This window comes from Anas platyrhynchos, chromosome Z, assembly GCF_047663525.1.
Source record: "Anas platyrhynchos isolate ZD024472 breed Pekin duck chromosome Z, IASCAAS_PekinDuck_T2T, whole genome shotgun sequence".
NCBI lineage: Eukaryota > Metazoa > Chordata > Aves > Anseriformes > Anatidae > Anas > Anas platyrhynchos.
In genome coordinates, this window is record NC_092621.1 from 1,065,195 (window position 1) to 1,346,034 (window position 280,840).

A 280,840-nucleotide genomic window follows, 5' to 3' on the forward strand; every position below is an offset into this window, starting at 1 on the left:
TTCAGAGGTGGGAAAAGACCCAACTGCCAATAGCTCCTGCCGGTCCGCAACAACATCTGCACTTGTGAATTGTCGATACGAAATTCTGTGGCACGTTGAGAACTGAACATATGGGGACAGTATAAAATACAGTGGATTAAAATCTCAAAATAAATAATACTGGGGCCAGTATGGCAGTTGTGTTATTCTTTTGCCTATTTAATTTAAAAGCAAAAAACCCAAAGCCTATTATTACGCGTAGCTTCTGCATTAATTTTCAGTCTGCCAACCCAGTGTACTCCAGAAAGACAGGGTCTTGCTCCAGAAACTAGCTGCACTTGTGTTACTATGTGTGAAGTCGTACATGTCACCGTGAATTTACATTTTGTGTTCTCTGAATATTTCACTGTTGTGAGGTGAATAATTATATTTACCTCTATTTTCCCCCAAAGTACGGCATTTTTATATTACTTTAATGCAACCAATGTTTCAGTTATTGCTAATATTAAAAATGGATTTAATTATGACTTGATTCATCCAGAACTAAAACATGGCTGATATCTGAACAGGCCAGGCACAAATCAGGTGCAATTTACATCCCTAATTATTATATTAACAATTTCTTGCTTCTGAAACACTGAAATGACATGCCCAGTATAATCATGATGAAGAGCAGCAGCAGGCCAGGAAATGCGGCAATCTTAAATAAGGTACACACTGCACTGAGATATGTAAGCACAGCAGACAGGAATTACACCAGTGAAGCATTCAGAAATTACAAAATGGGTCCTGGACAACCCTGCCTGCCACGCTGGCATGTAATCTGTGGGGTTTCCCTACTGCTCCGGGGGCAAATTGTCCCGTGGGAGGGTTTATGAAACCTTATGAAAGGCCAGCATCACGGCAAGCAGTGACCAGCACCGAGGGGACCTCAGCGTTAGCAGCACTCGTTGTCCTGCTCCTTCCTGGCCAGGGGGAATGAACCTTGTCCAGGTTGGCAGAAATGCTTTAAGTCTCTACTGGTGCTTCAGTTCATCAGTGGTATCTGGAGATCCCAGGTTAACTAATAAAATAAACGTGTCTCTCCTCTGTGGGCTCACACCATTTTTTTCATCTGGTTTTCTGTGTATAGATTTACTTGGGGAAAAAAAGAAATCTGCGTTTTAAACAATAAGCATTTTGGCACTGGGACTGTCTTTTCTTTGTACCATGTATACTGCTACGGCTATTGTTGGTGCCACAGGAACAACTCACAGATAAAAGAGCTCTCATAATACAGGGAAATGACTGTGCTTTCAGCCCTACCAGGCTGCCAGGCCCTGTGACACCCACCTCTGGGATATGGGAAATGAGGACCCCCCCGCCCTAACCTTCCCCCTCCTGCATCTGCGTCACCTCCAGGCAGAGCCGCTCCGTCCCTGCTCGTTTCCCCACCTTTCACCCCCTGAAACCCTACTCCCGTCCCCTTGCAGGGGCTGCCGGGTGCCAGACGCTCTGTTGGGCACAGCAGACGGGTGGGCACAAGTCCCCCATCCTCATGGGATTTTTTGGGTGCCCTCAGGCATCCCTTGGTGCCAAACTTCATCACAGCAGTGATGGTGAGATCAGCCCAAGGCAGGAGCACGGATGCAGTGCCCACCAGGTCCCCGCCAGCAGTTGTGTTCAGGGGCAGTCTCGGTGTGAGTTGCACTTAACGCAGTATTCTGGTCACTTAGGCAGTCGTTGAAGACAAATTGAAGCTGATATGCTAAAAGCACTAAGTCATAATGGCTGCGTACACTGCCCTTAAATGTTCCCATCAGTGCCCCGAGGCCAAAATCCTGACTGCCCACATTATCTCTGCCACGGCCTTCTTTTCTTCTTTTGTCATCCCCTTGTGCCCCTGCTCCTGGATGGCTCACACCTGCAGAGCCCATCATGGCTCTGTGAGTACCGTCCCATGCAGCGTCACCCACTTTACATATTCTGGCACCACACCACCGCTAGGCCCTACAAACAGGTTCCTCCTCCAAACATCATGGCTGGGCCCAAAAACAGAGCCCTCATGGCAGCGGGTGCCACCTCGTCCTGGGAGGAGGCCTGTGTCCCTCTTCCCTCCGGGCAGGACACACGACAGCTTTGTGAAGCTGCTCTGAAACCGGCTCTCGGTAGCCCACAGCACCAGCAATGTCATGGCAACACGTGCTCGAGCAGTACAGAGAAGGGCATCCTTGACCTGCATGCAGCATGTGATGGAGTTGTCGGAGGCACTGAACGTGAAGCTCTGCTCAGCACCCCCTAGGAACGGAAGGGAAGGCATTGGAGGCGTTATTTGGGACTTCAGCTTGACTTCCATGGGGCCAGCAGCTCAGCTGGAAGCACGAGGAGCAGGTGAGCGCTCTCTGAAGCATTACATCCCATAGGAAATGGGGCTGTGGTGGCATGGGGGCTCCAGAGAGTCTACTAGAGCAGGGTATGGGCTGCTCTGGTTCGAGAACACGGACACCTTCCAGCTGAGAGGGGGCACACCCCGTGCCTGGGCATGGTCTCCTCACACCCAGGCTGAGCCCAGGGAGCACCTCCAGGCTGGCAGGGACATCCCCAGCCCCATGAGGCCATTTGAGCACCCCAGTTCCTCACTTGCTTCAAGGCCAGGCCGAACACAGCCTGGTTGACATTGCACTGGGAAAGCCCCTGCACTGACACCCTGCTTGTGGGGCACGGCTGAGGGCAACCAGCAGCAAGTGGTGAAGTTTTTGTAGTTGTCAGTGACCGGGTATTTTTGTACCATATATGTCTGCCCTCAGGGCAGGCCCTTATCTCCCACATGCTTTCTGCTCTTCCCTCGCCTGTTCGCTGTGGGGTGCCGGTGACCACGTCTGTGTGTAGGAACAACCCCTGAGCGTGCTGGGGCGCGTGCATGACGGACATTTTGGGGGGAAGCTACAGACCCATGAAAACAATGCCTGGGAGCTCAGGGCATGCAGTGGGGTGCACCGGACAGGCCTGGTCACACCGCAATGCCAGAGCTGTCCCGGGAGGAGGAGGACATCACCCCTAAAGACATGGGCACCATTTGCATCTAGGTACGTGGTTAGTGCAGGCCTGGGAGGAGGACAAGTCTGTGGTGACACAAAGTTGTTTCTTGTTATTATGATGGTGATGGGCAGCGGTCTGGTATGTATCGTGTATGTTTCACCTCCTGGGACCGGGCCAGCTTCCCCAGCCCCATACCCTGCCTTTTAAAAAGGTTTGGATGGTGCCATCCTTTCTCTTCCACTGCTGCTGGCGGGTTCAGCCTTCCATCCACAGACCCAGCAGAGAAATGTGGGTACAGGGAGGACTCCGCTCATCACTGAGGGTCTCTCAGTCACCCCAGTGAGCTGCGGAGACAGGACTGGGGTCCACAGCCCAACCTCCCAGAAGAGCACCCCACTTCTCATTACGACTTCCTTATGACCACCTCCCTCCTCCTGTCCACCCGTTCCCTTGCACTCCCACCCCAGAACCTATTGGGCGCACCATGCTCTCACAACAAAACCCCACAATCCTTTTTGGGTCCCCAACCCCCGACCCCCGCCACCCCAGAGCCGCACGCAGCCGCTCGCATGGGCTGCATGGGGCTGCGTGGGGCTGCGTGAGAGCGGCGTTGGGGCCGCGTGGGGCCGCGTGGGGCTGCGTGGGGCTGCGGGGCCCCTCCATCTTGTGCGCGGCACCCCGCGCCTGCCCGCTCGCCTCGCCTCCCTCCCTTCCTTCCCTCGTCATTGTCTGCGAGCGGCGGCGCGGCGCTTATAAGGCGCGGGGCATTGCCCGGATGTGAGCGGCTCGCGATGGGGCTCCCAGGGAAACATGCCATTAGCCGCGGCTCCACGGGGGAGGCCGTGCTGGGGCTGGTGGTGGTGGTGCTGAGGAGGAGAGCGCTGTAAACTTGGAACAACAACAACAACTTGGGGGAACCGGCTGCTCCGCTCCCGTGTGTGCGTGTGTGTGTGGTGGTTCTTTTATTTTTTATTTTTTTTTTTATTAATTTTTTTTTTTTTTTTAAAGGAAGGACGGAAGGGGGGAAAGTCCCAGAGCCGCCACGGTGCGAGCAGTTTGTCAGTCACCATGTGTCTGTAAAAACAATAGGGGCAAAAGTTGCTGGACTTTTTTTTTTTTTTTTTTTTGCTTTTTTTTTTTAATTTTTTTGAAATTTTGTATTTTTTTTTTTTTTTCCGGCCGGCTGGTGTTTCGGCTGGCCGGGTGGGGGAGCGTTTGGCGGTCGGTAACCCAAAAACCCAACAAAGCCAGGTGTAGGGTGCCTGTAAAGCTGTGGAGTACCCGGAGCAGCACTGACCCCCCCAGTACTTCTTCGTGGTTTCGGAGGGTCACACACGTGTGAGATAATAAAGCACTTTGGCAGAAGATTTCCTCTTTTTTTTTTTTTTAATTTTTTACAACATTTTTCCTTTTTTTATTTTTTCCTCCCTTGGAATATTGTGAACATATTTGTGGCCATTTAAGGTAAAGTTACAATTTGCTGTTAGAGTTAACTCGTGTCGTTTTTTTTCTCCTTTTTTTTTTTTTTTTTTTTTTTTGTAAATAACTATAAAATTGTCGATCCCGCCGTGTTCTTGTACAAAGAGCTGCAAACTTCTTCCGTGGGGTGGAAGTGCAAAGGGAGAGAGCGGACACCGCGTGTGTGGACGTGTAACCGTGTGGCTAAACCGCTGTGCTCTGGCCACGGCGTGCGAGATGTACACCGAGGTGCAAACGCTGAGCTCCACGGCTCGCTGCTTGCTCTTTCCTACTGGAAAAAAAAGAAAAAAAGAAAAAAAAATATATATAATGAAGTCGGACTCGTTTCGGTGGAGTGCGGCCGGGCCTGCGCTAGCGAGATGTAAAATAAAAAAGTGCTGCAAAGGAGGGGAGGGGAGGGGGGGGCTGGCAGCGTCCCCAGAAACTTGAGCGTAAAGCGAAGGCGACGGAGGGGTTTTGCAAAAGTTTCGCAGCGATGCTCCCCGTAAATCGAGGCGACGGCGCTCGGGCAGCTCTGTAGCTGGAGGCAGCGGAGGGGGGGGCACAACCAAAACCCAAACAAAGCGGGAGAGCGAGATCTCTGTGTGTGTGTGTGTGTATATCTATATCTATAAAAGAAACCGGACTGGATAATACGAGGGGAAAAATATTGTTCCTCTTGGCAAAGTCCCCGCATCACGTGTACGTGCAGCCTCGTATAAACTTGCTTTGCCATGTGGATGTGTGCGAGCTCGGGGAAATTTAAAGTCTAATCCGTGCAAAAGTGCGGCGCGGGCGGCAGTCGGCGGCTCGCCGGGATCTGCAGCTCCATGATCTGCGGGTATGGAGGCGGCGCTCGGCTCCGGGGCCTTTTGGGGCCGCTCGGGGCCGCTTGGGGCCGATTGGGGCCGCTCGGGGCCGTTCCCAGCCGGGCGCGGGGGGCGCGGGGCCGGGCGCGGGGCTCGGAGGGGCCGCGGGGCGGGAGGCGGCCGCTGCGCCGGGCTCCGCGCCCCTTCCCTTCCCTTCGCTTCCCTTCCTTCCCTTCCTTCCCTGCCTCCCTTCCCTCCTTCCCTGCCTCCTCTCCCTTCCCTCCCTTCCCTTCCTGCCTCGCCTGCCCTCCCCGCTCGTCCCTTCCCTTCCCTTTTCCCTCCGCCGCCCTCCCCTCCCCCCCGGCCGCTCGGAGGGAACTGATGACTTCGCCCAGGCCCGAGCCGCCGCTCCTCGGTCGTTGTTATTAACCACCCGTCTCGGCACTAATTAGAAATTGGGGCTAATTGGCAAGGGCTCTCCGCTCGCCGCTTCCCTCCCGGCCCCGCCACCCCCGCCCCGCGTCCCTCCGGCACCGGCGCCTCCGTAGCCTGCGACTTCGCTTCTATTTTTTTTTTTTTTCTTCTTCTTAATCATTGTTATTTTTTTTTCTCCTCGCCGTTTTCTCGTTATTTTTTTTTAATTATTTATTTTTCTGCCCGTTCCTCGCCTCTCGGCGCCCCGCTTGGCGCGGAAGAAGGAGAAGGGGAAAAAAGTTGGGAGCGGATGGCTGTAGTTTGCTTCTCTGGGATCCTCATTCATTCCTCGCTGAACCTCCTGTTGCATAAATGATGCTCCGGGAGCGAGCCTTTCGCTTTTTTTACCTCCTCCGCCTTTGGGTTTAGAGTGGATGTTACCGGCTTTCCATCGCCTCTTTGGAAATACAAGATCGCCTTTTTTTTTTTTTTTTTTCTTGTTGTTGTTGTTGTTTTTTGCTGCCCCTCCATCTTTTTTTTTTTTTTTTTTTTTTAATTTCCCTCCCTTCTTCTCAACCCCCCCCCCCTCGACCCCTCACCCCCCTCCCCCGACCAAACCCGATTGTGTTTCCTGCAAGGCTCGGGACTGGGTTTCTGATTGCGGTTATTTCCATGTTTCTAGGTTTGTGTGATTTTGCTAAAATGCATCACCAACAGCGAATGGCTGCCTTAGGGACGGACAAAGAACTGAGTGATTTACTGGATTTCAGTGCGGTAAGAAACAACGGTGGAAATTAACAACAGCTGTAAAAAAAAAAAAAAAAAAATATCTTCTAGCTGATCTGTTAAACTGGAGAAAAAAAAAAAAAAAAAAAGCAAAAACCAAACCCAACTGCGATCTGAGTCCATTGGGTAATTTTTAATCAGCAGCTAGAACCGTGCTAAATATAATTTTTTTTTGGCTTAAAAATGCAAAAAAAAAAAAAAAAAAGAAAACCAAAAATTAGCCTTTTTTTTTTTTCTTATTTCTTATTGTGTGTGATGGGAGCTGCAGTCGCGTGCACGGCTTATTTTGTAATGTCTTGGATGCCTAAAATGATATATAGATATATTTATTTTTTTGGCCAAAAGAGACGCCCCTAAAAGCGACCGTTTCTCAGCAGCAGCCGGTGCCACCGCCGAGCGCTCTCGCCGTGCTTCGCGTTGGACGGCGTGCTTGGCACATGAGCTGCTCCATGCCTCATGAGTGCCTGCCATTCTCCTGGCCGTTCTTCCCTTGGTGCGAGTTGTTTTGTTTTTTTTTTTGGCCCGCGGAAAAGTGCAAAGAAATCCATGAGCGGCTCAGTTGAAAGTTTGCCCCCAAACCTGCCCTGCTGCCTGTAGCTGCCCCCGAGCCCCCCGGAGCCCCCCAGCTTGGCTCTCCCCGGGCCCCGTGCACTTGTCTGGCTCCTGGAGGCTCGGCTCCCCTCCCCCTGGCCCCTTCCTTCCTCTCCCCTTCCCCTCCCTTCCCCCCGATATGTCAGGAGTAGCTCTCTCCATTTATTTATTTATTTGAGGGGGGATCCGGCTCGCTGGGAGATGCGTGTGTGCCTCGAGATGAACCCCCCGCAAAACTCCGCAGCAGCACCCTGCTAAATGAGGCTGCTCCAGGCTGCTGCTGCTGCTGCTGCTCCAGCCTTTGCTTGGGAGGAATGGCTTTGGGAAGTTTGGCCAGGAAACGTAGCCTGAGGCAGCTTCGCAGCCCCCTCTTTGCTTGGTGCACTTTTTCCATTTGTTCCTTGGCTTTTTGCAGGCTCTGACTCAGGGAAGGTGCGTATTATCCACTAGACACGTCGAAGAAGAGAGAAACCAATTAGGGTCGAAATAAATGCTAGCGAGAGAGAGGGTGAGAGAGAGAGGGAGAGAGGGGGAGAGGGAGAGAGGCTCGCCTCAAACTGCTCTCGTGGTAGAGACGAAATGAGAATTTAGGGCAGGTGGCACTTTGCATTATTATTATTTGGGTGCACAGATGACAGGCAAACCCTAAAGCGGGCTGGACATGGACGTTGCTACCTTTATGGCCAAGGTTTCGACCAACAAACTTTTTTTTTTCTTTTTTTTTTTTTTTCTTTCCTTTTTTTTTTTTTTCTGCCTTTGTCAACGAGTGAGCAGGAGAGGGGAGCGAGCCCCGCTCCCGGGCTGCGGCCAGCCCCGCGGGGGGAACGGGGGGCTCCCAACCAAATGCTCGGGGAGCAGATCTTATCCGGGGAGCTAATGAGCCCGAGCGAAACGTGCTGCTGGTGGTGGTGGTGGTGAGGGGCCGGGGGGGGGGCTGCAAGAAATACCGAGTTGGCTCTCGGGGCTGTGGGGGACGATGCCTCGCATCAGGCAAAGTGCGAGCAGAGTTCGCAGCGAGCGCGGAAGGAACTTTTTTTTGGCGAGCGGTGGACCAGGAGTCGCTTCTTCCCCACTAGTAATGTCTCTTTGTTTTTCTTGCTGTTTTTTTTCGTAGATGTTTTCACCTCCTGTGAGCAGTGGCAAAAATGGACCAACTTCCTTGGCAAGTGGACATTTTACTGGCTCAAGTATGTAACGTTTTTGTTCAGTGCGGAGTTGAAATGCTCTTAGATATTTATCCATAGGCATTACCTTTGTTGTGGTCGTGGTAATCTCTTCTGGGGAGCAGATTCATTCAGATTTGAGCGGAATTATTCCTAAGTGCTGGCTATTGTTATTATTGCTGTGATTATTGTTGTTATTGCTATTTCCACAAGGCTGGGGCGTTTTCACAATATTTCCTTGCATTTATGATTTTTTGGGTTATTTTTAAGAACTTTCCCTCTGTGTAATTCTTCAAGGTGGGCTAGTTTAAATATTTTTCCTTTTTTATTTTTATTATTATTATTTTTTAATTTAGCACTGGAGATTTTGATCCGCAATTTCGGACGCTGTCTTTTCTCTGTGAGAAACGATGATCGCAACACCTCGAGTGAGAATTAATTTTGCGAATAAGAATGAAGGCTGCCTAAATTAAATAAATAAACGAGCGAGTATCCGAGTATAAACACCAAGCCCTTCCAGGAAAAGCACTCTTTGGTGTCAGAGATCGGAGCTCGCTGACCAAATATTTTTTCCTTGAATTAAAATCTCCAGGCTGGTTTCTGGTCCTGACTGAAAGAAAGCAAGGCAAATATTCCAAATATTTGACTGCTTTTGAAGAGTCCCTGAAATTTCCCGGGCGGATTTGTTTGTTTGTGTGTGCGTGCGTGTTTGTTTATTTGGCTGCAGTGGGACTGCATGGGCAACTTCTGCATTCCATAAAAGCAGGAGTCCTGTTTGATGACAAAAAGCAACCCCCGAGTTCTTTGCGGTACAACATGTGTGTGCAATAATTGTCTGGCAACTGACGTTTTATATCGAGGCTTTTATATGCCTGACAAATTAGGAGCGAAACTAGCGAGGACACTGCCGCGTTTTGGAAATTTCCTTGCTCTTCTCTGAAGTTTGTTTAAGAGGGTTCCCTGCTTTGGGGATGCGGGGTTTTGGACAGGACACAAATCCAGCTCCGGCTGGGGAGTTGCAGTGTTTTCAAAGCCCAGGCAATTGCACATACCAGCACACCGTACGTAGTATTGTTAGACTCAGGGAACTGGTCTAAATCAGATGGGAAATTTGGACAAGTCTTCACTGCAAACTGCCAGTGGATATCTAGATACAAACACGTCACTGCGTATAGTTTCGTGCCTGGTATTTGCAGTTTGTGCTCAATTAAAGGAACCTCTTCTGTGCACTCAGTGTAGGCATTTTTATTAAAGGCACTGCTATATTAATTAACTTAAAGACAGACTTCCAAATTTGAAGGCAGCCTGTTACAGTTTTAGGACACTGTATCAAGTGCCACCTGCAATTATTGGGCGCTTATTTTAGGCATTTTGTTCTGTCCAGACCCGTGAAATAACGTGCTTTATTTTCGTCAATTTGGTTATATTCTGAACATAGTGACTCGGAGAATTTTCTTGTCAGGTTCGAATAACTTTCCAAATGTGCTTTGCCTCGTGTCTCGCAAGCTGAAGATGTGAATCTCATTTTGTGTCCTTTTCGGAATTGTATAATTTAGGTATGCGGTTTAGGCAAATTTATAATGCTCGCTGTATTTGTTTTCGCTGGAGACAAGTGAAAAGTATTTGTGCCAGGCAAATCAATTTGCCATGCTTCTATCCCAGGCAATGCAGCAACCAACACTTGGTCTAAGAGCAATTAACTAGATAGCTGTATTTAATCAATGCAGCGCAGACCTCACCTATGAAGTCATTTTGCTCCGAAATAGCAAAGCCAAGCCAGGCAGTGGGTGAAATGGAGGGGCTGTGGTTGGGTTTTTTTATCGTCTCTGAAGCCGAGAGCATTCGAGTAACTTTGACACATCGTTTTAGACGGCCTGAGAATTTAATGAGCTGGGGTCAGCCGGTGATAGGGAGGTGGGGAGCATCCTAAATCCCACCTGAAGGCTCCCACCGGGTGACAACTTGTGCTCAAACACACCGGTGTCTTGTTTGGCGTTGGGGATGGATTTTTGTGGCGAGCGGTCAGTGCTTCCCCAAAAGTTGTCAAAAGCCACGGAGTGGTGAATTGGCCCGACCTGATCCTCGCAGAGAGGGTGGGTGCGTGGCCTGGAGGCAGAGGGGCGTGGGGGAGAAGTGGGGCCACTGCTGCTGGCCAGCTGCGGGCGGTGGTCTCGCTTCCTAGAGATCTTGGCTGTGTGTTCCTCTTAACGAGCCTGGGCTGGAGAAATTCGGGGTTTATATGACAGTGCCCAGACAGCTGCTTCAAGAGATGCTCCATGCAGCTATCTGGAAGGTTTAAAGGTACCCTCGTTGCTGATATATGGATGGAGGTGATTATTCGAGCTGGAAACCTGGAATTTTAGCAATCAGCATGCAGCACGTTCATCCTCCTGGACAGATGCCCTTCTCCAGTTTGAGCTCGCCATCCCTTAGTGGTCTTTTCAAAATCCTATTTGCTGTGACAGGGAAGCACAGATGTCATTCCTCTGCATTCACCTGAAACTTCACTTAAAAAAAAAAAAACACAAAACAAGACCCCAACAAAAAGTGATCCCAAGCAGTGAAGTGAAACTAACTGGACTTTACGAAGTGTGGTAATATTTCATGCTTAAAGTCATCCTAATAGCTTTTTACTCATCTAATATATGATGCTCCATTGTGATTTGTAACGTGTGAATGAAAATAAAGTAAAGCCACATTTCCTTTTAATCTTTAATTTCACAAACATGGCTCCTTACCACGTTAAGAAATGGTGAGGGCTGCAAGGGAGAAAGGAATGTAACCTGAGCCACAGCCGTGACATTCCCATGGAGCATTTTTCACATGAAAGGCTTTTGTCAACCCAGTAAAGGACCAGGAGTTTTTGTTTGATGTTTGCAGGTGTTCAGCAGAGAGCACTAAAACAATTCAGCCATGCTGGCTTAGAGACTCTGACCTTAACGGGGGGAATTGGTGAGGACTGAAATTATTTTTAAGAAAACTCCCCTGGAGTTACCTCAAATTTCTGCGGGATTTGCGGAGTGATTTAATACCTGTGACTTAAATCGAACAATGCACGTCCATTAGAATGGGGGGGGGGGTTTGTTTTGTTGGGGCCGGTAGGACAGTTGCCAAAATCAAATGAATTTTCCCGGATGTTCAAAAATTTTCCGAATAGTTCGGCTTCCGCGCTAAGAGCGTTTGTCCTCATCCAAGTGTGAGCCAGTGGAAAACGAGGCGCGATTGCTGAATCAGATGCTCGCTGGTGCTGGGTTTGAGGATGGGTTTCGAAGCAGCTTTGCAGCACTTGTGATGCTGAAGGATTCGCCAGGTCGGTCACATCGGGCACGCTCAGGTTCCTGAACCGTTCAGCAAACCCCCCAGCTTCCTGATCAGGCTCGATTTCTGCGTCTTTTATTTTAAGTATTTGATTTTACCGAAGTTTTTCGGGCATCTGTGCGAGGTTGCCTGAGTAGCGTGTGGGTGGGGGTGGCAGTGGAACGCCCGAATTCCTCTTTTTGGCCTTTCCGACTGCCCCAGCAAATCTCTGCTCGCACAGAGACCGCTGAATCGAACCAAGTCAGCTTCAAGGATTTAAAGAAAAACTTGCTTTTAATTTTGGTTTGATTAAGGCTCGTCCTGCGCCAGAATGAGGGTGATCACAAATTAATACATCTTAAACGAGGGAATCGTGAATTCAGCTCGGTTGTGAAGTCCTTATTTACTTTCCACGTGCCTGTGAGCAAATTTTAACAAAACAGAGGTTATTTAGGTCCAGCTTGGTGTTCAGAGCGTGGCCTTTTGGGAAAGGAGCGTCATTTTGCTGTTCTCAGTTGATCAAGGAGAAAAAAATAAGTGAAATATGACCATTACCCGGAGATGTTTTAACACCCCTCGGACTGGGCGCCCCTCGGCACATACGCAGGGGTCCCACGGGTGTCCATAGGCACAGGAATTTTTAGCCCGTGGATCAGCCCCGTGGGTTTTAGTACCAAAGGACAAGAGGTGTGGGGACGTGGCTCTGGAATTGGGGTGGGTGCCGGGCTCGCCGCGGCCGCGCTTTGCCCTCTGGAAACGGCGCCAGGGCTTCGCGAGGGAGCCGCACAAAAGCGACCAAACGCTGCCATCTTCCTCAGCCCTCCCGTTTCGTAATTATGATTAAGGGGAAGAAGAATGCTCGTTACCTCCCGCCCTCCCAGCTCTGTTTACTCGCCAGGAGCCGATCCTGCTCTCCTCCTCGCGGCGCCTGGGGCAGGACGGGACCCAAAGGCTGGGTTAGAAAGGAGAGGGGATCCTCCTGCCCAGGGCGGTGAGCCGAGGGCATCCCGCTGAGGCCAGCCAGCAGCATCACCCCAGCTAAAGTCAGACGCCTCCATGCTAAATCTGGAGGCGAGGCTCCTCTCTTGGTGATTAAAAACCGAGCAAATAATTCCCCCGATTTCTGATCCTGGGGAAAGTAGCCCTGGTTGGTGGCTGAGGGTCTGAATGAATGGGCTCCAAAAGGGGATGGCACAGGAGGGAATTGTATCCCAGGCAGTGCCCCTTGGATACTGTTGCTTCTTTAGAAACACTTTTTTTCTCCTAATCACTGGATGTCTACCTTGTCAAGGCTCCTGCCTGCATTTAATAATTCAGAAACACACACATTAGCTGTCTGGGAGGCTGAAACGCTCGGGGGCCAGATTCAGCCAAATGTCACTTGGAGGAGACGTTTGTGCCTGCCGCAGCCAAATTTAGCAGCGGCAGCGCTGCTGTTGGAGATGATTCAGTGGCTCCAAGTTCCCTGCGAGCGAGGGCTCTGATAAACGGGTGAGCTCGGGGCTGGCTGGGAGGTAGGTAGGTGGAGGAAGCTTGTGTAACGCGCCCGGGAAGGGATGCAGAGAAAGGAGGCATTTGGGAACGGGAGCCACGGTTTGGCTTCTTCCCGTTGGGGTTTGCGCTCTCCCCGCTCCCAAATTCAGATCGATCCATGTCGGGCAGCTTCTAGTGACTGAAATCCCACAAAACACTAAATATAAGCATAAATTATGGCCAGCCTGTGCACCTCCTGAATACCAGCTCCCACAGATTTTGACCTTTCACCACTTACACTTATTTTTTGGCTACTGCAGCGATACTTTGTGATGTTAAAAAAAAAATATTAATTTTCCCCCATGATTCTACAAATTACCGAATTTAGGATCACTTTGATATCAAACTTACCTACTAGGTATAAAAAATAAAAGCTTTTAAGCACGCATGCTTTGAGATCCGAGGAGCGGGGTGAACGAACTGCCTGGCGTTTTTCTACAAGATCAGCAAATATCTTCACCCTGCTATTGTAATGAGGAGATCACTTAAATAACAGATGAACAACTAAGTCACATAAACATATATAATAGAACTATGTAATGAAAGTTTATGCCGTTAATTGCTTGAATCTCTCTTAAATGCACAGAATCATGGAGCACTAAAAGCTGTCATATAAACAGTTTTGTTTTGAGTTTAAAATTATTCCTTTTTTTTTTTTTTCCCCTCTTCTTTCATCTGCTATGATAAACAAAGTCGTTTTGTAAGCTTTACAGATCAAACATTTACTCCGAATGGTAAACTACATTTTGGATCTGGCAGTTTGTGTCTGAGGAAGGCCCGGAGAAGAGGAGAGCCCCGGTGGCCCCCGGCCTGTGGTTTCCAGTGTTTGATAGCACGATGCTGTTCGCATCGGTTCCCATAAGCCGAGATAGCGGATCTGAGATTGTTTAGCAGGGAGCAGGGGATGTGTTTGCAGTGGTTTCAAGGTCTTGTACCCAAATTCTCCCGGATAAACCATAACCAGGGAGGTGGACGCAATCGGAGCGCAACTAAAAAGGGCCAGAAATTGTATTTCAAGAGGTGGGAATTATTTTGGGTGCTGTGAATCCCAGGCAGCCTTTTGTTCTGAAACCCAGAAAGCGCAGCCAGGTGCCTGCACCTCTTGGGGCAAATCGTGGCTGCCGAGGGGAGGCATCACCCCAAGGGCATCACCCCAGGGCATCACCCTGGGATGTCCCCGTCCAGGGCCTTGCATCGCGTCCTGGAGGCGCCCGCCGAGGGGTCTCTGCTCCCTTCTGCATCCACTGTGGGACCTGAAACCTCCACTTGTGCTCCTCGAGGGTCCCCAAACCTTCAGCTTTGGGGTTTGTGCCTGGCTCCTATAAGGCTGGCCAGCAGAGCTGTTCCCTTCCACCTGCTGCTGGTGGTGGGAGCTTTCCCCCAGCGAGCGCGCTCATGGATAATTTTTCCAAACATTCCCAAAGATGTTCCCTAATCTCTTTTCTTGAGAAAGGTTGTTGTATTTACCCTTCGTGCCAAGGTAAACGGCGGTGCCGTCGATGTGCACATCAGCCAGGCAGGTGTATTTAAATTGGGGTTATCTCGCTGGGTTTTAGGGCGGTGAGGATTTCCCGCAGAGGTGCAGCGGGCCCGTTGCTGGCACCGAGCTCTCGGGATGGTGGCCGGGTAACGATGTCTTTCACGGAGACATCTCTGTCCCTGGAGCAGGTTTTGCTCCCAGGAGGGCAGTGCAGGGAGGTGCCAAGCTGCAGGTTTTGCCCACGGGCTCCTGCCTTTGTCACAGGTTCTTCGGGGCCCATGGGTTATTTCTAAGGGTTCCCGAAAAATTAACTTCAAATGGTAAAGCACAAAAAACCCCTATTGCATACCGCATCCATCGTGAAGTGATGGATGTGTAGTTTTAAGGGTCCAAAAATTGAGGAAAAAATAAATGAAGTCATTGAATTAATTCATAGGCATGTGTGTAGCCCCTGACAAAATAGGGATGGGGTTCTTCTGGTTGTGTGGTGTCTAAAATTCGGACTCCCTCCTGAACAAACCCCGGTTCCTGACTAAAAGGCTGCCTTGTTCCCGAAGGTTTGGGGTTGTCGGGTTAAGGCGGCACGGGGCCCTTTTCCTCCTGCCTGTACATTTAAATGCGATCGACCCGTTTGATAAATAACCGGTACAAAGGTTTTGTTGTATTAAAAACAGCTAAGTACGACTCCTGATCGAATATCAGGGCTGTAATTGAATCTGGGGGGTTCTGGTGCTGTTCATAAAGCATCGGAGTTGTTTTGTGCTTCGTGACGTCAGCCAAAAGCTTGATTGAATTATGTCCTCGCATTGTGGGAGCACCTGCCAGTGCCACTAGAGCCAGGGGTCCGTCAGCATTTCCATTACAAACCTCGCCGGTAAGGCCGTGACTGGGCTGCAAGCGATGCAAGGAGATGGGCCGCGGTCGTAGGAGCTTGTCCCGAATTATTTCGGGCTCCTCGTAGGTCTGAGGCCTCAATCGTGGCGGCTCCACGAGGTGGTTGACCCCGAAAGGCGCAGGAAATGTTCGGGGCCCTGCTGCTTGAGGTGCAAGAAATGCTCCTCAGCCCTAGGTGACTGCGGGCCAGTAGGCCTCGGAGCTGGTTTCATGCTGTGGATATTTTGGAAGAAGGGCAGGGATGAGGCGGCTGGCTCCGTGAGGAACAGCCCCAAATCCTATTTTGTGGCTCCACCTGATTTTTCAGATTTTTTTCTTTTATTCTTCAGACCCGGGGTAGTTTTTCAGCGCTATCCCAGCGCTTGTGGCAGAGATCGGAAGGAGAAATGGAAGCGAGGGTTTGGAAAATGGCTTTTTTTTTCCTTTTTTTTACACGAAAATGAATTCCGTGCTGGGTGATTTCGGATCTGCCTCTTGCTCGGGTGGCAGGGATGCAGATTTTCTGGCCAGACCTCGCGAGCTGATCTTCCCCGGCGCGTTGCCAGCGGTTGGGTTGGGTTTGCCCTCGCCTCGTGCTGCCGGGGACCTCTTGTCCTCGTTGTGCTCATCGGGCCTCTCCTCAGCCAGCTTTCTGTACCAGCATTTTGCCCGATGACACGATCCTTTGGGGGGAATCGTGCCTTAGGTCCTGATGAGAAACCCGATAACGCATTATTCTGCGGGAGCAGAGCTGCGAGCGAATGCGTTGCTTAACTTTTGTTTTCTGGGCCTAATCGCTTTGTTGATTTTATACTCTTCGGAAAGATTTACTTACTTAGGAAATACTGTGTCCTGCTGTATAAACAGGGGAAAATTCACGGTCCTAAAATTAGGTATTTTGTAAACATCAGAAATTAGAGCATTTAATTTAGGAACCAGCTTATTAACTAATGGACATTGTCTTTCTCCCTCGCCTAATTTTCTCATTTATATTCCTTTTTTTTGTGTTTTTTTTTTTTTCTTTTTTATCTCTGTCTTTTTTTAAAACCGAAGCGGCTAATTGGCACTAGTGGCAGCGCGGCGGCGAGAGTGCTTCAGGTTGATGCTCGTGTCAAGCTTTGATTAAGCGGTGTGGTCAGTGTGAAATGCTGATGCTTCTTCGCATCTCCCTGCCTGTGACTGAAGCACACGAGCTGCTGAAAGCGCCTTGATGCCCAATTAGCAAGTTAACGTGGCAGAATTACCCCTTACCTGCCCGCTGGTCAGTGGGTGCCCTCTTCCCGTGCTACTGCAGGTTCCCTAAATCCTTACCCGTGACATTATTGGCAGGAAAATAGCGTTTATTTAGTTATTTTTTAAACCACAAACCTCGTTTAATTGAGGCACAAGAAAGCTGTCACGTCGAAAATGAAATTGTTAGGAGCCACGTGTTACTTCTGGTAGTCTCTGCTGAGAATTTAGCTGAATTTGGGCTACTTCAGCATCACGGTCGCTTCTTGCCTTCCTGTGCATCCCTGCTTGGCCAGATGTGGTGTTTAATTTCACCATTTCTTCCCCTTTACTTTTTATAATCTTTCCTTGGACTTGTGAACGTGATTTCTGTAGGAAAGGAGAAACACTGCAGTCCATTAAACCTTCATTCTCTGAGCTCTGTAGGGCGAGATTTAGGCTTTTTGCAGCTCAAATCCCATAGAGAGCTCTACCATTGCATTGAGTGTGGGATGGGGCAGCAGGGGAACACTCTAACAGTGAGGGTCTCCTAAGTCCAGAAAAAAAGCCACCACTGGCCCACATCGCAGGCTGGGTCTGTCTGATACAGCCACATGAAGCTTGGCTCCCAAATCCTCCCTTTTTATTCCTATATTGCCCTGCTTAGGGTTCAGGAAAGGTGATTTGTTTCAAATTTGGAAGTGGAGGCAGGGATAGAGGAAAGAACTGAGAAGACCATAACCCGAAACTTCACCAGAAAAGAGGCAAGGTGATTATTTCTGTGCTTCTACCTTCTGCTGCCCAAGTGTTTTATGTGGCCGTCACACCCAAGAGTGTCCTAGCACAAAGAGGAGATATTTGTTACGCCAAAAATAAGATCTTTGAAACTTCTGGAGACTGGTATCTCTTTTTCAACATATTCCCAGCTGCACAAAATCATCCGCCTCAGTGCCACTGGGCGAACTGGGGATGCGTTTGAAAGCAGGGCAGTGTCTAATGCCGTGCCTAATGGAGAATTGTTATTTTCTTAATCCAAAAGAGAAAGGGCTTAAATAGAAAGTGCGGGATTATAAAAGAAGCAGCTTTATGCTCTTTAATATAAACTTGTTTCCTCCCGCTCGGCTGAGTCCTGTCCCCGCGGCTGGATCATCGAGGCTATCAGTGGAGGGGACCAGAGATCAGAAGGCTTTTCCCTTTTTCAGGTGGTGCTTTCAGATGGGTTTTGCAAGGCACCCACCTCCTCGTGCCGACTGTAGACAGAGCTTGGTGACCACACGCCTGCTTTTTAGATGGTTGGAATGAAATGAGATGAATCCAGTCTTAAAGGTCCCCTGGGTCTACTTGAACCCTTATTTTTCGTTCTTTTGGCCTTATTTTTTGTAGAACACAAAACCCTTCATTCTCATGTCTGAAGAACCAAGAGCCCGCATCCCATAAGCTCGAAAACCGGTGTTATTATTTCTGTATTTCTTATATTTATTAAAGACTGCCACTGTGCTTGGCGTGGTGCGTTTCGGAGGGTTAATTGCTTCCAGTTGCAGAGTTAATTGATTTCAGTGGGCTCCCAAGGAGGAGCCGTGAGATGGAAATCCTTCCGAGGGCGACGCTTCCCGGGAGGAAGAGAGCCCTCCCGTCCCCTTCGCCTTAGGTGAGCTCGGCTTTGCACCTCGGGAGGGGACCAGTTCCCCGCGATGCCATTTCAGCTCGTTCTTAGCAGCCTGTCCTCCAAAATGCCTCCTTCCGAGTGGCAGGGTGTCTGTGCAGTCCTGAATGCGCATAGCCATTATTAGCAGCTTTTGATTTTCGTCCAACTCGGTGACTAATAGCAACAGATTCCAAATAGTTATTCTGAGCCTCTCGATTCCGTCCAAATTTTGCCTTAAAATGGGTTTGCTTACATACAAGAGCTATTTTGCTCTCCTGCATTCATTGTAGCCGTTTCGAATGATTTTCGAGTTGAAAAGGGGTTTGATCTTTTTCTAATTTAATCAGAGTTTCCTGCGAGGACTTCAAGGAAGAACATCTCATTTGCCCATCGGTGGAACGGGAAAAGTTCCTTGCAGAGGATCATCACAAATTCTGGCCGCTTGCTGCCTAGTGCTGGATTTATGAACCCCGCCGAAACAGTTTTTCTGGTGGATATTCACACTTCTTGTGTCTGGCTCACTCAGAAATACTGCAAATATCGCACTTCTCTTTCTCATTAAAGGCAGCTAATTAATAAATATGAGGAAAGTTAAACAACGGCTGGGAAAACGTTGTCTGGGCATTGCAACTTGGTGACCTTGACTTTTCTTTGGAGCAATAAAAACTAATAGATAACATGCAGAAGGAAGTGGTGGTGGATTTATATAATCTGTCAGATCCACAACTGGAATAAATCAGCGTAACTCTGCAAACACCCACGGAGCCGTGCCATTTTACCCTATCTGAAGATCTAGCGTTCTGCTGGGAAACGAATAGGATAAGTCTAAAATATCTTTATTTTAGTTTGGGCAGCGGGGAGACTCGCTGCTTTCTGGGAGGAAGACGTGCGCCAGCTCTTTAGGTACTTGTGAAGATGCCGCCTCGTCCCCTTCCTTTTCATCTTTCATTGTAAAATTAAAGTACACATTTCCTGGTTGCTTATTTGGTTGAAGCCTCCTTCAAGTGCACATTCAATAATTTGTCTTATTCATCTCCTCATCATGCTCATGGTTATGTTACATTCACCTACAGTAAGGGTGCAGTGAGAGAGGAAGAATGAATATGGATGAATCAATGAATACAAGTGCTGTAAGTGATTTTTAGAGCTGCTCGTATTCACTTTGACAGTCTCAGATGGAAGACTGTCAAGATCAGGCCTATGTTTTGAATCGTCAAGTGCACTTTATGTGCTTCTCTCACTGAGCTGGAAGCCGGGCTTTAGGATAGCGAAAGCAACGGGAATTTTCCTGCCGACTTCCCTGTGCAAAGGATTGGGCTCTTTGTCTGCCCGGCTTCTGCAGCTTTACACATTTCATTGCCCTACATACTCATGCTAATGAAGGAGATAGGTACAGGAATGGAAAGGCATGATGTGAATAGGTGGGCTTGGGAGAGGAGGCTCCCAGTCATTTATTTGGTCTTTGGGGCTTGCCCAGAAGAATTATTTTCTCACATGCTCCGCTTTAGATTTTGCTGGAAGAAGACGTTTGCCAGGATTGGGACGGCCAAGTGAAAAGTTGTTCCCTTTCAGCGTTTTAAAGCGATTCGAAAACGTTTTTTCCCCACCATTTCCACGTTAATTTGTAATGAAAACTTCGCCTCAAAAGACTCACCGCCGTCCGCATAACGAGTGTGCGCTTTGTATTTCCTTGTCCTACTGTTTGGGTTATAAACATATTTAAAAAAAAATATATTCACATACACAACATTATCATGATTCGGCTTAAGCATCTGTGGTTATAAGTGCACTTCATTTCACCTAATTAAGTTATTTAGTCATTTACACATTAGCAATGTACTACATATTCCACTTTTACAGGAACTTATTTTAATTATACCCACAGTTCTGTTCTGCTCCATTATAGCCATAGATCAAGCTGAATAATAACCATTCTAAAAGCCATATGCTAAAAGAGATTATAGGTCATTAAGGCCAAATTAAGGTAACATTTCTGATGGTCACAAACAGAAGTCTAACCAACAATTATCTTCTTTCAGGTCTGTAGATACAGCCCTCTCTGAGCTTTTAAGATGACAACCAAAGGACAAGCTCTGATTCCTAATTGTTGGCATTGGTTTCAGAGGTTGTAATTTCTGAAATTAATAAGGTTTGCTAAGGCATAACAATGTTTGTTTGTTTTTCCTCTCTCCGATTCTGGTATTTGCCAGAGGGCCCCGATGCAAACTCGATCTCCCCACCGCTCGGCTCCTGCTCCGTGCAGCATCCGCGCGCCCGGCTCCTTGCCGTGGCCGCGCCGCTCGCCAAAGCTCATTTTCCCTGGTGTTGGGTTCTACAGCTCTGGGCTTAAGTGTCTTCTGCTGAATAGAGTTGAATCTAATTGTCTCAAGATTAATTTTGGCTCGGAGCTTGCACCTAAGAAGCTTACCAGTAATTCCCTTTTGACTGAGCCTCGGTGGTATTTTCCCCTGGAAAGAGCTGAGCCACAGCCGAGCTTCCCGCAGGGAGGGACCTGGTGTCGTGCCTGCTGCGTGCTGCCCTCCAAAAAAACGTCCTCCGCCGGTCCCTAGCATTCGGAGTTGACTTCAGGTGTCATCACTTGCTGTCCAAATGCAGTCACACCCACAGCAAATAATAACAAAACCCCTTTGTCTATAGACAGCGGATGTGTTGCAAGCAGAATTACCTACCCACCGATGGGAATGCAGGTTCCTGTCCACCCAGAAGGATGCAGAAAAGCCCCGAGGAGGTGGTTCAGGTGGGACAGCACTCCTTAAAGGTCAGAGATGACCAGCCAGTAGGGTGAGGAGGGCCCTGTGAAGGCTCGTGGGGGATTTCAGGCAGGAAAATCCCCCCCTTGGTCCAAACCAAGCTCCCATAAGCAGGCTAAAAAGGAATCACGCTCCTCTTCTGTCCAGCACCATGCTGGCGTGTCCCATAACGGTTGTCCCACCCTTTTTTATGTTGGAGTGTGCTGTGAGATGTTGTTGCATAGGATCCACGAACAGCCGGGGTTCCTGTTGCGTCTCACAAGTAAGAGCAGAAAGAAATCCCCTCTCTTATCTCAGGGATTTGCTCCAAACAGGTAACCCCGCATTCCTGAGCAGTTTCTCTCCCTAGATAGCTGGCTGGCCACTCGCAGTTCATCATTCCCATGGCTGTGTCTTCGCTTGCCAGCCATTGGAGTTCCTAATATTGTATTGCAAAGGGCTTTTTCAGCGTTGGTAGACGTGGGGACATGTATCAGTAGTGTTTGAGAAGGGAATCGGGGCTGGAAGGGAGGTTTTGGGTGCGTAGGGCCAGGTGTTGAGTATTGGTTAGGTTGTCACTCTCTGAAAATCCTCGGGGTTTCGGATCCAAACATTGCCTTGGAATAGCGTTCCTGCATCTCAGGCCTGATGGCCAGAAGTCTTTCTGGGATGTTTTGACAAAAATTAAACACGGCCAGTGTGTGTTTGCTGGTTCCTGTCCCAGCACTCGGGCAGCGCGTTTCCCATCTCCATCCCACCCCAACAAGAGGCACATCTCTATAGGAACGTGCCTTTTTTGATGGGAAACCCCAACCAGGAGGCATCTCTGCCTCCCAGATGCAGGCAGGCACTTGTCCTGGCTGCCTTTGCCCTGTTCCCATCCCGGGAGGGAGCAGAGCGAGGCCACGATGCGAGGTGCCAAATCCCTCTGTGCCGGTGGGCACCATCCAAACCATCGCCGCAGCTGAGAGCCGTGGGGGGAATTCAGCCCCCCCAGGTGTGGAGGCACCCCAGGTGTCGGTGGGCTGCTTAATTGCAGTGATTAAAGCAGGGACAGCTGGAAGAGGCCAGGTTTGGGTGGTGGAGATGGCTGCTGGAGCGTGAGGGTCTCTGTGCTGGAGAGGTTGCTGCCCTCCTGAAGGTAAGAAGGGGTGAGCAGGAGGTTTCCAGTGATGTATTCTGGAAATAACAGTGTGGAGACTGAGGTACCCTGCCCTTTGTGCTCTTATTCTGTGGGATTGAGGGTTTTGCACAATTTTTTTTTGTTAGGAACTCTTTCTTTGGGATTTCTGACTTGACTATTCCTGCTTTCCCCTGGATTAGAGAGGTGATGTGGGGTGCCTTTGTGGCAACTCAGGGCGTGCAGATCTATCTGTACATCTATGTAGCTGGTTTATGCTACTTATTTTCAAAATCTTGTTACTAAAATGAAGCAATTGTTACTGAAATAATGCTAAACTTGCTTACCCAACCTGTAGGTTTTGGTGTTTTAAGAGAACTTTATTCACAGGAGACTAAAACCCTTTTCATTATTAGGGCTAAAATGGTTAAATCCTGTTTTCTGGCTGGAGATAAGATAATGACCCAAAATATAGCCCCTGTGGACTTGATAGTGTAGGATTCCTCTAGGATTCCTGTAGGATTCTGCTTCTGGGGTGAGAGGTGCCCCTCTTGTCCCTGTGCGTCACTTGTGCTGCTGCCCTCCTTTAGGGTTAGGCAGCTCCTTGCACTGTGTCACTCGCCGTGGGGGTTGTAGAGGCTCAAGAGATAAGGAAATCTGCCTGGGTATCAGTGATGGGATGCTTAACTTAAGCGTGTGGGTTTTTTTCCTCCCAATAACTTTTAAGCTTTTCTGTGCTGTCCCATTTCAGCCACCTAGCACAATCCTTGGGGCTCCTGCCCACCGTGGGTACCGAGATGAGCGTTGTTTGTGTGTCTGAAGTTCTGCAAATGATAGCACGAGCAGCTCTTCTACTATTAAACCTTTATTCAGGGCTCTAAATGTAACACGCATGGGACTTTTCTTAAACTATGGTCCCAATCCTAAAGCATCCTACTCAAGGCAGCATCCCGCTGGCTTTGCTAGAAGGATCGCGCCCGTTGGCGATGAACACAATGGCTCGAGCTGGGCGTAGCTTGCCTGAAGTCAGTGGATTTGTGCCAGACTCCTGCTCGTGCAACTAAAAAAACTTTTTTTTTTTGTCGCAGAAGCCGATAAGTAGTACCATGGAATCAGAAGTGCGCACAATGTGCAAAGTCAAACTCTATTTAAAGCGCCTTATTCGCAGAGGAACACCTCTAACCTTTCAATATGTGAATAAGATGTCAACCTAGTTCTGTAGCTCCACCAGGTTTTGACATGGGGATGCGTTTGCCGTCGCTTATAGGCTTGCATTGGTGAAGTGCAATGATGTGCCCGTGTTTATTTAAATAGTGCAAACTTTGAATGTTATCACCTTTTTATTTAAGAGAAGGGAGGATGAGGATGACATCACGGGAGCATCATGCGCTTCCAAATGGGACCAGCTATGCTTGGATTTGAAAGCCTTCCCTGCTCCTCCTCCTCTCCTTTTTGAAACTGAATCCCAATATCCATGGGATTCAGATTTTTTTTCCCCTTAAACTGAAATTTCTATGTCTACAAAACCAGTTGTAGCTTTCCTTTCAGCCATCTAAGTGGGTGATTGGGGTTTCTCATTCTGGTAGCCGTGAGTTGGAAGTAGATGGATTTCCTTGCTAAAACCCGGCCCCTGATTGAACGAGGGGAAATAAAGGTGTGGAGTACTGGCTTGAAATCTGCCCTTCCGAATAACGAAGGGTTTTTTTTTTGGTCCCTGGAACCGGCGGAGGAATCGGTATTGAGAAGTGTACATTTTAATTTGAAATTTCAGGAAGACTCCATGGCAACTGTGATATGAAAGGAGCAGGGTCTTTCACGAATCCTTTGGTCTTTTAGGTAATCAGGCTTTGTTTACCGGCTTATTTAGTTTTTCGGGGAAAATAGCCCGCTGGACTGCCAGCTCCTGTGCAGTGGTCTTTCTTCAGGGCCCAAATTATTTTTGAAATACAAATTTTGTGCTGAGGCAGCCTCGGGAATCCATAAGCCCCATTGCGCTCTTGTATGGAAAATATGGACTGGGATGGTTTCGTGAGCCAGAGATTAAAATAAAGGAATTAAACTGAAATTTTAACAGAGCAGTAATTGTGAAAGTGGTAAGAGTGTGGCCAACTATAAATATAGTTTGTGTAGGGGACCGAAAATAACCGTGGAGTGATATGAAAGCCATGTTAACAGTGATATCAGATAAATCTAGTATTTATTCACGATTTTACTCCTTGCTTCATTCATTAATGTTTATTTGGGGTATGAATGCAAGGGACAACTTGACCAGTGTGCTTGGCACAGAAGTTGGTATCTGAAGAGAAATATCACTGATGGAAAAGCAGAAAGACTAAATAGATATACTTGGTCTCACAGGCTGTCCATTAATTTGCTCAAATTAAATATTATCTTTAAATATTGAAAGGTTAAATGTACACTGATAATGGATTTAGACAGCCATTAAGTCATAATTGCTCTCTAATGTAGTTAGCAAAAGACATTATTTGATATAACTTATTGAAAAGGGACTAAAAGCACCGGGATTTTTTTTTTCCTCTTTGCCTTGCCCTTTCCTCGTATAAAAGTCCGAGATTAAATTCCATTTTTATTTAACGCTCTGGGCCCTACCGGGGTGCTGGGGTGGTGCTGAGGCTTTGGGGGGTCCTTGGGGTTTGTGGGGCTGCTCCTGACCCTTTTGGGGTGCTGTAGGGCCCTCAGGGGCTCCTCCTGGGGTTGTTCCCTCGGCTGTGAGATGCGAGGCATTGAGCACAGCCTGGCCTACAGGTGTGTTATGGTCAGCACGATTTTATTTGGGTTGCGATGTAAATATTAGGAAAGCTTCAAAATATTTCTCTGCAAATGGACGTTCGCTTCCTGGCCAGGTTTCCCGACCGTTTCGGGGCCGTGGGTGCTCCTTGGTGTGGTCGTCCTTCAACTGAAGGTCTCGTGGGGGCTCAGCCATCATCAGGTGCAGCTCGTTGCTTGATCCTAAACCCTCTGGGGTATTTTGGAGGTGACTGCCCTCAGCTGGAGGGTATCTGGAGGGGAAGGATGCTCAGAAGAAAGCTGGGAGCCTCCATGGTGGCTCTGGGTTGAGGTCTGGCCACGTCTCAGAGATCTTGCAGGGCTTTCTGTAATGTCAGGAAGAAAAAGATAAATATCAGTATTTTCTTGGGCAGCGTCTTGGGTTTAAAGCCTGGAAGGGGCTTAATCCTAAGTGGCTGTTATCCTGCTGCAAATGGGATGTTGTTCTTCTCTGGCGATGTTTAATGAGATGGTATCAAGGAGAAAACTTAAAAACGAAGGAAAATGCTGCTGTCATCTACTACAGATGTAAAAAAGTCTCCAGAACTCTGTACTGTTGGATTTTTTTGCCTTTTTTTTGCCTTTTTTTTTTTTTTGTAGTCCATGTAAGGCCGATAATGAATCAGGATGTTTGTCAGTTTTTCTGAATCTTGGGAGATTTAAAAAAAAAAAATTGCTGCAGAATGATTCACGGCGAGAAACTTTGGGAGGTCTGAATTAACTGCAAATAACAAAATGGTTTGGAAATGAAGTTTTTACTTCTTAAAAATGCCCCGAATTGCGGGGTTGTGATGGGGACCTGACCCTTCCTCCCTTGGCTGGTGGCAGCAGTAAGTAGCCGGTGACTTTGTGAATGGGGAGCACATTTTTCGGGGGTTAGGGGATGCCTATAAATAATAAGCAACGTAATCGAGTCGTCGGGCTTTGGCTCTGCGAGCGAAATCGTGGATCTGAACCACCGCAAAGTGCCCTGATTAGATACCTCCGGGTGTCTCCTGCGCTCTGGCACGTGCGAGGAAATAGCTCACATTTCTCACCGGTGCAATGAGTCAATAACCCCCTGTCCTAACGAAGCAGACATCTCCGTTAAAACTCATCACAAGCTTCTTAATTCCCGGTGGTTTATTCTTTGCCCAGTTTAATTTGGGGTCGGCTTTTAAAATGGACGAAGCTCTTAGGGTTGGTGCTCTGAATTGGAGGGCTGTTGGTGCCAAGTCCACGCCGTCTAGTGGTCCCCATTGCTCTCTCTGGGTATATTTTGGTAGTTGGGCTTAAAATGAAGTTTTTCTGCGTATTTCAAGACCTGGATGCGGGCTGTGTGCTCGCTGTGCACTTCCCAAAACCCAGCTTGATGCGTGCAGCATCGCTCCTAGCCCAGCGGTCTGTGGCCTCGTGAGCATGAAAGGTTCCTGCTCCTTTATCCCTCGTGGCTAACAGGGAACATCCAAGCTCCTTTTCAGAACAGGTAATTTTTGTCCAAGCAGAAACCAAGAAAAAAAAATCAACTACTTTTTCCTTTGGGTCAGCCTGCCCCTTTTCCTGACATGCTGCTTTTTTTTTATTTTATTTTTTTTTTTACCAATTTGTGTCATCTTTCTTACATTTTCTTCCAAGCGTTTGGGGAAAAATGTGGAAACCAGGAAGCAATAATATCACTGGCTTTCTGCCTTTGTCCAAGAAAAGTCTTGCTGCGTTTTGTAATCGTTTGCTTCCCTCCGTCCCCGTTTTCGGCACAATTTCCCGGGAATCGATGTTGGATTTTTCTGAGTAGGTTGAGAAAAATTCTGGGAAATTCACTGCTTTGACTAAGGGGAATTATTGCTTAAAATTTAAAAGGGAAAAAAAAGGTTTTAATGAGTTAGATGCAAGTAAAATTTGGATTTTATGTATTGGAAAAAAAATCTTTGCACTGAGGTGGTCTGGTCCTGACCTGCAACCTGGCGGTGACGGAGCGAGCCCCGAACAAAGAGGAGAAACCTTCCCCAGGAGCTTAAAACCGGAGCGTAAACCCGGGGAGAACAGATGGATGGACAGATTGGGGAGCAGGAGAGAACAAAGAGCCGGCATTGTTCGGTGGAAATAGCTGCGGTGGGCTCGTCCCCGCAGCACGGCCGCACCGGGGCTGGGGGAGAATTGGGGCTGGTCCCGTGGGGACTGGGACACCATGGGGTGCAGGGAGGTGGCCAAGGGGGTTTGTGGCTGGATGTGGGGTTGGGAGAGGGGAAATGGGGAAGGCAGGGTGTGGGGTCAGAGTAGAGGAGGAGGGGAGGGTATAAAAGGTTTGGAGGTGGAGGAAGGATGGGTGGCACCGTGGTTCGGGTGGATGGGGGGTTGGGTAGGGAGTTGATGAAGATGAAATAATTAATTCTGGTGCCCAGGAGTGATTGGGGATTGCCCACCAAGTGCCTGGTTATTGCTGTGCCAAATGGAGCCAGCAGCTAATGGCCTGGCTCCGTGGGTTGACAAGTGGAGGAAGAGAAGGACACCACCTCCTGAATCCCCAAAAGAGTAGAAATGCAGGGAAGAGCAGAAGTCAAATGAGAAATGGAGAAAAAAGCTGGCTGAGGAGTTGCAGAGGCACGGCACAGAGATAAAGGGGTGGGGAAAAAAAAGGGAGGAAGAGGGCACGGGTAGGTTGTGAGCCCCTGGGACCTTCCTACACCCGCGTGGAGCCCCCTTCCCCTGGATAACGGTGCTGCTGGGATGAGACCTTCCCCAGAGACACAGGAGGGGTGGGCAGAGCGGTGCTGCCAGGGTTTTTTTTTGTGGTTTTCTGTTTTTTTTTTAGCGTGCTGTCTTCCAGGTAGCGAAACGTGCCAGTCGCTGCCTCCTTCCTCGGATAGGAGACTGCTGCTGCGGAGCGATGGGAGGGCTCTGAACGAGACAGGAGCCTCTCCATCTGGTACCCTCCTTGCGTGTTATGCTCTGCTGGTGTAAAAATGGGAGAAGGATACCTGGGCTGGGCTCGGCGGTGCCCTGCTCGGCGTCACCGGCCTCCAACGAGCGGAGCTGGTGGCCACCAAGTTGGAGGTGCGCCGCGATTGCTCCTCTCCCCGCCGGGTGTCACTCAGCCGGGATTGAAATCCCTAATGGCTCTCATCAAACAACATTGAAAGTTTCTATGAAATCCCCGCAAATGTTCCGTTAGATCACATTCGGAGGAACAATGGGTGAAATGAGCTTGAATGGGAGGGCTGTGCTGCAGGCTCGGGGCTTCTGCAGCTGCTGGTGATGACAGTGGAGCACTTCAATTGAGCTGCAGCCTGGCATTCAGCAGCTCCCTGCCCATTAAACGCCGTCGAAAAACAGCCTCAATGGGCCGGCACGGTTCCTTTTCCACACTTATTTTCATCTCAGGCACCGGCGTGTTTCTGTAGAAAATAATTTATTTAGTGGGAAGCGAACGAGGAACGGTTTTGGGGTGCTGGGGGGCACCAGATGTGGCGCTGGGCTCGTGGCACGACCCAAGTGGAGTTGGACAAGGAGCTCTTTATGCATTGAGATCCTCACGCCGCGGGAGCAAACCTGGCCTCGGGGGGGAGCGGGGTGGCCCCGAAGCGGGGATTTATTGGTGTTGGTTTATTCGGTTGGTGCCCTGTTTGTGGTAGGAATTTCACGGGGCCGTGTTCGGTCGCCCAAGGGTATTGCGATGCGGCGTGGACAGATGTCACGTCGAGGGAAGAAATCAAGCCGTGGGGGTTGGAGAGCAGCGATGTGATAACGCAGGGGGAGCCGGGGAAGCGTCGCTGGGAAAAAATAGGTTTATTATTAAGAGCGCTATTAGGGAGAAGCTGAGTTTTGAATATAGCCGAAATCCCGCTGTGAGGTGTGTTTTAGGCAATAGCAATCGCATCTGTGGCCATAGGTAATGGCACTTCCCTCATCCCCATCGCAGTTCAGCTGCCTTCTAGGGTTTTGCTGCCTTCCAGAGAGGAATTCCCACACCCACCGAAGCCACTGGGGTTAAACAGGAGAAAACAAAGGAAAAGGATCAAGGGCAGCATCGCGCCTTATCCCCAAAAATACTCAAACGGCAACAGCCCCGGTGAGCAAATGCCCTCCTACTCCTTGTACCCCGCTGCTCTGCCCAACCCTGTGCTGCTGAATCACCGGCAAAATCCCTGAAACTGGACTTGTGCTGTTGGGTCTGGGGTTGGTGGGATCCAGGGGAGGTTGGGGTGATGGAGAAGGTTGCCCAAAGCTCTCGCTCCGCCGTGCAGAAAGCAGAAGGGTTTTGAGCTTTGTTTTCATACGGCTCATGAAAAGTTCAGCCACGTTTCCTCAAATCGGTGACTTCACATAATATGGACGGGAAAAAAATCCACCTCCTCAGCTTCCCGGAGGGCTCCTATGGTGATAGTGCAGCTCGAGACACCTTTATCTCACTGCAGTGATCCCGATGGAAACGTAATTAAAACTTTTATGGACTTGCATTGAACGTGCACCAATCCAAAGTTAAATATAAAAGCTGATGGCAGCTTGGCTGCTCTTAAAAAGCATTCAGTGGGGTCTTTGGGAAGTTGATAGGGTTCTTGCCCACCTTGTCGGACAAACATTGGGGTGATATTTTGTGCTTTTAGGGCAATGGGTCCTCTAGAAGCCCGGCCAAGGGCTGCTCACGTTGGTGCGTCCTGGGGCGCAGTGCGCAGCGCCCGCTCGCCTTCCCTTTGGCTTTGTTCCCTCCCCACTTCTCATCGATGAAGTTGCTTCTTGACATCCTTCAAAAAAAAAAAAAAAACCAAACATTTCATGCTTTTGTTGTTTTTTTTTTTATGATAGCGTTCTGTCTATTTTTGAAAGTAAGGCTGCTCATGTTAAAAAAAAAAAAAATGGTGCTGGAGTGAATTGTAAAGGCAGGATTATTAAATCCCTGCAAATTGCTAATTTATTAGTTTTCTCACCTAATTTTGATTTCTGGTGCGTGATTATAGTGACACCCATCTTCAAAAACAAGTGAATTGCTGAGAAATTATTTGCATACTGCTGAAATTTTTTTTGAGACTTGATATTCAACATTTGCCAAAAAAAAAAAAAAATCCATCCCTCCGGTTCTCTGCTTTCATTTGAAAACTACAGGGCTAAAAAGATTGAGGGGTTTCATTTCCACTGCTGCCTTGTGCAAGGAAAAGGTGGCCTTATGAGTAGTAAGGTTTATTATGGGGTTTGGCTGTTAGGTTTGCTGCTATGGGGAATGTTTTTGGGTTCCCATTGCTGCGTGCTGCCCGTTGAAAGCTCTAGCGCCTTCACGCATGGAAAGATTTAACCAAAAATGAACCAGCACAAACGTATATTAAAAAGAGTAGTGAGAACAGGATCGTGGCATGTTAAGTTCTAGGAAAATTGGGATTTGCTCATGGGATTGGTTTGGTTTCCTTTGGGTGAAGGAGGATCCCCAACGAGGGTCTCCATCCCCTTGGAGAGGGAAGGTGCTGACGCATCCCACTTCTGCTGGGCTTTGTGCTTGACCAGCACCACCAAAAACGTGTTTTTGGGGTGGGAGATTCATCACCAGGCCCCAGAAATGATGGGAAGCATCGCGGCACCTGAGTCTGGCTCGGCTCCAGGCTTCGACAGATGTGGAAAAGGGCCCAGATTAGCAACACGCCTTCCTTTTTTTTTTGGGAACGCCCACCTAGGAGCACCTCGCTCTTTGTGTGCGGGAGATAATTGAATCTCCGCGTTCATTCAGGGCTGCCTCCATCCCCCTGGAGTTGTGGGGAAGCTCCTGTTCCCCGTAACGGCGCGGGATCGGGCTCCCACAGCCGGATTTGTAGGGGCTTTGGGTGCCTGGGCTGGCGGACAGGTACCTAATAGGATTTTAAGAAGCACAGAGACATCATCTAGCCAGCGCCGAGAGTCAGGTAGCCAGGCACTTGTAAAAATCCCGCTAAGCACCTCTCTGCACCTTTAAATGCCCTTCAGCTGCCTTGCTCTGAAAGCCAAATCCGGGGAAAAAAACAAATGAAATCAGTGGCAAAAGTGACCTTAGTGTGCGAGCAATAAAGCAGCTGAGCATAGGGGAAAACCACGAGCCCTTGGATTTTTATTCATATATGAAAGGAGCCCGAGACTTGTTAATTTTGCTTAAGTGCCATGGCAACATACATCTCTGTTTTGCAGCTTATGAAGTGTATTTTTGGAACCACTGACTCACACGCTTGCATATTTCTGCTGCACCAGGCCAACGTGGTTCCTTTTTGCTTTCGTGGGGCGCTCAGCTCGAGATCAGCCTCGCTGCTGCCCCGTGCACTGGGTGACCAAGGCTGGCAGCAAAAACACATGAATTAACAAAATATTAATTCAATTTGGACACAAATCGCCAGGTTTCCAGGCCCTCTACCATAGACGGGGTGGCTCGCGGTGTTGGTGCACCAGCGAGGTGACCCCAAACATCCCACTGGGGCTGGTGCCTTTCGTCCTGTCCCCACCACAAATGTTCAGGAGAAGTTTCTGCCCTCAAATGATGTCAAGGAGTTCAAGGACTTAGATCTTGTTGGAGCTCAGCTGTCCTGGCGAATAAATGGACTGGGTGACCCCACCAGGGCTTCTTAGGGCTCTGGCTTTAATTGGGTTTGTCGCTGGGCTGCGTCTCGAGGTAAAGGATCGGTTTTGTAGAAAAAGGCTCTGGGTTGTTCTATCGGGACCAGGTGGCGGCGGTTTTACAGCATGCTTTTCCCCTTCCAATTTTCCCCATTGAAACTTGTAGAATGTCTTTAACTGATAATTTAACTCCCTACCTACTAATTGGACCTAGGCGTAACTTTGGAGCTTTATCTCTTTCCTATTCCTCGTTTTATTTCTGTTTCAATTAGCGAGCGTGCCTTTAGCGAGAGACTAAGATTGTTTTTCTATCTGTTACAAGATTTGCCTGCGAGAGAAATACATTTTATTGCCTGTCTTCTCAAATGCTCAGGCAGCATCCTCCCCGTTACCATCGGTGAGGAGACCCACGAGCTCGTTTGCTTTAGGTTTCGCCCCGTGACACTTCTGTTTTAACCCCAAATCGCTTCAATCTCCATCTTGTGTCGAATTTTGGAATTGAGAAGAGTGGGCGTGGGAGCTGGAGGAAACATTTCAGCCACAAACTGCTGGGTCAGTGCCCTGATGCCAATGGAGGCACCCGTTTTGAGATTAAATAGGGGAAACTGGGAGCGGCTGAGGAACCTGGAAGTGATCCCGATCCAACCTGCAGGATGATGACATTTTGCATTATAGCACGTGGGTTATTAAGCCGGATCCACAACTGTTCCATCCTTGAGGGGATGGTTTGCACTGAAGTCGCTTTGTTTCGATGGTTATTTTGGGTTATTTCAGTCCCAGAAGTTTGGGAGCTGCTGGCAGACCCCTGTGGGGCTCAGCTGCATTCGAGGCAATACAAAACGGGTAGCGAAAACTTGAGGCTTGACCAAATATTTAAAGTTCTTCTAAACAGCAAATCTCCCTCTGCTGACTTTGGCATGAGACCGAATGCCATGGAGAAAATAAAAAAACCCACTGGGTAGGTAAAAAACCACGAGGTCCCAGGACACCGGCTCGTCACCCACGCGGAGCTGGGGGTTGGACGCATTTTGGAGACGGCCAGCGTGTCCTCACAGCTCCTCACAGCTGCTGGGCTGTTAGAAAATGTAAATTCCCGTTGCCACGGTTAATCAGTTAGTACTCGATGTTTGTTTAATGCCCTTGTTGACCACTCACTCAACTGATTTGAAAAGGCTTCGAAGAAATTGTCTCGTTTCTCTTGGTTATTAACGAGCAAAATGAAAACATCAGAAGGCCGAAACTTTGAAGCCTTCTGTTTCGGAGCTCACGGAATAACTCGGTGGATGTAGGCTGTCGGTGTGTCCAGGTACTACAAAAAGCAGAAGCTGTGCGATTTGGGGCCCTGTGTTGACCATGTGGGGATGCTCCTGGTGGTTGGTGTTGGGTTTCTGCTCGTCTTCTCCAAGACGAGCATCAGAGGTGAAAACACGCCTAAAAAGTACCCAACTTCAAACATGTCGTGCTTTGTCCTGGTGTACCTCACTTTCCTAATTATTTTAATACCTTTCATTAATTAATCTGTTCTAAGATGGCTTCCAAATTACGTCCCTGCCCTCATTCCAACCTCTTTGGTGGTTGTGCTGGGTCTACAGGAGGTCGGATGTGCCTGGGTTCGCACCCTCTCACCACTGTCACCTGTGGCTCCTCATGGATTCTCACTCTTCCCTCAACAGTTGCGTGTTGGGGATGAATTACTAATTGAATCCCTTGAAAACTCCATCTTTTTGTTCGTTTCTTCATAATTTATCACGGCTCATTCAATTTTAAATAGGTTCTTCAACCTCCGTGGTGGTGGTTGTTGCGCAAAGAGCAGTCCGAGCCTCCCTTCGCCTCAGGTTCAGTGCCCGCGGGTTAAATAATCAGCTTCCTCCGAGGAACTTCCTAATCTGCTAATTTCTCTTGATTTTCTTCTCTCGCATTCTCCACCCTCCTCTTCCTGGCCTCGTGATCCCCGTTTATCACCGCGTAATGTTATTTCCCTCCAGCCCAGGCGAGTGCATCTTCCTGCCCTCCTGCAGCTCCGTGCCGTGCCCGTCACCATCCGTGACCCCCTTCAAAATTTGGGGGTCTGCTGGGGGTCTCTTTGTGCCTCTCTGCTCCCCAGCAGACCCCCTTTTATTGGGGAAGCTGAGTGCTTCTCCAGTCGAGGTTGTCCGTAGCTCATTTATAGCCATCGGTTTTGCTCGATCCCTCCCTTCCCTGGCAGTTGGACATCTCCCTTCTCCTGCCGGGGCTTTTGAAGAAGAAGGAATTTGTCCCGTTTGCCCTGAGGATGCATAAAGGAGCCTGAGATGCTGCAGCTCCTTGCTTGAAATTCTCCTGTAGCCAATGTTTTTCGCGAGCTTGTGGCAGAATCTTCTGGTGGCATTTTTTTTCCCCGTGTTTTGCTCCGAGCACGCCTCTGCGCTTCCTGCTTTGGCCGGGACCAGAAGTGGAAGTGCTGAAATGCCACCAGGCAGGCTGCTTGCGGGAGGTTTCCCACTCGTTTCCCAGACCCGAGCGGTCTCGATAAACATCTCAAATCGTGGCATGCCGATTTGACCTGAAACTCGTGGCTCTGAGGTGCTTAACGATGCCCTTTTTTTGCTGGCCGTCCCTTGGTCCTCCTCGAAAGCGCACATTTGGCAATCCCTTGCACGGTTTCACAGGCAAAAGACACTTTTTGCACTGCTTACTGCATAATTCTGTTCATCTGCTCCTCTCCCTCTACATTTTGTCCCCGTAGACCTCGAGATCACCTTTTGGCCACTGTAGAGGTCTCGTTCCCGAGGGCTTTTCCTTGGAGCTTGGCCCCTGCGAAGCGCAAACAGGCGATGCTCCCCTCCAGGTGGAGGGCTTTGGGAGGGAGGGAGCTAAATCCTGGGTCTGCACCACAGGCATCAGCTCTCTCCCATTTATACCGTGGATTATTTTTATTGGAAATAACGATCCTGTAAGGTATCGCTTGCATTTTGACAATTATGGCACTAATTCGGGTAGGTAATCTTTGTATTTGCACTGCACAAAAAAGGGTGAATGAAACTTTCATTATTTATTCAGGCGTGATTTTTTTGAATTGTGGTTTCCAGCAGGTTTTGCTTTTGGATGGAATTTAGGTTTCAATTATAACAGGCAAAATCCAGCGGTTTAAATCAGTGTTTAGGAACTTGATGACTAAGCTTGTGAAATTGTTCCGCGTTGAAACGAGCACTAAAAATACAAACTATTAGCGATTTTGTATTAGCCGGTGTATTGAACTGATTGGTTTTTGGTGCGGGCATCCTTCAGCGTGTTCGAACTAGCAGATCTCATGCTTTGGGGTTTTATTTCTATTGATAACTTATCCTTTAGAGCAGTCTCTCATCCATTTTCCAACCCTAGCCTTGGACAGCTGAGCCATGGAGCTGTGCTGGTAGAACAAATGGGAACGAAGGAAACGTTCCCCGTGGGTTAGGGGAAGAGGCTGGTGGTGTCAGGATCAGTGCTGCTTTTATTTATATTTGAAATGCTTTTATTGCATTTATTAGGTCAATAATTAATAAATGCAAATATGACTATTTGGTCAATACCTAATAAATGCAAATACCAGCGCCGTAGAAATAAGCACAGGTTTTGTTCTCCCTGTTCTTCCTTGCTTGTTTTTTGTGCCAAATATTCCCCCTTTGCTGAAAATGCATCTGTGTCAAGACATTTTTGCCAGCTCTGATGATTAGTTCCCTATAAAATTATGGCTGACAAAGGTCAGGGAAAAAGAAACGGGAATCTCTCAGATGTGTTCGTATCTTTGGGGTTATTTTCCTAGGCCCAGCCAGGAATCCGAAAGCTTGCCCAAGAGCCGTGTTTGTGCTGAAAGTCTGCGGAAGATGTTTTGGCTCAAAAGCACGATTTTGGAAGGGAAAGGGGCATTGTGCATGAAGTGGGCTGGCTCTTCATGGGATCGGGGGGTGAAAATAAAGAGGGTGGAGTGAAAGGGGCTGCCCAACGGAGGTGCTGGGTGCAGAACAACTTGGGGTCCCCCTTGGTTCTTCCCCCTTATCCTCCCTGTCCCCAGCGTGCTGGGAAGGGACCACGATAGAAAGATTGCTAGAAATGAAAAGCACTCGTGTTTATTCTCTCTGAAACGCATTTCAAGCATCAAAACCTGTCCTCAGTGTAAATTCTAAATGAGAGAGAACGGGAACGTATTAGGACCGGGGAGATTATTAAAGGCTTGATTTAACTAGTCATGTTGCAGCCCATAAACCATACCTAAATCTCCGGCGCGAGCTTAAAAGACGACATTGAGGTCAATCTTTCTAATACCTGGATTTAAGGAAATTGAAAACAAATTTGTGGTGCGGAGGAGTTGAGCAGAAACCTCCGGTTCCTTCTGCGGGGCCGGCTCCTCTCCGCGGCCCCGCTCGGCACTGAGCGCTCGAGCCAAGGGCTGGTGCTGACATAAGCAGCAGCGGTGCCTCATTAATGCAGCTTTGGGTGGTTGGGCAAGCAAAGAGGGGGAAAAAAAAAGTGTCCTAATCCTCTTAGGTGCAGGAGAGGTGCTTCTGGGCGCCGCTGCTTGAAGCGTGTCCTCTGCAGCCTGCTCCGTCCAGCGCCACCCGCACCGAGCATCCTCATCGGGGCACATCTGGCAGCTCCCAGCCCCGTGTCCGGCCACCGTCAGCATCACCTGAGGTCCTGTAGGGGATCCCCAGAGGGATTTGGGGTTGAGGGCTAGCATTAAATGCCTCGCTGGGTGCCTGCGCTGCGCCCTAACCAGGGTTTGTGCCTCGGGAGCTGCGGGACCTTACAGCTGTCTGTGGGATTTTTAACCATTTTCCTTTACGGGGCAGCAGAGGGGGGGAAGGACAAAATTAGATGTGTTTTCACCCATTTTATTGCGGATTCTGGCTCTGCCTGAGCAGGGAGGTGGGACCAGACGCCCCTTCCCACCCCAAGCGGTCCGTGGCTCTTACTTCGAGCCATTTCTCCCGCAGCTCCTCCTGGAATCCTTTCCCGTGCTCAAGCACCAGCCCGGCGCATGACATCACCTCGCTTCCCAGGAAAGTACTCTGATGTAGTTCCTGTAATTCAAGCAGTAATTGGGTTAATTTGGAATTAAAAGAGTTATTTCAAATGAGTTTAGGGCAGGATCAGAGGCCGGCTGGGAAGAGTTTTTCCTTTATAACCGAGGTAGGCTCGCTAATTACCTGCCGGTAAGGAGGGATGGGGAACGGCACGGAGGACAGGAGGACCTGAATTTGTCCTCCCATCAGCTTGCACTGATGCCCACGGGGTTTTTTTCTGTGCTCAGTTTTATGTAAATCCCTGAATCACAAGCCCTGCAGTGGTCAGATGTTGTTGCCTCTGCCCATCCCGCAAGCACAGCAGTGGTTGTCGTTGTTTTTCATGTGACCAAAACAAGATGTTTTCCCCTTGACTTGTTCCCAAGAAGGATTTTGTTGTTCCTCCCAGCCACAACGGGGGCAGGAGGCTGGAGTCTTTCAGGAATTGCTGCTCCTCGGCGAGAGAACCTGCAAAGTGATATTATCAAATATTGGGGTTAATAGGCAAAAGAAGCAAATTTTATAGTGGATCTCCCAAAGGGCCGTGAGGACAGGATGGGTGAAGTCCGGTGTTGAGCCCCGGTACTGAAAATGGGGAGAGGAATAATTAGGGAGTGGTGTGCGACTGCTTCGTTTAAAATATTGGAAATAATGCTTTGTACCCAAACCACCCAGGGGTGTGGGATGTGGAGTGAGCCTCAGATATACATCTATTTAGGAATGGTCCTAATATTTTATAGGTTATTTCCAAATAACCTACAAAATTGGGAGGTGGAGGTGTTCCTGCGGCCGTGCCTGTGTCAGAAGTGGGTCCTGAGGTCAGAAAGGGGGTTGTACTTTTTACCCACGCCTACAAATTCCCTTTGAACACCAAAACCCCGATACCTGCATGAATCTCCTCCTTGGAGCCTAAACTCAAGCAGGCTTTAATGCCGGCGAAATAAAATCACCCGAAATCCCCCAGGCAAATGGCAAATGCAACTCCTCCAAGTGCCGAAGCGTTAGCTAAAAGGCACGGGTGGGAAGAGAAGACTTCCTACTGAATCCTAGAAAGAAAGTTGAGACACGTTAGAGGCGAGGCAACTCCAAAACGTGAAGGAGAGACAGTGATTATCGGGCTTTCTGACGGGAAGTCATCGAGCATTTCCTGCGAGAGGTGGAAGAGGAGCGCGCTCGCGCTCTGCTCGGCGATTTGGGAGCACTTAGATATTTATAGGAAAATTCCGAGGGGTTGTGCGTGTGTTTTCCATTATACAGATTTCCTATAAAAAATAAATGTTGCCCCAGCCGGCTGATGGCTGTGTTTTCTGCTCGCTGCTGCAGAACTTGCTTATTTTAGATCGCACCGGGCTGTTTCTTTTTTTTTTCTTTTTTTTTTTTTTTTTTTACTGAATCATTAATTCGCTCTGCAAGTTGGCAAATTTTTATCATCCCAAATCTGGAAGTTCTATCGTGCTGTAAAATTGATAGGGCTTTGAAAAAGAAACGCCAGCGAGCCTTGTAAATGACGGTAAAAGCTAAACGGAGCACCTGCTTCTCTCTCTACCTGTGGAGCCCTTCCAATTTCCACTTCTTTTGTTGTTATTCAGTAGAAAATCCCGTGTCTTGTAAGGGTAACTTGGACACGAGTTGGGTCTCTGGGTGACAGCTCTTGAAGCCGCTCTTGGTTTTAATTCCTGTATAAACCAAGTCAGAGCCACTTTGCCAAAGAGAGGAGAAGGAAAATATTTCCTATTGTTCGATATGGGGTGAGGAGGTCACAGATCCCCTAAATCATGGGGTGAATCTGATCCTATCAATTTCATTTGTCCCGTAAACAAATCTTCCCCCTCGCATCCCAATCCTTCTAGCTCTGCCTCGGTGTTTTAACAATTAATCCACCCCACATTCGCTCTCGTTAGTGCTGCTCCCTACACAATGGCTTTTGTTTGGCTCCCGGTTGTGCTGCGCGTGTGCTTCCTCCTCCCGAAGCTGGAAAACCCAGCGCTGCTTCTGGGGACCCGGAGCTGACTTCCCAGCCCCAAGGAACTCCTCTGGCAGCGTTTATCCTGAGGATCTGAAGGTTTCGGGTTCAGAAATGGAGTTTCTGGTTCAGAAATGGAGTTGGGTTTGTTGTGTGGCTGCCTAGGAGGTACAAGCGGTTGATATTCTTCCCTTGGAGCTGGGTTCCCCAGGAGCTGTGCGTGCTCTCCATGGTGAAATTCCAAATCCCCCATTATCGAGCTCAAGAAGAGCTGGAAATCCTCAGAGCTGGTCAATTCGAGCGAGTTTCGTGGCCCTGTCCCTGGATTATTCCCTTAACCAACGCGTTGTGTGCACAAAGGCCCGTACGTCGCCGCTATTTTGTGCCGAGGTCGATCCGCGCGGGCATCAACAGGATATTATTATTCCCCCGAACTGACGACAGTTTGACAGCCTGATGCGGAGAGGAAGGAAGTTTACAAACATCTCGGAGAGAGCCATGGTGAGCAGCCGAAGGAAATGAGGCATGTCCTGCTGTTATTGTGCTTATAGCGCTGGGATCCCCGAGGGACGGCGCAGGCCCATCTCGAGCCCTCAGTCTGGCAAAGCAAGGAGTTGACTCATATTTTATTTCTGTTGGTTTTTGTGACTAGTCTGTTATTGTTCCAATTGTGATGTTGCTTGTAAACAAACTGCTGCTATAATTTTATTTACGGCTATTGGAGGCTGGCTTGGGCGCATAGAGAAAACAGGCATCCGAGGCTCGGGGTTGTTTTTCTGCCTGTTTTTAATGTTGCTATACATCAGCTCTGCAGTCTCCCGGATTAAGAAATGGGAATTCTACATCCGATTTGCCCGGAATAGGAAGCTCGGTGTGAAAGGTGGTGTCCTGAGAGCTGTTTGTCTCCCAGGTGGGCATGCCACCCCTTCCTCCTGGGGACAGCCCGGTGCCACCTCCTGCCACCAAGCGCGATGCTAAGGGGGTCGAGGAGTCCCCAGGCTGTGTAGACGGCTGCTAAGATCTTGTCAAAGCCAACTCCTGGCCCAAAATCGCTTGGTCTTGGAACAGCAAGCCAACTATTGCCCCTTCCAGCAGTTTTTTTCACTATATTTTTTTTATTTCAGTAGCTAAAGTGAATCAAGACTTAAGCAGTCGTTCGCAGGAGGGAAGTGAACTCGGCTCCTAAAACTTATATGCTAAATAAAAGGCTTCATGCTGGCACGTTGATGAGTATCTCTAGCTCTTCCTAAAGCCAGTAGATTATCGCTTGTGTTATGATGAACAGTTAAAACACCCCAACCCCCCCCACCCAAACAAGGTTAGCGCCTATCCTATCTTCACGTTTATAGCACGGTTTTATTACGGAAGGTAAGACAGATAACTGGGCATTACTCCAAATTCCTGGCAGTTCTCCCTTTCCGAGGCACTAATATTGGGATTAGCGTGTTGTTTTAAAGCCGTTACCTTTCTTCACCTTCATAATTGCTTGTTCTTAGGGGAGAAGCCTGCAGACTCGGTGCTCGTAAAGCAGCCTTGTTATGCAATGTGCGCACTTAGGTTTTATCACCTGGATTTACCGGAGCCTTTCTCCGTGTGCATCTTCATATACTTTGATATACATCTATGTGTTTTTGGATTCAGGGTATATCTGGTATGCGAGTAGCGAGGAGAAACCAGAACTGGAGGCTTTGAGCTTCAGAAAGCTGCTACGACATTTTATGGGAAACTTATTTGCCTGGGTTTGGCATCAGGGTGATGTGTCCTGTGTTGGAAGCTGTAGATATGTATGAAAGGGAGGAGATTTCATGTTGCTTTATGCAGAAAACAGCATTGAGAACTAATTGAAGATCCAATTCCTTTGGATGCTCCTGGCCTTCCCGGAGTAAAAAGTGTCACAGCTCTGCGTGAGAACTGTCTGGGAAGCTGGGGAGCGAGCACCATCCACATCGATTCACTGCCCCACTGCTCCGGGGAAAGAAAGCCAGCTCTGCCTAGCGATCCCACTCCCGTCCGGCTTAAAACAGAAGAAAAGAGCAGAAAAAAAGTGGCCTCGGACTTGGAAATAGGTAGGCAGCGAGGCAGCAGCAACCTTGGCTCGCCGCAGCCAGGAGAGCCTGAAACAGGCTGACAAAGAGACAGCAGGAGAGAGCATTTAGTGCTAACAATTGACTGGATCCCGTGCCCTTGGGGAAGTTTTTGTTCTGTTCTTGGTAGGGGAAATAGCTTGGATGAAAGATATGAGGATATGAAATAAGTTGAACAGCGGGAAGTTGTGTAAACATGATTAATTCCATTAATGGCAACTTTCAAATTGAAGGTTGTCAGTCCTTGTGGATATACCTCTTGTTTTCTTACCCCGTGTCACGCAGAGCATCGAAACGCTCTGCTACGGGAAAGTATTAAAAAATTAAGAGAAGAATACGCTTGGTTAGCTGCCTGAAAAGAGTAAGAAAAGTCTGCTGCCTTGCCCCAGCTTATAGCAGCTTTGGGAGGCTTCGTGTCATATTTTTCGTATTTGCTTTAGTTGTGTTGTACCAATAACAGAGTTCGTTTGCTGAGCGTGTTTGGGGATGAGGCATGCAGAGGAACACAACCGGCTTCTCAGTTTCTGCTGGTCAGAAGCTGTCTTGAAACCAAGAAAACCCCCAAATTCAGAAGCTGGTAGCATCGTTCAGCAGGAGGACAGCTTGGGCTTTCGAGATGGAGATGGTGTTGGGAAAACCAGCCAGTGTCACTGTCCCGTAGTCCGAATTCGGAGGTGATGAGGTCTGCAGACACCGCCAGGCTACCACGGGAGAAGCACCAACACCAAATGCCTTGGATCTCCCCAAAAATCACGGCAGTGCTGAGATTTATTTCAAAGGAGAAGCGTACAAGGTGCTGTGCTCTGCTTTGGAGGAGGTAATGAACCTGTGTTCATTTTCCTGATTAATTACTCCAGGAAAGACTAAGCGTACACGTGTGTGTGTGTATATACACATATATGTGCACGTGTGAGTTCATGGACAGTCCTGCTTTTGCTCCACGAAGCCTCCCCCCGTCCCGCACGGTTGAAATAAGATGCAGCTGACGCCATTCTCTTTGCCTTTTTATGATATGGGGATGCGGTGGTATCAAAGCAGGCAGGATGAAAGCACAAAAGCTTCCTGTTTCCAGCTGTTTTCCTCGGCAAAGACTCTTTTTTCCAAAGATGATGCTTCCTTTTAAGGGGTTTTTAATCTGCAAACTGTTTCCTCAGTTTATTTCACTACAGTAAAATGTGTTCCCTTTAGGTCATATCTGTCTCTTAAAAACCAACCTGCCCTTTTCAGTAGTTTTATTTGCTACTCAAAAGAACAAACATGACTTTATAAAAAACCTTTAATGAAGTACAAAGACCAATAAACCTTTTGCCACTAGAGCTGAAAATTTATAGTGATTTTTTTTTTTTTAAAGAGAGACCCTGAATAAATTAAATGGGGGAAAATATACCGACTACATAACACTTTAGGGTTTTAAGCAGTATTTAATACTGCATTTGTACCTGTTTAGCATACAAAAAAAATAGGTTTAGATTTATGTCAAATATAAAAAAAAAAAAAAAAAAAAAAAAAACTTGGACACAACTTTAAATAATGGAAGAAATGGTGATTTGGATTTAAAAAAAAACCTCCCAGCTGCTTCCATTACGTTAGTCTCTTTTCATTAAACTGATCTTTGTTTACTTTCCTCTAAAGTAAACATGTATAATTAAAATATATTGTGCCTCTCTCTGCGGCTCTGGTTCTGAATGTGGGCTTGTCGCAGTTGGAAATACCCGAAAGTGCTGCCAACAAGTCGCTGGGAGAGGGGCCCTGAATTTTAAGGTAAAACGTCAAAAGGGGGAACCAGGGGTGGCTTTGGGCTCTTGGCCAAGCTGTTTTTGGCCAAGCTGTCCTCCCCAGTGCTTGGGCAGCTGCTGGTGGAAGCCCCTTGGTGGGTTCCCACCCGTTCCCTTCCCAGGTGGATGGGGAGCAAGCAGAGGAACCCCAAAGTGAGCTCTGGATGCCGCCACCAGAGGAGGGTGACAGGTCCCGAGGTGGCATCGAGGTCCCGAAACGGCAACGAAACCGAAAGCATAAGGCAGAGAAGCACCTCGGCTGGGTTGTGCTGCAAAGCTTTCTCTAACATATGTTTTGAATGGCGATGGTGTCCCAAATGCCAAGACGTGTTGAAGGATAGCTGGTTGTTTTTGGATGATTGTCCTATATTTACTGCTTACAAGTTTCATTGTTGTTGAAAGTCTGCTGTGGTCTGTAAATATGTTCTGGAGCTGTATAAAAATATCACAATTAACATATTCAGAAGGACAACAATTGTCATGGTTGAATGACTTAGAAAGTAGCACAGGCTGTAAACAGGATGTGCTGAAATGAACTAGCACTCCCTTCCCTTGCAATGGTCTCTTCAACAAACGTCTGCTTGGTCTCAGCACTTCTGAAAATAAGCTTTGGATCCTCTAAAGGACATAATGCTCTGGTTTCAAAACCAGCTCCTCTAAGAGGAGAAGCATAGCTGGCATCGCTACCCTTGGAGGTAGCCAGGTTTGGTTGGGAAGTGATGGCTGGGTTCGTGTTCTCTAGCTTAGCAAAGTGCTGTGAAGGGAGAGGAGGAGGACAGATGAAAGTTCTCCCCTAAGTTCTGCTGGAAAAACCCTTCTAGAAAAAAACCCTTCTAGAAAAACCCGTCTGTTGGCAAATTGAGAAGTTAAGAGAAAGGCAGGATGTCCTGGGAAGAACTTTCATCCAGACGTGGTGGGTGTAAAACTTCCATTCCTTGAGCTTGTGGTTGGTTTTCCACTCCGTAACCTTAAGGAACGTAACAGCAAGAAGGATTTTATCGGAGTGGGGTAGTGTGCTCCAGCAAGACCTTGAATAAATTGTGTCACTCCGTGGAGGACACATTGAATGGTTTTCCATCTCTGCAGGTTTAAGTGCTGTACCTTCATTTCAAAGGCTACCGTAGCTCTTGAAGGTCGTCTTGAAGGTCGATTTCTTTCTTAATGGTGGAAAAAGTAATGGAAGAGGAGAAAATTTGCTAAAAACAGCTTTTAGAAAGCTATGGGCTCTTTCACAGGTTGATTTCTCAGCAGCGTTCTCCAAAGTCCTTGTGATTTAAACAGGAGACTTGAATGACGAGCTAAGGACAGGATTTCCAGCCACACGTTGGAACTTCTCCTCTTGGCATCGTTCCCTGCTGGAGCTGCTGCTTTCCATAACGTTGGGAGGAGTAATTTCATCTTGGGTTTGGGGAGGCATCTGGGCCTCAGGTCCAGCAAGGAGGACCAGCTGCTGAAACGGTTTCCATCCTTTCCTTACAGGTGGCTTTTGTGTTTGTTTGTTTTTTTTTTCTGAGTTCCCTTGCAAAGGTATTGGGGCCTTTTTGGGAACAGCGAGAGACTCGAAGCCCCCGTAAGTTTCTTCCGAGCATATGGCCAGGCTGCAAAATAGCAGATGCTGCCTGAGCAAAGGGCAGCGCCTCAGAAGGTGGGAGATGAAGGAGGCTTCAAGAGCCCCTCTCTCAGTGATCTCTCCGTTCAAAATCAAACGCTGCCATTATGTAAGTTATCCCTGGCAAAAGCTTCAAGGCTTGCGGCCATGCCTCAGCTGTTCCTGGAGGAGTGGAAACTTTCCAAAAGCGCAAAACAATTTCTCAAACTTGAGTTTTGTCAAATGCAGTTGACTCAAGAGTCCAGCGAAAAGACCTTGCTAACAGCCTTAATGTTGGATCCCAGAAGCTGTATAGGAGAGATGGTGAAGACCGAGGGATTGGAGCAGATTTATTTGGGGTATTCCTTATTATCCTGTAAAAAGGACAAAGCCTTGAGAGTTCCTGGAATGATCTGGTTTGGAGAAAGGAAGTGTTGTTGCTAATTCTTTATATACTAGGGAATAACGTGTGCTGGAGCTGGCCATGCTCAGGGTCTGTATTTGAAACCAACCCGTGTATTGGGGCAGGTGGCTGAAATCCGTGTCCACGTGCAAGATTCCTCCTGGGGGGGCAAGGCAGCGGTACCTGTGACCTCCCGCGGCTGTTCGGCGAGGATTGGCATCCCTATATTGTCGTCAGCAAGCCTAACGAGTGGGTAGTGCTCTGTGTATTCTGCAGTGATGAATTAATTTGGTGTTCATTGTGGTAGCGCTGATCATAATGAATTAATTTGGCATTCATGCGGATGTCATGCCTTCTTTTTTTTTTTTTTTAAAGCTTTTCTATTACAATGCAGAATTAGTAGACACTTAAAGCATTACACATCCGATTCAGTTGTCATCATAACCTGTTTATACTGTTCCCTCGTCTGGATGTTGCAAGTGCATTGTGTTCGTTTTCTGGAGAAAGACTTGGCTGGGTGGCAGCTGGGAAGGCTTGGATAGTGGTGATGTGGCAGCAGCGAGGCGTTCAGGAGTCGTTTTCCTCTCCTGCCCTTCCTTTTTGGAGTACCTGAGCACACCACAAGGGTGTAGGAAACACGTGGCTGGTCCTAGACAGCTTGGGGTGAGAAAAGGGAGCTTAGTTCTGCTATGCAGTCCCCAAATCAAAATGTATCACTGCCAATTAGTGGCGTCATTGAAGAAAAATAGACTTCCTTTTGTAAATATTGAATGGTGAAAATTGCATGAAGCATTTTGCTCCTTTCTTTGTGTTTTATTCCCCAAATGTGTCCGGTTAAGCTAAATAACACAGGTGTATGTCTCTCTTTTTGAGAGTTGGACTGCACGTGCTTTTTCTTTTCCATTACGACGTGGTTTGGGTGAACTGGGAGGCTGCTGGTGAGCTGAAACTCTTGGAGTTGGTTTCAAACTGACTTGACATATCCTCCTCCTGCAGGAAAAGTGTTTAAAGTCCGAACTACTCCCTTGATGTGAGCCAAAAGCCTTTGACCAGATGCATATTTTATTAGTGGATGCTCTCGTATTTTGTTCTGCGTATGATGTACATTAAGACTTAAGACAAAAGATGGAAATCTCACTAGAGACCCCGTGAGGAGGTGCCTTACACACGTGGTACCATTACCTGGGATTTCTTGTTCATGAAGTGAGGAATTGTGAGTGATCTGGGCCTGAAAAGGTACAAAAAGTGGGAAGAGAACCGGAGGTGCAGTCAGCAGAGCATTGCGAGCCTCCTGTGCCGTGGTGCCAACTTGACATTGCACCACGAGATTGGGCTGGAGGAGAAATGATGCAATTATCCCAGCATTTCTTTTCTGCCTTGAATCAAGGGGAAATTTCTAACTCTTGATTGCAGTTGAAAGAAAAAAAGAAAAACACACCAAAAACCAACCAACAAACAAACAAACCCCAAACCCAACCAAACAAAAGCCATGAGCTGAGGTTAATACGCCGTGAAAACTAAAAACAGAAATCAAAGAAAGGAAGCTTTCTTTGAACATTGCGGAGTTGCAAAATTGCAGGCTCAGCCTGAGGTCTTCCTTGGGACCAAGGAGTCTCCCTCCTGACCTTTCTCTCCTTGCAAATTCAAGTCTGCGAGCGTGGAAAGAGAAAATTCCCATCTGTTGGCAGTTTGCTCAGGTCCATAGCCAGAGCCCCTCCTTGGCCATCAAATCGATCCCGTTCCAATTCCAGCTTTGATGGCAAATGCATTTTAAGAAGCTTTGTGGGAGGCGGTGGCTGTTGGAAGCCCAGACCTGCACCAGCACCACTTGTGCATGAATTTTGGTGGTTTCCATCCCCAGCCCGTTCCCAGTCGAACCAGCGGTCTGTCCTTCTGCCAGGGGCTGCTCAAAAGAGAGAGGCTACAGGCTACATAATGCACTTTAAATGCAAATACATCCAGGGCAGTTTTAATGTCATTTTCATATAGATGAAGTCATTCTAAAGTACACTTAAATTAAAGCGCTGTTCTCCAAAGACTACGAGTGTGGCAGAAAATGTCCTGTCGTTTCGTTGGAGATTTTTCTTCTGTCTCCATCTGATTTGCCTTTCATCAGCTTTGCATGGTTTGCAATCAGGACGGGATCGTTTCTTCTGTCGTCCATCTAATTTGTGACTTTTGCAACAGCCAGTTGGACGATCTGGACTGGTGGAGGTTGTTTTTTGGTTGTTTTTCCCTCTTTTTAGAAAAAAACCTTTGCCTTTTCCAGTTACACATTCCTCGCTAATCTTTCTGTTTCCAAGAAACATAAATATTGGGAATTAACCAGTCATGTACTGGCCAGAGAGGTACAGAACCCAGCTGCTGGTGTGCTCTGCAACAAAATCTGGTTTCGATAACGGCATCGCAGCGGAGTGTATACAGAAACAGCCCCAGCAGATGCGCTCGCGATCCCGAGCCATCCGCTCAACGCAAACTAGTGATCCCTGAATTTATTCCCCACCCAAAACAGAAAGAAGTTTGCATGTTTTTATTTTATTTTTTTTCTGGAACAGCCTTCATCCCTTGTGTCACGGGCAGGGGTCCTGCTGGAGATGCGGTGATCCCCGAGGAGCTGGAAGCCCCTAGCACAGAGGGGTGAGGAGCCGACCCCTTCCCCGTGCTGCTGTGAGCTCGCTTCTGCCTCCAGACCTCGCAGAAAAGAGGCCTTAAGCCCCCTGGATTGCCTCCGCTAATTATGGCTTTCACTTATTTGTTTTTGCACCCTCAAAGTCACCAGTCAGCTTTAACAGTTAGGGACCGTTTGGGTCAAAGCGAAACTGCACGAGTGATAACAAATATTTACATCTTTTATTATTAGGTAGGAAAAGTCCCTAGATGTACCTTGCACCTGAATGCCTCTACCATAAACCTTCCTGCGTGGTCTGCTTGTGGAATCGGGTCTCAGGGTGAGCTGGAGATCTGTGCCAGACCTCATCCAGCCCTATTTAGATGCCAGGACTCCAGTTTTTACAGAACTTCTTGGATTAAGCTGAGGGTGCCCCTGGAGCCCCCCCCAGGAGGGTGTGATGTATGGCAGCGGCACTGCCCATGCTTAACGAGGTTCCCAACGCAGTGGAACCGATCAGTGAATTATTAGATGCTGTTCCCTACAATTATTCAGCTTATTTTAGCAATTTGGGAGAGGGGTGCTCCTTGTGAATCCAACTCTTCATGTATTTTTGTTAATTAGGAGCTAAATTAAATCCAGCGTTTGGAGCTGTCACTACTCGCGTGTCCTCCGTGCCTCTCTTTGCTCTATCAAAAGGCTTTGGGGTCCTTCTGTGGGTAATAAATCCTACAGGTGTAAACCTCAGGAATTGTCTAGTTTTCATGACTAAAGCACAAATTTACCTAATGTTTCATGGCGCAGTAAAACGTGCATCGTGGTATTACTGCTCTGCTGGAAAAACTTTGGATACGGAGTGCCAGCTTATTCATACAACAACTCGGAGCGTTACTGCGCAAGCGTGCATCACTTCTTAGAAATGTCATCTGTGTATCAGGCTAATGACACTCCTTGAAGCTTGGGTTCTTGAAAGAGCTCATCTTACGTGGCTAAACATGAAATCATTCATTTGGCTTGGGCAGCGAAGCCGCGTTTCTGTGATTCTTCTCTTCCACAAGCCCATGTGCTTTGTTTATAGCATGTTAGCACACGGCTGTCTCCCAGAACGGCAGGATGTTGGAGCTGCATGCAGATTTTCCATGGAAAGCCCATGCTTCCATAGGCTGCACGAATGCACAAAGCAAAAACGTTGATTTAAACTCAACGCAGAGCTCCCAGAATCATCTAGGTTGGAAGAGCCCTCCAAGATCTCCGAGTCCAACCTCTGACCGAACGCTAACCACTCCTCCACTAAGCCATAATCAGGGTTTTAATCAAATGTCTGCCACCACCTCTTGGCTTCGACTGCTAGTTTGGAAGTCAAATGCCCCGTTGCTTCATAACGAGACCTTAATAATTTGGTAACACAAGGAGAGTCGAAGTAATCTGCCCCTAAATATTTCTAGGATGCAGTGTAAAATGAGCGTACTCTGCTTGGAGCAACGGGATTGACTGTTATAATTTAGGAGTGCTCTGGGTTACGGGGTTCAGGTAAAATTAAGTACTTTAGTATAGATTATATACAAACATACAAATTAAACACTGTTTTGTGAACTCTATAACTGAGAGAGTCCTAAGAAATGGATGCTTTCCTACTAATGTCTCCTCTTGGGTTAAAATCGATCAAACATTTTGCTTCGGACCCTGTGTCCAGCACAGGACTCTCAACCCTAAATCGATCCAAAACCTAGAGTATCCCGATGAGCTGCAAAGGGCATTACAACACTTGGCACATCGGTACCTTAAACTTTATTGTACTGTCTGCTTACAGTTTCATCAGATCTGATAGAAGCTGATTAAATGCCGGAGTTATGCAAATGGCGTGGATACGTGAAAGTCGGCTGCCCTTACAGGCAGAAAGGCTGTGTGTGCGTATGTGTGTTAGAAAATAGCTTATGTAACTGTGGAAAACACAATGTGAGGTTTTATGACCTCATCCGAAGGCGGGATAATGCAGTCCTTTGTTATGAATATGAAGATGGAGAACAGTTTAGGTTGTTTACCCTGTTGATGTTTTATAGCAAGTGCTGTCAAGTGGTGCCTCAGACTGTCCGCGGGTATTTGTATAGACTGTGAAAATCCGGGCGTAAAGTAAAACGACCATCTGATTCAAATGAATTTTCCAATTATTTGTGGCTTTAACAGAAGCTATTGAAGTGTATTGTATATATTTGGCAGCTGGTCCTATTTCCTTGGAAGAAAAAAACAAAACAAAAAAAACCTAAAGCTTTGTATCTAATCCCTTGAGCAAACCAGTAGTAAATTGTTTATCAAATAAGTCGTAGAGTTTTTCCCATTTTGAGCCTGTGCTTTCTTTACGTTGCTCTCCCGGAAAGGATAATTAGATGCAACTTGATGCTGGAGGTGCACGGCGTTGCTGTTCATGCGCTCCTCTTCCCTCCCTGAGCTTTGTGCAACTTCCCCCATCCTGTGCCGCAGTCTGTCAACATCCTCTGCTGCTTCCCGTGTCGGAGTGAAGTTTTCTTCCCCGGCTTCCAGGGCCCTGCAGTCTGTGCTTTTGTTCCTGCCTCCATCTCCTGACTCCTTTCTCTCGCTGAAGTCAGTCCTTGACTTCTCCGGTCACCTTCCAGATTCATGCAGCCCTTCTTCCATATCCCCCCCCGTCTATTTATTTATCACGTCCTGATGATATTTAGCTCAGAATCTTCAAAAAGCCTTGCATCAAGGGATCTGCGTTTTCAACTTGCCAGTCCTTTAGCATACGAAATGTCCAGGTGACCAACTTTTATTCTTCCCTTCATCTGCTGGCCTTTAATCCTCCTTCTGTACTTTGTCATTTTCCGCTCGGCTCATTTGTTATTGAGTTCTTAAGCCATAATGCTCCGAGGAAAAAAAAACAACAAAAACAGTCTTTTGGAAAATCAAATGCTTAGCAGAAAAGGTCTCAATCCACAAAATGGGTTTGTTTAACTTAATTTGTATTAGCAGTATCTGACACGCTGTTTGTAAGGTGCTTCGGAGCACAAAGAGGTAATAGCGATCCCGAGGTATCTGTTTATCATACTTGTCTGCGGATGGTAATCATAATTAGAGGCTCGGATTTTTCCCACCCTTCTCATTTTTGACACAACTGTAATTCATACAATGGGAAATGCTAATCAAACATTACTGTGGTGCGTACACAAATCTCTCTCGTGTAGAGATCGCGGTCCTCTTCCTTCTAGTTTGAAGATATTTTGACTGCTAAATCCCTTATAAAATTACTTTGGGTAAATATGCTATTTTTTCCTTGAAGATAGAAGTGGAATTTTAAGATATTTGTCTCTTCCTTCACTGTTCCATGTATTTTAGCTCATGTCAGCAAATCAACCCAGTTGGCAGGCTCTTCAGGGGAAATAGTCGGGGTTAGCATATAAAAGGGGTTTCTGATACAGGTCAAGTTGTACTGGCTGGCTTCAGAAGTGAAGTGTATATTTTGCAAAGAGACCACTTGCCATACACATTCAACGTATGGGCATAATTATTACTTTATATATATATATTTTTAGCAAATAAACTGTATCTTTGATTTTCTATGGTAAAATTATAATGATGAAAAAGGCGGTTATTTTGTAGTCTGTACCCTTCCTGTTTCTCCTTTATCCAAACTCCTTTCCTCAAGGACTTTAGCGCTGAAGCCCTCAGAGATCAGCTCATACCACTCACCCAAACTGCTTTTATCATCCTTCTGTTCTGTCACTCCAAAACCAGCACCACAAAACCCTGTCCAGGGAGGGATTTTCATATTTTCGAATGCACTTTCCCCAGTAAACATGGGCTACCCACTCCTGAACTGTCACTCCTGCTCCTCTTAGCTGCCTTGGGTACCTTTTTTTGTGTTTCTGTGCCATTTTTTATCATCTTCACTGCCAGACTTTCCATTGCAATCCTTCTGGTGTTATCTTTGCCCTCTGTCTTTTGGGGAGGTCCGCGTATATAACATGTTACTCTGATTTTACGATGCTACGGATGAAATGATGGTTTGAGCCAGCAACTCTTGATGGCCTTGGACCTCCTTAGGTTTCCTCCAGTTACCTTTTCATCCATTCTTCATCTGTTTTCTGGAGAGCCTGGGCTTCCCATGTCCTTAGGAGGAACTTTACCAAAAGGGTTGTGAGGCATTGGGATGGGCTACCCAGGGAAGTGGTGGAGTCACCATCCCTGGAGGTCTTTCAAAGGCATTTAGATGTAGAGCTCGGTGATATGGTTTAGTGGGGACTGTTAGTGTTAGGTGAGAGGTTGGACGCGGTGATCTTGTAGGTCTCCCTCAACCTAGATGATTCTGGGATTCCCTGAATCGAGCAATGGGTGTGGAGGCCGAAGGCTGGGAGGCTCCTGGGGTGCAGGCCGCGAAGGCCGGCCAGGCCTCCTGCGATGGCCTTGAGGAGGATCCAGGGAAGGACGGCAGGCTGGTGCATGTACCCAGCCCCTAAGCCGAAACAGAGAAACCTAACCCAAGCACGGTGTCCGGGAAGACGCCCACTCCTCACGTGCAGGATGAGCACTGCTTTTTTAACACCCTTTTCCTTGGCACCTTCCCCCGGCGCAAACACGTTACGCCATTTTAAGGGAGGTTAAGCAAATGTATTAATTCTGAGTACAGTATGTTGCCTTTTGGCTTTGGGAAATCATATTAAGTAATTTGCGTTCACCAACAACTTCTTGGGAGACTTCCCTTTTGCTCTACTCGTCCATAACTGATCCCATTTGCTGCATAGGTAAATTCAAGAGCACGGCACTTAGCATCTGTGAAACGCGTCTTCTAGTTGGTCACAAAGGATAAAATGTCATTTCAAGCATTTTTGTGCTCTTGAGTGTTAAAATATTTTCCAAATTTGTTACAGGATTTTTGGATTTCTAACACAGTTCTATTTCTGAGCTACTAACACAAGTAACTATATCAATATTATTTTGCACTTGCACGAAATTATCGGTCTTCAGGAATTATCTTTGGCTTGCTCTGTCGTTTATTCAGCTCCTTTAAAAGAATACATGGCCCTAGCACTAAGTTAAAGAAAAGTTAAAGAAACAATTCTGTATTTCTTGCTCTGAAAATGATGGGTAAAGGCCAGATTTTTCACGGGCATGCTTCTGAGTACAGGCTGCTCATGCAGCTACTGTATTACCACGTTCACTAAAAGTCATGATTTCGATTGTGCTGCTTCTCTGGATATTGCTGTTTAAACATGCAATATTATTTATTCTGGATTCAGCGAGTAAAAATACTGAAGATGAAATTTCAGACTTAACTGAAATCAAATCCAAATCAAATGGAACTCCCACAGAAGCCGAATTTCACCCGGGTCCTTTCAAAGCAAGGAGGTTCAGCCAATGAAAACAAACTGGATTTGCCCTTTCGTCTCTCTTTATTTGAGCATCTTATAAAAAAAAATGCATATAATGGGTGCCTCTCTATTTACTTGCATGAGCATAGTAATCAGGTTACTTAATTTGTGGGCAGAAGTAGGGATGACAGCATGAGAAGGGTGGGAAGAGGTGATCTTAGATGATCTTTAAGGTCCCTTCCTACCCAAGCCATTCTGATATCAGTGTTGCCATTTACTGGGGTAGAGCGTGAGAATATCATTTTCTAGCTTGTGATTTTAGGATTTCATGTACGTGCTCGAAATTGTTATTGGAAGTGGTGGGAGGCTCAAATGAAATTATTTTCCAGAGTCATCTAATTTATTGTCCTGCGTTATTGCTATAGCGTTGGATGATTTCCCAAGTATGTTTGGCTTATACCTGCAAAGAGGAGGGTTTTTTGAGAGTAGGGTGGATTTCCAGAAAAATATATGCATATATTAATTTCTAAGCCTAATGCCTCCCTTTAGGAAGCCCTTAAGGGAATGAAATGTTTACCAAAAAAAAAGTTGAAGGAACTGGGTGTTACAGCCAAGGTCAAGAAGCCTCGCTTCGTGCTTCAGGATCATCGAGAGAGGTGGCAGGGCTTGAATCCAGCCAGCCTCAGCATCTCTTTTAGGATCCGCAGGATTTGCTTTCCCAGGTTGTGAGGATTTGCTTTTGGTAACGTCGCGTTGCCTCGTGCTTCTGATTAAGTGAGGTTAATTTCCAGGAGCCAGATTCTGGAGAAAATTACATATGTGTCCAAGTTCGTGCACTGTGGGATAAACCCAAGCGCTGAGAAGAAGTCACTGGAGATTTCTGCGTTGACTTTGGTGGCATCAGGGCTTCGGTGTCCTAATTACCTAAGTGGCAGTCCTCACGGGGTACTTATTAAATTCCCAGCGTTAGGTTTAGGGGACTGCAAAAAGATTTGTAAGATCTGTCGTGCTAAATTATTAGCAATCCAGGCTAGATTAACTCGGTAGCAATTACTGGGGCTTTTTCTCCTCTGCGGAGGGAGAAGTGCTGTTGATTTGAGCTCCGTTTAGAGGGGGACAGAAGTTAGCTGGGTTGGCCTGTCGATAGCTCGCTGGATCATGCTGAAAGAATATTTTTAACTGAGATAGGCAAGGTGCAGATGTCCATCTATTTATTGAGTGCTCATGTGTTTTGCTCCACCGTATAAACCCTTTGTGGCCACAGGCAGAAGGAAGAATTGAGAGCTCTGGGTGTATCACACAGGTAAATGGGAATTCCACTTGAAAATGCAGGAAAAAGAATATTTCTTGGCAAATCTACAGAGTAAAATTATTATTTTTTTTTTCTATTTCTAACATTAGTTTTCATCCTAGTAAGCTCCCGATTTTCCAGCTAAAGAGCTAGTGTTCTTTTTTTAAAAAAAAATAAAAATCTTAATACATCTTATTCTTCAGCTCTGGCTTAGGTTTTTATAGGGCTCCATGATGTGTTTGAGACCAAGTTCCTTCTTTTTTGACTGTAGCCGAGATAAAGAATTAGTAGTTTAAAACAATAACTACATGTTCCACTGTGATCAAGGAATTAGATAATCTGGCATGTTTGCTTAAGGGGTCTGTATCTTGGGGCTTTTATAGGGCAGTATTAAAGCCCTGAGCCTTCTTATTATGCCAATACCCAGAAGATTGCTTTAATGAGAAGTAAAGGGCCTTTTTCCAATTACAAGGGAATAACTGTATTAAGTTCCTGTGTTATGTCAACCTGCTTTGATTTGATTACTGCGAAAGAAATGGATTTATCTGTCAGTGTTACTTAATTAAGCCTTCTCATTGATGTTTTGCAGAGTAATATAGTGTAGTTTGCACATTTAAGTCTAAATACAAAGAAAATTGGTCGAAAGCTAAGACACGACCCCTGAAGATAAGACCCAAGAGCCATTGCTTGTCATTTTCTGATCAGAGTCCAGAACTTTTAACTTCGGTGGGCGAACTTGAGCTTTGTATGGACTCAAATTAAAGCAAAGCATATGATAAAGAGCAGCCCAGCCCTGAGGTATGTGTTCTTCCCGCGTCATTTTAAGGATCTGATGGTGCCCTCTGGCCGTTGGCACCTTGGCTCAAGGGAGGAATTGGGGATAACACAGCAAAGGGTGCCAGAAAGGACAAGTGGGCAGGGTTCACCTCTTTCCCAAAACCATCTGTTTGTCTGTAAGCCCATAAGAAACCTTTCTCTTCTTGGGAAAGGTGCCTGGGGCTGCGTGTGATCCCCCTCCTGCCCCATTCTTAGGGCCACTCGGTGCGAAAAGATCCCAAAACGCAGTTCTCAGGTGTTTGCTTAGGTGACTCATTGCAGTGCCCCAAGACCACAGCATCTGTGGTCTTAAAATATAAATAAAAATGTACAGTATGGAAGCCCAAAAAGCCTGCTAAAGCACTCAAATCTTGCTCCAAGCCCTGACCATAAACCAGTGTAAGGGGCCTTGGTGGTTCGGCACTGCTCCTGGCACACGTGTTGGGGTACATGAAATACAAAGAAGAGGTGTAGGAAATATTGAGGGATGTGCACGATGTCAGCATCTCTGCGTGTGCGTCTCTCTTGCTAATTTTTCTAATGGGTTTAATATGGATTTTGGAAGCTGTGCTCCAGGGTGGTGCGATGCCCATCAAAGTCAATGGGATAATATCCATTGATTTTTAACAGGCGATGGATCAGGGCTCTACAGAGTTAATTGCCTGTTACATAACACAAATGATTTTTAAAAATATGCCTAATTAACCTAATAGAATGGTTGATCTGATCTGTCAGGTAAATGATACACATTTTCTTTCTTTTTCTGGAGCTTAATTAAATATTTACCTAAGAGTGTCTTGTGCTATTAACACGTTCATCTGTTATTGAGATAATAGGAATTGTAATTGAGGGAAAGTATTAAACTGTACACTTTTTTTTTTTTTTTTTTTAATGTTGGAAACCAACCAGATTTGGTCACAGCACCTGTATTTCCAAGTGCTAATGACCATAGTTGTGTCTCAGGCGACTCAGGTTCCCACTACTCCTCCAGGAGTGGCTGAAGCAATACCAGGTGGGGAGGTAGCTCTTGTGTTTGTAGTCTTAGGGGGCACTCAGAGTTTCTCCAACCAGCAAAAAAAAAAAAACAAACGCATCTTTTTCCAATTAGATTAAAGCTACTGTTTGTGCGTGGCAAAAGGCAAGCAAGGTTGTTATTTCATTAGGGTGCTGGTGGGCACACGGGAGTAAGTTAGAAAATGGCACTGAAACGTGCAATAACGCTATAGATCGACGCCAGGCACATTCCTTGGTATTTATCACACAGTATGTAAAAAAACAAAGTATCAAGGTACTCAATGATGTGTTTATGTTGAGTGTGAGTGATCTCAGCTGAATTCACACCAGTATGAACTGGGGTTTTGGTGGAATTACTCACAGGCTTCCCTGAAACGTGTGCTGAGGTTGCTGGTGTACGTCTACCCAGCCAGTTTTTAGGCCAGAGGAAAGTCTCGTGAGGCTCCCAACTTGCTTTGGTAGAGGTTTTGTGATGGCTGTGGTTGTTTAAGTGTACATCTCCTGGGCAGAGGGTGCCAGGCCTGTAGGAGGTGGATATCAGTGACTTCTCCTGGGCCACGGGGCGACCTCCGGCCTTGAGGTGCGCGGCCTTGCGTTGGGCACCCATGGGGCACGACCCCAGCAGCTGAGGTGTCTCGTGAAGAAGGTCCTATGTCTTTTTTTTTCATTGTTCCCACAAATGTGGAGCCTTGAAGCATCACAAGGAAGGTTTAATACTAGTAAATTGGTTTCATTGACAAGATCTCATTTTTTACTGGGAAAAACCCAGGGAAAGTGGAATGGAAATACCACCATCAGAAGAAATACTGGGGATTGTGAAATGTGGAGAGCACCTTACGCAAAATGTTTGATGTGATTTTTGTCAGACTGTCTGAAACGCTGTGTGTCTCCTAACGATTGCAATGAATTTTGTATTAAACAGGGAAGGCAAAACCAGAGCTACCTGCTATGTGCTGAGCTTTAGGAATGTGCTTTTCTGTGCCAAAACGTTTTTCTAAAATGGTAGCCTCGCCAGGGCGGTGAGAGTTAACACCCTAAATACGTCTTTACTTGAACTTCCCAGTTGCTCTGTTTTCTCAGATTTTGTTTTTTACTGTTTGACCATACCTGGTTTTGTGCTGGAGGCTCTGGCAGGACTCGAAGTGGTCGAGTGCAGCCGCTCCTCAGCGGCGAGGAGAGCTGAGCCACTGGAGTAATTTTATGCTCAAACCTCAGGTTCCTGAGGGTCCGGTTCATTTCTGCTGTGAATTTAAATGAGTTAATTTAAGCAGTGGGTCAGAAGCCACTACCATCGTAGTAGCCCTGTGCCTGATTCTTAATTAAAGGCAACAGGAGATTAATTTGAAACATTAATTTAAAAGTGCCTATACAAAAGGAAAGAATTATTGCAATAAAGCCTAAAGAACTTTTTTGTCCCTAGATGTAGAAGACAGAACTAGCTCAGGGTCCTGGGGGAATACAGGACATCCTAGTCCATCCAGGGTAAGTATATCTAATCTTTTTCCCCAAACCAGACATCCTGCATATGTAAATTTGCAATCTTAAATACAAGTTTTACACCTGATTGTGCAGAGAAATGGGCATGCAAAGTTGGCAGCGGTCTTGTGTTCCCTTTAAAATTGCCTTTTTTTTTTTTTTTTAAAAAAAAAAAAAAAAAAGCATTCAAACCTGATCCTGTGATTGAATTTGGCACCTGCTCTGCTGCTGCTAACAGGTAGTGAGAAGATTAATTAATCATTTTGCGTGGTGTGGTAGCAGCCACCTGGCCGTGGAGCAGCGAATGCTGGTGTTGAACATTTTGTAGTGAGGTTTTTTTTTTGGGGTGGCTGGTGCTGATGCCCCCTAAGAGGGCCGAGGCAGCGCAGCTTCTCGAGGAGATGGGGAAGGAACCCCGAGGGCAGGCTGGTGTTCACAGCACCAGCTCCCAGACCCTTTTAGAGACCCTTTAGCCGTGCAGACCCTTCAGCCATCTCGGGCTGCAGCGGGGCCATGCAGAGCCCCCCTGCACGCCTGGTGCTCCAGCGTCGCAATCGTTATTTCTGTTTACATCCTGCAAAGGCATGAAGTACTCTTAGGCTGGGCAAAAAGTGGCTGAGCTCTCACTCTACGCCCTTATTCAGCCAGTTTGTTTAAATTGCTTTTTAATTGTTTTCTAATTAACGTGAAGGAGCCAGGCTGGTGAGCAGCGCAGGCTGCTGCTTGGTGCCCCCGAGTGCTTCTGCTGCTCGTCCTTGGGCCCGTCTTTCCCCTCGGGGTGGGTTTTTGGTAGGTGCCCACGTTCAAAGGGGGTCCCCAGGTGCTGCCCGGCGGGGACCCCGGCCCTGCCACCGAGGGCTGGAAGCCCGACACCTTTTCTTCCCTCCCGCTTAGCATCCATTACGTCATTACCGCTCGCGTCTGTCACTTTTATTTTTATCCCCTTTTTTTTCGCTTGACACTTGTATTGCTTCCCGGGGAAAAATGTTTTGAAAAGTAAATTCGAAATTTGCACACACAATTATTTATGCATGCAAAAACTTGAATGTGAGCGCACAATTAAGTTTTGCCATAGAAAGAAAAGAGCACGAGCCTGGGGAGAATTCTGGACTTTCAATCAAGGCTGTGCATTAACTTGCAGAGTTACACCCCAAACAGCCTGACCTCTCTCTGTTTCCCTTTTTGTGAAGTGATGCTGGTGTTTCCACGCTGGGAGAATGAGTTTCTTGTGCGCTCTTCCGAAGCAAAGAAACAAAACATTACACAACTCCCTGCGCGGCCAATATTTGCAGTTAATTTTAAGATTTGGCTAATCTGCTGACTGAGAGGGGAAGGTTGCTCTCAGACTGTTTTTGAAAGTTAGGGCCTGATCCTGCCAAGGTTTGATAAATTCATTCCTCTGTGGGTACTGTGATGCTGCTGATCACCCCAAAAATACTCACAGGCCAGCACAGGAGGGGCAGCAGACACTCGCTGGTCACTTAGAGAAGTGTGTGCACAAGCACGGAGGGTTATTTTTCAGTATAAAGTTATCCTCCACACCCACTGTGTAACAGTTTTGGAAATTCATTTTATAGGCACTTGCACGCATATAGCAGCGAAGTGATTCAGAGAGCAAACTTCTACATAGAAATAAATTTTAAAAGCAAAACATTAAAAGAAATACTTCTTCCTTTTTTTTATTTTTATGTTATGGGTAAGAAGATTTTCATGCTATGAGAGCCTTTTGCTGCATTACACCGCAGAAAGCTCCAGGAACCTCATCTCAGTCCCCCATTCAGGATTACCCACAGAGCAAACCAAAGTCAATTGCTAACAAAATAAAAATTTGAAACAGCTTTAAAAACGCTCTGGAACGCATCACTTCCAGCGGAATCAATAGAGGAAAACAATAAAAGGACTAATATTTCTTATAGATGACTTAAGACTTAGAAGGGGAATATGGGCCTGTAGGTTTTGAAAAATGCTGTAAAAATGTGTAAAATTGTTTTTTCCCCACTTTGTTAACAGAACTATGGAGATGGGACTCACTACGATCATATGGCGAGCAGAGACCTCGGGTCACACGACAATCTCTCTCCTCCTTTTGTCAATTCCAGAATACAAAGTAAGAAACGATTTCCTAACTTAACTGTGTTTTTGGAAGTGAAATTAATGAATGAGAAATAAAATTCTGAGGGTATAAAATCTTTATCCTCATTCTTGTGGCGATTGCACTCGGTATAAGGGTGGGAACATGCTTTTTTTTAAAGCTTCCATATGATTACAAAATGTACATGAGTTGCATTTACTGAACAGGCTGTTTTCCTCTGGTAAGGGGGGGGGGGTATGACTTCTGATGTGGTAACTGTTTGTGAGGAGGTAAATCTATGCGTCCTAAGGCACAGCCTTTCCTTTCTAAGATGTGACCGGTTGGCAGAGAAAATAAGGATGTGCCCTGAGCAGGACTTGAAGAGTAGGAAAGGCTTTCTGAAAGCTTTAGAAGTCTATGTTCACAGAAGGGAACAGACAGATAGCTGCTGAGGGACACCGAAACCCTTGTTTGTTTTGGAGCGTGATGGGTCGCTGCCTGCTGGGACCTGTGAGCTGCAGGCTCCCGGGTTGCAGATGAAGGTGGCTGCAGCATGTTCGGCTCCCAGCAGCGAGATCTGCCCAGGGCGTTTGGCAGGGACCCTCCTTCTGCCCCACGCCCCATGATAGGAACTTTTGACACCCCTGAATAACCATTTAGCTTTAGCAGCAAGCACTGCAGCAGTATGAAGCGAGGCTGTAATTATTTGTCAGTGAATGATAGCTACTTTCTTTAATTATGGTTGATAAATGAGTTTGGTTAAAGTAAATATATGATGTAAAAATATTAGTAATGTTTGCGCTTGGCCAAGATCACACCCTTCTTCTGCAGTTGTCAATGAACTAACCAAATGCTTTGCTTTAAAGGGTTGAATGCCAGCCAAAAAAAACATGGAGCTGTAACTGTGATATATCATTCTTCAGCTCTAATATATGTCCCTAAAATATGCCTTGTCTTTTAATATTGGGAAATATTTGTGAGTTGTTTAACATATGGGACAATGTTGGAGCTTGTAGTCATTTGTATGTATTCACGTACAAAACATGGTTACAACAGTTTTAAAGGGTCTAATATAAGCCAAAAAAAGCATGGAAATTTCAACACTCCCTTCTTAACTCACGCCATGGGGCTTAGGTAGTGCACAGAGACACTTCACAAATAGCCACACACTTCTGTGAAACCCACTGGGCTGTGGGATGCTTTCAAGTTTAACCTTTAATTTGAATCTGAAGAACTTAAAAGTGTCTCTTGCTTCTGCCTGCCCTTAGGTTACAGAAAAATCTCATTCCTGTCTGATTGTTTTTGCCAATCTTACTGAAAATACTGGTTTCGCTTGGTTTAAGACGTTTGTTTTCTAGAAGCGTGTTCAGAGGCACACAGTGAATTAAGCCCTGTAGGACTCTTAGAAATTTTGGATCCCCCATTTCAGTGTTGTTCAAGTCCCAGCTGTCCCCAGCAGAGAGGTTTGCACAACCACTGCTAGCCCAGCTGTGGGCTCTGTGCTCCAGATGTCTTCTCCTGCCCTTGGTAGGGGCTAGGAGCGTGGCAGTGTCCTACAATTTTGTGTTCCTGAAGCACCCTGAAACTTTTGTCTGCTTATACAACTTGAAATTTTCAAGGTGTTACATGTGCAAGCCTGTGTTATTGTGTGTGTGTGTGCTGCTGGGGCCATCAGCTGCCTCCTGCAGCCCAATTCAACATAATTGTCTGGTAATTGGGGTGGACTTTTCTTAATCCGTTTTGTCAGGCAGCAAAGGTGGCAGGGCCCATGCCCTTTTGTGCCGTGGTGTCGGTGTGTTTCTCGATGTGGGGCATTTACCTGGAGGAGGTGGGGATGATGTGATGTGGACATTTCCCTCCAGTGGAAATTCTGCTGGGCATCCTTGGCCAGGATCTTCATTTTGTGTGGTGTGGGACTGGAGATGGGGCTGTGAGTACCTCTGCTGGGCTGGGTGACACTTGTAAATCCATGCTGATCACCTGAATCTGTGATTTGGGGAGTATTATAAATATTGCTGTGATGAATAATGCATGTTGTTGTTTAACGGAGGTGTCCTGACCCCAAAACATTGAACCCTCTGAAGGAGAGGTCCCCATAACTGCTGGTATAGCATGATGTGCACCTCAAGAAGCAGGCAGTAACTGTCTTTTCATGCTGTTATTTCTCTTGGCAACTGATAGAGCCTGATTATCATCCATTTTGAACCAGTTTCGTACTGGTGCATGCTCCTGACTCGAACAAAGCTGCTCCTAAGATGAGGGGTGTGGCAGCAGTGAGGCCTTCGTGTCACCTCTGGTTTTATTGCTCTTAAATAGCATAATTGGTACGTTGATTAAATGTCTTGTCTTTACGAGTAAGAAATTATTAGTAATACTTAAATCAGAAACAGGCTAGATAGCGATATGGTTAATATGTTTCACGTAAAGAACCACAAATGGCAGTTTGATCTCATGTGCTTCTGTTCGCGTGCTGGTTTTAGAGCAGCTCTGTGCTGGTAACGCCAACATCCCCTGAATCTTTGCATCTTTTCATTCGCTGACCCCCTGCTTGTGTCCCAGACAGTGGTCTGGATGGGTCTGGTGCTGTCTTTATGGATGGCAAAGACCCCAAAAGCCCCTGGTTAATGGGACGGGGCTGCTGGTGGCCAGGCCCTGCTCTCCCTCAGGGCTGGGCCAGATGAGGGCCTCCCTGGCACACTCACCATGCTGGGGTGTTCATTCCTTAAAATCTGTGAACCACAAGCCTCTGCAGGGAGAGGGTGTGCTTAAATGAGGGCTTATGTTGTATTTTATTCTCCAGATGCTTATTTTTAACACACATTTTGCTGTGGCTGGCATCTAGCAGGCAGCCTGTGCCTCAGGCTTCAGGGCCGGCTGCGTGGTGAGGCGCAGGTGAAGCTGCAGAGCTCCTTGCGTTGCTCACAGTTTCCCAAGCCCTTCCTCAACCTACTGCCTGTGTGTTTTCAAACAGAGCTTCTCCTGTGCATTTCTGAAGTCCAGGTACTCTACTGGGTATTTTGGTTTTGTTTTAAGAGTAACCGAAGTGTACTCACTTGGCCCAGAAATGAACCATGCGTGGGCTGATAGCTGCAGCGGGCATGGCGTTGTTCTTGTTGCCTCTCCATTTCCACCTGTGTCCTTGGTGAGCACTTTCTCTCTTGCTACTTTGGATATTTTGCTAGTACATTACATTAATATTGTTTACCAATGTACAGTAACTTGTTTCTAACCCCCTTGTAGCTTAAAGTAGCATTTCACTGCAAGGATTGCACTGAGGTTTTGGGTGCTGTCGAAGAAAGCTGCTGGCTTGTGTGGTGACCTTCGAGTCTCATCTGGGCTGGTGGTTGGTATTTTGATTTGGTTACTGTGGTCGTACTGTGACAGCTGCTGGGTTGTTGTAATTCAGTTCCTCTCCTTGGTTTGCCTACCAGGAGTATTTAGGTTTGTGGCGCTTGGAGCTGCCGCAGCCCGGTGTGCTGGGACGTGCTGTGGGTGCTCTCAGCTGCGGTGACCGAGGGTGTGGGGAACACTTCACGAGAAAATTGTCCCTGACTTGATTAAGTGTTAGGTATAGTACTTCTGAAAAGAGATAATGGAAATAGAAAATATGGAAGTAATAGACATGAAAATAGAAAAGAGCAAAAATATTTCATTTGGCGGCATGGACGGTTTGTGTGCTTCTCCCCTCCACCTGTAATATTTCTAGTGTTCAAAGCAGTGACTTTGATACCTTATTGAAAAAGGTCCCACCCCACTCACTGCCTGCAGTGCTAGAAGGTGGATATTTTACTTCTGATACTGTTGTGAGACTCTGAAGGGACATAAGCTCACTGAATGTACCTCTCAGTTTTTATAGGAGTTGGTCAGTGATCTGGTATGTGAAGAGAAATCTCTGTTGCTAAATGCAAAATAAAGAATTTCAACTTCTTTCCCTCCTAATCATCTACTTCGAATTGATCCTGCGCGGTGTGGGGTTGTGCTGTTACACAATTGCTTGCTTGCCATGCTTTTAGGAAGGCTGGCACTTGGATTTTCCAGAGGCGGTTGTATCACAAAACAAATATTTTCACCTATGGATTCTTCCCTCCTTTTAAAAACCCTCCGAGTCGAATTTTTTCCCTCTCTGCATTGTTATTTCTGAGAAGGTGGTGTTTTCTCGCGGTGAAGTGACCGAGCCCTGACCATGCCAGGAGGTGCAGCTGGGCTGCTTGGTGCTGGGAGCGGGGCTTGCTCCCAGCTGGTGTTCCCAGCAGCTTGGCTCCGCTGCCCGGCTGCTGCTTAGCGAGTTGCCGAATGTCTTTGTACTCGAAGGAGCCCTTCCTATTTATCTGTCTGAAGAATGCGCAGTGTATATTTTGCAGGGATATTGTGCGATTTGATAAATTACTGTCTGGAAAACATCCTGAGTTCATTGGATACTCTGTGTATATGCCAAATTTTAATATTATTTTTAATGCTATGATAGCACTTGTCTCCATATGAATATTGCTGTGGTATTTGCTTTTAATCCGGACAGCTTTGATTCTGTTACTGTTATTATAAGTAGAACTGGAATTTTTGCAGATTAGTTAAGTTTACCCAACACAGCATTATAAGGCCTTGCTTTCAATTGCTAAACTATAAACATTTGGGATGAAATTTTCCATGCTGTGTATCTGACTCAGCCTGATTATTATTTTTTTAACCTTCTGCAGAAATGATTTCAACATTTCCTAAAATGAGATTACATTTCATCCTGGCAGATTTTTGATTTTCTCAGTTAGCGCCTGTCATGGCATGAACATTAATTCTTTTTCACACCGCCTCTGTTATGTCAGGTGGCTTTGGGTCCCCCCTTTGCAGCTGGAGAACTTAAGGTACGTGAAGAACCACGAGGGAAACGTCTAAAACTGTCTAGTAATAATTCAGAAATGCAGAAGGTTTTGATTCTCGTGGTTGTGCTGCTTCATTATGGTCATCCATATTACGAGAACACACATTCAACAGCCACTTATTTGCCATAGTGTTGTCTGATTTTTTTTTTCTTATTGCTTTTTTTTTGTATTGTTATTGCTTTTTTTTGTATTGTTATTGCTTTTTTTGGTATTGTATTATTGCTTTTTCAATGCAGTGTAATTTCTTAGCATTACAAAGAGGGTCTTTATTAAAGGCATCAGACAACTTGCAGTGGATAGAAATTAATACACACGACTATGATAATTTGCAAAAAATAAATTCCATGTGACAGACAGACAGAACCACATGACATTGCTTTTTGGATAGCAGTCAAAGGTGGATTTTCAGGACTCACAAGCAGCATCTCTTCCAGAAATATCTGTCACTCTCTGGCTAGTTTTACCATCAAGTAAGATGTTTTTCAACAACAGAAAAACTGAATCTAGCAGCTTGAAAGGCCTTCAGAAACCAAAGAACTGGAAATCCCGGGCTCCAGTTTTCACTTAAAATATTGCGTTTTGGTGCAGCTGGCACAACACCACACCAGTAGCTTTAGGAGGAATCGCACACGGGGTGAGGAAGGGCCTTCCCCTTCTGCGTGGGAGCTGTGGGGAGTGGTGTGAGCCCACACGTGCTGGGTGCACTGGAGCCTAACCCCAATAACCCCAATCTGCTGCAGAGGGCACAGGCTTAAGTGTGACGAGTGTCAAATCCCCCAAGGAAGCTGAAGCGTGGTGTGGCTGGGCTGCAAGGAGACCTTTGACGTGGTCCGGTGTTTGAGGATGGAAAACATGCCGGGAATGCCAGCAGCTCTGCTATATTTACCCATAGCAGCTATGACCTGGAGAAGACCGGTCCCACCACCTAGGACTGCGGTGTCCTTGCTTGTGCTCGCAAGAGAGGTGGGAAAAGGTCTGAAACCCTGGCTTTAGCTGCCACCTTTGAGCTATTGGGCTGATCTGTCACATGCTTCTTAATCTGCCTCTGGCATCTCGTTTTTTGGACAGTTTTATTCACCTCTAGACTCACTTAACTCTCCTTCCACCCACCTTGCATGGATATATGTGCTCACCAACCTCACTTCTGCTCCTTGGGAGTGCAGGAGGCTGTCCAGCCTAAGCGACTGGAAGGTCTGAGATAGCTTTCAAATAGCACCCAAATTCAAAAAGAGCTGTGTTGAATTTTATTTTTTTTTGGCCAAATCTAGAGTTGCTTCACCAATCAGTGTTTCTCAACGTCTCCGAAATTCAGAAACAAAGCTGATCTGAGAAATAACTGCACCCCCTTGAGTGTTTTTCAAGTGGGGCACTGTAAATGCATCTCTGAGGACCAAAAGTCCGAGTTTTAGCTATGCGGGGTGTCAAGGCTGAGACCTGAGGAGCTTGGATGCAGCATTTGGGCTTTGGAAGGTAACCACAATGGAAATCACACCATTTTCTGTCCTTGAAAGAGGCCTTAAAAATGCTTTTTGGAAGGCAGGGGCTCACGTACCTCTTGTCATGCAGTATACCTGCTGCTCCTGCCATGTTTCAGTTATATACAGGCAAAATAATCAGTAAAGATCTGTGCTGAAAAGCATTTTGTAGATGAAGATGGAAATACACCGTGGTTCCTAAGCACGAGGTAATGCATTTTGCAGCGTGTCACTTTGCAGGGTTCTCAGCTCCCAGCCTCTCGTACAGTCCCAAAGAAAAAGAAATTGCAAGGACATCTCCATTTATTTGGGGCACGAGCAGCAGATGTATAAATAGAAACCGTAGACCGTGGCAATTAATGTCTGCACACTGAGCGAAGAATTGAAATATTATTTTGTCCTACATAGTTTCAGCGCAGTTTACATTCCGTTGCGTTTTGTTCTTAAACAAGCCCCGAGCCTTTTTAATAAGTTATTTGGGGCGACGGTTGTGTTCTGCGTAGCGTGGCACGGGCTAAAGCTGTGTGAAAACGGGGTGTTGAGCTGCAAACGTGCTTGATCGGGCTTCGGGGTAGGGATTGCAGCGGGTTGAAGTTGGCAAAATGCTGGCTGAAGTTATTAAATAGAGAGGGGAGTCCCCGTGCTGGCAGCCCTGTCTTGGGAATGGAACTAGATGTGAAGGGAACATCTGTAAGGCCCCCTAAATGGTTAATGAGCTTCTGCCCTTTTTATAGATGAACTTAGTTTGGCTTTCAAATCAGCATTTGCTGCTCTTCTCCAGCTGAGCTGATATTCGTGGCAGAGGGAATTTGAGCTCACACCTGTTTGAGCATTAAAAGAAACCTAAAAGCGACTTCCTTCAAATATTCACGGAGAGGAAAAAATTCCATTTCTGGGAAGTTTTTCAGCACCAGGAAAAACATCGATTGGTGCATTTAAAGGAGGGGAGGGATCAGCAACAACAAAAAGCTGGCGTTGGTTTGTGAATTCCTTAAAATCTTTATATTTTCCAGGGCTGGTGGTAGGCACGTAATCGGGGAGCACACACTTAAAGGTAGAGGCGTGCTTCTGGAGGACGCGGCCGGCCTGGACGTGGAAGGGATTTGCATTACAGCTGGAAAGCATACATGTGGGAAAATCTGTGAAACAAAACAAATTTGTTGAATTACTGGGTCATTTACATAGCTGCTCCAGTCATGGTCCGTTAAACAGGCAAAAACAATGGTTTTGTTCTGCTCTCTAGTTAAGGCCCAGAATGTGTAAAACAATGCGGAGTTAGCGGGATAATTAATGATGATCCGGAGCCTTGCTCTTACCTTAAGTCATACAGAGACGTTGAATCGAGTACCGCGTTAGCTAAATAGGGTCGACTTCCTTTGTTTAGGGCCTGGCGCGTTCTCCTCCAAAAAAACAGAGAAAGCTGCAACCGCCTGGGCTAAGCGCCGTGTTTCTGGAGCAGATTTCTTCCAAGCTTTTTGTCTGTAACCTAGGGCACGACCGGGAGAGAAACGTATCCCGTTGGCTTCTGCAGGAGGACGGGATCGTCTCGTGACAAAGTCATTTTTGCTTTCCCGGTTGCATTTTTAATCCTCTCTCCCGGCTCCTGCTGCCAGTTGGTGTGATGGTGTCTCTATTCCCGTCCCCGGTCCCCGGCACTGCTCTGGGTTTTGCACGCTTGGTCAGATGCACAGAATATATAAAATCCAATATAAAAGAGCTCCGATGAAAAATGATAAAAAGGGTATGACAGGAGGGTACGGTAATCCTCCGCCGCATCATGCCAATAGATACATCTTGCCATATGGTCGGAATTAGGGACAGCACCAGTTCTCACACTACACGAGGCTGCTGGTATCCTAGGTCCGTGCTTTGATCCTTGTACCATGTGAAATAAAAAGATATGGAGCATGCATTTAACAGGAACCATCAGTACTTTAATTAGATTATATTTCTTTTTAACTAAAATCAGAGTCCTCCGATCTGCCGCGTTACTTTGCAGACTTTTACTGTGTGATTGTGGTCTGAAGCACATTCGATAGATCTAAAAAGAGCGCAGAAGGGAAAGCGATAAAGGAGGGGAGGGTATTCCGGGGAGCAAACATGCTGACTGGGTGTGCTGAAGCAGAAATCAGGCTAACTATCAACTATTGCAAGTGATATTATTTGGAAAAAGCAGTTTTGATTCCTGGATGAGGAAGCTGTGTGGTTAGATCAGCAAGAATTTAGTTACAAGCATTTCTTAAACTGTTGTTTAAATAAATTTTAATTACGGTATTTAGATCAAGCATTCATATCTTTCCCGCTCTCTCTATTTTCATGTGTGTTATATCCCTGGAATTGAAAATGCCAGCTTCTGCTTCTCACAGACAGCAACTTCTCTTTCCCCAAGTACTTCCAGGACTATATTTTTCCTTCCCTAAATGTTCCCATTCCCATAAATCTCCTAGGGAATCATTCCAAGGCCGGTTTAGAGCTGGATTTGCAAGTGGCTGAGATTACAAATCCCCCACGGCAGGGGAAGAGGCACCTGAAAGATAACAAAATCTGACGAGATAAGAGCTTATTTTAGGAACTACTACGTGAGGGACTTTGCAAGTGTCCATAAAATTTGGCCCAGTGGCAGTGCTCTACGTTATCGGTCTCCGTTTCAAGAAGCAAAGACGATGCCGTGTAAATACACACCAGCAATATAAGGTGGGAAACATCAAGCACTGCTCAGAGAATGCGTGGAATGAGGTGAAGTGTTAAAAAATAATAACACAAAAGCAAAGATAAAGAAGGGAGAGACTGGAGGTGAGGTGAGGATAAATAATCACGAAAGATTATTGCAATGCATAAGGAAGAAGAGGTCAGTAAAGTAGATTTTAGGACCTCTTAGAGATGGAAAGGGTAATTTATTGACAGATGATGTAGACACTGCTGAAAAATAAATGGATTTCTCGCCTCAGTGTTCACAAAAGAGGATGGGGAACAGATGCCAGAATCAGATATAAATTTCCCAGGAGAGAGTCAAGAAATATTGAAGGAAATAGGGATTATTCCAGAATGGGTGATCACACGGTGGGTGAGAACATCAGTAGATGGATTAAACCCTGTAGAGGAGCCATCACTGAATTCTTAAATAAGAAACGAGAAAGGGGTATTTAATGTTGGGGGGTGGGGGGAAGGAGGGATGAGCAAACCCAACAAACCCTCTCTGATGTTCCTTGGTGTCCTCGGCTGTCCCCAGTGGTGACCATCGAGGAGCTCTAGTTCTCCGTGGTGGCACCTTGATAAAGTCCTTGAGGGACAAAAAAAATAAGTTTTGTGCTTGACTGCTTCAGTTATTTTAAAGTAGTTTTAAATACTTGGAATATTTTTTTTTTGGAGCGAAGAGTCTGATCTCCACAAAATGTATGGAAAAATATATGGAAAGGGCGACCATGAACTTGTGGCCACCTGGAAGGAAGGGCTCAGTTGGGTGCGAAGCCACACTCGTGGTCTTCTTCAGCGCGGATGTTAGGAGAACAGCAATTAAAACGGACGGATCTGTGGATGGAGGGGAATAAAATGAGGCAGGCTGAAACTGAACTTTGGTTGTCCATCTGGCAGAGGAGATCCTCGCCATTTGGATACCAAGCTGATTCAGCAAAACCCTTCTTTTCAAAACCTCGCAGTGCTTTAGAAACAGAACCCAGATCAAACGAGATTTCCCCCCAAGCAGGAGTTGCTCTCTGGTCCTTTGGAAAGCTTTTGCAGAAGCCCAAACGCTTTCTTCTGTCCCCCGAGTGGAGGCTCACCCTCTTCCCGAAGGCAGCTGCCGGCAGATTTCCTCTGCTGCTTTCTTGTCCCTGCAGCTGCAGGGCAAAGGTTGCAGCCGAGATCCCCTTCTGCCTTCATCTCGCCTTCCCCCCTCGACAGATTTGCTTTGTTTTTCTTGGGGGACACCACCTACCTCCACCCATCCTCTTCGGGGGCGTTGGAGGTGATGGTGAGCAGGGAGAATATTTAAATAGAGACAAATCGTCTCGTAAGTCCTGCTTTGTGGATGGAAAAACCTTGACTGCTTCCAGAGACGGAGCCTCTTGCCTGTAGCCATCCACCCATCTACATTTTAATTCCTCTGACTCCATGCCGCCCTCCTGGCCGTGACCAACTAGCGTCCCTACTCCTCAGTGTCCTAAATCTTTCATAGAGACACTTTGACCCTCTCCGATAAGTACAAAATTCAGCTTTCCATGCCCCTAACCAAAATTTTCCATATTTTTCCAAAATTTTCCAGCATCCTGCCATCGTTAAGCCCATTTTGTGCCTTTTTGGTGCTGCTGGATTCACGGCGATGCCATTTCAGCCTTTGCATCTTTCAGCTTCTCTCCTCCTGTAGTTGGAAGAATTACCAGAAAGTTCCTATTGAAACGTTTCTGCTTTTCTGGGGAATAAAAGCCTTTTATCTCCCCCAAAACCCTTGGTTTACGCTCAGAATATTCTTATTTTGGGTCAGAATGTGCTTGGAGTGGGGGGGACCCAGCTGAGCCTTGCTCTTTGAAATGTCCCATCCCTTGCAGCGTGTTTTGGTCGCCTGGACTTCACCTCTCGGAAGGGCCGAGCCGTTCTTTGTCTAACTTTGATATTTTTTTCACCACGCGAAATGGTTTTGATCACGTTCTCGGGAGCTGTCATCGCAGCCCGGCCGCTTGCGATCCCCGTGCCTGCTCATGTGGCGCACACCTGTAACATGTTGGGAACGGAGCGGGCTTTGAAGCTCGACTCGCTCCCTCATCAGAGCCCGCATATTTCTTCCATCGTGTAATGAGATTTGCTGATGATACAAAACGGGAGGGGAGCGGGCTGCACTTAAAAGAGAGGCAATATAAAATCCAGCTTTGGCCGCGCTCCTGCGCTCGGACCCGCGCGGGAGGAGCCCTGCCCCGGCGCGGAGCCCTCGCGCACGGCTCTGTAAAGCAATAAACCCCCCCCCTCGCCGGTTTCTCCTGCTGCAGTTTGGTTTTAATGCTTTAAAACACGGAGTAAAATAATTACTGAAACGCCGAGGGAGAGCAGAAGGATGAGGGGAGGGAGGAGAAGATGGGGAAGGGTGACGTGAACCTGCTTTTTCTCTGATCCTTTAGAAGAGAAGCGAAGCCAACAGCAAAGCGAAAGGGAAACCAGGCTCAGCTCTCAGGGCTGTCGCGGGGACTGGTTCTTGAAATATTTTGCTGCAGGTAGGAGCAGGCTCCGGTCCCCGTGTCCTGTTCAAACTGGAAGGGACCTCAAGGTGAGGCGGCTCCGTGGTGCACGTAGGCTCGTGGTGCTGCGTAATGGACAGTCAGACCCCAGGACTGATGGCAAACAGTCCAAAAAACCTTCACCCGTGTACAAAACAGCTTTTTTTCTTTCCTTTTTTTTTTTTTTTTTTGAGCTAATAGGCTCAAAAAAATAGGTTCGTGAGCGAAGGTTGAATAAAAGTCAAAGGAAACTATGTTGGCACTTCATAAGGGACGAGCGAGGCCACATCCGTAATCCTGCGCACGGTTCTTGTCACCTTATTATTAGAGCTGTGTAAATCTGGCAAGGATTTGTATTTGCCAAATATACCTCTGGCCTAGATTTGGGCTTATATTGGGAATTCAGGCCAGTTTTAACGCCTGTGCAGTTTGGAATTTTTGCCAGTTTTAAGCAAAATAACAGGAAAGAGGATAATGAAGGACAGAGGAGTCAGGAAAGCAGAAAACTAAGAAAGGCAGGAACTGGAAAAAGAGGAGAGAGACAAAGGAATATGGAGCCCGTTCCTTCTCTTCCACCTTCATTACACCACTGCCTTAACAGAGCTTTTCTCTTCCCTTTTGTGCTTCAGCGTTGCTCTCTTTGAATTCAGAAAAATTAACTAAAGCTGGGGTTAGGGTTTAGGATCTGCCTTCCCCGAGGGCAGTGAATTGGATCCGAGTGGGCCAAGCAGAGCCCAGAGCAGCCAAACATCCTCTGCGCTTGGGGCACTCGAGATTTGCCACCTTCTCCCTTTGGCACCTTTCTCTTGGGGAGATGGACGAGGGGACGAAAACCTATTCCCCAGGTTTTCGGGTTTACCTGTTGTGCTCGGCGCAACAAAAGGACCGAAATCTCCGTAATTATCCTGGAAGGGGGAGGAGGTGGCGTTTTAGCCCCTTTGATCTCCAGCCGCAATGAGCTCGGCTTTTGGAAATTCGATTTGAAAGATTCCGCCGCGCGCATCTGCTTTGCGCGCCGCGATTTCTTTTGAGCCAGAAAAGAGAAATTTATTAATGCAAACGCGCGGGGGCTGTTTGTTGGGAGAGGAGGAAGCCCGTTGAAAACACGAGTTGAGTCTTTTTCTTTCTACCACTAGAAAATCTTAATGGGTACGACGGGTAGTTGTACCCAACTGGAGTCAGTAGCAAAGTTTTGGGGAGCGAGCAGACAGCAGAAAATGGCAGGACACTTCTGGGAGATAAAATATTTGAGCAGTTGCAAGGTGCTAAGGACAAGAATTGGGGAAAAATTGAAGAGAAAATTGAGGAGAAAGGAATTGGGGAGCGGGGCTCGCGCTCAGTTGCTCTGCGGATGCCCAACGCGCTGGAAAATGAGTCGCGCCTTGCCAATTGAACGGGATCCAAAATTCAAGGTAGATACTTTTCAAAACATTACTTCAGAGATGCGACTTGTGCTCCTCGAAGCTCCGCACACAAACCCAGGGAAGACGGGTTGGACAGCGAAGCGGGTAGGAGATATACCTTGGCTCTGGTAGATGTTCCATCAGAATTTCCCCTCTGCGCCTTTTTTTTTCCTCCTCCCTGTCAAAAACCTGCCAAACGGGAGCTTGGTCAGCCTGCAAGAACGCCGTGTAAATGCGAACGTATATCCTGAAGCATATGTAAAGAAACCCTGAGCAGTCTGGGTGACAGCAGAGAGCTCAAATCAACCCGAAAGGTTCCGTTTGTTTGTTTTGAAATTCGCCCCTTCCCGTGCTTTGCGACTGGAGCGCATTGTCAGGATTTCGATGCCATTCATTCGGCGTTTCCCTGGGCAAGACCTTGCGTCAGGTGAGCCTCTCTGGACCAAGAGCATCCCTCAGATCTGTGCAGCCATATAGGATGACTGCCTTGTGCTCGCTTTCAAGAACTTGGGGTCCACTCGATGCCATGGGAAGTGGAGACGTGGGCAAGTACCCATGGTGTTGGCTGGCACAAGGGTTTTGAGGCTTCTTTATTATTATTATTTTATTTTTCCCCATGTTTAGGAATAGGATTCACCCCGTTAAGTTTATCAGCACATCTTTCCTTCCCTCTCTGGTATCCCATACGACTTGGCCATGGGGTTCCTGTTGCTCTTCTTGGGTTTCGTTGGTAGATGGGAAGCAATTTCTGCTGGCACATGATGGCAGACGATTCTGGAGCTCAGCTTTCCATCGGGGGCGATCCCTTGAATTCCTTCTCTTCCCCTCCAGTTGGAAGAGCGCGAGGCAGCGTTCGGTGAGCGCTGCTCCCCGGGTGGATAGGTGGAAGCTCCCCTTTTGTTGCAGTGCTGCCCTGGGCATTTTGGGACCACGGCACGGGGACCCCTTGGTGTCCATGCGCTCCTCTGGGCATCTCCGGAGCCCTCCAGGAGCACGGTGGCTCCTGCTCCCCTCCTTTCCCCTCGGCGCCCTCGCCCCCGGCCCCGCGGCGCCCCCTCCCCGCGCGGCGGCGCCGAGACAGGGCGATTATGAAGACGTCAGTCGGAGCGGAGGCAGGCGAGAGGGGAGCCGCGCTCCAGATGAGGTCCTGGGGGAGCCGAGGAGGGTCATTCATGTACGACCATGTGTATGTGTCTGACAGACTGTGAAATGGTGCGTTGTTGCGCGGCTGCGCTGCACCTGGGCCCTTCATCTGTGATTGATTGGTTTGGTCATGTGTAATGGTCCCATCTGCTCCGTGTTGTTTTTCTTTTTTTACTTATAAACACCGTTCCCAGCGGCTGGGAGAGGATGAGCTATGTTTTGTCATCTTCACTTACACTTTAGCTCAAAAAAGTGGTCAAGGAGGTAAGCTCGAAAGTCTGTCCAGGCAGCACGGAGCGGGAATACTTTTTTTTTCCTTTTCTTTTCTTTTTTTTTTTGATTTTTTTTGCCTTTTTTTTTTTTTTCCCTCCCGCGTGGAATTGAATCCCGACTGATATTTGACTCGTTCGTGAACCAGGAGAGACCCCAAACCGGCGAGCGAAGCGATTTGCACAAATCTGCCGATAGCGACTCTTACTGCAGCGAGGAGTTTTTTTGTACCCGAGCCAATACTTAATTAAAACCGCTGACATCATGGTGTTATAATTAAGCGTGGCATTAATTAAGCTGGAATAACGATTTTTTTTTATTAAGAGCCGCTCCAATTGTATAAGCGCGCGATCGGCAAAAAAACAAAATAATTTTTTATTAAAGGAGGAGAAATCCGTCCCCGCGCTCTGGCGCGCTCGCGGCACGGCGCCGCCACAAGTCTCGTCCCCAGCACCAACTTCGGGGGGCTGCGGCGCGAGAGAGGGGAGCGGGAGAGGTTGGGAGCGAAATTTGGTTGTTTCTTTTTTTTTTTTTTCTTTATTTTCCTTTTTTTTTTTTTTTTTTTTTTTTTTACCCAAAAATGCTGATCGGCTCCTGGCATTCTGATGGCTAATTATGCATCGGAGAGCTTCGACAGCTGCATTCATCATCATAAAATGTAATAATTAATGACATTCCAACAAAGAAAAATATGCAAATGAGAACTCATTAGCATTTTCATATTCAGCTTTGATAATGCTTTTGCTGACAAGGTTGTAATTAATGAAAATTCATGTCGCAGTCAGGAGATTGGATCGGTTTCATTCCGCTCACAATTCCCAAATGCTTGCATTATGGAAAATCGGCGGCTCTGCCAACTTTTCAGGGAAGAAAAAAACACACACACACACACTAAAAGCACCAGATGCAAATTAATGGTAGGGAGCCTTTAACTCTTTAAAGTCTTCTCCCCCGAGCCCCCCCTCCCTCCCCGAAAAACGTGAAAGCAAACCGGCAGCCCCCACGCAGAAATAGTTGGATGGATGCGCAAGTTTCGGGGGCTTTTGGAAGTCACTCCAGCTTTCTGCCCAGAATATAGAAATTCCTGTTAAACTTTTTTTTTTTCTCTCAGTTTTTCCTTGTTCTTATACCTGCGTGGTAATAAACTCCGAGAAAACGAGGCTTCTCGAAAGGTCTGCTCTCTCCTGCCCTTCTCTAACGAACTCTACAGTTGTTTCGCCACCCGAGGCTTCCCAGATCCGTGGCGTCAGCTGGATGCCGTGGCGATGGGCGCAGGATACGGCCCCGCTCTTCCCTGCTCCTCAGAGGCCAGCATTCGCCCGGGTGTGTATAAACCCCTGCAAGGCCTCGCAGAAATGCTGCCCTGCTCCCTTTTTCCTCTCTGCTTTTATTTTGGTTTTGCCAAGCGGCCGCCCCAGGGTCGGGAGCGCTGCTCGCGCCGAGCCCAGCTCCGGGGCTGGCAGCAGCCAGGATCTCGCTGGGCCATCACGGCCACACCAAGAGCCGGTCACACCTCGCCGTGCCACATGGGAAGCTCCGCTTTTGACAGCAAAATGACGGAGGAAGGGATGCGAAACACAACCAGGGCCCGGCGGTGGGAAGGCAGCGACGCTCGACGCGCGGCGGCAGGGAACCGAAGCGTTACTTCGAGGGCTTGGGGCAGCAAAAGGCAAACTTGGGGCCCCTTTGGGCACCCAGCCACCACCCGCGGGTGCTCCCAGCCTGCAGGTTTCTCACCAAAACGCCGTTGTCCCTTTTGGTGCCGTGGCCGCGCGCTGTCCCCACGGCACCGCCGGGCGCCACGTGCCCGGTGCCGGCGTCTCCGTGGGATTTTGGCGGAGTGGCTTAATTTGTACTTCCCTACAGCATCGCACGGATTTTTTTTTTTTTGCAGAACTATTTCTTTAAAATGCAGCAGGCTTTACTTTTCCCTCTACTTTCCCTTTGTGCGGGCAGACTGCCCAAGCAGATGGTGTAATGTCACCTGTAAGCAAGCTGAATAGATAGGTTCATTCTTAGGTTTTCGAGAGCTTTTATTTCCTTTCTATACGGTACGGCCATCGCTGGGAGCCTGCTCAAGATGGTGTTTCTTTTTTGTTTCCCTTTAAAGAGCTTCCTGCTGCCATCGGGCCTTTTTCTTCCCCCCCCAAAGTCTCCGGTTTTGGGCTCGGTTAAAAATCTGTGACTTGAGAAACTTTCCCGGGATTGTTGTAAGAACATCACAGGAAACCCTCGCCCATTTTTCCAAAAGCGTAAATGAGGAAGGATAGAATAAGTCAAAAACGCATTGAATTGTTCAGGCGCACGCTGTTTTAATTTTGTAAATTCAATATTTGCTTAAAAACAAAACAAAACAAAACAAAAAACAATTAACTACTTTTAAAAAGAACATCTTTTAATTGCTACCAATTTTTGTAAGCCCGGCTCTGCTGGCCCTCGGTCCCGCTCCTCAGTGGGACCCCCGTTAATACTGATCTTAGTGATCCGAACCGGGGCTGCTCTAGATAAGCCTCAAATTAGTTAATTTTGTCCTAATAAGGAATTAGGGATTGTTTTAGTGAAGGTCCTGCTTGTATTATCATGCAAAAACTCCCCTCGTCTTCAGTGGGGCCGCTGGCAGGAGTGGGGCGAGGAGATGGGTTTGCATTTAGAAAGCTGCAGAGAAACTCTGGGCATATTATCGGGCTTCAATACATTTCTACCACGCAAGCTCCTTAAAAAAGGAATCGTTGGGGTTTTTATAAGGCCGTATTTTCGGGTTTATCCGTGGGGAGGAGCTGAATAAAAGATTGCTTTTTTAAAATTGATGGTGAATGGGAAGCTACGGGATCTTGAACGGACTGAGAGAGGTGGTTTTGTTCTTGGAAGGAAGGGAGAGAAGCTTTTCCGTGTAAGCTTGCTCTATATTTTATTTGTGTTTATTTGATGGTGTAAAATCCCGGGGTACTTGGGGGGAACCACTTGGAGTTGCTGCTGATGGCAGCGTGCGCCGGGTGACCTCTGGGAAGCCGGAGAGCTACAGTTGGGATTTTTTTTGGAAAAAAAATAAAATTCAGGCCCAGTTTAGCATCGTCTTTATTTTTATAGAAATTTCATAATTAACCTGGATGTTTTGTGCTTCTAATTGATGCCCAGTTATTGGTTAGTCCACCAAAACCCTCCTGAGAAAATTTTTGGGAAGAATCCGTCTTCAGTACGGTTGAGGAAGGCAAAAACTCGCAATTCCTCATCGCCCCCAGTAGGAGCTGGGAGAACTCAAAGTTTCCGAAAACCAAAGCGTTTTGGTAATAAATATGTATATTGGGGTGCAATTAATAAGTTGCTATTTCTCAGGAGGAAAAAAATAGAAAAAAAATTGCTCTTGGCTGGAGCGAACGGGCTCTCGGGGCTCTAGTGCCCATTGAGATCAACTGGGAACTTTTGTGTGAGTTTCCAGCCACGGGATCGTTCCACGTCCCCTGTACGATCCCAAGGAAATGTGTTTAGTGCAGGTGAAGCACACAAAAAATAGGCTCGTTTTCCTACGAGGCAGACCCTGGTGTTTTGATGCTGGTGAGCAGGCTGTGAGCGTGCGGCTGGATGCTGAGATGCTCGGAGCCGAGCTGCTCGATGGCAGAGTTTCGGGCTTTAGCTTCCCTGCTATCCCGAGCCTTTCCCGGTATCCCAAACCTACAAAACATGGACTCAACTCCCTGCGAGGTGGCTGCGGTGAGAGGTCGGTCCCGTTGGAGGTGGGACACGGAGCCATCCGCAACGCCGGCACCGCAGCCCATCAGCAGGAGCCCGTGAGCGTTTTGGCCTTGGTGTCTTCTCTCTGTTGGGTATCTTCTCTCTACTTGCCTCGTGACACTCGTGTGGGAATTCCCTCGTGGGGAATTTGGGGTGTTAACAGCACTCTAGGCTCGTAGTTGAACTTATTCATAGATGCGTCAAGATTTGTAGCAGATAGACTTAACCTCTTGATAAGGAAATAATGAATAGTTCCAGTATTTATTTTAAATTTTGCATTCCCTTCTTTCCAACGTTTCGTTCTTCTCCTTACCCTTCCCGAAGTTCATGATGAAGGGAAAGTAAATACTTTGCTAAAGTTTTTATTCTGTTTCATGAATGGCTTGAAAATGTATTGGAAATAAATGTAGGGATAATAAATCCAGGCCAAAATTTCAGGGTTGGTAATGAAAAGTAGGAGTTGAGCACTGGCGATTGTATGTAAAATCTCCTTGGATCAGGTGTTATTTTTACCATGTGAGGATTTCATTAGTAATAACAATGTTGCTCTGGGTTTAACGGTAGAATCTGGAAAATTCAGATACCTGCCTCGTTTGCTGGTGAATTTGGCCATATTTCTCTTTCTGCCTACCTTTGCTTCATTTGTGTGTTTATCCCTAATGCTGCTGATAGCCGGAGAGAATTCCAGATGGAAGGTCCCTTCCAACCCAACCCATTTGGGGATCCTCTGATATTATGAGTTGTACCATCATGGAGCGTTGAGTTTGTTCGTCTATAGGTGAGCAGCCTGTAAAAAAATATGGAAATTGATTTCAAATCGATGGAAAACATCAATTTGAAACCTTTGGCCTTCTTGATAATGGGAGTCTCGTGGTTCGCTAGTACCAGGAGTGTGGTCAGGGGCCGTTCTCTACGTGAAACGTGCCCCAATAAATAGTTCAGAAACCCACACACGCCAGCCCCTGGGAGCACGACAGCCCCCACGATCCCTCCCTGTCGCCTCTGACAGTAACCTTAAATCGTAAAAACACGTTCTGAACGATGTGTGACTTTTTGAGAAGTTGATGTCCTTTTAATATGCAGGATCTTCCGAGGGAGAGGGGGGGCAAAAAAAGTCCCCTTTTTGAAAATGAAAGCACGTGCCGCAAAAGCATGCATTTATAATCATAGGGGGCTTTGTTTCAGCGCCTGCAGTACGAAATGCTAAATCAATAATAAATTTGAGATCAGTGGGAAGAACCACGGCACCAGAGCCGTGGAGCTGCCTCGCTTTCAGCAGTGGTTTTGGTAATGGTCTTTGTTCCGCCGGCACGCCAGGGCTCCCGTCTTCCCTTCACGTCGTGTTTCTGGCCAGGGCACCAGAACTAAAATTTCTGAACCCGAGCTATCGAGTTCAAAACGGTCACTGCTTGATCTGTGAAAAAAAGGGCTGTAAACATTTTGGAAATCTTTACAATTTTTCTGCTTAAATATTTGTTCCTGGTAGCAAGAACAATAGCGTTTTCCCAAAAGCACAGAGTTACCAGTAATACGTTTAAAGTAATCTAAAAATATTTTTGCGTAAAGAATATAAAATGCAAATATATTTTGAAGAATTACGTTCTTCTTCCCGCTGAAACTGGTGCTTCACAAGTTCATTAGTGACTGCTTCAGTTAAGTGACCACCAGAATTCCCGTTAAGGACTGTTTTAGTCCCAACTTCTTGAAATCTGAAAACAGGAATGCAGTTGAACTTAAATTCAGAAAATAAGTACATGTGAATAGCTCTGTATTTGATCTTCAGAGATGATCCTATCGCCGTTTAGCTACCGAGATCGTTGGGTTCCTACAGAGATGCTCCCAACGGGAGCTTCCAAGTCCCATCAATAACCCGTTGGCTTTGCACATCTGAAACTTGCTGCTACGTTGGGTGTTTGGGAAGTGTGTGCTGGTAGCAAAGCTGGCTCAGCATTTACAAGGTCAAAATTGAAAAAAAAAAAAATAAAAAAAAATAAAAAAACAGGATTCCAAAAATAAGTGCTTAAAATTAGGTCCCAATTCCAAGTCCGTGGTTTGTTTTGGTTAGTCGTGCACCAGCAGCTTCCACTACCACCAGTGACACTGGCTGGGATTTACAATGCCCCTGCCTACGAGGTTTTAGTTCGATGCCTAAATAAGGACGTAGCTCTAGGTCACCTCCTTTATTTTTGCACCGTGACCCCAGGGCATTGCCCAAAAATGGTTGCGCAGTTATTTCTACATATTTTCTTTCTGAACCGTAGCAGACCTGCGTGATATTGGAATGGGATATGACAAGTTCATAGAAGTTTTGCTGTCATCTTGTGCAGAAGAGATTCGGTGCAAGGACTTTGCACAGTTTTTTGGAGGGCTTTGCATTGCTTTTCTTCTAAGCGGTCCCTTTGTTATTTATGGCAGTGAGGATCCAAAGGTGTGGCGAGGCCGCAAAGTATTCCCAGTTCATGGGAACGCACGGCTCCCAGTCCATTGGTGTGTAGGTTTGGTACATCTGCTCCTTCCAAAGAGCTCGGGAATTTGTCTCCTCCAACGAGGGTCATTATGGGCGGTGAGTGTCTTGTGCCACATCATGGTTTGATCCGTAAATATGGTTTGGTAATCAAAATGGGATAAAAAAGGGCCATGGCTTGTACCTGGTAATCACTCCGAAGTGGGTTTGGCTACCGGTGTTCCTGGAGCAACCATGACCACGATGTTGGGTTGTGCCCAACGCATGTAGGACGTGTAGGGTTCTACCATTCTGCCCCGTAGATCGTAAAGTCATGGACCTTGAAGATGGAAATGATCTTTTAGGTCATGGGTGCTGTTATCTTGCCTATATAGGAATTCTCCTGGCCAATCTGGTGAGAAAGACGAAAATGTGGTGGTTTGCAGTAGGATGACTGCTGGCTGCTAACGCCCACCCTCCGGTGTCCGAGTTGTTCTGTGGGGTGACGTTTCCATCGAGAACCCATCGCCGAGGCTTTGGAGGCATGGGTTTTCATCTTTTTGTCTTATTTAATTTTTCTTTGGTCTTCAACGAGCTACTAATAACATTTACGCGGGTTAATAATAGAAATGTCCTGCACTTAGCAAATCTACCGAGAATAAAAACCGGCTTACTCAGGAGTTATTTAAAATAACGAAGACCATAAGATTTCAGAGGAAATAATTTTGGTGAACCACCTGTTCGCGTACAGCTATTTTGGTGGACGAGGTAGAGGCTCTGGAAGGGCTCTCTGAAAATTGAAAGGCTCCGATATCTGAAATTTAATAAAAAATAAAGTAAATCAAAGTAAAGTCTATAGTCAAACTCCTTAATTGTGATGCATTTGCTGAGTTTCCCTCTTCCATCGTCGGCCCTGCTCTGATGCCATATGGTCTACCATGGAACATTTAACTTGTCAGATATAATGGATTGTCCTGGAAGCAGATTTTTGCTTTGAGCGTTCGGCTCCTTTCTTGCATTTCACTCTCAGCTCCAGGCTGCGGGATGAAGGATTGTGGTGGAAATGCAAAGAAGAGACACACAGTTGATTCCCCTTAAGAGAGTGACCTAGATGCCACCAAATTTTACCCACGTAAAGAGGCATTATCCCTGTCACTGACCCTAGCAGGCTGCATGTCAGAACCATTTAAATTTGTCTGGACTTAACAGATTGTGCAAATGTTTCCGAATCGAGTGCTTAGGAATAATAAAGCCTTGTCATTTCAACTTAGGCGGCGGCGGCGCAGCTCGCCATGGCCAAGGGATGAGTATTATTTATTGTGACCTACATGTAACCTAAGCCGCCTGCCTCGTAGACCTTGTAAATTAAGTTCATCTCCCAAGGCTACCGAAACTTAAAAAAAAAATATATTGTCCGATAAGGAACCCGAAGAGCCATTACTCTCTGGGCTGTAAAGCAGAGGTTAAGGTTGGAAGCGATCGTTGCTGCGGCTGGCCCAGTAGTAGTTAATTACCCGAATGGGGTCCTGGGGCAGAAAAAGGACGTTTTTCCCCTTGGACCCACCTGGACACGGGGTTTGGCCACCACCGGGACAAGGGACCGGGTTCGGCAGCCACGTGTGCAGTGTTTCCATGGGAAGAATTCGGGGCAGGAGCAGACACTACAAAGTTCTCTACAATGCAAACTTAACCAAGCGATTTCCGAAACAAGCATGACAAATGACAAATTTGGGATTTTTTTATTTTTTTTTTAATTTACTTGAATTCAGTGGAATAAATCCCATTGAAACCGTAGGTAACATCGCTGTCCGATTCTGTGGAGTAATTAAAGAGTTTAGGATAAAAATCTAACCTAAGATGCTCGGTTTTATTTAGCGGTAGCGCAGCCAGTGTTTCACCTATAGAAAACAAAATATTAGTAAATCTGAATTTTTACTGTTCAATATAGCACTCCTTTCACTTGAGACGTTTGTATTGAGGAACAATTTTTTTTTTCACATTAACATTATTGTTTTCGCCTCTAGGAGTGGAAATTTTGAAGCTAAATCATCACCCAGGAGTGGGGGGAAATCCCTCTCTCAAGGGATTTTTTTTTCAGCATAGGAATCACCCTTTCTGGATTAGTTTGCATGAGACAGCTTTATCATTTTAGCTCCGGCTCTGCCGGAGAGGATTTGTACTGCTGCGATGAGTTTGCCTGTATTCTCAGCCCCAAATTCTCCCGAAATGATGAGGAAACGTTAGGTCTCGAGTGTAACAATCTTATTAGGGTATGCATGCCCTCTGCTGGATATTCCCGACTGGAGACCGGTGGGTATTTCATACGCTGCGATATATTTGCCACATTCATTCCCATTCATTCCGTACACATATTTTCCACGCAGTGTTTTGCCATGGACTAAGCAGCTCGTGGTTTGTTTCCCCTGCCTAACCCGCCCGAATTACCCCATCCAAATTGGTTTTAAAGCATCAAAATTCTAGAAAAAAAAAAAATGCGATTTTTTTTCCCTTAAATTTCCTGCGCTGAACAATATTACAAATAAATACCAGCTCAGTGGGGATGTGTGACTGAGTATTTAATAATCTAATGGGCAATCGCAGGCTCGGGTAGTGCTGCCCGTAGTTGCGGAGAGCTTGGGAAAACGGGGGAGAAATGGGAGATAACTGGTTCGGAGACATCTACGTTAGCAAGTCGCCGTTCATCTTTGTGATCAGACCTTTGAAACGGGCCAGGACCTGCTCGTGGTTGTCATTTGTGCCCTCCTCTGGGGCTCGCAGGGGATGCTGTAGGGCACGGGGAGGGCCGCGGCCGCTTGACGGGCAGGGTCTTTGTGTATCGTGGTGGGGAGGTGCGGGTTTGACCCCCAGCCTGGAAGATAAGGCTTTTGATCTCTTTATCCTTGCTCTTGTCCAACATGGTTTGTTTTAGTAGCCTTTTAATAAACGCTACTAGATAGGGGGTGGTTTACAGAGGGAAGATTTAGAGCCCAGGCTTGGCTGTGGGAAGGTTTATTGTCCTCTTTCAATTCTGTGTCTTTCATGGCCTCCGATCCTTATCTAACTTGTTTTAAAGTGATTCTGGTTTCATGCTTGAGTGAAAACCCAGGTTTCCAGATCCCCGATAAGGATCTCCTGAACCGGTCCCTGAACAAACGATGAGGGATCGCCCCGCGGTGTATTTCAATTTGAAATAGCTCTGGGAGGCTCGCTTAGGATAAAACAATCTCCAGCGCTTCCCATTCAATTCTTCGATCTTGCTTTCGGGTCTGGAGCCTTCTTGCGACGTGTTTTTATTTGTCTCACGTCTTTATGAAAACGCTGCCCCTCGTTATGACTCTGCTTCTTCAGGGCTGTATAATGCTTTGGGGTTTTTTTGGTTGTGTAATGCCCCTGCCCATCTTTTGCATGCTATTGCATGCTCTGAGAATGAGATGGGTAAATCACGGCGAGGAGGTTTTCTTAGAGTTTTTGTTTCTCTACAAAATCAATTTGCCCGTTATTTCCAGAATGATACAGGTGTTCAGGCTTAGAGGATCACAATCATTTCCTCTAAACTTAAATTCCGTGCACATATGAGAAGGAAGGGAGGCTAAGGGGTGTTTATGAAGTCAGATGCATCTTCACGATGCGAAATGAAGGATCCCTTCCCATGGGTGTCCCTCTGCTCCACGGCTTTTGGGTTTGGTGCCCAGTCCTTCACCGCCCAGCGTGACGATTAGGACGAGACCAGTCTTTGCGGGACCCAAACGGTGGCCACGATGGGGAGGACTCTCTAAGGTTTCCTTTACTCATCAAACATTTCTTCAAAAAACATTGAAATAAACATTGTTTTGTTTAAATACCGACTTTAAATACGAACGTTTATTATTCTGGTCTCAATTAGTGCGTGCACTTGCGGTGAAAGACGGCGACGTTCCTTGCCCACAGTGCCATATTTTTCATCAGTTGCCCAATTGCACCGATGGCTCTGGCATGGCAATACCTTCATGCCCTCTCCTTAATTTCAAGGTGCTGAAAACCTGTTGCAGAGCGTGTGAAGTGCTTGTATTGCTGGGTTAGATGACACTCGGTCCCTGTAACGCAGCCGTATCGTGAAGGCAAATCGGCACCCGTGTCAAGCGTTCCTCTTGGAGGACAGCACGATAATCCTTGCATTGATTTTGGTGGCTCTAGACAAGGACTAAAGGACTATTTTACGTATATCTGGCTGAATGTGCTCTTCGATACTCTGTCTTCACATTCTTGTTGTTTGAAATTTAGTTTTGCCGCAGCTATTTTGTTTTAAAAGCACGCGAACAGCGACATCGCGTACTGCCCGGTAATAGATGCTATTATTTGGGAGCTCACAGAAATAGACGGAGCAATTTGCTTCAATCTTTTGATTGGGGGCCAACGTCTCATGAACCAAGATCAGCGACAAAAAAATAAAATTAAATTGCTCTCCTGACCGAATATGCAGAGAGGGGAGCGCGGAGGGGTTGGGGCTGCCCCGTCCTGGGGCGCAGAGCTCGCGGGGAGCGCGGCGACGTGCGCGGGGCCGTGATGCCAAGCCTGAGTGCTTCATTCAAGCCAACCACGATCGCTGTGAATATAATAAGTGATATGTCCGGGCACACGTAGAGGAAGGAGTTTGGCCCTAGGGGTGTTTGGGAATTAACCCTGCCCATTTAAGCAGGAGCATTAGGGCAGCGAGGGCAGTGGGAGATGTGGCCCCACTTCTGCCCGGGCTCTCCTTCCATTCATTCGCTTGTTCAAATCAGATCCGCAGCGTTCTTTTAGCACAGGTCTTAGGATTTAATTTCCTTTGCGTTTGGATGGTATTGTTTAAAAAAAGAGAAAGAAATCTCCTTTTGTAGCAGCGCTTGCTCTGGCATCGTAACGTCTCGTTAAAAACCATTACTGTTTACTGCGCATCCGTGTAAGTGGAAAAATCCTCCTTCATGTCAAGCAGATCTCTTTCTCCTGGCGTTGTGCTACGTTTTGGGGTGCGATGCCATTCAAATTATCGGGATTAATACCTTCCCTTAGCTTCGTCTCTGATTTATGGAGCTTCCCCGGCTGAGTTGCTGTGTCATTTGGGCTATATCGCGCCCGGTCTTGCCCAAACTTTGTTTAAAATCTCTTAGATTCCTTTCGTATTGTCTGTACTTCACATGGAGCACAAAGCAGAAATAGCTCATTAACATGATACTTCCATTACCATCGGGTGAGATGCTTTGTGATGTAAAACACGCTGTTCAGAACCTGGCTGCAATAAATAGGATATTTTGACTGTATATCCTATACCAGGAAGCGCATTACTGTTGGAGAAATATGTGTACATAACCTAGGTCAAGCCCGAGTTACTAACTGAGCCGAGCTAAGTAACTCTCTGCTGTGTAAATGTTGGCAGAGGAGAGATTGCGCCCGTACCCCCAGCTCCAGCAGTCACCGCTCAGCCCCGCTTGCCTGAAACCGAGTCCAAAAAAAACCCCTCATTTAATACTAAAAGCATTCTTTAGGATTTAATTTACTTTTTTTTTTTTTCTTTTAAAGAGCAGAGTACACACAAGTTCTGGAAAAAAAAAAATAAAGAAATTACCTGCTGGCTCCTCAAGAGATAATGTGGGAGGGATAGGGTTTATTTTTTGTCAAGGTCAAAAGATTGCAAAGCCCAGGGGAATATTCCTGGAGGGCACAGGGTGCAGGTATGAATTTCCCTGAGAGGGAGCTGCTGGTAGGTGTGTGTGGGTATTTAATGTAGAATAGAGCTCATAAAGAGTTTTTTTTTCTTTTTTTTTTCTTTTTTTTTTTCTTTTTTTTTCTTTTTTTTTTCTTTTTTTTTTCTTTTTTTTTCTTTTTTTTTCTTTTTTTTCTTTTTTTTTCTTCTTTTCTCTTTTTTTTAATTATTATTATTTTATTTTTTTACTCGGATAATTTATAAGGCGGTAGAAATTTGAACTTGGTTTCTATACACTTCGTTTTTTCTCGATTTCAAATCTCGGAGGCAAAAATTAAAAAGGAAAATAAAAAAAAAAAGCCAAGAGTCCTGCTGATCTGGCTCTCAGAGCCAAAAGCTGCTGTGCAGAGCCAGTCCCTGTGGCAAACGCAGAGAGCAGAGGTGGTTTTGGGAAAACGTGTGGGCACGGAGAGGAGTCCTGCCCTCCTCTCCGTAGAGCTTGAGCCCTTCCAGCCTTGCGCAACCAACTTTGAAGTCAAGGCTGAAGTCAACTGGTCCCCGATCATCAGAATAATGCAATTAAGCCCTGCTCCGGCTGATGGTATCTATCTGTTCGTTAGAGAAAGATAAATGCAGATCTATAAAGTTCACCCATTTTTCAGTTCCATAGAACTTTTTCTTTTTTTTTTTTTTTTTCCCCAAAAATCTGCTCCAAGCTTTGTGTTTCTCGTGCCCGGTCTCGCTTCTGCAGCGAGTGCTCCCTGAATTTGCCCTTCCCTTAAGGGCAGCATCGGTCAGTCTTCCTTCAGGATGCTCCCCAGACCCCTTGGACATCAGAAGGAGCGCGAATTAATTTCGAATAACGTCAGAAATGCAGCAGTAAAATATCAGACAGGTTAAGGAAAATTGCAGATCTGAACAGACCCCGATTCGGAGCCATTAAAATCTCAATCTTTAATGCTTTTTTTATTTTTTTTTTTCCAGACAGGTTTTCATTCTTCAATCTAACCAAGAACCAAACCCCAAATGTAGGGCATCGGCAACCTGAATTAGAATATTCTGCTTGAACTCATCTCTAAAAAAAAGATGTCAAAGACGGAATCAATGTAAACATTGAATTCAAGGCGCTTATAGAAATAGCTTCACTTCCTTTTTCTCTGCAGATGGAAAGAGTTGCCTCATGCCTCTCATTCTGCCTACCCAAAAAAAGACAAGGTGCCCTATCTCCCAGGGCAGGGGAATCGGATGACTGGCATTTGTGCTTGGGAAGTCGCTTGAATTTTCTACTTAATTCGATTAATTTTTCAAAGCGCACCATGGAGAGGCGAGCGGCTTCTTTTATTGATTGATTGGCAATCCTGGGCTGCTTTTATTTTATTTTATTTTATTTTATTTTATTTTTTTCGCAGTTAAAAATGCGAGCGGAATATTTCGGAAGCGGTGGGTTCAGCTTAGCGAAGATAAGCAGGGCTCGGTTCTGGAAGGATTGAGGGAGCCACGGCCGTGAGACTCGGTGTGTTTGTCAGGAACCAGGAGCTGCACGGAGTTCTTTGTCTCTCCCGTGATTGGCATGCACGGTGGCAATTAATTCAATAGATAGATTTGATATAGATATATTTACACCCCCGAAGTTGCTACCTCGGATGGCAACGCAAATGCCTTTTCGGCATCCCCGAAAGGATAAGGGTGGGCTTGGAAGTGATTAACCACCCTTTGTAGGTCAACTTCTCCCATGAAGCTCCCGATTCAATTGTCAGCCCAGAAAGCCACGGAAGGACCCGGGGTTTGTCGCACGCGTGGAGTGCTGCTAACAAACGGCACGTTTCAGCATTTGCTCCTCTAGGTAGAAAAAAATCCATCAGACGTCTGCCTGGATTCGTTATTCGTCTGTATTTCAAGCTCCCTTTTTTTTTTTTTTTTTTTCATTCTTTCTTTCTTTCCTTTTTTTTTTCCTTCCCCCTTCTCCTTTCCTGGCTGACGACAAAATATTACGGAGGGGCACTTTTGGGTTTTAAAATACGGACAGCGGTACTCCATGCAGTCAAAGACTCGAACGATTAATGCTACCCTTATGCCTCTTTTGAGTAGTTTTAGCCATGGGGCTTGGCACTGCCACCATTGTCTTTGTGCCAAAAAATATCCGCAGCGGCTGCCGCATTCTAGTACTAGAGGGTTGTCTCGAAAATTCCGCAGTGAATGCGTCGGGTGTCTACATCGCCGTAGACGCTCTCTCTTTTTTAAAACATTAAAAAAAAAAAAAAAAAGGGAAGGGAAGAAGGGGGAGAGGGAATCTTTAGCTCTCGGGAAAGGCGCAGCGCAGGCTGCGGTGCTCGAGCGCCTGAAAACGATGCATTAAATGTACAGTAACCGGGGAAATTCGGGAGCAGCTTTTGTAGCTGCCGAGCACAAATAGTTGCTCAAAGAGCCTCCCCTCGCATATTATCAGCGCTCCCGCAAATTTTATTATCTGAAACAAATGTGCCAGTGAATTTTAAGCAGAAAATCAACATCAAGACTGTAGCTAATTTGAAATGGACAGTTTATACAAAAGATATTCCTCTCCCCCCCCTCTCCACCCCCCCCCTTTTCCCGAAATGAAGTGTCGGTACAAAAAGTATGATAATTTCATAATTACAGGCGGTGGTGAAAATCCGTGTGTGTGTGGCTCTTTGGAACGGTTTTCTTGACTTTTTGGTGAATTTGGGGTGCTTTATTCTTAAGAGAGCAGGCGGATCCCTGGCTGCACGCGGGGACAACACCACCAAGGAAACGGAATAAAGTTAAAGGCTTCCACCCGCCGGATGAAACGCGCTCACTCCTCATCTCCAAAGCTATCCGCTCGGTGGTAAAAGTGGATGCTGGAGATGAAATCTTTACAAGGAGCATAATCCTAAAAAAAAAAAAAAAGAAAAAAAAAAGTCAATCTCCTGCTGGCTGCTGTGCCGCTTTGGTACCTCACAGACTTCGACAGAGTCCTGGACGAGTGCCCATTGATGTCATGGAAACACTCAAATTACTGAGAATGATTCATGTCTATGCTGTTCTCTTATCCTCCCCCACACAAATAGAAGTAGATTTTAACCCTGACAACTTGTAATTTGCAGCGGGTTTATTTTTGTATCGGGATAAATATTTTTTAACAACTGAAATTAAGCCCAGGCTTGCCTGTGGCTGATCCGATAGGGAACGGGGGCTGCCGGCAGCCGGGCAGCAGCGCGAGGAGCTCGAGGAGCCCCCGGCGGGGCCGCGTGCGCCCCTGCCCCTCGCCTTGTGGGGCTGCCACTTCGCCCCTAAAGCGCGGGGGTCCCCCCCGGGTTTAAGCGAGGGGTTTAGGTGGCAGGCGACAAAAGCAGGGACAAAAAGAGGGGCGGCCAAGCAACAAAAGGAAGCTCCGGGCTTGGATTATTCTAGGGGAACGGCAGGGGTTTGTTCCCAGCCTCTGTGCCAGCCGAGCGCCCGGTGTGGCTAGCGAGGAGGTGTGCTCGGCCACCTAGGTGTGCTGGGTGATTTGGGATCTGGTGTGAGCTCTCCCATCCTTTGTCTGTCGCTCTGCCTCCCCGTGGGCTCTGTGGGAAATGGGGACGGGGCTGGGAAGTCCCAGCAGCGGCGCTGCCAGCCCTGGGCACGCGTGTGTGCCGCTAGCCCCCCGTCCCCATGCCCCTGGAATTGCTTCTGGGACCATCCGAGGCTTCTTGGAGACGTCCAGCGGGTGACACGGTGCTGTCGGGGCCGTGTCTTGGGGTGTGGGTTCGTCAGGGTGGCACTGGGGTCGGAGGGAGCATCCCGTCCTGGGGCACTGCTGGTGCTCCAGCCGCCGGGAACAACTTGGATGGCACGAGTGAATTTTTTTGCTGCCTTCTCGGGCGTTGTGCGAGATGATGCCTCCCCCCGCCGGGATTCTCCTCACCAGAAGGGTGGTCTTTTAGTGTCAATATGTTTTGTATCAGCCCTCTTGACTGCTCTTTGTCTCACTAGCACGTGGTGTAGCGCTACTCAGCCGTGACTTAATGCTCTGCAGAAACCACCTCTTCCCTCCTCGCCTTTGCTCAAGCCTGGCCGTTCCCACCTGAAAGACCCTCGCTTTTCCTTTGCAAACACGCCGTAACCCTACCGCTGCTGCACGCCAGGCCGGCAGGGACGCGTTTTAAAGCCTTCCTGGGGGGAAAAAAATCAAAAAGGAGCGAGAGGGAAGGGCGGCTCGGGGCTGGCAGAGCGTCGCGGCAGCCGCTGGGCCCCCGTTCAAGTCCCCGCGCCGCTGGGGCGGCCGCAACTTGGGCAGGGGATGGCAAATTTCCAGCCCGGTGTCCGGCTGCCAGGTGCCGGGAAGGAATTTCCCCGTCCCAGGGATTGATGGAGGGGCTGTGCAGGTGCCCCCCGGGGAGAAAAAGGGCAGCACTCGGCACGGGGCAGAGCGGGGGCTCTCCGCATCCCGGTTTCTGGAGGTGCGTGGGGCGGTGCCGCGGGGGTTAGGAAGTTTCTTGCACGGTGCCATCCTCAGCTGGAGCAAACCTTAATCCCTTTCTGCTGCCTCCGTGCATTACGCAGCCGGCAGGGCCTATTTTACATACGGAAACAGCACGGGGAAACGTGGGGAGCGTGGTGTAAAACATTCGGAGCCGCCCAGGCTCTGTTTGGATCCGTTACACACCTATTTGTCTTCTCTTTTATCAACAGGTAAAACAGAAAGGGGCTCGTACTCGTCGTATGGAAGAGACTCGAATTTACAGGGTTGCCACCAGGTAAGTGGAAGGCTGCTCAGCAGCGAGCTTGTGATAAATACTCCGCGAAACGAGGCTCGTGGCTGAAATTTGGGCATCCCGGAGACGGGCACGGCGAGGGCTGCGAGCACGGGCTCCGTCTGCCTCCTTTAAAGCTCCTGCCGGAGCCGTGCTCGCCAGGATACGCTTCCTGGAGGCTGACCTAACACTGCCCTGGTCCACGCTGCTGCAAACTATTGATTCTTGTCCCCCCCCCCGTAACAATGCTGCAGTGTTTTCGGCGCGGCGGCTCCTTCCCAGCAGCGCAACTCCAGGAAAGGCACCGCAGAGCTGGTGTCGGCCCCCAGCTTTGGATGGCTACCGCAATAAATTATAGTTTTCCTCGAATCTGTATGATGTTGTGTGAAAACAAGGTTGTATTGAGGGATAAAAATGTCTGTGAAAATATGATTTGTTGTCCCTTTTTGTTTCGGAATTGTTTTTGGCTGGAAGTCAAGGCCAGCAGGCTAACAGCAAAGCCGTCTCAAGGGAAGCATGCGTGAGCTAGAAAAATAAGAGTAGTTTAATTAAATAATAAAATGCCAATGTAATACAAAGGTATAGCATGTGTGTGTGTGCCTCTGTGCACTTTGCATTTGCATACTTTTAAGTCTCCAGAGAAAGTCGGAGTCTAAAAATACTATCAATAGCCTCAAGTCTGTGCTTTGTTTCGAGACAATTGATTTTTTTTAAAAGACACTTTCTTTTTAATTTCGGGAGCAATATTAATCATGTGTTTAAATTCATTTTGCTCACGAAGAGTGCCAGGCTTCCTTTTTTATTTTTTTTTATTTTTTTCTGAGCGTGGCAGCTTCTTACTTTTGGGAAAGTATTGAAAGAGTTTAATGGCCTCCTTAATATTCAGAGCTTTCCGCTGTTGAAATATGCCAGGAGAGAGAAAAAAAAATAGGAATATGGGGATGCAGTTGGTTTTTGTGTTTTGAAAACAAGGCTAGGAGCTGGCAGGACGCATGGCGCCCGGGGTCCGTCCGCACATGACTTTCAGATTTCACCTCAAAATGCGCCTTTTCTTCGCTGTCTCTCGGTTTTCTTTCAACCTTCCCATATTGGAAAGGGCTTGTAATACCCAAAATAAGTCAGAGATGAGTTCAGAATGCCTTGTCCCAGGCATTAGAGCCGAAACCTCGCCGATTCCAGTAGTCTCATGGTGTCCAAAGAGTGCTCTGCGGTCCTGTAGGGTCAGCTGATGGAGAAAACTTACTGCCCTGCCTACCCTCTCTCCTTTTTTTTTTTTGAAAAATTGAAGAATATTAGGTAAATATTGCAAAAATAACACGCATAACAGAATTTCCAACCCGGGGAATTTTCTTTCTGCCCATGCATCCGCTTTGGTGAAGTGTAACGGAGAAGGGGATGAAGCAGCTGACCAATGGCCAGCCGTGAAGGAGAGGAGCTATTTCTAAAAATAAGAACCTCTTGAATTCCTGAAAGGTACAGAAGGAATAATGCTGAATGCCAAGGCTGGACCATCTGTTGTCTGTTCTCCAGGCTGCAGAACTATCAGGATCCACCAAATTATTAACAAGCCTGAACCTTCAGGCTGGGAAGAAAATTTCAAAACTGCAAAGTCTACTGCGAGATTTCCGGGACGTGCTTTCGTGTGTGCTGAGAAAGATGAGCTAACCTAGACAGGAGATGCTGAGGAAGAGGATATTTGGTCAATTCCAAGGAAAATATCAATGGTGATGATACAGAAAATTAAGAATACCCTGAAACTTGGAGTTTTCTGAGGGCCCTGTGCAGCGGGAGGAGTCGCGTGCGCTCCTTTTTCCGAGACCCAGGAGGAGCGTGCAGATTTTGTTGATTTCTGAAAGGTAAATTGCTACCTCCAGATGTGATGCATTGCTCTCTGTAGATGAGTTCCTGGAACAATTAAGGAAAACTAAATACCTAACGATATTGAACTTGCTACCTATTAATCTTCTGGTACGAAAAAAACCACCAACCCCTCTTGGTGCAGACGGCAGCGGCGAGCTGAGGTTTCCTCCCCGTGCTCTGCTCACGCCAAGGAGAAGAGGTCGGGCACACGGCGAGCCATTTACTCCAGGATGGGTTTTATTCCCGAGCCCAGGGCCCAATTCTGCTCTCACGGAAAACTGTAGTAAATACGACACTGATTACAGTGGGAATGGAGGCAAGCTCATCTTGGGAACCATTTAATTCCATTAGAGAGAAGGCAGCAAAGAAACATGTACCCAAGTTGTTGTCAAGGCACTTTTGAAATACTGGCTTCATTCGAGTTAATGACAAAAACCTCATTTCATTCAGTCAAGTCAGGATTTTGTGTGTTGTCTTAATTCTGCGCTCCTCACCATCTCCCCGCAGATCCATTTTTTTTCCTTATTGGGCCGGTTTGGGGGGCATTAGCAAGGCAGTGGCATTTAATAACGTGCTCCTCCTTTATCCATCTAACTTTATCCTGGTTCCGCGCTTCGGCTTCCCAAATGATAGATAAAAACATTACTTAAATAACACGATTTAAAACTAAAAAAGCGGTTGTGAAACGTTGATTTATCTTTCTGCCAGAGGGTCTGGATATCCAGAATATCGTTGCTAGACTCGGTAGCGTGTGCTGCTCGGCGTAGCGAGGATCCACTCATCGGTTAATAGGCGATGGGATCGACTTTGAATAATCCAGGGCCACCGCGCTTTTCTGGGCAATGCTTAATTCCCAAAAGCGCTGAATAAAGAGACCTGGAAAGTGAGCTCGATGGCCAGAAAGCATCCACCGTAGATTTCCAAGGCAACGCATGAGATTGTCGGGGGGAATAAATTAAGAGTTCCTGGCCAATTTGGATGATGCCTTTTTGGCAAGGGCAGAGGGAAGGACGTTTGGCATGAGGTGCTTTAACTTCAAGCAGAACCCCCAAGTCCTGGGATGACTTGGTTTTTCTATTAGGAAAGTGAGCCTCGGTGTTGGTTTTGGCTGTGCTGCTTTACTCAGTGTTGCAGAAATACTCCGAGGCTGGCTGGAGCCAGCCCATCTCCAAAGCTGGGTCAGGAACGAAGCGTTAAGGTAAAGCCAGTCGAGTTACACAAGCTCCGCCAGTTTTTGCTCTTTTTTTTCGGGTTTGTTTTTAAATACCTGCTCCCAAAACGTAATAAATCCCGAATGAGATCACATCGGCTGGACTTCAGCTTGACTCAAGGCACCGTGGTACAGGGAAGGGCTGCCAAAGGGAAGGCCACAGGCTCCCTCCTGACCTCCTTGCTGTGTGCCTGGGCTCCTCTCTCCTCTCCATCCTTCCTTCCCTTGCTCCCCCATCTCTCTGGAGCATGGTGGCAGGGAAAAAAGGGTCACACATCATGGGTGAGTGGGATCCCAGCGCGTCCAAACTCCACGGGACTTGGCGAGCCTGAGAGGAGTCCCTGGCACAAGCCTTGGGGTTTTAATTTTTGAACCTTCGAGGCTCCATTGAGCAGAGCAGGGGGTGTTTATAACACACCTTTGACAGGGATTTTGTACAGGGGCGATGGAAATATTGCTGGAAAACTTGAAAATGAGCATAATGGGGGATGAAAGACCGAGGCAGCTTCTGTGGCAAGTGCGTGTGGATTAATTCAGCCCAGCTGCCCGTGCCTGTGTGCCCACGAAGTGTGTAAATCCTCGCATAATGGCGTTCTCATGCTGAGGAGGGAATGGCCAGAAATAGCGATTGCCCATTTTCTTTTTTTTTTTCCTTCCCCAAGTACTGGGACTTCCTTTTTCTGCTGTGAATTATTGAATTGTTGCAACATCTCTAATTATGTGAAGAGGAGTCCAAGCAAAGAGAGAAAGGGAGAGGAAAAAAAAAAAAAAAAGAAAAAGAAAAAGCAAGGGGGGGATTATCTTTTTATCTGCTATGTACTTTTAAAAGGCCCTTCTTCAGTGCTTCATTCAGCACGAGATTGAGCCTAATGCATATTCCGAAATCAGGCTTCCGACTGAAGCCACTGCAGAATAACTGCTGGAAAATGCTGGTAGCATTGCACAGGGGCTTCGGGCAGCTCGGAGACCTCCCAGCTGAACTCACAAAGGCTGACCCGTGCATTCAAATGCTATTTTTTTCTTCTTTTTTTTTCTTTTTTTCTTTTTTTTCATTCAGCAGCACATTCTTCGCTATCTCGCAGAGCACTTTGGGGTTTTGTTTTTGGGGTTTTGTTTTTGGGGGTTTGTTTTTGGGGTTTTGTTTTTGGGGTTTTGTTTTTGGGGGGTTGTTTTCTTTTTTTTTTTTTTCTTTTTTTTTTTTTTAATGGCCTGACCACATTTTCCTAGTAAACAGTAAAAAAAAAAAAAAAGGCAGCGCTCTGGCTGCAGCCAGGGAAGGTGTGAGCAGGGGTTGTGTGCGTGTCAGCGCCCAGCACCGCTGCGCTCGGAGCTGCTTCTCATTTGTACTTCGTTCAGGGCAAAGAATCTTTGCGGTTTTATTGGGATTGTATACAATAAGTTATTAAATTTCATCTCTGTAATACACCTGCAGTAAAATAACAAAACATTACTGCACTTAAGGAACATGTGTGTGTGTTGCAATGTTCCACCCCTCCCTTCCCAACAGCTGCTTACGGATTTCAAGATCCATTGTATGTATTCCCCAGAGCCCACCTCTAATAATCGAGACACATCTGCCATTGCAGTGTTATAGGCATATGTAGTTTTATTGAAAACTATACCTGTATAAAAAAAAAAATTAAATAACTCCTACCGCAATTAAATTGGCAAGCTACCTTTTCTGCAGATCATATTGCAGACCTCTGGAGACGCGGCGAGTTCATTTGATTCTTCTGTTACAAATCACTTAGTCGTTTTTTGCTTAGTCAAATAACGAGATTTCCTCACGGTTTGATGGCGAGATTCCTCTGCCTATAACAATTCCTCCATCCCTAGAAAAACACACAGAAAAGCAATCCTGAGATGATAAAAAGATACCTAATGTACCAAGGAATGCGGGTCCTACAAAGTCTATTGCTAATCCGTTTTTGTGATGAGATGTGAAGCGCCAGTACCCTTAATAAACCCGACGGTGCTTTGTTTATTTGCTGTTAAATATTTGGAGGCTCCGACCTCTCGGCTGGGCAAAATGTGCTTACCAGCCACAGCTGCGTAGGGATGAGATAAATAAAGATTAAAAAAATAAAATTATGCTCTACTGTAAGCGTAGCCTTTGATACTTTGCTACCAGCTAACATCCTGGCTACCGTGAGGTCTGTGATCGGTGGGGCTGGGAAGCAGAGCTTCTCCTGCTAACTTCTGTGGTGATTTATAGCTGGAGAAGGTTCACCTCTTGTCGCCGTTTGTGCTCGAGCATCTTGCTTTGGGAGGTGGAATCATTGCTTCTGCTCCAGAAATTAGTTCTAGCGCCCATAAACTATCCTCCTGTGATCGCGGGCACGTCGTGGACTAATGTTTTGGATGTTACAGCACTAAAATAATGACATAAGAGATAAAATTTCCATGTTAATCAAATGTATTAAAGGAACAGACTTAAGTTCAGATGTCTGAATGGCTCATTTAGCAGAATTCCTCATGCATCCAGAAAGACACGGTTTCATTGTCCATATCATAATTGAAGAAATGCTAAAACCCAACACTGCAATTTAGTGGTAAAAGGAAGTGCTTTTCTTTTAGCCCTTTGGATCAAATGTTAAGCTGAGGGCTATTTTGTTGGAAGTGAGCATTCCAAGGGCACCTTTCTGGAGCTTATAACCTGGCAACAGAATAGCCCTGCTATTTGTAATGTGCAATAATAGGTTTATGTTGTGGTTGAGTGCTAATAGGAGCTGGGTTTGCCTTTGCAGTCACTGCACTCTGACTTTCCGTGCTATCGTCAAGGCGATAAAAAGGGGAGTGATGCTCGCCCGCGATGGTACCACAGCGAGCTGTGACCCCGCCACGCTGCACGGTGCTGGTTCAGGTCTGCTCAGGGCTTGATGGAGGACCTCCAGCAAAAAGGCGGCCTGCTTTGACCAATTCTGGCAATTTGCAGGGTCAGAGTTGAGTGGTGAGTGCGCTGGCGTGTCCAAGAGTGACAGCCGAGGGTGGTGCCCTTGGCATATAAGGTATGGCTTGGCGACTTTTGCTGATCTAAATGCATAGAGCCTAAAAAACCACCCCCAACAACAAAAAAAAACAACCCATCCATGCCCAGGTGGGTCTCGACTATCACCCACCATCCCAGTAAAAACACGTTTGCTGGTGGTTACGTGGAATTTCCCCTCTTTCCAGTTGTGCCCTTTGGGTTACTGGCCAGCAGGGTGTTCAACTCCAGCTCTACCTGGCCATTTTCGGGAAGCACGGCGAGACCAGGAGCTCGTGTGTGCATGCACACAAACAGCACGCGTGGCCAGGCTCTTGGCATCTCCCCATGCAATAGAGATGATTTTAAATCTTCTTTTCTTGGGGTTTGTAATGCTTAGGAAAGCGTCGACCTCTTGTCGTTGCCACAAGCCCACGTGGCCGTTCCTGTAGCATTCGCTGCGCGCTGTCGCATTGCTCATTTCCAACAGACCATTTCCAATAGCCTTTTTACTGCCCAGAAGTTACTCCGCGCTTCCACCACCCCCTTCTGACATGTGGTTACCTGCTGCTTTGCAGGGGAATGAATAGCATCTTTAATCACACTTAATTACCATGCGGCTGCAGACAGGAACTTCACATACAGAACAGCTCAAGATGGAGAAACGAGATCTTTCACAGGCACGGATAGACGCAGAAGGCTGATTATTAAAATAAACACTGTTTTCAAAATGTATGCTACACAAATTTTGGTCGGGATCTGTACTTTCTAAGAGAGCTATTAATTCACATCTATAAGGAATAAAATTCCTCTCGTTTTGCAAACTTCTTTGCAGCGTTTCTCGTTGCGATTCAGGCAATCTGCAAGTTGTCCAGATCTCCCCGAGTTTCGAAACCTAGTGCATCTCTTTTGCTTATGCTTTGCATGGGCTGATATTTATATTTTAAGTCATTCAAATTAGTCAGTAAACAGTCCGGTACGTGTAAACACCGAAAAATCGGTGTTTTAACAAACCGGTGCCATAAATTCAGACAGCAGACATTTCTTGCTGCATTGGCTCTAGAATTTTTTTCACCTGTTTCACTGCATACTCCTCAGGAAGGTCCAGATAAACACAAGCCCATGATCTGTATATTTTTAAGAGCTTTCCAGTAAACTCTCACCACCTGATTTTCACAGAAAGCTCTTTAACTTCCTCCTTGGTAATAACTGGAGGAAAAAAAAAAAAAAAAAAAAGAAATATGTTCACATCCCCCTTGAAAGACCGTGCTTCAGCACTGCAGTTGCCCCTCGGTGTCTGATTCCAGCCTTCACCAGCAGCGACCTTAGAGGTGGTTTTCCTACAGGAGATGATGCTCTGGCCGGGCTTCTTTTGTTGTGTGATTTATTCCTTTGCTTCTTGGCTTAAAAAATAGGAGCGATTTCTTCTGACAAGTAGAGATTTCAGGGAATGGATGAGGATATGAATCCTAGCAGCTATTTATGTATGGAATAATTAAAAACAATGACTAAGTTGTGCTCTCATCCTGCCTAAAAAAAGAAAACCCGCTGATACCTCAGACACACAAGCACCATCAAACGGCTTTGGAGTTGTCATGGAGCGTTCCTCACTTCTTTAGGAAATTCTTTGTCTTCTCACATCTGAAGGTGCTTCTCTAGCTTGTTTTAATTCAGTATTAAAGTAATTCTCAGAAAGAGAAAGGACTGAATGACAAACTGCCCAGGGCAACACAGCGCGGGGCATCCCAGGTAAATGGGATTCGGGCTCCAAGTCCCACTATTTGTTGTCTATGACCCTTGGGAGCCCCCTGATTACCTCAAGGCCTTTCCTGGGCTTTGTGGGGCCATTCAGAGATGCAAGACAGAGGGGTGGTCAGAGCCTGGGAGCAATTCCCGGTATTGGGTTCACTGAATCATCCCCCAGGAGCAGAAACCCCTATTTCAGCGCAGCCGTGCCCGAGTTAGGCCATCTGTAGGCTGGGGGCCATCGACCAACGAATTAGCAAGGCCTTGTGGTGTGACTTTCTCGCTTCCCCTTTCCTGTTTTGCTTGATTTTCGTTGTTCCCCTTTCACAGCCTTTTTTTTAATTTTTTTTTTTCCCCTGTAACTGTCTTGTGTTTTGCTGCAGTCTGTGGCTGGTGTGAGCACAGAGAGAGGAGGAGGAGGCTTTGTGTGAGGGGCTGGACGTGCTCCTCACAGGTGGAGGAGTGGGTCTTGAGCCCCGTCACACCTCTAAAATGGACATTGTTTGATAGATTACACAAACGATCAAACTTTTTGTGTAAGGGAGTGGGATTTTTTTCTCACTTTCTCAATCCTGTGGGACATTGGTGCCTGCAGGTCAGCAGGACAGTGCATGTGGGCTCTGGGACAGCCCGCCAAAAACTTGACATTTTTGCAAAGTTCAGTTTTTGGCTCTTGAAGGTATCAGTAGGAGGTGGTTGAAGGTATCAGTAAGAGGTGGTTAGTGCCAGCCACGTGCTGGTGTTTGTGGAGGATCAGCTGAGCTCAGAGGAGAGCCATGGGCCTGCCCAGCCTCCAACCTGCCCACTGCTGACCAGGCCGCACTCCTTGCAGGCAAACTTAAAATACCTCCCTTGGCCTCTCCTCCAGTCAAACAGTGCAAAACTCTGCTATCTCCACACTTGCCAGCTCTACAGGCCGGATATTTTCCAAATTCTTCTTATTTCAGACCTGTTATGGTTAGGCCGGACGCGTGGCCGCATGGGCTTCCCTCATACCGCCCTGCTACTCTCTCATGTCCTCAGTCTTATTTACCTCAGGAGCAGCATTTTTAAAGTAGATTTTCCCCCCCTCTGGCTTTGTAAAGTGCCGAACACATTGCTGGTGCTTAACAAATAATAAATAATAATACCCCAGAAGCCAGGTATGCCTTTATGCCTTCGCAGCAGATGAGGTGCATGTCTGCCAGGCATTCAAGCCTTGCTGCAGTATGTTTAGCAACAATGGAGAAGTTAATATTTTTATTTTGTTTTGAAGTTAATGACAGAATATAGCCATCTGTCTGCATGTTTATAGGTCTTTCCATTTTATTTTTTAACTGTTTTCCTTCTTTGAAAATGGATCCTGCTTGACTGTCAGGAGATTATTTTTTTTTAAGAGTAAAGGTATAAGCTCTACGAGAGGTAGAATTATGGATATTTCCTTGTCTTTCAAAAGTATCTGGGGAAAATGCATATAAAGTCAAATAAAAACCAACGGAATCACTGAAAATATAACCCACTTGGGTATTCCTCTGTTGGTTTTTTACATCCCCCTGTAATATACAGGATTACCTTTACAACATAGACATTGGATAACAAGGTGCTGTGACAAATACAGTTTCTAGACAGAGATTGTTATTCTTTAATGCAATGCAAAAAATGCCAATTAACTGCCCAACACATTATAGTCATCTACAGAGAAAATCAGCCAGAAAATCCCCATTGCTTTATGGCCTTAGGCCATAATAAGAGGCTATCTTGCATCGTCACGAAGAGTCACCTGTGTCTTGTCCCACGTCTCGTTGGGAGCAGAGCTCCTCTGCCTTCACCTAGTGCCCTTCCAGTCCCTGTTGTCCCAAACACTACCCAGTAGTCATGTCTTGGTTCATTGCTCCCCTTTTTGGAAGCCTTTGATGTTGAACAGTGAGAATTTTCCATGAGTCCTTACAATTTTCTTTAAAATATGTGTTTCCTCTTAATCGTTTTTTTTCAAGTTTTATTCCGTGATGACCAAGCTTTGGCAGGCTTTATAAAATGACTCATTTGTAGCCCAGCTTTGGAAGACTTGTGAGAAAGTACACTTTCAATTTGTGCTCTTCCAACTGCACCAGAGGAGTGTCCTTCATCTATGGTGCGACCGCGGCGCAACACGCATGGAAATTTCTACTGCTCGTGCAATTTATGGGCACATCCTGATATCGTACGATAGACTTCATGTGGTCATATACATGTGGAGCAGCACAGACAGTTTCAGGATTGCAAGTGTACAAAAGGAAATCGCCTTTGATGCATGTTTTGAAGTAGCCCAGCAAGGACAAGTGAGGCTTCTTCCTCACATATTCTTGCCACTGGGTAGGGCAGCAATGATGCTGTGCCAGTGTCCTTTAGTTTGCCAGTTTCTCGAATCTCATTCTGAAGTTGGTGGGGTTCACAACGTTTGTCGTGTAACTTCTGCTGGCTCTTTGCTTTCTTTTCTGCTGCCTTCCTTTATCGGGTCCGTGCTGCAAGGCACGTCGTGCATCTCCACGGGGCGCTAGGTGCAGGCGAGAGGAAAGCAATGTCTACTTCCCCAAAAGCAGCAGTATTGCAGAGCAGGAGCAAAGCCTCTCTCTGCAGCGTAGGCAACCAAAATGCTGCCTCCACAACACAGAAGATCCTCATCACCTCTTCCACGCAGAAAGGAGGGAGGAAATGCAGCCGTGTGATAGCAAGCAGGACACGGAGCAGGTCTGCTCTCCCCTAGCTGCCCCAGATGCCCCCTTGGAGGCACCTAAGTAGGCAAAACTGCATTTTCACTTGAAAGTGCATTTTCTGAGCTCGCTGCAGGGCAGCATGGAGAGCTGGCCGGGTGGCACGCTCTGCTCTGACTCACCCAAACGCCAGCTTGCTATCCTTTCACCTGTGTCAGCACAAAAAGGTGCTTTTTCTTCCTGCCCGTTCCTCAGAGCAGCTGAATTTGCCAATTTTGTTGTTGTCGCAGGGCAATTCTAATTTATTTATTTATATTTTTTTGGTCCTGTCTTCAGCACAAGGTGACCTGAGCTTTGCAGACTGTACTTGAAGTGAAGAAGCCTTCACGTTTTGTTCAGCCACAGTTACACATCGTGTACGGGGGGATCAGTTTCCATCGGGCAGCAAATGGCTTAGCTACGTGAAAAAAGACCGTGAGGAGCAGAGGGAAATTTGAAAGCGAGGATAAAGGAAAGTTCCTGTAGCTTAAGCTCCACATCTGTGCCGTTGGTTGGCTTTACGTGTGTTTGCATGGATATAGAAAAACAAAAAATGATGTTACAGCACCGAGAGGAGGCTGGGGGCACCCGGCCACCCCTGCCCTCCCCGCGGTGTGCGTGGGCTGACGGCGATGCCACGAATGTGATTTATTTCCAGCTTGTCATGTACCGTTGGGTCCAAAGCCCACTTCTTCCCCCCAGCTTCCTTTCCAACGTGTGCTTGAGGTTTCACTTCCCTGCTCCTCGCCCCAAGCAAGCTCAGGCTTCTTGATGTGAATGTGGGGATGGAAACATCCCTCCCAAGCCCCTGCGGGTCCCAAGCCCTGTGTCGGACGTGCAGGATCATTTGAGGAGCTTTAAATAAAAGCTTTTAGTCTGCGGACAGCTTTTTCTTTTTTCCTACAAAACCCTGCTTCTGCCCTAAAAAAAACGGGGAGGGCGTTGTTTATCTTTCAGGCTGATGAATAGTAATAAGTCTGAAAATAAAAAACAAAACCACACACACACACACACACATCCTCCGAGGCGCTCCAAGTATTTAGCATGGGTTTTGTTATTTTTTTTTTTTGGACAGGAAGTTTCTTCGGTCTCTTAGATGTTTGTACGGCAACTTTTCTTTGGTTAAAAATATTACTAGCATAATTTCAGCAAAAGGCCGTTTCCCATGCATTTGAACTTCTGTAAGCCTTTTTCTCTGTGTTCTCCCATTCAAAGGGAAAACAATAATTATATCATTAAAAATGGGAATTCAGCCACCAGACACCTTTTCAAGACTGAGGCGTGTCAGGGTATTTTACCCTGCCTGAGACAACCTGAGCCAGGATTTTTGTTGTAAGCCGTTTGTAGTCGAACGCTTACACGGGGAAGAGTGATGATAATTGACTTGTTAGGTTAACGGGGCTTTTTTTAGGGTTTCTAATAAGTTGCCAGCGAGAGCCATTTTGAAGCGAGCAGCGGTAGGACACCCTCACTGAATCATGTTGAAGTGCTTACTTGAACTGAAAAAAAGCAGAGCCCGGCGAAGGAATTCCTGCCAGCGAGCCTTCGGGATTTTTTTCTCAGGGAAAAACCAGTGCAAAAACGTCCTTCTCCGCACAGCGTTGGTTCCTGCATGTCATTAATCCTCCCCGTCTCCTATCCGTCTCCCCCTCCCCAGAAGTGACCGCGATGCTGATACGTACCAGATGGCACGGGATCGGGGCACTTGGAGATGTTGGGAGCTGCACGGAAATAGGGCTGCTCGGGTACCGGGAGGTGCTGTGAGAATCGGGGAGGGAGGACACGTATTTTATAGTGTACAAACCAACAGGCTCTGGTTTTGTCTGATTATCATTGAACCCTACAAAAAATGAGGGTTTTTTAGGGTACCCTGCTTTCACTCCATGCCAATCCTCTGATGTAGCACGGTTTTTTATGTCTAGAAACATTCCACTACATATCTAGCTTATGTTTCTGAGCAGGCTATGGATTTTTTGATCCTTTTGGAAGATGTTGTAGCTCAGTTGGGCTCTCTGTGATGTGGCAAGCCTCCTCTATCGCGTCGCTGTGTTTAGACACCCTTCGCATAGGAATCGCTTCCTCGTGCACGAGCAATTCCTCCAGGAACTCTAAGCTTCAGTTCCTTGATGGTGAAGTCTTACAAACGTTATCACACGGTGTTAGAGTCTGCAGAGAGATGGGAGCTCTCTGAAGATCCACTCTGGATTTCCGCGGTGTTTGGTGGCAGATTGTTCTGGACTGGATCTTCTCGGGCACGGGCGCTTGTGCAGGGCCCCATTCTTCATGCTGTCAGCCACATCCAGCTCCTTTCGGGCACGCTGCTGTTTCCAGAAGCATTTCTCTGCTCGGGGAGCACATCTGCAGGTGAGGACGTGGGCTTTGGTCCCGTGTGGCACAGGGACAACCTTGGCACCTCGGCCACCTGCAGCACCGGGGAGTCACCAGCTGCATCATCCCGTCCCCTCCAGGCACAGCCAGCAGCACCAGGACTCTCCAACCATGAACCACTGCACGTGGACTTGGACCAAAGTCTCCACTTGCCTATTTCATCCCGTTTTCCCCTGCCACCCTCACGTGTTGGGCACTTTTGGGATCATCCCCAGAGGTGGCACGGGGCAGCCCCTTAAACGTGGCTGTTGTAAGGCTGGTTTTGGGAACCCACTGCTATGGAGCAAAGGAGCTATCTCCAACTCCAAGCCTTCCAGCAGAAGCTGCACAGCAAAAAAAAATAAAAAAATAAAATCACAAACAGAGCAAAGGCTGCATTTAAAAAACTCCTTAGTTAAGAGGAAGTCCCTTCTTTCCTTGATTTTTTTTGTGCCTCGCACTTGTTCAGTTGAATCGCTTTTTATCCACGTTTCCCCGACCGTGAGGAAACGAAATATTTTCATTCTCCTGAAGCTTTAGAAAAAACACTGAGAACTGTGCCGTTGATGGCGAAATCATTCACTGCAAATGCGAAAGCCGGGATCGTTAATGCAGACAAGTAGCTAACCTTTCGTGATAATCAAGCGGCGGTGTAATCATCTGAGTCATCGTGCATAATGGTGAATAAAGGCAGGGGAAGAAGCAAACATACAAGAGTAAATGTGGGGAAAACGAGCTCAAAAGTTACAAATCTTTTTTTTTTTTTCTCCTGCTCACCTGGAAGAGGAAAAGGAGCGAAAAAGAAATTGGAAATCCGTGCTGTCAGAGCCTCAGGCATGGTTAAGAGCGCTTTTTTTCAGCTGGGTGTCCACGAAGTGCTGCTGGAACTTGGGAAGTTCCTGCTGTTGTGCTGCTATTACATTCAATCCCCCCCCCCAAAAAAAAAAATTGGGAAAAATTTCTCCAGAAAGCTTTAAGCCTAAAGAGCGATTTTAAATAATGCAGATGAAGAGAGAGTGAAAAAAATAAAATAATAATAATAATAAAAAAAAAAGTAGAGAACTGCTCCTGATGACATTCATGCACGAGGGCTGGTTGAACATGAAAAATGATTTGATGATACCTGCAAGTGTTTTTTTCGAGGAAAAGGTCAGAGTCGAAAGCAAAGTGCTGAGCACCGCACGCAGCCGTCTGAAGGTGCTGCCCTGGAAGGCAGAAGGAACGAGCCAAAAAAGGTTATTTGCCATCAAGATGGAGCAAAGAAAACAACCAGAGGAAAATCTCTCCTGCTCCATGCTCGTGAGCGTTCCCCAAAAAACAAAACTCTGTGAGAAATAAAATCTCGCTGCGAGAAGCTCCTTTGTTCCCTCCAAGCCCAAATTTTTCTGTAAATACTTTGAAGAATGACGCTTGGTTGAGCAAAAAGGAAAACAGTACCTGAGCTCGAAAACATCCTCGGTGGAACCTGAGGAAATTGTTGCTCTGTGTTTGCCATCAATGGTTTGCAATTTACACTTGGCATTAGCGAGGAATACTGGACGTAAACGACACACAGAAGATTTTTCAGAGAGCTGCCAAATTTCCAAAAGCCAAAGAAAGGAGTATTTGTAGGAATTGGACAGATTACGAACAGATGCCCTGATAGTCACATGATAAGTGGAAATTTAGTTTCATAATTTGATTAAAAGCAGAGGATAGAAATCACAGAAGGAAGTAACCAAGAAATGATTCAGATGTCTATGCGGCATGACTTAGTTAACTTGACTTAAGTGAAAATTCATAAAGCGAGGGGAGGGCACGGAGAAGGAGCTGCGACCTGGCTGAGGAGGAGATGCACTGCGGCACCCTGCGAGCTTGCGAGAGGAAAAAGAAAACAGAGCAGTCGCAGTTCGAAATCGGGCGTGTTGAAAAAAAAAAAGAAGAAAAAAAAAAAAAGACCTCCTGTTCCTCTGTTTCGGCATGAATTAATGTGATTTCATCAAATTTAGGTTGCTTGGGGTGCACTGGGTGGGGAGAAGGCCAAGCGAGGTGGTGGAGGCGCGGGTAGCCGGCGGGGGAATGGCCTTGGCCACGTTCCCTTGGGCTGGTGTTTGGTGGGAGCACCCCAAATTGTGCTGTGGGGCTCCAGCACTGAGGGTGACTGCATCCATCTCGGCTTGAGCTCTTTTTTTCTGGAGGAAAACGTAATTTGGTGGCAGAGAAACCCCATAACGTGCGGGCCCCCTGATATATAGAGGCTGTAGGGTGCGCAGAGGTGGTGGGAACGGGGAAAGCAAAAAGGTTTTGGTCTTCAAGGGTGCACGGCCTTGTGATGCGAGGGGTGCTGGAACAGCAGGGAAGTGGCAGGGCTCTTCTTCTTGGCTGAAGTGCCCGAATTCTTCTCGTCCATGGGAAGTTTATTGCAAAAGGGGTTTGCTTTTCGATCGATGCGTTTTCCCGTGCGGAGCGGGGACCATCTGTCCCGCAGCCCCCATCCCTCCGCCGGGCTGGGGAGCGGCGAGCGGGGCTGCAGCTGTGCGCGGGGACGCTCGGCCCTGAGCGCCGCGCACAATCGCTTGGCAGCCGTTCAGAAAAGGAGCTTAATCTCTCCTCCTCTAAGCCCGTTTTTCTCTTCCCTGCGACGTCCCCGCGATGGCGCGTTTGATACCGGATCACGATGCGGCGTGGCGACGGCAAAAAAAAAAAATAAATACAAAAATCTATCCAGGTTGTCAGCAAAAAAAATAATAAAAAAGGCCCTTTCTGAAATCTTTTTTCCTGCTCAGCTTTATCATTTTATCAGAGGATTTGGGATTACGGGCTTCAAGGATCTTTACCTTTAAGCTGAACTGATGTGCTGTTAGCGAACGGCAGCGCTTTGCCGTACCCTACCCTCACCTGCTTCTACAATAAAGGGAGTAGAAAACAATTTTTAGAAATCTGTTTCCTACCTACACGGGTCTGAAGGAGGAATTTAAGCAAAACGCTTGTTGGCATTCGTGTGATTTTGGTTGGAGGAGCAAAACTCCAGGTTGGTAATGGAGCAAGGTTTGTGTTTCTCCAGGAGGGGTAATATCGCATCCATATGGATCTTCCTTTGCGCGCATTTCCTCCCCATCCAGCTTTCAGTCTTTGTCTAGTTATTCAAATTTGGGAGGCAGGACTCACTCGTTAGTGACTTCTTTTACAGATTACCAGAAAGAAGACAGGATTGCGTGGAGCAACGGCAAAAACATTGCACTTGATGAAAAACACAGCCGCGTGCCTCCGTGCCATCTTGCTCTGTTGCGTTTCTTTTCTTCTGGGGTTGGGTTTCGCTTCAACCAACCATCCGACTGGCAAACCCCGCGCGTTATTCGCTTTGTTTATGATAAAACAAACAGGCTGACAACTGTCCAGGTCCGCGAGCATCCGCCGGCAGGATTTGTACAGCTCGAGGGTTCGGAGCGTTTGGTGGCTCACCGGTTGCACCCAAAGACACGCCGCTTCCCCTACGTCGAGCACATCCACGTGGCGAGCCCCTCTGTAAAAAGTCTTCAAGGGACTTTGACCGACGTAACATTTTGGGGTTAAGCTCATCTTTTCTTAGTGGTAAATACAAACTTTGATGCCCAATAATTCACGCCGCGCCTGAGACCCAACTGGGAGCAAACGCAAGCTCCAAAAGCTACGTGATCTATGGCACCATGGCTTGCAAACGTTTCATCTTTCTCTTTGTTGCAGGCCATTAGCAGTGTGACACGGAGGCTGAGCAGTAATAAATGCCCATTGTTCCTTCTAGGAGCATCTCGGAATAAGTACAGATATGTTTTTTAGCCGAGTTTTCCTCCCTGGAGCGCTCGCAAGGTCCCCTTAAGCGCACAAACCCACCTCTTTTTGCAGCCTGTGCCAGACAAAGGAGGGCGCTTGGGTGGTTGGGGCTATTTGGGGGTTCGGGTTCTTTTTGGGACCAAATGAAGAAATCAGCGACACTCAGGATGGGAAATTTGGGAGATGTGTTTGAGAAAACCCAGTCTTTGTGGCAGCGAGAGCTTCTTGTAGCCGAGCTCCTGTGCCGAAATTGTTGGGAGGCGGACACGTAGCGTGAGCCGGGAGCGGGCTCCGCACGGGCGCTTGCGTGCGCCCAGCCTGGCCGTGGGGAGCCCCGAGGGCACCCCCATGGGTGCCAGCTCCAGCCGCAGGTCCTTGAGCCCGTCCAGCCCATCCATCGTCCTCATTTCAGCACCTACCTGCTAGGTCAAGAGGAAGGAATAGTCATTGTGAAGTGCAACTAGTGGCAACGAGAAGCATTCGATCGGGTGGCAAACAAAAGGCGGGCAGCCCGTCGGACCGGGGCATCTGTTTATTCCTCGTGTAATAACGCAAATTTGGGATCTTTTATTTTTTGTTTGTTTGTTTGCTTTTTTCCCCGTAGAAACCTCTGCATCTTTTTTTCTAGAGAGAAATGTTTGGATGAAAAAACAAAAACAACATAGGGTATGTGTGTGTTTTCTGCTCCCGGAGTGAATCTTGTTTAAGCTCCAATAGTTTGCAAACGCTGTCTTAGAGACTTTTTTTTTTTAAATCAAATTAAATCTAGTAGGCTGGGTATAGGAATTTATACAGCTGATGGCTGTAAGTCTTTCAGACTCCCCGACATATGGATAAACCATGCACAGATTTAGCAGGTCTGTCTTTATGTTAAAACGTATACGTGATAAAAATATATGACTGAATCGGATTTTTGTGGTTAGCACTGTTTCATTCTGAAATGCTCCGAGACATTCAATAAAATCCCGTGTATTTGCAGAGGATATTCACAATGAATTGATAACCTTTTTTTTTTTTTGTATATATATATATATTTTTTTTTTTTTCCCCAAAGAGTTTTTGCATATATTTCTTTGCCATTATGCAATAGGCTCGCAACCATTTTTGTGCCGGTGCAGGTGCTGTTTATTCCGAGGAGCGGAGGCATTGCAGGTGTATATTAGGCAGGAGCTGAGCGTCAAGATATTAGCCCAAAGTACGCTTCTCCCTGGCGTGCCTGCATTTTTTTGAGGTCTTTGAGGGGTCTGCGAAGCCAAACGCTGGACTGCACGCCAAGAAGGGGGTCGGGGCCGCGTCCGTCGGGCGTCGCTTGCCCATACCTCGGCGGCGATTTTCCTGTAGCTGCTCCAAAAAAAAAAAGAAAAAAAGAAAAAAAAAAGGAGTAATATAGTTTTCGTGCAGCAAAAGTTCTCTCCGAATGTTTTTAGACGGGTAGGAAAGGCAGAAGGATGTTTTAATTTCTGATTTTCCAGCTCATGGCTCATATTTGACCAACTGCTTTCAGCAGAAGACATGCCACTTTGTTGAGCTATTTAGGAATCAAAAAGACTGTCTTAATTTAAAACAAGGAGCCTTTGTTTTAGTTGGTGACTGCCTTGTGAAATTTTTCAGTTCTCAGCGGGTTAACCAGGGAACAGGGGCAGAGTCATAATTGGCCTATTTAGAGTATTTTGCATGTGAATAGTGTGTTAGTGAAGCATTACTAAGTCTGTTGTGAGTGACATGGTGATTAGAATTTAGATTAGGGAAAACACATTCTGTACTTTATCAAGTACAGTAATTAGTTCAGTCAGTAAAAGTTGATTACAAGTAACGATAAAGTTAGATTTTTGGTGCTTAATTTTAAAATTTCTTTATTAAATGGTAAATTTGTTCTTAATATAAATGGTGGGATCTACACCTGTTTTATTGCGTATCAGAATAATTAAAAGAACAATGTGCTCAATGCAGAGTATAATCAGGGGATTTATATATTATGGGTAAGTTTCCGTGTAGTTTATAGCAAATAGAACATTACTCAGGAAATTGTTCTTCTGCCGGAGCCTCTTGGAGATGTGTAATTTCTCTGGCGGCGGCGGTCAGATAACGTTTGCCGCTCTCGCAGGGCAGCCGGGCTCCGTTCGTAGCCGGGGAAATGTCGTGCTTGCCGGGATGCTTCTCGTTAGTTAATGGGAGAGGCAGAAAATGGATCTAGTGCAAGTCCTTTGCTGCTGCTGCTAGTGCGGCTGCCGTACAATAGCCTTAATTGTTTGGGATTTTCGGAGGTGCTTTTTGTTGGTTTGTTTTTTTTTTTGTTTTTTTTTCTGATGGCATTGCAAAAAAATCTGATTAACGCACCGCTCCCGCTCGATGCACAGCCTGCCGTGTAGGTTTTCGCCTTGCACACCGCGATCCGTTTAGGACTTTCGCCTTCCGTGGGGACAATGAGGCTGCTTCATGCGCTCCGAACCAACCGCACTGTCAACAGCAGGATTTTTTTTTTTTTTTTCCCTTCCCTTCAGTTTTATGATGGCTAAATCTGTCTCGCGTGCAGCGAGGAGACTAAATGGCTCCCAAACACGTCGCTGCACCGAGCTCCCAAAGTTTTGCAAACACTGATTGCGCTCGACTAAGTCGGCACTAAGTCTCCTTTAAATGTAAAGAATCGGATTTGAAATTCATTCCTTTGCGCTTTTCCCGGGGAAAGGAAAGATGCGAAGCTGGAAATTTTGGCGCTGTCGCCTTTAAAATGTTGGCAGGTCCTGCTTTCAGGGTTCCGGGTGCTTAGGAAGGCTGCTTTGCTGTGTTATTTTTAGGGGTGAGAAATAGCTAATGATGGGGGGAAGGCAGCTCGCACATGCACGCGCGCACACGTGTGTGTTTTTTCGTCTTTTAGCAAAGTCTCCTGGGAGGGGAGATGGACATCGGCAACCCCGGGGCGCTCTCCCCCAGCAAGCCGGGCTCCCAGTACTACCAGTACTCCAGCAATAACCCCCGCCGGAGGCCTCTGCACAGCACCTCCATGGGTGAGTGACTTCGTGCTCGGCGCTTTTGCCCCGTTTCCACGCACCGGGAGCGCTTCGGGCCCCGCGCGAGGGCGCGGGGAGGTGAGCGCAGCGCAGCCGCCGCCGCTCCTCTTTGTGGGGCACGCGAGGAGCCTTCGAAAGTCGCTTGCTCAAAGCAGACCCGCGCCAGGCGAAAACAAAGGCCCCGGGGCTGGAGGTGGAAATATGAGGGGTGGGCAGGAGGCTGGCACCCCTCCGCCATGCCCACGCCGCTGGGAGTGGGGAGGGAGAGGCGGGCAGGGTGATTAGCTGGCTCGCTCTTTACAAAACCTCGCTGGCAAAAGAAAAAAAGAAAAAAAAAAAAAGTCTTGATGAAGACACCGTTTTATCTTTTTATTTATTTTTATTTTTTTTTTTGCAGAAGTACAAACAAAGAAAGTTCGGAAAGTTCCTCCAGGTTTGCCGTCCTCAGTAAGTACCGCGCGCGCCCGCCCGCCGCGCCGTCACTTTGCTGGGGGGAAGGCAGGCACGGGCACTCGTAGCGCGTGGCACAGGTTGTGGGCAAGGTGAGGAGAGGCACGGATCCTCGTTGTATGGCCTCGTCCGGCCTCAGTGACACCTTGGGGACGAGCGTGCGTGGGTCACGTTGAACTCTGAGAGGCAGAAGCGCCGAGCCGCCGCGCGCCTGGTGGGCCGGGCGCGAGCTTCACGTGCCGGCCGGCGGCGCTGTCGCTGCGAGGCTGATTTATGGGTTCGTGGAGCGAGGTGCACGGGGAGCGTCCCCAAGAGCTGACCCTGCTCTCAGCCCACCCCGAGGTTTCCCTCCCGCGCCAGGGCAGCGGGCGGCCGTACCTGCAGCGGGCGCTGCTGGGCTGGCACCAGGTGGCCGCCAGCGGGAGCCAGCTGCTGCCGGGGCGCTGGGGGATGCTCAGGGCATAATGAGAGAGCTGCTAATTACCCAGGGCTTGCCCAGGTATCTGCAAGCATCTCGCTGCTACCTCTTTGTGAGGAGGACCGTGGACGCCGTCCATATAAACTGCGCTGATTTTGCAGCGTTTGTCTCGAAACCCTGGCACCGCGCGGCCGGGACTGGGTGTTTCTGTGTGGCTGGGTGAAGCCCTTTGTCTCCCGACCCACACAACTGGCCGACCACTTTGCAGTTTTCCTTGACGGGGTAAAACCTTTGTGGTTTGTTTGTTTTTTTGCTGAAAAAGCCGTACTACGGTCAACCGCATCTTTTTAGAACGTTTACTTTAAAAACCATTACTATATATAAAAAATAGTGATTTTAAAAGAAGCGATAGGACATTGCAGTAAATGAAACATCGAGTAGTGCTTTGAATTTCATTCTAGTTACCATTACATTTCATTCTAGTATTTTTAGTCTATTTTTCCTCTCCCCCATGGCTTTAAAAATGCATAATGCGTATTTTCCTATCAGTATCTGCAAACAGAGAAGAAAGCACTAATGAGGGGAGAGCGTCCTTTTCATACTTGATAACTGTGGTTGCTTTATCTGTAAATCTGGTTATTAGGAGGAGCCGAGTGGCAATCAATCCTGCAGCATATATAACAAATTGACATATTAATCTCAGATGGGTTTTCTGTTTTTGCCGTAAATCCACCTAAATTTGCAGTTTGCAAACCAGCATACTTTGAAAGCCTCAGTCAGTGCAGTGAATGGGCTAAGCGGTAGTTTCAGGACCGGTCACTTTATAAATAAAAAAAAAAAAGCAATTTAAAAGAGAAAAACACATACGAAGATCCTAATTTAATTGCAATTTAATAATTGATTATTGTAAGCTTTATCATAGTGAACAATACAAGCGTAAATCTATTGATAGTTGCTGAAATATGGAAATTCTCGAGCGAAAGGTTCCAGCGAAGTCGTGATACTGGCTTGTTTTAATTAAAACCAAGTTCCCACGTGCGTATTTTAAACGTCTTTCACGGTGTGTTTTTTGGGTTGGGTTTTTATTGGAGCCCTTTACAGCAACAGCTCATATCCCCCCCCACTCCCCAAGAAGGCTTTTACGGGCACCGTTACGCCTGAACTCAGGGGTGGATTTCATTGAGACGAAACTTTAGCTCTCCCTGCTTTCCCTGCCAGCCTCGCATGCTCTGGCCCTCACAGCTCTCCCCGGCTCAAGGCCAGCCCGTGGCACTGAGGATCGCCCGAGCCCGAGCTTTGTGAGCACTTAAAGATGCAGTGCCCTGGCTTGCTTTGTGCTCGCTCCGTCACCGCGTGCCAGACCGCTGCTTTTTCCTTTGCGCATCCTCGGGGACAAACGCCCACGTTTATTTTATGCTGTACAATATTTCTCAGCAGCGAGGTGACCATCTCAGGACGTTTGCCTGAATATTTTCGCGTCCGTGTTATAAAAGATACACTCTGTAGGACGGTACCCGCTGTCTGCTCTTGTTTTGAGCAGGAGAGATGACGCTGATGTTGGAAACGTCAGCATTCGGGGATGTAAAACTGCCGCAAAAGTTTTTTTTTATGGATTGCTTCTTGCTTCCGAAGAATGAAACGCGATTTGTGTTTGTCACAGATTAGTCTCAAACGCGCGCTTCCTTTAATTTTGCCTGAATGCTGCTGTTGTGCAGAACGGAACCACTTCCACAGCTCGATACTCCTTAACTATTTTAACAGTATTGGTATTTTTCAGTCAATTATCCCCAAGTCGAATACACGAATAAAAAGTTGAAGTGCTTTTAAGGAGATGCACAATTTATGAGAAAATAAAACGCAGGAAGGTACGCCCCGATATTTTAATCGCCCATAGCTGTGTCTTCCCAGAATAAGGAAATTAATCTACAACGAGTCCAATAATGTGAATACGAGAATGGTTTGGCTCTGAACGAAATACAGCTTTGCCTGCGTGACCATACAGATACGTGTTTGAGTCTGGTCCTCTCTGTTATATCATGGATCATCCGTTTCCCCTGAAACAACGCACACCCAGGTGTCCCCACCAGCAGGAGCATCCGATAAAAGGTCAGGTTGTGTTCTGCCCATAGCTCGTGGCACGCCGACCGGCCAGGATTTATGATGCTGGATAAAGTATAGGCATTTATAAATTGCCTAACTGGCTGATAATACACTTAGTTGATAGGGTGGAAATATTGCCGTATTTCTCTTAAAATATGTATATTAACTTGTGCTCGGTGTGATTTATGCGGTGGATATGGAGATTAATGCAGCAGCGTTGGAGAGAGCAGTTATTGTTGATTAATTCATAAGTAGTCTTATAAAAATTTCAATGATAAATGGTAATAAATACGTGGTATCAGCTCCCCTTTATGATAAGAAATGGCTATGAGTTTTGCAAACAAAGTAAATTAAACTAGGGAGCTAATCAGCATGTAGAAACTACCGAGGAGCGGGTGGCACGAAGCCGATGCCGTCGGCCACGTGGGGTGGGTGCAGGTGGCTGTCCCCACGCCACCCCTTCCATTTCCCCAAATCGGGGCCCAAAAAGGGTGGCGAGCTTGGGGCATTTGGGGCTGAGCCCCCTGAAGGTGAGACAGTGACTTTACAGAGCAACCTCAGCAGCTACTTCATGAAGAGCTGTGCAGCCATTTGGTAAAATGCTCTGTGCAAGCAGCAGCTGCTGCCATCGCCGTTGTGCAATCAGACATCTCTCCTGTACGATTTTCTTCTCCCCTTAAACTTCATTCAAAGGTTTTGCTGTTGTTTTAACCATTAACCTGACGCCTTCACCCGCTTTGGCTGCCTCTGCACCTCTCACGGGCATCCCGGCTGCAGGAGGCAGGTCGCAGGCTGGAGAGCTCCAGCGGAGATAACTCATAGATAAAGATAACGCTGAAATTCGGCCTTCACAGGGAGCTTCTGGTGCTGGGATGGCAGTCAGCTGCGGGCATGGTGTGAGAGCTTGGTGGCTTTGCTCGGAGCTGGAGCATCGAATCGCAGGCAGGATGGCTGTGGGGTGGCGTGTGGCTGCCTTCTGCCGCACAACGGGGCCGCGGGGCTGGAGCAGCTCTGACAGAGCCCTCGAGCCCTGCAGGGGGCAGGCAGGCAGGCTGGCAGTGAAGCTTTCTGCGGCCTGAGGTGCTCTGCTTTGGGGCCAGGCTTCCCAGGGGTTAAAGCTTGTCGTTTCCTCCATCACTAGCCTTATTTCCTTTGGCCCAGTTGTCCTCTAGCAAGGAGTGCAGTCAGACACAGTCCTTATACTTCCTATTTCCCGTCTCCTTGGACACTCTTTTCCCTTACAAGCACACCAGGGGCTCTGTTTGATCCTTACAGCAGGCCTGGGAGCTGCTGCCCAAAGTGAAACCCCTGGAGCAAAATGCAAAGGGTTCAAAAAGGAAAGGGCAGGGAGTTATGGCTGAGCTGGGCTGGCATCCTCGTGATGGGGGGGAGCCTTGTGGTGTGGATACTACAGCCAGAATAAAGGGTGAGACAAGCTGAACATCATCCCAGTTGTGTTAAAGGAGAAAAGAGGAACCAAAAACCTGCTTTTGTTGAAGAACCAGCAGGTAAAATCCCCCAGCTTCACTTGTGGTGGCAGCAGCCTCCCTCTTCCATCTTAACTCGAGGTGTCCCCCTGGGCCGGAGCCATCTCGTTGCACTTGCTGGGGTGTATTTAGGAGCTTTGACCTTGCTGCCCAGACAGATAAGGAAGTGTATGACTCAGTCGTACGTCCTAAGGAAACACCTGCTTTGTTCCAAAAAGCAAGGAAGGAGAAACACTACGGGGATGCCACCTGGAGCTCTTCCACGGCTTTCTTCTGGGAGCCTTGGAGTAGCTGGGAGGCGAGGAAGCACCCTTTGTGCTGTTTGTGCAGGCTTTTCGCAGACTTCCTACCTCAAGCAAATAAAACACAACCGTAGGAATTTCCCTTCGACTTGATGGGGACTTGTCCAAAACAACCACGGTGTCCCCGACTGTCCCCGTGCCTCTGGCCGCCACCTGCAGTACCAGGAGATGGGCCAGCACCTCTGGGGCCCTGCCTTGGCCCCAGGTGCCTCAGAGCTTGCCAGGAGGACACCTCAAGGTCTTCCAGCTGCGGCCAGGCCTCCTGGGATGGAGCTGACCTTCCTGAAGTAGAAATCTGTGGAGATTTGGGGTCCCACGGGGAGCAGGCTGACAGCTCGGGGAGAGGGGCCTGAGGAGATAACAGGAGCCGAGAAGGGCAGGAGGCGGCCTGAGGAGGTAACAGGAGCCAAACTGGGCACTTTTGTGGAAATATTTCTGTGTAATTCAGCCACAAACCCATAAAACTACTTAAATTACTCTCAAGCAGTCAGGGAATGGGTTAAAAGAGCTCCTCTCACAAACCGCACCTGAAAGTGCTCGCTGACCCCACAGGGCTGCGGCGACATCTTGCAGGCCGAACGCTGTGGTGGTAGTGGTGGTGGTTTCAAATAGATGAAAATGCGGTGAAATGCAGATTAAAAATGCTTAGTTATTGGTTTCGGGTAAATCAGACAGGATATCTTAAATATGAGAAAGGGTCCGGGGAGAATGGTGTGATCGGGGTATTTTTCCGAGGCCTCGGCATTGCGGTGTATTTAAAGGCAAAACTTTTAGTGCAGGCTTCACACACTTAATTATCCTGGACTCAAAAAAAAAAATATATATATAAAAAAAATAAAAAATCCCATGCTGAATAGCTGTGGCCAGCTGGTGACAGAGGTGTGGGATTAGTGGGGTTTGGGGTTTAGCTTGAGCATAGACTCCCTCTTCAGAGTGCTGGAGGTAGTGCAGGAGGCGATTTTCCCTCATGGACATCACGCTTTGGCCAACGCATCCAGATGATCTCCGTGTGCCTTCAGAAAGGGCAAAACAGGGCAGAGAGCACTGGTTTTATGGCAGCTCTTGCCAAATCGCCGCTCCTGTGGAGCACCATTTATCCCTCACAGTGCCTGCAGCGGGGTTTGTAGGGTCGCCTGAGCGGGGTCCGCTGGTGGGACACCGGGCTCCGTGCTGGGGAGGAAACCCACCGCGTGTGCTGGAGCCTAACACCTTTCTCCCCCTCTGAACCACACACACATTTTTAATTTCACAATTAAAATTACCCAGACTTCTATTTTCCTCCTTTATACATCCATGCAATTTCTATTTCTTTCATTTTTTTTTTTTCATTTGGAAATTAAGGCGAGTTTCACAAGTGCAAAACTCAGCGCTTAATTTTTTTTTTCTGTTTGAATTCAAGGCTAATTGTTGGTAAAAAGCATTCGGAGATAAAAAAAAAAAATAAAAATCAAATCGCTCGCTGCAGCGATTTGATTTTGTAGCTTTTCTTTAAATATTATCTCTAGCTGGTGTTCATTACAAGCACTGCAGTGGCTTCAGATCTCTGATTAGCACAGTCCAGCGTCGAAGCAAAAAACATTTCAACCCTATCTTGTATCAAGCCTTTCCAAATCGGTTTTAGGGAAGGGCGGCTTCCTGGGCTGGGGGGGTTATTTATTTGATCTGCTTTAAGTTTTTCTTCCATTTTAGAAGTGATTGGGTCGGGGTGATGCGGCGTGCGGAGGGAGCAGTGCCGGAGTTATCTGGGGAAGTTGGAGATAATCTGCCAGGATTGAGACGTTTGCACTTTGACTCGTGGGCATTCGTTAACCCAGTCTGTGTATTTTATCAAAGAAACATTTATTTTTTTTGCTCCGGAGTAATTTTTTTGCCTTTACGCCGAAGCGGTAAACGTGCAAAAAAAAAAAATAAAAAAATCAGCATAAGCGAAAACAGAAAAAAAAATGGCATGGAGAGCTCCAATAACTATTAACGTTGTTAAATGCATAGCAAAGCTCCCCTGACAGTTTCTTGGCACAAAACCTAGGCGGCCTACAATGGCTGGTTGTTTTTTTATTGTTATTTTATTTTGAATGGCCTTCAGCGCGTTTCGACAGGCCAAACACGCGCTCCATGTCGGCACCCGAGCCGAGGGGACACGGCCGAGGGGACGCCGGGGCGCGGGGCCGTGCCCGCCGCTGCCTTCGGCTTTCTCACCCTTGGGCCTCCAGGAGGAGCAGGACGGGTGTCACATCAGCCAGACAAAACTGGCAGTGCCCCAAAACGGGCTTTTTTCAAGATCCCTGAGCCCACCCAAACACGGATGGGACACAAATAGGACACATATGGGACATGGACAGGACACCTCATGCTGGACGCATGGTGGGAGGCATCTCAGAGGCAGCACCCATGCAAGGCCATCCTCCCCGTGCTGTAAATAGTCAAAGGTACCCATTTTTGCATTTTTTGGGGGCAAATCCAGGCGATTTGCACGTTTCAGGTGCCCGCAAAGGCCCCTGAGGTGCGTGGTGCTCACGCATCGAAGCAGCCGAGCGGCGCCCATCAGCTCCGCAGCGAGCAGGCCGTCAGTAAAGTTGCAATTTTCGGCAGGATTTGCCTATTACCCAGGATTTGAGCCTGTTCCCAGACCACAGCATCTTCTCCCTGCCAAAGGCCAGGCCGCAAAGCGACGAGGAGAAGCCCAAGGGCTTTGGTGGGAGGCCAGGCACACCGCCACCGCTCCCCGGTGCCTGCCCCGGCCCGCGCCGTTGCCACCTGGTGGAGCGCAGAGGGTGCGGGTTTGCAGCTCGCTCCCATCTCACTCGGGCTCTTTTATTGCAAGCACACTTTGGCACCCGTGCGCTGGAGTCCTTAACCAAAAGGATCCTCTCGTTTGCTCTGCAACACCTCATTTCTCCGCTCACAGTTCATTTATGATTCTGATGAGAGTGTTTTTTCAGGAAACACACATTTCACTTTTTGACCTAGGAGCATCTGTTAGAATTTTTTTTAATACTACTTTGGCATTCTGGAAGTGTTAATGTCTTTCATATCTGTTTAATGCTATTTAGGGATATTTATGATCACCTCTTGGTTACTTGGGGTAAAGTGTGTTGCAATTTTTTTCAAACAGACAGGAAAGCATTCATATGAGGAAACAGATTGCTTTAAACATGTGCTTCCTGTGACAGTAAAAAGAACAAATTAGATTTAACACTGTGTAATGAATGCATAAATGTGTACGTTTAAGCTTTTAAAAGCCTTACATTCGGTTCTGGCCTAAACAAAAATCGGGAGGCACCTAGCGAGGAGCGACGCAGTCAATTTAACCACGTGCAGCCGAGTCTGGTTGCCTTTTGCGAGCGTTTTTGCTGCAGTTTCCCCTTCCAGCCTCGTGGTTTTCCCCTGAAATTGGGCAGGGTGGGCTCTGGCACTGCTGAAGCCTTGCTGTAGGGAGAGCTCATGGGGTCCAGGAGGGCTCCTGGAAGCCCTTAGGGGCCATCCTGCGTGTGTGACCCTCACCTCTTGTCGTCTCAGAGCCGTTTGGGTTCCAATAATGCCCCTAACCGAGGGTTTTCCAACCCCTGGCTGTCGCAGGGCTCTTGTAGGAGCGCTTTGAAATGCCTGCGTCTTGGTTGCCTCCCTGTTTTGCTTTGAAGATGCATCTGGAAAAGAATTAAAGGCGCTTTTCTGCCCGCCTTCACCCAATTAGTTCCCTCGCGCCCTTTATCTGCCGCCTTCCCAGAGCGTTTCTGAGACAGAAAACCTACCCAAGGTGAACAAGGAGCGGGGGCTTTTGTGTCGGAGGCACGGGGTGCAGGTGCCGTGGTCCCAGCCCAAATCCCAGTGGATTTGTAGCCAGCACCCAGCCGTCCACCGGCCGAGCAAAACGCCAGGACGGTGCCCAGCTCGTGCCGAGCCTGAATTTTTATTTATTTCATTATTTTATTTTATTTTTTTTTGCAGGCTGTGGGAGTTGGGTCTGGAACACAGTTTGTTTGATAATTAGTGCACATCTCCGCAGACTTGCCGAGGTTCCTGGGTAACCTTTGTGCCACCACGTTCGAGCACCAAATTAACACACCTTTTATCTTCCCCCGCTATTTTAAGTAAATATTTTTGAACCGTCTCCGTGCAACAGGTTTCCAAAGATTTAAAGTATGCCGCAGGTTTCCAAAAAACTTCATTTTTTCTTATATTTTAAATGTTCTGTTTGTGCAAAATTTTGAGAATCACCATAAGGGCTTCTTTGCATTTTTAATTTAGTAACTAACATATGAATAAATTTGCATATTAATTAGTTGCAGATTAAATCATGCATACATAATTGCCTCCTTACTGTGTTTAATGTTTGTCAAAATCTCCAGCCTGGTTTGATGGATGTCGTATGAAAGATTACAATTTGATGTACCCTTGGAAGTATTTACACCAATAATGCAGGATTCTTAATAGCAGAATTCGCGAGTTATATCCAGTTTCTAATAAACATGGGAGCTAGGTGCCTGTCCCTTTTGCCTAGATTTTTTTTTTTTTCCTTGCACCAAGTCATTTACTATTCATAATCATTAATGCATCTCCTAATTATACAGCATATGTCTGTTAACCCCTTCGGTGCCGATCCGGGGGGGCTGCAGCAGCCTGAATTTCTCGCCCGACCCGTGTCACTGGAGAGGCTGCTCCCGAATCGCTTCGCCCCCAGCTGCAGCCAGCACCTCGGCTTTTCCTGGCGGGTGATCTTTGGAGGAAGGAGTTTGAAACGCCAGGTGCCTTTTGCGGTTTCTTCCTCGGGCTGGAGGAAAGGAGCTGCGCTCGATTCGTGGCTGAAGGCTCCTCTGCTGGGGCTACTGCAGTAAAGCAGCAAGGGCGTTCCAAGAGCACAAATCATGCCTGAAAACACCGCGAAGCCCTGCCTGAAATCCCGCAGGGAAGAGCCCTGCTGGTGGCTGCACCCCTCCTGCTCGGGGACAGCTTCGCCCCCGCCAGGTCCGTGCCACCCATCTCCGGGGCGCAGAGGGGTTGTGCAGGGGCTTTCGGTTCAACCAGGCTTTTAAAAGATCAGGGCACAGTTGCCGACCTCCAGATTCGTGTTAAAAATCTTCCCCCGGCTCCCTGGCACGCCAAATTCAGCAGGCATTTGTAAACATGATGGGTTTGTGTTTGCTTCTCTTTTTATTTTATTTTTTTCCTGAGCTTGTACCTCTGCTCACATCGCACCTTCAGGTTTTGCCCACAGCGGCTACCAGGGCCTGAAACTAAAATTTTTAACAGAGTCCAAATTTTTATCTAATTACAGCATTTTTGGAATGAGGCTTTAGGGGAGAAAACACAAAAAAAGAAGCAACCCAAGCCCAGCAAACAGTGCAGGGCTCCTGATAAGATCCCAAGAGCTGGCTTACGCAGGATTTATCAGCCAGCAATTAGATTTTCTTCTTCATTTGGCTACGCCTTACCCACTTCTCAAGCTGCAGCAGTTTCCGAGGCCCTCCAAATAACCATATTTTGTTAGAGGAGCTGGCACCAGCATGTGTTAGGCATTTAAGTGTGAATTTGAGCAGTCGATGGGAATATGGCACAGTGTTAGGAAACAGAACCGCCAAAGTTGGATCTTGCTCCCCAGGCTCCTTGCTGCAGGGTTTTACTGGCGATTCCCTTCACCTCTCCGGGCCTCAGCTCCCTTCTTTTTGGCCGTCTTTGTTTCCCCGGGCTGTAACCCCTTCGGGCCAGGCTCTGGCTCTGTGGCAGAGGCTCCTCGGGAGGGCTGTGGGGTGAGGATGCATCTTCTAGCACAGCAGCTGGATCCTTACCACCGAAAGCACGCTTTCGAGTATGAATTAGGATTGCTGGAAAGCAAAGTTCACAGGGAAAGTGTCATTGCAGCGAGGGATTTCCTCTGTAATGTGCCTGCAGTTGGCTCGCTGCGCGTTTTAAGGGCGTGTATTTTGGGTGTAAATAACCAAAACTGCACAGTGGATGTAAAATACCCGACAGAGCCTCTGCGCGACCCCACGTGCTCGCAAAATCCCGCGCTTTGTTTCACAAGACCCAGCGTCGTGGCATCTTTAGCCCAACCGGTCACTTTGCAAGATGCATTTTAGCACGTTATTCGCTGTGAAAAGCCCGGTGAAACCAAAAGCACAAACAGCCGAAGGATCTCGAAGGATTTTACACGGTAAAAATAAAACGCAGAGTGCCCAAAGACCTCGCGGACCTCTCCTCTCATCACAGAAGAACACAAACTGCATAAGACTTACCCCTAATTATTCTTCCACACTGTGCAATTCGGGAAGAAACCACAAAAGCGTGTTCAAAAACCATTAGGGGACAAATCTACAAAAGGAAATAATGTGAGGTTGGGCCAAGCTCGGCAAACTGAGCCTGGCGCTGAGCGGGTGCGGCGTGCGCTGCGGTCTCAGGACCTGCCCCATGCACACCAAACCCCCCGTGCCATTTCAGGAGCTGCTTCGTTAGCATGTCCTCATTTAGCGAGCCATCCAAAACTTCACTCCTGAGCCCCATCACGGCCGTTGGGTCGTGGAAGAGCCACGCTCAGTGCCCGTGGTCCAGGAGCACGGCTCCGTGCTCGCGGCGGACGAGGAAGGTGAGGTCCCTGCACCTGCTGCCCGGGTGCCTCATCCCGCTGCCTTGAACGTCACTGTCACATCTCATCCAGCTGTGCTATCCGAAGGGTTAACAGCCAGTTGGAAAGCCGAATTCTTCCTGTTTAATGGGAAAATTGACGCTAAATGTTGCACAGAACATCTTTTGTTTGAAGATCTCCAAGAAAAGATGGATACCCGGCAGTTTCCCTCCTCCGGGCTATGTTCCTGGAAAAAAAAAAAAAAAAAAGAGAGAGACACACAAAACGATTTTATGCAAAGAGAGAAGAAAAAAGACCGTGAGAAACAAAAATGCTAGCGTTGGTTACAGCCTGGTCCAGCTGGTGCTGAGACCTGGGGCGGGTTCGGTGCCGGTGCTCGGATTCTGTACTGCTCGGGTCGTGTGAGCACCAGCACGGCAGAAACCAGCCACAGCGGTCCGAGATGCAGAGGGAACCATGCTAGGTGTGTGCTTTTGGGAATCCTGAGCCCTGGTCCTCCTTGTGGCACCAGGAAACTCTCTGGCTGGTGGGTGGAATCACTGAGGAACACTTTGGGGTCCTCAAATACCCATTATTCTGGTTTCTTTCATTAAATACCCATTATTCTGGATCCTTTCCTTAAATACCCGTTATTCTGGTTTCTTTCCTTAAATACTCCTTATTCTGGATCCTTTCCTTCTTTCTTTGAGCCTTAATGAAAGCCTTGCACTTGGTCCCACTTTCCTTCTTCTGAGCAGCCGGTGTCATGAGCTCCACTTTGGCCAGATCCAGACCCGAAGCCGCAGCTCTCACCGTGCCCTTTGCACCTCGCCGGCTCTTTTCCCAGAACAGGGTTCAAATCTGCTTCCATCCTAGTTCTTTGAGGTCTTCGGGACCAGCCACTTCCATCTCTGCGTGCGATGCCCCCGCTGGCAGCCCTCAACAAAACCAAACCGCTTTGCTCAGTGGGCAAAAGAAGAGTTATTCATTTCTTTCCTTTATTTCCAAACAATTTACGGGCACAAATTCACCCCAAACGCCTCCTACGGGCTCCTCACCCTCACCATTGGGTTCTGTGGGGACGTGGTGATGGGGTTTCACCATGCAAGCGCTCGTCCTCCTCCGAGGTGACAAGTGTCTAGGACCGGCGCGGCCCTAGGGATTGCAACCCCTGGCCCCTCCGAGCTTCCCTTCCCCGTCTATACAAAGGGAAATAGTGACAGAATAATATTTAGCTGCTAGATGGAGGGGCTGCGAGGCCTAACTATGTAACAGCTGAAAAGCCTTCCATATGGCAATGTGCAAGAAATGAGAAGCAGCGTTTCTCTCCCTCCGCAGATTCTTGTGGCAGAGTGGGAAAGAAGACGGCTTTGCAGGATCCCACATCTCTGCTCGGTCCTGCAGAGCATTTAGCAGAGAGCAGGCTAGTGAGAAAGGCTTTTGAATGCTTTGATCCGCTCTGTTCGCATTTTACCATGTAGACAAACTGCTGCATGTGACTTTTTTTTAAAAAAAGACCAAGTTTGGGTCGTAAAAATTAGCCATGTGGCCATTTGCATGGTGCCCACAAGTTTGTTTTTTTCTTTCACTTTTTTTTTTTTTTTTTTTTTTTTCCATCCCATTTACATCGACTCAACTCCATGGGGGCAGCACCAGGCACAGAGCCCCGGTGCTCACCCCATGGAAGGGGATTTGGGGAAAGGACTTCGGCATCTCCAGGCCTGGGCATGGCTCCGCAGCACTTTGTAGCCAGGGAACTTTCCGGAAATGCTCTCGGTTGTATTTAGCACTAATAACTCCAAGTATACAAACACTGAACTCTTGTATTGTTTTAAAAAAGAGTTGTGGGACATCATAACATATATAAATTCCCTCTCCGAGTCCTGGTACAAGTAGGTTTTTTATCGTTTATAAACCACTGAACCGATGTGGGGGAATATATATTGTTTTTAATGAAAATCGTTGTGTTATAGCATGTTTTCTGTTCCTAAATACCAAATATAAGATCAGGTTCTTGATTACCTTGTGCTTAAAACACGTCTTTAGCTTGTACATCCTGCTGATGGGGAACAGGTGACCAAGAACATAGGGGAACCTATTGGTAAGGGAATAGGAACAGTAGCTCCAACGCCGATGGCTACAGGTTGTATTTTACTCCACGAGCAGTGACTTCCCTCATAATCCAAACAGATTTGGTGGTGGTGAACTGTTCAGCACTCCTTGAAGTGTAAAAAACCATCACTCTGCTGATTTATTTTGCCAAATAACCCCACAGCAGGTTCCAGGCTGTAGGGCAGATCCAGGACATCTTGGATCTCGTATTGGGACAAATGGCAGCAAAATTCCCAAATATCCAAACCTCCCACCTCTTCATCCCCAGTGCCTTAGGGACGCATAGAAACGGTCGGAAATGATCCTTAAAACAATTTTCCTGTTAATTTCTGTGGTGAATCGTGAATCGAGGCCAGTGAGACGCTCCGGCCTGCAGTCAGTGCCGGCACTATTCCTGAAGGGCCTTGAAGCCCCAGTGCCACCTTACAGTCATTGCCAGGCCTCTTTACGGTGCCAGAGGGCTGTGGAGAAGCCATCACAGCACTGCGAACCTCAAAGGTTCAAATATCCCGAGTCAGCCGCCCCACCACCCACAAAAAAGACGAAATCATGAGGTTTTAAGGCCTGGGTTTGATGCCTCAGAGTCCCTATTTCCTAGATCTCCTCCCCGGCTATCAGCCTTCAAAACGTGCCGTCTGAGATCACCCTGCAGTTGGTGACTCCAGAAGCTTTGGCTTTCCAGAAGAGCTCACCAAAAGCTCTGAAAATGGAGAGAAAATGGTAAAAATTGGCAGCGGTGCCTCCGCGCGACGAGAAATCCTGGCCCATGTGTTTTACGTTTCTCCCTTGGCTTTTCGCAAGCGGCGGAGTCAAAAATAGCCCGGGTGGCAAAGGGATGTTTTAGATAGAGGGTTTTGTTCAAAATAGATTAGCTGTGAAGGAGGTTTCGATGCCGGAGGTTTCTTTCGTGAGGGGCATTTTGGGGAAAGTGGCAGAATAACCAGGCGGCCCCGCACGGCGGGGAGCGGGCCCACGCGCAGGCCGTTTTGGGGGTTTTGTGGTGTGATTAGCTCCGTGTGCTATCTGGTCAGTACTTTTGAGCTAAAAGGAAGAGAAGTTTGATGTTGGGACAATTAAATGTGGTTTTGTGAGGTGTCCCGTGGCTTTTGGTGGCAGTCTCGGCTTGTGGTGGGGCTGCAGGCCTCTGCCACAGCACCCGCCCCAGCCCTTCACCTCGTGATTTTGGCAGCACAAGGACAGGGAGGGTGTGATGATAGCACCGAATCAGTCACCTCTGAAAGAGCAATTTGTGTAGGAACTCCTCTGGCTCCGGCAGATGTGCCTGCCTGACATTTGAAGTCCATAAAAACGTGCAGAGAAGGAGCTTGGGAGGAGCGGCGCTCACGGTGATACCTACGGGTGGCAGCTGGCTGACCACTGCCGCCTGGAAATCAGCTCGAAAACACGGCCTTACTGAAACAACGGTGCCCAAAATTCCCGTGTGGCAGGCTCAGGTGCTGCCCAGCTCAGCTCCAAGCCCTCTGTCCCCTCGGTGGGACAAACAGCTCGGTTTGGGTCTGGGACCACGCGTCCCCTCAGCCTCCAGGCCTAGAAACGAGGCTTTTGTAGGGTGGAGGGGTCGATTAGGGGTGCCATCGGTAGGCAGCCCTATAAAAGCAGATGCATCCACATTTGGCTGGTGGAAAGTAGCTTCTCAGAGCCGGTGGCTTTTAGGATCTGATTTATTCATACGGCATCTGTACAATCAGGCAGTTGTGCTGCTTGCTGTCTGCGGCACACGAGGATCTGAGCACGAACCTCCTCCTGGGGAGAGGGGGGAATGTCAATGCCCAGAGCAAAAAGAGACACCCACAAATCACTGCCCGGGGTGCTCAGCAGGTTCATCTCCAGCGGATTTGGGATCCCCCAAACCCAAGGCCAGAATAAATAGGGACGCCAAATAAACCCCAATGCAGCTTGGGGTTTATTTGGCGTCCCTCTGTGGTTTTGGCTGTGTACCTACCGGTCAGCTCCATGCACATCCCTCTCTGAGCTCTGCCGGTGATTTTAAGAAACCTTGAGCTCAGAGCTGGCATCCTATAAAATGGACCTGGCTTTGTGGAGAAGAGCTGCAGTCGGCTTTCGTTTTGTTTTCTTTAAGGGGAGGAGCTGGTTGGGAAAGGCCATCGGGGCAGCAGCTGGGGTGCCTTCATGGGACCTCTCCGCTGAGATCCTGGGCACTGATTTGGGGCAAAAAAGGCCCAGCTTGGCAAAATTCCCTTCCCCTTCAGCCGTCGCATCTGGGGATGCGGAGCCACTTGTAGGGTCCGTTTTAATAACGACACTCAAGGATTTGTGTAAGAAGGATGAGCTTATCCAAGTGACCCAGACGGAGAGGAATACTGGTTATTTTAGCCGTCTTACTTGAGATTTCACCATTATCCCTTGGAATTTGTGGCCAAGCCCGGCATCTCGCAGATCCCTTCCCTTGCTTTGCTGCCGTCGTAGGGCTTCGGTCGCAGCAGTGGCGCTGTCCCCACAGGCCCCTGACTCTTCCCCTCCTTCCAGTGTCCTTTGCTTTGGTGTTTTGTGCAGACCCGAGGCGTGCCTGGACCCAAAACCGGAGGGCAAAGACCCCAACAGCACCCAGGGGCACGGTTTTGGGGTCCCAGAGGCGGTGGGTGCACCTCCTCCGGTGCTCTGGCTATCAGCAATAGGAATTTGATGTCAGATACTCGTTCCTGTTTCTGAAAAAAGAGAAAAAAAAATACATATCCGGGACAATCACAGGTCCCCCAGCCAGGCAGGAAAATGCATTAAAGTTATCTCAACGTATGTGCGAATGCAAATAGGATATGGTAAAGTAATTAATTTTTATTGTCGTGCGCTGCGAATTCGGTTACAGCGAGGGGCTTACTGCCCTGCAAACCGCATTAACTTCTTATCGCGCTGGGTGCAAGACATCGGGACCGAAATTCTCCCGCTCAGAGGAGTGAAAGCACTCGGGTGCCGGGCTCCAAACGGAGTCGGACCGTTCCCCGCTCCGAGCTTGCAGAAAACAAACCCAAATCATCTGCAGCCATTTCCCTGACACGTTGGGCACGATTCAGGGCTTGCTTTGCCGAGTCCTGGCTCTCTCTCCCCGTTTGCAGGCTCTGTAGGCATCAGCAGGAGGAATTTTTAGGATTACCTCGTGCCAGTCAGCGCAGGCGTCTTGGGCTGGAGTTGGAGGCTTGCTGGGTGGCAGCGCAGTGATTAAGTTGCGTGATTTCAAGGTCCACCCGATGCCATTCCGTGCTACAATCCGCACTAAAAATGTAATGCCCGTTGTATAACTTTGTGTGGAGCTGTGAAACTGCAGCGGTGAGCAGGAGAGCAAAGCCGGGCTTTGCAGTTTGAAAACACGGGAGGGGAGAGCTCCCTTCACTCCTAATCATTGGGGTTTTTTTGGGACCGATCAGGGCACTTGGGTATTTTTCACCTCTGGAGCGTTCCCACCTGGGAGCCCTCGGGTTTGGGGGTTTGGGGAGGGTTTCCTTTCCCTCCCAGGCACAGCTGAGCGGCGGTGGCCGGGCTTTTTGGCCCGCCGAGGGTGGCTTAGAGGTTCCAAACGCGCTCTTGTCGGATTGACAACGAGCCGCCCTAATGAGGAAGAAATCCGCAAAGCATGAAATGGGAATGAAATGTGTGATTATAATTCAAGGGCTGCTTCCCCCCCAACCTCCGGGGAGCTCCCCGAAGCTGGCGAGTTGGAGAACCTCCTCCCTCCCGCCGCGGCCACGCACACGCGACCCCAACGCGCCGGGGCCGGCCGGAAAAAAAAAAGTCAGAGGCGAAACTTTGCCGTGGCCGGGCCTTTGTGGGCGATGAATACTGCATGCGCTCCGCCGCCGCGGCGCGGGGTAAGGCAAGAGGGGGCTCTGAATTATTAAAGTTGAGCCCGGAGAAGCGCTGCACGCTCGGCTGGCATTTGCTTCGCCATATGCAAATGATTGAGTCGCATTTGGGATCCATTCCCAAGGGGGCCCTCCCTTCCTGCGATGCTCACGGTTTGGCAGGCTCGAGTGAAGCCTCCGACCCCCCCTGACCCCCCCCCGAGCCCCCTCGCAGCCCCCTTTTGCCCCGCAGGGGGAGGGGGGCAAAGGAAAGGAAGGGGGAGAGGGGGCTCGGGGCTGCGCGGGGCGGGCGGCGGCAGCTGCGCACAATGCTGGGAGCGCGCCAGCAGCACGGACAGATGGCGGAGTTATTAGATGTGCATCATACGATTCCCTTCCTGCCACTCGCTTTTTAATCAAATTAAACCCCAAAATAAAAAAAAAAAAAAAGGAAGAAAAAAAAAGAAAAAAAAAGAAGAAAAAAAAAGAAAAATAAGAAAAAAATAAGGGGAAAAAAAGAAAAAAATAAGGGGAAAAAAGGGAAAGGAAAAAAAGGAAGAAAATAAAAAGGAAGAAAAAAGGGGGAAAAAAGGAAAGGAAAAGAAAAGGAAAAGAAAAGGAAAGGAAAAAAAAAGAGAAGGAAAAAAATAGGAGGAAAAAAAGGGAAGAAAAAAAGGAAAGAAAAAAAAAGGAAAGGAAAAAAAAGGAAAGGAAAAAAAAGGAAAGGAAAAAAAGGGGAAAAAAAAGTGGAAAGAAAAAAAAGGGAAAGGAAAAAAAGGGAAAGGGAAAAAAAGGGAAAGGAAAAAAAAGAGAAGGAAAAAAATAGGAGGAAAAACAAGGAAAGAAAAAAAAAGGACAGAAAAAGAAAAGGAAAAAAAGGGAAAAAAAAGGAAGAAAAAAAAGGGGGGAAAAGGGGGATAAAAAAGGGAAAAAAGGGGGAAAAATAAAGAAAAAAATAAAGAAAATATAAAGAAAAAAATAAAGAAAAAATAAAGAAAAAATAAAGAAAAAAAAATGAAAGAAAAAAATGAAAGAAAAAAAAAGGAAAAAAATTTAAAAGGGAAAAAAATAAAAAAGGGGAAAAAATAAAAAAGGGGAAAAAATAAAAAAGGGAAAAAAAAGGGAAAAAAAATTAAAAAAGGGGAAAAATTAAAAAAGGGGGAAAAAAATAAAAAAAGGGGAAAAAATAAAAATAAAAATAAAAAAGGAGAGGGAGAGAGGGGGGAGAGAAGGAGGGGGGGGGGAGGCAATTAGGCGCATTTGTATTCCGCTCGCTAATGGGCCCGACTCCGCGGCCCCGCGGGCGGCCGGCTGGGAGCGCGCCGGGGCGGCGCGGGGCGGGCGCGGGGCGGCGCGAGGCGGCGCGGGCGCGGGGCGGCGCGCGCGGGCGCGGGCGCGCGAAAAGGGGCCGGGGAGGCGGGAAAAAGGGGGGTGGGAGGAGGAGGACGGGGAGGGGATGGGGACGGGGACTGGGGGGGGGGGGGGGGGGGGCGCGCAGCCTCCGCCCCCGCGCCGCGAATGGTCTCGCCCTGCTTTGCATATTGAGCGCGCCCGGGCCGGCCATCTGGGAACATGCAAGTGCAGGAATTGTGGTGAAAAAAAAAAAAAAAAAAGAAAAAAAAAAAAAAAAGAGCAAAAAAAAAAAAAAAAAAAAACAGGGAAGAGAGAGAGAGAGAGAAAAAAAAAAAAAAAAAAAAAAAGCCGAGCAGCAACACACAGGGCGCTCGAGCGAGTTTGAAATAAAAGTTGGGAAGAGTGGGAAGCGGAGGGGAAAAAGGCTCCGGGACCATGTACTGCGCGTACACGATCCCCGGCATGGGCGGCAACTCCCTGATGTACTACTATAATGGCAAAGCGGTAAGGCGGCGCTGCGCCGGGACCCCCGCCGGGACCCCCCCCAAACCCCGGGCACCGGGCACCCCCCTTGGGGCCGGGGGTGCCCCCAGCCCCCTCTCGGCCCCGGCCCCTTCCGCGGAGCTTTTTTTTGGGGGAGAGGGGGGGGAGAGGGAAGGAGAGGCGAGAGCCGCGCGGGGCGTTCCGCGCATAACCCCAGCAGAAGGTTTATACTCGCCATCTGGAGGTTTCTTTCCTTTTTTTTTTTTCTTTTTTTTTCTTTCCCTTTCTATGTTTTTTTTTTTTTTTTTTTTTTTGGCTGGGTCTCGGAAAAGTATTTTAAAATATCTTGGGGAGGGGGGGAGGAGGTGGAGAGCCGCGGCTGGAAAGGAGATGAAAATTGTCGGGAAAATGGGGAATTTGGGGAGGTTGGGGGGGGGGGGGGGGTTAAGAGCCCCGATTCCGGCTCTGCCAACTTGCTGCCCTGCTGTAATTTTGGGGGGGGGGCTGGCGGGGCCGTGCGCGGGGGGCGCAGCACCCCGGGGTGCCCCCGGTGGCACTGGGGGCGCAGCGCCCGGAGCCTTTTGGGGTGCGCGGTGCCCGGCGGAGCCTCGCGGACCTCGCCTTTTGTTCCCAGCTCTAGGGGGGGGGCTGCAAACCGAGGGGCTTTTGCTCAGCCGAGATTTAACACCGCTTAAAAGACGAAAAATAAAAAGCTGGCGAATTGGTGAATTTACCGGGAGGCGCTTTTTTTTTTTTTCTTTTTCTCCTTTTATTTTATTTTATTTTTAATTTGAATTAGTTGTGCCTGCTGCTCGTCGGGACGAAACCTGGCGTTCCCACGCGCCGCCAGGCTGGGGGTAGCTTTGCTTTGCGAGCAAAAAAAAAAAGTTGCCAGCCGCTGCTCTTCATCCCCAGTAAGTAATAAAAGCCCCGAGACAGCGCGCTGTAAACAGGAAGCGGCAACGCAGGGCGCTCGCCTCGCGCCGGGACCCTCCGAAACATTTTTCACCACTTTTGCCCAAGTTCCTTCTTCCCTGGGCTCCTCGGAGCGAGCGGAGCCGGGGAAGAAGCACAAAGGGGCTGCGGGGCATCGCGGCGAGCCCCGGGTGCAGCCGTGCCAAAAGCCCCGGCCGCGCAGCTGCAGGAGTTCGGCACCGGAGAGAGGGAGAGAAAGTATTCAGCCGGCCACTTGGCCAACAGATTTTGGGTTTTTTTGTTGGTTTGTTTTGTTTTTTTCATACGGTTGGCATTGTTCTGGCTCGGGTTGTGCGTTGGAAGGCTCTTGAGTTGGTGCCAGGCAGCTCGCCCAGCCCGGGGATGCCACGCGTGGAGCGCCTTGGCGAGGGGACCCGGGCTGGCGGGGGGGCGCAGGGCTGCTGGTTGTTGCACGAGCCCCCGGCTGCAGGAAAAGATACAGCCCTAAATTCCCCCAATCCTCTTTTTTTTTTTTTTTCCCCCTCCTTTTTTTTTTTTCCTCTGCGTTTTTTTGTCTTTTCCCAGTGACAAGTCAATTACTTGTTTAAATTCGGCTTGAACTCCCTGAACCGAGCGCCGGCAGCGGAAGCAGGGCTTCCCTGGGAATAAACAAAAGCCGAAAAATGCAAAATCCTTCCAAAGCGCTCTCGGGCCCGCTCGCTGCTGGGGGAGAAAAGCAACGTTGGGTACAGGAGTCACGAAAAAAATGACCGAAAAAATAAATAAACTGCCACGAACGCGAGGTTTGCAGAAGGCTTTTTCTGCTGCTTGCTTTTTTTCCCCTCGCTCCCGGGGTGTTTTAGCAGAGCTCACTCCGGGGGAGCTCACTTTTGCCTTGAACTATTTCCCGGTGAGAAACCTTTTCCTCCCCGTGCCTCGGAGCAGAGGGCATTTCTTAGGGGAAGGAAAACGGGGACGTGTGAGGCAGCGTTCGCTGCTTGCCTTGGTGATGCCATACACCAGCTTTCGGTCGGCTTTTTCTCCCCAAAAATATTTTGGAAGGGAAGTTTCCGCGGAGGAGTTTTCTAACCCGGGAAGCAGGGGAAGGAGAGGCGAGGCGTTTTTGCCAAGCCCGGCTCCCCGTTCCCCGAGCTGTTCGTGCGGTGTTTTAGGACGTGCACGGTACCTGCGAGGGGATGGCTGCGGGATCGCTTCCCACAGCTGATTTTCCAGATTGCTTCTTTCCAATTTCCCCTCCCGGAGGTTTTCTTAAAGCGTTATTTCCCCCTGTACCTGCAACGCGTTTCAGCGCGGGGGGCTCTAAGGAAGGAATTATTGCAGAGGAAAACGCAAGGCAAAAGTGGCAAAATTTTCTTTTGCTGGTCTCTTCAGATCGCAGCAGCAGCTCCTGCTACGCGGGTGTGTTAAATGATATAGGGAACCCTATAATTATTGTCATTGCTCTTTTTGCTTTACCCTAACCAGCCCCGAACCGGCTCTCTGACTAGTTGTTGGGGACATAAGTTGTTTGTCAAGTCATCCAAATCCCAAAAGTGGATGCTAACGAGTCGTTCCCGTTTCCGTCCCGTCTGCTATTCCTATCCCGAAGCTTTTTCGAGCCGGGAAAAGTTCCTGGAGGAAGATGAATGCTCGGTGGCATCGCTCCTGCTACGGGGCTAGGCCACCGAGTGCCATAATTCCACGGGCCGCGCTTCATCATGACAAGTGCGAAGTTGTGAATGGCGTGAGCCGGGTGTCATCCCGCCGGCGTGGCAGGGAAAGTTGGCTTTGGGAGCACGAGGAGAAAGCAATCTCTAAATCTAAATTAGAGACCTTTTGTGTTTGTCGTGTGCGGCGTCGTCGTGTCCCCCCCCCTGCCCCCCGCCGCCTCCGAGCCCCGAATGAAGCTGCGGCAATTCAGCGCCGCGCGATATTTACGAGTCTGCTTTGTTGGAAGGGCTCCGTGCGCTGGAAAGGAGCGGATCATAACCGAAAAAATAATAATAATTAATAATAATATTTATTGGCCAAACTTCCAGGCTGCTTTCAAGCGGGTTCCTAAGCGCGGGGAGAGCTTTTGCGCCGCGGTTCAGGTAGCTCGGCCGGGGCGCGCGTGGAGAGAGGGGGGCCGGGTGCGTGGCAGGGTAAAAACGGATCCGGGCGCTGCTTTTTTGGGGCCGTGGGTCGAGGCCAAGATGTCTGGAAGGCTGGCTCATTGTTTGGGGGGGGGGAGGTTGCGGCGAGGCTGCGTGTTTTATCTCGTCACCGAAGCGAATCCCGTAAGCTCCCTCCCGAGAACGAGGGGAAAGCAAAAATTGGGCGAGTTGGCAGTCTGCAGGTTGAGACCCGGGCGGTGTTTGCTGCGTTTCACGTTCAGGAGGGGGGGGGACGGGGTGAGTTTTTGTGAACCCGGGAGCCTGCAGAACCCAAATCTATTTAAAAACACCCATTTCAGGCTCGGCACACCTCGCCGGGCAGTGCAGCATTGCCTCTGACGGGTCCCAGTGCTTTCCTCCGAAATGGCAGCAGCTTTAGGGTGGCAAAGGTGGGGGGGGGGGGTTCCTAAACCATTTGGGGCATTTCTGGAGCTTAATGCTCCCTCTGGATGCACGCGGGATTTAAATCCGCTCCGAACCGAGCTGCACGTCCTCGGCCGTGCCAGTTTGGAAACGAACCGTGGTCGGGTTTGGTTTTATTTTATTTTTATTATTATTATACTATTTTTTTTCTTAAAGAAAAGCGATTCTAAATAGGATTTTCTTCGGTTATTGATTGATGGGAGGCACGGCGAATTACGGCCTGGTGTTGACATCCTCTGCCAGCGTGCGCTCCGAGCGGCTTTTTTGTGGGCAGGGCCGGGGGGGGTGTGTGTGTGTGTGTGTGGGGGGGTTAACAAAAGATCTAATAGCTGGTGCAGTCTTTAAATACCTTTCCAATTGATCTACAGGAAATTGTGCAGAAGAATTGTTTGTTTCCTGTTTCGGCATCAATCTGGTTTGCATTAAAGTCGGCTTACTGTAAAATTGCCGTGGCACTTTGGAGACGTGGGATTTGCTGCTTTCATACAGGGAATTTCTTTTTGAAAAGGGAGCGTTTTCAGCCACTTTCTTCCTCATTTTCTGACGGCACATCGCTAGGGGATCTCGTTTTATTTTATTTTATTTTTTTTCACCGGCTCCTGAAGTTGTGCAGCTGATGTGGTGGCAGGAGAGGGGCACGAGCTGCCTGCCCCGGGCTGCCCTGCCTTCCTGCTGCTTTTTTGATTATTTTTTTATTAAAAAAAAAAAAAAAGGCAGGGAGGGGGTAAGGCAGGCTGTCACGGCGAGGTCAGGCCGTCAGAAGCCATCTCCCGGTCCTTCGTGTGCTTATTTCACGGCACAGAAACGCTCGGGCTCGGGAAAAAGTTTTGCTTAAACCTCTTGGGATTTAACGGGGGGGGGGGGGGGATGCGCCCCCACACCTGAGCGGGGATTTGGCAAGATTTGGCGTTCAGCTTTCCTCCTGACATTGAAAAATCCCCGAGATTTCCCTGGGAATTATTTCATCCACCTAATTTAGGCTAGGCCTCGTTCCGGGAAGCTTTCTAAATCGGTGCCTCTTCGGTTGGGAGCTCTGCGCTCGTTATTCGGTTTTGGTTTTGCTTTCTGGGGAGGTGTTGGCACGGTGCAACCTCCTGGATGCCCAAGGGGGCTTTCAGGTGGGCTGCAGGAGGAGCAGAATCGGCCCTGGAGCCTTCAGGGATTTGTCTGCTGGGTGCCCACTTCTTTTAGGGCAGAGCTTTTGGGGTTTTTCCCAGCGCAGCCCCAGCGTGCAGCATCTCAGCCTGAAACCTGCCCACCACAAATCCCCCCTTCCCCGGCCGCAATTTGCGGCGTGCAGCTCGGTGCCCAGGTTCCCAACTCCTTCCCCGCCGAGGACCCGAGCTTCGCCTATAAAATTAATAATATTAAAAGGCAAAAAAAAAAAAAAAAGAAAAAAAAAAGTTGCGGCGGAGGAAATTTCGTGCACCTGCGGGGCTTTATTAGGTGTCTGAACAGGAGTGGGGCTGGTGTGAGAACCCATGTGCGCGGGATCGAATTGTTCTTTACAACGCCTGCAAAGCCTGTAATGAGAAGCACATGAGCTGCAGCTCGGATGCAAGCAGGGCACTGCTGCTGCTGCTGCTCCTCCTGCTCCTTCTGCTGTGATTTTGGGCACAGAGGGGTCCCAGCAGCTCCGTCCCCCTGCGGGCATCACCAGGGACCTTGGGCATGCGGTGGGCACGGTGCAACAAGCCCCAGGGCTGCTGTCGCAGCTCCCTGCTCGCCCGGCGGCCCTCGGATTGCAGCTGGAGGATTTTGCCGTGCAGCATCTGGCCAAGCAGTGCCGCTAAACCCCGCTCGGAGCCCCGCTGGATTGCTTTTTGCCCTGGAAATCCGTGCCCGGCACCGGCCCTCCTCCCGGAAGACGCAGCCCGCAGCCGCACGGGGAAGGGCCTGCTGGTGGCATCGCATGCAGCCAGCTGAAAGGAGGAAAGAAAAGGAAGGAAGAAAAAAAAAAATAATAATAATAATGCCGAATTGCTCAATGGCTTTCTGATGAATAAAACAAACCCGATCGATGCAGCATGCGCATTTAAGCCCATTCAGCTGAGTGCTGACGCGATTAAAATAATCAGACGTCTGACTTAAAAAATTAAGGAGGCTGAGCCGTGCGCCCCATTATTTTATTGACTTTTCAATGGGGATTGCCGAAATGTTTACGTTCCTGATGGCATTATTAAGCCGAGCTCACAAATCAGAGGGAAGGGAAGTTGATTGCCCAGGGTATTATTCTTCCTGCACCTGTTAGCACACTGCAGCTCGGGCTGCTTCCTCGGGCTCTGTCCCACCATGAGGGTCTTGAGCCTCTTTTCCTGAGGGTTATGAGCAGCAGGGAACGTTATTGAAGGCAGAAGTCCCGTTAGGTGATGCTGAAGCTGCTTTAATGCAGTTTTACCGAGTGCTGCTCCTCCTGTGCCTGCTGCCATCGGCGCCTCGTGGTTGCCCGTCCTCTGCCTCGGCTCCGTGCCGGGGGTTGTCGCCATATCGCAGCTCCAGGACCATCAAGGGCAGGTTTTGCTGGATGGTCCCCGATCTCCCCGGCATGGGGATGAGAGAAATAACCCAGCCGTGCCCCCAGCACACATCTGTCTTGTGGAGAGGGGCCGCTGGCTCTGCCGGAGCCAAGAGAGGGCAGCTCGTAGGGGCGCCCCACAGCTCCGTGTTCGCCCCCAAGGGTGATGGAGGTGCTTTTAGGGCCGTGAGGCAGCGGTTGGGGCTCGCAAGAAGGCCTCAGAGCACTGCCAGGCCCTGCTGTGGGGTTCCTGGGCCTGGTTGAGGAGCTGGAAGCCATGAGGGGCCGGTGGTGGCGGGGCTCCCGCCTCAGCTTTGGCCACCGGGACGGGCCGTGTGGCTACGGGCCTGTGCTCGGTGACACCAGGCCGCCTGAGGTGCTGGGAGGGACCGGGTGCCTCTGTGGAGCTTTCGTGTACAGAAAATGGAACCGTGGGGTGTTTTTTTTGGTGTTTTTTTCCTGAATCTTCGCTGGCATTGAGCAGGATCTCGTCAGCACGCGCCCGCCCGCGGTGGTGTCACATGAGGCGTTGGGGCGCTCGCTCGGCCTGCTCTGAGGCTCCTGCCGCTGTCAGCACAAAAGTGGGAGCATTTTAAGGCTGGAAACCTTTACTTTGGTGGCAGAGCGAAGTGGGCGGCCCCAAAAGCTCCCAGTTGCCTTGCACTGAGGTAGCTGGCGGTGTTGGGGTGCTGTAGGATGTCAGGGCAAGCCCCCACCACGGGGCTGAGCACCCCCAAGCCTAACTTTCCACAGACAACACACGAAATAAATCGTGGGGTGACTTTCTGACTGACTGATCTCCCTGATAGCTCTAAGACGGAGGCCCAGCAGTGCTCAGCTTTATTTTTCAAACCCGATTTGGCGGCTGCGGCCCTACAACAGTTGCACAACCCCTGGCTTTGCCCCCTTTAGGCTTCTCAGACCCCCTTTCCTCGCTGAGACCGGGCGTCGGGAGCTAACGGTGTCGCGAACCAGCAGCTCCTTCATCCTCGAGCTCGTGGTGGCTCACACAACCCATCTTTTTTTTCCCTTTTTGCCCCCCCCCTTGCAATAATTGCGGTGCTGAGAGGCGTTTTGCGCCGCGTTGGGTTCCTGTTATGCAAATCCCGCTTTAAACTTAGCAGCGCCCATTTGCATTCATATTTTGGTTTCGGAGAGCCAGCCCTTGCGTGGCAAAAACAAGTGCATTTTAATGAGCCTGGGGCAGAACGCTGAAAAAAAAAAGAGATGGTCCTCATTAAATGCCATTATCTGAAAGGCAGCGGTTTGTTGCCAAAAATCGTTAGGATAACTTATAATGCAAGCGAAGGCCGCGAGTGTAGCCCTCGGCAAAGAGGGCTGTGGTGCTGGGGAGCTGCTCCTTGCATCCTACAAACTTCTCCATGAAGTCCTTGGGAATATCGAGGACTTTTGGCCTTCCTTCAAACCATCCCGGTGCCACCTCCCAGCCTTTCCCTTCCCGACCCCGCTGCTCGGAGCGAGCTCCGCGTCGGCATCTCTCATTGCTCCCTCTGATCGATCTGATCCTGACGCGACAGCCCTCCTCCGACTCTTCTTTTTGAGTTTTTTTGGCTCAACCCCCCCCCCCCAAAAAATGATTTGTTGGCGTCTTGATCCTGGAAACGCTTCCAAGGCGGAGACTCGAGAAGCTGCTTTGCCGCGAGCCGGCTGAAGGAGGACGAGGACAGGGTTAAAGGAATTCTTTTCTTCGTCACTCAGAAGTGATAGAGACTTTTCTTTGACTAATGTAGCTTAATTAGTGGTCAATTAAAACTGAACATTGTTGAATGGGAGCCCTTTGATCAAACCCCTTGGCATGGGCTCCCTTTCTTTAACTAGCCACCATCTTGAATTCATTTGGAACCAGTAGTGTAAACAAGTTTAAAACTGGTTCTTTTATAAGAAGTCAGCAGGCTTGGAGAGCTGTGGTTTCTTTCTTTTCCTCTTTTTTTTTTTCTTTTTTTTTTTTTTTAACTTCTGGAGGCGGCAATTCAAAGCGGCGTTAAATGAAAACAGTGCTACACCCTGAAAAGTGCGTGGTTTTTTTTTTTTTTTTTTTTTTTTTTATATATATATAAAAAGGTTGCGTTAATTAATGGGAACGGAGCGCTTCTTCCCTTTTCCAGCCCTTGTCACAATCTCTGCTTTCCCCTTTTTGTTGTTAGCCGAAATTTATCTCGTCCTGTGACTGGGCAGGGGGTGCTCAGGGTGCATTTGGGTGCTTCACGGCCAACAAGCAAGCGTTGGCAGGGGGAGAAATGCGTTTTTAAATCTACACAGGGCCTGGAGATTAATATTAAAGTGCAGCTCCTGGTGATTTTGGACGGGCAGAGCTTTGTAGGACGTTTGGTGCGTCCTCGGTAAATTTTGGCTGAGGGGTTTTTTGGTGCCAGGAGCTTTCTGGCCAGTTGACGCGGCGTTCACCGTGCAGGTGGTGGTGATAACGCGTCCCGGGAAATATATGGGGTTAAATTGTCGTTGTTTGAAAAAGAGCAGCCTTTTCCAGCACGGGCAAGCCGACCTTCTCCAGGACAGCCCCGGAGACTTCAACACATCCTCCAGTCACCTTCAGCCTCCTGGGCGCTCACCCCGTGACAGTGCCCTGCTCCCAGGAGGGTTTCGTAGCCCTCCGAGTGCCCTCACCTCCCGTCTGCAGCCAGAATATTTATTTTTTTGAATGGAAATCCCCCACTGGATCTCATCCTAAAGGAGTCGACCCAAAGGATTCGCACATCTCGCTCTGGGCTTCAAATCGTAGGAGGGCCGAAGAGGAAATTGCTCTGACACCAGCAGATTTCTTCCTTGCTTCGAATGACGGCATTTTAAACTTTAATCCCTTTCATCAAAAAAAAAAAGGGTAAAAATCGGAGCCCTAAACAATAATTAAAATAAAACTTCCATCTCTTGACAGAGAGAGAAATTGTTTAGAGTAAATGTGCCTTTCAGCCTTCCCTCGTGCCTTCTCCCAAAAGGGCTGATTAGGATGTAATAATTGGGGATGATAGCAGGAGGAAGACGACAATTCCATTTAATTAAAGATAATTTATTTTACTTTAACTTGGTGATGTCCCCCATGAATAAGAGTAGATTTAGCGGATAGATTTATTAATGGGGACTGACATCTCCGCTGACACACAAAGCAAACGGTTCTCTTCTCCTCCTGGTTTTTCTTGTGGCTCAGCACCTGAAGCTGATGGCACCCCAAACCGAGGGGGTTCTCAGAGCTCTTTGGGCACATGGATCACATCCACTTCATGGTTGTCAGCCCCAAGATATGGGATCGTGGTGGGCAAGGTCGATGTTGGCCAAGGATGGTGGTGAACCCTTCGCTTGCTTGAGATTTAAGAGGAAAATTTGGGCAGACTCTGGTGCGTTCCCGTCTCCGCGTGTGTCTGGAAGCAGAAAATTGGAGAAAGAAGGCAAAAAAAAAAAGCACAAAATGGCTCTCGGTAAAAGCAGAGCAGGAAAGGAAGTTGGAAAGCAGATCCCGAGAAGAGGGAAAAGGCGTGAGATGGTCCTTTTCTGGGAAGTCCTTCACTTTTTAAAAAAAAAGCCTAAAAACTCACTATCTTCTATTAAATGTGAATTAGAATTCATATCTGAGAACTCGCCCTGGAGCCCGGCCAAGTGGCACCTTTGTTCTTTTCATCATCACTTTTATTTCTCTTTTCCCACTTTTTTTGCTCTTACTCACTCTTTATTGCCTTTTTTTATTTTTTATATATATTTTGAGGTCTGGTTCTGCCTCGCTGCCTCTCTGCGAGCGTCGGGGCTGTGGGCAGTGCAGGATGTCAGCTCCGCTCCCCGGCTCTGTCACATCTTTCCTCCCCAGTCACACCCCTGGTGCTTTGTCCTCCCTTCCTGCCGACTCCCTCTCCCTTTTGCATTTTGGTTTCCCCTCCTGGCCGTGCCTCCTGCTCCTCTCCGCTGACTTCTGCGTCCTCAGGGCCATCCCCGAGCCCCTCAAAGGGCTGCTCGTTGGTCTTACCTCAAGGTAAGGTGGCCACCTCTGGCCCTTGGCTCTTGAGACCCAGTTCCTTGTTGGCCTTTACAGATTCGGTGGCTCTGCAATCTGTCATTTCCTCTTTTCTCCTTCCTCAGCCGCCTTCTGGCTCTGTTTGCCTCCTTTTACCCATGCCTTGGCTCTGGGAGGTGCCACCAGGATGGGGCTGAAGCCTGGGGAGCCCTCAGTGGCCTCCTGTGCCCATCTCCCTGGCACCTTCCTAACTTATTCAATTCCCCTCTCTATGAATTTTGCTTTCCGTTTTGCCTTCCCATCTTCTTGTCCCCCATCCCCGGGACTTCCTCTGCAATATTTGCTCACTTCTCACCCTCACAACCTTCCGTCCCTCTCGCCTTTCTTCCTTTTCCTTCCCTAATGCCTGGTAGAAACCACTCTGGTTTCTCATCAGGATCCACTTGGTGGCTCTGCCTTCTTCTCACCCAGCACCCCAGAGCCCCGTGCGGGATGCTGGCGGCGAACCCAGGGACCTGCCAGCGGTGGGACGGACAAAACTGAGTCTGAAGAGAAAATTTTGGGGTCTCTTTCTATTGCTGTTGCTTTTTCAGAGCCTGTATGGCCACCCGGGGCTGACACCACGTTGCAGTTCCGCCTGGCATTTTGCTGCCCCCTCTTTAACTTGGGGCTTAGAGGATCCCATCGGGTGGGAGAAGAAGAGGAGGAAGAAGAAGAGAAGAAGAAAGGGAGATAAAAAAAACGGACAACCGCTGCTGGTGCCGAGGGCTTGAGCGACCCCACACCTGCACCCGTCCCCCTCCAGGCACCGCACGGCCTTGGCGTTAGCCCCGGGCAACCTGTGGCCCCCGGGGCTTGGTGGTACATGGGCAGGTGGCTCCTTGCTCGCCGTACACTTGTTTTTTGCCGCTGCACCGTGCACTTAAAGGCTCAGCGGGACCTGCAATTTCATACCTCTCCCGGGGCCGGGGCTCGCCTCGCATGTGCTTTGCCGTTCCCGGGGCTCATCTGGTCTCAATTACCAGCTGCTGGCAACGCCGGGCCCCGGGCCCTTTGGCGTGTTTGTCCTGCGAGAAAGATCTGGAAGAGCCGACAGCTGGTTTTGATTGCCTCAATTGCAGGTTGATAGAAGAAACGCGGGGTGAGGTGGGTGGGTTTTCCTTCCGGCCCTTTCCACTCCGGGCTGGTAATGTGCTTCACTTGTGGAGCTGCTCTTTTCATCAGCGCGCCTCCAACCCCCCCCCCCCTCCTCGGCCCCGCTCCCTCTTCCTCTCCCTCAACATGTGGCCGAAATTAGGGACCTGCCGGCCCCTTCTGCGGGAAACCTGCAGCAGGTCGGCCCGGGGAAAGGGCATCTGCGCCTCACACGGGCTGAAAATCCCAAATTAATGCGGCGTTGGGGTGTTGTAAAAAGCTAAAAGCTGGGGAGATTCGTCCCCGGCCTGGCAGAGCTGTCGCTGGGCGGGTGGTGGGGCTGGGAGGACGGCAGCCGAGGAGGGTGGCCCTCAAGCGATGAGAAAGGACAGAATGCTTTTCTTTTTCTTCATTTTTTATCGAGTATTTTAAATTTTAGTGTTGCTGGTGAGAGGGTTTCCCCTCCAAGTACTTGAGCAGGGGACGGTGCCGCCGCCTGCCTGTCCCGGCCCCATTTTCGGCCTCGTGTGGATCTGGAGCTCACGGGTAAAGGAGATGGGAGCGGTGGCACCCCACGGGTGACAAATTGGGACAGCCGGTGGCCAAGAAGGCTTTCTTGTCCAAGACAGCACATGGCTGTGGTCAGCCCTTGGCTCTCTCTTAGCTCTGAGCCTCCCCAGCGTCACCTCAAGCTACCAAGCCAGAGGAGGACGGCGCGAGGGGTTTCGTGAGGAGCTGCCTGGGCAGGTGCTGGCTTCGAGGAGCTTTTATGATGAGTTTCTTCTCGTCGGAGATGTTTCCTTCCATCGGGTTCCTGTCGGAGTGGATCTCTCTGTACCCAGTGTTTTACACCTCAAGCTTTGCGCCCTGCGTCCGGGTGCTTGGAGGCCTGAGAGGGGAGGAGAACAGAGCCAAAACAGGAGAGGAGGAGAAGATCTCTTTGCCTTGCTCAGGCTCAGTTTCCAAACACCAGCAGCCAGGTGCCTCCAGACAGCTCGATGGGGAGCTGGGGAGGTGGCCACGCTTTCTGGAGGCACCTCCTGGTACTTGGATGCACCTCAGCGAGCCCTTCACTCCAAAGCCAGCAATGCCACGACGTGTTATAGGCATTCCCGAGGCTCTTTGCTTGGTTAAACCCTGGATTCCTGAGGTCTGAGCATGTCACCACGGGTGGAAAACAGCGCACGGTCCTGGAAAATGGGAGATTTCTGAAGCACGTCCCCGGGACGGCGAGCTTTGCAGGAGAATGAAAGACAAAAAGGTGTTTGGAAGTCGAAGGCAGGCTCCCAGAAATGGAGACAATGTGATGATTTTGTCATCCTGTCACATTACAGCAGGGCTTGTTTTTTTTTTCCCAGATCATTATTCATCATCTCTTCAAACCTCCCAGCATGAGTCAGAGTGATTTTCTAAATTCGGGCTCTCTTTAAGAATATTAACATCTTTAAATCTCTAATGCACTTTCTGTCAAATCAGAAAGTCACTCTTGTACACATCTCGTTCCTCTCCCTTCTCGTAGGCAGCAGATTGCCATTTCTACCAGGGCCACGAATTTAACCCGTTCAACTTTCGCTCTCCTGCATCGGGTTATTGGGTCGGTCCCTTTATCATCGCTTACTCGTGAGGATTTCTGTCTGTTTAGCTGGGGTTGGAGACATAGCTCCTCTGTAAAATGGTCTGGCTGGAATATTGGCATTCATCCCGTTAATCATTTATTCTGTGTCATATATCGCCCGCTGAAAATGCTGCAGTCCCGGTGATACACAGGCAAAAAATCCGGAGACTTTGGTATAGTTCAGGACGAGGGGAATTTCCAGGAGTGCTCCTAACCAAAGTAATGATGACTTGAGAATCCCACGGTGACAAAACTCTGAGAATAAGGAATATTGATGGTGAAGGAGTGACACTTGTGCAGGAAATACAGGGGTTTTTCCAAACGCTTCCTCGCGGCTCCTCAAATTCCTCCTTCTGACTGAGCCTGTCACAGCAAAACGAGTTAATTTCCTTCAATCCAGCGGCTTGCTCTGTGTGAAAATTTCACTATAAAGCAGCAGAAAAAATAAATGTAGTCAGGAATTTAGCCAGCGAGCACTTTCGAACCCCACTACAGGGTGGGCGACGTGGGACACGGGAGGGAGAGCGCCAGGTAGGATGAAGAGGTGGCGGTCGCCCTTAAAATAGCAGGAGCTCCATGTATTTGGAATCAGAAGGGATTCAGGAGGGTTTTCCTGATCGGATGGGATTCAGGAGGGTTTTCCTAATCGGATGGGATTCAGGAGGGTTTTCCTCGTCCACCTCTTCGCAGCCCAGCGCCCCTCCTGCTTTTCCCAGGTGGGAGCTGCGGCCGTGCTGCCTCGCTGCTGAGGTCTGCCGAGCCAAAAGGAGGAGGGCCGTAAGCTCAGGTGGCTTTTCAAACTGGAAAACACGAAAATCCTTCTTTTGGGCTACTTTTCTTTCTCTCACTTACTCTCTTTCACTGCGCTACCTCAGCTCCCCCTGTGTGGGCAGCTCTCGGTGCCTCACGTCAGGGCCGTGGCTTCTGAGGAGGGTTTCTGGGGCCCCTGAGCCACCATGGCTGAGCCGTTTGGCTCTGCTTTCCCAAAAACTCTCACTTTAGCCCCACTTTCTCCCGGTGTGGGGTTGCTGCTGGCGCTGCCCCGTGTGGATCACATTTTGGGCAGGGCAGCGCTTCAGGCCCGGCCTGCACCCAGGGGCACGGGTGGCACCGCCGCAGCCGGGCCCGAGGGATGCCAGCGAGCGGCTCGACATCCCACAGCCCTTCTGCTTGCCCTTTCCTAAAACCCTCTCTTGATTTCGGGACGAGGGGATCCCTGAAATCCCCTCCGCAGCGGCTGCGAGGTGCGGGCCGGGGGGCGCGGCTGCGCTCCGCTGCTGCCTTTTCTCTTCCCGTTCGCCGTGACCTGCGAACGGCGGCGGCGGCGCTCTGCCAATTTTGTGATCTGCTGCCTGCTTCAAAATGGAGGCAGGAAGGTATCCATTTTCATCAAGGAGATGACAGTGCTTCAGTCTTCCTGACCATCTGGAGAGAGGCACCTCCAGCGCAGGAACAAAACGCAGAGGAATAGCGCGAGCTATAGGGAGAGGGGGTGGAGAGGGAATAAACCACGCTCGAAATAATGAATTACGCTCAGCAGCCTGCACCAGCTTTTCCTTTTTTTGTGTGTGTGTGTGTCTGCTTTTCTTTTGTGTGTTGTTTCGTTCTGTATTTTTTTATATTTTACCATTATTTTGTATTTTTTTTTTAAACGCCGTCCGGGTTGACCTAGGCACGAGCAAGGAACGCAGCAGATATGTTATAAAAGGCAAGTCGCAGAACCCCTCCGGTGGATTAGCAAACAAACAAATGCAAGGAAAGCAGTCTGTTGGCACATGCACCAAGTTTATTGCACACACAAATACCGGCAGAGTCCGAGGGGAGGAGGGGTTTTCCCCCCGACGTGTACACACGCTGTGTTGGTGGTCCTGTGTCAGCCCAGGTTTCGAGCAGTCCCTTTCAAGCTTCCCTGGAAGGGGCTACGTCCATGGGAATTCAATATCCCGAGATGTGTTTGCAATTTTCGGCGTTCCCGATAAGGCTGCTCTTCTAAACGTCCATTTTCTTTTTTTTTTTTTATTTTTTTTATTTTTGGGAAATGAAGTATTTCGCTGGCTTGCACCGCTTCCCTCTTTGTTTTTCAACGTGCTAAGTCCGTAGGCTTTCAGATGAGAAAATCGCTATTGTTTCAAGCCCTTGTTTATTTTAAGCTCCTCGGCGCTCTAGGAAGAACATATGTACATCTGCTGATTCGTTGTATTTACAGAAATAAAGAGTTTGACAAATACCTTGCAAATATTCTTGTTTAAAGCTGGGAAATGTCAGGCTGGAGTTTTCTTTTGAAGCTTCACATTTATTTCCCGGTCACACATATACCGAGGGTTTTGTGTTCCCGGAGAAGAATGATGTGGTGTTGCGAACTGATTTATACCCAGCGAGGTAAAAACTCAATATTTCTTCCCTGCTTCCTGCTAAAGGCACACTAAATTAGTCTTTTTTTCCGTAGGTTTATGCCCCGTCAGCAAGCACTGCCGACTACAATAGGGATTCACCAGGTTATCCATCCTCAAAACCAGCAGCCAGCACTTTTCCTAGCTCCTTCTTCATGCAAGGTAAGAGGCAGCTTTCAAAAGGCGAGCAGTTTTGCATATTTTGCCTCTGTTTGCATTTTGGCTCGCGTGTCGTCAGGCCCCACTGGCGTATCATCCCGTGGCCGGTAGCATTACCATGAAAATGAAGACCTGGAGGTCTTGGTCCGGCCATTGTGCCTCTGAACGTCTCGCTTTGACCCCACAGCAAACGTGGTGAATAACTCGCCAGCTCCTTATCTCTTGAGTTTCTTGAAGTTCGATGAATTTCTGCATAACTTCATAAATAAAATCCGTAGAGTTTGGCATGATGGGCTGTGTAGAGGACAAGTTAATCTGTTTGATTCAGTAGGACCGCTGGGCTGAAGTACTTGCAGGGCATGGGGTTGGGTTTTGCTGCCTCTGTATATACTGCCCAGTTTCCACCCATGAAAAAAAATCGCTTTTGAGTCGAAAAAGAGATGATTTGTTATTTTGTGGGTGGAAAAAGGGACCCAGCTGAAGTTGCTGGGTGCTGCTTAGTGTCTCCAGGCTTCTGCTGGGACTTTTCCCATCCCTGGGGGTCCCTTGGTGGACAATGAGGATGGGAGGGACGAGGACGTCAGCAGCGCTGTCCCTTTTGTCACCTCCTTTGGTGCAGATTTTCATCCAAACCAGCTCCTGAGCTGGCAAGGACGGGCAGTGGTTGAAAAGAAAATGGTGCTTTTGGCTTCAGCATCAACAAATCCTGCCTGGAGAGCACCAGGAAACTCCTCCCGGGTTATAAAAGCTGGAGGTTAATAGGGTTCTAGTGCCATCAAATATTTACCCTTTGTAGTGCTGAGCCATTTGCCTTTTTTAAGTGCTACCTTCTCCCCGATTTGCATGGAAGACATAAATCTGCGTTAAGAGACTGTTCAAACAGCCAGGGGAAGGTGATGCTGGAAGTGCCGCCGTTGCCTGGGTGTTTGAAGTGTAGAAAGAAGGCAGGGTTGTAGGTGAGACAGCATCATTTTTTATTAGACCAACTCCTGGAGTTTGAAAGAGCAGGCAGCTCCTCCAGCCCACGTGCCTGTCTTTGAGGTCTGCTGCTCGTTAGGGAAAAGTTATCTTTTTTTTTATTATTATTTTTTAAGGCTTTGGCGTTCTTCCAGTCGAAAATAATTTTCGTTGCGTTATTGCAATTCCATTTCAGCACGGCGAGCTAAAGGCGAAACGTGCAGCTCGCTCTCCCCTCGGATAAAATTTGGGGAGCCCCTTTTTTGTCAGCAACAAAACAACTCCGACAGCTTTTTGGGTGTGGAAACATTCAGAGTTTGGGATGTATCTCAGCATTTATCGAGCTGAGGCTTCTCCAAAGCTCGTTAGCCCATCCTGATTGCGCAGCCTTCTGAGTGTTTCAGTTCAAAGGTCGGATTTCTGCCTGATGGGGTTGGTTGTAGGTGATCTGATGCTTTCGAGCCCGCAGCAGGACAAACCGGGGGGGTGGTTCGGAGGATTTGCAACCTTGGGACATCCACATCCGTGTCCTCCTCTCTCTTGCAGATGGCCATCACAGCAGCGACCCGTGGAGCTCCTCCAGCGGGATGAACCAGCCCGGCTACGGGGGCATGCTGGGCAACTCTTCCCACCTCCCCCAGTCCAGCAGCTACTGCAGCCTGCACCCCCACGACCGCTTGGTAAGGGACAGGGACACGGGGCCAGGGGGATCGGGATGGGCAGCACATTTCTGCCAAGGCATCATCTTGGCAATGAGTTCCCTTGCATGGTTTTCCCAGCCTGTGCCGTACCCGTTTCCACTGCCAGCCCTGATGGGTCACAGCTCTTTCACCCATCCCAACCCCTCCTGGCGCAACTGGGAAGAGAAAAGAGCAGAAAAAGCCACTGCGTGGGCTGGTGCTGAGCCCACACGGCGAGGCGAAGCGGCCTGGCCTTTGATTTCTGGCAGGCGCCGTCCTTTGCCGGTCACAGGTAGCCATCCAGCAGTCATTTGCTGTTTTCAAAAAGGGATTTTTTCTCATTTTCTCCGGTACATCCTGATCTCTCACACGAGGAAGTTGCTGGGACTGATTCCATCTATTGTATTGGAATAGAACAAAATTGGAATTAAATCTGATTTGAGTGCAGCTTAGTGGATATTCTCCTAATATCACGGCTGAATTGGATATGTAGAAACGACGCTGGGTTGCATCAATCCAGCCCTTCGTTTTGCTCGTGTTTTTAAGTAAAGGAGGAGATAAACAAATGAACAGGCTGCTGAAGTGAAGCCCTTTTTCCTCAAAATGCACAAAACATTTTGTTTTTCCGATCTATACCTGTGATTTTTAACTCCTGAAGACCGTTAAAAAGGAAGAGCAGAGAGCACTGGTTCTAGGGGAGAAGTCTGTGCCTAGGAGAAACATTGCTTTAGGAATAAGGAGAAACAAACTTCGCTGTTACAAACTGAAAATGAATTTGCAAAACAAATCTTTAAAGTCTCACGTTTAATGAAGGTAGCACGCTGCCATGCAAAATTAATAGGAAGTCGAAAGGAAAAGGGATTGCCTCAAAAACTGCTTCATCATGTCCTTCTCAAAAGCATAATTAAGGCACTAAGCAAACTTAATGCTGCTCTGAAGTGACAGGCATCTATTACAAAAATGGAGCATAACTTTTAAAACCCAATTTCATCTAATTTGGTATCTACACCGGTGCTCATCCATCAGAATTAGGGAGCTTTTCCATGCTACCTGCTCGGGATTCAGGTCAGAGAGCTGGGAACTTTGGTGGGCAAGTCTGCAAACGTTCTTGCATTTCTTTTAAGTCTTCCTTGATTCTGAATTTCTTGCTTTTGTAACACGTTGGGGGGTTTATGCAGACTTAGAATATTTCTACTGTGTAAAATGAGAATAGATATTCCACCTATAGTCCCCAAAATGTGTTTTATTTTTAAATAGATATTCTTATTTTTCCTAAATTTCAGAGACAGGGAGGACCCAGCTGATGCCAGTCTGAGTTGTAGGTGCTCAGTGCTGGCAAAGCTCCTGTTAATCATCCATTCTGGGCATCTGGACGGGCCAAATCTTCCAATCTTCTAAGAAAAAATCTTCTAAGAAAAGCCCGGGGAGGAAATTTGGGATGGTTTCAGTTCAATTCCCTGCAAATGTCCTTAACTTTTCAGTGACCTGTAGGGAAACTGCAAGAAGATAGAAAAGCTGTTATTATTCTTATTTTCTCAGACACATCAGTGATTTTCAAGATGCTGTGAGTAGAGGGAACAGGTCCTGGCTAGGCTATATCCAGATCCCATGTTTCTCCTGAAATATTTAGTGATAGGGGTTGGATGTCTTCCCCTGAGAAACCAAAGGAAACGGAGTTTCACCAGCAGTTACATACATCCCCTCCTCTGTGGATATTTATGCATGGCAGGTTGGGATGTGCTGCCTCTTCTCCAAAAGCTGTCAAGTTGAGGTAGAAAAACACCCTCCCCCTGTAGCCTCGTGGCTTTTCTTGGTTGGGTGAAGCACAGCAGCACCTGGAATTGGAGCAACACGAGCAGCCTGCTGCCCTTTGTGTTCTCAATCCTTAAAATATTGAAAATATTGAAAATATTGAAAATATTTCCTTTTTTTTTGCCTCCTCTTCGGCACAGAGCTACCCATCCCACTCCTCAGCAGACATCAACTCCAGTCTTCCTCCGATGTCCACCTTCCACCGCAGCGGCACGAATCATTACAGCGCCTCGTCGTGCACGCCGCCGGCCAACGGGACCGACAGCATCATGGGTGAGTGCGGGCGGGCGCTGCGCCTGCTGCCCGGGGCTTCCCCGCTCCCTCCTGCCTCTTTTTTCTGCTCCAGGGCACTGTGCTGGTGCCAGAGAGCCCAAATCAAAGATAACGAGTTCAGGAGGCTCAGGGACGTAGCAGGATGTTCATGGAAATAAACACATCCTAAATGACCTCGCCCTCCTTTGCGCATAGATCTGAACGCTTTTTTTTTGTGAAATGAGGATTGCAGCCAAGGGTTCGCTTCAAAAATGGTGTGGAAGATGGTCTGGTGCCCCCGCTGCCTGCTCTGGCTGGTTTTGAAGCCTGGTTTTGCTGTCCTTAGTGGTCTCCTTGCCTGCAGCAGCTCGGGAGCACCTGGTGATGCACCTTGTGGTCGTCCCCTTGGGTGTTTTCCCCATTTCCTCGCGGCGTGGGGGACGGGGAGGTGGCAGCGTGTCCCTGCAGCGAGGACAGCCCCCGCTGCCATCGCTCTGCAAATCAAAGAGCGTGCGTTTGTGTGCTTTCCTAAAGAGTTGGCAGACACCGGGTCAGGCTTCAATACAGGAACTAAAAAAAAAAAATTAAAAAAAAAATAGTGCTTTGCCTGTATCTCAAAGAACAAATAAAGCTAATGAAATAATTGGTAAATAGGGAACACATCGCTGGACACATGTTTCGGATTACACACATGATTCCGTATTGAATGACGGGGAGCAGGACTAATGCAGCAAGAATGGAGGGTGGGTTCAACCATTAACACATGGGCATCATATTTTTCAAGGTCTCTGAACAAAGCAAAAACTAAATACGGTCTCTTCTTAATTTGTCACTGTCTGAGAAAAAGGGATCCTGTTTCAGGGTAGTGTTTCCGCGCTCAATCTTGCCATTCCATTGAGAGTTCTTCCTTTACAACCTAGTTGCTGCTTCTGTGGGCACGACAGGCAGAAATCACTCTCATTTTTGCCCTCAAAAGAGGCCTAATAGAGGCAAACTTAATTCTGCCATCTCACAGCCGCGATGCGGGCGCCTTGCAGATAACAGAAAAAGATTTCGCGGGCAGGAATGAGAATCCCGTCTCCTGCCCGTGTGCCTGAATTCCCCATGTGAAAAAATCCCTCCAGACTTTCATCTGGATCCCTCTCCTGAAAAGCAAAGCCAGAAGAGCAAGGTGAACGTGCCCCGAAGGCTGCGTGCACGCTGCCCTTCCCCTGGGTGCCCTGGGAGCCAGGTTCTTCCACGAGGCTGCGCGATGGCATCGACGGGAAGCAGTGGGTAATGTTATGCAAAGCGTTGGCTCTCGTTTTCAAAGGTCTGAAGCAGTGCAACGTTTCGGCAACCAGTTACCGAGCGGGGCTCGCCGAGCGTATGCTGAAGGCGCTCCGTCGTAGCCATCTGATGCCCGCATTAATCCTGCGCGCTGCTTTCAGTCCTAATGACATGTTGTTTGCATGACATTATGCACTGTGACATGCAGCTTTTCCAGGAGAAACATTATGTGCATTTCCCCTTGAGGCACTGGTTTCACAGTAATTTTATTACTCGAGCAGTCACATCAGACCGCGCTGTCTATTTTACAAGAACGCCAAGCTTCCAGTTACACGAGGGTGGCGAGCGGTCGCGCAGCCTAAGAAGGATGTGACTTCGCCCCAGCAATGTCAGTTCCCCATGATTTGGGAAGATCATCAGCTGTGAACGCCGAGATGCTGCAAGTTTTTCCGCTCCTCTTTACATAGACGCATCATTTCCAGCCCTCTCAGAAAGCTCCATTCCAGCAGAACAGCCTGAGTTTGTGCTGGAGTTGATCCTATAAAAAATCAGGTGAAATTCTCTCCGGGAAGGCTGCAGTCCTTTCACGCTGCCTTTGGTACACGAAGAGCTCGGTGAGTGGGGGAATAGCTCCCAAGGAACGCTGACAGCTCAAGTCCTGCCGTGCAGTCCCGTTCCCGAGCTACCTTCGCCGTGGCTTCTCCCCCGAAAACTCTTGGCTTTGCAATGTTGCGTATTTATCCATTCATTTATTGTTCTTTGGTGTTTTTTCTCATGGGGAAGTCAGATTTGATGTCTGGGGGCTCTTTGAACTCACCGAACTTTGCTTTCAGTCTTGCTGTGATGTTCTGCACCTTCTTCGCTCCAGCGCTAGGTCAGTCCAAGTTTGAATCTGCAGTAAAAGTTAGGGAAATCTGTCTTTGAGTTGCTTGAGAGCTCTTAGAAATGTCATTTCATTCTTCTGTATTTTTCTTTTTCTTGATTCATTTTAAAGCCTTTACATTGACACCTCGGTCGGAGCCAATTTTTCTGACTAATCCCTTTTAAAACACCATCCATCCCGTGGACGAAGCTGATGAAAATAATCAGTTCAGCGTTTCTTCTGGGACCTTTTTTTTTTCCCTCTCACATCCTGCTATTGCATCATCATCTGACGAGCTTGAGAAAGTGCTTCACTATTAGCTTCCAAGCCACGAAAAAAGTTCTTTTAAGGTATTTTTGGCCCCATCCAAATACATTCCCTGGCTTTTTCCTAGGAATTTTCTTCCCTTCAGTGTGCGGCTCGGGGCACCAGCAGTGTGGAGCTGAGGGAAGCATCCCAGTTATTTCGACGTGCCCCACGTTGTGCAAGCCGAAGCTGTCAGCTCGGCCCCCACGGCGTCGGCGGCTGCATTTAAATAGCGTTTCCGTGAAGCTAAAAGGACGGGCCAACAACTGGGAGATATTAATAGAAACCCTCGGTTTTATCCCTTAGCCATCCGCTGCATGAAGCAGCGCTGGGTGTCACTTCTCTCATACACCCGACATCCATTTTCTCTGCTTAATCCCACGTCCCGGGATGATTTTTGCTGCTGTAGCCTCTGAAACAGTTGGGTTCTTGCAGTGGACAGTGCTTGCTCTTCTTAATTATTATTATTTTTTCTGTTATTCCTTCAAATGCGGAGTTTTCTTAATCACCTACAGGTTTCAGTCATGTCTCTTTTAGTACCAGAATAACTAAAAACCGTAATTTCTGCGTAAAGCGGTAAAAAATAAACCCCTACAAGTTAGGTTAGCTATATTACACCTATTTTATACCCCTAAAGGTTAGCTATATTGAAACAATCCTGGGTATTTTGGGGAGATGAAGACTTCTACAAGATCTCTGGTTATGTCCAGCTTGGTCTTCCCCACAGAAGCTTCCTCGGCTCCCTTCCTTTGCCCGTTTTCTCCATCAAAGCATCCGTGAAGTCTTTGAGGAAAAGCCAAATATTTGGTAAATCCAAGGAATTCCTTTGTTTTTGACAGCGGCTAAGAGGCGAGGTGGCCTCTTAGCTGCAGTCCCTGCGCTTCCCTTCTCCCGCAGGAGCGGTACAGCTCATCTCATTAGGAGCAAGCAGCCTTCAGACAGACAAATGGAGGACTTAATTTTAGAATAATGCAGTTAGGGTCGCTTAGAAAAAGGAAAAAACAAGGCATGATTTACATTTCGATTCACAGTTCACTTTAGAGCGAAGTAACTGGATTTCTGGACATCTGCCTGGTTGCAAAACCTGTAGGTTGTGATTTACAACATTAAATTAGCTTGATGAGTTGGATCTCTAACCGAGGCCATGTATTCTTGCTGGTGCGCTTTCGCATTTGGGGCTGTAATAACTTCATACTTGCCCTGGCAGCTCGGCGGAGTAAATCCTAAAACTTTAGATATCGTGAGAGCTGATTTCAAACTGAGATGAAATTACAAATGGGCTATCACTGCCATATAAGCATATTTCCAAGTGTACAATAGTGAAAATAAAAGTTTAAATAAGAATTTAATGTGTAAGTTTATGGAAAAGAGGTGAAAGAGGTAGGGACACATCATCCTTGGGGCTTCTTTAGATGATTTTGTTGTAGGAGAAGTGCTGAAACAGGGTTTTATGCAGTCAAATTAAACGTGTAGGTATTACATTTGGGCAGGGTGGAGGATCTGTAACACCTAGCCCAGGGTGCAAAGGTCCCCAAAAGCCAGATTTCCCTGCAGATTTCCCAACCCCCGTGGAGTTGCAGCATCCCCAGGCAGATATACACACACAAGTGCATCCCTTTAGTAAAAAAGTTGCGGAATCGGTCACTCAGGAGTTACAAAACCCGAAGCTTGAAGGGTGGCATTAATTGGGATGCCAGATACCAGCCCGGCCTTTCCACGGGTGGTGACTGGCTGCTTGCTTCTCATTTTCTCTTCGCCTGACTCCCGGTCTGCGGGGCCCGAAGCAGGAGTATTGATCACGCCCAGCAGTCACTCAGAGCAGTGCTTTTCCTTTATAAATGGCCACAGAGATGCTGAAGCCGCTGGAACTTTCCGTCCTCATTTTTCTTGCCTGCAATTTCCCCCGTGAACGGAGACGTTTCAGTCCTACCCCTCGAGGGTGAGGAATTGGTGGACGGTTACGCCACGATTTTTCTTCCCCTCAATTGCTTCTCTGAAAGGTGCAATCCTATCACTCGAGAGATGGTAAAAAAAAAAAAAAAAATCATTTAATTAAAGGTTCGCGCGGCGTTTTAAGTACAGTCAGAAGGAGCGCTTTGGAGGAGTCTGTGGAAATTAATAATGCCTTTAAAACATGCTTTGAAACGTGTACAAAGGACTAGGGTCACCGAGTGAATGGGGAGCAAACAAAACCCCGGGTAGCTGCTTATTACCAGCACTTTGTCCTTCCCGTGCGCCGAGCGAGGCTGGGGCTGCGTGGAGGAGCAGTAAGCGATCGTGTAATTAATGCCTGGCTCGCGGTACAGACGCAGAAGAGAGAAATTAGGCTCCACTGGCAGACTGAATTCTGGCATCCCCGGCTCTGGGGAGTTTATCTCTGCCGCCTTTGCTCCTGATGGTTTCGATGTGGAACATTGCTCTGATGGCTAAGTTTTGGGAGAGAAAACCTTTGCTGGAGCAAAAGTCGAAGAGCCCAGAGCGCAGGCACCGAGGCTGAGCACGCCCGAGCCCGGTCTTTAGCGTTAGGAACTTGCACAGTGTCCATGCCTTCGAGCATCTTCGAAGATCAACCTTTTATTTAGGGAAATAAAGCCATATGGCCCAGCACTGTCAAATACTCGATGCGTTTTTTATAAAAGCAACATCCCGAGTTTATGTTTTATCTGAAAAAATGCCGCGTGAATGTGTTTGATATCTACCTTAGCAAACAAATTAATGGCAATTAAAGATTAATTTGATGTAATTAGCATTAAAATGCAATTAAATTATGAGTAAGTGGACCAGGAATAGAAACGGATGATGTCTTTCTGTCTGTTTTTACATTGAGTCTTTTGTTTTTCAGCAAACAGAGGAAGTGGGGCGGCAGGCAGCTCGCAGACTGGTGATGCGCTGGGGAAAGCACTTGCCTCTGTAAGGAAATATTTACTTTGGAATACACGTTTACCATTGTCAAAGTGTGAGCTTTAATCAGAATTGGACGCCTGGAGTTTGAGAAGATGAGCAGCAAAAGAGGAGAGACCTGGTCTCAGAGGTCACCCACTGGGAGTCACTGCCAGCTGAGATATTATCAGTGCAAAACAGTGTTTACAAAGTCCTAGAATGAATTTTATGCTAGACTAGAAATGGAAAGAGTGGAAACCTTGGCCTGTTCCCATTCACTGGGTGACAATGAGCTGTGTCTTTCAGTCTTTCTCACACGTCATTTACTCGGGCAAGGGAGGTCTGAACAGAAATCGGCAGCAGGATTACTTCTGTGCTACCGAGCGATCTGCAAACAGGATTCGCTCTAAATTTCCTTTGCCTTCAGCTTTTCTCTTTTTCACGGCAGTTTCCACCTATTGAGTTGCCGTGGTTGCTGTTAAAGTCAGGAGTTACCAGCTCTTACCGGGGTAACCGGGGCACGGCAGCTTTCCAGCTCGAGCAGAAGGAAACGCTGCCGTGCCTCGGTGTTTGGTAATTGTTGGCACGGACTGACTGTTAATAAGGACCACGATAGTTATTTTCTGGGCAGAGTGGGTTCCATTGAGTTCTCATGAGAGTTCATTTTTTTTTCTCGCATATTCTTCGATGCCTCATTGAAAAGACGAAAAGTCAGACTCCAAGATTGCCTGAACTAACTTGATACAGTACAGAATCCACTTTGAAGTGGTGCCCTGACCAATGGCACGGATGGCGAGCGGTGCGTGGCCCCAGGGACACCGCGGGGCGGTGGCACCCTCGCCGGGCACGGGGCAGGCAGGGGCTTTCTCGCTGGAGCAGCGGCCGAGTAGCTGGAGTTTGCTGCTGCAGATTCCCCGCTGTGCCAGGGCGACGTGCTCCGTGCCCTTTGCTTTATTTTGGCCGTTAAGGGATTTCAGCCGAACAAAAAAGCAATTTTCAGGCTTGCTCGAAGGCCTGTCAATGACAGTCGATTCGTAAAGTAGTCTATACAATGAAAATGTGTACATCGACCGTGGCAGATCTGTGTGACAATCAGAAACCATCGCTTAATTGGCTAGTGTCTGTTGCCAGCAAAAGGGGTCTGTTGTCTAGCTTCCTGCATCTAATACAGTTTTGTCTTTATAGAAATATTAATATTTGAATAAGAGGCTTTTTAACCTGTCCTGCTTTCATTTAAATGAACTGAATGCATAAGAATTCCATATTTCTTTCTGCATCAGTTTGTGATGGCTTTAGATTAATTCTGTATCATCTTTTAAAGATCTATTCTCCAGATCACACCAACAACAGCTTTTCATCAAATCCTTCAACTCCTGTTGGTTCTCCCCCTTCTCTCTCAGGTATTGTTGTTACAATTCTATTTTACTGAACGTTTCAACGTATTTTTGGTAGGAGATGCCTAAATGAGCTCCTACGGTACTGGGTGTGCGACGTGCATCCAGCCAGCAGCACCGGGCCACTGCTTTACCCACGTGCAGCACACGCAGGTGGCCGGTGGTCCCCCAGAGACGAGCAGAGTTTTCCCAAATGCTGCAGTGCCAGCGCAGAGAGAAGGTCGTGGCAGCTCGTAGTGCAGTAAAGCAGGATTTTTATGCATCCTTATTGAATTTCCAGCAGTGCCCTCGGGGTCTTGTGGCCGGTGCCTTGTGCACGGAGCCTGTCCCGTGCCATGGCCGTGCCCCCGTGGCAGCCTCGCCCCGGGGCCAAGAGCATCTCCTTGGACATTCCCCCATCCCCTCCTGGGGCTAAAGCAAATGCTGGCTGGAGTTTGATCCATAAAACGTGTCTCTGGACAAACCGAGCCCCCACGAATCCCATTGATTTATTTTATACGCTGTTTATAAAGCTGACATATTTCAACTAAACCCACTCATATTAATGAAAGCCGAAGCTTGAAAAGATCCAGAGGCCCAGGGTAGTTCTCATGAGCATCGGGAGTTTTAAATATTTATCTGAATATAATTCAGATTTCATAAACCCTGAGACTTTTCGGCTAGAGCAGTAGGCTTCTCCTCCCATGCACCCACGCTAATGCCTTGGAGAAGACCTTTTGTCTTTCCACCCTTTGTGACGAGGTCTTTATCACCAGCAGCCTCCAGTCCCCTTTCCGTATGGGCCCTGCCTCGTGTTCAGGCCATCCTAAAAGGCAGCTGAGGTTGTGTGGGGTAGTGCTGGTGAGAGTTGTGCTCCTTCTCCATGGGGCACGAGCACCACAGCAGGCACCTCCCGTGCTGCCTTAAAATGGCGGCGCCGCCTCAGAGGCCTGGGCCTAACCTGTCCCTGCAGTGATGGCACCTCTGGGGAAGGAGGGACGGCAGGGAAGCTCGTGTTAGACGGCAGTGTCTAAAGGAAGGAAAAGGGAGCTAGGTGGTGGCCCGGCCTCTGGAGGCGGGGGTCCATGAGGAGGGGTAGGAAGACACCAAGTCCACCTCCATCCCACTCACCTGCTCTGAAGGAGCGTTAACATCGGGGTACAATTCAGTCAGCAAAAGCCCCTACCTCCCTCAAAACCACCCCTGGCAGGACTGCCTGACCTGTCACAGCCTTGGGGCTTCAGGAAACCCTTTTCTGCCCTTTTTTTTTTGGCCTGAAATCACCCCCGAGGTGTTAAGCGACACCCCGGCACTCTGAGCTGCGTTTCTCCTAGCGAGGCATTGCCATTGTTCCCCATGAAAGGGTCCGAACCAAAAGGAAAAATATTGTGCTAATTTGGGCTGCCTTGCTTCCTGCAAGTTTTAGTGACTAAATAGAAAGAACCAAGTGTCAAAATAAAGAGAAATAAGGAGTACAAATGCATTTAAATAAGAACTGAAAGTGTTTAGCATGCGAGACACTTTCCCTCAAGGATATCAAGGGCTAGTTAAAAATGATTTTGAAAGTAAAGATTGCTGCTCATTGCTCCATTCAGTGCGGTAGCAAAATCTCAAATAAAAGCTCCATGGGGACCAGAAAAAAGGGAAGATTTAAGTTTTAATTAGAACTGACATAATTTTTACTTTTATGAGAAAAAAAAAAAATCGTGCTGTCAGAGCCTTAACAAAACGTGCCATGAGTTCCACCCTGGCCTATCTTAGTCCAAGCAAGTGCCACTCAACGTAGACATTAAGATTAAAATCCTAATATTTCCATCTCAAACTCTTAAGCCCATTTTATAAGATCGTTCAGAAGATGACTCATTGAAAAGAAAGAACTTTATAAATGGTCTAAGCGTTGTGCTATATATAAACGCTGTTGGAAAAAAAATACTTGAAAAAAAAACTTCTTTTCCCCGTGTCTGCTTTGCTTCTTTTGCAAGGGCATTTTTTTTCTTTAGAAAGCATTGCTGGAGACGAGGAGACCTTTTATTCCTGCAGCAGGAACAGATGTAGAGCAGTGGATGCAAACCAGATTTTTTTTTTATTTTTTATTTTTTGGTTAGACCTTTGGCATTCTGAACCTGCCAAACCAAATAATCTGGCCGAGGAGAGCGGCGACCTTATCAGAATATAATAGCATGTTGTGTGCGGTGCTTTTACTCATTTTCTTTTTTTTTAAAGATTTTGCAAATTTGATGATGGGATGACGTAATCAGTGGCACGGACTCCGGCTCGAAGTGAGGTTAGGATAATGGGCTAGTATGTGCCGGGGCTCGCGCAGAGGCCCAGCTGCCCGCAGCACCGCATGGAAGTGCTGCTTCTCCTTTCCCCAGCGAGACGTTTCCTTCTCCTGCAGCCGCTCGTCGGTACAGCTGCGGAATCAATGCAGCCCTCTATGTGGAGAAGCAGCCTGGGGGAACTTTGTGGCCTGCATCTACGTGCTTTGCTACAAAATACCTTTTTTTTTTTTTTTTTTTCACCCGTGTGTATTTTGGAAGGTCTCCATATGTCTGCTCTATAGTCTATCTGGAAATACGGCATTTACATGTCTACAAAACTGTCCAAAAAGTTTGAAAGACATTTTTGTTTGCATAGTTCTAATGGTAATTCCAATTTTACTATTAGCAGGCACAGCTGTTTGGTCTAGAAATGGAGGTCAAGCGTCATCATCTCCCAATTATGAAGGTCCCTTACACTCTTTGGTATGTTTTGATTAGTGACCTCCTCTGCCTCAGTATTTTACTTGCTGTTCTTTCCATTTCTCATCCATTCTTCTCACACAGGTTTTCATTTCGTTAGCAACTGCTATGCCCTCGGACTTGATTTTGCCACCCCTCAATTCGCAGCAGGGTGCCCCGTGCTCTAGCTCTCGCAGGCTGGTTGGAGCTGCAGCTGGCCAGGACCTCCTGCTTGCTTGCACGGCAGGGGATGCAGTACTGAAACACCCCGAAAAGGGAACAGTGCATACAAAAAGAGGGAACGGTGAAGAGGCAGGTGGCATGTATTGAAGAGAAATAGAAAGCAGGACAGAGCGTGGTCACCGTCTGTCAGTCCCACGGAGCTGGGAAGTGAGAGCGGCCAGCGTGGCAGCGATGGTCTCACCGGGAGAACATGAAGGGCTGAGCTTGAGGGGAAGAGTCAGGGGCCGAGCTGGTGATAAATGTTCATCTGACAGATAGGATTGAAGGGATATCAATAAGATTTGTTATCTTTATTAATTGAAAGATTAAGTCACGCATTAGGACAGAGGAGAACTTTAAAGAACCCGATACCCTCTGTCTGAACCCTAGCAGCTGGTTGTCGGTCTCAACTGCAAGTCTAGAAGGTTCCAGTGATCGGTGTGAGATGCCTGACGTATCGTTGGGTGTAAAATCAATGGTGCTGAAGTTTTAAAGTGTCCTTTGAAAAGAGAAAGCAGGTAACTCCCAAGAGCACAGTGCTAACCCACCTAGTGCTGGGGGATGCGGCAGTCCGGTGGATTTTACTGGAAGATTTCCAGGTTCAGGAGTTAGCAGGGGTTATTTTTTCTGCCCGAGCATGGAAATCCTTCCCGTGATTGATTGTGATGTTTTCTAGGCTGTCTTCTGGAGGTTTTTCTGTTACCTTGTGTTTTGGAGACCAGTGGGTCGGTTAGGAGATTTGCTTAAGAGATCCATAAGATCCATAGATCCATAAGATCCGTAGAGCTGTGTCTATTTTCGCAGTTGAAGCTCCGCAGAGCTCTGGGACTGTCCCGCTGAGCTCCTCTCCTATTCCTTGAGTGGAAATATTTCTTGGAGTTGTTTTGGCTGAGCAGAAAGACGACAGTGGAAGGAAGTAACTCAGGACAGCAGCAGCCAGGTTGCTTCAAGGAGCTCCCCGGTGCCGTAGCTGGCGTTTGGGATGGTCGGAGAAGCAGGGAGGAGAGGTGGGGCAGAGGGAGGTGGTTGGGTTTCACAGACCTGGTGGCCACCAGGGTGCACCTTCATCCCCAGCACCAACCCCAGTACCATGCCCATGGGGTGTACCGGCCAAGTCAAGTGCTTTCTGCTGCTGGCACCAGAGGTGGAAAGGGATCCAGGGTGCGTACCTATAGGGGAAAAACCCGAGCAGTGTGAGGGACTGTGTGGCCTGGTAGTGTCTCCTCGTGTGTGATCCTGTGCCTAGATGGGGGGAGGAAAAGCCCGGTTAGAGATTGACTCAAATTAGAGGGATATTTGTTCCTTTACTCCTACTTCTTTTTTTTTTATTATTATTATTATTATTATTATTTTTTATTTTTTTTTAAAGTATCACTAAAACTTTTCAAAGAACGTAGAGGGCAACATATGTACTGTAATGATTATGTTCATGAGGAATCATTGAACCTGTTTTGCCCATGAAAATCAAAGCTGCACTCGTGTTACCCATGCTCGCTCCTTCCCCGCGACGCTATTTGAAACGTGTCCCTGAGGAAACAAAACCACTCCTGTAAAAAAAAAATAATAAATATATATATATAAAATAAATAAAAGCGTGAAAAGGGAAAAAAAAGGAGAAAAGGGGTTGAGAAGGCAGGCCTGGCTGCGGGTGACCGTGCCCCCCGTTGCCCCCCGCGCCCAGCCCTGCGCCCGCCTCCACCGCTGCGGGGCCCCGCGGCTGCTGACGCTGCTCTCGCTTTTCTTTCTCGCACGCCCACAGCAAAGCCGGATCGAGGACCGCCTGGAGAGGCTGGACGACGCCATCCACGTGCTGCGCAACCACGCCGTGGGGCCCGCCACCGCCATGCCGGGCGGCCACGCCGACATGCACGGCTTGATAGGGCCCTCGCACAACGGCGCCATGGCGGGCCTGGGCTCAGGCTACGGCACCGGCCTGCTCTCCGCCAACAGGCACTCGCTCATGGTAAGATCTGACAGAAAACGGGCCAGGGGGAGGAACGAGGGGACGTGGGGGCTGCTTAATGTGTGTGCGTGAGGTGGCTGCGGGCCCCCTGCACGGCCGCCATTTGCCTTGCCCCTCCTGACGTGGAGTGGCAGGTTTAGGTGTGAAACCTCGGGGTTTATAAATCGGCTTTTCATGCCCAGCCTGCACTATGTAAAGCCACTGCCCCACACCGGTCTGGAAATGCCTTTCCTTTCACGCTGTTAAGATTTCGGGAGCGTTGCGTTTTGTGTTCGGGAAGCTGGGGGCAGATTTAGCACAAGGCAGGCAGGGCTGGAGAAGGCTCAGAGAGCAGGAGCTAATCCTGGCTTTGTGTTACGTTTGTGCTTAAATCCTGGGAGAGAAAGTGGCTCCGAGTCTGTCTGAGCTGTTCACACTCAGTGTGGCTTCGGTTTCACTCTGGATTAAGTGGCCCCTGTGTAACATCGAGTGGTCGGTGCTCAGCAGCCTGCTCCTTCCTCGTGCTGCTGGCTCTTGTTTGTGTTACGGAGTCCCAGCTCCATCCCTGCTGCCATAATGCTTAGTGTCAGGTCCGTGTGTCACCCTGACAAAAGCCTCTGACCCGTTCTGCGGTGTGCTGTTGGGATTTCCACTTCCACGGGGCCTTAAGTACACCCTTATGTCTCCAGGGCAAACGCCTTGCACTTGGAAAAGGAAATATCTGGCAGCTAATTTCCTTTCATGTGAAGGAAAATCGTGTCTCCTCAATCTCTTTTTTTAAAGTATACTGAGGAAAACCATCTAACGCCCCGTGTTCGGGTCTGCAGACATCTTAAAGTCGCTCAGTGGACGTTAATGACAAACTAAGGGTCCTGTAGGAGGCTGGGCAGAGCCAAGCTGGATGTGTGATTCTCGTCAGGATTAGAGGGCAAACTTTGTTACACTTCGAAATTTCGTTCTCGAAATAGAGTTGCTTGTTCCACGCGGAATGGGAGAAAGGGCCGAGGAGTCAGCTGGCAGCATTTTCAGATGGTTCGAGGTATTTAGGTTAATTAGGACTGGGGGAAAATATGTGGGAATAGGAAGGGACTCGACAGATCCACGGCCAGTTAGCTGCCGTGGCGTTGTGGGAGGACTAGGCTTGATCCCCGTCTCATCCCACATACTGAGGGTAAGGCCGAGCAGATTAGAAGAAAGAATTTCAATTAACCATATACATCTTGGGCTCTATTCAATTTGGGAGGAGAGCATGTGCCTCTGTGAGGGTTGCCTGGAAATTTCTCTCCAGTGTGCACGAATCATTAAAATAAATAAATGAATGAACGAATAAATAAATGAGACCTGCTGAACTGAACGGGAACATGAGAAAGGACACCAAGCCTGATGGAATGCCAGGAGATATCTCGAGTGTGGATTTATACACACACATAGACGTGTTTTTATGCCTTACCTGGAGTTGGTCTGTTTTGGTTTTCCCGTCTTAAAAAAGTGTAGGGGGATTAGGAGAAGTTCGGTGACAAACAGCGAGAGTGCTTGCAAGCACGGAAGGATTTTCGTGTGAAGGGAGATTGAACAGATTGTGGTGATTTTGTTTAGAAAGGAGATGAATAAGAGGAGACATAATAGAGGTACGTCGAATAATGGATAGCATAGAGAAGGTAAATCTAGCTCTTCTATTCATCCTTCCTTATAATTAAAGAACAAGGGGACATTCAGTGAACCTGACAAAAAGAAATACTTTTTATTCAACACACAATGACCTGTGAAATTCATTGCTCCAAGATGTAATCAAGGCCAAATGTTCAGAAGCATTCCAAATAGGATTAGACATCATATGGAAAATGCAAACATTTAGAGTTTGATTTGACAGGATTCAGACAGGATTCCTCCTTTTTTTTTCACAAGGAGAAAGAAAAAAAGAGAAAGAAAGAAAAACTTTGATGCCGGAGCGTGAGGCAAGTGCTCGGGGAAGGCAGGAGCTTCTTCTGGTGGCCAATTATTTGGTAATTGCCGCGTCCTCCAGGCTGCTGCACGCTGGTGATGCCCCCAGTGCCGGGCTCTGTCGTGATAGTCAGTTAGGTGATTATAAAATAATTAGCCCCAGCGTTACTGAGAGCCTTGCTTTATTCAGCACAGCCATTCCTGCGTCCCGTGGTGTTTCTCAGGCGGCCCAGATGAGCAGAGGGGATGGCTCCGCACCCCCAGCACACCCCAGCACCCACAGGGGCAAGATTTTGGGGTCAGCCTGGAGCCCAAGACCTTGCTGACCGCTCTGCTGTCTCGGGTGGAAATCAGAATAACCCATCCACCTTCTGTTTTCCCCCTCCGAGGAAAAGAGGGATTTCCAGATATTCTCACCCAAATACTCTTGACAGTTCTCCCCTTCATATTTGTCCACACACGAGCTAAATATCAGCCCATAGATTTTCAGCTCTGAATGAAATCGTTTCAGGTTATTAAAATGTAACATCAGTTGCTGGAACCTGAGAAACTAAAATAAGTTTTTATTATTATTATTATTTATTTCTTATTGGGGCGTCTTTGTGATAGCCTCTGCTCCTCAAGAAATTAAGCATTACTAGAAGTGACTCTGTGAGCGAAATATCATTAAAAGCCACAACTGAGCCTGTGCCATTTGCAGATCCCCCCCAAAAAAAATGTTAAAAGTGTTGACTGAAAATGGTCTGGCAACAGGCTCCGAGAGGTAAAAAGATGCTTTTTCAGCAGCTCGCTTAAATCCATCTCCTTTCCCCTTCCCCAATAAAATTAGCATGAACCAGACATTGTTTTGCTCTCTGTGGCAGTTGCTGCGAATTCACAAAAGGAAATTCTAGATTGTAATTTAGCTTGGCCTCAGGTAATATGTTAAATACACTTGGGATCCATATAATCTAAGATTTGAGTTTGTACAAAGCTATTTTTTCCTCCAGTGTTTAAACAATACTGCTTTTAATGAAGAAATCTGGCTTTATTAAAAGCCAGATCTGTGACTTACAACTGTTGCTGCATATCTGCTCTCAATCAAGAGAAAATAGTTTAATTTTTGTAGCTTTGTTCGCTTTGCATATGTTAAACCGATGCAACATGCACCCAGGGCATCACTTCAGAGAGGGTTTGTTCCATAAATATGTGCTCCTCGCCTAACTACCAGATGTAGGTGAAGTGAGATGGAAGCAAACAACAACAACAACAACAACAGGGCGGCGACGCGAAATGGAAGCGGTCGCAAAAATACGCTCAGATTTGGGGTTTTTGGAGAAATTCGCGTGTCCTGGCTTGGAAACGTGGATCCGGGGGGGCTCGCGCTGCTGTGATTTCGGAGGCGAGCCCCTGCTTGTGTCTCCAAAAGCCTCTGTGAGATCAATAGGTGGGCAAAGCAAGCAGGATGAGGGGAGTTGGAAGCCAGATACGGTGCTCCGAGGGCAGTGCTCTTTCTAAAAAACGAGCCGGGCACAAGTTCCCTGAAAAAACACCAGTCTGCCGAGCTCCCAAACAGCATTACTCACTGTCTGAAACTGTAACTTGCGCGAAGGAGGCAGGCCGGCTAATTTCTTTTGGAAAACTGGGCTGAATTTGGAAGCAAAACCAGAAGAACAAAGGAAATAGTTTGTGAGTGGAGTCAGGCTGAAGTTAGCCTTTGACCATTTGATACATTCCACGCTGAAAAGGAAGTCGAAGCGGGGGGGGGGGGAGAAAAATCCCCCCAAAAAAAAAAATCAAGGAGGATACTGGTAATGTTTTCCACATTTGAATTTTAATACATGAAACAGGCTATAAAACGCTGGCCAGCTGCAGTAAATAAAGTAGCAGTGGGAGGTATGGACCGGAAACTTGTACAGAATGTGCTGGTGGAAATCTCCTTGCCCACCGTACACCTTCGGTCGCTGCCTTCGGCCCCGGGGTAACTCGAGCCCGGGGATCCAGCGGCCCTGTTGTGCCCTAAACCCTCTCCCCAGACAAAAAAGAGGCAGGGGTAGGGCAGATGCTGCTCCCCCGTTGAAAATATGTGGATGGGGTGCTCCGTTTTCGGGGGAATTAGCCCAAATTTGCAGCTGCGTAGCTGCAAGCAGCATCCTGTTGGCTACACGAGCCCTTTGCTGCATCGAGCTCTGACTTTATTTCCCTCCCTAATTTTTTTTTTAGCAGCCTGGTAAGGATTTGAGCACTTGCTAATTTTGAGCAGGCCCCTTTCTAAGCTCTCCTTTGACTTGGGCGAGCGGCACACATTTATCCACACCATTTCTAAAGGAGCAAACGGGCTCCTCCGGTACCCCCAGAGGGGGCGCACGGCGAGGTGGGTCGGGTTGGGGGGGCGCACGGGGAAAGGGGCGATCTCTCCTCTGGCAGGAGAGAAGCAGGTTCAGGTTTCCCGTCCCACAAGGGCCCCACTTCTGCAAACACACGTGTGCGGAGCTTTATGGCCGCGGCTCGCCCCGCGGGGACCGCTGGTGAGCTTGAAATGAAGCACACGCGCGAGCAGGGCCTGGAGACGTGGCAATTAAAAGGCAGGTAGAAAGCGAGCAGAAAACAACCCTGGACACCCGTAAAGAAGCTTCCATCGACTCGCTGTGGATGTCGGGTTAAAAATCTGGGTGATGCTGGCTTTGTTTCCGAGCTTCTCATAATATTTCTGCCCCCGGAATGGTTTTTACGGCACAAGGAGGTAAAAGCTTGGAGTTTTTGCGGGAGCTGCCCGTCTCCAGCTCTCAAGGGCATGAGCTCAGCAGATATTTTCGGCTTTCCCCGCGAATTTCCTGGCTTTTCGGTAGTTCCTGTTATTTCAGGGGTTATGCAGATCGGAGGGATTTTATTGGAACATTTCACATGAAATTGGAGCAGCCCGCGCCGAAACGCTAACTTTTACACGGGAATCTTCGCAGACACATGTTTCTTTTGTAGCAGGGCATGAAGGGATTGATTAAAATCATTATAAAACACAAACTGGTGCACATTCTTTTTAAGACAGTGCTTAGAAGTCCATCAGCTCGCCTGCGAGCTTCACATGAGGGCCCACAGGAAGGGAGCATGCTCGTGTATATTTTTTTTACATCCACATTAAATTAACTTACGGAATTTTCCACCCCTAGGAATTAAAGTAGCAGCTCATGAAGTAACTCGGTTATGTCATTCATACATAAACAAAAAAGAGGCAAGCAACTTGGCGGTGTTTAAAAGGCGAAATCTGGCTTTTGCTGGTGTGTTTTTTTTTTTTTTTCTTCTTTTTTTTCTGATTATCTTTTCATCTTCTCCGTTCTCAGCGCCGCCGTAGCCGTCGCATCTGTTGTTTGTTTTGCCTCGCCGATGGTTTTTAGCTAACAGGTATCACGTCCGTCGAAAATAAAATAAAATATAAAATAAAATAAAGGGGCAGAATGACCTTAGCGGGATAAAATCTGCCACGACGGGCACCAGTGTAGGGTTTTTGAGGGAAGTTTTCTGCCTAATTGGCTGCCATGCCTGCCGCCCCACAAATTACGGCCTCCCTATCATATTTGGAAGCGGTTTTCGAGGCCGTAAAGTTGGTTCTGGCCGATATTGAAGCGACACCTCCTTCTGGAGAACGCTGCCCTGGGCACAAGGGCTTCATTCATTCATTCCCCAGCAGCTAATTAGGCTCATTGTTCAAACCCCGTGATTCGGGGCTCGTCCACTCTCCGGCCCTGGGTTTCTCCTCGTTCCCATTATGGGACGGGCTTCCCAAAGTGCCCGAGCTCAGCGAGTCGATGAAGAAGAGTTCATATTCTTAATCCCATACTCCAAGCCCCTTTCTATCTCCAGCTCCGAGAGCTGCAAGTTGTTTTTTTTATTCTGGAGAGAAAAAAAAATTGAACTTTGCTGTTTTCCTGATTTAATGCCACTCCTAATGTCTCTCTTTTTTTTTTTTTTTTTTATTATTATTAAATCCTTTCTTTTGGCTTTTGATCTTATTTATAGCCGAGCCACCGGTCATATGGAAGCTATTATTGTATAGCGTGGAGATGAAAGGCTGCGAGGCAGTTAAATAAGAGGGAATAATTTGGCCCAATAATGCACACGTACAGTGAGAGGCCATTTGTGTCGGCGTGCCCCCGCGCCGTTCCCTTTTTAATATCGCGCTGGGGCTTTCGAAGGGCTTTGCACAAATCTGCTTTCCGTCAGCCTTATAAATTCTGACAATATTGAACACATGTTAACATGCCTCACCTTCCAACTTTGCTGCCGCGTGTTTTTATTTAGCTAATTGGATAACACGGGGTCATCAGTTGGCAAAGCGCAAAGCCCCGCTGCTCGCCGCGTCCCTTCCTTCCAGGAGCTGCTCAGGAGCCGCCCCTCGCTCGGGAGCATCTGCCAGCAGGTGATCGCTCTTCCTTTTGTGCCATCGTGCTCAGAAAGTTCATCAAGCTCATCACGCCAAGGGTTAACCCTAAGGATCGGGGGTGCAGGGCTCCGAATAGGAAACCTTGCCCCGTTTTTTACAGCTCCTCACGCTTCCCAAACTTCAAATGCCCACCTGCGAGCGATAAAAGAAGCATTTTGTATGGCCGGTTTTCTGGATTTTGGGTCAAATGGTGGCTTTTCGTGCTCTGGGGGATCAAAGTTTCCATCTTCATACACACGACAAAGATAGAGGGAGGTAACTCAAATAATTCACTTGATGCAGCACTTTGGGGCGTGTCGGGTGACCACGCAGGCACATCGCATCTTCTTTGTAGGTTTCCCAAAACCCGAGGATCTTTCCAGTTTGCCTGGCATCCACAGGTGAGCCCACAAGAGCCTGCAGCCCCTCTGCTTTCAGGAGGCAGAACCGCACAGCCAAGGTAACAGAGGAGCAGTGTTGGCTCTGGTTCATCACCCAGAGAGACAATATTCCCCTATTTTCATACTCCTCGTGGAATATGTGTCTGGAAATCCCACTATCGTGCTGTTCATCCGCTCTAACTACTGCTACCCAGCTCTACCACGAGGTGCTGAGTGCTCCGGAGTGGATTTCCAAGCATTTTTTAAGAGCTTCCCATCCGCGATGGAGACGGAGATAGCGCAGGTAATGTGAAATGCGCACAGACCTGTGCAACCAGAAAAACCTGGCGTTTGCGCTGAGTGGCTTCACCGTGCGTAAAAAGGAAAGCAGGAGGTAAAAGGAGACGAGCTCTAGCCTTCTTCCAGCACTTGGAGAGTTGCAAAATGCACGTGTGTGAGGTCAGGATTTCAAAGAGGGCAGAGATTTGCACATCAACAGCCCCGTGTGTACCTCCCGTGCGCGTTTCTGGCTCCGCTGTTGGTTTTGCTTTGGGTCTTATTTCCACTCCGATCTGCTGAGTGGTGCAGTCGGGGCTGTTTGAGGAGATGGAAAGGAATCAAATATTAATAGGACTTCAAAGCGAGCCTGATTCTCCCAAGATAAGTATTATTTATAGGTCTGCACTCCTGGGCTGGGGGGAACGATGCGTATCTCTGCTCCACCTCGGGGCAAGGCTGGTGCTTGGACAACAGACAAACCGGCGGCGCTGCTGGCTGGGGAGGGGGAGCGGGAAAGGCAGTGTTTGTCCCCAAAAACTCACGGACCTGGCTGCTTTCGGCCCCTGAGGTCTCACATGGGGCAGTTGGAGCTGATGGATCTCAAAAACCACATCCTTTATGGATAACGACGTGACCGAAATTGTAGGAATAAAGTATCCGGGAGAATACTCCATGGGAAGGCAGTATCGGGCAGGGATAGTTCGTATCGGGCAGATGGGGCACATGATGCTCGTGGTTACCTTCTACATCTCCTGAGAACCTAAAGGAGGAAAAAAATGAGTTTTTTTTTATTTTAATCAGACCTATTTTGAAAAACATGAACAAAACTTGGTCGATACATCAGCGGTAGAGCGATGGTGACCCCGTAGCACCTAATTTAGCCTCGGAAGTCAACAGTTGAGTTAAAAAACCGTCCCTACTGTTAGCCTTCCATCGTGATTGCTGCTTCTGCTTCTTGATGTGATAAATCAGAGGTCGTCCCCCAGCAGCCAGGCCCAGGAATCGAGATATCCAGGCTGTCTCGCTCCAAGCTGGACCACCCAGCTCGAGGCATCCCGCGGTGGCCGTGGTCCACAGGAGGAGCAGGATGGGGTGCTGGCAGGCTCTCGGGTCGCTCCGTCTGTCTGTCTGTCTGTCTGTCTGCACGGAGCGTGGCTGGAGCCCAGGGAGGCTTGCAGGAAAAGGGAGGGATCGGCAGCGAGACCTCGCGGCTGTCGGAGCGGCTTCGCAGCTTCCAGTCGCTGTTTGAAGGCCGGTGGTTGTTCTCCAAGCAGAAATGTTGTCATATGTTTCTTTGTCGACCTCTGATTTAAATATTTTTCATCTTTTTTACAATCCCAGAAGAATTTAGATGGGATGGGGCTGCTGGGGGTCACCTGGGCGAGACCCCCGCACCCCGTGGGGACACCAAAGTGAGGGCCGACCCCCTGGGTAGACCTGGTGGCCCTAGGTCAGGCCCAGCCCGTGTCACTCATACATTTGTGTCACAGCGGATGGGAAAAGCACTTTTTCTCCTCAAAAAGATGCCACTCTGACTGTGTGGTGTTCAATCCTTCCAGATTTAAGGAAGAAGTGCAGACCCCCAAGCACACCCTCGTAACAAACCTTCCTTCCTTCGAACCGAGTAACGCCGCTCCCAGTCCTTCCTTAGCACGTCACGTTTTTAAAATTACAGCGTCTCAACACAGAGAGAGTTTTTGTCTGTGCTCTTTTACACTTGGCTTTCGGTTATTTGCATTTCGTCTAGTAGTAAAAGATTTTCTCAAGTTCCCCTTGGCAGGATTCCCTTTTATCTTCCCTACTGCGGTCTCGACTCGCTGTTAACAATTATACCATATTATCTTGTAAGTCTGATTAGAAACATTCCCCCATCTTTTTTTATCTGCCCGAGCGCTTCACGTAGGGAGAAGAAAGAGAGATTTACAGCTGGCTGCTGGCTTCATCAGCCACGAAAACCCCTTTCACGCCGCTGTTAGGGAGGCGCACACCTGAGGAAGACCGGAGCGTGTAGAAAATCTTCATGCCTGTAGCTCTGGACACGGGGTACAGACAAATGGAGCTTTGCAGCTCCAACGTTGCCCTTTCCTGGCTTTTTTCGAGCTTTTTCTGACAGTTTTGCTCGTTGGCTCTTCTCCTCAGCCTCCTTGATTGAGGAAAGTGGGAGGAGGGGATGGGTTTGCAGCCCCGCTGATGGCACTGCCGGAGTGTTTCATAAAACCTTCACGGGGACATTACCCGGAGTCAGACCCGCTGCCCCTTCGGCTTTGGGGCTCGGTGCTTCATGAAATGGGGCTCGTTTGGTCCCGGCTGCCTGGCCCCCGTTGTCAGAGCCTTCTCCGGGCTCTTTGGGACGGGGAGGAACGTCAGGCCCGCCAAGCCCGGCCCCGCAACGCCAAGCGGGATGCCAAGTCGCAATCCCTGCAGGATTTCCCGCCGGCAATGGGGGAATTGCGAAGCCCGCAATTAAGCATATGGGCATTAAGATAATTGTCAGATCTGTTGGCGGACATGATAGAAGACAGATGGGCGCCAAGCGGCGCGCTCGGCGAAGGCACCCCGGGAGACGCTTTGACGTTTTACCTGCCTGAGCCGCTCGCTCGCCCGCCTGTACGCCCGGCCGGGCTTCGGCTCTGCGGGCTCACGGCGCCCTCTGGCGAGGCACCCAGCCTCCCAGCAGCACCCTAGGGCAGCAGCAGGACCCCAAGGCTGTAGGGTCGCAGCCCCCGTGGTCCCATTGCGGGCTGTCACCTCTCACCACCTTTTTTTCCTCTGTCTCCAGGTCGGCGCCCACCGCGAGGACGGGGTGAGCCTCCGCGGCAGCCACTCGCTCGTGCCAAACCAGGTGCCGGTGCCCCAGCTGCCCGTGCAGTCGGCCACGTCCCCGGACCTGAACCCACCCCAAGACCCCTACAGGGGTGAGTACCGCCGGCAGCAGCCCCATAACACGGGGATCAGACCCCACACCTCGATCCCGCGCATCGCAGAGTGATTGGGGTTGGATGGGGACCTTCAGGGTTGCGGGTTGCACAGCAGAAAGATGTGAATTTAGGGTGAAAGGCTGGATTTCCACCACAAGGCCTTTGCTCATCCATTGCAGCAGGGGTACTTAGTGTATTTGGGGAGGAATGACATACTAAAGATCTTTATTTTTTTTTTTAAGATGAGGGAAAACCTAGGGAGTGATTGAAGAAAGCAGCTAGGCGTCAGTGAACTATTCCTGAAGGCTGAGGAGCAGAACAAGACCTCAGAACCATCACTGAAACTTGTTTTAGGGCCTTCATGCTTCGCTCAGTGCCAGTTATTTGGGGCTGCACACACGGGTCACCCTTCAGTGGGCAGCAGGGACGGAGGATTTGGCCCCAGATCTCTCCGATGTTTGCGTAAGCTGCGTTTGACAGCTCCTCCGTGTGTTTTCTCCCAGGCATGCCAGCTGGACTGCAAGGGCAGAGCGTCTCTTCAGGGAGCTCCGAAATCAAATCCGACGACGAGGGAGACGAAAACCTCCAGGACACAAAATCTTCCGAGGACAAGAAACTAGAGGATGACAAGAAGGATATCAAATCAATTACTAGGTCAAGATCTAGGTAACAGTATATAATAGTGTCGCTTCATTTAATTCCTTTACTGGATTTTGATGAAGTGAACAGCACAGGAGGAAACTATGAGGTTTTTTCCTGGCAGGTAAAACCACAGCCTAAGTGGAACAGAACGGCTGTCCTGGCAGTACTGAGCACACTTCTGGTGCTTGTACTCCAGGACTTCCTCAAATTTGAACAATTCACAAATTTGGACCCCGACCAAGTTCTCCACAATCTCTAAAGAAATTATATTTTGCTAAAATGCATTAATTATACTGCTATTCCTCTCTGCCCTTGCTTGCAAACGGGAATGCAGTACGGATTGGCGTCTTGTTAAAAACGAGCCCGAAAGTCGAGCACACCTGCATCTGAACTAACAAACCGTGTTCTTTGCTTTTACCTTTCAAATAAATCCGTCGTGCCATGTCCTCAATTTCTGCAAGCCTCTGGAGCTGTCTAGGTTGAACTGGAAAATTTGGTGGCATTATTACAACAGATGAGGATCTGGCCCTCCTGTCGTTTCTGGAAGATGGGAAGGGCAGGAGGATTCTCTCTTCCTTCGAGGCTGAGATGCTTAGGAAAGGCAGGAGTGTATCGGGACTGCTGGTGGGACAAGGCTTGTTCTGCACATTATTTATACGTTTTTTGAAAGCATTATTTAAATTCTAGCTGTATTGTATCATTTGGGAGCTTGTGTCCATGGTAAACCTGAGCAATGTTCATGGGCACAGCAAACATGAACCACCTAACAAAGGACAGGCCACAGCTGTCCCATTTATCCTAAATTCCCTCGTCTCACCTGCATCTCAGCACACCTGAGGTACAGCCTAGGAGTGCAGACACTCTTTAGCATCACTTGAGTCCCAAACTACCCAGCCAAATTGCAAATAAGGCTGAAATTCTGTTTTATTTAGGGGATTTTTTAAATGATTGTGACTGGCCATGTCTTACTGCCTTTTCTCCTTCCGTGTCTGCTTGTCTGTGCAAAGGCTGAGACAAGGTAAGAAACATCTGAGCAGACATTTTGCCACGGAGAGAGCGCCGAAATTCTGACCTCTCAAGCCTGCACACATTGATTTTTAAACTGTTAGTCGCATTCACATCTCGTATGACCGGAGAAAACGTATGACACTTGAGATTCTTTCTAAATAAATGTGTTGGAGTAACCATAAGTGAGGCTTTCATGTCCGTTTCCAACCTGGGAAGAAGAAAGGAGCTTGATGCTGCTGTAAGGTGGTTGTAGTCCCTGTTAATTCAACAATTACACCGTTGCTTATGCATATTTATACGTGCTTTGATGCTTTTGTAGGCTAACAGTTTTGCTTTTAACATGCTTGCAGCTCTAAAAGGTTACTCCCGATATTTAGTTATGTATCTAAATCCGTGTTGTTAGGGCTGCTGGAAATTTATGACTCTATTTGCATAACCAATTCAAATTACATAGTGGCAGTGACTCACCAGTTGATGTGTTTTCAATTTAAAATCATTATTTCATCTGGCTGGAAAGCCGTTTTGTTGCAGAAATGATGCCCAAGTTCACCGTGGGGCTCTCTGCAGCCAGCAATTCCTCCCGTGGCCGTTTGCCCGCAGGCATTTTCGGTGCCCGGGCTCTGCTCAGTGACTGGTGGGCTGCCTGCCCCCACCAGCTGATAGCAGAGAAAGTTTTTTTCTAAAGGACAGTCATGCTGTAGCTTCTTTATATTTTGGTGTTTCTGCTTTGACCTTCTCTCCGGTCCTTGTCTGGGTCACCCGGAGATTGTCTGCTGGGGGGCCACGTGCTCTATAACTTGAGCTGAGTAGATCTCAAGTCTTACATTTGGCACGGAAGAAAGTCACAGAAACATAAAAAACGTCTCTCAAATATAAAAAGGGTTCTCAGCATTTGTCACGACTTAACAAGCTGAGGTATCAAGCGTGACAAAATATATTATTGAAAAAAAATCTCTAAAAAAACTCTCTAAATTCTCCAAAGTGTCTTCCTTGCAGTATGTAGAGGTTGATAACAAACTTAATTCAGTGTAAAATTTAAGGGGACTGAATTTTGCCCAGGTTTGCAGGAAAAGGAACAGCAAATATCTATATCTTATAAGCTGTTTGACTGATTTGTTGCCCTGTTTTTGGCCAAATGCTGTTGAAAATCTTTTTGACCCTGCTTGTTGCCCGCACCATTAGAAAATGAGGTGTTCCTTTTTGTCTCCCAGCAATAACGACGACGAGGACCTGACACCCGAGCAGAAAGCCGAGCGAGAAAAGGAGAGGCGGATGGCCAACAACGCTCGGGAGCGCCTGCGCGTGCGCGACATCAACGAGGCGTTCAAGGAGTTGGGCCGGATGGTGCAACTCCACCTGAAGAGCGACAAGCCCCAGACGAAGCTCCTGATTTTGCACCAGGCTGTGGCTGTCATCCTCAGCTTAGAGCAGCAAGTCAGAGGTGAGTGCCGCCCGAGTTTGGGGACAGCTGCCCAGGGGCACCCGGTGACACGGAGCGGCCCCAAGGGACTGCTGAGCACCACAAAGCACCCGGAGTCACCGTGGGGTGCTTGTGTTTGCTTGTGGCTCTGGCACCGCAGACGTTGGCGGTGATCCTCGGCACTCTCAGTGCTTTTTACATTCTTCAGCAAGCTCCAAATTCAATATTAAGCTTGGCCGCTCCTTCGCGAAGCCCAAACACGAAGGGATTTGCAGCGATTGTGTACCGAGTTGCACTGCCTGCATCCCGGCACTTGACCTGACGGGGCTGCATCATCCGTTTCAGCCCCCTCAATTCCTGCAGCCTGACTTTACCGAGTCACTGAGAATGTTTTAAACGCATGTGCAACGTCAAAGCCAGCCTGATAGAAAAACCTGAATGTTTCACATCGTGTTTTGCTTCCATTCCACAGAAAGAAACCTGAATCCTAAAGCAGCCTGTCTGAAAAGAAGGGAAGAAGAGAAAGTCTCTTCGGATCCTCCTCCACTTTCCCTGGCAGGACCCCACCCTGGGATGGGAGATGCCTCCAATCACATGGGACAGATGTAAAAAAAAAAAAAAAAAAGGCAAGTTTTGTTTGCAGCAGTGCCCAGGTGCCCTCCAAACACCCGCTCACGGGGAGTTCAGGCACAGAGAGTCCCCTGGGCTGCTGGGGGTGGGCAGGTGGGCAAGGGGCACCCTTTATAAACTGGCCATCAGGTCATCCTGCCAGCAGGCTTGATGCCAAAGCCATGTTCAGATCCTCTGTTTAGAGAGGATTTGTGATGCGTATTCATCTATCCTTGACTGATGTGGTTTTTTTTTCACTTCTTTCGCAGGTCCAAGTTGCCACATTTCTTCATTTAAACAAGAGACCACTTCCTTAACAGCTGTATTATCTTAAACCCACATAAACACTTCTCCTTAACCCCTTTTTTGTAATATAAGACAAGTCTGAGTAGTTAAGAATCACAGACGCAAGAGATTTCAGCATTCCCGAATTATTAAAAACAAGACAAAAAAAAAACAAACAAAACAAACAAAAAGTGCAACTTGAGGGACGACTCTCTTTAACATATCATTCAGAATGTCTAACGCAGTATGTTACGAGCTGTAAGTGCACAGCCTAGAGACTGAATGGCAATCTTCTCCACACTGTGGGACAATGCATTTGTGCCTAAACTTCTTTTGGAAAAAAAAAAAAAATATAATTAATTTGTAAGTCTGAAAAAAAAAAAAAAAATATTTAATTTAAAAATTGTAAACTTGCAATAATGAAAAAGTGTACTTCTGAAGAAAAAAATGAGCGTTTTTGTTGGTGTGCTAGACAGCTAGTGTTTATACTTACTGGATATTAAAAGGGAAGCTTTGCTGCCCAGATATTTACAAAACCAGCAAACGTCCTAATGAAAACTGAAGTGATGACATTAGCCATTCCTTAGGGTAGGAGGAACAGATGGATCTTATAGACCTATGACAAATATATATATATAAATATATATATAAATATATATTAAAAATTTAGTGAATATGGTAAGCTTTTGTTCATTTGTTTCAGACTTTTTTGCTCCTGTAAAAAAATAGTACTGATTAACTTTTTTAAAAAGAAGATTTTACTGTAAATAAGGATTTTTTTGTCTTATTTCTGTCCCTCTCTCCCCTGTTTTTGTTATTGTAACCTGTAGTGCCAACTCTGTCTCTGGAGGGGTAGTGCAGGAACGAAACGCTGACCCTGACGTTGCTTCTCATTCATAACTAAGTAGAGAGTTGTTTCTTCGGTCTTTTTGGGAACACGGGACTGAAACAAAAAAAAAAAAAGTCACGTCGTGCGTAGATAACGACGGGCAGCGTTACCCAGCCCGGCGAGGCGAGCCGCTCGCATGGTGACGTTGCTCTGGTTTGACCCTTTTTTCTGGGATTTTCAGAGGTACAAGGTTAGAATGCTACAATGTTACCACTGTGCCTTCCAATGTTTATATCATCCGAAGCATAACATGAATCAAAGTGGCTGTGATTTAACGACCCGATTAAAAGTGTTACCTATGTGTGTAGCCTAAATAGTGTGCAGTGAGGCGTTTCTGAATACATGGTCAGATTTCGGGGGGGACGGGGGGCGGGAGGGAGGGAGGGGAAACCATCCTGGGGGGGGCGGGGGGGAAAACTGCAAGTAGTGTGACAGATCCGATTGACTTCTTTGCGTTGTTCTTCTCTCGTTTCGAAGTGGATTATTTAAGTGTAGACCACTTGCTGCCTCCTCCTTTCTTTGTAAAATGCCAATTTCAGTCATCATGCAGCATTATACCGAGCCTTATGAGTCCTAAAGCATTAAGTTGCACTTTCTCGAGGAGGGGTGGTAGTACAGTATTTCTCTGGCCAGTATGAATGAAGTTTTTACTTAACATATTTAATAGTAACATAGCTCAAACTATGGCACAGCAACTCATCCGATAACTAGCTTTGAAGTCTGGGCACAATTGAACCAACTTCCATAGTGAATCTTTAATACTGATTGACTTTGGTGTACAGTACAATTAACAGATAGTGCTCCTAGTTAAGTATTTGTCAGCATCCTTTTGTCTCTAATTCCAGTTTCTATTTTTACAGCCACACAAACCTGGCATGTATTTTAAATGAAATCTCCCTGTTCGAGTAGATTTTCCACCTATCAACACTGAATAAATGCCATAAATCCATCAAACGGTCTAAATGTTCCATCTGTTCTCCTGTTTTGCCAGTTATAGAGTAATGAAAAATACATTTGTAAATTTTATGCAACAAATGGCAAACGTATCATTATTTTGGAATTGTGTATGTAAAAGTTATATTTTTACATGTAGACTCTTGTTATTATGTGTTTTAATACATTGTATCAGTTTTTGTTTATAAAAGAAAAAATCTGTGTGGTTGGAAAAAAAAAAAAAGCAAACACAAAAAGTCTCATTTAAATGAAATAGTGAGATACGAGAATCTGAATTTTATGTTTGTTTCTGAAGACGTAAAGAACAAATATGATAGCTACCATGTGATCACCTTCGCCATCCCCATCACCATTTTGGATCAGCTGTGTGCGTGCTGGAAACCTGTAAATATGTTCAGTAGCGATAAAACGTGCGAAATGTTTTGATTTGTCGATAAGTTTCTCAAATGTGGAGGTGGATTAAACCACTAGGGAAAAAAAAAACGAAAAGCAGGAGAGGAGGATGCACGGAGCTTGGGTTCAGAGTCACAAACGCGTGTCCCGTTGCAATGCCGGGGGGGGAAGAAAGAGAAATCCCAGCCAACGTTAGCGCTGGCGGCCTCGGCAGGGTGGAGGCTCCCGCGTGGCGCTCGTGCTGTCCCGCTGGATGGTGGTGAGAGTAAAATGACGCTGAACAAGCCATATTTTTTTTATTCCAGGAGATGGCAGACCCGGTGGAGCCCAGCCGGGGTCTGTCCGTAACGGGGTCTTGTAAGGAAGCCGCCAGGAGCCCCTCGATTCACGGCGATTTTAAGAACTGTGCTTCTGTAAAAAAAAAAATAATAATGCCGAGACCAACTTGGTGTTTATTTAAAACGATCTGTGGACAGAAAAATAAATGGCGAGTGTAGTTTGTGGCACGCGTGAGAAAGAAAAGGAGAAAAAGCTTTTCTTGTCCCGCTTTCACTTCATTCGAGGAGCAGCTCCAGGTTGCAGCCAGCGGCTCCGATGTGCGTGGCCACCGCGGGAGGAGCAGATCGCACGCTGAACTTCACGTTCAGCCTCACGGTCCGTAGCGTGTGCCCTTCCCGGCTTGAAGAACCGAAGATCCTGTCCTGGCCAGATCCCAAAAAACCCAAAACCCACCCCAAAAGCAAACCGCAAAGTGTGCGCTCCCGATTTTTTTTCCATTCGTTCCCAAAGCAGGTAAGGTGTGTGCATCCCCAGTTGCCTTCGTCAGGGGAGATTTAGCTGATGATACCTAAAGCAAGGAAGGGCTTAGGAAGCTCTACCCTGTGCTAACACAGCGGGGCTAAGAAACTCTCCGAAAGAAATACCGAAATAGCAGCTTTTGACGCAATGATCCACCTCCACATTCAAGTAATTTATGAATATGCTGAATAGGGAATCTGTTCATCTAGAACTTTTTTACCATTTGTCTTCTGTGTAGCTGCAAGGAACACTAATGTTTATACAACTGTCAGTCCTACCAGTGATGCAACTTGTACTGATTCAGTCTTCCGAGTTTGTTTTTTTTTTGGTTTGTTTTTGGTTTTGCTTTTCATTTTTTTTTCTTTTTTTTTTTTGGTTTTGTTTTGTTTTTTTTCAGGGGGTTGGGGGGGAAGGCGATAAAGACGGGTGGTCAGGGAGAGGAGGGTTTCAACCTTTGTAGCCAAGAGGCAGAAAACGATCCAGTGTCCAAAAGCGAACAATGCAGTACGTTGCCAGGAATGAAGAGATTTCAGCGGAAACAAGCACAAAAAAAAAAAAAAAAAAGGGAAAAAAAAAGGAAAAAATAAGAAAAAAAAAGGAAAAAAAAAAAAGAAAAAAAAGGGGAAAAAAAAAGAAAAAGAAAAAAATTAGTCCACTGGTTGACTGGAAAAAAAAAACAAACCTAGAGGTGGAATATGATGAATTCCAACACAACGGGGCACCAGGGCCCTTGGGGGGCCCTACCTTTTTGTTTTGTTTTTTTGTTTCGTTTGTTTGTTTTTTAAGAACATGTTCTTTCTCATGGGACTTGAAGTTGATTCATATTTGTGCAGTGCTGGTTTGACCATACTCATTTCAAGTATTATAGACTTATGTAATGGTGAAAATATATGAACTGTGGCCTTTTTCATTCTTGTTACTTGTGATGCAATTAAGTGAAGATAAGAAAAAAGAAAAAAAAAAAAAGCAGAGATTTACCATGTATCAGTGCCTGGCTTTTTGTTATAAAGCTTCGTTTGTCTAGTGCTCTTTTTGCTATAAAATAGACTGTAGTACACCCTAGTAGGAAGAAAAAAAAAAAAAAAAAACTAAATTTAAAAATAAAAAATATATTTGGCTTATTTTTCACAGGAGCAATCCTTTTATACCATGAATATTACGGGAAAAAAAAAAAAAAATTGTCAGATTCTGAATATTTCTTCTTTGTAGATTTTTGGAATCATTCTGAGTAAAAGTTTGTTACTTTATTTTACTATTTAAAAGATGTTATTTTACCATGTGTTATTGAGATGAAACTGTATGGTAGCTTTTTTTTTTTTAGTTGTAGGTCGCAACGGGGGAATTTTGCGACTATACACATAGCTGCAGCAGTAAAAAAAATGAAAAAAAAAAATGGGAAAAAAATGAAAAAAAGGGAAAAAGATCAAAAAAGCAAACAAAAAAAAAAAAAAGATGAACAGTTACACCTTGTTTTCAATGTGTGGCTGAGTGCCTCGATTTTTTCATGTTTTTGGTGTATTTCTGATTTGTAGAAGTGTCCAAACAGGTTGTGTGCTGGAGTTCCTTCAAGACGATTAAAAGCAAAACAAACACAGCTTGGTGTAGGCCATTACCTGTTTCTCATCTGTAGTTATTCGATGCCGTCATGTACATGACCGTTCTGTAGCAATAAATGTGCCATTTTTATAAACCCTTTCCGACACCTTGGTTTCATTTCATTCCCCGTTGCCGCCGGGCTGGGGCCGGGCTCTGGAGGATGCCGGGCGCGCGTGCGTGCCCCCGGAGAGCGCCGGCTGTGCCCTATGGGGTCGGCTCCATGCTCGTTCCCGACCCCACTGCTCCTGCCGGTGTAGCCGCAAGGCGCTTTGGAGTCCTCTTGGAGGAAGGCGCTGTGAAAAATCGAGATCATTTCCATTCTCATTTCCATGTAGAGCTCTGTGTTCCCTAAGGAAACCATCCGTATGGCGCCCTAAAACTGCTGGATCCCTCGGAGGAATTCAAAGCCCTTGTTAGAACAAACAGGGCCGTGCCGGCGTGCGCGCAAACCAAAGCAGCAGCCTCACCTAGGCAGAAAACTGTGGAAAAATAGACAAAAATGTGTAAAAGCTGTAGAAACACCAACTACGTGCGTGCCGTGCCGTGCGCTCGCCTTGGCCGGATCGGTGTCTGCTCGGAGCCTTCTCTCTGCTGCGATTTTTGTGGTTGGTGCCGGAGCAAAGAGCTGAGATGCGTAATGGTTTGAAACCCAGAGTCATGGCATTTCCACTCCTTTTTGCACAACGCACTGCTGCTCGGCACCGTTGGACCTGCTCGACCCCGATGGAAACCACACAAGCTCCGTGCACCACAGCCTGCCAGCGGGGCCGGGTGGCCTCGGGTGGCATTCGGAGGAGTGAAGGGGCTCAAACAACCTTCATCCAACACCCGTGTATGTGTATGAAATCCACCGCAGGTTTGCATTCAGGAGGTGTTTACCTGTGTGGTGTATTTGGGGCCGTTTCTGTTACGGTTCAGGCTCCTGTTGTGGGGTTGGGCTGCTCACTGGGCACGTGGACGGCGTCAGTAGCAAAATGTGAGGATGCGATTTAAAGCTTTGTACATAATGCAAAGGTTCTCAGCGGTAACACCGTTTGTTTTGCCAATGAATGGAGCTGCATCGTGTTCACCGCTGTGCAACGATTCTCTCCGTGGCTGCTGAACCACGCAGCTTCCTCTCCTCGAATATTACACCCGAAGCAATGCCTTTAACCAAGTTTTCCTCCCAACCAGGGCACTCGATCGCTGCAAGCACGGCGCCTCTTCGCCATTCCCAGTGGCAGGGGCAGGAACACTCGTCCATCAATCCCCGGTGGAGACAGCGAAGCCATGGGCCACCACCTGATGGTTGTGGCCTCTGTGCACCCCCTCGGGTCCCACCGTGCCCGGGGGACGTCCGCCAGCACCCGTAGCAACGCCGGCACCGCCGCCTGCACGAGGGCGCGGGGTCCGGGCTGGGACCGTGGCCGCCGGCAGCAAGCAGCCGCTCGGTGCGAGAGGGCTTTCAGCAGGACATTGACGCTGTCATTCGTTTATGAGGAGCTCGGCCTTGGGTTTTTTTTGTTTCCTCATAAAGCAACGGGGCTCCGCCGCCCTTCTGAAAGGCGAAATGAATGGCAGAGCTGAAGGCTGGAAGAATGGTTTTTATTCTTCTGCCTTTCTGTATAGATAGGACTTGGATGAAGAGGCATCCCACCCCGTCCCGTCGCTGACAGCTCGAGGAAAGTTGGCTTGATATCACATGCAATTACGCTCTCATTATGTTGGTAGCCAGTAAATACATCGCAAGTGTCTGGAGCTTGTAAATCTTACAAGTGGGAGCACTGGGAGGGAAACCGCCCTGTCCCCACGGCTCGAGCCCAGGCCCAGGGCTTGGATGTGCTGCATGGCACTGGGGGGGTCACTGGGGAGGGGAGAAAGGGGCTTCAGCCCCTCTCTGAGCTGGGGGGAACCCTCCTGCACCCCTCGGCTGTGAAATCCTCCCACAATGATCTGTGCACTGGGGCTGACAGCCACCGAGGGATGGACAGGATTGATGTGTATTTTTTTCTGGCTGGTTTTGTTTTTGGGGAGGGGGAGGGTTGGTTTGGAGGGGTTGGTTGTTTTTTAACATCACTGCTGAGGCCAAAGAGCAGCTTCCCAGCTCTTGTTCAGCTGCTGTGATCTGTACTTTAAGATCTGCTCATGTGGGTGCAGAGAGAAGGTGACCTCAGCACCAGGCTGTGCCCCCAGACTGCAGCAAGGAAAACCTGGAAGCTTTTCTGGTGAAAAATGAAAACCTTGCCCCAAATACTCTGAAATAACCCGGAGTTCCCCAGCACCTTCCCCCCCCCCCACAGGACTCACTGCAGCCACAGCCCTCCTCCAGCCCCTGTATGCCCAGAAGTTTCTCTTCGGGTAAATAGCACTTTTGACAAAAAAAAAAAAACTGAAAACTCTCAGTTTGCTTCTAGGCACTGATTCTCTCCGATGCTGCCGCTGATACGATCAGCTCGCTTTCTGTAGCATGATCTGCTTTTAAGCCCTTAAAAAACCACTCTGTTGTAATCTAGTGGTAATCAGCTTGCAGTCAGCTGTCCCTCGCATAACCCAGTGGGCGAGTGAGGCTGGGAATCCTTCCTGCAGGCAGCCGAAAAGCCCCAAAGTGTTTGTATGATGTAGTTTTGTTAGCAGAGAGGCTGTTTTAGTGACCTGTGTGCTTGGGGTGAGCTGCTCGGGGCACGGAGCAGCACAGGGGGAGCAGTGAATGGGGCTGGTGTGTGCTGAGGAGAAACCATCTCTCAGGCTCCGCTTTATGGCTTTCTACTTGCAGTCCTGGCCTCCCTCCAGCAGTGCTAAATACCTTTGGTATATCCTTAGCTAGAACTCATTTATCTTCTTTACTCCGCTAAGCCAATATTGTTATTTATGACAGAAATCCGGCGGCCTCCTTCCAAACCCAGCCTCCCAGCGCATCTGGGCTGGATGTTGCCCGTCGCGGGCGATGCAAGGCTTGTGGCGGAGCACAATGCTCTGCCCAGCCTTGTGCTCCTCTGTTACTGTGAGAATGATTAAAATAACATGTTAATTGAGGCCCAGGCCTTGCAGGTGTGGGTCTGTGGCCAGGGGAGGTGCAGCCCCGGGGTGCTGAAGGAGCCACACGGGCTGAACCCAGTCAGCGCCTGACGGGAGGAGCCATCCTCTTTGACACCACCATGCAGGAGCCTCCTGCTGATAGAAGCAACTCTCTGTCCTCACATATTCAGCAAAGAGCATCTGGAAGGTGGCTCTGGAATTAAATTTCGCTCTTCCCCTGAAGGGACGCCCAGGGGAAAGGTCCCTGATGCGCGACCGGGCGCGGCGGGGGGCTGTAGGCCGCCAGGTTCCACACAGATGTGCTCCTCACTGAAACACGCTAAGTAACTGTAAGCCTGGGATTCAAAGGAGTCGAAAGAGGATTAAATCGTGCAAACTAGGCCAGAACCGCCTTGTTGTTGTCAGTTTTTAACTTAGTCCAAGCAGCAGTGGCTAGAAGGAGGCCGGAGAGCTGCTGGCGGCCTCAGAGCCACACAGGCGGGAGCCGCAGCGTGAGCAGGCCGGGGGCTCCAAGCCAGAGACACAAATTTTACCTGTGAAAACAAAAAACATCTCCTGAGCTGCAACCAGCACACGGAGGGGCCGAAACATCCCCTCACGCTGTGTGTCCTCATCCTTCAGGAGTCCTTGTCCTGTGGTATTTTAGTGCCGGCATCACCTGAGGCCCTGAGGCCCAGTCAGCCACTGGGATTCAGTGGTTTGTGAGAGAAAATATTGAAATCACAGAAGGGAAAATGAGCTTGCAGAGACTCTTAGGACCTCAAATGTGTGTCTGTACACGGGGACACACGCAAAGTCCTCACACCAACGCTGCTGCCCTGCCCGGGGATGTCCCAGCACAGCCTCGGTGCTGGCTAGGGCCATTCTGGTGGAAACGCCTGGAAGAGGAAAAGCACTGAATAACAAACAAACAAACAAGGAAAAAAATAACCCCCCCTAAAAACAAAACCACAAAAGAATAAAGAGCCGCCTGAGGCTTTCTCCTGTTTCCTGGGTTGGTTTAAGGAGAGCCCCAGCAGCCAGCAGGACCACAGGATAAAAAGTGATGGAAATACTGGGGTTAAATCAACATAAAGCCTTAATTTTGCACATGTAGGTAGAGGAAGAGGTACCTAACACTCAGAGCTTTGGGACCATCAGTGGGTTAGCCAATATAAAACAGCAGTGGAGGAGAGAGAAGTGAGGAAGAGGCAGGTCCCATGGGGCTGGACGGTGCTTGGGTCAGTGGCTGGGCTCAAAGGGGGCTGAAATCGATGGGTGTTTTGGGGGTAAATCAAATGATACAGGGCAACGGCAGAGAAAATCACTGTCAGTGTAGATTATTAAGTTTAAATAAGAAAAAAAAAAAAAAAAAAAAAAAAAAAAAAGGAATGAACACAACACGAGCCCCTCCAGGAAGCAGATCAGATGCTTTGCAGATGCAGGAAGGGCACTGGGGATGGAGGGGATGGAGGGGTCGGGGGCTGAGCCCCGCAGAGTTCCTGTTCCCTGGGGGCTGAAAGCACCCCACTGCTGCGAGCTGAGGATCTGCAATTAGGAACTAACACCTGACCTGGCTGCAACCGCACAGGGGTTGTGCCATCCCAAATTGCCCCTGCTAACAACACCGCAGCACCAATTAATGGTAATAATACTAAAAAAGCGTGGCACGGAATGAGCAGGTGAAAAGCAAAGCCTTGGGTGGAATGTGGAGCAAAGCCAAGAGGAAAAAAAAAATGTATCGGCATGGATTAAAGACAGCAGAGACACACTTAGATGCAAAGATTACGTGGAATTCCTGAATTATGGGGAATAAAAGGGGCTGAAAGATCATTAAAATTAATCAGAGCTTAACCGAAGCAAGACTGCTGAGCCCGTGTTATCTGCTGTCAATTGAACTTATTTTAGCTGCGAAATAAGACTGTCAGATTTGGAGCAGAGTGATAAGGATAAATAAGATCTCTTCAATCTCCGGCCAGACCCTGCCCGGAGCCGCCAGCCCTTTGGTGACCCCCCTATGGGTTTGTCCCCCCACCATGGGCAGCCTTGGGACCCTGGGGATCCTCGTCCCAGCCGCCCCTGCCCATCCCTGCTGCTTCTCTGCTGTCAGAGGAAGGATAATATTTGGAGAAACGCTGCCCATCAGCAAAAAGCGTGCTGCTCCCCAGGGAAAGGGGCTGGGTTTTGGCAGGGGGGTGAGGCACAAAAGCTGCCTGCTGGGCTGGTGCGAGCTGGGCCAGCTCCTTTCAGCTGCGAGAGAGCTACAATGAGTTACATCCGAAGAGGGTCTGGCACGCAGGATTTATTTCAGGAAAAAAAAAAAAAAAGGAAAAAAAAAAAAACAACACAGCAAATATGTAGCGGCTTGTTGGCAAAAAAATGTGGTTCGGATTAAAAGAGTTAGGCTAAAATAAAATAAAATAAAATAATAAAATAAATAAAAAATTAATTCTGCTTTTGAAACAGCACAGGGGAACAGCCACGCACTTGGGAACGAGCTGAAGCGGGCGGTGGGGCTTTGCAAAATGCCCTTCCCAGCCCCAGTGCGGGAAGGTGCAGGGGGAGATGATGCCGAATGTGGTCCCTGCTCAGCACCAGCCCCAGCACCAGCCCCGGCCCCGGCCCCGGCCCCCAGCAGCGTTTGATGCTGTCAGTCGGAAGTCGGTGGGCTGGGAGGGAGCTCAGGATATTACAGCATCAGAGCCGGCGTAATTAGAGGCAGATCTGCCGTCGCTGTAAATTGTCTTAGCCTCATTGAAGTCGCTAATCTTTGAAGTCGATCGAGGTATGATAACGTACACCAGCTGAGGATCTGCCAACAACTGTTGGGTTTTTACAGTCAGTTATTCATCCTTACAGCCCCAAACACTAACCATCGGCCTCGCCTGGTCAGGCAAAGCCCTGCGTTGGAAATGCTGTTCGAAATGCTGCTCCCCAACCTTGGGAGCCTATATTGGAGCCGAAATAATCACCGTGTGGCTGAGAGTATGAAAATCAAACAGGGGAAGGAAAATTATCCCGTGCCACAGCACCAGTGGGGGTGCAAAACGAAATTGCAGCATCTCCTGCAGGGTTACTCAGCAGCAGGGCCCAGAGCTGGGGTGCTGAATAAATAGCTGTGTGCTATTATAAAGGTTATTTGTTATTTATTATAGAGGTTAATTAGCAAACCGACATGTTCGGAGAGATGAAAAATGACAGTCACCTGGTCACAGAGCAGCTTTAACTTTTAAAATTAAAATCTCACTGTTTTTTTAGAGAATTTTTAGAAAGCTGACAAGGAGACTTCTCGTCTCTCCCCCGCCCTGCTGATTATCGTGTTCCTGCAGGCTTTGCAGTGATGCTTTTTGGACCAGAGGAAGCTGCTCCACCAAGGGTAGCATCACAACCCGGCTTGTGTCTGCTCGGAAATGTTGGCTTAGATGCTCGCTACCTCTCCCCCCAGTCTGAAAACTTGCAGATGGAGGGAGGGGATTGCCAAAACCTGCCTGGCCCTGGGAGCGAGGCACACGGGGCCTGAGCACAGGACAGCACGGAGAGCCGGGGCACCCAAAACCCAAGGACAGGCTGCTTCGGGCAGCTCCGAGCACCTGGTGGCTGCCGAGCTGTCCCCTCAGAGGCTCAGCGGGGTGGGTTCAGCCCACCCAGACCTTTCTGTCTCGCTCCATTCCCCTGATTTGTGGGCGAAACCCGCTGCTGTGTTGCTGCAGTAGCTCTACCTTCCAGCTCCTTCTCAGACCATGAGGGCAAACGAATATGGAAAGCTAAATTAGACATATTGCACAGGAATGCAGGCTCCAATCAGGCCCTTGCTGCTCATTCCTCTGCACAAAGCACATAAATTCATCCCAGATGGGTAAATAAGCAGTCAGCTTTTATTGAGAAAACTGTGTATTCATTTTGCTGCTGCTGCTGACTAATTTCTCATAGACATTCCTTCCTCTGTATTGAGCAAGCATCTTCCCGCAGCCCTCTGATGCGCTGTTAGCCGGCGAAATTATATCATCCTCCTCCTAATTTGTGTTTAGTCATTCGAGCTCGGTTTAAAGAGCCTCATCCCATCGAGCTGGGGGCTGCGTGATGGAGGCACGCCAAAAAAGCTGCAGACCGCCTGCCAGCCCCTCGTGCTCTCATGCTCTGGCCGGGATATGTGGCCGGGGGGCGACGTCTCCAAGACCCCTTTGTAGGGGAACGGGGCCGTGCCTCAGGCTGGCGGTGCTTTGGGCTGAGAGCTGGCAGCCTGGGGTGCTGCAGGCCACGGGGCTGCTATTTTGGGAGCTGTGTGGGGGCGGCTGTGGACCCCCCCCCGGGCTGGCCCTGCACAGCCCCGGGTATTGTCTCGGCGGTTTGCTCTGACCGGCTGGGGCTGGCCGGCCCCGGCAGCGTGCCCGCGTCCTTTGGTTCCCATTCTTTGGGAAAACTCGTGGGGAAAAGGAACAACAAAAAAAACCCACACACAACAAAACCAATCAAGCTGAAAATAAGGAAGTTTCTTCATCCGCCTCCCTGAGGGGATATCAAGGTCCTCTAACGGGCTTTCAGGCAGCAATTTTTGTATTCTGGGGGCTGAGAGGTCCTGAGCAGTTTCCCCCCATGTCATTTGGTGCTCAGTCAGCCCAGCAGCACCCTGGGGGCATCCCCGTGACAGGACGGATCACCAGATTCATCCCGGTCCGAGCTCTGCTCCCCGTGAGGCCTCACACCGAGGGGGGCTCAGGACCACCTGCACGGGGGCTGCTCCGGCCTGTGTTCCTGCAGCCCCGCTTCTGCTGTGATTTGGTAGTGAAATTTAGTGGTGGATGTTTATTTTTTGATCATTTCAGTCCCTTCTTTCTCCTCCTTCAGCCCTTTTCCTTCTCCTCACCCCCCTTTTTCAGCTACTTACTGGCCAACGCTCTGTTAAGGAAGCCCGGTGGTGGCACATGTTTATTCCTTATTAATTTTCCCCGGGATTTTCATACGTGTCAGCAACACGTGGTGTACTTCCAGCGGGAGAAATTATGTGTTAAGGGCTGAAATTTATCCATTCAGGGATCGCAGTTAAAGCCCGGGTGGGTCAAGCAGCCTCCTGGAAGGCTGGTATCAATTTTAACCTGGTATTCAGTTATTGCACAGGTGCAAGTTCTTAAACCCGCTCAGGAAATGAAAAGGAGGGAAGACATCAGGCCAGGAGATCGCCACTCGGGCAGAGGTTTGCTTGGGGCTCAGGGGTGCTGTGGGGCAGCTATGGGGTCTGGGCTGGGCAGGCAGGGGGATTTGGGGACATGGGGTACGGGGAGCAGCCGCTGCCACCCCTGTGGTGCTGGGACTGTGTCTCTGGGCAATCAGTACGAACAAAAAATGCCCTTTAGTTACATCCTGCTAATTTGGAAGGAGGTTCAAAGGAAAATTGAAAAAGTCCTTGTGGTTTAGGGCCAGTGCAGTCATTAAGAGCAGAGCCAGACCCTGCCACTTGCCAGCACCGCTTGCTCAGGCGAGGGCTCTCGAAGCCAGGAGTCACCCCAGGATAAAATCGGGGACTGGACTCGGGCTCGGAAGGAGAAGATCTGCTAACAGACCCCACTCCTGTCAAACACTGCTGCCGTCCCAGGAGGAAACATCCCAGCCCTAAGAGGTGAGGCTCTCCGAAACCATCTGGCAGCTTTCTCCTTTCATCCCCGGTCCCAAATACTTAATTTTTTCAGCATCGATTTTGCAAACGGCCCAAAGAAGCCCATGCTGTAGGCTGATCGAAAGCAGAGAGAGAGAGGTGTGAGGTGCCCATGGGCCCAGCGGGTCCGTAGGCATCTGTGCCCTGTTGGGGTTTTCTTCTGACGTGGGCAGCCCCAAACCCGTCTGCTTCACGTGCAGCCCCAGCAGCTCCTGAGCCCCGTCCTGGCTGGATTTGAGGCACGCAGGGACACCGACAACAATTCCACCTAATGGGAACCAAATGCTCTGCCCCAAAACGTCCCTGGCTTTCAGTGGGAGTTTTACAAGGAAGTCAGAATTGGATTCAAAGGGTTTGTCTCACATTTGTCTTCACTCCTGGCTCTGCACCCCAGCTTGTTCTTATTTTATCTAAATCTGGTCTTAGTCCCTAGAGCTCTGGGATTTGTCCAGCTTAGGGCTCGGTTCCCGTCTCACCTACACGGAGCACCCGCAGTGACCGGCCTTTAGCTGGGGCCGGTGGCTTTCAGGTGGGGCTGGTGGCCAGTGGCAGTGTCCTGGCAGCCGTGTCCCCACACTTGTCCCCTCTCTGGAAAGAAAAGGACCCAAAGAGCCGTGCTGCCGCCGCATCAGCCCCAGCCGCCCATGGCCATTCGGGTCTGGTACAAATTAACGTCGGCTTCCGGCAGGGCTCCGCATAACGCAGCGCGAAGGATGCACAAAGAGCAGCAGCAGCATGGGGGCCGGCCGCGGCGAGAAATCAAAGCGTCCCTGGCACCCTCCGGCCCGCACCCGCTGCGGTTGCCTTCGCAGAAGCGCCTGGTCTGGTGCGTGGCCAAACCCTTTCACGGCCACATCCTGAGGCCTTCCCCGTTCCTCAGAGGGCTAAAAGGTGAAAAGCGGTGTCACCTGTGGAAAACACAAGGACACAGCCACGAAGGTGACGTGGAAGAGGAACCTGATCGCTCCCACACCAAGCGTCCCCTCGCTGCCTCAGCTACCAGGGCCCAGTGGCTTTGGATGTACCGCCGGAGTTTTTAACGCACCTCAAGCACACTTTTTGTCTCCTAAACCAAAAAATGTCCCCCAAAAGTGTCATTTTTTGGGTATATTTTCAATTTACCTGGAGAAATCTTCTTGAAAATCTTGATTTTGTTGAGTTCTGACTGCAAACCGTGATCAAATCTCACTTGAAGTGAAGCTGCAGGCCTTCTTTGAGGGCATGCTGTCAGCAGCCGGTCTGAGTGCAGGCCGTGCACTCTTGCTAGCAGACAACAGCAAAAAGGTGATTTTTGTCAGAAACTGACACCGTAAGCAGGGGATGAAGCCAGGTTTGGGGCTGTAATTCCCCCTCCCAGCACCACCTTGAGGCCAGGGAGGCTCCCAGGCTGGGCCGAGGCCTTAAACCGCCTGCTGCAGCCAGGCACTTGCCTGGGTCAGGATACAAAGGCAGCGTTTATTTCAAGTTCAGGGTTAGATTTGAAAGACAGCACATTAAAACACACCCTTTCTTTATACATATATACATATATAATTATTTTTAAGTTAATTTTCATTAGGGTTTGAGTGGTGGCTACTGCTACAGTTCCCGTAGACCCGTGAGGTGGGCTTAACCTACGTAATCCTCAATCTGCAGAACAACCACTCCTGGGCCAAATCCCTTGATTTCTCTAGAGACACAGAAACCAGGAGTGAGCTTGACCTGACCTTGCTGTTTCCAATCAACTTTTCACCAGCTGAATCGAAGCAGAGGTGTGGTGCTGTGGAGATGAAGCCTCTTATCTAACAGCAGCTGCGGAAACACCGAATTTTAGGGACCAAATGACTGAGGTGGCACTGTTTTGTCGTGCTTCCCTGTCTGAAGGAGCTTGCCTACCATCAGCACTCGTGGATTAGGGTCACTATAGTGGGCCAAAACTCAAGCACAGCTTCTGGGCTTAAGGCCGGTGGGTCTGGGTCGTGCCTTGAAAGCCTTTCACATCAAATCGTGATGCTCCTGCCATCGCACAAAGGCTTTGTAGGCAGAAAAACTTATCATGAGTAAGGCCATTTCCAACCATTTTACTCCAGAAATTGCTTCATAAATGAAACATGTAAGAGACTATATTTATAGTAGAAAGAACAACTCTCTCGGGATGTGAATAGCATTATACCATATCATGTAATTAAAAGCTGAATATGACTAACACATTCCCATACAGATGTATCACAGCGCTGGCGACCATGTGGGCTACGCGGAGAAAAAAGACTTAGTTAAAGAAACCACAAATTCCAGAGGTGGGAGTGTGAGGAGGGGGATAATGAAGCGCTTCGCGATGTATTTTTCTTCTCCCCCTTTTTTTTTTTTTTTTTCTTTTTTCCCCTTCCGAGAGGAGGAACACATGAGAAGCATTAGGTGGCTGCATGTCTCTAGCCCTCGGAGACCCAACCGAGCAAAGGCAAGGGCTCGTCCCGAGCTGAAGGGGTCCTGCTGCAAGATGGGTGTATGGCCCGTACCCTGCTGACAACACCGGGATGGGGGCTCCGAATGCCAGGAGACCTTAAAACACAGCTCTGGCCACCGGTCCATCCCACAGGGCTCCCCTCCAGCAGCCGCTGCAGCCCAGCACAAGGCTATCTGGCTTGCTGTGGTTGCCTTCCAAGCCTGCCCCGGCGCTGCGGTGCAAAGGCCCGATTGCCCAACCCGAAATTGCATGTTTCGAGCGAGACAATGGGTGTTGAAAGGAGCGAGGGAATAAACCAGGGTTGAGAAAACAGTGTAAAATAAATCCATAAATTCTGGGCGAGGGGAGACGAACCGAGAATGTAGGGGAAAAAAAAAAAAAAAAAAAAAAAAAAGGTCCGAAGAACAAACAAGTCTGGGCGTAGAATTATGTCATCTGCGAGGCATCCCCCAGTGCCAGCCGCAGTCTCACAGGATGTGATCCACGGTCTTCAGCTGGGCAGAAAAATGTCTGTGTGGAGCTCCAGCTCCGGGGAATTGTGCAGAGTAAGGGGGTTTGGGCCACACAGCAGGGACCAGGCCTGGGCAGGGCTGCTCAGGAGGAAAATGTGAGGTGGAGGCATGCCCGGGGAAGGTCCAAAGCACGGGGTGGGGGAGTTTTCCTTCATGTGCTTACAACCAAGATGATTTTGTGAGTGTGTTACAGCAGAGGATGGGAGCTGTCACCTCATGGGGACAGGGCAAGGGGGTGGCGAGGGAGCGGTGCAGGAAACCACGACCCCACGGAGCTCAGCGTGAGGGATGCAGAGGGCCCAGAGGGTTACTGGTGCCAGACCAGTATCTCCTCGGGGATATCCCAGTGCTTCACTGGGAAGCACGACTGCTTCTTTAGGCACCGAAACATAGGTGGGAGCTGTACAGAGCAGATCCCAGGGTAAATAACTCTGTTCTCTGTCTTCCCTAATGCAGCCTGTGTCTCTGCCTTCTTTTCATCTTTTCTTTTTCTTCTTTTTCTTTTTCTTTTTCTCTTTCTTTTTCTCTTTCTTTTTCTTTTTCTTTTTCTTTTTCTTTTTCTTTTTCTTTTTCTTTTTCTTTTTCTTTTTCTTTTTCTTTTTCTTTTTCTCTTTCCTTTTTCTTTTTCTTTTTCTTTTTCTTTTTCTTTTTCTTTTTCTCTTTCTCTTTCTTTTTCTCTTTCTCTTTCTCTTTCTTTTTTTCTTTTTCTTTTTCTTTTTCTTTTTCTTTTTCTTTTTCTTTTTCTTTTTCTTTTTCTTTTTCTTTTTCTTTTTCTTTTTCTTTTTCTTTTTCTTTTTCTTTTTCTTTTTCTTCCTTTTCTTTTTCTTTTTCTTTTTCTTCCTTTTCTTTTTCTTTTTCTTTTTCTTTTTCTTTTTCTTTTTCTTTTTCTTTTTCTTTTTCTTTTTCTTTTTCTTTTTCTTTTTCTTTTTCTTTTTCTTTTTCTTTTTCTTTTTCTTTCTCTTTCTCTTTCTCTTTCTCTCTTTTCCTTTTCCTTTTCCTTTTCCTTTTCCTTTTCCTTTTCCTTTTCCTTTTCCTTTTCCTTTCCCTTTCCCTTTCCCTTTTCCTTTTCCTTTCCCTTTCCCTTTCCCTTTCCCTTTCCCTTTCCCTTTCCCTTTCCCTTTCCCTTTCCCTTTCCCTTTCCCTTTCCCTTTCCCTTTTCCTTTTTCTCTTTCTCTTTCTCTTTATTTTTATTTTTCTCTTTTTGTTTCTCTCTTTTTTTTTCTCTTTTTTTTTTCCTTGCCGCATGGAGATGAAATCTTGTTTTTTTCTCATCAAACTTTCTACAAACACAAACGCCAGCAGCACACCTTCCCCGTGCTTATTCAGGTTCACTCAGCCCCATCACTGGGGTCACTCCATGAGCAGCATTTCCACCACTTTCTGAGCTCCCCACGGTCAGTCCCCTGCTGAACACACGCTCCCATCCCAACAGGTCAACGTTGGAAATCCTCCTGGGGTACGGGCTCCCAGCTCTGGCTTTGTTTACCGCGTAGCATTCTCGTCCAGGCTTAGATGCTTCAATCAGAAACCTTGCCAGAGCTCAGCCATATGACATCCACAGCCTCTCCTACACGCACAAGGCCTGTTGCCCTGCTGTAGTATGAAATTAGATTGGTTTGACATGATTTATTCCCGACAAAGCCATATTAGTTGTTACTCATCTCCTTGTTCCATATACTTAAAAATTCGTTGATTAATTGCTCCAGTACTTTTCTGGGGCTTGATGCTAAGCTGACAGCTCCGTAGCATCTCTGGTCTTCTTCTGCTTCTTCTTTTTATCCCTTCTTTTCCTTTTTGTCTATTTTAAGGCTAGAAACCCTGTTTTCCATTTCCTAGACTTTTGGGACGTCTCCAGTTCTTACGACTCCAATTCCTGGAGGGACAGACCAAGATGTGTGCTGGCACTCCGGGCAACCCAGGACGTCCCAGCCCATCCTCCTGGCCAGTCCCTCATGATTGAAAGTGTCAGCGAGCCACAACAGACCTGGTGCACGGTGCTCCTACCCCAGGGATCCAACAGCAAATATTTTCATATAAAATAGTTTCCTGGCCCTCGGACACGGCTCGCTGTGCCTGCAGAGCCTACTCAGGGTTAACACGGGAAGCTTCGGAAGAAAATCAGATGCCTTAATGACACATCCCTACTTTTATTTAGAATACGTTCTCCTTCTCCGATCACACATACTTGTCTGAACTACATTGTAAATCAATGTGCCCTAATTCAATCGCGCGTTAATTAATTCTTCCACTCGCCTTCTACTTCGGGGAAGCAGAAGAATAGATGTAAAAACCCTGATAGCGATGTTGGAGTGGCTGATTATTCTTTTTTTTACAATAGCGTATTGATAAGAAAATGAGCACGTTCTTTTCCCATTTGCAGCACAACCTTGGGCAGGAGTTTGTTATATTAGAAAAAAAAAAGAAAAAAAAAAAGCAATTTGAAAAAATTGCTCCCTGGCTCCCGTACAGCCACTTGAAAATTGATTTATTTTGGGGTTTCCACAGCTGTGTGTGGGTTTCCACAAGCCTTTATTTCATGTTATTAAATCTGGCCGTTGAAATGTTCCTTTGATTTCATGTGAAGTGCGTTTTATTTGATAATTCCTTATAGATATGGAGGGGAGGCCGCGTCGAAGCCCCGGGGAGGAATAAACAAATAAATAGGTGAAGTGAACGGCTTGGTGCGTGGATGGGAGAAGAGATGAGGAAAAAAAGAGAAAGGCCACGTCCTGAGGTTCAGGAGGCACGGACAGTGGGGATGGGGACAAATTAGGGCCAAACTGAAGGGGGAGCAGCGTGGGGAGGCAGGGGCAGTGCTGGCCGGGCTCCCCCCAGCCCTTATTTTAATTGAAATTAGAGCAGAGAGGGACCCTGCCCGCCCTCCAAATTCAATTTTAAAAAGCAGAATGCTTTCCTCATCGGAACGAGCCACAACCTTCGTCCTTCATTCGTGAGTTTGGTGGCTTAGCCTCATACGGCACGCGGCCACCCTCGGGATGGTGCATTCGGGTAGATTTGTAATGACACTAAAATTAACAAAGAGTTTTCGCAGCGAGCCTTGGATGAAATCGCCGAAGTTTGGGCTTGAAAAGCTCGCTCCGGGTCAGGAAAAGGCAAACACTTTTCCTTCCAGTTGCAACAAAAGATTTCGGACCTTATAACATGTTTCCCAAGAAGGCCTGGCCGAATTTGTTGTAACAGCGCTCCCAGAAGAGCCTTGTGGTTTGGTTTTGTAATGGAAATCCCAGTCACCTTAGATAGCTTTTGAATTACACTCATAATTTATGGACAGGGTGACTCCAGTAGTGTTTTTATGTATTTTCATTTAACAGCTCTGGAAATACAAGGTTTGGAGCTTGTAGCAGCTGGAGCGAAGCTCCGTCTTAATTTATGTTGGGCCAGGTTCAACCTTATGTGACTCTGCTGAACTCGTTCACCCTTCATTTCCCTGCCTGCTCCAGTTATGCTTCCTAATATTCTGCTTCCCTCCTCCCACTTCCTTCCTGCTCCAGGCCTTGGCTCGCTGCCCTCCCTCATCTGCCTGGCCTTGGAGCCAGCCCCTGCCCTCCTGCTCCCTCCTGCCTGCGCCCGCAGCCCCTTTTCGGCACGCAGCCCCATTTCGGCGTCCCCACGCCATCTCTTCGGGGCTCTTTGCTAGCCCAGAAGGTGGGTTTGGGTGGAGAAACACGTCTTTTCCTATGATGCACGGGGAAGAAAAGGTTGTCACCTGTTAAAGGGCTTTCCAAGGCCCGGCACAAGGCACAATGAGATGTTTGCACCCAAATAATCAATGGCTGTGGGTCCCAGGAACTTCCAGATTTCCTGAGCATAAATGCTCAGGTGAGATTTCTGAAAAAATAACAATTTCTGCATTGTTTTCCCAGAATTATCCTGGCCTTATATCCTCTCGGGATGCTTAAAAGACCTGGCTACCTCCATTTGTGGGCACAAAGTCACGCCACGGGGCCAGCAGCCACAAAAATCATCCCCAGACAGCATCCTCCCGTGCTAGCCCACATCCAGGCACGCAGGAAAGAAAGGCAAAATAGCAAAATACGGCGAGACTGCCCCAGAAAATTGCCCCAGCCCTTGGGACGTGCGGGGGCAGAGGCGCTGCCGCTGTGCCGGGAGCCGGAGCAGAGCCTGACCTCGGCTTATTAAAAAGCCCTGACCTAATTTAGCTGATGGCTCTCTGGATTTGCATAGGCTGCCCGCAGAACGGGCTGGCGCTGGGCAGATTAACTGCAATTATTGGGGGACTCACAGAGCCTGGTTGCAGAATAAACTGGCGGCTCGAGCAACTAAAATAATTTGGGCTTCGGGCAGACTTCCCACGGCAGATAGGCGGCCCCAAATGAAATTAGGAGAAGAAGCAGGGGAAGTGCATTTGTCCTGCTGCGTTCAGCGCGGGGCAAACTTCTGCATTCCCTCCTCGCGCGGATCCATCTCCCAAAAAAACAACACAAATAGAAGGTTTTAAGTGCACGGAGCGATTGATCCTTTTTTTTTTTGACCGTCTCCACCGTGCTCAAACCCAATGAGAAAGCAATTCCGGATGGGTCGCCGGCCCCGGCGGCCTTCCTTCTGCTTTTTGCTTGTATTTGTTGTTGCCGTTGCCTGTGGAAACGGCGCTCCTGCCTGCAGCCCCACCGCCACGCTCCTTCTCCTCCCCGAGCGCGTTATTACCGCCTTGATTTACGACCTGGGAGCAATTAGGGGCCTGCTGCGGGGCCTGGGGCCGAGCTCCCAGGAGCCATGTGGGAGGCGAGGGCCGGGAGGGGGGCACAGGTCCCCCGGCCCCAAAAACGGGGCCACGACCAGGCGCAGGGGCTGAGCACGGGCAGCGGGCTGGGGACCCCCACACCCCGCATCCTCGTCCCGTGAAACAAAGTTCTCGTGCTGGGCTTTCACTGAAATCCTACCCACACATGTGGCCCGGCCTTGTGTTGACCCTATTAGCAGCTTTTTCCTTCCTTCTTGCCACTTTTTGCCTTCTCCTCACGGCATCTTCCCGGGGATCCCATCCCCAAGGATGCTCCAAGGCTCTCGGGGCGCCCCGGGAACTGGCAGCTGGGCTTGTGGGGCCTGAGCCCTTGGGAGGAGATAGGGAAAAACCCCACAGCACACGAAGCAGGGCCACGAGGGGCCGAATCCTGCTGGGGCCAGCCGCCAGCAGCCGCACGGCTCCGCACGGAGCGGGGACAGCCAGCGGGCCACAGTGCCACCTAGCGCGGCACGGCCGGAGGAGATCTGCCAGCCAGAGGGGCTGCCACTTCTGTGGGGTCTCCGCCACCAATTTGGGGTCACTGCCACTTCTTTGGGGTCACTGCCACTTCTTTGGGGTCTCCACCACTTCTTTGGGGTCTCTGCCACCTCTTTGGGGTCTCCACCACCTCTCCAGGGTCTCTGTCACTTCTACAGGGTCTCTGCCACCTCTCCAGGGTCTCTGCCATCTCTCCGGGGTCTCTGTCACCTCTTTGGGGTCTCTGCCACCTCTGCGGGGCGTTGCAGTTCTCCGAGCTGCCATAAAGGTAGTCAGGCAGACATTTCCATCCCGATCGTGGCAAATAAACGCAGTGGGAGCCCGAAGTACCTTGAGGGACGCCCTGCTGTGCTTATTACCCTGCACTTCTCCGCTAATTACTACAGCCTTAGCTCGGGTACCGGGGGGGAGCGCTTTACCTACCGCTTCCTCAGCTGCCGCAGCCTGCCGGTGAAGTTTTCCTTCCCGACGGGCTGCAGTGGGGTGGAGGCTAATGGGGCAGAGATCCCAAGACATCCAGGTCACCCCCGAGCCCGATTCCACCCTACGGGCTCGGTTGCTTCACCCCATGGGGGACCCCGCCACGTGGGGGATGCACGCACACGAGCGATGCTAACCTGCACCCGTCCTGGGGGACATTTGGGGCACAGGGTGCTATGGGGTCAGCCCTATCAATAGGAAATCTGCTGCCACCCCAAAAAACACGGGGCTGGGGGGGGTCTGGGTGGCGCTTGCTGCCCGCTGGGCTCCAGCTGGCGCCGCGGCAGCGCCGCGCCGCCTCGCAGGGCCCGCTTAGCTGACAAAATTCAAAGCATTCGAGGCCAATAAATTGGATTATCACCCGATTGTTGGATTAAGATGAATGACTTCGCCAAATTCTTGGCCTGTTTGCTTTGGCCGCGCTTGAATCCGCCGGCCTCGGCTTCTGATAACCGGGTTAGCACGGGGGGTACGTGGAAAAAAAAGGGTGGAAGTGGGACGGCGTAATCGGCAGATTACTTGCCGGTGGGTTTTTGTTTTATGTCAGGACTCCGAATCCGTCCCTAATTACCTTCATTACGCCCGACCCCAGAACGAGCTCAAAGGCACTTCTAAAAGGGATTAATGGAGGGATTTGGGAGGAAAGGGGGACGCTGCGAATGACGGCGTGTCTGTCCTGCACTGGCTCGGTGGGGTGGCCACGCAGAGGGCCGAATCCCTCCCGACTTTCCTGGAGCTTACAGGGGCAGAATTCGGCCAGCCCATTTTTTGGGAGCTGGCAGGGCCCGGCCCCGGACCTGGGGGGCTGCAGCTGCTGCTGCTGCGCACAGCGATAACACCATGCGCAGAAGCTTCAGAGAACGGTGAAAAAAACCCTCTGGCCACCTCCAGCAGGCTCTGGCCGTGGCCACCAGCCAGTTTCTTCATCACACGGACACACGCAGTCCTTTTAATGCATGTATGTCCGAATGTAGGCTGCAGAGAGACAGAGACACCGGGGCTGGCACCTTTGGGGTCGCCGCGTCCAACCCCGCTGCTCCCGGGGCTGAAACCAGAGCCGGCTGCCCAGCACCGCGGCCAGGCGGCCCTGGGCGCCTCCGGGGACGGAAGCTCCGCAGCCTGTGCCAGGGCTCATCCCGGCTCAGACAGACAAATAGAAAAAAAAAATAAAAAGGATTCAAGTGGAACTGGGTGTGTTTTAACCCGCAGCCGCTGTTTTTCCTTTCCCCGCTGGGCACTGCCCGCTGATACGCGGCCGTATTTTAAGTTTTTGGGTTGGGGATGCGCACGGATGGCTTGTTCAGGGAGCAGGTGAGGAATGAGGACTTGCAATCCTGCTGCAAGCGCCTTCTGTGCTGCATTTGGGTTTGCTTTCAGGTTCCCCAGCTCCCCCTGCTGCACCGAAAGCACAGGATGGAGAGCCGGGAATGTTTCCTCGCTGCTGCACCTGGGTGTGATGCCCCAAAAACGGGAACACAGGGGCAGGAGGGGCTGGAATTGCATGGGCAGGGCCTGTCCCCATACAAAATGCTCCGTTTGGGAACTCCATCCCATAAAAAAGCCCCAGAGAGCCTCTCCCCAGTGGGTTAGGTATAGGAAAACGTGTTTGCGCCCTAACCGTGCCTGGCAGCCCGGCCCAGGGTGCCTGTTTCACTCTCCTCTTGTGCAAAAAAAAAATAATAAAATAGTGCTTCTATTTTGGGGTCGAGCCATCTGCTCACCTTGTTTCTGTTAGGCGGGGAATTAATTGCAGGCCATCTTCGTTACTGGAAACAGAGCCCGCCTAATGGTTTTATTATCAGAACCTGGTTCGAAAGGGTGTCCCGTCCCTGTCTGATGCGGGGAGCTAATTGCAAAAGCTGCTTTGGATTAACTTGAAAGGTATTGTGACATCCAGCTTTGAACATCTGGAATGAAAAATGGGATTTCTCTTAGAAAGGAACTGCCCGAGACAGCTCAGGAGGCGGTGGGAACACATTATTTCGTTAAAAAAACGCTGCCTGCCGAAACGAAACCTTCCCCACGGCGCTCTCAGGGCCGTGTGCTCGTCCTCGCACTGAGCGCCCCTCACCTCCCTCTGCATGGATAGCGAGAAGGGACCCCACTAATTAAGGATCTGGGCTGCAGGAGGATGAGGTTTCTGGGGTAAAAGGGCGGCCTGTAGGGCTGGGGTGGCTGCAGGGTGGTGGTGCAGGTCGGCAGCGTCCTGGGGCTGTGCTGGGCGTCCTGGAGCAGCCAGCAAAACCAAGAGGGATGAGCCGACGAGCTGTGGAAAGCAAAACCACAAAAACGAGCAAAGAAAAGGCTTGTGACACCCACGAGGAAGGAAACGGGGGAGGAGAACAAGAACTCGCCCCCAAATATGTTGGAAAAGACAAAAATAAGAATATCAAAGGGCGCCCTTCAGGCAAGGGGAGAGCTTCCTTCCTCCCTGGCCGGGGCGAGGGAGGGTGCAGCCTCCAGCAAGCTGTCATCCTGGCCAGAGATCCCCAAATCCCCTGGCCCACCCCGGTGGCAGCAGGACAGAGACGTGGCCCTAAAAGCAACCCGAAGGCTTCGAGCCCACCCCGAGCCCTCCCCGCATCCAGGAGCAGGGTTTGCGGGAGGAGCGCGCCCTGGGTGAGCGCCACAGGTAGTTTGCAGTCACCAGTTTGGCGTTTTTCTTTCTTTTTTTTTTTTTTTCTTCACTCCTGGGAGAGCTAATTACAAAGAATTTAATTAAGATCTCGCGCTCACTAATGTTCCAGCAGTTCAGCAAGTTTGGGTTCGCTCAGCAGGTTGCAAAGGTTTTATTCTCCCCCTGATCCCCCCATTAACTCAGCCCGTGCCAGCGCCGTTCGCTTAAAGCCCCCCCCCCTTTGCGGCAAAGTCTCCTGGAACAGCAGATCCCGGGACACCTTGTCAGAAGGGACCAGGAAGATTAAAAAAACACAAGCGAGAAGGGAAGGGGGCTGGGGGAAAAGCTGGAACCAGTTCCCTGGGTATCAGCTCAACAGCCTTCTCCGCCTGGGGCAAAGAGAAATCCGAGCACTAAGGCCCTGGAAAGCAGAGAAAAAAAAAAAAAAAAAAAAAAGAAAAAAAAACATCACAAGTGACTGAGAAAAGAGAGGAAATGTATTTTTAGCCCGTTTCGAAATCTGGTTTGGTTTTGTTTCGAATTAGCTTAAAAAAAATAAAAATCTGCTTTGGGTTTGGTGAACGATTTGAGCTCAGCGCCGAGCTCTTGCGTCCCCAGCCCGGAGGTGGCTGCGGCGCTGCTGCAGGGCACTGGGCTTCCAGGAGCCATCCTGCGTCCCCTCAGGAGCAGCTGGGGACACTGAGGTCCCTTTCAGCTGCCGGGGACCCTGAGCATCCCCAGGGCTGTCCCCCAAGTGCAATAAAAACCAAGGCACCTGCTGGGGAGCCTGCCTGGCGAGGGAGTTGCTAACCACGATAACCACGCAGCGGGAGAAAGAGATGTTTAGGGAGTCACCTGCAGCCTTGATTGAAAAAGCCGAGTTACATTAATTTTATTTTTTTTTCCTATTTAATTATCGCTGGGATAATATCGCTTCGATTGAGTTTCATATCTGAGCAAATTAGTTGTGCCACCATTATTAAAACCTACTTAGGAAACTCAATCAGCGCAAACTACCACTTTGAGGCTTAGCACGTGCTAGGAACCGAACTGGAGAGGTGGTGCTTTGTTTTTTTTTTTTTCAAATGAGCTGAAGTATCTTTATGATGTAGATAAATGTAGGATGCGTGAATCCAAATTAACCCCGCTTGGGAAATCGCTTTTCCATTTAGCATTGCTCCTCAAAGTGGGGAAAACTTGGAAAATATCGTGCAGGCTTCAGCCCAGGGGAGCCCTGACGCCCTGGTGGGACAGAGGTAAATGGAAATCCATGGAGCACTTGCACGGGGTTCACGGGCTCTTTTCTGTGGGACTGCCACCTGAATGATAGAAATTGGCCCTTTTCTTGTCCCTCTGATTTTCCCCGAGGGATTGGAATCGCAGAAAATCCCTGGCTGGAGGAGACCCATCAAGTCCAACTCGTGGGTCCCCAAAGGACCACCCAAAAAATCAGAGCATGTGTCAGAGAGCGTGAAGAACATTATGGAAAATATAGAAATTCTTCTCCAAAGTTTAACAAGTCATTTTATACATGTGTGTGTATATATATACATATATATATATATACCAGCTTGGTTCCAGCCCTGCAGCAGCCCTTGGCACAGCATCAGCTTAGTACAAGAGAGGGCTCACCAAGGTCTTAATTTTGGTGCAGCTGTGGGCTGAGCTACACATTTATTTCATTCTGTATTTTTGAATCACTTGTTTTATGCTCCAACCAAATTTTTCTATTTCTCTTTTATTTTTTTTTTTGTTTTTTTTTTTTTTTATTTCCAAAATGCAATTAAAATTGCAGCTGCGCCGTCTATCATGAGCCCTTGACAAATCTTTCACCTTAAGGCTTCCTGCTTTCGTTTTCATCCGCTAATGTCTCATTCACAAGGTGAACCGTAGCATCGAGCTCGATAACTCGATGTACCGTAGACTCTTCAACCTCCTCTTAATTGCAAACTCCTCTGATGCTTCACAGCTTTCTGTATCTCACACCTTCTTCGTGTCTACTTCTCAGTCATCTTCAAAAATAAAGCATCCCAGATTAATACGACTGAGGCTTTTTCTACTAAATCTCTTCTGCTGGAGTATTTCAGGTTTAGTATTTCAGGATGCTGACCCCAGTGCGGGAGGACCCCGTGCCATGGGAAATGCAGCTTGGGCAGGGGGAGAGTGGGGTGTGCTCCTGCTGGGCAGCCCCTGTTGGGGGTCTAATGGGGGATTTGGGGGATTTCAGCCCTAAATAATGCCAATAACGAGTCCTCTGCTTAGATTTCCCCATGGTGAGCCCACGGGACACGCTGCCCTCCCCAGAAGAGAAGCATGGGGGCTCCAAGAAATGGGGAGCATCCCACCTCCACACCTCGGGACTAGAATTTCTAAATCAAAATAAAACTGGAACTCAATATTTTCTGAAATTCTGAACAAACAAACAAAAAATATATGTACATGTAGGCTTCTACACTATATTTTTACCGCTGAGATACCCACATTAACTTTTTAGCTGACACAGGAAAATGCCATTTCAAAGTAGTGAAGATTTAGATAACCCCCTCACATTTCTCTGTCACCCATTCTGTACAAAACAAGTGCTATTTACAGGAATACTTCTCTATGTAATTACACAATTATTAAAAACATAGGAGTGAAGTAGGAGCTTTTATCAAGTCATTCAAATTAGAGCTGTTTCATTCTAATCACTATCTACTTGAATACGTATCGCTTGGATGAAACTGTAAAAAGCTCGTTAAATATATTTTTCTTTAAAATTTAATTACTGGGAACTTCTTCAGAGAATAATGATTGTGGATCATAATTAGGATCTTTGTTGCTGTTTGTATTTAGACTGAAAGGTATAAAGACGAGGAGAAAAAAAGAGAGAAATTGCAGATCCAACATTTGGAAACGGGGCTGTCGGAGGGGGAATGGAATATTAACAAGCCAGATCCAGCATTACAAAGCAGAAAGATGGTGCTATAATTTGATAGACTTATTAAGCCCTTCGTTTCTGGCGTTAAGAAAGCTGTGTCGTAGTCTTCTGTAAATGTGAGATCCTAATTGCATTCTGTTTCCATACAATGCGTTTATGTGCATTAACTTTGTTTAAACACCCACGATGCATTTGCAACTTCAGCGTGACGACTGGAGGTTGCCCTCCGAGTGACGGTTCTAGAGCCCAGAACCGGGGAGAAGAGATGTCAATGTTTTCCATCATGTAGAGCAAAGTAAATCACCCATTTTTTTTCCATTTTTTTTCCAGGGATTGTGGCAATGGATGGAAGCAAAGCGGGAAACTGAAGGTGGTGGTGGTGGGGGCAGGATGAGGCATGCTTACCGGAATGGTTCCAGAAAATAAAAACAACAATGAGTAAAAGAAAAAGGAATTGTCCTAAAAAATAGTAATGAAAGGAGGAGACCAGAGTCTGAAAATATCCATTCACTTGCACGTACACAGAGATCATAAGAACTTCTCTCTGAGGGATGCAGACTCTGATAGCAATCTTAAAATCAAAACCCAAATGCAAGTGATATCAATTACTGATGGTTTTGTTTGTTAAAGCTTCCTCTTTATTGATGATTTTACCTCAGATGAAAGACGACTTTGTTTATGAGGGAATACACTTGGAGCTGTTGGGATCCTCTCCTGACAGGAAAGGAGGGATGAGGCGAGGGAAGGGGACAGGCATGGCTCTCCCTGCCTGCCCGGAGGGGAGCATGACAGCTTTATGGCCCTAACCCACAAGGCCAGAGCTCCCTTCATCCGCTGGAGGCCATGGCTTCATCTTTCTAGATGGAGGAGAGCAACAAGGATTTATTTTTTGAATAGCCCCTCTGAGTAGGCGCTTCGTATCATTTCCCTTGGCTGCCCGGGGAATGGCGGCGACGATAAACAAAGCTCACAGAGCTCAGCTGATTTTGCAGATACATTCACTGCCTGCTTCCAAGGCCTGCTACCAGCAGGAACCTGACTGCCTGAAGTGTCATGGAAGTGTCATGGCAGAGGTTTCACCTCTCCTGTTTCCTTGAAGGGCTTCATGCAGCAAGTGGGGCCTGAGGTGGCAGCGTGGGGTGAGGGCGGAGAGCAAGGCCGCGCTTCTCCTCCTGTGCCTAAAATCCCTCCTGAGGCTGGGTTGGGGACACCTCATGCACCCGGGGAGCTGCCACACAGGGCTGCAGGGTCACACATGATGCCAAAATGGGGTCAGAGCCAATTTTCAGCAGTCACACTGCCCTCAGAGCAATGCCTTCAGGCCCTGGGGGCTGAGGGCCTTGAGGTCAAGCTCCTCCTGGGCAGGTGTCCCCAGCATCTCCTCCTGTCCCTCCACACGAGACGAGCAAATGGTTGTATCTGAGGGTCACTGCTCGCTGCCCGGTGTCCCCACACTGTCACCGTCCCTCCTTCACTTCCCATTGACATCCCTTTACTGCCACACTGCCAGCCGAGGCTGAATACGGGATACTGCCATTTTCTGGTGTGATATTGCAAACCTCTGCTTCTTTTTTTCGAGGTGATACGTTGAGGAAAAACCCCCCAAAGCTGTTAGCTGTACATTTTTCTTCTAGAGATGAATCATAGGCAATTAACAGGAACAATTCTAATTAACTGACATAATTAAAAAACTAATAATGTTTAACATTATTGTTTTATACAATGACATTAGCTTTAACAGCCTAGCAACACATCAAGGCTTCATTTGCATAGTCACTGAGTATATTATTTATTCTTGGTTTCTTTGGTAACCAAATTGACAATAAGAACTGCAATGTGAATTCCTAAATTGTTTCGCCATATAGCTTCATAATTTATGCCATTGGCAGTAATTGTAATGTCTGTATAATTTCCTTTTAATTATCAGCTAATGAAATTTACATTCATTGGGGTAAAAAACAAATATTCACATTCGACTTCCAATCACCTGGCCAAATTTCCAATCAATTTGCCCGCGTTTAGCTGTGCCGTATGTTTACTTAGATTTTCGAATGGCAAAATGGGCAAGAAATGCCGAAACCTCTTTGGCTGTTGGTGGCTGGAGGAGTTGTGATTGCTCTTTCGGCCTCTGCTGGGCTCTCCTTCCTCCCAAATTTCCATGATCCTTTCCAAAAAGAAGAATGAAGACGTGGACTTTATCGCGTTAAACTCCACGGATTGCAGGCGGAATTAATTCTGTAAACTTTAATTGCAGACTAATCTCTGTGTGTTCCCTTATCTCTTGATTTATTGCAGACATTTACTTCTAGTTTGAAAATTCCTCATCAGTTTCCCAAGGAATTAATTCAGTTGTTTTTGTTTTTTTTTTTCAAAAGGACAAAGAAACAAAATAAAGGAGGGTTGGGGGAAGGAAATGGTTTCTAAATTCAAATTGTGAGGCTAATTACGATAATTATTTCATGAAATAATATAGAAACTTTATCTATATGAGTGTAGTTGTTTCACTGAGAAAAAAAAAAATCTATTTGCACGTAATCTTAATTGAACGCAACTTCTGAACAAGACAACACTTTGGATCATTGCATTTTAAGCAGTAATGCTTGGGAAAGCCAAATTGGCCCCAAAATGTGCTCTTTGGGCTTGGGCAGGGCTGTCCCAGTGTGTGCAAGGTCCTGGGGTGCCCTCGGTTGGGGCGTCCCCATGGGGGGCAGCGCTGCCGCACCTCGGTGAGCGGCCTCCGCAGCGACTGAGCGATGAAGTCCATTATCCTCAATTACCTTTAAGTGATTCCAATCGAGATTTGATGCGAATCCACATGAGACAAATTAAAACAATTAATGGACAATCTGGGCCAGTCCTCGAAGGGAAGTGCTTATTGTTTGCGTCTGGGTTTTTCTTCTCCATCAAGCGTGCCTCCCGCACACAGAACCTATTAGCTCCTTTTTGATTAGGAAAAAAAGAAAAAAATAAAGAAGAATCATAATAATAATAAGTGCTAATATGCTGCGTTTCTTGAGGGATAAAGGCATTGCTGCTTGGAGGGCTCGCTTCCCAACAAAGTTCAACGTGTCCCCTCGGAAAGGAGCCACCTGGGTGGTGATGGAGCATCTCTGCTTGGGAAGAGGAGGTCTCACCCGGGCGTCCTTAGCTTTTAGCTGCTGGAAAATGGTTGAGCTGGAAGACAGGGAGTTACCCTCCCTGCCTGCCAAATTCCCCCCGGAGCTCAGCGGGGTCAGGCCCGGGCCTCGGGGATGCCAACACGCTCACGGGGGGCTCGTGGAGCACACGCTCCTTAAAACTCAAAGGGATGGGACGCTGCTACGAAATGAGCAGCTGTGCTCAGGCTCATTTTGCTCAGCAAGCGGCAATTGTGATCTGGGTTTGGGTCCACTGCACAGCATTTCTATAGCAGTTGAAAATTCATTTCATTTCATTATCGGAACTGTTCAAGCACCCCACTTTGGATCAGAGAAATCTTTCTAAACCTGCAGGAAACTCATTTACCCCTGCTGAGGCTCCAGCTTCTCTTCCCGTATTAAGGTAGCGTTGTCTTCCCTAGGAGTTCTGGCAGGCACACACACAAGATTTGTTCTGAGGAGGGAAGCAACATTTGCCGAAATCCGGGGTGGAAAGGAGCAGCATTATTACTCTTCCCTGCTTTATTTAGGTCTGTTTCAAGGCTACTTTACTAATCTCTCATCTGTTACAAATACAGTTCCCCATGCATTAGAAAGGAGAGCGCTGCCTTTGAGGTGTCGCGATGTAGAACAAAGAAAAGACCATCTGCCCTCCGAGATTTTACTAATGAAGACACTTGCGGTATCATTAAGTTGAAAAGAGGGGGAAAAAAAGAAAAAAAGAGGCAGTAATCAAAGCGGGATGCTTTCAGATGGGGACTAATGCAGGAGGGCAGGCACCTGCCCCTTCCCAGCACAGCAGGACTGGCTGATCCCCGCTGCAAAACTCGACCCCGTTTCCTGATGGCAATGACTCAAAGACCCAAGAAGTTTATCGGAATCAATCCGTTTGCTTCAGAAGTGCGCCAATAAAGATTAATCCGAGATCAGATTGTCTGTGTTCATTGTATTGAGCTTCCACAAGCACAGAATAAACGCAGGGTGCGTCGCAGAGCTCTGCGTGCTCGTGCCCTACGACACCTGTGCGGCACACAGAGTGATGCTGTGAGCTTTTATCAGCCCCGTAAGCTCTCACCATCAAATAAATGACCAGCATTGATCCTGTGCAAGTTACTGAATGCAATTAGGGCAGCTGGAATGAGAGGTGTGCGTTGCAGAGAGGAATGCCCCCCCGGCGACGTGTTTCGGGGCTCGCACCCTCATGCTGCAGCCTTGCCGGTGCTGCTTTTGGCTTCTCGTGGCACATTTTGGAGTCTCTTGCTTCAGCTGAGCAATCCGTGGAAAGAGGCTGTTGCCAATCACGTTATCTTGTCACATTTGTTTTTGAGGAAGAGCAACTGTTCTGGAGTTCCTCTTAAAATAATAATAATAATAATAACAAATAAATAAATAACCACAGTGAAGGAACGAGAAATGAACTTTTTATTTTTATTTTATTTTTTTATTGGGTGGGAATCTGCAAAGCAAAACTCAGCTCAGGCAGCGCTGGGTGGCAGCTGGGTGGCAGAGCTGGGTGACAGAGCTGGTGGCAGAGCTGGGTGGCAGCACTAGGTGGCACTGCCTTCCCACTGCTCCACCCACACCTCCTGCATCCCCTGCATCCCCTGCATCCCCTAAACAAGAAAAAAAAAAAAATAATAATAATAATTAATCAATCTCTTTGCAGTTTCCTGGGAAGTGAGGTGATGGATGGGGCCGAGCATTAAACACCTCTGGTGTGGCTTGTGTGAGCGATGCCGCAGACCCTGGGCCAGTGCTCGTGATCCTAAATTGCCAGCAAAGCTCTCACCCCATTAACACCAGCAGCAAAGCGCCTGCTGAGACTGGGAATGGGGCCGTGGCATCACGGCAGGTACCAGCACCCCAGCACCAGCACCCCATGTGCAGACCTGCAGACCTGCAGCATCGCCCCCCACGGGACCCCAGACCCCATGGGACCCCAGAAAATGCCATTAACCCCATGCCAGGAGCCAAAGGCACTGCATGGAGAGACGCTGAGGTTTCCCATTTGGGGATTTGCTTCTCACGCTCGTGTCTAGATGGCTTCAGAGGTGTCAAGCTGACGTGTTCGTACACATGGCGCTTCCGCTCGCTACCGCAACCCTATCAAAATAAATGGAGGTACGGTAAAAACACCCAGAAATCGTATTTTTGAACAGCTTTTCGCCGCGCTTTGCACGGCTTTTGAGCAGCGCTCTCGTTTGCCATCTGACATTTGCTGGCACGGTTTTTCCTGGCATGGGAGCCCCGAACGTAATGCCAAGGTATGAAAGGCAAATCAGTGCCGAGCAGCACAAGGATGGTGACAGGCGAACCGCCCCGCTAGAAATAACATCAGTGACGGTGTTTAAAGACAGGAGTTCTCCAAATGTGGCTTTCAGCCAACCTGTCGTGGACAAGGAAGGTTTATGGGGTCTGGACCAGCCGAGGGAATACCACTGGGTCACTTATCTTCACGTAGGCAAGAAAACGCGTCTTGGATAGCCTTCCTCAGCACCAGCCTGTGGAAATAATTTTATTTTCTAAAAAAAAAAAAAGGGTCCGTACTGACATGGGAAAGGGTTAGGGCTGTAACTTTTGATGAAAAGCAATGTTAATGGATTAAGGTGCACGCAGTAACCTCCACAATTCTCTCTGCAGTCTTGCGTTGGCCTCAACATTTTTGGGGTTTCTCCCATGTTTCACTCATCACAGGGCTGCTGTCCTGTCCTATACATGGGGAAGCCCAAACCCCATCAATGCCAACCTCTGGCAGTGCAGATCAGGACGAAAATAGTCTCAGGGCTACATCCACGCGACCTACTTCAGGACCTGCGTGGCACAGGGATCAGGGTGGAGGTGAGTGCCACCCCTAATTACAACACCACCAAAGTGGGTTTTAGAGGGAGGGAGATTTTTTAGAGCAAATGATTTATTTAGGAAAAAAATAAAAATAAATAAATAAACAAGCTCTTTGGTTCACAAGCTCTTCCGTACACATGAAATGGAAGGAACACGTTTCAAGCTTTCGTTCCTATTTAATTAATTCCAATTAGCGGCTGGCTAGACCAGGCGCAAATATTCCTTCCCTTTGCAAATAACAAATATTGCGAGGGGACCTATTTAGTCAGGGGTAAGCAGGCGTTGCCTAGTCTTGGTTAGACGCTCTTAAAATGTCTCTATAAACCCGGGGAAGAGTGAGGGCTTCATTTTCCTGCTAATGTTATGTTTTCAGCCCAGGCGAGATAAGAAGAACCCTTTTTTTTTCTTCTTGCCCAAACTACTCATGCAACAAAACTCTTATCTTAAATAGACATTGACAGGAACAGTTAACGCACTGTATAATTAAAGCAATAAATTAATTACCAGGCTTCCCTGGTGACTGTTAAGCACTTGAGGCAAAAGAGCTGTCTTTTGCTCCTTCTTGCAGGATTATTGCGGTTGGGTTCGAACGTTAGCTTCAGCATCTAAGCGAGGGCACTTTCCCTTCCCACCTGTAGGCTGCTGGAGGAGTGTTACCAACAGGTATGCAACCCGCTGGCCGTGACGTCCTGCAACACACCCTGAATTTTGGGGTGATTTGGGGCGATCTCGGGCCAGCCTCGCTCACAGCTCCCTCCTTGGGACGCAGCTTGGGTGCTTGATACCTCTGCCAGGACACAAGGACAGCATAAAGGGACACACGGACAGCACGAAGGGACACGTGGACAGTGTGCTGGGACATTTATTGAGTTTGCCATCACGTCGAGATGGCTCGAACACACCTTGGCTGCGTGCTTCCCGGCAGGCAGCAGACAGATGACTCACGGCTCTCGTTGAGCCGCTGGGCCTGGCAGAGCCAGGACATAATCTGCCCTTCTTATCTAGAAATCCCAGCGTTAAAGCTTTGTTTGAGTAACGCCTTGCCGTGTTTGTCTGTGGAGAGTGGCTCAAAAGCCGTCAATAAAAGGCTGGTTTTGTAGGGTGAGCTCGGCTTGAAGGAACTTTGGGTCTTTATTAAAATTTCTAAATCCTCATCTTTCATCTTCCTCAGCTCTGGCATGAAGGCTGGCTTCGGGTAAGGGATTTGGGGTGCAGGTGGTGCGGGAGCTGCGAGCAGCCGAGGGCAAGGCAAGCTATGGGGCTGAGCATCAGTGGGGGCAGCACGGGGACCGGAAAAAACCTGAGTGGGATCAGACGGGTTTCCAGCGAGGAATGCACTTTGCCTCGCTAATCAGCGATCCTCCCACCAGGGAAATTGCTGACTGAATGCTCACCGTGTCTGCTGGCAAACCTGCGGTTACACCCACGGGGTTCATGGGCAGGAGCGGCCGGAGCTGGGACGAGGAGAGGATGGCATTTCCGCGGGCAGCTCAGGAGCCAGCTCCACGAAATGGCATTTCTGCACGGGATTTGTGCATTTTGTGCTCCTTTCTGGCTCTCTCCTGTCCGAAAGCTCCTGAAAATGCAGAAGCGAAGCACAGAATGAAAGAGCCATCGTGCTTCCAGAGTATGAGTGATGCAGCTGCATTACTGCTTATGTTTTCAATAGAGAAATAAAAATAAGTAATCCTCTTTCAGAGAGATAGTTTCTTTCCATATTATTCAACAGGCTTTGCTCCAGACCTCAAAATTTGCGAATGATCTTAATGCTTTACTCGGCAAAGCCCACAATGGAAGTTCGGTGGGAAAACCCATAGTGACATAATAATTTTCTCTGTTCTCTTGTGAATGAGTTTGTGGATATAACTGTGCTTTTGTGGAGGTGAAACGGAGATATTTGAATAATGACAGTACGAGGATGAGTAACTGAACAAGCTCCAGGGGCTGGGAGACCTTCCCGTCACAGGCTCAGCTCTCTGCACACCCCATACGAACCTGTGGCTGAATCAAAACAGGATGCGGCGGGGAGGAATGATGAATCCCAGGGCAAGTCCGAATCGCTAACCTAAATTCCCATGGCTCATCGGCCTCCCCTGCCATGTGGGTGCTACACGTGAAGCTTACACAAGGCTGCGTGGAGCCCTGCAGCGTGCTGATAGCTGGGCTGGCAGCTCCTGCAGTACCCCGTAAGTCACCTCAAAACGTCTCCCCGTTAATAGAGGTCTTCAGGCATCACCCCGTGTCAACGCTAGCAAATGATTTAGCAAATCTTACACCCTCAGAGACTTCCTGGGGGAAAGCACAGCGGTGTTTGCAAACTATTTGAGACGCAGCCTCAAGGCCACACCAAGCTGCATTTTGCCTCCCCTGCCGAAAGCAGTGAAGGGAAATGAAATCACCTGGACTCTGCCGGCCTGGGCTGCTAAACGCAGCTGGAGCCAGCTCCAAGGCTCACAGGGGACTAAAGATTAACCAGTGGGTGGGTAGGAGACGAAAAACCTCCGCTTGTGTCCCCGTTTTAGAGATTTGAGTTTCCAGAGCTGAGGAAGGAGCAGTCCTGGGGGATGTGCTGGGTGCTAACTGGGCTCGGGGTGGTTTTGGGGTGTGCTCAGCCTCTCACCTTGCTGGGGAGAGGAGACTTTGGAGCTGGGCGCTGCCTCGTCACTGTTTGCTCTCCAAACGGGGCTGGGACCAGCCCGATTTTGTCCCACACCTCACACCCGAAGGCGAGAAAGGAGCAGCACGTCCCAGGCGGAAGAAAAGAGTAATGCTTTATTCTTATTATTATTTCTGATTATAATTAATAAGACAATCCATTGCCCTCCCAGAGAACAGACAGCTCATCGGGGCCAGCAGCTCCTGGCCCTCAGCCTGGGACAATGCTGGGGTCCCAACAGTGCGGGGGGACACCATGAGGGGACACCATGAGGGGACAACAGCATGTGGGGACACCATGGGGGGACAGCACCGTGTGGGGACACTATGGTGGTGGGTGGGTGCCCAGCAGCTGCGCCACATAGCCTCAGCTTCAAAACGCTGCCAGGATGAGAAAACTGGGTGCAAAATGGTGGATTTGGGGGTTACAGACATGGAGGACTTGCTGTGGGGCGGACCTGCTGACAGGGCTGCTGTGTTTGTAGCACTTTTATGACACGTTTTTCTCCCTCCGTTCCCATTTTACCCTCTACCCCTGCAGCTCCACAGGGGGAACTTTCTAGGGGGAGGGCTGTGAGGGCTGTGGGGCTGGAGGCTCCGACCCAAACCGGGCCGGGCTGAGGCGGGGCCGGGCGGGGCTCGGGGCCGTGCTCGGGGCTCCCCGGCGGCCGGGGCCGAGCCATGTCCGCAGGTGAGGCTGAGGGAATTGGGGGGAGAAGGGTTTGGGGGGACAGGAGGCTGAGGAAGAGGAGAAGGAGGAAGAGAAGGAGGAGGGGGAAGAGGAGGAGGAGGAAGAGCGGGGGACCCGCTGGGTGGGTGCTGGGGGCACCGCAGCCTGCCCGAGCCCCGGGGGGGGAGCACCCAAAGGTGCTTTTGTTTCGTGTTTCGGTGTATTTTCTAGCAAGGGGTTGTTAAATAGCGCTGAGAGCAGCCACAGCAAGCAGCTCCTGCAGGCACAGGCATGAAAAGGGGGAGGAATGGTGGCTAAATCCTTGTTTTTTGGGACGAGCGCCGTGGTTGTTTACCTGGCAGCTCCTGGGGAGCATGGGCAGGGAGAGACCGGGTGTTGGGGTACAGGGCTCTGCCGGAGGCTGGCATGGGTTTTTTTACCCCGATATCCCCAATAGTTGCAATGAAATGTGTTAATTCTGATTAGAAGGGCTCCAGCCCTGCCTTCGTTTTGTTGCTGGTCCCGTTGCCCCACCTGGAAAGGCGCTCGGGGCAAACACCCAGATTTGGGGTTTATGGCAAAGACCTGCCCCAAATCCCCGACAAACCAGGACTGTGCTGGGGACCTTCAGGCCACCTTGTGGGGCTTTGCCCGCTCTTTATTTCTCCTACCACCGCTTCTTTGGGGTTAAAAGGCATTTCCACCCCACTCACCCCCAGGGGACGGGACCTGGAGGCTTCAGGCTGAACCCCCCAGGCTGGAGGGAGACTGGTGTGGGGTGCCCCTGTGTGGGGTGAGCTGGTAGCCAGGAGGAAAACAGCAGCCCCAGAGCGAGAAATGACTTTGTGCCAGCAGGGAACCATCCTCTGGAGCTATGGAAACCTCTTCCGTGTGCTCGCTTGAGGTCAAAGCCCTGAGGGTTGCGTCTGGATCTCCAGCTCCTCCTTGCCAGTCCCATGAAAATTACAGCCAGAAAGGGACCTCTTTGTTTAACATCATTTTTTTTTTTTTTTTATGCTTATTTATGGCTGATTTATGATTTAGTTTTCTGTATTGTCCGGCTGGGACACAGGTTAACAGAAGAAGGGGAAGGTCTGCAGCGGGGCGGTTGTGCAAACAGCTCCTTGTGGGAACGCGATTCCTCCGCCACCGCAGCAATAAATATTTCGAGTTGCCTAATTATATTTTACTAGAAAACGGGTTAATTAAGAAATGGGCTAGCCTGAGTGAGCTTCCTGGTAGCGCTGCAACACTCTGTGCTGGGATGACTCAATGAACACGAGGGTTTGCCTGCAGCAAACCATGCGGGGATGGCTCTCACCGACTTAACCCGCAGGAGCTAAGACCTTGAGCTCCAGTGTCTTTAAATAAATGTATTTTTCAGTGAACTTTTATTGTAAATGATCTGCAAGGTTTGTAAAACCCAACCTCTTTTTGTTTTGAGCCTGTCCACCACCACACTGAGTGGTTTGATTAATCTCCTGTGCGAGCTTTAATTAGTTCCAGATGCTTCAAAGGGGCTCGTTTAAAAACCAGCTTGCCTGATGGGCACCTGTAAGCTTGCTGGGACAGGCTGGAAACAGGGAGCTGGAGCAATTCAGGCTCCTTTCAGAGGAAAGCAGCTGACACTGGATGTCACCATTGTACAAGAGAAGCAGAACCGAGGTGGCTGGGACCTTCCTCTCGGTGCGTGACACGGGAAGAAGAAGCTTTATCTGCTGTCTCCCATCCGTTCCCGTAGGTAGTTTTGCTCCCACCCCTCTCCCGAGAGTTATGATGTTGTTCCTGCTTTGTGCTGCTCCTCGCATCTGAGCAGGACAGGTTATCAGTCCCCGGGACTTGCTCTAATTGGCGGTGGGACCGCTCTGCTGGCTGTAATTGCTTTTGGTGGATAAACTTCTCAGACGAGTGGCAAAAGTTTTGTTTTGCCCCGTGTCGAATTGCAGGTGTGTGCGAGGCATTGGCACGTTTTCTGCCCGGAGTCTCCGGCCAAGAGTTTTCTGAAATGATGTAGGATTGAGGTTTAGGTTGCTAGCGAGAAGTCGGTGAGATCCTCAATGAGAATAATGTGCGAATTCATTTATTTTCCCATCTATAAAAAGAAAAAAGAAAAGGAAGTGCCTACATCTTATTTTTATGTGGTTCTCAGTCTTTGCTTCTTTAAGCTTGCAACGCCTCCAGCACGCCCCTGAAGCCGAAATGGAATTAAATGGGGTGGAGAAATGGCCTCGCTGCATTAAATTAAGGAGCCAAGCCCCTCTTCTCGCCCTTCTACAGGTCAGAGGAACGCACGCATCGTGACCACCACCCTGCTGCTCACTGAAGAAGTGATGCGGGAAGACCGGGGCTCGGAGGGGAGCTACGTCCTGTACGGCTCCTCCTGCGCCGAGCTCACTGAAGAAGCTGAGTACGTGAAAAAGGTATTTGTGAAGTGTTGTTTTGTTGTTTTGTTCCCTCCTCTGCTTGGCAGCACGGTGAGCAATCGTGATAGCTGCTGAAAGAGAAAAATCCCGACCACGCGCGGCTGTTTACTAGAAATAGGATTTTCTCCGCAGCACTGCTTTAATTACAGCACGCGCTGTCTGGGGTCAACCACTCTGAAACCCAGGGTTTTCCACCCCTCATTTAGGGTTGTTGCAAGAGGTGTTGATGTGCTGTCCCCACCCAAATTCAGGGCTCTTGTGAGGCAGAGCTGGGGACGCTTTGCGATAAGGAGGTGTTTAGGATGGGTGCCTTGTGCTTCACAGGCAACAGCAGCAGAACAAGGTGGGAGCTGATGAAAATAAAAGGATAAAAGGATGAAAATAAAAGGATAAAAGGATCCAGCCTCACTGCAAAAAAGGATATATTCTGTGGTGGTGACATTAACTCACAAAGGGTGTGTGAAGGGGTGGGCCAAAAGTCTGCTCATTAAGAAATAATTGATCACAACAAGTTCTTTAAAACGCTTATCCCTTTTTCTGCTCAGGTGAGGAAGGAGGTGGGAAGAAAAGAGGCGAACAGAAAGTGATTTATGGTGTTTGAGCTCTTTGAAATGCCCAGGCAGCCCTTTGTTTTCAGGGGTTTATTTTTAACAAACGAACTGGGAGGAAAGGAAGAAAGGCCGTGCAAAATGCCAGCGAGTTCTGGCAGAAATCTGAGCGGCTGCGGGTCGTGTTTCCTGCACAAACCGGGTCTCAGAGCGGAGAGGTGGACAGCAGTTGCTAACGTGTGTGTATGCGGCCTAACCTGCCCTAGGCGAGCATCTAAAAGTGAATTATTCTTGCAGAGTAACAATGGGGGGAGCAGAAGGCAGCTGTTTATTAGGACTGATGTGCTAAGGCTTTCAAACATGAAACCCTGGGGAGCTGCACTGCTCTGCTGGCCGTTGGGTAGAGCTGGCTGCTCTGCAACGCTGGCTCCCGGGAAAAGGAAAGGGGTGATGACAAGAAATCGGCCTGTTTTAGGGGCTCAGTCATCTGTTTTTCTGATCCCGTAACCGTTCTTTCCCTGTTTGTTCCCTTTTAGCAGCACCCTCCGGTGCCGGGCAGGAGCACAGAGCCCAGGATCAGCGGCTGGGGCTCGAGCTGCAGCCCCGTGGCAGCGAAGATGAGGGAAACGGAGCAGCAGCTGCTGCTGGTCAGCAGGGAGAACCAGCTGCTGCGGATCAAGGTACGTGCTGGGGGCTTCCCAAGGTTTCACCTGTGCCTCGTGGCACGGGGGACAACAGTTTTTGGAGGGAAGAGGCAGAGCTGCCTCGCTTCTCTAGCTGGTGTGAGCTGCTCTGTTCTAGCAGACGATGAAATTCATATTAAACCTGCTTTTTTGACAAGGGAGAATAGTGAAAATTGATTATATCTTATATAATTATTGTGAAATTTCCCTTTTCTAGCTGGAAGCCACGAGAGAAGCGGGCGTGCAGGCTCTCCGGGCTGCCTCCCAAAAACTCTACGAGAGCTACCAGGCTTGCTCCGAAGAACTTTGCAAAACTCAGGAGAAGGAGAAGCAGCAAATACAGGTACAGATCTCCCTGGGAGGGGGCACGACGGTCCTGCTCAGACACTGAGCTGGTCCAGGAAGGTATTCTGAGCCCCCAAAATCACTGTGGGGTCCTGTGCCCACACACCCACACCCCAAGAGCTTCCCTCCTCATTTTCAGGCCCGCAGTCGGGAGCAGGAAGGAAAGCTGCAGCAGCAGGAGGAGAAGGCCACGCAGCTCGCCGGCGCCGTGGAGGAGAGGTGCGCCCGCATCGCGGCCATGGAGCAGCGCGTGCGCAGGATGGAGGAGGTGGGAGGCAAAACCACGAGGTTTGGCAAGTGGTGGAAAAAGTATTTTTGAAGGATTTGTGGCCTTCTGGTAACACAACATCCTGTAAATAGAGTCGGATGTAGCACTTCTGTGGTACCCTCTGGTGGCTGAGCATGGCCACTCAGAAGACCTGAGGTTTTTGCTGACTAAATAAAGGCAAAAACTGTTGTTTTAAGAGTGAATTTTCTCATGGTAAGGCAGTACGCTGCCATCCCTTTCTGGGTTGGTTTAAAGAGGTCAGATTTCTGTACCTACACCTGGAGTTGAGGTTGCTGTAGGTGGCTATCACTGAATTTTTGGAGGCTAGCTAGCGGTCGGACCTAAATCCGAATGTCTCTTGGTAAAGAAACGACAGGCTGTGTAATACCGTTCTCATAAAACTGTTTTTATTTCCTTAGGAGAAGAAAACTCTGATGGAAAAGAAAACGTCCTATGAAAAGATGCTTCTGCAGATGATGTCGAGGAACGAAGACAGCAAACGGTGACTAAACACACAGGGTGCAGTGCTCCCCTTGTTTCTGGGGGTGACTTTTGGAGGGTATCGCTCCCTACCCACCCCGTGGGGCTCCCAGAGCCTCTGCAGCCCCCCCTTACTCTTTTTTTTTAATATCAGATAATGTTTTATTGCTTATGAACTCATTTGCAAATTCAGCCTGTGGAGTTATCGATGAGTTTAGCGATCAACAGGGGTTTGGGTTGGTGGGGGGGGCCTGCCACACGCAGTCTGGCTTATTTTGTGGGCTTTATTTTATGGGTTTATTTGCTCTGCTCAGCTGAGAAGCATTTATAAACTTGTGCTCCCCTCCTTGCTCCTGTCCCCAGGTGCCTGGCGGTGCAGCAGGACATCGCCACGCTGCGGGAGCAGATCGGCCACCTGCAGCGCCTGATCGGGGCGCAGCACCAGAGCCTGCGCCGCGTCATCCAGGAGGTAAGGCCCAGGATGGGGGATGCAGAGGCCTCCGTCGCCCCCAAAATGGGGTTATTGTGGTGGATGGGGCAAGCTCGGGCTGTAAACACGCTGTCACGAACAGTCCTCACCAGCACGAGGCAAAACAAGGAAAATGCAACACGGAAATTGTCTTCTAAGTTGGGCAATCAATTAGCTTCAGTTTTAATTTGGTGAAAGAAGTGCCTGCAAGTCCCCTGGTGTGGCAGGAGGCTTAACGCCGTGGTTTTGCTCGTTTTTCGTGTTTCGGATCTCTTACAGCCTTCCTTTCCTAACTCCTAGGCGGAGGAATTGAACGAAGAACTCAAAATCCAGGACAAGAAAATAGAAGACCTGACCGAAAAGGTGACGGCGCTTGAGACTCAGGTAAGGCCAGGAGGGAGGAAGGGGCATTAAGCTGAGAGATCAGCAGTGGCCCCGTGAAATCCTCGTGTTTCTCAGGTGGGGAAACATCAGGAGAGAGGGCAGCAAAAAGCAGGGATGGCCCTGGAGGCTGCTGAGCTGGGGGCAGCGCCTGGCTGTGATTTATTTGCATTACAACTTATTTTTTTTTTCCCCCTGCAGAATAAAGAACTGAAAGACAAAGTGGCGCTCTGGTCCAGCCAGCCCAAGACAAAAGTTTCAAAAGCCGTCCTGACAGAGTGAGTGCCTCTGCCCGGGGAGGTTTGGGAGAGCTGAGCCAGGCCTTGGGGGAAGGAATCAGATCGCAGCCTTTTTTAGAAAAAGAGGTGTGGGAAGGTTTCTGAGCGATCCCTGCTTTTCTCTGCTTCACTCCGCAGCCCCCTGCGGGACTACAGAGCATCCCCTTACCTGCTGCTGACCAGGATGAAGAAGCAGGACTGCTAAATGAACTTGATGAAACGAGGGCGTGCTTCTCCTGCCTTTGGCAGAAGGACTTCTTGTGTTGCAGCACGTCTTCGACACTTGCTTTTTCTGAGACGGGGTGCAGAAGAGGTGCTGCGGAGCTGCTTTTGGGAGAATAAACCTGGAACCAAGGCACGAGGTGAAGAGAGAGCCCAGGGGCATCAGTTCCATACCCACCAGGAGGAGGAGCTGTTCCAGTAAGCCATATGGGGCTGTCCCCGTGGGATTCAGCACCGTCCTCAGACAAGGATTTGAGCAGATTCCTCTCAGTGTTCAACCAGCTTCTGCCTTCCCGAACTCTTTCCACGGTGAGTTTTGTGCTCCAGTCGGTGTGAGGACGAAGCTCCACGTTTAGCCTCTCCTTCCCTTCACCCGAAATCCTGTTTGCATGGGATTGGACTTGTTTCCTGGATGTTTTCTGGCATTTACGTCCTCATTTTGATGCAAAATCTTGAAAGGGTGATGAACAGCTCCTGCTGCCTGCGCTGCTGCTTACCTCTGACTGTCCCCGTGCAGGTAACATCTCATCCGTCCAGCCCCGTGCCCAGGACAGGCTGGTCCCTCTGCTGTCACACCAAAGTGTTCTGGGCACCGTTTGTCCCTCATTTTGAGATGTCACCTCGTGGTTTGAAGCGTATCCCCCACGAGAGTGACACTATTTGCACGTGCACCTTCACCTCTGAAGGGAAAGGAAAGCCAAAGCCTTGTATAAAGTCTGTCTTCTCACCTGTGTCACAGATGACAGTATTTTGGGAAAAATTGATCCTTAAATAAGACTTGAACGTACCAAATTTGTCTGTTCCTTTTCTTAGCTCGCTTCAGAAGGTGGGTTTATCCTTTCAGGAGAAACTGAGCTCAACTGCAGGTCAGGATTAAAAAAAAACACAACCCTTTTCCCCCCCCAAAGAGCTGAGCCAGCCACTTAAAAATGTACTTTTATTGTGAAAATAACAGTGCAGAAACCGGATCACGGGCGTACATTCCTCAGCTGTGTTACACAGACCCACGCACCGGGGGCTCATCCGCCAGCACGGGTTTGAAGCCCCAGGTGCTTTGGTACAAAAAAAAAAGTGACAAGAAATTTGTTAAGCAAGCGCCGTGGTCCCAGCGAGGGGCATCTATGCTAAAAACACCGGTTGTGTTCGAGCTATAGTGTCAACCACACTGATGTCACTAGGCGTCACAGGGATCTGCTGGAGACGAACGTAAAACATGCTTACCAGAGCACAAGAGAAGAAAACACCTGGGGAGGAACTGCTACAGGCTCCGTAGTGTTCGTATCTGGACGAGGAAAGGTGCCTCGACGAAGCCAAAGAACAATTCAACGTCCAGAAGTAGGTTGGTAAGACACAAGAGGCTTTTTTTTTTTTGTAATATACACTTTGTCCATTAAAGCCCTATTGCACAATGACTTTAGAAAATAAACCCTAAAGTTATGTTTTCACTAGGTAACTGGAAAAGCACAAAGCCAAGAATCATCTCCTCTGTTGCCTTTAACCGGTTTAGACAGAAATAAGAAATTAGAAACAGCTCTGCCCAGCATCTAAGAGCATAATTCTAAGCCAGGTAGCAGCCTCTGGGGGGAAAAAAAAACACAAAAACAAGACAATTCATCCAATATAAGGGGTGCACTTCTGGTTTTCTTTGGGGGGGGAGAGGTGTCAGAGTGTTTTGTGTTTAAAGTAAAAGAATTACGCAAGACAGAAAAGCTGTGAAAATTTGGCTCTCTTTAAAGTAGTCTCAAGCCAGATCTCACAGCAGTCAGGTAAAAAAAAAAACAAAAACTACTTATTTTAACATTTTCACATCAGTTACAAGACGTTGATTTTTTTTCCCCCTTCCTTTTCTTTGTGCAATACCAGAGCGTGGTCTGAAACGCCCACAGCATTCGCATGCGTAAAAATAGCAGTCACTTGAGGTTATTTTTTTACACCTCCTACTTTTCTAGGGTTATAGTGACGGGAACACAGATTTAAAAATAACAGCTCAATTTTTTTTTTTCATTTTGTTTTACGTTTAGGCTGAAAAAAGCCTGGTTACATCCAGGCCTTGAAATAGATCTAGGAGATAAAAACCTCTTACCTTGAAATAGGCCCAAGGAGTTGCTAGGGAGTAGGTACCAAAAATCACATCAGGTACAACTTTTAATAAAGTTTCCTACAGGATCCAATCCTCTAAAATGTAAATGGATGTGTGACAACCCTTTGCACAGTCAGAAAAAGGAATGCTTAGCCTTCAGAAAACAGTTTAAGGCAATTATTTTTTTTTATAAAGTTACCAAGCCAGCTGCTGCTCAGCTCCATCCTTCGCTACATCACAGCCTCCTGAAGCCACTTGCAGCTCCAGGAGCAGCAGCAAATTCCCCATCCGTCCCTTCTGCTTTTAAAAAGAGCATCTTTCAAGCACCCAACACTATTTTAGCTACCTTTCCTCTTGCAAACATCCCAAGAAAGTCACTGAAAGCAAAGGCAATAGAGAGGATGAGTTATTTAAGCCCCCCCTGCTGGTTTCCCACGCCGGACCTCCTCTCCCAGCCTCACGTGGGATGCCTGCCAGGCTCGCAAACGTGCTCAAAAGCAAATCCTCCCAATTCAAACACCTACAAGGAAGTTCTGCGACAGCAGGATTCGAATTCAAGATCTGCTGGGGTGGGGTAAGGCCACATCCAAGCAGAGGGATTAAGTAAAAGCTGATTCATTTCCAAGGCCACTGTCCCAGAGCCACTTCTAGGGCACAACACGGTAAAAGCAAAACGCTTCACCCAAGGGGAGTGCAAAAAGGGTGAAAATAGTGGGGTTTGGCACCCGGGGGGGATACATTCAGGAGTCCAGAGTGCAATCAGAAGAGGCAGAAGCAGTAAATAAAGTGCTGTGCCAACCTGCTGGGCTTTAATCCCTCCACAATAGGCTTCCACCACCGGGATGACTCAGATGTGGCCGTTCTGTGCTGCGGTTCCCATTGTCTCCAGGACATTACGTACAACCTGGGAACTTTGAACGCTGCTCTCACTTTCAGTTTGAGCTGCTCCCGCCCCAAGGAGTGGCTCTGAGGCATCCCTGCAGGGCTGCAGCTGCTCAGCAGGGGAAAAAAAGGGAGCAAGAGTCAAATGGAAACGGAGAGGTAACAGGTAACAGACTTACTTAAAACCCTGTCTTATTTTTTTGCAAGGAGGATTAACCTAATAAGCAACAAAGCTGTTGGCAGGCGTTTAGGAACATTTATTATGTTCCTCTTTCCTGAGAGCTTCCCTATAAAACCTACCTGCAGCACCTACCAGGAGGAGAAACTTCCATTTCTCTCCCTTTTCCTGTACAGTTTTGATAACAAAATCCTTTTGGAATAATAGTTGGCTTCCTTTTTTTAAAAAAAACAACACATAATAATTAGCTTCCTGTATTAGCAAGGAACAAAACTTTTGCTGGAGTCATTTCCCTTTTATTCCTATGTGGATCCCTTGAGGGGATCCCTGAATGATTTTTAAGTAGCTGAAAGCACAATAACCACAAATAGACCTTTAACTGCCGGCTGTATAAAACCCAAACCCCTATCCTATAAAAAAAAAGGACGGGAGAAACTCCATGCTGTAACCTGGTTTAGAAAATGATCTCTTTACTTACAAATATAGTATTTTGCTTTGCTTTGTCCTGTATTTATCTTTGCTCGTGATAAGCAGCGTGATATTTCACTTAAAGTGGTTTTCACCCGTAGAAATCCCTGCGATCCACCCCACTGCTGCAGCACACCAGCAGAATAACCTCTGCCCACTGCAAGATTCAAAAGCTGCTTCCTAAAATATAATTAATTTATATTAATGTTCCCATGCGTTACGTTCTCATCTTTACAAACTGTCCCTGCCGTGCCAGAATCCCTCTCAATCCGTTATTTTTTCCTGCCATGCTCCAATCCCTGCTTGGATTATTGGCAACGTCAGCAATGCTGCACAATTCCCTGATAATTATTGTATTTTTTTTAATTAAATGCCCTTCTTCCTGCCCAAAAGCCCAAAACACACACACACAGACACCACCCCAAGCAGCTTCACAGCACTGCACTCTGTTCAAACAACAAAGTTTTTCTTCAGAGGCCACACACCACCTTTCATCTCTCTATTTTACAAAACACGCGCTCCCTGCTGCAGATTAAGAACCATCAAGAAAAAAAACATCCGTGGAAAAATGGCACAGACCTAGAAAAGCACCCACCTCCACTTAAATTTCAATATCCAGCCGATGTAGACAATATATTCTTTCCCCTCCCCTTTTTTTTTTTTTTAATATTTATATTTTGGATAGAGCTACTTTCCTCTGTTCAGCATCCCGACAAGGAAAGACGAGGGGCTGAGGGCACGGGAGCGGGGAAGAGCAGGTGGGAGAATCACTCAGGACGATGACACCGTACTCGGGAACAACGATTTCAGCGCAAGAGCCTCACCGCAACACAGGTCGGAGCTTTTTCAACCAGTTCTTGGGAGGAAAAAAAAAATAAAATAAAAAACGCACGATCCCACTAACACGATGGAGCTGCTGTGCACGGCTCGACGGAGCGGGATTGAATTTGGCGGTGGGTCAGCCACGTGCGGGTGCGCTCTTGGCACCGGTCCTCACAGTTTCGGGGCGAGCTTTAGCAGGCACACTTCTTCTCCTCCGGTTTTGCTGAATCCAGCTTCCCCGAGCTTCCCCCGTTGGCCGTGTCGGAGCCCTGCGTCTTGTCCACGCACTGCTCCATCCGTTTCATTATCAAGTCCAGCAGCGTGTCCACGGCCTTCTCCACGTTCTGGCCGGTAGCAGCACTCGTTTCGAAGTAGGGGATGCTACGGCGAAAAGAAAAGGGTTTAGCGGAGGGGCTTTTAAGGCAAGGGAGACTGAACTCTTCATAAAACCCTTGGCACAGCTATCGGTGGTGGGTTTAAAGTTAATGACAACCGTGTGAGAGGTTTTTGGGTTGTTGGGACTCAGTCTTCCTGCTCACCAGAACCCAAACTCCAGCCACGTGTCTGAGCGAAGCCGTGCCTCCTACACGCCACGCTTCCTGCAAATCTGACTCACACCTCGGGTTGTGATCGATCTGCTGCAAATGTGGGCATTTGCCTGTTTGGAAAACGCCCCAAACCTGCACTCCTTTTCCAGAGGTGAGCACCTACCCAGCTCCAGCACTTCCCTTCTCTCTCCGGGGGCTGCTTCCTACACAAAACCTCTGCCAAAACACAATTTGAGAAGCCCACGTAGCCAACAGACACATCGATGTCCACTACTTTAAAGTAACACCTATTTTTTTCCTGTAAAGACAACACCTGTATCACACCACCGTGATCTAGATGTTTTATTTTTTGGGTGTTTCTTGCCATTTCCTATTCAAACAGGTTGATCTGAAGGCACGACGAGCTTCACTACAGGCGTGTGATCCTGCACTGTCTGCACACCTCGGAGCATCTCTTCCTTGCAAGTGTCTCCAGCCAGCCATTAGCTGTGCTTCCAACGACTGGACCACTAAATTTGGCTTCTGCCACAACGTGCTTACCCGTATTTGTCCGCCAGATCTTTCGCTTGCCTTTCATTTACCTCCCGCTGGTCGGATAAATCCGCTTTATTACCAATTAACACGATATCTGGGTTCTCACAGTACGCATTGGCTTGCAGCTGACCTAGAAGGAAAAATCAACAGGAGAATTAAGGGAATGCTGGAAGTGCCCTAGAGACTCAGCCAGCTGCCAAAACACTTCAAAAGGCCTGCAACACAGAAGAAAGTTGGGACTCAACTTGGTAAGCAGAGGAAGATTGCGATGACACCAACCTTTTAGTGGGAGGAATGAATCTCAGAAGAAGAAATTCAGCTGGTATATAAAATCTGGAGCTGTTTTCACAAAACTGTCTGGATTTTTGCGTTATCCCCACTTCAGCTCCCTGGCTGGAAAGCTACCAGCTGGAAAAGCAGCGGCCTCCATCCTTCCAGGACTCTGAATACCCTCAGTTAACAACAAACTTTAAGAATTTAACCTCTCTTTCCCTGTTAGTCAGGTGGTTGTCCTAACAAAAACCAGCTACAGCTGTAGGTAGGTTTTTTTCTGACCCTGTTAAGGGCCAGAATACATTCAGCTGTTCAATTCTCAAGTACTATCTGCTTTCAAACAAGAGCTTCAAAGACCGATTTGAATCAAAACCTCAAAGCCAGGAAGGAATCTCGTTCTGTTTTGCTAATACAAATCACACCAGTAAACTAAACAGCGTTTTCCAGGCTTCTTTGTATCATCTCAAAGGAGGAGATTGGCCAAAGAAGTGTCAAACACCAGAAATTTTCAGGAGGCGACAGATTTGTTTGGATTGTGCCAAATCCAAACGAGATTATCAAGTCTACCATGCAAAAAAATGAAATAAAATAAAATAAAGAAGAGCATGCATCTTTCACATCTGATGAAGCTTTCACCCCAAATCAAAGGGCATATCCTGCTCGAGGCAAGTCACTGTGGCCCCAAATTAAGTCCCAACAGGGTGCCAGGCTCCACAGGACCACAATCCACGTCCTACAACTCATCTCATCGCATCTCAAACCTTGATCCGGAGCAGAGGTGCTTTAGAGCACACGGGCTGTGAGTACCTCGCTTTAGACATAAAAACCTCTGAAATTTTTCCAGTTCACAAGCACATAAAGCCTGGAAGCATAAAAAATGCGCAGGGAAGCTTCAAGTCACCCAGTAAACGCAAAGTGTACGTTTCTACTTACTCATCCAATTCCTGACATTTAAGAAGCTCTGCTGACTGGTGAGATCAAACATCAGTAAAAAGCCCATAGCATCTCTGAAAAACGCTGTGGTGAGGCTTCGAAATCTGAAGGAGGAAGAAAAAAAAAGAAAAAGAGAAAAAGAGAGCACAGCTCTGTTACAAAGTGAGCTCTACGATTCGAGGTCAGCACATTTCTGGCGAAACTGAACCGGGTAAGGAGAAAAAGGTGAAGTAAATGAAAGGTTTTCCAAACCAGCTCTTAAAAAAATCCCAGTCAGAAGAGTCTGCGTGATTTAGAGGATGTGCATTCCCCTTGGAAGTGGAAAAAAAAAAATAATGTGATTTTCATTTTAGCTATGATACATCACGTCAGTCAACACATATTAATCAGTGTGTTAGTAACGGGCCAGGGGAAGCTTATTCGTGAGAAATAAACACTGTCGGTGACTAATGTATCGGCTCCAATTCTGTCTGATTTAACCCAGGACAGAGACGGAGAGGGAGAAGAGCTGGCCTGCAAAGCCATGGGGCTGGATGAAAGCACCGACCACGAAACTACAGCTGTTTGTCACCCAAAGGTCACAGCCAAAAATTAGCCTCAAAATGTTTAACTTTTACTACATAAATGGTGTTTGGGGGTAAGCAGGAGAGATACAACCAAAATTTGGGCTGTTTTCTGCTTTTCCCATGGCAGTAACCCCTCCCACACAGTGCTGGCACCGCTTATTTAGAAACCTGAAATCTGCCTCATCCCTACACTCGGCTTCCTCTGCTTCTTCCCTCGTCAACAGATGATAGCAGCAATCGTGCTGAGGGCAACCTCGCACACAAAACCATGAAAGAAGAGGTTTCTTCCATACCAGTCAGCATGGGTAAGGCTTGAGTTAGGACTCTCCACCCTAAATAAAGTGTCAGAAAAAGCTTCGTTCCTGGAAAATACTTTTCTTGTCCCGAATTAGGAGGATTTTTGAGATTCTTCACATAAAGGGACTAACGGTTTACCCACAAACGTGGAAAAGCTCAGACTGGACTCTCACCTTTCCTGTCCAGCGGTGTCCCAAAGCTGGAGGTGCACCTTGAAGGCTTTTCCTGGAGATCCATTTGCTCCTCTGCTATTGTACACCTAACAAGAGAGAGCAATCAGTAAACGCATGACTCTTTTGGCTCGTGGCGCCCAAAGAAAGCACCGTGACCTTTTTTCTGCTCAATTCCTCCTTGAACAAAAGCAACATGTACACGAACTGTTACAGTAAAAGACAGGAGGAAAAAAAAAAACACAAATAGGAACCATTTTTGCTCTCTGAGCTTGCTCAGCAGACTCTTAGCGACTTTAAAAGCAGGGAAATGTTGTCCCTGAATTGCCGAGAAGAACCAGCAGATCGACCACACACCACGCTTTGTGAGTTAAGTAAGTGAATAAATAAATAAAAATAAATAACTGAAGCATGCTCCTGCAATACCCAGTGCTGTAAGCAGGGAATTTCACGGGCTCAATTTTTTTAATATGACTTCTTTGCAACAGAATTGAACCTTTTGGAGCTCCTTCTTAAAAGGCCATCTTATTCAGACGGACTTTCCAGATGTTTTAAAGCTTTTAATTGCATGTAAGGCACAGTTTCGTCCATCCTTATCAGCGATCTCACCCCCAAAACGTACGCCAGTGGAAAATTACCGAAGAAATCCGCCCGCAACCCTTAGCAGAAAAGTTCAGCCCCCTGGAAGGAAGCCAGCACCCGTCTTCAAAACACGCTAACAAGCGTCTCGACGAGGCAGGGAACGAGCACTCCGGCGAGCTGCGTGTTCAGACGTCTCCTTGCAAGAAAACTGCTTTTCATATTTTCCTCTCGCTCCACCAGGGGAACCCAGCGGTGCGGTGGAGGATCCGGGTTCCCCTGGTTCCCCTCCGACCTGTGCGTCGTGCTTAACCGGTCTGAACTGCTGGAGCCCTGATTAGGGTTAATTTAAGATGTAATCCATTTTATTCCACCTCAGGCCTAATGATTAAGTCTCCAGTGCTGCTGATTTACAAGAGTTCCCTACTAATTGCCTGGTTCCCCACGGACCTGAATACACCTAGCGTGTCCCGACCACACCATAAACCCGTGGGCTCCTATGGCTCAAGCAAGGGACTGAAAAATGTGTGATTTACCCCTAAAATCCACGCAGGGCAGGGGACCAAGAAATGTATGATTTAGCCCTAAAACCCATACGGGGCCATCTCTTCAGTGGGGCTGGCACGTAGCCTTCACGATGGCACCACCGAACTCAACACCACAGCCATAAATGCTCTCAGCCATTAAAAAAAGTTATTAAAAAGGAAAAGCTGCCCGGATCTGCCCCTCTCCAGGCTGAAAAGCTCTCCACAAGCAGTGGTTTTTCTGCCCCTTTAGCATCTCGGCATTGTCAAGACTTCCAAGGACTTTTCATGCAAAATCCTTCAAGTATTTAAATTAAAAAAAAAAAATCAGACTTAAAGAGATCTCAATATGTCAACTGGGCAAGTGTTTACGTCTTTTTTATCAAATAACTAACTAAAATCATCCTCCAGGGCCTAATATCTCGTATTTATCATGGTTTTGCTCTTCAAGCAAGCCAGAACGATTCCTATTAGAAAGTTGCCTTTGTCCCCTATATTTAGCTTGTCTCTGGTATCAGGATGTAGGAGCAGATAGATTAGTCATGTGAAATTAAAACGGAGCAAGCATGCTCTCTTATTCCTGAAACGAGCCCGACTGACGCTACCGAAAGACTCTCAGCTTCTATTTAGGATGAAGAAATGAGTGCATTGCGTTAGGAGCTCCAGCAATCCTACAAGGACTGCTGATAACAGAGTCCTTGCGCTCATTTTTCAGCCTTGCTGCTGACGGGGGAGCAGGGAAGCAGCAAGCTCGTTCGCTAGGTTACTGGAAGCGAGTCGAAACTTCTGCATTTCTGAACGTTTCCACCTTTTTTATTTAAATTTTTACGTTTTGGGGCTGGAGTTATTTCTAGGCATGAGCAAGCACACCTCATTCACCAGCACTACGGAAACTCTTGGAAATAAACCACTCGCCAGTCCCACATCGGGATAAAGATAATGGTGTTTTTCTCCTTTATCCAGTCCCTAATTATGATTTTTTTAAGCCAAGAGCTAGAGCAGGAAAAGCGTTATCAACATGTTGTGTCCCACAGCAAGAGCAGCAGCTCACATCTACGTCAAATTTGTTCTCAGCAGCGACGAGGAGAGATAAAAAGGAAGCTGCTAGCGTTCAGCCGAGGCCACTTACCACTCGTTTTTCCCGAAAATCTATCCCTACTGTCGTGATGAATTTGGGATTGAATTTGTTGTCGGTGTATCTGTAGAGGAACGTGGTCTTGCCAACCCCGGAGTCTCCAAGGGCCAGGAGTTTGATCAGATAATCGTAGTCTCCATCAGTCATAGTGCTAATTTTTAGGAACCTACGGAAGAAGAAGAAGAAAAAAAAATGTTTAAAAAACCAGAATGACCCTTGATGGAAGACGACTTGCAGAGACTTGCCTTGGGTGACGAGACTTGGAGGGCTGGGGCTGATACCAGCATGAAGTTATCAGGGCTGCGCATTTTTATCTTGATAGAAACGTGGGGTTTTTAGAGAGAACTAATTAAAAAGCAGAGTAAGCAATCATCCCGGGGGCACAGGGCTCTCACACACACGGTTTTTTTCACCGGCGCGACCAGAGGCACGCACATCTGCCCCGCTCGGCGAAACCCGCCCCCTAATCAAATGCTGCCGGTACTAATTGGAGTGGAGAAGAAAGCCAACCAGATGGAAAACCCGCAGCGTGGGCTCAGCTCCGCCACAGCCGAGTTGCTTTTTTGACTGCAGGTTGATTTATTTCCCGCGGGCTGGGGGGGGTGGGGGGAAGCGTTTCGGGTTCGGCGATGTCCCGAGGAAACCACAACCAGCTCCCGGTTTCGCCACCGGGACCAGCGGAGCCTGCCTTATCGGGTACTTGCAAAACAAAACGCGTCGGGAAATCACGAGGCGAATTTCCCAGGAAGGGGAAAAAAATCTCCCTCCTCTTCGCCAGGCTGCCTCCCAGCCCAGGCAGAGCTCCCGGAGCTAAATGGATGCCACCGAAAGGATTCCCAGGAGATTTTCATGGCCCCACACCGCACGCACTGAGTTTCCCCACCTGCTGAGTCAAGCATGGTATATATGGGAGGGAAAACCCCATTATTGCACTGACTTCACCAATTTTTGCTCTGCAGAGGATGGAAAGGGGACGACGTACGCAAGAAATAGGCCTGTAAAATATTTATTCACCTGCTTGAAACGCCCCGACGAGGAGAAAGGAGGAATTATGCGAAACACCAGCTGGTTTGCATCCTCTTCGCTTGCTCTCCAGGTGATTTAAGCCTCTCGTTTTTTCCAGCGTTCTGCTAATCCTGAGCCCAGATGAACACATCCCTTCCATTCAGCTCGTTATGCCGAGATTAATTACCGCGCTGCCAGCGCGGGAGACCCTGGGTCACGCTCCATTCATAAAACCTCCTCCTCCTTTCAGCGCAAGCCCTGAATTTCCATCCGGCTAAAACCGACGTTGTCGAGCGCTTAAATTAGCAAGCAGCGACCTGTTTCGACTGAAATAGAGATCTCACAGCCCGCTTTGACTCCCCTGGATTTCAACAGCTTTCAGGAGAAAAGAGCTGGCGGCGCACCAAGCCGGTGCATTGTGCGAGCCTTCTACCTCTGACAGACACGGAGCCACCCAAAAAGGCAGGAAAAGCTCATGAGAAATCCATCTGCAAGATGACAAGGGCTTAAAGAAATCCGAGGAAAAAGCTCTCACCTGCCTGCTTTGCTCTGCCTGACCCTGCCTCTGTCCTGCGCTCCTCAGAGGTCCGAGCACCAACACAGCACCGTCACCAAAATTAATCCAAGACCTTTCATCTTTTCCCCAATATCTCAGGTTTTCCACCAGGTTAAGCCTGCTTTCTGCCCTGATGGTTAAGGATGATGAAAATCAACCTATTTCTGGTCAGCACGGGAACTTTTCTTTGGGTAATTCATTCAAAGAAACAGAAAAAAAAGGAATTTCAGAAACAGAAAAAAAGGAAATGAGTGGCAGCGCCTGATTTTAACAACGCTTCCCTGCTTTCTTGGCAGACGAGACTCCCACCTTGACCAGAAGCAGCCTCCTCTTTCGTGATTGATCATTTTCTCCCAGCCCTATTTAATGCTCTCTAACTCCGGGGCAAGAGATCGTTTCAAAGCTGGCACTTGTCAGTAGATGCTCCAGCGAGCGTTTTCTCAATAGGGAGCCAAGGCTTCAAATAAATCAGAATAAATCAGCCCAACCTGAAGGCATTTTCGTTGTAGCCTACGGGAGAGGCAAATCTACTCCTCGGACACCACTCTGCAGCTCTGCACCTGATGGGGAATTTGGAAGAAGCAAATTTTGGCTCTCACTGCACCCTTGGAGAAGCATCTCGAGCACCACGACCCTCCGGCATCTCCTACCGCGGGGACAAAAGGGTCTCCAAGCACATCTGCCAGCATATTTCAGCCTGGTATCAGCCGAAGCTGCGAATCGTATCCTGTTTTGCTTCCTGACAGCCTCACCCTTTCCTCTTTGGATTTTCCCAGTTCTTTTCTTGAAGTTTCCCAACACGCCAGAGACGGCGCGGCTGCTCCGGGCTGACCGCACGCCGCATCCTTTCTTCCATTCACTCCTAAAAAACTACAAGTACGGTGCTGAACCGAAATCTAAGCTGGTTTTGAAAGAAACATTAATTAATAAATAACGAGGGCTTTATTAATAAGGGCTAAATCCTAATCCCGCCTCAAATACCTACAGCCTGTTCGTCTTGGGGTGGGACAGGATACCCCACGAGACGTCCCCTCGCTGATCAAATCCCCAGCATCCAACTCATCAGACACCGAAAGCCCCTCCAGGGAAGTCTGCAGCATCTTTTGCAAGGCTCCTTTGACAAAAGCCAGCCCTGGCAACCACACGCGTGACTCTCGGGCTGGTTTTTGCCAGATCTCCGCTTAAATTCGGGAGCCCTGATAAGCTGGTGGAGACTCCAAACCTGCTGATTGTGTCTTTAACCCCATAACCCATCCCCAAATCAAACCCATCCTCTTTACAGAAACTTCTGAAATGGAGGAAAATAAAAAGCTTTGCTTTTCATCCTCCTAATTTTAATATAGATCTATTTTTTTAATAAAACCTTCTAATTTTTCATCCTCTAGGGATGCATCCCCATCCCCGGAGGTTATAAAACACGACTGAGATATTCAGCCAGCCCTACCCAGCAGAGGAGCAGGGATTTTTTTTGGATAACTGGAAATGAATGGGTTTCATTCCCTGTTGCTGAGGACGGGCTCGGGAAGCTCCTGATGCTCTGAGAGCTCATTTAAACAAGCCATAATCTTCCGGGGAGCGCTGAAGCAATCTGATTATTACACCAAAGCTTTGGGAATTCAAGGCTGTGGTGCTGCCCCGACCCAAAACGCTGCCACGAGCGAGGTTAGCAGGGGGTTTTATCACCCTCCCCTATGGGAATCCGCAGGTTTTAAAGAGTTAAAAGGAAACAGAGATTCCCCAAGCACCTTTTCCGCTACGATATTTGAAGATTACATCGGCCAGGCTCGATCAGCCACTGCAGAGAGTTCCTCGGTGCCTGATAAGCCCGCTGCGTTTTAGATCACCGAAGCTGTTTCCACGCTGCATTTTGTAGGGCTGCACTGCTGAGAGCAGAGAGACTCAAATCCAATCCTGCCCTGCTCTGCTCCGCAACAGGCATTGCCTCACCGTGCCGGGTTTCAACACACGGCGTGCGAAACGTGGATTTTCTGGGATCTTCCAGGACACCTTCGCTCGCAGGAAAATCGGCTCCGAGGTTGGAGGCTGCAATGCGTGAGCAGGGAGGAGAAACAACATCCAGCAGCCTGCAGAAAAAGCAGCCGCACAGCTTGCTCGAGTGCAAATCTGGACTTTTGGCCGGCTGGACTCGTGGGTATCTCGGTAAGCAGCACCCAACTGCGTTTCGTGGCACCTTCCCAAGGGAAATATATTTTTCCAGGTGTTATCAGGCCACTTGCTGAAGTGCATTTCAGCACTGACTGGGCTGTGCGAGCCGTGGCAATTCCTAGGCACGCTTTAAGGGAGCCCTCCTGCCCCGTGGTGCTGTTCCTCCCGAGGCACCAACCAGCCCCGTGCCGTGAGAGCCGTCGCTTTCCTCTGCAGCTCTCCAAACCTCCCCGGCACCAGCTTTGGGCTCAGCTTTCCAACGCCGCCTTCCTGCGCATTTCCAACCCCGTCCTGAGCACTTCACAGACCACCGAGACCCACCAGGTTTGTTGAGGAGGGTTTCTCGGTGTTCCTCCTGTGCTGGATTAAGGGCCGGGACGCAGAGGCACGCTCGCTTTCACCGCAGGGGATTCGCACGCCTCCAGCTCTTGGCCTTCCCCCCCCCTATAGCCTGCAAGCGTGCGATCCCTTTCACCTCCAGCACTCTCCTCCACCCCCAACCCGTATCTTAGGCTTACTTTAAGGGCTGTTTACCCAGAGTTTGGAGGAGACGAGCGATTTCCCTGCTGCTCCCACAACCACTCTGGGTGAACCCCGCAGGAGCCGGGCTCCCAAACCCATGGGTTACCCCTTTGGGGTGTACCAAGACCCCGGTACCCGTGAGCCAGGCAGGTTTCCAACCACCAAGGCTATTCCGTGCGTGCCTGCACAGATCTTTTTCTATGCTTCACCTCCTATTTTTATGCCCTCATCCCCGCAGCACGGCGGTGGAGGTGCGGGCACCGGCAGCCACGCAGGAGCTATTTGGGGGCAACGTGGGGCACGAGGGCGCGACGAAGCCGCTGCGGGCACCCCAAAAAGCATGAAGCGAGGGGAGAAACCCCCAGATGCTGGCGGGGACAAACCCCTAGGTGCTGGCGGGTGGGCATCTCACGGACCCTGGGGGGGGTGTGGGAGCCCTCAGCCCCCCACCAGGGACAGGGATGGGGTCCGGGACCGGGTTTGGGACCACCCCCCCATCCCCATCTCCATCCCCATCCCCATGGCGCAGCGCAAGGCCGTGCCGGCGGCCGCCCGGGCTCCACCTCAGCTCCCCAACCGCGATGTCGGGGACCCAAAACGAGGACCCGGGGGGGTCCCGGTGCTGCCCAGCCGCCCCCCGACCCGCTCCCCCCCCCCCCCCTCCGGCACCGACCTGCTGCGGGGAGCGGCTCGCCGCCTGCGCTGCTTCCTGCTGGCGGCGGCGGAGGGGCCGGGCGCCGAGCGCCTCCCTCTGCGGGGCTGGAGCCGGGGAGGCGCTGCCGGGGCCTCCCCCGAGCTTTAGGGCTCAGCCCCGGCCGGCCCCACTCGCCCGGGGGCTCGGGAGGGGGTTTTCTCCTCGCCCCCGTGCGCCCCCGGTTGCGCGCTCCGGCGCAGAGCGCCGGGCACCGCTCGGTGCCTCGCTGCTCATCCCCCCTCTGAGCCCTGATTGAGAAAATTAAAGGGCTTCACCCCACCCCCTCGGGCTTTATTCCCTGCCCCTATTCCCCAAAACCTGCTGCTCAGGCTGTGCTTCCAGCCCCGAGCTGCGGGAGCCCATCGGGTGCTAACCCCATCGCCCTGAGATGAAACGGTGCTTGGGAACCCGAGTGCTGCTCCTTCCGAAGCATTTTCACGCAGCAAGGATAAAAATAAATAATTTCAGCGAGCTGACAGCCAAACAGCAGGGTTATCATCAGCCCTGCTGCAGGGTTGGGGCTACTGGCACATGGCAAGGCCCCAAGGGGTTTCCTTGGGGCTGGACACCCGCCTGCCCCTAAAACACCGGTGCCCACTACGAGCATATTTTAGCTCTCAAATATAAGGAAAAAAGCCTTAAAACCAGAAACACAACAGGTGGGAGAGGCAAACAGGTCTCCCAGCCGGGCTCATCAGCTTCGCAGCACAGCCACCAGCGATGCTCCTGGTGCCCATCCCAATAATCCACAGCCTGGGTGCTGCCCCCATGGGCAGAGCCACACAGGAGCTCCCCCAGGAGGAAAATCCCCCTTTAAAACCCTGGCAGGGCTGAGATAAATCTTGTTCCAGGGAGGTAGGGGATTTCTGCTGGGTTCAACGTCCTCCAGAAGCGGTGGTGCTGCTCTTCAGAAGGGCACACGCTGTGATACAGACCAAAAAATTCTTGGAAACTGGAATTTGAGGTTCTCATCCTGCTCAGATGCATAGGGATGCTCCGCCGTTATCTTCCTATTCTGAATTTTTATATTTTCAGAGGTTGTTGGAGAACCTGGGTGGCTGCCTGTAACCTTTTGTGATGCCACAAGGATGTTCCAGCTGCACCCCGGACCAGTTTCCAGCACTCGCAGCCGCTCCCAAATCTCTTTAAATGGTTGCTGCCATTTGCTGGGATTTGCAACCAGCAACGTTTCCAAAATAGCGCTGTGAGTACCAAGAAAAAAAAAGAGGTTTTCTGAGCAGCTTGGTTCTTTGGGCTCGATAGCTAACAAATAACCCATCCTACCGATGGCACGGACAGAAAGTGCTGGCGAGCACTTTCTCGAGGCCTCGCATCGTCCCCACGCCTGGCCTGCGATCAGCGGCAGCTCGCTTTATGTCACTGGAAACATTTTGCTGTGACAGGAGGTTTCGGACAGAAGCATTTCACCAAAACACTAAATATTTCTAAATAGGTTTTCTATTCAACTCTCCCAGGCTGCTAAATGGCAAGCCAAAGGATTTTTGGTTGCATTTCTCTTGGGTTCCTGAAATTAAAGGCGTCTTACTCAGTAACCTCAGCTTCCTGCTCGTTCTTCTAACAATTAAAACTCAGCACGGCTCGCAAGGACAGGAAACGTGCCTCGATTCTGCTCTTCCTAGATAGAGAAATGTCATGCAAAACAGCAGCTTTGAGTTCATCGAATAAACCCAACCAAATTAATACCGAAGCGGTGGCATTTCCCGAATCACCCTCTGCTGAAAGAGGGCTGGGGCTCCTTTGGAAACAGCAGCAGGATGTGGTCTGGAGGCTCGCCGTGACAAGCGTGTTTGCCTTCACTGCCGTATTACACCACAAAGAAAGCAAACATTTTAGCTCACCTGTTCTCCCTGTGCCCACGGAGGGAACGAGCAGCAGCCCTGCATAGCCTCCGTGTGCTCCAGGAATAAGGAAAAGGCTGCAGCCAACTCTCTCTCTCTCTCTTTCTCCCCCCTGATTTTTTCTTTAATTATCCCACAAAGTTATTACTCATTCAAATCTTTTCTTTCAGGCCTGCACTGCTTTGGGAAAAAAAATGTAATAAAATCATTTTAACTAACAAAACCGGTGCATGCCTTGAAGTAGGGCTGTCTGAAACCAGTTCTTGCGGCTCAGCTGTGGTTTTTCACAGAGTAGCAGCAGCATTTTTCCTTTTGCTAATGCAAGCTCCGTTCGTGTACACTCGACCTAATTAAGCTGCTACGAGCTTCTCACGCCAATGCCCTCAGCCTGCTTTATTCTCGCTCAGCCCCCTCGCATGGGGCTGTAAGGACGGAGGCCCTGGGACACCAGAGGTGTCCTGTCCGTTTTTAAAACGCCTTTTTAATTACAACGGGGAACCGAGATACACGACCGAGGCGAATTTGGAGCAAAGAGTTGACTTACCAACACAAAGGCACCAAGTTAATTAGATAAGGCACACACTACAGATTTATTTAATGACTAAGTCCTGCATATCCTGCTTCCTCCCCCATCGCCCTGCCACCCACGTCCCCTCCCGGTCCCCGCCTCTGACTCCTCCAAGCCCCTCTGAACTCGAGTATTTTACCCTAACCACACATTTAATCCCCTAGATCCACTTGCTGAAAGTATAAATCAGCAGGATATGCTCCTATTTCCCGTCCCCTGAATACGTGGCCAGGGATTAATTAGTTCAGAGTAAGAGGAAAGAGCAAGGCTGGTCAGAAATCCCCTTCTGCTTGAAGTGCTGTTAGAAAGAAAAGTCCTAAGCATTTTATTTTTTTTTTTTTATTATTAATGTATATTTTTTTGCTACAAAGGTTTTGGATTAAGATTCATTTTTCACCTAGAAAGTCGCCCCATATTTTTTTCAGACCCAGAACATTTTTATTTTCCCATAGCATTATTAAGGCCAGCAGGTGAACACTTGGATTTCTGCCAACCTGCAACGGACTCAATCTGCATCACTTTTTGTTTTTTTAAAAAATCAGATCTTTAACTTTAAAATGCATGCATTAATTCCCCATGTAACAATATTCTAAATATTTCATATATTTTTAATATATTCATGTCTCATTTACAAACAAGCCAAGATCGCTTTGGTGTTGCAAACACCAGGTATCAGCACCTAAATAATTCTAAATCTGCACTGATGCATTGGTGCTGAGAAAAGCCATAAAATAACACAGCTTGTGCTGGATTTCCTAAAGCCTTGGACCCAAATTTCACCTTCCACTTGCTGCAGAAGCAGCAATTGCTACGTGCTGACCGCTCTGAGGTGCCTCATGCTCCTTTCCAGTACCTGGGGCGGTTGAGATAAGGGAAAAAGGCTCTGAGCTGGACAGAACTGCCTCGTTATCATTATCATTAACTCCATTTGCACTGATTTATAACCGCTGTATGATCGTACACTGTCACATACAAACTTTCTTCGCACCGAAGGCTCCCCTCCCCTCGTTACATGCAGCGCGGAGAGGGTTGGAGAGCTCCGAATTAAATTAATCTCTAAAAAAAAAAAAAAAACCAGCAGCTGAGTGCTGCTTAATGCACTGAGCAAATCTAATTTGCCAGGCACTGCAAAATAGTGCAGAGTGCTGAGAAAGAAAAGTGAAAGGTTTTTTTTAGGGTGTAAAAAACCAATCCCCTCCAGCCTGCAAATATCGCTGGTGTTCCCTCTGCATCGCCGCACGGAGCACGCGGAGGCTCGTAGCCCACAGAGAGAGCAGCAGGCACCTCTACCTATGCTGCTGCCTCGTGAAATCCATTTTCCAACCCTTCAGCAGCTGTCCCAACCTTTTATTAGTGGTTATTTCCCCTCGCTCTGTTCTTTTCTTTCTGTTTTCTACCTGCAGGTTTCGTGCCCCTGCGTTCACGCTGCCAGCGCCTGGAGCGCACGCAGCATTCAAGGCTCGTGGCACAGCCCAAGCCTCCTCTGTGAGGACTTTCAGCTGCAGACACACAATTTTTTTTCTCATTTCTGATGTCCTCAGATCAGCACGTGCTGGTTTTTAACCCGTAGACACTTCTTTTTGTCGCTCCTCTGCTTAGGGGATCTAATTCTCAGCGTTGTGCTGTATGCGTGCTTCAAATCCCTTTTGAAGGGACCACACCAATGAGGAGCTCCTCTGTAATTTTTGGGGGTATTCTTTGGGATTTGGGAAAATTTTATGACTTGGGACCCCAGCCTCAAGGTCATCAGACTTTTCTGCACCCTACATCCTCAGTGCAGCTCTGCGCTGGTTTTCCATCTGCAAATTCGGTGAAGGTTTCAGGGAGCTAATGCACGGCGCTGGGATGCGACTTGGGCTTCCTCACCGCAAATCAGCCTAAATAACAGCCTACATATTACCATCATACAGTTACATGCTACTAATATTAAAATCATCTTGTCTAAACCGGGGGTAATAGGGCGAGGATGCAAACAGGGCTGGGCGTTTGCATCCAGGAGAATACAGGAGCTAATTAAATTAAAGGCTGTGTAATAGGGAACCTACATAATAGCGCTGTCTAAACGAAGAAGTGATCGTCTCAAACCAAGTTTTCCAGTTCCACCGCCCGGCCCCGTTGCTATTCATCTGCTTCCAGGTGCTGGAGATGAAAGTCGGCTTTGTTTCGGTGTTCAGCAGGTCGCCTGTAGCCTGCTGAACCATCCGAATTATTTTTAAATGTCGTAGTTGTGAGAACGAGGGATTGAACTGCACCTAAACGCAACAGGTTTCACGCCGTCTCGGCCTTACCGACGCTTTCCCAGGGATCTGCTCCTCCTCGTTCCCATGAAAAAACAGGGATGTGCTTCGGGTTTTGCATTCGTGGCTCCTCCTCGTAAGCTAAACTTGGCAGTTTGTGCACAATTATGGGCTGTTTCCAGCACAATCGTCTTATTTTACCTGTTTTTACGCACGCACACCCAAATAACTTCACAGCCCCAGCATGAAGAGCAGCCTGATGGCACGATGGTGCTGACCCCAACGCAGGTGACTTCTAAAAGACATCAATTTGCAGCCCAGCTTTAAATGGAGGAGCCTTTCATTGGCACGGAGGAAACGAAGAGCAGTTTAGCATTCAACAAAAAGCCAGATGCGACAGCCTGAGCAGCAGAAAACTCAGTGATTGATCTCCAAACCAAAGGCGCATTCGTTATCCAGAAATATAAGCATCTGTTTGCAGCATAAGTAATTCCTCCCTCCCACCCGAGTGCCAAGCGGGTGCCCACGGAGCAGGATGGATGGCCCCAGACAGATCCCTTTATTGCTTTCCCCCAGTTTCTGTCTGGGAAGTGCTGGGGAGGAAGTTATTAAGGAAAAAGCGCTTGAAAACAGAGCCTGATCGGAGCAATCCCGTAAGATAAATGAGCATTTTGCTACCATTTCGCTTTCTGACACGCAGTGTGTCTGCCTACGTTACCCCAGACAATCATTTTACCCATCCGACCCCCTCTTATCAATTTGCCAGGATGAGAAAAGTTTATTTGCCGTCTGTCATCCCGCTCACTTCTCCCACGGGAACCCAAACCGGGGCCAAGGTCCCCGTTGTAGGGCTCCCCCCACTCTCCTGCAGTGGGAAATGGGTGAAAAAAAAAAACATAGGGGCACAGATAAAGGGTGGTGGAGCCATACCCAAAGGTTCCCGTTCATCAATAAGGCCCTGGGGATGGTCCTTCCCATCCTCGATATGGGAACAGAGCCCGGGAGAGCTCCATAACCAGCACTGAGCACGTCTAAAAATCCTCTGCTTCGGCACGGGGAGGTGACCGAGGGGCTTTTCAGCGGTGGTCTGCTCCCGGGTCAGATGGAATTAATAAAATAACCGCTATTAACGGAGCCACGCTGCAAAACCGTGTGTAAAACCCCAGGCTTTTGGGGGAAAATGTTGCCTTAGCAACAAATTACCAGCCTGCTCGCGCCCAGGAGGAGGCTGCTGCTGTGTTTACAGGCAGGTTACCCTCGCTGGGCCACAAACACCGAGCCTGAGCTCCCCCGAAATGCATACCCCAATTATTTTGGCCACCACGCACAGCTTGGCGTGACCCCAGCCCCCTGCAGGAGGCTCTGGTGATGGTGACCGGTCCCAGATCAGCCTGAAAAAGGGGCGCAGAGTCCCCAAGATATCTAGGAACCAGGGCTGCATTTCCCGGGCACATTTTGAAACTTGGTTAAGTGCCAAATCCCAGGGGTTGTGCTATGATAAAAGGCTCCGTAATGATAAATTTAGCGATGATGGTCTGAGAAAGAGGGGTTTCAAAAGGTCTCCCCTATTTCTTCATTTTAATTAAGCTCAAACACTACTAAAAAGCAACCTCGTGGAAATCCACCCGCACTGAATTTGGTGGTTTGAGTTCCAAATAAACCCAGTCGTCCTCCTCGACTGACTTTAATTCCTCTGAATTAATGAGCTTTATCCATTTTTAGCCCTTACAGTGGAGTTTTGTCCCCAAACGAGCGGTTTCCTGAGTAACGTTTACATTCATGAACGTAACTCACAGATGGGCATCAAACAAAACGCATTAAACCCCCAAAAAACACCCGACAGCCTCATCGTGCTTGCTGATAGTGAGGATTTACCTGCTTATTAAATGGTTTCTTATCAAATTATTGGCACCGCAGCAGCATCGCAGAAGGGTTTGGGGCAGAAGGGACCCTAAAGCCCACCCAGGTCCAACCCCATCCCGCCAGAGCGGGTTCCCAAACCCCATCCAGCCTCTGCCCCATCTTCTATTGCCCCCTGCTGGGTACCTCTGTGCTCGTAGGGCTGAGGCTGGTTCAATATCCAGAGACATTTTAAGGAAAAAAAGCCTGGTTCCTCACACTCGAGTGACTTCAGGATCTGGGACTTCAAGTAACTGCAGAGATCCGTGCCAAAATCCGGATTTGGGATCACATTTGATGGGGAGAGATGTGCAAACAGACCCAAAGGGCTCTCCAAAGATCCCTGTCAAAAGGTCCCCAGCACCCCTCAGCCCGCCACCCTATTTCCCCAAACACCCATTCCTCTGTGTCTCATGAAGCAGAGCATCTCCTACCTAAGAAAATCCCATTTAAAATCACCTTCCACAGGGCAGAACAGAAGCACGGGTTAAACACCGTGCGGCGATGAATCGATTTTTTTTTTCCCCCCTCAGATGAGAAACTTCATATTAATCCGAGCTGATCAAATCATATCAAAGCATTCCTTCAGGAAGCAAAATACGCTTCGCAGAGATGCGGCTGAAGCTCAGATTTTCTGCCGCCTTCTGCTGTTTTTCCAAGCTCTGAGCAATAATTTATTGTGACTATATAAAACAGCGAAGCCAGCTCACGCAGCATCACCCCGTTCCTAAGCTCTCACGTCTCCCAGCATGGTTGGGACCATGTAGGGCCCAGCCCTGCTGCATGGGGCTGCTGCCAGAGCTCAGCAGGGACCAGATGTGGGTCCCTGCAGCTCCTCGATAGCCCCCTGCGCTCGGCCACCAGCCCGCTGGCACAGCTTGCCACTCACCTGCGGCTCGCCAGCAGCTTCGGAGCCCTCCTGGCATCCATCCCGAGGCACCGCCTTCCTCTTCAGCACCAAGATCCCCCTCTAGCCCTCTACATCATGATTAAATAGTCCTGATTTATAGCCAAACACCTTTACCCAGTAAATCAGGGGGCTACATCGCAGCGTGCCCTCCCAAACTGCCCTCCTTTCCCCGTGCCGAGGCTGACAGCATCACCCAGCCAAAGGATCCCTTTAATTAGCCCCTGCACAAGGACGAGGACGGCACGTGACATCTCTTAGGGACTTTCTGACATTTCTTGAGGATTAGCAGCGCCTTAATTATTTAACGCCTGCCATTTACTCCCTGCCCTACATCACCCGAGTCAATTAAAACACAGCAAAATGCCAGCAAGGGCATTTCAAACCGCTCCTGTGCGTCGGGTCCCAAAGGATGATCACAGAAAAGCTTCCAGAGGCAACCAAGGGCACATACCCAAGGCCATGCCTGGCCACAGGAGGGGCCCCAGGACCCATACTTAAAGTAAAGAGCCCCAATTTCTATCCAGGTTTGCAGGATGCAGCCCATATTACGGCAGCAACCATTGCCTCTGGCTGGGTTTGGGCAGGTTTTGGTGGCCAGGAGGACAAATGTCTATAGCCCTAAGGATATTCTGAAGTAATGCACCCAAAAGAAATCACTCACCCACCTTTGTGGCTGTCTAGCCATCAATACGTGGGGGGAAAAAAAGATTGGGCACGATGCTATGGTGTTTGTAACCCCAAGGAGAGAGATGTTACTCTGAGAAACGTTAACATTTTTCACATTTTTTCCTCCTCTGGTGCGAGGACATCCATTTATATTGTTTATTTCAACCCCAGGGCAGAGGGATGCTGAATGGTCCCTCAGAATATGGGGGCCGAACGCTGGCTGTGGGGCCCCAGGTCCCATTTTCAGCCCCGTTCCCTGCGAGGAGCCCGCAGCCTGTGCACAACCCCGCTCGTTTTCTGCTCTGCCAAGACGTGAAGCGCCTTCCCCGCGCTAGGGCAAACACAGATTGCTCCTCAAAGTTGCTCTTATCTCGCTGTGACTGGCTTTTTTTCAGGAAAAAAAATAATGCAGGACCCGATCCAAAGCTCGAAAGCAGCATTTACAGCCTGCTCGATGAGAGAGGAGCCCTCGGTTCTGCTTCCCTCCCCTTTCTGCTGCTGTGTGTAAAGGATTTGTGGCAGAACGAGGGCTCCAGGCAGCGTTGTGACCCCAAAGGTTGTGCTTTGTGGGTGCTGGAAGGGCCACAAGGGCTCAGCAGAGCATTTTGCCTGCAGCTTCCCCCACAGCCATCACCACCTCCCCTAAACCAGCCGAGCCTGGCGCAGAGCTCCATCAGCTCCAGGCCTGAGTCTCCCAAACAACTAAAAATACAGATTTTCCACAAAAATGAGAATCTGGGCCTGGGAAGTGATGAGGAAAAAACCAACAGGTGCACAGTTTATCAATAATTAGTCGAGAAAAGCCTTCACCCTGTAGGTTTTGGGCCCTGTCCCTCAGGCCCTGCAGCAGGGCCGCAGCACCAGCCCCTGAGGGCCTGGAGGCTCCTCATGGGTGGCAGCGGCAATTAACGTCCAGCTAATTAGCAGCATAAAAAGAGGCACAAGGAAGCTGCTACATCCAGTTTCAAACCCTGCATGGACGCGATCAAAGAGAGGGTTTGGACGGATGAATGCCGCGTGCTATTTTAGGCCGCGCGGCTTCAAGCGCTGCTCTCCTCCAGCCACATCAAAGGCGCCGTGAGCTGCTTGCAGGCAAAACCACAGCCAGTGCCTCTTGTCAGGTGGCGGATTCTTGTCCCGAGTTCCCCCCACAACACGGACAATGGATGCTGTAAAAAGCTGGGCGAAAAAAAAGAATCTGGTGTCTAATACATCTTCGCTGCATACCTAGGGGATACGTGGCGGCACGTGGCGTCTGCTGCTCGTTTTCTCAATCTGCCCCTCCAGGGAGCTTTATGGTTAGTTTTATGCCTGCTGAGAGCAAAAAGGTGGGGAGAGGAGGGAGAAAGGGAAATTCAGCCAATTCAACAGCGATCAGCAGCAAAATTACTTTCTTTTGTGCACTGCAATGTGAGCTCAGCTGAGGAGGAGAATGGAGAGCAGCTGAGGATAACTCGCAGCACTTGGGACCGACGGACAAATTAATAGAAAAATGGGCTTTGTAAAGCAGTTTGATCCTCAGAAGGGACCTTGTTCACCACACTGAACAGGGAACAAGCTGCCCAGGCTGTGTGCTGGATGTGGCCAAAGCAGCACCCACCCAAATGCTCCCTGAGGCTGCACAGAGCTCACAGCCCCGAATAATGCTGGAGTGCAGGGCTCTGCACAGGGGCATGACAAAGCTGGTTTGGGCAAAAAATATGCACCCCTCACAGAGAAAGCAGAGTCCCCAGTGTCCTCCCCTGCTCTGTAATTCTCTCATCATTCACAAAACTAAGCCATTATCCTCAAAACAAGAATCCCCTCTTTGAAATCCTCCCCCATGCCACCTCTCCCAGAGGTTTGGGCAGAGCCCGGAGTACAAAAACAATAACTTCAGCAAATAAACATCAAACCTAAAGGCATTAAATATTGAATATATATATATATATTTTTAAGACCAATCTCTGAATTCAATTCATCAGCAAGGAAAGGCCAAACTCGTGGGACTAAGACTGAAGAGGATTTTGCATTATTACATCCCCACAGCACCAGGGAAATCATTCCGATCTCATCGTACCCTCTCTGCACAAGGTATTGTCTCATGAATTTTTATTACCAAGTAGCACACTGTAATCTAAATTTTACCTTGCCATTAAATTAAATCCTGTGGAAACTCATTCACTGTGTTTAATCGGGGGTTAAGGTATACCAGAAAAGCCATAAGTTCTCCAGTCTGTTTGTCCCAATCCCACTGACTTTCTGCTCAAAAGTAGGAATTATACACTTGTGTTGGAACTAAATACAAACAAAAAAAGTGTAAATACTGATGGTGTCCAGGAGAATGAGCCAATTGGATTTACTATATACAGTCAAAAATATTTCAGTGCATTTATAATAAAAGGAAAAAAACAACTCCAAAGAAAGATTTTGCCCTAGAAACTGATGTGTTAGTAAAAAGTAAATTATTGTAAGATCTTTTCTATCAAGCAGATAATTGGGTTGTCCCTGCAGCAAGCTCTTTTTCCCCAAATACAGGCAATAATGTATTTCTGTGGAGAAATTTACTATTTCACCATTTCCTTTGATCTAGAGTGATAAACCCCCTGAACTTTCAACTTGCCTACCACAGAGATGGGCTAATTTCAACATCCCTCCTTAGTAGCGGCATTTCTGTGATGTAGGCTCACATGGGTATCCACAGGCAGGTTTTTCCTCGTATTTTGGTGCTGTTGCCACCCCCGGGGCTCCTGCCCTTGACTCACCCTTCCTGGAGGGGTGGAAGTGCCAGAAGGGGAAGGGGAAAAGGTTTGGGGCCGCTGCAGCAGCACACCCCCTGCCAGCACCCCAGGATCATGCAGTGGGTGACACCAAAGATGACCTCACCTAGAACAAGCTCAGCGTGGGCTTTATGATGGCCCTCTGTCAGGATTTCAGCCGAGAAGAAAACATTGACACCAAATCCAGATGTTTTACACACATCCTTAAAAGAAACACCACGAGGAGGGTGCAGAAAGTTATTAAACCATCACGTATCGAGGCCTCTTGAGATCCCACCAGGCTGCCAAGGCATTTTAGCTGGTGGGATCTCAACAGAAACGTTGCAGACATTTGGATGTGTTTGTGTTTGACCATGGGCTGCAGAAACACCATTGCACCCATGGCTGTAAAACCCAGGCAGCCCCAGCAGGATGGCTCAGGAGGAAGATAGAAGGAGAGGGGATTTCCCCAAAAGGGGTAGCCCAGATGCCAAATCCTCCAGACCCCCATCCCCGTGCTGGCTCAGCGGATGTCCCAGCCATGCCAGGGACTGCTGTCACCTCCGGCAGCACCGCACCCTCCACCGGGAAGGTCTAAAGCCAGTCAGAAAACCTCAAAAAGAAAGCAGATTGAGGAAGGGGGGTTGCGTTTGGGGAAACTGGAAGGGAACCCAGCTGCCCTGGGCTGTGTTTTGTGCACGGGGCAGAGCAGACAGCCCTGAAATAAGGATGTGAATCAGGCTTCTGCTGGGAGCCCAGTGCCACAAGGCCCTGAGTCAGGGAATCGGTGTTGTCACCTCCTGGCAGATTTTAAGCTTTCATATCAAGGGCAGAAATAGCTGGACAATGCAGTCCTGCTGTCCCAACCCTGCCCTGGTCTCCAGCTCTTGAGAGCATCCTCAGGCTGCCCATGCCTCCATATATCACATCACTTGTCCCCAGTGCGAGGCTCTCCCTGTCATGTCCAATACCACAGCACCTCTTCTCTGCACAAAAGGGCTTCCCTGGACCCTGCCCTTAGGATTTCATAGCGCTTACAGCGGGTTGCCACATGATGATTTGTCTGAAGTGAGCCACAGGATGACTTACTCCGCATGAATTTCACTCACACGCCGCCAACCACTCAAGCGTCACACCCATTGTGTTAGTGCTTCTGATTATAACCACCCCAACAGGACAAAACCTATTCTATTTCACGTCCCTAGCTAGTTTCTAGACAAGAAATACTTGCCATAACTCATATTTCTTCTGACAAAGCTCATCACAGGTGGTTAGCTGCATTTCAAGCCCAGCTCTACCACATCAATTCAAGAACCTCTCACTGACAGGACTTGGAAATATTTTTGAACAACATCTAGCCTATTGTCCTCTTGGTAAATAGGATAAAGATTTGGAAGAGATGGAGAGTTTTGAGGCAAGTCTTATATTTAGGAACCAGACCTCATGACATTTTGGTTAAATCATCTCAGGCCTGTAGTATTTGGGGGGAATCTAGATAATTTGCTAGTCAAAGAGAAAGCAGAAGAGGAGAGGATATCCCGTCACCCACTGAATACATCACTTTATCTAAGCATTATCTGCAGAGCTGTGATATTAACAGCCGGGAATGATAACAAGAATGATGGAGCTGGCCAGCACTCCACAATGTCCCTGGTTTAGGCAGCTTAACACAAAACAGGGATCTGACACTTCTGCTTTGACCATTTCTTTGGATTCTGACTCCAATAGGAAAGACAAGAAGCGTAATGTAACATCGCATTGACTCCACCATAGCCAGCTGAAGAATGGTTTAATGGCAACCAAAGACTGATCAAAAGAAACTATGGAGACAGCAGTTGAGTTATGAGTATTTGTAAAAATTAATAAATAATTAAAACCAGTCCATCAGTAAGACAACTGGTGAAGTTAGTCCACCCGCATACACGCTTACAGAGAAATCCACTTCATCGTGCTGGAGGACTGGTCTACAATTAGCAGACCAAAACTTAATCAGAATTGAAAATAAGGCTGAAAACACGCTAATTATTTAGTAAACCAAACAAAACTGTGGCATTCCTCAATGCTAGCCTGCCTACAAAGCACAAGGGCACTGCTACAGCAGCTGACTGGGCAGTAATCACCACCTGAAAACGCATTTCACAGGCTGTTAACCTGATGGATTTGGACATGCAAAGCAATGATCGTTTCATTACGGCATGATAAACAACCACCATGCATTTTCCTTCGTGGCCCTTCCAAGAGATTCTCCAGAGAGCACTCACTGCACTGCTGAGCGTGGCGTTTCAAGCAGACTGGCACGAAAGTGAGATGGAGTAGGAGGTTCCCATCCAAAGAGTATTTTATGGAGCAGTTTAAACACAACGTGGAATAACACCAACAGGCAAGCCAAACCACTCCAACAAGAGGTCAAAGCCAGCCCAAGGAGCACGTAGGTGAAGACACAGACAGAAACCAGGCACTGAAATAATTAGTGGGTACCTGTAAGCAGCATCCAAACGCCACACATTGGGACTGCAGGGCTTGCGTGGGCAGAAGACACCACAGCAATCATGATAAGAGACCTCAGCTTTCAGCCCGTTGTTATCAGCACAGCAAAGGAAGACGACAACAGCAGGACAAGAGCCACATCCCCATTCCTTATCCAGTTACAAATCCCCATCTGCCAAGCAGAGCATCTCCCCTACCTGCTGAGGACACGAAGAACATCCTGAGGAGCAACTCAACAAAGAAAGAAGCATCCAGCATCTAAACCTTCTTCCTTTCAGCTGAATTGCTTTAAACCAGAGCCCTGGGCAGGTTGATTGGTGGCACCTGAGTGACATTTTCATAATGAGCAGAGCCTGTTGCTCTCCTAACACCTGAAAGCAGTTGCTGCTCTAATAATATGCCAGGCCCTCTTCTCCTTGGGTGCAAGGTAACTCAGAGTGTTTGAGGGAAACCCTTGGGGAAAGGGTGGCAATGTCTGCAATAAGAAGTTAGTAAATCACCTTAATCCTGATTTGATTTAAGCCCCAAGAACTAAGCAAGTATTTCCTGAGACAGGGACCATTTCCCTTAAAAAAAAAACCCACACCCTAAGCCCCAGGACATGGAGAAAGCTCTTTCTCCCTGATGCCATCATCCCGTTGGCTATAACTACCTAAATATTTACAGATGGAGAGCGATCCTGAGGGTTACAACACAATGACATAGCTGTCAATGTGAAAAAAATCACCCTTTGCTCCTTTTTGGCTTGCTTTTTGTGGGGCTCAACTATCCCCAGCCTTTGTGCAGGACGCGTGGGTGTCTAGCGTGGAGCTTGGCTGCTACTGAGTCCGTGCTTCTGCTGAGAACCTGTCCTCAAATACCCCAAGAATCAAGCCTCAGAAAGCAGATTGGTGGCCAAGTGGGGAAAATAAAATAGTTGTTGTAAAAGCTAACACAGAGCTCAGCTGAGGGGGCTGCAGCGAGAGTGAATTTGAGGCGAACGCACGATGAGCTCGTTCCTGCAGCCACTCCTCGAGGCAGGGCTTACAGCAATGCCTGGTGTCAGGGCAGGCAGAGTTGGGTGAATGTGCTGTGTTTGTGCAGATGCTGGTAGATAAAGTGCTGTCGACGTGACAGAAAATCAATGTAAACCTCGGTAATGTGAGGAAAGAGATAAAGCGGGATAATGGGTAATATACACAACCAAAGGCAATTGCAGAGGTAGAAGTTAATTTAATACACACTCAAAATACATTGCACTATAAATAATACGTGATAAAAAAATACAAACAGGAAAAAAAAATAAAAGTAGTAACCATAAATTCCATTTTCTGAACATCTCTTCTGGATAAACAGCGAGAAAGGCATCAGAAGGCGCTGCCAGAAACACAGCACTTGTACAAAATCTCCGTGGAGCCATGAACTGCTGAGACCACTCATTGGCAGTCTATTTTTTAGACCTTGGGAACTTCTTGAACTCGTCCTGTTCCTTGAAGAAAATCTGAGCAAGGATGTGGTCTGCTGTGGCGTGGAAGTAGTCGTTCATGCGAAGAGTTTCCAGCTGTAAGGAAAAGACGTGGTATTTTAGAGAGAATAATCATAGCTTCCTGGCTATTTTTACAGCATTAATGATACGAAATATTGAAGTGCATCTCAAATGGAAGTGAAAATGAATGACTATAAAGGTATACAGCTAACAATAAGCCTTACATGGAGCTCTTGATATCACTGGATGTATAGGTTAGAAAAATACAGCCTTGCTCTGGCTCCTCAGATGCAGAGCTGCTTACAGCATAAGATTATGTGCAGTTGGGCTTTTCTGCCTCCTCCTGTGAAGTTTTCTCACCTGGTCGCCTGTGCTGTAGGCTAGAATCAGAAGCAAGTCTTCATCACAGATGCTTTTAAGGTAATGCTGGGTCCCAACGGGGAAGAATATAACATCTCCGATGCCAATGTTGAAGCTGCTGGTGGCTCCAGAGGAGGTGATAACTCCAGCCTGTTGCAAGGAAAGCAGCAGGATCTAACTCAAAAGCACTGTTTTGTTTTATTTTACTGTTACCTTCTTCTCCCACTATTCAGTCTGAATTCTTTTCAAGAGCACGTGTGATTTCTCTGAACAACTGAGCAAGAAGGACAAATTCTGCTCTTTGTACAAGCCCGCTTTGACCAGACAGGCTTCCACAAACGCAACTGAGATCAAAATTCATATTGAAAAGGAATGAAGGAATGTGTGGACACCGAAAGTTTTGTAATAATACTAATTAGAGCATGATTAATAATCAGGGATGGGGATCCGTTAATAGATCTGTAATTATTATCCAGCCAGAACTGCACTGGCTTGCCCCTTACTGAGGGAAGGCATTACCTGTCCGCAGCCGCTAATGACATAACCCATCTCATTAGCATTGAAGTGGAAATGAGGCTGTCCCAGCTGATTATTGAATATCCTGAGGGTTGCCAAGGTAAGGGTATTTTCATGCTGAAAAGCAGAACAAAAATATTCAGAGTTTGTTACGTCCCTGTTGTACATCACATCGCGGTGACGAACCTACACAAAATGCCTTCGATGCCTTATTTTTAGGGAGCTAAACGCCCTATTTATAAATACCTTATTCAATGCCTTATTTTTAGGTAGCTATTCAACTGCAAGCACTTACCTTGTTCAGTGACTCACTGAAGATTTTCTCGGTTTCATTCAGCCCGGTGGTATTTCTGCGGTAGCGAGCCCACTGGAAGATGCCTCCCGGGAAAGGATATTCTCTGGACCCTTCAAGCAAAGACGTAGCTAAATGAGCACTTACAGCAAGGTTTTGTGAACGTTGTTAATGAACTTCGGGGAATTACTACACGCTAAACCTGAAGCCTTGAATTTTGTGAGCCTCCAGAACAAAAAAGAAAGCCCATTGGGCTTATCCACTAGGCGCCATGCCATCTCCTTTGTTGGATGTTTGAGATCACCACAACGGAAACCTCACTTTTCCACCCCAAATTTCTGTTAATAACAACACACATAGCTTCGAGTGTATTTTTTTTAGGCCTTCTTGAACAGACCATGCTACTTGGCACTAAGTTTTGCCATCTGTGTTCGTTAGGTGCTCCCTGGTGATCACCACACCCAGGCTGCCCAGAGGGATGCTTAACAAATCATTATAACTCCCTGTTCTTTCAATCCCCTTAAATTCTCATTCCTCTCTCTACTTTGAAGTCACGTTTCAGGGAAAGGTTTCCAGATCCCCCTCGACAAGCACCGAGAGCTCTTCCATCCCGGGTCCTTGGATGCGTACCTTTGAGGTCGTAGAAGTACTGCCACACCTGGTGGTCCGGGGACTGCACGTAGTCGGCACTTTTTACGAGCTCGTCCAGGTTTGGAGGGAGGTTGACCGCTTGATCTTCCATTTGTTTCTTGAAGGTCCTGATGAAGTTGACCCCACCTTGTGGCTGCGGGACACAAAACGTGGAGCAAGTTGACAGATGCGCAAAAGTAAACTGAGGGATTCAGATTGTATTTCTTCAGACATTTCTTCATCTCCTTATCTACCTCATCCTGCCAAGGATTTGCTTTGCCCTTGTGCTCTGCCCTTCCTACTCAGGTGCCACAGAGATTTGGAGCAGTAATTCAGTCCCTCTCCCATCAAATTCTTTCAGGGTGGGGAGATTTATCACAGTTTTGTGCAGGTTCCTCAGACTCAGCAGAATTTCTGAGCCTTGATGGAGGAACACTGCCAACTGGTTAGCTCAGATTAGCTCCGTTTTAACAAGGAGGTGGATTTATCTATAGTTTCTCGAGACATTATTTTACCACAAGATTCATCCAGGGGCTGTTGGGAAATGAGCTTTGGGCTTCAGTACATGTGTAGGGTAAGTGTACGTCCCTCCACACTGGGGGAACTGAGGAGATGAGCTGAGATAAGGGGAATTCTCCCCAAAAAAAGGACCACCATGGTAACGTCAAGAAGATTAGGCAGAGGCTGGTTATCCTAGCATACCTTTAATGCTCTTGCTGCTATATCCTCTGGGGTAGAGAAGAATGCATCGTCTACATCCAAGGTCTGAAGCTCTTCGTGTGTCGTGAAAAACAGCAAGAACACGCAGTCCTCCGTGCCTACGTTCTTTATCCAGTGCACGGTGTTTCTGGGGAAGAAGATCACCTGGCCAGCTGTGACGTTGTACGTGGTGACCCCGCTGCCGTCTGCCCCAATGACTCCAATCCAGGCAGTGCCCTGTAACACGATCGGAATTTAACAACAGCAATGAAAACTTGCTCGTTTCATCTATATCATCCCAAATTCAGGTAGGCTCTTAGGAGAAAACGGGTCCTGATGCACCCTCCTGCAAGGTTTAGTGAAATTAAATCATAGGACCACAGAATGGGTTCGGCTGGAGATCTTAAATCCCAGTTACGTGCTATTAGCATTAACTAAGAGTAATCATTCGTAGAAATACAACGAATAATTGATATATATATATATATATATAAATACATATACTTCCAAGGAAATATGATTTTGTGTTCAAATACATTTTGTATCTTGAATTTTTCCTCACTGTGAGTTTCTATTTATTTTTTTTTTCTTTATCTATTTTTACAGATATGAAATTTGTCACTAAGATGAAGTCAAGCAAATCTTTTTGAAGATTTCAAAGATTTAGAAACAAGCAGGAATACCTGCTGCAGGTAACCGTGTTCGTTGGCATTGAAGTGCCAGTGGGGGACCCGGAGCCCTTTGCCTTTGATCCTCAAGGTGCCAAAAGTCATGGAAGAGCGGTGGTTGTTGATACTTTTCCCAAATTCCATTTCTTCATCGTTTTCATACTCGTTTACATCATTCCTGAATCGTGCCCACTGAATTTCACCCCCGGGGAAATTATACACCTGGAAAGTGAGTCAAAGTGGATAGTTTTATCAGCTGGGGATCTTGCAGAGGGGAAGGACATATCAAAAGGGTTGCTCTGCTCTTAAAACACATTGTTTGTCCTTTTGTTTGCATTCCTAAACACGTTTTTGTTTGCAAATATATTACATAGTTAAATATAATGTGTAGGAGTACCAGGATATCCGTCATCAGTTTAAAGTGTCCAGCTACCTAATTTATCCTTTTCACTCTTTGCTGAGCAAAATTAAATGTAAGTTTTAAATTTAAATTAATTCAAATTTTAATCAGAAATTATTTTTATATAACAATATGAAATGGATCTTGTCTTTAGAGTTTGCTCAAAGGGGAAATTTCTATAAAAATCAAAATAGACTTGCAAAAAAAGCCTGGAGAATTCCTGCAGCTTTGTGACATTGTAAATTAATGTGTTAGCTCACTGAAACAAGGCCATAAAATTCATTTTTCTTAAGAATTCATAAGAATTTGTTTGAATCCAGTCTTCAGAACTAAGAAGTTACTGTTTCTAGATTCTAGACTGGTCACCTATTACTTAAATAAGTAAAAGTAGGTGACACGAATCCATTCAACTTCTACATACGATGCTAGAATATCACTGAACAGTTTACCTTGGATTTTGTCAGATGATTGAGGAACTGGAACTTGACGTCCACGTTCTTGTCCTCTGGTTTCATGGAGGTTGCCCCATCGTCTGTAACGCTGACCTCTTTCACGATGTGGGTGGTGGTTGTGTAGACCAAGGACAAAACCAGCACGCCGATGGCGGTGGTGATAACGCAGGCCAGCAGACAAACCAGGAAGATTTTCATCAGCGACCAGTTGCCTTTTCTTTCCTGGCATTAGGGAAAAGCCCAGCGAAACAAAACAAGGAGCTCTATTAGGTTGAGCACACGGGAAAAGGTTTGTGATAATTCCTTTGTTATCATACCAGAATCGTTAACCTTGCAGAAACACGCTTATAACCAAATCTCTGGGTCCATTGTAGGGAAACCTCATAGCACATGTTATAGGGCTGCTTCATTCCGTCCTTTCCTTGTTTCACTGACTGAAAACACATCATCAGCACAGGGTTTTACAAGCACCTGAAGCCTACTGTATGCATTCAGCAGAAAACATCTCCTCGATGAGGATTTTCAGTTTTCCTGCCCCTTACCAATTCTTCTTACAAGCTGCCGATTCAGATGAATCAAAACCATATTCCCCGACCCAGATTTTTAACCTCCGCTGATTCTGAGGTGCACCGCTTGATCTACCTTTAAAAGATTGATTTTCAGGTGCCGAGCGCCTGAAAATGAGCTATGAAAGCTGATCCCTTCAGCTGGACAAGCAGAAGTGAAATATCTGCAGGTCGCCCTCGGATTTTAACAAAATGACCTCTTTCATGAATCTCTTTGACAAAAGCTCTTTGCTAATAAATTTCCCTTAGCAGTGGGAAAGTGCTCGAAATACCAATGTGTTTTACTCAGTAATAATCCTTTCCTCAGTTTAAATTACCCCTTTTTTCAAGCTTTCATTCAATTAAATATTACAACAGCCATACACAGACCACAGAGTCTCATCAGAGAACAAGGCGTTAGACCTAAATGTGTTCAAAATCCTCATTTTCCAGGCTGGAATGACCTTTAATTTACAGCATTTTCACAGCAGTGGTGCCGATTCAATCGATCATTTTATTATATTGAGGAAATCACTGGTTTTGCCATATTTATGGCTGCAGGGCTCTAGGAGCACTACGCCAGCTCCTTCTCCACGAAGTTCCTTCAAAATCCCAAGGAGCAAAAACGTTAAGGAGAAAATCACAGAGAGTGGATTTTCTCAAGGGCAAGAAAAAAAAAATAAAGAAAAAAAAATGAAATAGTACTTAAATGTGTAACTCAGAAGAGATGCTAAACACGACCACAAAATGGGCTTTTAAGTAGCCGTTTTGGTTAAAATCAAGGGGGAGTCCTCCAAAGATAATTATTTTGTCATGGGATAAAGAATTTAGCTCTTAACTTCAAGGAATTGTGTCTCGTTGTCCAGCTCCTGGCACGTGCACGTGAGATAGGACGTTGTAAAACCTTGGCAGCAGAAGCCCTTGGGAGCTTTTGTTTTCCTCAGGACCTTCTTAATGGTATAGGATGGGGTCATATAGTGAACTACTACAAATCAAGGGCTTAATCTTAACTATATCTATTAATAATATTTTGGGAAGACTAAAAGAAACTGGCTGGTACCTCTTTCTTGGGCCACTCGTTTCCTTTCGAAGAGCTTTGTATTCTCTCCCCATGCATTTCAAAGGCCTGGTTATCCATTTAGTATAGATGAACCTGCAAAAGACAAGAGAAACGTTGAAAGAAGAGGCTGTTAATTGCGACGTGTGCTCATTTAGGTTGCATTAAGGCCGGGGAAGTGACTCATCGCCTTTGCACGGCAGCGGCACCGAGCGCAGCGCCGATGGGCAGCAATAGAGAAACTCCGAGCTCCGGCAGAAGGGGCTGACACATGGCAATGAGATGAGGCTGAACCACCAAATACTGGGAAAAATAATAAAAAAAAAGCAGAAGGGAATCATCAGAGGTCATCTGGTCCCCTCACGGAAGGACCTAACGTGGTGAAGATACAGCTCTGGGTTACACAACCTGCTTTTGCAACAAGCAAAACGGTCGAGGTTCCCAAACTCCTTTGGCAATGCACTTTGCTGCTTACATGTTCTTATCACGGAGAAGTTTTTCACAAGGCTAAGCCCTAAGCCACTCTTGCTGCAATTTCAGCCCGTTAGGGTTACCCTCCCGCCATGGACGTGACCGCGCAGCGGCGCATCCAGCCCCGAAATCTTCCTCCGAAGAGGAAGATGCCTTCCTTCCTCTGCTTCATTCTGTGAAAATCCAAGTCTTTCCTGAACCCGTTTGCATCCCCTGACTTAACAGAGAGGCTGCTTGCTAGGTAAGGGAAAAATAAATCAATCAATAAAATCACACTTCCCTCTCCTTCATCATTTCAGCCTCTCTCCTCCAGATCTTCTCCAACTTTTTTTTTTCCTCTTTTTTCTTTTCTTTTTTCTTCTTTTCTTCCTTCTATTCTTTTTTCCTTTCCTTTCCTTTCCTTTCCTTTCCTTTCCTTTCCTTTCCTTTCCTTTCCTTTCCTTTCCTTTCCTTTCCTTTCCTTTCCTTTCCTTTCCTTTCCTTTCCTTTCCTTTCCTTTCCTTTCCTTTCCTTTCCTTTCCTCTTTTTTCTTTTCTTTTCTTTCCTTTCCTTTCCTTTCCTTTCCTTTCCTTTCCTTTCCTTTCCTTTCCTTTCCTTTCCTTTCCTTTCCTTTCCTTTCCTTTCCTTTCCTTTCCTTTCCTTTCCTTTCCTTTCCTTTCCTTTCCTTTCCTTTCCTTTCCTTTCCTTTCCTTTCCTTTCCTTTCCTTTCCTTTCCTTTCCTTTCCTTTCCTTTCCTTTCTTTTCCTTTCCTCTCTCCAGCAGGAGCTTGGCATTAACGCCAAACGGGACAGTCCACTGACCACAGGTACCTTGCGTCAGCCCTCTCCGTCACGCTTTCTCTTTTCTAATCTGGACTTTATTCACCCCCCCTCCGTGGTATTGCTACCTGCTTGATTGCTGCTGATGATTTAAGTAAACACCGTATCTTCACAGGCCTAATTTATTAATCTCTGCAGGAAGCTCGTGGACCAGGGTTTTCCCAGGTCCTCCTTTCTGTCAGTAAGGGACTATTGTAAACAATGAGGGACGTTTGGTGCCCTTTTATTAACTTTGACAATTCTTCCTCCTTGTCTCTCCTCTTTACGCTCTTCCAAAAAGCACAGAAGTCAAAGGTGACTGACGGTTAAGTGCAATTCCACTCGATTCCTTGGTACTTCCTTCTTGGAGACCCTTGAAGACTACACGCCAAATTATATTGATTTTCATTGTTCCATGTAACGATGCCCTACCATTGTATTTCATTACATCTTGATGAACATCCAAATTCCTGAGCGTCTTTTTTCCTAGCCTGTTTCCCCAGGATTTTGCAAAAAGACCTCTGAATTTAGTGAAGTTGCTTTTTCTTTCTAAAAACCTTTATATCCTTTAAATCCTTCACACTCTGATCAAAACCTGACATCCTCATAGCCTAAAAATATCCTGGATCTACTCTGTTCAATTTATTTTTTTCCCAACAGATATTTGGTCAAATAACATCTCCTCGAGGCAAATTATTCAATTATATTTTTTACAATGTTTTTTTTTTTTTTTTTTTTTCCATCTTCTCTTTTTGTGGTTTGGTGGACTTAATGGCAGGATCTCAACGTAATAGCACTCGGGCTTTTTTCTCCCTTTCTTGCCACCAGGAGACTTCCAGCAGATTCTCTCCTTTTATTCTCTAAACCTTGACGCAAAGGTAAAAATTCACAGAGAAATGTAATGAAAAGCTTTTCTCCTTTCTCTCTGAACAGCAACTCTCTCCGCACAGATTTTCCGACTGAAAATGCGCCCGAAAGTTTTGAGTAAGGAAAGAAAAATGAAAAAACCTGGTAGATCAATGAATCAATGATCAACAAGAAAGAAAAGCGTGATTTTCAAGGGTTTCACAGCTCCAGGTATGTATATATATTTGAGCTTCCACAAACATATTTTGACAAATAAATACAAATGCTTGACGGTGTAGGAGTTCACCTCGTTACACAGGAAAAGAATTAATAGTGACAACTATTATTATGCTATTGATAATGAGTGGCTACAGGGCTTGCAGTTTTTCAGATCCTTCTTTTCAGGCTAAAAGGGGTATAAATGACCCAGACTACCCCTCAGCTGGCAGTCTTTGTGATAGCTGAACCCTGAAAATAAGTTTTCTTATACCAGCATCTTTTCAAATCGGTGTGAACTGATGCTGAGAGATGCCCTAATGCAAATTTCCAGAGGCAAATAAAACGGCAGCACACAGCTATCCCATTTAAAGCCCAGCATCACAAAGGGTCTTCCCCTGGGAAGGACAGAAATCCCAGAGACAAAATCCCCATCCGTCTTCCTCCCACCGTGCCAACCCTCTGCCTTACCCCCGCTGGGATCTTCGCAAGGTCTGAGAGCACAAGACTTGTCCTCCTCAAAGCCTGAACTGTCCCAGCTCGGTTTTACTCCTTTATATACACACTGCAATTCAGGAAGTGCTTTCTGCAGAAAAGATTTCCTGCGTATGCAAATACATACGATCACGGACACTTCTGTACATCTTCAGCAAACACTTCTGGTAACTTGCTGAGAAACGGTGACATTCCTTCTGACAACTCCTACTAATTTATTATTTCCTCCAAGTGCTGGACACGGGCTTTCTGCCTCCCTTCCCCACCCCATCACTATCGAAACACAGATTAGGGTTCAATAAAATGCCTTTTCCTTGACCTAGCCTCCAGGAAACGAACACCACTGACAAGTTGGAAATGGCAATAACCGCTGTTTGGTGCTTGACTTACATACTCATTTATTGTTCCTGAGTGGTAAATTCATTTTTGCTTACAAGAAAACAAAATTCCAGCTATAACTGCAAGCAGTGCCTCGTGTATGTATCCTAAAAGTTACTTTTCCGTTGATATATAAGCAATCAAAGCCCTCTTTAAAATACTCTTCATTGGCGATAAAATTCTGATAAGAAAATAAGAAAAAATCTAACAGGCTGTGCAACCATGATACCCAGAACTGGACAAACAGTTTAGTTTATTATTTTTATAAAAAAATAGAAACACACAGGGCTTTTTCCATGAAATGTTAATGTTGATTTAATTCCATGTTCTTCTAAAAGTGGTGTCTCCTCACATGTTGTTAGACCCTACTGGAAGCACTAATAACTCCAGGTTTGAGATAACTCGTGAAAGTAATGAACAGGTAGAGAAATAATGAATAAATAATAATATTTGAAATGAATTATAATATTAATATTATAATAATATTAAAATGAATAAATAATGAATTTTTTTTCAGAGCAGGCACTGGTCCACCTTTCAAAAAAAAATTGAACAATGTACAGGCTGACAAATTATCTAAATTACACAGTATTAAACTTCGTTGATATCAGCTTCTTTTCTTCTTTATCTTCTTGATAATTGTCACTTTGTTCTTGTTTCACATTGGTATCTTCAGGAAGACTCTTAAGATGTGACACATGGTGTAAAGCCCTAAATTAGGAATTATGAAGACTTTAATAACAGTGTCTAAGCAGTTACAATCAACACAAAATTATGTTTCACTAGCAGTTTGCTTACTAACAGTTTATCAGTTTGAATTGTATTAGAAGCAGTTCCCATCATCTTGTCTAACTGTCCACTCGTTCTGTTTTAGAGATTACAAAACAAATTAAGATTTTCTTTTAGAAAAAGATAAAATATTGTGGGGAACTGAAATTCTAAACACGTCTTCTCAAATATGGGCACTCATGCAAATTATTAAATTATTATGGAATAGGTATTTAACACGGTGATAAACGTGTTAAATCACGTTATAAAAGACCATATCACTCTAAAAGTTACTGTATTTTTACACAAACCTTTTAATTTCACATCACAGTATTATACTGTGACACTGACTTTTGTTGAAACAAGTGCTCTGCGTAATCAAAACCTGTTTTCCACTCTGCCTTTTCTCAAAGTTATTATTTCTTTAGTTACTTACGACTTTCCGGTAGGATTGTTGTTAATTATTCACAATTTGCTTATTCTTAACATTTTTCAGATCCCACAACAACTCTCTGCTAATCATTCTTTCTCTCTACTTTCTGAAAACAGTGAAAAATCAGAAAATCCACAGTCACTTACTTCTGAATAGAATTGGTAAGAGGGATTATCTCGCTGTCACAGAGTTTTAATTCAGCATCTCCTTTTTCAAAAAGCTAAAAAATAAATTGTAAACTGAGGAACATACCTGAATGTGACAGAAAAAAAAATATAGCACATTTCATTGGAAAGGATTACCAAAAACTTTATGGAAACACAGAATAATTCAGGAGAGGTTTAATCCAAGTTCCTGTGCATCTATGATGTTGCAGAAGGTTGCTCCCCCTGGCCCATTCCTTATCCATATGCATGGAGAATTCATTCACTACTGAGTACAGGACATAAACTTTAAGAGCTGTATGTAAGAAGTATTATGAAAATGTTATAAAGAAATTAATCTGTGAATTTTGAAACACAAGGGACGCAAAATACTGAATCACTGATGCTAAAGCAGGCGAGGATAAAACACTTGAGAGTGACTTTTTAAAAACGTGATTCTCAAATGCCCCTGAAAGCCTGATATTAATTGGGACATAATCAGGAGACAGCTTGCCCAGAACACATCAAGTGGCTGCTGTAGCTGGTGCTCGAGCAGCAGGGGAGGGTGATGTGCTCTGTTTGGGCAGGATTCTCTGGGATGTCGCCACCTTCTGGATAAGCAGCGCTTTCTGCACAGAGAATGATTCACAACGGCAGCAGGAACAGCAAAAAGACACGGGGCTTTAGGGCACAGCAATTTGGATCTTGATGCAACCTGGATGGAATCTGCTGGCAGTGTTGTTTTGAAGCTGACTGGAAAACTGAGCCATAAAAGAACGTAAACAGCACATCGATACTGACAAGAGAGTACAAGGAAACTGACTACTTACTTTTTCAAACTCTTCCTTTTGCTCAGCTGTTTCGTTCGGGTTTAACCTTCCCTGAATTGCTTGAAGCTTAAACAACATTAGCTTCAAGGCTTCCAGGGGTCTGTGCTTATGCTCTCCAGAAAAGATGTTTTCCTAAACCAAAATCCAAAGAATGTGTTGATTGGGCACATAACAGCAACATTTCTTGATCAGTACACATCAAAATTCGAGGAAGTTTTGAAGTTTCCCTCAAACAGCTGAAAGGCAAATTTGTGAGTGTTTCTCTCTACCTGTTCTTTGCAAGTCTGTTGATAAATTGCACATAAATCAGGCTACTCTGGATCCTCTTAATTTATGTCACTGTAGAGTTAGTGAAGTCACTGTAAATCCATGCATTTTTGTTTTGTTTTGTGCTTGTATGTTCTGAAGCAACACAGAAAGGTCTCAGCCCTGGCTTGTGTAAAATCATTCAAGAATATTATGGCTGTCAGCATCAAGTCCTTTAAATGTTATGGCAGCAATGCTGGAACATCTTTTAACATCTTATAACTAACAGAACAAGTAAGCAACATTAATGATAAACATAGATTCATTCATATAATTAGCACCTTTGTGATAGCTGCTCATTCAATAATAAAAAACAAGCAAGCAAAATAATTCAAGGTGCCAAACTTTGTGGGTCATCTAGGAAAACTCTTTTCTAGAAATGAAGCCAAATTCATTAGACAGAATCAACTGAATTACTCATGCAGATGGTTAGGTTCAGTGTCAAACAACTCCACAGGGGAACAGAAATATGTGCCACTGTGGACTAACTTAAAGGATAATGCTTTGTTTTTCTGCAGGATAGGAAAAGAGAATGTTAGAGCGGTTAAGATTCAAGGACAGAGGGCAGAAAGGAAAAGCAACATACCACGACAGAAATGAACGTTATGCCTTTGAACTAGAACACTGGGCTCGGGGCTCATCTCCCTAGCTGAGGAAAGGGTGATAGAAAAGGAAAGGGTTCATATAATTAAAATGAAAGACTGAACAATACTAAGACTGCCAAGAAGGCGATTAGCATGTAAGAATGGGATTAAAATAATGAATAATCTAAAGAGAGTCGATTCAATCCAAAACCCAATTCCAGTGCGGCAGCGTGAATAATAATATATGAATTTACCCCTTGAACTTGACTCATACCCAGCACGACACCAGCAAGGCTCTTAAATAGGAAGCATTTAATAAATCTATAATAAGACGTTTTTTTTCTTTTACGTTAGGCAGGAAAATTACTGTTTAAACTAAATATGGAACGTAAAAGTAAAACTAAGTGTTAGCTCATAGGATTTAATAACTTTAAGAATTCACCATGCTGAAATACGACTAAATTATGGTGGTTTGACTTTCTACTTCATACATTTTAGGAGAAGGAAAGCAATTTAGAGGTATCTCCCCTTCTGATATTTACCAGCCTTACACATTTGGGGCACTCTAAGCAGTAAACCCTCAATTTTACTGACCTTGTTCTTGTCATCTAAACAGTCTTCCAAGAATTTACCGATGATGTCTGCCTTGGGGAATGGCAGAGGATTGTTTCTGTCCTCCCAGCATGCAGGCACTGGTGATTTGCTGCACCAACATGAAACATGCAATGGAGAAGAACAACAGGTTGATAATCACAGAATCACAGAATCACAGAAGTAAATACCTTTGTGTATCAATGATATATAAAATATATTATTAAAAGACAACAATAATATTGATAGCACTCTTTGCGAGACAGTGCAAAAGGGAAAGTAGTGCACTAATCTGACCTCAGAATATCAAATATTTAGCACTAGGCAGGAAATCTAACAATAAATCTTTTATGCACATGCCGTATTACCAATATTTATAAACTCTACACAAAAGGGATTAAATACATAATGCACTTTCCTGAACAAAGGATTTTGTAATCTGTGTTTATTTACTTACAAAGCACCTGGAACATTTTCCCAGGGTCTTTCTGCCCCAAGTATATCTGTTGTAGAAGGACTGCCACCACCTTCCAGAGTGTTTGACAAACCTTCATTTGAATTCTCCAGATCTCTGTCAGCCTTCAAGGTGAGCAGCTCAAGTTGGTCTTCTAAAAAGCAAGGACAGAAAGCCCTTGGAGAGGATTGGACACGTTATTTCCACACTACTTTTAATTTTATGCAATACTCAAAATTACTAGAGATGAATTAGCACTGGAAATATTTTACAGATTGTGTAGCCACAGCACAACACCTTTGCTTATGTTGGTATGGCAATAAAAAATGTGAATCAGCAGTACCAAAAAGATGTTTCTAGCTGGGAGAATGTTTAAAGTAATCAAGTGTTTCTCTTCCTACATAAAACAAGTGCTGCATTCAAGATTATTTAATGATTATTTATTATCTTTCATGCTGTAGAAAATCTAATTAAATTTTCTGTAGAAATGTAATGAATTCACCAAACAAATATTATTTATTAATTCTGCAAAAACTTAAGTTAGTTTTCTTATCTGTTTGTATGGGTTCTTCTAAAAGCTGTTTTTACACAACTCACACACAGAACTCACATTTTAGAGTAAGTTGAGACAAGCACTAATCGTGACAGAGACATTCTCATCTATTTTTATACCCAGCCTTTTCATGATTGATAGAAAAATTCTGTTTGGGAAAAAAAAAGATATATGCAGGCATCTGAAGTCCATCATGCATACATATTGGAAAGGTGTTTGCAGACATTTGCATTATCTGGCACTTTGTGACTTTGAATTCACAACATTTTAACTTAGCTTTTGCATCTAACCTCTTGGAAGAAGGAAGAGATCAATATTTGTGCTTTGCATAATGAAGAAAAAGAACAGACGTCATATAATTTAATGTAAAGCTTGAAATTCTATTTGAATATTTATAGAATTACTGTTATTACCTTGCTGGAAGATATGCCACTGTAATAAATATTCTCTGCTGTAAAAGGAATGCTTAAATACTCACCAATATATGAAAATTTACAGTATAAAAGCTGTTCAGCTTGGTCATCTAACTAATAAATGCTTTGAATCACTTGTCAAAGATGGAAGTAAATAAATCTGCTGTACCATGCAGACTAACATAACGAGAGCTTTTGTTTGAAAATGAACACGTCTTCATTAGCTCACCCTCAAAATTCAGAAACAATTGTGAACTCTAGTTACCTCTGAATGACTGTTTGGTGTGCTTTGAAAAGGAGGTACCAGATTGGAGGAGTGCATCTGGGCTGTCATACTTGCAACTTTCTGCTACTTCATTATCACCTGTCAGATCCAGGCAACCACTTTTTTTAAGAAAATCAGCACCGTCCTCATCTACGGAGCACTGGTTTCTCAGCATCTCAAAAATCTGCGAAGAGGAAGCTTTGCTTTGGGTGTTAAAATTGTGTCCATCACTTTCTTTAGTCGCAGCAGAGAAAAGGTTGTGACTCTTCAGCCAGACTGGGTAGTGAAAACTGGGAATACTGCTTATCCCTGATACGCTTAAGTCAGCCTTCTGACTGGTAAGCCACCTTGGGTAATTCTTAGCAGAAAAAGTGGCAGAGTTCTCAACGGATAAGGGTCTGGAACTTCCTTTCGAGGAGATAGAGTACTTGTTAGGTGTAAACACATCGTATTTCCTTTTATTAAAGGGTTTGTGTACATTCTGATTAGCATCAGCTTTGCTGGTCTCCTGAAGACAGGAACCCCTTTCAGTATGGAGTGACACGGTGTGGGAAGGGCAGACAGATTTTTTAAGTGGCCATCTGCTCCTCTCACTATTTTGGTGTCTTGATTTAAAAGGCCTGCTCGGGACGCAGGGCAGCGATCCATCTGCTGGAAAAGCTAACAGATCATCTGTCGCAAGACTAATCGAGTCTGGGTCACATTCCATCTCCCCTCTACAGGGTGAAGCGAAAGAACTTAATCCCACGTGCTCGTTACAGTCATCCAACGCTGAAAAACAAAGACAGTTTACATGAATCACATAACTTCAGGCATACCAGAATGACACACTTGTAAGATCTAACGTGGAGTAATAAATTAAAGCTGGGTATATTATTAACCAAGGGGGACTGAATTCTAGTTCTTGCAGGAATTGGGATCTTGATAAAAATAACAGCAGTTAAAAGTTACGTCACCTTTTGGAATACACATTTGCAGTCTGGAATATTTTCTGAATGCAATATTTGCACCACAGAGAATGACAAATATTGCTAGCCATGATCAAGCATCATTTATTATACCACGAAGACTTGCAGGCAGTCATACAGGGAATACTCCGCCAAAGCAGCTGACATGATACAAGGAGTTGCAAAACCATTGGCAATGGAGGGAAACAAACAAATAAAACAACCAGAAAACATCAAAACTTGTTAAAAGACATACTTGCAGAAAACACACCGTGTTTTCCTTTGACGTGATGCTTTGAAAACTCCGCTGGTTTGGGAGTACTTTGACACAGGCAGATCTTCCCAGGGGTTATTTCTGAAGATGTGAGACTTAGATCAAAATCTTCGATATAAGCTTGCAGCGCCTCAGATGCAGACCTGTAAAGCCTGTCCTTGTATTGAATCAAACTGCAGGAACATGAACTGCTGCTGCCAATGCTGGTTAGAAGAACAGATACCGTTGAATCAGGAGAGGAGACACTGCTTTTTTTATTAAGCTGGTTGTGGTTTTTATCCAGATTTCTGTTTGGATCTTCACTCATTTTTTAAGGTATCTAAATGGAAAAAGAAAGCCCAAGTCATCATCTGCACTGAAATAACTTAAATACAGTTTAATATAAATACAGTTTGTTCTCAAACTGTAATGCATCTATGATTTTCTTTTTTTAGTTATGCAAAATGTCAGTAATCTGGAGGAAAATAATATTTAGCTATTCGACTTCCTGCTTTTCAAGTAAGTTAGTCATCCATAGGCATCACGCCTAGAAAAGCAAAAGGGAGAAAATAAAGCCTCAGGGAGAAAAAAAAATACATATAGATATATATAAAAATATTAAATATATATCTCAATAGGGAAAACTTCTCGTATACTGAAACTTTAGTGAAGCACAGAGCTGAGAGGATGGCAAAGAAATCCAGCTCCTCACTAGTTCCCAAGGATCCTCAGCTTTTCCAATAACTGTGCTTCATATCGCTGACATTCAGCAAAGAAATGCAGGAATATCATGATCCTTAATAAAATAACAAGCACAATGGGGGCTCTCATACAGAAGTAGCTTAGTATAAATTAAAAAAAAATGTTGAATGCAACTGAAGTAGAAACTTAGAAACCTGTAGGTTCTTTTATATGGCCAGATGTGTACACACATCACTATTATTTTACAGGTCACAACAAGAACTGATTTAGCATTGGAGCCCTTCAGATTTATCCAATTTACACAATTTGGCCAACGCTTTCCTTCGTAACCCCCCAAATCATGGACTGGAGTGCAGACTGGCTCCAAACCCTGCAAACAAGCCCAAAACGTCCTTGTAATTATAATCCCTGCAAGCAAAAGCCCATTTGAGAAGCACGTTAGTGTGTTAGAAAGAAACAGACGCTGCGACGAGGCACAGGAATTAGTAACTTTATTACACAGCGCACCACACGCAGACGCGAATCACCACGATTTACACGGAAAGGAGGAGCGGGGCCCTACAGCAGGGCTGCTGGAAGCCTCCTGGGTCCCTTTAACCCCAAAATACCGCCGGTGCCCCCCGCCTAGCCCAGGACAAGCAGCCGGGACGAGCCGAGCCCCTCACGCCCCGCGGGGCCCCCAGAGCCCCCTTAGCGCTTCCCGAGCCCGCACCCCCACACAAAATGGCGGCGGGCACGCGCGGCCTCATGGGAGTTGTAGTCCGAGGCGGGCTGGCGGCGCAGCGGGGCGGGGCGAGCTGGGACTACAACTCCCGGCATGCCCCGGGGCGGGGCTGAGCGCGGCCGTGAGGCGGGTGAGGAGAGCCTGAGGGGGGCGGGTGTGAGGAGGGGAGGAGGAGAGGTTGTGGGGTTTGTGAGGCGTCCTGGCGGCTCCGGATCCTCGTGTGGTGAGCCCTGTGAGGAGGGGGACACCCGATTTGTACCCATTTTGGGGTTTGGTGGCAGTGAGGTGCAAGCTGGGCGCTGGAATTGATGCGAAAGTCGCACCCCAAGCTCCGGTCATCAGGCGTCCGGGCTGGGAAACGGTCATAAAATGTTGTTTTAATAAATGCCTGGCTTTGTTTCTGAATTGGAACATGACGACCAAGAAGATGTGATAGAAATGCTCAAGGTTTATTAAAGCCTTCGGAAAAAATAGAGAAGTGAGCCCTGTGCCTTGCTGCCCTTCAGGGGATGCTTTATTGCATGCCAACAAATTGCTTTTACGTTTTTGCAGCTAAATGGACTATAAGAAAATCACGGATGAAATCTCAGAAAAAATCTTATCGTACAGCCAGGATACTTCAGGATGGAGGGTGATAAAAGTTTCGGTAAGTGAATACCAGTTAATACTTTTAATGAAGTTATCCGTATTAAATACGTTTTGTTGCAGAAAGCGTTTAAAACGTTGTTTTGCTTTAAAAACTAGCGACTGGTGAAAGGTAGCGCACTAACTTTTTATTTTCTTTTTCTCATTTTGAGAAAAATGTTACAGTTTCTTCCAAGCCTTCCAAAGAGTATGCGGGAAATATGTAAGTATTTGCATTTTGTTTGTCGTTGTAACGAACGCCAACATCTGTCCCGAGCGGTGACACCCAAGATCTAAACGGAAAAAGTAATCGTGTGCTGTCCCTCGGGGATGTGTTTGGTCTTGTTAACTGCAGAGATTTTGCAGTATAGTTGCCCTGAGCCAGCAGTAGTTCTGGAATAGGAGAGATGCATTTCCCAAACAATTAGAAATGTGCTATGAAAATTAAATATTCTATGTAAGTTATTAATATGGAGTAAGTAGGTACCTATTAACGTGAAGTTGGAAGCTGTTCCTGGTGGAATATCCTGTTCGTGCCATTACAGCTATCAACAGGAGTTCCCTTTTCACATCTTCACACCTGCGAAATGACCGATACTTACACGTGTAAACACACTGAAGCTCTCGCTCTACTTTACCCGTGCCTTTTTCTTCCTGGCACTTGAAACTGAATTTGCTGTAGTGGGAAGAAGAGAATCTTTTAGTCTCTGAAGCTGCAGCAGCATCTGTCCACTCTTCTTTTGAGCTATGAATTCTGTGCTGTTGTTGAGCTGGATTTTGCCCAGAGGGTGGAATTAGGGGAGGTGGAGTAGTAACCTGATCATACAACTTGCTGACACTGACTGTTCTTTTTTACGTTCATCCTTTCTGCTTCCTTGCCCCTCTCCAAGCTCTGCAGTCCTCATTTATGCTGGCTGTGGCACTCAACTGGTGGCTGAGACAGATCACTGAAACAGGGAGAAAAGAAATCTCACTGAAGAGAAGCATGCGAAAGGGGAGTAAAAGGACACTTACGGTGTGTCCTTAGCTGTTTTATTTTTTTAATGCCTAATGGGTATTAAATTATATTAAATGTCAGTCTAGACAAAGAAGCAGCAGAGACAATACGCATCTGATTATTGAAATTTGTAGATTCTCAGTATGATGAGATGTTTCTGATGAGTGGCACTCTAAATCCAAAAATCGTGCTTGGTTTTCTGATTTCTTCTGAAGCACGGAAGGTATTCACTAGAGAACGCGACGCTGTATTAATGATATTACAAAAGAATTACATGATAGCATTATAATGGAAAGTAATATGCCATTAGAATATGTTAAGAGTACTATTATCTTAATAAGAATTTGAATAGCGCGGATGTGGCATTGTTCTCGTGTTTCAGATCTTATTCCAGTGCAGCTGGGTGTGAAGGACTGAGAATATGGTAGCTTGGGAACGCGTAAGGATGCGCCTGACTTGTGTCTTTTGGGTGAAAAAGGCATCCTGCAGTCCCCATCAGGCACGTAGGCAGTCAGGAGAAGCAAATATCTGTCACGTTAACAAGCTGCATCGATCCCTGGCATCTTTTAGGAAGGAGAAGGAATACCAGCTGATTTTGGAAGCAAAAATATAGCTGCTCCCCTTTCCAGTGTGACATTCCACATTTATTAACCACGTATCACAAACGCCAGTTCCTTTTCTAAGTGGCAGGAGTAGGAACAGTTTGCTTTACTTGCTGAGAGAAAGCAGCATCAAAGCTGGTAGAGAAAACACAGATTCTTGCAGGTGAGAGTTGCTTAGGATGCTGGTAAACATAAATCCCTGGCAGCTACGGAAATAAAGGGTGTATTCAAATATTAATACGATTTTAACTGGCCCTGCCATGGTTTACGTTCCCTGTTTTTGAGCAGACATTAAAATGTTTTCCATCACCCTCAGACCTGTTGTAGGTAGCAGAGAGGCAAGTTCCTGCAGCAGTCCCTCACACCCACGCTGCCACTTCACCAAGTGGTGATGAAATAGCTGTTTGCTCTTTTTCTTTTCCAGTCCTGTATTGTCAGGGGCTGCAAATCTGATATCACGTTTCTTAACCTCTTTGTGAGCAGAATCCTTTCAGCTCGTTTGTGCAGCATCCTTAACCTTTGTGTTCGATTGCTGTCTGTAAGTGATTAGCGCAGTGATTCAGTTTCCCAGAAACAAGGTGTGTGAACTGCCTGTGCTGTGCTACTGAGCGTTTCCCAGCATTAGTGGAGTTTCCTATTTCCTTGTAGGAGGCTGCTCTTCCCTCTCTGAACTTTCCCTTGGATTTTCCAGAGTATTAGGAACAAAAGCTGGAGAAACACCAGCGTACTGGTTCATAAGTAGTAAGATTTGCAGTATCAAAAAGGTTTGAAAGTATTCACGTAGAAAAATATAAATTAAGAGATAAATTACACACATTTAAATTAACATTTTTATCTAATAGCTGACAGCAAATGATTCATTTAAGATGTGTGACATTAAGAATGTGATGGTCTCAAAAATGAGCCACAAAGTCATTATTTTTATTACTGCTTGCATTTTAAGCCATCGAGTGCAATCACGTTTGTTGTCTTTCCCCTCATTATAGGCTGGTGTTCCCACCTTCTAGCTGTTTATTACTGTGTAATTTATTTTCCTAATAAATGTGAATTTAAAAATCTGTTTTTGTTTTGTTTTTGTTTGTTTTTACAAAATGTAGATACCGTGGAGAAGGGATAATTGAGGAAGTCCCTAGTAAAATTATCCCTTTTATGTATCTTCCTGAATATCGAAACAGATGGGACAAAGCACTAAAATCTTACAGTCTGTTAGAAAGCATTGACCAGGTAATGCAATTGTCTAAAATACAGTTTTTAACTATTTTTGCCTGAATTGCGGGGACTAAAACAATCTCTCTTGGGATGAAGAAAGCTCTGCATATGAAATTCATTCTGAGGTGGTCAGAACTTTTTCTAAACCTGCTACTTATGTGAAATGGATATGAAACATCCCTCCCCTTCGGATTTAAATATTTGTTGTGAAATAAAAGGCCAAGAATTAAGCGGATGGAAAACATCAAAGTCTCTAAAGAGCAGGGTGAGACAGAATCACAACAAAATTTAGGGAAAGTTTCGATCTGAGCATGGTTTACACAAATTTAAAAGAACCAAAACAAAAAAGCAACTAAAAAAAAAAAAAACAAAACAACCTCTTCTGGCCACTGTACAAGCTAGCATGCTTCTCAGATAGCACACAGATTTGGGAAGGGGTGTAAAATGGGGGTTTTAAAAGGTAGGTTACAGTTGCTTACATGCAGCTAGAGGAAGGTTGAATGAAATCACACCAGGGAATCTGCAAATCAAAGCCTTAATAATATGGAAATTATCACAAGACGTTTCTTGGATTTGACTGGGTGCTGCGCTCATGTGGGCACACGAGACAAGGACAGAATGAAGGTGTAAGTGATGCTGTACTAGGTATTCTAGCTCCAGATACTAAACGTGCATGTTCTGAGTTTCTCACGCAGCAATTTTACTGCTTGTCCATCAAATAAAGCTTAGCTTTTTACATACTAATACACAAAAAAATCCGTGTACTCACTTGTAGGACACCGGTATATACCACAGCGTAACGCACAGCTATGGCATGGGCCTGATTTCCTCGCGAGATTTTGTCGACCTGCTGCATGTCAAAGCTTATCCTGGTGGCATCCTTACAACTAACTGTGAGTTCTGTGTAATTACTGCATGTTTATTTCGGAAAACCTCGTGAATTTCTTTAGGATCGGTTCTGCAGTCTAATCAGAGGATATATACTCCTTGCATGTGGTCTTACTGGTAACAGTTTCCTCTGGTTTGTTCCAAAACTGTTTCTTTAACACAAACTATCCTTTATAGAACATCCTGAGCTGGAATAGACCCACGAGGATCATCCAGTCCACCTTCTGACTCTGCACAGAGTTAAACCATTTAGCATATAGCTAAGGGTGTTGAGCACCTGAGCACCCTCTCAGCGAGGAACTGTTTCCTGATCTGGAAGTCCAGTCTGGATTTCCCCTGGTGCAGCTTTCAGCTGTTTCCTTGCGGTCACCGGAGAGCTCAGCACCACCCTCTCTGCTCCCCGCTCACAAGGAAGCTGTGGCTGGGGATGAGATCACCTCAGCTGCTCCTCCCAACTCCTCCTCACATGCCCTCTAGTCCTTTCACTGTCTCTGTTGCCCTCCTGCCCTAAAAAAGAATAAATAGTAGCAATAACAAGAAGTTTAGAATTTATTTCAATATAGAAGTTCAGCCTTTGTTAAATAAACTCTTCTTTATACTTTGGGGTCTTCCTGACCAAATAGTACTAGGGAATTCTAAAAGTAAACTTTGCTAATTTGGTCTGTAGTTGATTGTATACATACACCAAATGTAAAATGATTAATTTCACACGATAAACAAGGAAATTAGCTCACTGCTATTTCTGTGCTGAGCTTTTCCTTTGCAGGGGTCTTAGGACATGGCAGAAAATGCCCTTATTCACCTTAGATCTTTACCAACCTATGACTATTTTTCAAGCTGTGTCACAACGCTTTATTACGCAAAATTAATGGGGAGCTAAACAAAACAACCCCTCCTAACTACTGCTCTATAACTAAACAAAACCACCCCTCCCAATTACTACTGTCCATGTACGCAGCAAACAGTTTCCTCGTCCTCTTTGCAACTGCATAAACTAATGAGAGACAGCTGCTACCAAACTGACTTCTTTGTCCTGAACTAAACCACAATTCAACACTTCAGGATGTGTAATCACGTCCCGAGGATAAAAAACTGCTGGGTATGCTTGCCCAAACATCCACAGAGATTTCGGTTTATGTTGAAATATTTGATGTCCTTTAGATATCTCGCTTATAGAATAAAACGATTGAACGCATCAGGGAGCATATTGTGAGATCTTTTACTGTCCCACACAGGTTGGCATTGCTGTTTTCAAAAGTTATTTTTGAGTTTTATGATTCACATGTATAAAAATAGGTTAATTTCACTTTTTTTTTTTTTTGTGTGTGTGTGGCAACTTGTAGCCATCAGCGTGGAATATTCCAGCTGCCCTCCAACTCCCTCTTGTGTCCGAGGCCGTAACAATCCCTGTGGGTACGTGTGTTCTCCCTTGCCTGAGTAAGTATTTAAACGGCCTCTTCAGTTACTCACTTGTCCTCTCTATACCAAGCTTAAATCTGCTGAACCCAAACAGCTTATTATTATTTAGACAATTTTATTTTGGGCAAACTTAGATTTTTGTGCAGATCGACCTTCTGAAACAACTGAGGGAACCTTGTTAGACTCAACAGCTGAATTTAATCTTCTAGGACTGTTTGTATACCCTTCATTTTATATATGAGTAATTTCAACAGAGATTGTAAACACTTGTAAACATTTGCACAGCTCTGTAAGTTTCAAAGCAGCAGTAACAACTGTTAACTGAAGGATTTTGCTCCTTTCATCGCAGGAATCCAGAGCACTCTAAGCTAGTTGTATTTATTCAGCCAGAACTCGGAGGAATGCTTCCCTGCTCCGTGGTGGAGACAGCGTTACCTACGACTCTCGTAAACTTAATCACTGAAACAAGGGCTGGACTGAAAAGCTTTAAAGACCGTAATTAAACATAAGTGGAAAATAATACGGGCTTAAGTCACGTGCGTTTTTTACTTCGATTCATATTTAAAATGGAAGATGAAGTTTATTTTAACGGTGTATGTGGAAATGTGTCAAGCTCGACTTCTCTGTTAACACAGTGAATGCTTCTGGGGAATGATGCAAGAACCTACCCCGAAGTGCCCTCAAAGCACAGGATGTAGCTTTCACTGTTATCAGGTGATGTCTTGTAATATTTTTGCACTATGTATGCAGTCACATGAGGACTCGGTGATGCAAATTATAAATGTTAAAATGCAGTAGTCAAATATTTTGCTATGGCTTTAAACACTTTGATAAATTCTTACCTCAATTATGCACTCCTGACTGAAACAAGCAAGGATCTTGTGTACTAGAGACTTTAAACATGTTTATTAAGTGTGTGAGTGTAATTAACAACTATATCACTGGTTTGCAATTAAATATTTGAAGGAAAGACTGGTGAATATGATTATACAGCATCTCATTAAAAGCTGCTCTTTATACTCACTCAGATTGTCTGTTGTCTTCTGAATCCTGAGCTCCAAAACCCACGGTGAGTTTTTGTGTGCTGCCTGAAGTCCGGGAATGAGCTGGTTTCTTTGGAAGCAGCATTTCCCATTGCTCCTGTAGATTTTCCAGTACTTCTAGATAAGCTTAAATGGCAGGAAAGGGTGGCAGCTAGGACAAGAGCAATTTCTTTTACAAATCACAGAAGCAGTGGTGCAAATTAAAAGAAGAGAGCGAACATGGCTTTCATCTTCACCACTTGGTCTCCTCCTGAGTTGTTAGAAAAAAAATTAATAGCGTGCATAATATAAATCACTGAGAAATTAAATTCAAAATTTCTTCCTCTGGTCAGCGTGTTAAGGTATTGATAGTGAATATTAAAATAAGTTAGCTTAAAAGTAATTTTTGAGGACAATTTGAGATTAATCGTATAAATGAACAGAGAAGAAAAATAAGACTAATTACTACTTAAGCAGTCAGCAGCAGGTTTTATGTCAAAATACATTTTTAATCTTCACAGTAACTAACCTAAAGTGCCTTCCAGTGCTGAATCCTACAGCGTTACTGTTATGAAAAATGTTTCACCGTGGTTTAAAATACCTCAGCAAACTGTTAGACTGTGAGGAACTCAACGCTGCGTTCTTTTTTCCTTTATTTGTTTTAGGCCTTTCTGGGGGTTTCTCTATACAGGTTTTGGACGCAGGTTCCCGATTCTTCCATTCGGCTAGGAGTTCTTCCTGCACATCTGTGGGTAGTTCATAAAAAGTCTTTGGATCGACACTAGGAGGAAATACAATTCCCATTTTCCTGCTGTTGTTTTTATCCTCGGAAGTGATTTCAGAATCCTGCTCATCTTTATCCGAGGCAGGGACACGTGGAGCAGTTTGGCTGGCACCAGCTTCAACTGATAAATCCCAGAAGCTGTGAGAGTCAGGAGGGTTTTCTTCCATGCCTGTTAACACACTTTTAGGATACTCAGCAGAACAACTGGTACTGGAGCTGTGTGTCCAAGCTGATGCTGATTCACGAGCTGATGTGAGGTGTGCACTGTACCCTGCAGAGTTCTCATCACCCTTAGAATTCGGGGAGGAGCTCTGTACCTCCTCTGCGAAACATACCGGTGTCTGACCCAAAACATCCCCAGCAGAGATCACTTCTCCTGCTTTTTCAGACATGATTTCCTTTTTAATATCCTCTGGAAGTTCCCTGAAGACTGCCTGGTCAATACCAGGAGACAAATGATAGGGGAAGGCAGGAATTCTTGCTTTCTTTGTATCGCTTTCCTTTTCCTCTGAAGGTCTCTTCGCTTTTGTAGTGCCAGTTCTGTTCCAGTTCTGGTTCCAAGAAGCACTTCCTTCACCTTGTGAGCCGTCTTCCATCTCCTGTGGCATAAGATGTGCATAAAACCACAAGCCTACTAATCACTGAGCACCATGTTACTAACAGCAACTTCTTCAAATTATTCCTTAATAGACACTAATTCTTTCCTCCCGATCAGTAATGCTTTTATTTTTTAAATCTTATTTTCAAACACAGATCGAAACAGGGAATCCTTTTCTTCCTTTAAAGGAGCAAATACCCTGAAGCTGTATTTTATTGCTTTATTCCTGAGCAGTCAAGAAACACACGAGTTACCGATATGCAAAATCAAGATGTCAAGACAGAATCAGTGCACGATGTCATTTTGAAGTTACTGTTTCTGTTATGTGTGGAAAACATCTCCTGGAATTACTTAGCAGTGTTTCCACAGAGTCTGCACGGCCTAGAATGTGATGCTAGTGGCCAACACAGAATTGCATCTTTGTTTAATTTCTAGTCTGGACAGGAAGACTTAAGGATGCATAGTAAATTAAATAATCACTCTGAAAGCATCTTATAATAAGAGCAACAAGGTAAATGATCAGCAACTTTAAGGAGATTTTAATTTAAGGTAAAAGATACAAGTTCTATCCCTGGCTTGATTTAAAGATAAAGCTGAGATTATTTCCACCTCTTACTGAAATTAAAAGCAAAAGTCAGGAATTATTTTCAGAAGATGTACATCTGGATTTTTCCCTTAGTGAATTCTGTTCTCTTCAGGTGCAGAGGGCTGATAACCTACCTGGCTGTTCCACTCAAAACAGATAGCATGAAATTTGTTTTAAGCAATCTAATAAAGCAAACAAGCAGCACCTGCTCTGAAGATTCCAAAGAAATCTTCATTTTATGAATAAAATTTATGATCAAAAACTTCCAAACAGTTAAAATTTAAATTTATAATAATAAAGATAGAAATATCTCAGAACTTTCTTATCTGCAAAGATAATTTTCAGCATTTTTCAGCTTACCTGGACACTTTTACAAGAGCCTGACGTTGGTGGTGACATCTGCTTGAGATAAAAACCTATCGATCCTTTCTTGCTGCTAGGAACATCTTTGAGATTAGAGAAGCAAACGTTCAAGAGGGTAAGATGAAATGGTAAGTTTACATTTACCATCTTTCGAAAGAGTTTCAGGAGTATATCAATCAGTGGAGATATAATGTTGCTGCTTTCTGAAACAAACAGTAATTGAAAGAAAAAGTTATGTATACAATCAAAAATAGTTGACTGAAGATTGATTTAAATAGCAAAGTACAAGGCAATGTATGAGGCACTTCTAACTTTATATTGTGAACTTTCAACATTTTACATGTACAGACATCAATGATAACCTAAAAAAAGTTTTAAATACACTGCTATTCTTAGTATATAACTCCATAAATCCACTAAGGAAACCTTTATTTATCTCAAAAGATAAATTCCTGGACTGTCAGGCTCTAAACACTGCTATAGGCTTCCAAAATTATTCATCGGTATGGTCATTAAGATGTTTGTTCTGCCCTCTCAGGTATGCCTTGAACTGAAAGTTTTTCATTTAGTATCTTTTGACAATATGCAGTGCTCAGAGAAGCTAAGGACCAATTTTGTGCTGCTATCGTTTTCAAAAATGCTAAGTGTGACCATTTGCAAAAATCCTACGCGTACCTTTTCCAAATTTCTGAACAAGATGAGGTGGAAGAGCGCACTGACGGCTTTCCCGATTGAACCACCTATCGGTCGCAGAGAAGTGGCGGATAGTCAACCTCACGGTGTGCGGCTGTCTTCCGTCTTTGGATACCCTGCGGAACACAAACGTGTGCAAAGTGATGAATGTTACTACAAGTATTTTTCAGGGAGCCTCTGGAAGCTGTCACACCACATAGTTTAGGTTAAAAAGTCACTAAATTAAGCACTATGGCTCTCCCAACTCCTGATTTTCCTCTGCTGATTTTATGGGGAACTTCATTCTACCTTAATGACTCCTAATTTAGGATTCCAAAACTGTGTGAGTACTGTCTGTACAAGTCTTAAAAAGACTCAAAAAAAGAAAAAAAAAAGAGATGTGAAAATTAAATGGGTTAGTCTGCAACACTGCCACATTTCAGCATTTAATCCATTTAGCATTGTCTTTGGAGTTACACGCTACGTAATCCTCAGCTTCTAGTTTTTAGCTTTCCAAGAAAACTTCCTCAATTCAGGGCAAAAAAAAATAAAAATTAGCTAACTTTTGAAAGAAAGGGAAGAAACAAAGTATGATGTACTCATTTCCCCCTCCAAAAGCTATGGAGGTATTTTCCCTACTAAATAATTAAATAAAAAGATAACAAGATAGGGCATAGTAATCAAAAATCTGAAGAGAGAGATTGTTCTGAGAAACACCCAAGATGCAGAGAAAAGATTCCCTGTCCAGAATGCTCTTGTAATTAAATTGGTTGTGTCTGTTATGAGACTTGCATAGATGTAGGGGAAAAAAAAAAACAAAACACCTTTATGACTTGTAGATTATTTTAAGGCTTAGAGAAGCCTGCAGAGAGCAGGAAAAATATTTCTCAAGAAAAAATATCAAGAACAAATGTGGAACATGAAGGGTTTTAAGAGTCAGAAGAAATCGAAGCATAGCAGAAGAGAAACAATTCAGCGTTATGAGGCTATTTATCCTTATTAACTGGTTTTAAACAGAGTCACGGGATAGAAAGGGAGGATAGGAAAGTCATAGTAAAGAAATGAGTAATGGAATCCACCTGCTACGCTGTTTTTACCTTTTCAAATATTTTGGGTTTGGATGTTGCCTGGATTCATGAGGCAAGGTGGAAGAAGTGAAAATATTCTTTCAGCATAAGAGAAGAAAAAGTTGTGGAGTAGGAGACAAACATAAAAACTGATAACCAAGGGTCTGAAAGTAGAGACAGACACTCACCTACGGAAAATGAAAGAAAAACCAAGGATCTTCACAGGAAATGAGAGATATTAGTGAAGATGCAGTCAGAACTGCAAGGCACGACCACAGCAACAGAGAACGATCAGCAAGTGGAACGATGCAGAGACCTTCATCAGAAAAGCTGGATGGCAATGGGAGGGCCGGAGGTAGGGGTGTCCCAGGGGGCAGGAGGAAAATACCAACAGACAATTGATGAATTAAGCAAAAAATAAAAAGAAGAGAAATTGGAAAGGTGAGTGCTGTTCCTAAAGCTGCATTTTACTCGGAGGAGAAATGTTGAGTGTGAGACAAACCTAACGCCTGCTCCAAGTCCCTTCAGGTCACAAATCCAGTCATCAGAAAGAGCTACTGAAGGCAGTCACCTGTCTAAGAGGCTACGAAGCAGTTCTTCCATTTTCTCTTTCACTTCCGCTTCTGAGGAACATTTTTTAAAGGAATCTTCATCGCTAAAGGACTGAAAAAACACACATTAATCCCTTCAATTTTATATTCATTTCAAAATTCTGAAGGGGAAATAAAAACTACCATAATGCTTTATTATGAGTTATGCTAGGGAGCGCATACGAAAATGCAGGAATTGTTAAATAAAGTTAGCAAAATAATTGGAATGATTTCAGTTAGTCCAGCTGAGCTGTATAAAACTCAAAGCAGTTTTTTTTTTGCTCTCTACTAAGTATCTCAGAACAATTCTTGTACCTGAGGGCGGCCTGATGGAGTCACGGGGGAGTCGTCTTCTCCGTAGCTGAGTTTTTGGATGCGCTGAGCAACAGAAGCCCCAAGTTCCTTCTCTAACACGGGGGATGGAAATGTTTGGAGATCACACACACTCCTCACACCCAGCGTTTCGAGACGTTTGGCAGTTTTGTAGCCAATGCCTAAGTAAAAATGTGTATTAAAAATACATAGAAGGAACGAAAATCAAAAAATATACACACGTACACACACACTATCACTTTTCTGTGAATGTTTGTACATACATAATAAAAATATTATTTCACCCACGTAGAAATCAGTGCTGAGAGTTATTTTCATTAATGCAGTGAAGGCTTCTCAGCAACATTTTTGGTGAGAAGCTCTGGACGCCCGTCCCTGGAAGTGTTCAAAGCCAGGCTGGATGGGGCTTGGAGCAATCTATAAGGTCCCTTCCAAGCCCAACCATTCTATGATTCCATGAGTTCCCATTCCAATCAGAGAATCTGTCATTAGAAAAGCCACACTAGGGCAAAACAAAGGTCCTGCTGTGTCTGTAGCCTGCAACAACGTTTCCTGGCCAACAACAGCATAGAATAATCAGGCAAAGGACTTCTTGAATACTTGATCAAGCTCCAGACTGGTTAAATAACTCTCAATAGGTTTCCAGACAGAAAATTAAGAATAAATGAAGAAACACAACCAAAGAACCTTTTCCGTATAAAACCTAGTATCAGTAACCAAAGAGAACCAAAAGAAAAGAAAACCAAAGTCGTTTTGTTCCTTCTGCTTAATAAAACAGATTAAAAAAAAACACAAAAAAACACCCTAACCATACACCTCTACACCCCCCTGGCCACTTACAGGAACTAGATTTAAAATTATTCCAGTTATAATCTTTGCAGTACTTTTTCTTATTATTTTAAGGGCTGTCAACATGCTCGCCATCAATACTTATAGCACCGCACTTACCAGGCACTTTTTGGATGTGATCAAGGCTGCGCATCAGATCTTGACAGCTTTCAGGCAGCAGAACTGTTTGTTGGTTTGGTTTAAAGGTCCCAGATACCAGCTTAGACAGCAACTTGTTACAGGCCACTCCTGCACAGCCTGTGAGGCCGAGACGAGCGTGCATGGCTTGCCTGAACTCCTCTGCGATCTGAGATCCAATAACCAGTCTTACGTGTGTTGTATCACGTAAATTGATAGCTGCAAAGAGCAAATAAGCAGTGTTCAGCACCTAAACGGTCCCTTAGTTGGTTCTCTAATTAAATTCGGGCTTTTTTTACATTCTGTTACACGTGGTATGGCTATGACTTCAGCATCCAATTTTAACCACGCTCCTTCTTCCCAGAGTCTCTGTAAAAGACACTGCCACTGTCTGAACCAGGAGCATACTGTCAAGGATACAAAATGTTTAGGGAGCGTTTAAAATATTAAATATAACATATTAATAGGTGTCAAGTCTGAAGCGTTGCAGATTCTTACATCAACATAATGAAATGAGGGATTTCAGAGTCTTTGATTTAGAGGGCTGCCCTGCCTTCGGTAAGGCTATCTTCAAGAATAAGAAAATAATAATAAAAAAAATAAGGAAAATCAGTTCTCTATAATCAGCCACGGAGATTTATTTTATGTACAGTCTAATAGGAACACCCATTCACACTTGTGATATGTGAACTCTCAAGTACCAAGCACAAAGCAACACAGTTTTCCACCTGTTCAGCATTGAACAATACTTAGAAGAAGATAGATATTTTTCCTAAATGTCACAAATGTTGTATTTTTCAGGATGAAGATTGTTATAATCACCTTGGTTGTTGTACACGTGGCCAGACACACACACTCTGGAACATCCACTTTGTTGTAGCTGGGTTAGCCTTTTTTCTACAATCTCTGAGATATCTACAAAATTTTCGTCAAACCCGAGCCTTTCCACTAGAGGACAAAATTCTTCCAACAATCCTAGGAGGAAGAGATACAGCAGAGTTCCTATAAATTCCAACAGGATGCTTTCAAGAAGAGAGATCCTATTCTCCTCTGGATGATAAGACACTGAATATACATTTATTTTATTTATATATTTACTGAATAAATGAAGAGCATGTAAAGAAAAATATTTCTCCATCCCACAACATTCTATCATTTACTTTTCTTCTACAAACTTATTTCCTTATTTCTCTACAAAATAATAGCTCTTAACCTCTGCAGTGCCTTTTCCAAAGGAAACCTGCTTCTTAGTCAGCCTGGCTTTTACATTTATCACTATTTCACCCGTTACAGCTGCTAGTAATAAAAAGCAGTAATAAGTGACAACACAGACGTACCATATAATTAAGAGATACTAAAGAAGTTTACCCACTCAAAGGCTTGAGGGTTCTGTTCTCCATCATTTTACGCTTAGAAATATGTTAATGAAATCAGTATTTAAGAAAGAAAAAATGTTCCTCAAGAACTACGTGGCTAATAAACCTAATACAGCATACAGATCCCATAAAACATCGGAATGATATAATGCCTGACCCAGACTGCAACCAAGTTTAGTATCTTATTTTAGGAAACATTGACACTGATGACCATAATTATCACCACAGTAGGAGGCTCAAGAACTTTTACAGCAGCACATAGTAGTAATATTGCATACGTGTGCATGTGCACACAGAATTTAACTGGATGCGTTTGTCCTGTACTGAAAAATTGTTAATTTTGTACCTGTAACCTTGTATGACATTTCCCTGTATGGAGTTAGATCTTCTCCATTAACCAGTACCAGCTGAGGACACTTCTCTTTAGCATCTTTCACAGACATCAGTTTCTTAACTCCGAGTTTTCTGGCTTCATAGTTTGAGGTTACTACTAAGGATTTCTGCTGCACACCTAAAAATAAGGGTTTAATGTTTTTAAAAGTCTGTGTTTCTAGGTACTTCACAGAAGGCCAGAGTACTTGCATGCCACTGCGAGACAACAAAGCATAAAATTTGATCAGAACATGACACTGTAGAACAAATAATCCCCAAAGTCTTAACTTCACAAGACTACAAGAAAGACAGATTTGTTGGTTTAGATCAGCAGCTGGAAGAACATTTTAAAACCTCCCATTTTGCTCTTACCCTTGACCCTTTTCAGGCAGTTTTACCCATGAAAGTGACCTTTATGCGTTAGTTAATTTCAGATGTACATCCTCCACAGATTGCAGCCATTACTGACTGCCTTGCATTCAGGCTCTGTTTCTGGATAGAATAAAGCGTGCTTTGAGCATGACTGTGTCAAACGGCTCGCCCATGGAGCTCTGCCCTCTCCGTGCCCACATGCGTTACGAACCAGCCTCAATCCCCAGAACTGTTGGGACGTGTTGGCGAGTGCCCACGCTTGTGCTCCGGAGGATTTATGAATCCTGTAGTCACCCAGCTGCGCAGAGCCGAGCCTGCACCTTGCTCACTGCGGATGTGGTTACAGCTGCCGGGTGACTGCCTGCGTGTCACCGTGCAGCCCTACCTCCTCGGTTTCTCCGGCCTGAACCAGACATTCCCCAGATTAATCAGCAGCAAAGCAACTCCTACCTAGAGGCTTGTCTCTTAGCTCGGGATTACGGACCATTTCTACTTGGGCATAAAAGCAGTCCAAGTCCACGTGCACGATTACTCTGCCCGCTGCGTTTCTGGCTGGCACCGGCTTGCTGTGGCCTGCTGCAAGGAAAGCAAACAAAAAGATTAAACATTACTAACCGCCTTCAACGCAATGAAAGGTTTGTTTTTAAGTCAGTTTATACTACCAAACATATTACGAGAATATAAAACCAATAAGATTTATATTCATTTTAGCACCGTGTTAATTCTAGGATCAGTAAGGAGGGTAAGTCACCCACAGCAGCTCAGCTTACTGCTTGGCATCTTCCCGTTTTCAGGTGGCCACTTGGATTTCTTTTTCACTGGGCCATATTAGAATATTGTTTAGGTGCTGCAGTACCTGTTCCCAGTGGAATACTTAAGTTTTTTTGGTATATTTCTGTCAAGTCACCTGCCTTTAACTCAGCTCTAACAGAAGCACAGCAGCAATGACCTCCACCTCTTGCTGAGTGAACCCTTCACCGGTTTCACACCACTTCAGGTTAAACGTGGAGTGAACTTTTGCCAATTTCACACCATTTCAGCTCAAATTTGAGGCAAACTGAGTCGTTCCTGAGAAGCTTGTGGGACTGGGACACTGAAACCTCGCCGGGGGGAAGGCAAGATCTCCACCTGCCAGGCAGCAAGCCCAGAGCTGCCAGGTTAATGGGTCTGTCAGTCGGCCCATCAACCCATTAATCAATCAGATAGTCAATTAATCAATCAGTCAGCCATTTAGTCAATCAATCAGTCAATTAGTCAACCAATTAATCAATTAATCAGTCAGTAGTCGCTGAGGCCACGCTAGCGCCTCATGCCGCCTCACAGCAGCCCCCTCACCCCCCGCCCCGAGCCCGCGCTCACTCGGGGCGGGCGGAGCGGCCTCAGGGCCCGGCTGCGGCCCCCACCACCCTTCCTCCTCCTCCTCTTCCTCCTCCTCCTCCTCTTCCTCCTCATCCTGCCCGCCCCGGGGCTGCGCCATGGCCTGGCGGCTCCACGCAGGCCCTAGCACGGGGCTCAACAGCGCGCTGAGGAGCCGCTGCGGGGCGAAACGCGGCCCTAACAGCGCCCACAGCGGCTCGAGCTCGGCTCCCGGCTCTCTCCCGGCTCTGCCCGAGTGAGGGCGGCTCCGGGAGCGGGGCTCCGAGGCCGCGCCCCGCCCGCGGGGCCGCTCCCACCGCCCGCGGGGCCTCGGCCGCGGAAGCGGGCGCCGGGCGAGCGCCCCGCCGGCTGCGCGCGCAGCGACCGCGCTCCTGGCGCCCAGCAGCCGCCGCCGCCATCGCCAGGGGGGTCCCCGGTGCCTCCCCGGTCCCCCCCCGGTTCCCCTTTCCCCCTCCTCGTCGCCGGTTCCTCGCCCGGCTTCGGTTTCCGAGCGCCCGCCCAGCCCCGTCCCCTCTCGGCCGGGGTCGGGGCCGCGGCGCCGGTGCATGGAGCGGCAGGGCAGGATGGACTGCCCTGCGCTGCCCCCCGGCTGGAAGAAGGAGGAGGTGATCCGCAAATCGGGCCTCAGCGCCGGCAAGAGCGATGTCTACTACTTCAGGTAGGAGCCGAGAGCAAGCGGAGCCCCCCCCCCGGCCCCGCCACCTGCCGGGGAGAAGCCCCTCAGGGAGCGGGACCCGGGGGGGGGCAGCCCCTGACCGGGCTCGGAGCGGCGGGGTTCCCCTCAAAGCAGCCACCCCCGGGGTTTTTGGGGCACCTCTGGGTTTTTGGGGCACCCCTGGGTGTTTTTGGGACGCCCTCGGGGGTTTTGGGGGGTTGTGGGCACCCCCCGGGCCCGCTGTCCCCTCAGTGACAGGAGCGGCCCCTCAGAGCCGGAGCTGCCCTGAGGTGAGGTGAGGCGGGGGGGAGCCTCCCTCAGCGCCTCGGGGAGCAGGAGCTGTAATTTTAATAAAAGTTCGACACAAGCGAGGGCTGCCAGCCTTCCCGCTGCCAGCACGCCTTGTCGGAGAAGCGAGAAAAGCTCCGGCACCCTCCGTTTCAACCCCCCTCTCTCCTGCTTTTAGAAATGTTCTGGGAATAACTCTTTTCTCCAGGCTGATAAAAGGATCGAGCCTCCAAACGTGCTTTTAGGCCGGGCTCGAGTAGGTCCAGCCCGCTGCAGAGGAAACCACCCAGTGCACAGGCCGGCCTGCTGGCCGCAGCTCCTCTATTTATAGCTCGGCGAGCATCTGACGGGCCCCACCTGAAACCTCTGGTGAAGGCTGTGCTGCTGTGCGAGCAGCCTCAGCAGCCTCCTTTTGTTGCAGCCGAGGGACTCGAGCCTTCCTCCGGCCAGCTGGAGGAGCGAGCGGGCAGCCTTGCTCCTGCCAGCGCCCCGGGGTGGCATCGCTTGACCCGTCGCTGCGAAACAACGGGAAATCTCTGACATCGGTGGCCCTGTGTGCAGAGGAGGGATGGCGCTTCTCCTCCAGGACTTCTCAAAGCCGATTCTGCCGTCTTGCTGTGCCTCTGTCTCCTGGCCTCGCTGCCTGCCTCTCCGCATCTGCTTGGCCTGCCTTCGGGAAGCCTGGCTCGGAGGTTGAACTCGAGTCCTGCCGCGTCAATCCCGTTTTCTGGAGGGCTCCTGGCTTCCTGCAGCCCGTTGACCTCAACTTGCTGCGTAGGGCTTCTTTTTCCAGAGCTAAACGCCAGGCTTTTCGGCTTTTCTCAGGCTAGGCACTCGCTGCTAACTCTGTCACAGCACATTTAATGTAGAAAGCCCACGTAACTTCAGTTATTTCCTCAAAATGGACTGTTGGAAGAACACTTAACCCTAGCCCTGTGTCCATCCCGCTACAGCACAGGGATGTCAGAGTTTTATACATCCCAAATTCTTGACCAAAATACGGGGAGGACGCAGTACGTCCTAGCAAGCTCCAGGTTTTAGCTCATGCTTCGCAAAGAATGATAATGGAACCTCATTAAGTTCATTAAGGCACTAATATTAGCTGCTTAGAACTAGTTAGCTGACTAAAAACCTGAGGTTTATGGGTTTATGACTTCTTAAGGCTAGAGGAAAAAAAAAAAGAAGGCCCAATAAAAAGGGATTGGACGAAGCTTCATTTACGGCGATGCTCTAAA

At 47.6% G+C, this 280,840-nt stretch overlaps 8 protein-coding genes across 52 annotated transcripts in view; 4 read left to right on the top strand and 4 right to left on the bottom strand.

Annotated features, from left to right (window-relative positions):
• The first annotated feature begins 3,757 nt into the window (after positions 1-3,757).
• On the top strand, positions 3,758-177,716 carry TCF4 (transcription factor 4). Of its 25 annotated transcripts, none has more exons than XM_038171399.2 (20): positions 3,758-3,935; positions 6,361-6,452; positions 8,170-8,242; positions 56,760-56,821; positions 58,826-58,922; positions 89,761-89,825; positions 109,343-109,472; positions 109,873-109,922; positions 143,732-143,837; positions 145,338-145,471; positions 147,424-147,556; positions 152,815-152,882; positions 154,174-154,252; positions 156,893-156,969; positions 158,927-159,130; positions 168,885-169,020; positions 169,527-169,689; positions 171,885-172,114; positions 172,566-172,719; positions 172,972-177,716. In XM_038171399.2, exons 2-19 carry the CDS (start codon positions 6,381-6,383, stop codon positions 172,700-172,702), a joined length of 2,016 nt encoding a protein of 671 aa, XP_038027327.1. In that variant the 5' UTR covers positions 3,758-3,935; positions 6,361-6,380; the 3' UTR covers positions 172,703-172,719; positions 172,972-177,716. The 25 variants fall into 25 exon arrangements, with proteins under 25 accessions (XP_038027327.1, XP_038027326.1, XP_038027331.1 ...); XM_038171398.2 differs by lacking the exon at positions 3,758-3,935 and adding an exon at positions 4,157-4,461; XM_038171397.2 differs by lacking the exon at positions 3,758-3,935 and adding an exon at positions 4,945-5,296.
• A 31,295-nt stretch (positions 177,717-209,011) lies between these two features.
• Positions 209,012-220,166, top strand: CCDC68 (coiled-coil domain containing 68). Of its 7 annotated transcripts, none has more exons than XM_038170649.2 (10): positions 209,012-209,238; positions 212,077-212,219; positions 213,307-213,450; positions 213,671-213,796; positions 213,938-214,066; positions 214,486-214,568; positions 214,910-215,015; positions 215,316-215,399; positions 215,598-215,674; positions 215,813-220,166. In XM_038170649.2, the coding sequence occupies exons 2-10, from the start codon at positions 212,130-212,132 to the stop codon at positions 215,877-215,879; spliced, it is 906 nt and encodes a 301-aa protein (XP_038026577.2). In that variant the 5' UTR covers positions 209,012-209,238; positions 212,077-212,129; the 3' UTR covers positions 215,880-220,166. The 7 variants fall into 7 exon arrangements, with proteins under 7 accessions (XP_038026577.2, XP_038026574.2, XP_038026572.2 ...); XM_038170646.2 differs by lacking the exon at positions 209,012-209,238 and adding an exon at positions 209,678-209,820; XM_038170644.2 differs by lacking the exon at positions 209,012-209,238 and adding an exon at positions 210,857-211,485 and having other exon boundaries at positions 213,310-213,450.
• RAB27B (RAB27B, member RAS oncogene family) lies at positions 216,820-244,505 on the bottom strand. 3 transcript variants are annotated; one of them, XM_013092254.5, is made up of 6 exons: positions 244,390-244,505; positions 225,880-226,051; positions 223,651-223,736; positions 222,615-222,718; positions 221,415-221,538; positions 216,820-220,707 (listed from the first exon to the last, which is right to left on the bottom strand). In XM_013092254.5, the coding sequence occupies exons 2-6, from the start codon at positions 226,030-226,032 to the stop codon at positions 220,518-220,520; spliced, it is 657 nt and encodes a 218-aa protein (XP_012947708.1). In that variant the 5' UTR covers positions 226,033-226,051; positions 244,390-244,505; the 3' UTR covers positions 216,820-220,517. The 3 variants fall into 3 exon arrangements, with proteins under 3 accessions (XP_012947708.1, XP_027302779.1, XP_038026578.1); XM_027446978.3 differs by lacking the exon at positions 244,390-244,505 and adding an exon at positions 230,808-231,078; XM_038170650.2 differs by lacking the exon at positions 244,390-244,505 and adding an exon at positions 226,900-227,041.
• An 879-nt stretch (positions 244,506-245,384) lies between these two features.
• Positions 245,385-255,060, bottom strand: CUPIN1 (cupin superfamily member 1). The gene is made up of 10 exons (XM_072031555.1): positions 254,078-255,060; positions 251,280-251,372; positions 249,672-249,896; positions 248,838-249,044; positions 248,158-248,391; positions 247,456-247,609; positions 246,829-246,938; positions 246,537-246,650; positions 246,018-246,167; positions 245,385-245,732 (listed from the first exon to the last, which is right to left on the bottom strand). Exons 2-10 carry the CDS (start codon positions 251,355-251,357, stop codon positions 245,619-245,621), a joined length of 1,386 nt encoding a protein of 461 aa, XP_071887656.1. The 5' UTR covers positions 251,358-251,372; positions 254,078-255,060; the 3' UTR covers positions 245,385-245,618.
• On the bottom strand, positions 255,050-262,427 carry CZH18orf54 (chromosome Z C18orf54 homolog). 2 transcript variants are annotated; one of them, XM_072031552.1, is made up of 8 exons: positions 262,259-262,427; positions 261,023-261,359; positions 259,820-260,590; positions 258,592-258,742; positions 258,138-258,246; positions 256,654-256,785; positions 255,827-255,932; positions 255,050-255,190 (listed from the first exon to the last, which is right to left on the bottom strand). In XM_072031552.1, exons 2-7 carry the CDS (start codon positions 261,345-261,347, stop codon positions 255,873-255,875), a joined length of 1,548 nt encoding a protein of 515 aa, XP_071887653.1. In that variant the 5' UTR covers positions 261,348-261,359; positions 262,259-262,427; the 3' UTR covers positions 255,050-255,190; positions 255,827-255,872. The 2 variants fall into 2 exon arrangements, with proteins under 2 accessions (XP_071887653.1, XP_071887654.1); XM_072031553.1 differs by lacking the exons at positions 255,050-255,190; positions 255,827-255,932; positions 256,654-256,785 and adding an exon at positions 256,798-257,608.
• A 96-nt stretch (positions 262,428-262,523) lies between these two features.
• STARD6 (StAR related lipid transfer domain containing 6) lies at positions 262,524-269,207 on the top strand. Of its 4 annotated transcripts, none has more exons than XM_005011788.6 (7): positions 262,524-262,575; positions 262,998-263,091; positions 263,243-263,292; positions 265,766-265,892; positions 266,653-266,770; positions 268,109-268,202; positions 268,534-269,207. In XM_005011788.6, the coding sequence occupies exons 2-7, from the start codon at positions 263,002-263,004 to the stop codon at positions 268,685-268,687; spliced, it is 633 nt and encodes a 210-aa protein (XP_005011845.1). In that variant the 5' UTR covers positions 262,524-262,575; positions 262,998-263,001; the 3' UTR covers positions 268,688-269,207. The 4 variants fall into 4 exon arrangements, with proteins under 4 accessions (XP_005011845.1, XP_005011844.1, XP_005011846.1 ...); XM_005011787.6 differs by having other exon boundaries at positions 262,556-262,668; XM_005011789.6 differs by lacking the exon at positions 262,524-262,575 and adding an exon at positions 262,618-262,677.
• On the bottom strand, positions 263,197-278,972 carry POLI (DNA polymerase iota). 9 transcript variants are annotated; one of them, XR_011805996.1, is made up of 13 exons: positions 278,645-278,972; positions 277,736-277,861; positions 276,888-277,052; positions 275,988-276,140; positions 275,148-275,384; positions 274,182-274,360; positions 273,848-273,939; positions 272,213-272,346; positions 271,535-271,740; positions 269,808-270,589; positions 269,209-269,477; positions 263,886-264,016; positions 263,197-263,745 (listed from the first exon to the last, which is right to left on the bottom strand). XR_011805996.1 is itself a non-coding variant. In XM_072031551.1 (11 exons), the coding sequence occupies exons 1-11, from the start codon at positions 278,760-278,762 to the stop codon at positions 269,345-269,347; spliced, it is 2,325 nt and encodes a 774-aa protein (XP_071887652.1). In that variant the 5' UTR covers positions 278,763-278,972; the 3' UTR covers positions 269,062-269,344. The 9 variants fall into 9 exon arrangements, 1 of the variants encoding a protein (XP_071887652.1); XR_011805994.1 differs by having other exon boundaries at positions 263,197-263,462; positions 263,557-267,272; XR_011805997.1 differs by having other exon boundaries at positions 263,197-267,272; positions 277,736-277,858.
• A 38-nt stretch (positions 278,973-279,010) lies between these two features.
• Positions 279,011-280,840, top strand: part of MBD2 (methyl-CpG binding domain protein 2) — a 28,369-nt gene continuing 26,539 nt past the window's right edge. The window contains exon 1 of the mRNA XM_027446977.3: positions 279,011-279,320. Coding sequence (XP_027302778.1) covers positions 279,208-279,320 — 113 coding nt within the window. The 5' untranslated portion in view covers positions 279,011-279,207. The remainder of the gene's footprint in view (positions 279,321-280,840) is intronic.

Coding starts and splice junctions, on each gene's coding strand:
- TCF4 (XM_072031579.1), top strand. CDS start 5,646: ATGACTTCGCCCAGGCCCGAGCCGCCGCTCCTCGGTC. Junction 56,822..58,825: donor GACATCCTAGTCCATCCAGG/GTAAGTATATCT, acceptor CTTTGTTAACAG/AACTATGGAGATGGGACTCA. Junction 143,838..145,337: donor TAGCTCCTTCTTCATGCAAG/GTAAGAGGCAGC, acceptor TCTCTCTTGCAG/ATGGCCATCACAGCAGCGAC.
- CCDC68 (XM_038170643.2), top strand. CDS start 211,344: ATGGGCACCTGTAAGCTTGCTGGGACAGGCTGGAAACAGGGAGCTGGA. Junction 213,451..213,670: donor ACCAGCTGCTGCGGATCAAG/GTACGTGCTGGG, acceptor TCCCTTTTCTAG/CTGGAAGCCACGAGAGAAGC. Junction 215,675..215,812: donor TCAAAAGCCGTCCTGACAGA/GTGAGTGCCTCT, acceptor TTCACTCCGCAG/CCCCCTGCGGGACTACAGAG.
- RAB27B (XM_013092254.5), bottom strand. CDS start 226,032: ATGACTGATGGAGACTACGATTATCTGATCAAACTCCTGGCCCTTGGA. Junction 223,737..225,879: donor ATTTTCGGGAAAAACGAGTG/GTAAGTGGCCTC, acceptor CTCTCTTGTTAG/GTGTACAATAGCAGAGGAGC. Junction 221,539..222,614: donor AAATGTCAGGAATTGGATGA/GTAAGTAGAAAC, acceptor TTTTCCTTCTAG/GTCAGCTGCAAGCCAATGCG.
- CUPIN1 (XM_072031555.1), bottom strand. CDS start 251,357: ATGGATAACCAGGCCTTTGAAATGCATGGGGAGAGAATACAAAGCTCT. Junction 249,045..249,671: donor ATCATCTGACAAAATCCAAG/GTAAACTGTTCA, acceptor CTCACTTTCCAG/GTGTATAATTTCCCCGGGGG. Junction 246,939..247,455: donor GTACTTCTACGACCTCAAAG/GTACGCATCCAA, acceptor CTTTGCTTGAAG/GGTCCAGAGAATATCCTTTC.
- CZH18orf54 (XM_072031552.1), bottom strand. CDS start 261,347: ATGAGTGAAGATCCAAACAGAAATCTGGATAAAAACCACAACCAGCTT. Junction 258,247..258,591: donor GAAAATGTTCCAGGTGCTTT/GTAAGTAAATAA, acceptor ATGTTGGTGCAG/CAAATCACCAGTGCCTGCAT. Junction 255,933..256,653: donor AAAAGGAAGAGTTTGAAAAA/GTAAGTAGTCAG, acceptor TGTCACATTCAG/GTATGTTCCTCAGTTTACAA.
- STARD6 (XM_005011788.6), top strand. CDS start 263,002: ATGGACTATAAGAAAATCACGGATGAAATCTCAGAAAAAATCTTATCG. Junction 263,092..263,242: donor GGAGGGTGATAAAAGTTTCG/GTAAGTGAATAC, acceptor TCTCATTTTGAG/AAAAATGTTACAGTTTCTTC. Junction 265,893..266,652: donor TGTTAGAAAGCATTGACCAG/GTAATGCAATTG, acceptor ACTCACTTGTAG/GACACCGGTATATACCACAG.
- POLI (XM_072031551.1), bottom strand. CDS start 278,762: ATGGCGCAGCCCCGGGGCGGGCAGGATGAGGAGGAAGAGGAGGAGGAG. Junction 272,347..273,847: donor CTTCGTAGCCTCTTAGACAG/GTGACTGCCTTC, acceptor TGTGTTCCGCAG/GGTATCCAAAGACGGAAGAC. Junction 271,741..272,212: donor TGTTCAGAAATTTGGAAAAG/GTACGCGTAGGA, acceptor TGTTTGTTTCAG/AAAGCAGCAACATTATATCT.